The sequence below is a fragment of the Papio anubis genome, unplaced genomic scaffold (assembly GCF_008728515.1).
Source record: "Papio anubis isolate 15944 unplaced genomic scaffold, Panubis1.0 scaffold124, whole genome shotgun sequence".
NCBI lineage: Eukaryota > Metazoa > Chordata > Mammalia > Primates > Cercopithecidae > Papio > Papio anubis.
In genome coordinates, this window is record NW_022161181.1 from 1 (window position 1) to 220739 (window position 220739).

The window sequence follows — 220739 nt, forward strand, 5'->3', positions numbered from 1 at the left end:
TCTTTCTTTCTTTCTTTCTTTCTTTCTTTCTTTCTTTCTTTTTGCTGGAGTGCAATGGTGTGATCTCAGCTCACAGCAACCTCCGCCTCCTGGGTTCAAAAGATTCTCCCACGTTCAAGAGATTCTCCCACCTCAGTCCCCTGGGATTACAGGCATGCGCCACCACACCTGGATAATTTTTTGTATCTTTAGTAGAGATAGGGGTTTCACCATGTTGGCCAGGCTGGTCTCGAACTCGTGACCTCATGATCTGCCCGCCTCAGCCTCCCAAAATGCTGGGATTACAGGCGTGAGCCACCATGCCCGGCCCCCATTTTCTTATACATCCCCCTCATGCAGAGCTCAGGCACACTACAGTTTCCATGGGCACACATCGTGGTGAGTGTTTTGTGAGTTTTGTGGAGATCCCTGAAGATTTCAGGGATTTCTCAGGAGAGTTCATTCTGTTGTCAGGCTCACCCTTTTGTCCTTTGACTTCTCCTCACATCCAGATTCTCTTGGGGCTCCAAATTTCTCTCTCTGCACTTGGACTACGTAACTCCACCTGGCCCGGGTGAATCTCTCTTCCCTGCCAGGAAATACACTCCCTCTCCAACATCCACTCACTGCTCAAGCCTGGGACCGGTCATCCTTCCTTCCTTCTCTCTCTCTCTCTGTGTCTCATGTCCAAATACCAAGTCATGTCTACCCTAAATACCCCTATTTCTTAAGGCTGGATATAAAATTTCAACATGGGGGTGCTCAAAGAATATCTGCTGGTGGGAGGGGTACAGGGCTGGGGGTTCATTTCCTAGCTGCAGGAGCATAGCTAAACACTGCTTTGAATTTAACTTTCTGTTTATTGAGGTGATTTTTGGAGGTGCTTTGATCGAGATTATGGGAAGTGGTTAAAGACCCCTAACCTCTCTGCCACCACTGTTCCTTCTCTCAGTCCCTGCCACCACCGTACCCTCTGAGGGAGGCAGGGCAACTACACAGCTTCCCACCCAGAGTCCCTGCCTTCCTGCTCCTTCTGACCCATTTTCCACACAGCCCCCAGGACTGGCTTTCTGCAAGTTGAATCCAATCCTGCTGTTTCTCAGCTTCAGTGGTCCTTGTGGCTAAAACCCAAATCCATTACACAACCTGCAGGGCCTACCAGTCTGGGCCCACCTCTCCAGCATCAGTTCGGCCTCCCTCAGATCAGCCACACCAACCTGTTTTCAGTGCCCTGGGTGCCTCTGTGGTGTTTGCACAAACTGTTACCTCTGCCTGTAACACTCTACGTGCCCCATTACCTGGTGAAACCCTTTGGATCTCTGCTTACCCACCCAGCTAGACATCACTCCCTCTGGGATATGTTCCTGATGCCCTAGGCTACCCCATAGGGTGCTGGTATGGCAGTTTTTTGCTGGAGATAATAATAATAATAATGAGAATAATAATAGTCCCTAAGTCGAGGGCTTCCCTTGCTGACTATATTGCCAGCCCTCCTTTCCAGACAAGGCATTTTGCCCAAGATTGTATCCCAAGTCTCTGACACAAGCCTGGCAGATCATAGGTGCCCAGTAATTATGTGCTGAATAAATGAGTGAATGAATGAATGAACAGGGTGCCAAAGGGATGTTTCCATGTGAAAATAGATCTCATGATGTTTCATCTGGAAAAGAGACAACACGCAGGGGCGGGGAGGCTGTGCACGATCACTACCTGAGGTTGCTGTGAGAGATGCTGGAGAATTAGAAATGAGGTGCACAGAGCCTGGGACCCAGTAAGCTTTCATGGAAGAACACTTCCCCACCCCCAGCCCATCTCCTGATTCCTTCTCCCACTACCCTCCCCGAGTGCATTGAATGAGGTGCAGGAAACAGAGAATTTAGAGAAGCAGGTTTCTGGCCCTGAGAGAAGTTTTGAACAGACCATTCTGGAAATGAAACAGGATCCTTGTGATGGTGACATCCCTGCCCTGCATCATATGATGTTGAGAAGGGGAGCCACATGCCAGAAGGGGTGGGCAAGGGGAAAGATCAGATGGCCCTTAGGTTTCCTTCTCTCTCCAAGAAGATGATTCTATTATGTCATCTTTTCATAAAATTCTTCTTTTGTTGCCTTGATTTAAAATAGGTATAGGGATGTTGCAAATTCAAATATGAGAGAAATCTCAGGAAAATTACGTTACTAGGAAACCAAAAAGGTTTGGCATTCTTTCAAGAGGAATTTCTATTCTGTCATCATATATTGTTCCTGAGGTCCTGCCAAACCGAATTCTTTATATGTGGCAAAGTCTTCTTTGGGCTGGATTCCCTCCAAAAATGGCCAAGGCTCACATCTCTGGGCACCAAATGCTACTTGTTGGTTATGGCCTTTCTTGCCCTTTTAGGAATTAAAACCTAAAGCAGGGTTTTAAAGTAAGCTTCTTATTCCAAGCAAGAGTGTGGATTTATTCTGGACATTTGGGCTCTGTCAATAAAACATATAACATTTCTCTACCTTGGCACTATGGCATTTTGGGGCAGGTGGTTCTTTGTTGTTGGGGGCTGCCTTTTGCATTGTATGATGTTGTGGCAGGATCTTTGGCCTCTACCAACTAGATACCAGTAGTACCTCCCCAGTTGTGACAACCCAAAATGTTTCCATATATTGCCAAATGGCTCCTGGGGATGCAAAATCAACCCTCATTGGGAGCCACTGGTCTAAATAAAAAGAATGGAAGTAAGTTGTGTAGATGTTCAGTTACTCTAGGTAACTAACCAAATTGCACCTGGAACCCAGCTTTTCTGACCCATAATTTGGGCCTAGGAGGTAGGGCCTTGATGTGATTAAGATTAAGGACCCAAAGTCAAATGACCTGCATGCATATCCTGGGCTTCCTATCTCAAATTCTCAATCTTTGTGAGCTTTACCTTCTTCATCTGTGAGATGGGCCAATAATTGTACTTAATCCTACTGGGTGGTCAAGAGGATTGAATGAGATACTGTTTGCAAAGGCTTATCACAGCACCTTAGTAAGGCTACAAGTCTTGTGACCTATTATTGTTTGTGACAAAAGCTCTGTAGGCCAAAAAAGATAATCTATTCTTTGGCAAATAACTTAAATACCTGCATGCATTCCATATTGGACAGCATAGGCTAACTGCCATAACAAACAACCCTGATGTTTAAGCGGCTGAACACAATAAAAGTTTATTTTTCACCCACCCACTAGTCCATCACAGGTGTTTCTCATAGGGCTGCTCTCTAGGAGGCTCAGTCCCAAAAAGTGAGTTGGGAACCCAGGCTCCTTCCATCTTGTGGCCCTGTCTCCTTTAGGATCTTTCCTAAAGCGTGAATGTTTTGTGCAAATTGAAAGAATTCTGAAGTAACTTTGAGAAATAATACACTAATGAACTCTTTCTTGGAAATTCAAAGTGCTATTAGCATGTGAAGGACTCTGATAAGTTCTGCAGTAAAGAAACCTGTTGGGCTTTGTTTAACCCAGTGTTTATTAAAAAGTTAAACTTCTGGGCCAGATGCGGTGGCTCACGCCTGTAATCTCAGCACTTTGGGAGGTCGATGGGGGTGGATCATTTGAGGTCAGGAGTTCAAGACCAACTTGGCCAACATGGTGAGACCCTGTCTCTACTAAAAATACAAAAATTAGCTGGGCATGGTGGCGTGCACCTGTAATCCCAGCTACTCGGGAGGTTGAGATAGGACAATCACTTGAACCTGGGAGGTGGAGGTTGCGGTGAGCTGACATCGCACCACCGCACTCCAGCCTGGGCAACAGAGTGAGGCTCCATATCAAAAAAAAAAAAAAAACTTAAACTTCTGTGGGTATTGACTTCCCCTGCTATTTAAAAATGCTACCCTATCGGCTATTAACATCTCTATGGGACAAGCACCCTGTGGGAAATCTGCATGTTGGTTTTGAGCAGAGGAATGACATGGTCAGACCTGTGTTTCAGGAAGGGAATTTCAGAGACAACTTTAAAGTAGTTTGTAAAGACAAGTAATTGGACCCAGAAGGTGGCTTCTGTCCCAATCTAAGCAAGTGATGGCCTGAACCAGGGTACTGGCAGTGGGCTGGGGGAAGAGGGACTAGACTGTAAATACATAAAATTTTTATTTATCAATTATACCTCAATGAAGCTGGAGAAAGAAGAGTCATTTCAGTGGTAGAATCACTTGGACTTAGCAGTTCAGTGGCTGAAGAAATGGAAATGCCAGTGTTGTCTATCCTGTATGACAGAAAAGGCTGAATGCTAAAAGCTGAAAGCAGAACCTTGGAGGCTTGCAGGGAAGTCTCTGACATAGGGGAGATCATCCAGGCAGAGGGGGTAGACGAGGAGAGCAGAAGGCCCAGGGTGGAGTACGGGAGAACAACCCACTGCGGGGCTTGGAGATGAGCAGTCAGAGAGGAGAAAGAGGCTGAGGCTGCAGCTTGTCCCAGAGATCAGGACAGGAGGTGTTTCAAGGAGGCCGTTGAAGACAGCAGATCCTGCAGAGGAGTCTTCTAGAAAATGAAAGGATTTGACCTGGACTTAAGAGCACATTGGATTTGACCTGGATTTAAGAGCTTAGTGTTCTGGGGTGGGGAGTGGAAGCCAACCTCAAGGCTTAGTGAGGCGATGGGGAGGCAACAAGGGTAGACACCTCTCCGAGAAGTTTGGCTGGATGGGAGGGAATGGGGAAGGGTTCTTGATCCTCCCTGCAGGGAAAACATCAGGGGGAAGATGGAGATAGAGACACCTGAACAGAGGGGCCTGGGAAAGGGGAAGGAAGCCTCTTCCTTTGAGAGGAGGGCAGCAGACAATGTTGAGAGTAGTGCAGAGAAATTGTGAGGTGCAAAACAGGAAAATGGAGGGAGCTCCCATTCTTTTCAAGATATAGACAGTGAAGGCATCTGGTAGGAGACAGAAGAAGGGGTATGTGAGAAGGGGTGCCTTTGAGGAGATACTGCTCAGCTGCCAAGACTAATGTTACAAGTAGATTTATTTTTTCAAAATGGAAGCTTTTTGATTGCTTGAGTTGATCATGAGCAATCATACTTATCAAAATTCTAATTATCCAGAAATACAGACAAATAACAGTGAAATTTATCCATAAATTTACATCCCAGAAATAACAACTGTTAGGTATGTATCTTTCCATAATTTTTCTCTTTCTCAATCTACCTCTTCCTCTCTAGTTCTATTTCTACTTCTCTCTCTTGTGGTTTTGTTACAAAAATGGGATTATACTTACTCCTTTGCACCCTGCTTTTTAAACCTTATTCTGCGCACCTTTTCTTGTCTATTTGTACAATTAGACATCATCATTTTAATGGCTGCATGGCATTCCATTTTATGGGTATATTATAAATAGACTAATACAGAATTATGTTCCTTACAATAAAAGATTTTTAAAGTTTTAAAAGCTAACTGGGGTTACATGCCCTCAGGACTAGACACATAAACTCATTTTGTACACAGAAAAAGAAAAAAAAAAAGAAAAGAAAACAGCTCCATGTTCTGGTGTCATCTTGGAAAATAACTCAATTGTTCAGTTGTTTCTACTATGGTTCCTTTAGGAGTTGTTTTTTCTCCTTTTTATATCTAAACATAATTTCTGCAGAATCATTCTCTGAGAAAACACCTCATATAATTTATTTTCAAATAAAAATACACTGCCTCCTGATGTGAGACATTGAGAAGAACCCAGTGGCATCACCATGTGATGCCAAAAGGGCATAATCGGAATCTAATGATGATGAAACATCAGAGAAAGCCAAATCTGGGATATTCTACAAAATAACTAGTCATTCTTGCAACTTTTCTGTAAGTCTGAAATTATGCCTAAGATAAAATAAATTTTAATGAGAATACAAACATAAACTCTTTCATTTTTATTCCTCTCAGAAGACCTAGACATGCAGCTTGAAGTGTTCAGGTATGGTTGACTGGTGACTCATTAACCTTGAGAAAAATCACAGAAATTTAGCTTTCCTTGTCAGTATTGCCAATAATTCACCATCTTTGGTGCCAGCCCTGATGACACACAGTCTATCAGCTCACCATTCTCCCATGTTTGCCCTCCTCTCGCTGAACCTGTCCATCCAGCCATTGGCTCCCAGTCATAAAAACATTGAGTCATGCCCATATCTACCTGACTATGGTTTTGCATGTACTTGTCTATAATTCTCTCTGTGTGGATCATAACAGTTAGGATTTTGGGGAATACTCAACATCTCTGGGTCATATCAATAATTGTAGACATTTTCTTAAGGCCCCACTTTTTCCTCATACCCCATCTTACAGTGATGGGATAAAATATATTTAGACTTGAATATTCCCTTCTCTCCTTTTGATTAGGAGAATGTTGTCTTTATACCTCAACTCTTGCTTCCTATACCCCATCCTTTCCCTGACTCCCCAACCCCAATTGGGAGTGCTTTCATTTGTCTGAAGGGTTCCTGACTTTTGTGACACAGAAAGGTTGGAACAGAGAGGTTAGAGTGGAAGAGGAACAGCTTAGCCCGAAAATTGAAGTTGATTTTTATAATAAAGTGCAGGAAAAGATTATGGAGTAGTGTGTTTGGAGGAGGAGGGGGAACAATAGGGATTGAAGAAGAATTGCTGGGAGCTATGCATTGGAGAAATGGAAGTAAAAGACTGGAATTTTTCTTCTTTTTGGTTAATTTTGACAGTTTGGATTGTGCTTTTTTATTGTAACTCCATATAAAGCCTGGACACATGGATCTGGGATTTATAATGGTTACATTATTCCCAATCTTTCAGTAGCTTCCTATTGCCTATAAAATAACTTGCAAGCTCTTTAATCTTGTAATTCAAGCCCCGTACTCCATGTCCAATCTGGCTCTTTGCAACCTTACATTCCTTGTAGGAACCCTCTCCTCCAACTAAACTGGCTGACTCCCCATGCTCCCACTATGCCATGTGGTGTGCTCACTCTGTGCCTCTGCTCACCTCCCCCCAACTTGGAGTTTGGCTTAGAAGTCTTTCTTCTCCTTAAAGACTCCCTTCCCTGGAAGCGTAGGTCTTTCAGGTGTCTCATTCCTTTGTACTTCTGTAGCACTTCTTGTACATCTTGCTCTGTTGTTCTCATTCCACCATCTCTTCTCGTTAGTCACCTTTTCTTTGTGTGTGACGGGCCTCCCACTGGCTTGATAAGCTCCCTGAGGGCAGAAATGCCTCCCGCATAGTGTCTAGCTCAGTGGCTATGGTTGGTAGACTGCAAATCCTTCTGTGATCTTAGCGACTATGCCATCTGACTAAACCACTTCCCACACCCCAACTTTGGCAGCCAGAGGCTTTCTGAGCTCTATTCTCCCTGTTGAGTGAGCCAAGCACTACCTAGACGGCAGCCCCTTCCAGTCCTTTGGTTTAGTTTAGAAAATTCTAACAGATATTAGGAAGCAAATTCTGCTCCTCTCCTGCATAGTTGTGCCATTGGCCAAGAATTTCACTCATTTTATTTGCAGATTCCACCTTTAAGAAGGTTAACATCATCTCTTCCCATGTATTAGATATGCTGGACCCAGACCACAGGGCTTCAAATACATGATCGGTACTATAAGGCATTGTGTGCTTGAGATCTGCTTCCAGTTATGACATCTTCAGTCCTTATTTATAAATATTCTTCTTTATTAAGCCATTTGAGGTCTCTGAAGTACTCACTATGCTTAAAGATAATATTTTATAGCTACTTTAAAATAAATCAATGTGTGAATATGTTGCTGTGTTATAAATTCCTCCTTTACCTCCTGGAGTCACAGCTATTCCTCGATGTCTTATTCTCCATCTTTGGGCTACTTAGCTTTAAGATTTTTCTGGACTACTTATTTCCCTGCACCAGAAGCTTCAAATGGTTTCCAAGTCAACAAAGAAAAGATCTTACTCTGCTTGTCTCTCTCCATATCATCCCTCCCTGTTACTCCTGCCTGCACTTCTCTTTATAATAGGAGACAAAGTTTTTTTTTTTTTTTTCCCCCAGAATATATCTGTGCTGAGAGCAGAACAGAGTCATCAAACTAAGATCTTTCCAATCCTGTGATATTTTCTTAGTGAATTTTGTTCCCTCCCTCCCTTCCTAACTTTTCTAGAAGCAGCCCTTCAGTTAACATGGATCCATCACCTCTATCGGCTTTTTGACCAAAACCCTCTGAGCTGCCCTCTCCTCATTGGTAAGACAGGGACACCACCTTCTTCCCTATGTAGCTCTAAAGATTAAATGAGATATAATATAATCTAATAATCTAAACTATATAATCAAATGCCTAGTGCGGTGCTTGACATAAAGGAGGAGTTGAAGAGATGTGAGGTCTTTTCTCTGTAGGGAAGAAGAGATTTCTTTCCTCATCCGTCAATAGGTTCATGACTGAGACCATTATAACAAAAAGCAGGTTAACAAAAGAAAAGCATACACATTTATTTAATATGAGTTTCATGTGACACTGGAGCCTTCAGAAATAAAGACCCAAAGAAACAGAGGAAACTATATTTTTATGAACAGTCATGCAGAAGTATGATTGGAGGACAGAAGGGTGTGATTTACTGGTAATAAACGGGGGGGAACTTACCAAGGCCTGTTTGTTCAGATGCTTCTCTGTGTCTCTGTGTGACATTTCTTTCCTCCGGGTATAGGGAGGATGTCTCTGGAATGAGGCTTTTATGACCTACTTTTAGAAGATTAGAGAAATCTTTCATGGCCCGCATCAGCAGAGGATTGGAGACCTTCCTGCCACTGCTGTTTTCTCAAATGCCAAGGTGCCGTATCTCAGGGTAGTATGTCCTGAACCCCATCATCGCCCTCTTTCTACCTAAACAATGCCTTAGAACAGTGGCCCTTAAACTAGGGTTACAAGAAACAAATGGGGTCCTTGAATAAAATCAGATTCCAGGGCCCCATACCTAGAGAGTCTGACTTAGTGGGTCTGAATGAGGCCCAGGAATCTGGCTTGTTCATCAGGCCATGATTCTAACATAGGTGGTTAGTAGATCACACTGTGAGAGACCTTGTTTAGAATCATAAAAGTATACAAAGATAGAGCTGGAAGAGACTCTACAGTATTTCATCCTACAACTACTCCCCATTCTGCTGAAGACAGACTAAGGTTGGGTGACTCACCCAAGGTCACAGAGGGAGGCAGTACAGGGCTAAAACAGGAACTCACATTCCCTGACTCACAGGGTGACTTGGACTACACCAGGCGATCACCTCCTCTTTATCAGGAAACAATGCCTCTCCTGGCTCAAGTTGAGGTTGCCTTGAGCAACTTCTTGGCAGTGGCTTAAGCTCTCAGCCTTCTTAGTCAAAAGTCCTTCTAGAAACTGTTTTCTGTAACGATTACTCCTGTATAGCAGCCTGCACATCCTTTCCAAAGCCTTGTTGAGTGTGTCTTCAGAATAGCAAAACATTTCTTCAATTATTTTTTTGATTATAGTGGATATTTTTCTGCCCTTTAATATTTTCTTCCAGCATCCTTATTAATTGAAGACTGAAATAATTTTTAATGGCAAAACATTTCTTAGTTCAATTTCAACTGTTTTCTTATAAAACACAAATACAGAAAATGTAACACAAAAGAAATGATAGCTTAGAGGATTGTTGTAAGGCAGACATCATTCTAACCTCCACCCAAGTGAAAAAAAAACAGAATTCTGCCAGCTACCCTAGAAGCCCTTTCATGAGCTCTGTTCCAACGATGACCTCCTCCATCCCTCCAAAAGTAACCATGATCTTGACTTTTATGGTAACCACTTCCTTATATAGCTTTACAGTTTTATCACTCCAATTGTGCATCCCTAGACACTCAAGTTTAATTTTGCTCCTTAAAGAAATCTGATACGTCTTTTAAATATCTTTTAAACTGCAGATTCCCCTCCATCTCTTTCTTCTTCTGACAGTTTATCTTTTGAAAAACCTGCTCTATTTGACATGTGGAGATTTTCATAGTCATGGTTTTGCTGATTGCATTCTTGGGGTGAAATTCAATGTTTCTCCATCCTGTATATTTCCTACAAATTGGCAGCTGTATCCAGAGGTTTGATCAAACCTATATTTGATCCCTTTAACTGCATTGTTAGTGGTGTGTGTTTTTTCATTAGGATGCTCATAATGTCTGTTTTTCACTTTTTTCTCTTATATTAGCAGCCATTGATGTTCAATGTCTAGATCCAGTAATTCATTGGAGGGTTGTAAGATGGTGACATACTTGTATGTCATTTTCACTTATTTCCTGAATAATTTTATACAAAAAGACCCTCTCCTCCATCTACTATTAGGATACCTAGCAGTATAGTTTATATAAGAAAGGCAAGACAAATGCTTTAGTCTTTTATGTACCCAATTTTCAAAATAACCAGTAGGCTCTCTGTCTTCCTCTGAAGATGGGTATTATTTTTTCTTAATATAAATGATTATGTACCATATTTGATTGGTTTCAGTCCCTTGTAATGTTAATCCTTATTGAAGCTCAAAATGCCCATATTTGGCCAAAGGTGGTTTCTGAATCCTTTGACATGAACCTCATAGACTTTGATAACTTCCTTGCTGTCTGGCATAACAAGGTGTCTGGCATGACAAGGCCTTGTAAGGCTTATTGTGCATATTTCCTGCCCCAGAACAAAAACAGATCATTTCTCCAAGAAGTCCTCATTTTTTTTTAAATTGGAGGTGATGCTTCAAGTCCACAATCTTGGGGGCTAGATTGGCTGTTGGGTCATTATTTATGTCTTTACAGTAGGCAGAAGTAGAAAAATGAACACACACACACACACACACACACACACTTGTTTAAAGATAAAACATCTTGTGATTTCATTTGATGTTCCAAATTCAAAACAAATTAAAGAAAAATTTAAACACATTTTTATTTTAGGATAATTTTAGTTTTATAAAAAAGTTGCAAATGTGCTCTGTATTCTTATGGAATAAAATGTTGAAATGTTTGATAACGATCAGATTTTCTTTTCCTTATCAGTCATTTGCTCTTTTGCCTAGATGCCAAAGCATTGTTTTCCTTTTTTAAAAATTAGAGTCCAGTCATTTTACTATGGTATTCTGTTCCTTCGCTTTAGTTTTTATCTTTAGGCACCTCTATTGTCAATTTGTTGGATCTTCTTTGATATCTTCAATATTTGTTTTTTTCCTCTCAAATTCTTTTTGTCTGTTTTTTAAAATTTAATAATTATTTTTTTCTTTCCACCATCTATTTTTCTTGAGGAATTATTTATTGTGTCTGTTTTCTCTGGTGGTACTTGAATATATAAAAATATATTTGTATACATATGAAATCTTTTTCTTTCATTTATTTATTTTAAATTTTATTTCATTTTATTTTAAGTTCTGGCATATATGTGAAGGACATGCAGGTTGTTACATAGGTAAATGTGTGCCATGGTGGTTTGCTGCACTTATCAACCTGTCACCTAGGTATTAAGTCTAGCATGCGTTAGCTATTTATCCTGATGTTCCTCCTCCTCCTGCCCTCCAACAGGCCTCAGTATGTGTTGTTCCCCTCCCTGTGTTCCATGTGTTCTCATTGTTCAGCTCCCACTTATAAGTAAGAACATGTGGTATTTGGTTTTCTGTTCCTGTGTTAGTTTGCTGAAGATAATGGCTTCCAGTCCCATCCATGTCCCTGCAAAGCACATGAACTCATTTCTTGTTATGACTGCATAGTATTCCATGGTACATATGTACCACATTTTCTTTATCCAGTCTATCATTGATGAGCATTTTACATATAAAATATATTTTATATTATATATGTTATATAATATAAATATACAATTATATAAAAAATATAATTACATATTTTACATATAAAATATATTTTGTATATACAAATATTTATCTATAAATATATACTATATAAATATGAGAACTTTTTCTTATTTTAAACATTCTCTTACATTAGTCACTTCTTTCCTTTTTTAGAGCCAGGGTCTCACTCTCTCCCCAAGCTGGAGTTCAGTGGCACAATCATAGCTCATTATAGCTCAAACTCTTGGGCTCAAGCGATCATCCTGCCTTGGCCTCCTAAAGTGCTGGGATTACAGGTGTGAGCCTGCACTTGGCCTTAAAATTATTATTCATATTATTCTTTTATATCTTGTATCATTTTCTTAATGTTCCTAGTCTTGTTTTGAAATTGTATATAACAGCTCAAATATTTAAAGTACATTTTTCTGGTATGCTTTTATTTTCTAGAAAGAAGTCATTCTGCTCATTCTTTTTAATATAGTAACCATGGATGGGATTTGACGTTGATACTTATCTTTTGCCCATTTTTATGTGAATTTGGTTTGTCTGAACTTTGAGAAGGAGACTTGGTTCAGATAGCTCGTCTAATTCGCTTTTCTAACTTCTTTGTTTTCAGGTGGTTTTAAAACATATGGTAGCTTGCTTTCTGATATTTACTGGCTGTGTTCCCTTCCGTGCATCTATCTGAGCTGCTCTTCAACTCTTTTGTCCCTGTCCTCCTTTATTTTTACTCTACTACAAGCAGTTTCTTTTCAGTGTGGAACTGAGTTGTTTTGTACTGGAAGGAAACCCTGGCTATCAGTTTAGAGCATTCCCAGGGCCTCTGGCTGCTCTAGCCGCTTTAATCCTTACCCCAATCTATGATTGGGCACAGCTTCTCCCAGTTTTTGCCTCAGTTGGCCCACCAGGCTTCCCAGTGAATATCTGTTGGCTCTCTAGGGGTTCTCTCAGGTCCATCAGAAGCCCTGATGCTGCCCTCTGCTTCCTCTGCACATATCCATAACTCACAGATCTGTGGTTGTTGGTGGCTTGTTTCATCTGCTTGTGTTTTGGGCTTCCTGGGGACCCCTTGCCACCTAGTTTTGTTGGAAATGTTGTTTATGGGTTTCAGTTTTGTTATCGATTTGCTCTAATATTATTATTATTATTATTTTTTTCTTTGAGACAGAGTCTGTCTCTGTCGCCCAGGCTGGAGTGCAGTGGTGGGATCTCGGCTCAGTGCAAGCTCCGCCTCCCAGGTTCATGCCATTCTCCTGCCTTATCCTCCCGAGTAGCTGGGACTACAGGCACCCACCACCACGCCTGGCCAATTTTTCTATTTTTAGTAGAGACGGGGTTTCACCATGTTAGCCAGGATGGTCTCGATCTCCTGACCTTATGATCCACCCGCCTCAGCCTCGCAAAGTGCTGGGATAACAGGCGTGAGCCACCGCGCCCAGCCTATTTGCTCTGTTTTTATGTGAGGGTTCAGGAAGATCCCCAGCCTGCCAGCCTGCCACTGCTGTTGCCAACTTTCCAGAATCTGTTCACTGGCTTTGAAGTTTGTTTTCCTGGTTCTGAAATTTCTCATATTTAAATATGTGGTGGAACCAGAATCAGCACTAATATCACTTATTAATAGACTCAGTTTCAGTTTTCTCACTTGTAAAATATATATGATTATAATTCTTCCCAATTTACTTCATCCATTAATTCATTTGTTCATTCAATGACCTTTAGTGAGCATCTAGATGCTGGTGAATCAGACAGAATCTGCCTCCAAGGAGTTCACCTCAGTGGGGATTAATAATAATATTTAATATTTATAGAGTGTTTATCAGATTTTGGGTTTTATGTGAAGTATTGTGCATATATTATTTATTTATTTATTTTGGAAACAGGGTCTTACTCTGTTGCCCAGGCTGGAGTGCAGTGGCATGATCTCGGCTCACTGCAACCTCTGCCTCCTGGGTTCAAGCAATTCTCCTGCCTCAGCCTCCAAAGTAGCTGGGACTACAGGTGTGCACCACCATGCCTGGTTAATTTTTGTATTTTTTGGTGGAGACGAGGTTTCACTGTGTTGGCCAGGCTGGTCTCAAACTCCTGGCCTCAAGTGATCCTCCTGCCTCAGCCTTCCAAAGTGCTGGGATTACAGACATGAGCCATTGCACGCAGCCTGCATATATTATTTAATTTAATTCTCACAACAACTCTCTAAGATAGGTACTATTATTATGTCCATTTATCAGATGGGGAAACAGAGGAGTAATTTGACTGCTCTGTGAAATATACCCAACACATGTTCATTAAGGCCTATGCATATAATTCTGAGCAAAAATATACAAAGTTTTTGCCCATATATTTCTTATCATTTAGTTGGGGAAATAGACATCAATCCTCAAATCACTCAAATAATATGTAATCACAACAATGATAATTGCCTCATCTATTCACTTTCGTTTTCTTGGTAGCACAATCCTACTTTTTAGTTATCATTTGAGTGAAAGACACATTCTCAGCATCTCTTGCAGCTAGATATGGCCATGTGACTATGTTCTGGCCAATGAGCCAGAGGAATGGAACAATCGGAGTATCTCTTTAAAGGAGAGGAGTTTTGTCTGATCTTCCTTCCTGGTGCTTAGAATGCTAACATGATGGTTGGGATTTCTACAGGCATTGAGCCGTGAGTGATTCTGGAAGCCTCCTGTTAGGATGGTGGAGTGGGGAGTAGGAAGGAGCCTGGCCTGGGTTTCCTACCTCTGGACTTCTGGTTATGTGAGAGCAATATACACTTCTTTCTGTTTAAACCACTGTAGGTGGGTTTCTATTAAATGCAGCCAAACCTAATCTTGACTGAGTACCCATCACTGATACCATTGAAGAGGTGCCAGGGGAGCAGCAGTTAGGGAGAATTACCTGACCAGGTCAGAGAAAGTTTTTCTGAAGAAGTGATGGCCAAGCTGCATCTTAAGGAAGATCAGGAGGTAACTATTAAGCCTGGGATGGTGTAAAAAGCCTTCTGACAAAGGAATGATTTGTACAGGGTTTTGTGGTGGGAGGGAGGGAGTGTGGCAAATTGAAAGAACTCCAAAAATGTCAAAGAGTAGCTGGATCTCAGAGTGAGAGAGAGGGTGGTACTCACGGTGGCTGGAGACACGAGTTTTATCTTTTTCCTAAGAACAATGGAAAGCCATGAAGTATTTTGAGGAGTGATGAGAACCCATCATCCCTTTTTAAAAAAAAGACTTCATTTTTAACAATGTCATTGTGGCTGCTGTGGGGAGAAAAATTGGTGGGGCAAGAATGTGTGTGGGGTGGCCAGTACTTCAGGTGAGAGATGATAAACTAGGTTGGCAGGATGGAGCTGGAGAGAAGCGGGCAGGTTGCAGAAATATTTGGAAGACACAGTAACGTCTTCTAAAGTAATGAACTGGAAATGGGGATAGGAGGGAGAGGAAGTTGCCTGCACTGCTTGTGGGTTTCTGGCTAGTGTAACAGTATGAAGGTTGTGCTAAAATCAGGGAAGAGGCTGGTTTGGATGATGAGATCAAGAAATCAGATTTGGTCTTAATGGGCATAAGGTATTTGTATTCATTTGCTTGGCCTGCCGTGACAAAGTACTACAAACAGAAGGACTTCAAACAACAGAAGTTTATTCTCTCACAGTTCTGGAGTCTAGAAGTTTGAAATCAAATGTCTGCAGGGCCGTGCCCCCTCTGAAGGCTCTGGAGGAGGCCTCTTCTTTGCCTCTTCCTGGCTTCTGGCGGCTGGTGGGAATCCTTGACGTTCCTTGGCTTGCAGCTGTGTCGCTCCACTCAGACTCTTTCATCACATGGTGCTCTCCCTGTGTGTTGGTGTCTTCTCCTCTTTTTATAAGGACATTGGTCCTGCTAGATTTAGGTCCCACCCTAATGAGTATGGTTTCATCTTCACTGATTAGAACTACAAAGACCCTATTTCCAATTAAGGTCACATTCACAGGGACCTGAGGTTAGTACTTCAACATATCTTTTTGGGAGGCATAATTCAAGCCACAACAGTGTCTTTGCACTAAGTGGAGTGGCAAGTGGTCAATAGTCTGTATGGACCAGTAGAGACAGGGCAAGACAAGGGAAGACGGCAAGAAGCAAATGGTGACAATGCAGTGTGGAAGATGCTGAGATAGGTATATTAAGGAAATGTAAGTGGAGGACTAGGATGTGGGGCTGTGGGGGAGAGGATAGAGGGGAGCCACACGTAAGATGTTCACATCAAATCCCCTGCTGAGTAGGATCCTCTCAGGGAGACAAGGAGCAATGCAGGCCAGAGCATGAAGACTTGAACGTCATGGGTAGGCAGGGGACAGTACAGTCTCCAGTGTGGCCAGAGCGTAGGGTGTGGTGTGGCAGCGGAGGGGCCCTGGGTCTTGAGGGCTTTGGGGTTTGTGCTAAAGACTCCACGTGTAACCCTAAAGGCGAAGGTGAGCTGCTGAGTGGTTCCAGTGGGATCCATGAGAACAGATCTGGATTTTAAACAAAGGCTAGCCAGCTTGCCTTGCAAATGGCTGATGAGGTTTTGGCAGAGGTTTAGTGTGTATGGAAGGGCACCTTATCCCACACGTTCCTGACTCTGATTCCTGCCACTGATGCCCACCTCAGGCTTGCTGACCATTTGGCCTGAGGGGCCATACAAGGTTTTGGCTTTGTTTATCCATCTCACCCCTCCCCTTAGGAGGCAGAGGGCTTTCCACAGCCACGGGGTGGTGGTGGGAGCGGAAGAGGGGCCGGACATGAACAAGGTGATTCACATGAAAGCACCAGAAGCATTTCATTCAAGTCTGGTTGTAGAGTCAGCTTGACCTGGGTGCACTTTTGTTTTTTAAAGCAGTTTTATTGATATCATTTCCATACCATAAAGTTCACCTGTTTAAAATGTGTAATTCAGTGGTTTTTTTGTATGTCACATCGAGCAAGCATAACCGTAAACTAATTTTAGAACATTTTCATCATCTCCAGTGAAACCCCATACCTGGAGGCACATTCCCCCTCCACCCTTCCACAACTTTGTAACTGTGGGCAGCTTAGCCTCTCCGAGCCTCAGTTTCCTCATCTTGTAGGAACAAGATGTTACTGGGAACAGTGTCATACAATTTTATGGGCTTATTTAAAGACTGAATGAGAGAGCAAATAATACTCTTAACACAGTGCCTGGCACAGGGTAGGCCCTCAATAAATTTCATTCTCCTAAATTGATGTTGGCAGTTGCTTTTCTGTGGATTAGTCAGGAATCGCCCTAAGCACTTATTCATGAGTCACTGTCACTGCATCCAAACCTTATCCGGAGAGCTTATAGCCCTTACACTTAACCTGATGCATTTACACACACACGCACACACACGCATGTGCACACACACACACTAACACACCACACCTCACACACGCATGCACAAAAATGTTAATACAAGACAGATAACTAAGTAAGTTTTGAGAGAAGGTCTGGAATTATCCTATGCTTGTAAAGCTAACTGCTCTTTAAATATATCTATCTGTATCTGCATCTATATATCTCATGTAATGAATGTCTATAATCTGCATTTTGAAGTGAAAGGGCTTAGTGTCTGATGATGTCCAGCAGAACTATCACAGCCAATATTGTAAATTAGGCAAGGTTGTAGTTTGGTTAATATTTAGGTTAATATATATTTAGGTAATATTTAGTTAAATAGTTCAAGGTTATGTTATTAGCCTTGAGTTAATAATTTCTTGGGCCAGTCCCATGCACCAGGTTTAGGATGAAATATTTTTACATGTGTCTTTATCTTTGCCTTGACCCTGAAAGCTAAGTAGGTATTCCTATCACAACGCAGGAATTATTATCACTTCCATTTTGTAGGAGAGGGGAAAGGAGGCCTAGAGTAATTAAGTTACTCACCCTAGGGCACACCTGAGGAAGTGGAGAAGCCTGGGTATGGGCTTAGAATCTCCCACACGACACTGGGCTAACCCAGCTTCAGTTTAGGCTCTTTCCAGGTGTTGCTAGCAATCTACTTTTAGAAGGCAGGTTAGGTTACTCCCAGAGTTGCTTCCATTGTGGCAGGGGCTGCCACTTTAATATCCTAAGCAATACTCTCCAACTCTGGGATGCAGCAGAATAACTCCAGGGAGCTTTAAGAAGATTGAGATTTCCTGGTTCCACTCCAGACTGCTTGCAGCAGAATTTTCTAGGGTGGATCTTAGAATCTGTACTTGTAAAAAGCTCCCCAGAAACCATTTTACATGGAAAATATAGAGGCTATAAAATGCAGGCGTACAAGAAAATATAAACATTTTACAATTTAAATTTTACTGCAAGCACAGTCATTACACAAATGATAGTTTGGCGGAAACAGTTGTAACACATATGGCAGGTGGTGGGTGTGTTAGTTAGATTGGCTCTGTTGTACATATAAACCCATTACACTCTATGGTTTAGCACAATAGAATTGAATTTCTCACTCATATCAAGTCCATGATGGGTGATCCTATTTGGCAGGCAGCCCTCCTCCAGGCAGAGATTCAGGAACCTGGGCTCTTTCTATTGTGTGCACCGCCATCTTTAATATGTGGCTTCCAAGATCCTTGTGGAAGGGAAATTAGTAGGTAGGCTCACAAGTGGGTAGTTCTGTGGGCCAGGCCTGGAAGGGTAATACTCCACTTCCACCCACGCTTCACTGACTGGAACTGAGACTATTATACACAAGCACAAGGGAGGCTGGGACATGTGGTCTGGCTGCTCCTATGAGGATGAAGAAACAGTTCAGGTCAACCACTAGCCAGTCTCTACTCCCCAAAAGTTAACATCTTACAAACTGATAACAAAAAGGCAAACAATTCAATTGAAAATGGGCAAAGGATAAGGGCAGGCCTTTCATAGAAGCACAAATTCAAATGACGAATGAATGTTAAAAGATGCTCAAGTGCATTGGTAGGGAAATGCAAGGAAAGTAACAGTGGGCTATCAATTTCCACCTGTCAGGTTGACAGAAGTTAAAGGATGATAACACCTACTACTGGTGGGAGTCAGGAGAGAGTTTACTTATGAACTATTGGTAGAAATGGAGATTGCTACCACATTTTGGAAAGCCATCTGGCATTAGCAATTAAAATTTAAAATGCACATTCTTTCAACCTGGCAATTTCATTCCAGGGAATCTCTTTGATGGAATAAAAGCAGTATGTATGGATAAATAGGTCCTCAGATAGTTATTGCAACATTATGCATAGTGACAAAAATAGAACCTAAAGTTCCCTTCAAAGGGGGAATAATGTAGTGCATTGTAATTATCACCATTATGGAATATTTTAGTTTTTAAAAAGGTGACTAAGAAGTATTCCCGAGAGGTATTATTAAATGAGAAAATCAGGAGCAAGAGAAATGTATATTATTCCTTTTTAAAAAATGATAAATCAAGAGGTAATCTCTATTGTCTTTTTAAACTTTTATCATCATCATCTTCATCATCATCATTAGTCTATATCTGTCTATATATCTATGTATGATTGATGAGCATAGAGAAGGTTGTTAACACTGGTGACCTGGACCAAGTTGTGTGGGTGAAAGGAAACAGAGGAGGAACAAGACGGTAATCAAGGTAGCCTTCCTGCCAGTACTGTATTTAAAGAGGTAACAATGAAAAAAACAGCTTGTGTGATAAGACATCATAAAAGATATATATATATACACACACACACACACATATATATATGTACCCATGTGACCCTGGACCCATTACTTCAGCTGCCTGGGCCTGTTGCAAGGAAGGGAGATGATGCCTGTGGATGCTATATGTATATACATATACACACACACACACATATGTAAAACAAATACACACATATATAAATATATATTTTATAAAATTTATAAAATTTATTTTAAAATTTTATTATAATATTTTATATTATAATATATTTTATATAAATATAAATATATTTATTATTAAATATATAAATATATTTATAACATATTAAATATATTATAAAATTTATAAAAATATATTCATAATGAAATGCATGAATTTAGGTCATTAATGTATCGATAATGGTAATCTCAGGGTAGGATTTCAGGTGAGTTTTTTCTTCCTTTTCTCTTTTTATATTGTTTAAAATTTTAGAATAAATATAAACAGATGGAAAAACAGTGAGTTTTTCATGATATTAAAAAAAGTAAAAGCTTTCTGAATGATTCTGATAGCAACCAGGCTTCATCACCAGGGTTTGACTTAGGAAGTTTAAAAAATGGAGTTTCAAGCATTGAATAACAGAGTGGTAGAAAACCATTTCTGAGTGAGGGGTTCTTGCTGGAAGCCCAGAAGCCACTCCTCATGAATCACCTCCTGCAGGGGACTGGGAAATGTGAGGAATGATTCCTAGGAGATATCAGTCAGTTTGGGCTTCAGGTGCTGGCTCTTAGCATCTGAAAGTTCTAGGTTGGGGATGGCATCTGGTGGAGAAGTTGGTGGGAGGAAAGTAGTGATGCTTGAGGGGAGGGGCAGGAGTTAAATCTGGGCTCTGCCACTTACTACCCATGTGACCTTGGACCTGCTACTTCACCTGCCTGGGCCTGTTGTAAGGAAGGGAGATGATGCCTGTGGATACTAGGGGTGGCCTGGTCAGTTTTGTGTGTTTATCAGCTTGTTGGAAATATCAGGGTCATGGTCCTGGTAAGAGCCATTGCTCAGCTCAGTGGGCAATGGAGGAGCAAGGAGCATCATCAAGGTGATAAGTGGGGGCTGTCTCTTGAGGAGAGAGGCTGGGGAAACCCTGGGCTTGAGAGGCCCTGAGTCTCCCATCTCTCTTGATCTCTAGACCCAACTTTTTGTCCTTTTCCTCCCCCATGCTTTTGGTAAATTCTTGTGAGTTGGCATTAGGTGAGTGTTATAAACTGAATGTTTGTGTCCTCCTCAAATTCATATATTGAATTCCTGGGCCCCAGTGTAGTTGCATTTGGAGATGGAGTCTCTGAGGAGGTAATTAAAGTTAAATGAGGTCATAAGGGTTGGACCCTGCTCCAATAGGATTAGTGTCCTTGTAAGAAGAGACAACAGAGACCTCTCTCTTTGTGTGTGCACACACCAAGGAAAAGCCATATGAAGATGCAGTGAGAAGGAAGCCCTCTGTAAACCAGTAAGATAGCCCTCACCAGAAACTAAGCCCTATTGGACCTTGATCTGGGACTTTCCAGCCTCCAGAACTGTGAGAAGTAAATTTCTGTTGTTCAATCACTGGCATTTTTTATGGCAGCCTGAGCAGACTAATACAGTGACGCGTTCATTGTAAATAGTAAAATTCCTTCATTTCATTGACTACCAACAATCTGCTACTCAAGACAGGCATAGAACCCATGACCCTCAAAATGCTGCGCATCCAGCAGGGAGTCAGATGACTAAACAGAAATGAATGTTCTGCCTGACAGAGAAAGTACAGGATGGTCCTGGAGAAAAGAGAATGGTGTAGACACCCAGTGCATGTGACTCAAGATTTGCTAACTAGGATTCCTCAGTATGTTTCCTTTGGCCCCAGCAGCGTTTAAATAATTGGGAAACAGCACATAAAAAACTAGATTTCTATTTTTGCTTGAAAAATCAGTTTCTGGTTGCACTGGGCCTACATTGCCACATGGAAGCCACTGGAAGGCGCTAAGGAGCAGCTGCCACCTTCAGAGACACTGAGCTCTCAGTTCAGCAGTGTCCCCACTGCTCCCTAAGGTTTCCTTGCTCAGCCTGATGCCCTCACTTATGCCACCCGCCATTTGAGATTCCTGATGTAAACTGTTGCTTTTTTTTAAGTGCTTGCATATGTGCCCAATTAATTGTAGATTTCCTTCCCTATGTTAGTCAGTTTACCAGGTTAACTCAAAGTACGTCCAAAGCTAAGATGCTGACACTATAAAGGTCACTTGGCACCCATGTTGTATCAGAGACTGGAAATTTCAGAGCTGGGAGGGACTTTGGGGATCATGCAGTCTAAGCAACTCATTTCCAAATGTGGAAACAAAAACCCAGAGAGGTGAATTCCCCTGCCCCAGGCCACACATCTGGACAGTGGGTAGCAGAGCCAGGAGAAGAACCCTAGTTCCCTGAACCTAGTCTGCTGCTTTCTGCTCTGATAAATTGCTTTATTCCACCTATTATCTTCGTAGAAAAAGAAAAGTAGCACTTTGCCACGTAGATTTGGGAAAATGTTGTCATGTGATATTTAATCCATGTTCAGGCCCTTTTCTTCACACTGTCAGAGAAATTATCAAAAGAAAATTATTGGAAAGTATTAGCCGTGTATTATGGCTTCCAAGCTCACAAGCACAGATGTCCACTGGCAAAACTGAAATGAAATTGGAATAAATTAAAGCCCATTTTGTTTTCCAGCCCCTGGTAATAAAAAATTCTTGCTGCAGATGAGTGCTCGAGCCCAGTCTCCTCCTCCTTATTATTAAACAAAAGCAGAACACAACAAAAATAGAAACGAATGCAGAAATCTGCTCCGGTTTCCTCTTTTGTGTACCAGTGTTTTTGTTGGTCAAATCACATTACGGAGCGTCCATTACAATGGCTTATCTTCAGAGGCCCCAAAGTAACTAGAGAGGCTATGAAGGATGGTCTGTTGTAAAGCAGGATTATATGATAGCCCCATCTCTTTGGGTCTCTTTATCCCCAAATTGGTGGTGGGAAGATTAATTAGCATGAAATCCACTAAAGAATCAACAAGATGAGAAGCTATATCATGTAGTGGATAAAGCTATGAGTCTGACGCCAGACTTTCTGGGTTCAAATCCCAGCTCTGTTATTGGCTGGCAGTCTGACTTTGGGCAAGGTACTTAACTTGTTGGTTCCTCACTGGTGAAGCAAAGATGATGATCCTGGTCCCTGCCTTCCAGGGTATTTTGAGGACTCAGAACACCTAGTCCCAGTGTCTGGCTTCATAACTGTTATCTGGACCTTTGTGGCAAGTGACAAAGACTCTCTCTTTGACCAGACTTTAGTGAGGCTCCTATGAGCCTCTTCTCAACTAGGCCTTGACCTTGGACTTCTGTGTCTGTGTCTGTCCCTTCCCAGTCCAGTTTTAGTAAGAATCCTGCCAAGTCAGTTTAGGGAGAATCCTTCATGCTTGGTATCTGATCACATTAGTCTATGTTTAGCAAGAGTCCTGTTAAGTTGATTTTACAAGAATCTCCTACCTTTGATGTCTTCTCTTAGCAACTTTCCATATCCACTAACCCTCTCACTCTCTTCCTGGCTGACAATCCCACTTGTCCTTGAATTTGAAGTTGAACCTGATCTCTCACCCCTGTTGCAATACCCCATCACAATAGTCCTGAATAAAGTCTTCCTTATTGTTTTAGCAAGTGTTAGAATACTATTTTCTTTAACACAGAGAAGAGGGTGTTGTTGAGACTGAGGACCCGGGTGAGTTTGGGGGAGTTACTGAGAACTTGGTGGGAATTTTGTTTTTAGTAGGATGAGAATGAACAGAAAGCAGGTGTGAGCAATTGGGGCTGACTGCTGGCTGTCCCTCACAGGATATCTGCAACCTGGTGGGGTCACTGTGTGCCCAGAGTCTCACCCCATCTTTACAGGTTCAGAGGTTTGATTCATCAGAGTACCCAGGAGTCAAGGAGGTGTTAGAGTGCAATGTATGAATCTCACAAAGTTCCCCGTTTCACATACACTTGAATTCTGAGTATTCTTCTTAGTAACTATGGGAGCTTGGCCAGGTCATTTAATTTCTAACTCTCAATTTTTCTATCTCTAAATTAGAAATAACAAAACCTTCCTTTCAGGTGTTCTGATGATTTACCACAATATGGGTTGAAAGCCTCAAATAGCTAAGCAGCTAATACATAGTCATTATTCATTGGGCTCTGGATAACCTCATCTAATCATCAAACTCACAAGTTAAACTATAATGTGAATTAGTTAATTCACACGAATTGAAACACTGTTCAGGCACCAGAGACCTTGTGACTGCATTCCACCCAGGCTTTTGCTTTTCTCGTCACATATCTTGGGATGCTGGATCAACAATTAAAGGCTGCACAGTGAGCTGGGAGCACACGCAGCAAGGTGACCACAGTGTGGGCACCCCACACTCACTGTGCATGCCTGAGGGCTGCCTACTGCAAATACCTGGGACTCTGCCCCGGAGCTTCTTTCTGGCCATGGGAACACCCTCCGCCCACACAAGGAACAATCTGGAAGCACCTTAGAGTTACTGCCCTTAGAGGCAGCCCCCAACCAACTAACCAATTAACCTCTAGGTTAGTCAATTAACCCCCTAGCTTAGCATAACACTGAGCTTCAGTTGTTCACTGTAACTTGCTTGATAACAAGCCCCTTATTGACTTCTTTCCCCTTCCTGTTCTCTTTCCCCTTCCTGTCCATTTCCCCATGCCCCTATCTATGTTGTCTGAGGTCATCTCCCAAATAAAGTACTTGCACTTGAATCCTTGCCTCAAGGACTGGTTCAGCCTAACACAAAGGGTGATGATCCTATAGGTGTTCCAAGCCGTGGTGCAACATCTGGGATGGGCCTGAGAGACACACTCCTACACTCCGTTTGGTATGACATCATACCAGCTTCATGTAAGAGGGTAATGACTTGAGGGAGACCCAGTAGATATCCATGTGCTATCTCTAAGGCATGGGCTGTGCAGCTGTCAACGATGTGTTCCATCTTCTACCTGCTGCGTCAAGCTTGCCTGTCAGCACTTTCTCTCATTATCCTGAGGTTCTGAGGTTCTTTTTCAAGAGGTTCATGGCTCTTGCATTAATGAGCACAGATTTCCTGAACTTGGAAGGGGCTAAGCTGGGGGATTTGGGACCTGAGGGTGTTTGAGTCAAGGAAAAGTTACTGAGGACTTACTTGACTGGACATGCAAAGGAATCTTTGAGAATTGTGTTGAGTTAAGAAATCCAGCATGGGAGTGGAAAGGTGATCTTTGCTTCCTAAAAAGAGTGTTGAGATGAGGGCTGTGGAGAGCTGAGGCAAGAAAGGGAATTTATATCATTGAACCCAGGCAGTGTTCGGGTTTCCACCTTCACTTTAATTTAATTTTCACACAGAGCCCGTGGACAGGCGTTAGTTCCTAATTTCACGGATGAGGAACTGGAGTCAGATGGTTTAAATGACTGTCCATGGCCAACTGGCTTGTCTGTGCTGAAGCTGGGGTTGGGGCCTGGAGCCTGTTCCCTTCCCCTCCGAACTCCTGAGTTCAAATGATCCTCCTGCCTCAGCCTCCCAAAGTGCTGGGATTACTGGCATGAGCCACTGTGCCCAGCGTGAGTGACCTCTCCTGCTTGGATTCTGTGATGCCTTGGGGCTTGCTCTCAGCTGGCTGCCAGCCAACTCACCCAGGCAGCAGGGCTGCAAGTCACCTTGGTGTGGTCAGAAGGGCAGCCTGGCTGCAGAGCTGAGGAGGTCAGCTCGACCCTCATCTGTGCAGGCCCCCTTTTCGGAGGTCAGAGCACAGGTGCACTGAGGCTTGGAGGAGCAGAGGCTCAGGTGGAGAATCATGAAAGGGTGCTGCATGGGGTCGGTGGCCCGAGTGCCAGCAGACGTTGAAGCTGCTTTAGGGAAGCCTGGGGCTCGCCCAGCAGGCCCTCCAGAGGCTAGAAGTCCTTCCCGCCTATCCCAGTCAGGCCACCTGGACTCACCTGTACCCTCTTCTTACACTGTCCCTATAGCCATTCCTCTAAGAACCAGCCTTCTTCATTCTCCCATAGGACCTACATCTCCTGCTCATTTTGCCCATTTATGAAAATGAGAGTACAGTGTCACCTGAGAGTGACACGTGAGCCCTCTCCAGGCTTCAGCACAGCCCTGGGACCAGGAGGCTCTGTCACATGCCAACATGACTGTATTGGTAATAGTGTCTTTGCTTGTTGTTGCCAAATGCATGTTCCTTCATACCCACATATCTGCTTTGATGAGGTCTCCAAAAATGTTTGCATCCTATATTTTAGGATGCAGGGAACCTGGGTGCAGGGGCAGTGTTGGGGGAAGGCCACTCCTTGGTTTTCACTGTGGAGCTATAAGATGTGAGCCCCTCTAGACTCCAGGATTGGCCATAGCCCAGGCTCTAATTTCAGGAAGATACTGGGCTTCAGACCCATCTGTAGGATAGCCCCAGTGGATACCCCTGAAAACATGTTCCTTAACGCCTTAAAGCTTATTTCTCTTAGCTATGAATCCTTATGATCCCTCTTGGTAACCACAGTGTCGAGCAGAGTATTTGGCATGTAGTATGAGCTTAATAAGTGTATGTGGAACAAATGAGGTTTGGATGCCTGTTAAATGTTTCAGTCATGTTTACCATAATGTAAAGGAGTATTCAATCTGTTCCAGAAAATAAGCAGGTGGCAATGCTGGACAGGGTAACCGAAGAGAGCCTCTGTCAGTTTGGGAGTTGGTCTGTGTCAGACCCTACTTACCCCTCCAGTCAGGGATGCCAGCTGTACATGACTTAGCTTTTAGCTAGTGTCAGGAGCCCATACAAGACAGCCATAAGTGGCCCAGCTCAGGAGTTCAGGGCAGAAGGAGGTCCCCACCCTGCTTGTCTCTCAGTCATTCTGAGATCTCCTGAGGAGTCTGCACATAGTCCAGGCATCACTTTCCAGGTCGCTGCTGCTTCCCCGCCTGTAAGCAGCCTCAGAAATGAAATGGCTGCTGTCACTGGGCTCACAGGGCCTCCCAGGAAGCTGGAAGGTCTGTGGATGTTTCCCTGGTGATGTGACACAATCTCCAAGATGGGAAAAATGGTTATTGGGGAACATGAATGTGCCCTGCAGAATCTTGGGTGGCAAAGGGAGGAAGGAGAGCAAGTAGGAGCTTGTTTCACTCTGCCTGAGGAATTTCTTTCTCTCTGTCTTAGAAAGAATGGGGCAAGGGCAGACAATCCCATTAGCTTCAGAAGCTGCAGGGAAAAGATTGCCGTAAAGACCACACTGCTCAGCGTGAAGTGGGTATTTGTCAGATGAGGCTTCAGACATAGAGACCATCAGACCTTGAAGGGACCCTAGAACGCATCTGTTCTGGCCTCCTTATTTCAGATGTGTGTTGCTCAATTTCCAAACAGATGGGGATTTTCTAATCTTTTTTTAAAAAAACATTTATTAAGATATAATTCACATAGCATACCATTTACCCATCTAAAATGTACAATTCAATGGTTTTCATGTATTACATTAATTTTTAAAAACTGTGGTAGAATATAGATACCAAAATTTTCCATTTGAACTATTTTAAGTGCACAATTTAGTAGCATTAATTATATTCATATTGTTGTACAAACATTACCACTATTTCCAAAACCTTTTCATCACCCCAAGCAAAAGCTCTTTAACCATTAAACAATAATACCCCATGTACCCTTCTTTCCAACTCCTGGTAACATCTATTCTACTTTCTGTCTCTATGAACATTTTTTATTTTAAGAATCTCATATAAGTGGAATCATACAATTATGTATGCTTTTATGTCTGCCTTCTTTCACTTAGCGTATTGTTTCAAAGTTCATCCACGTTGTAACATGAATCAGAACTTCATTCCTTTTTATGGCTGAATAATATCCCATTCTATATATATGCCAGATTTTGTTTATCCACTCACCTGTTGATGAACACCTGAGTTGTTCCGTCTTTTGCCTATTCTGAATAATGCTACAATGAACATTCTCCTACAAGTATCTATTTGAGTCCCTGCTTTCAATTCCTTTGAGTACATATATACCTAGGAGTAAAATTGCAGGTCAAGTGCTAATTCTGTTTAGGTTTCTGAGGAACTCTCAAACTGTTTTCCACAGCAGCTGCACCATTTTACATTCCCACAGTAATGCACAAGAATTTCAATTTTCCACATCCTTGCCAACACTTATTTTCCATGTTTTTAGCTATAGCCATCCTAGTAGGTGGAAAGTGGTATTTCATTGTGGATTTGGTTTGCATTTTCCTAACAATGAATGATGTTGAACACATTTTATGTTTTTTTTTTTTCACTGAATTCAATGTTTTTATTTATTTTATTATTATTATTTTTTAATTTAATTTTATTTTAAAGGATACATGCGCAGGACATGCATGTTTGTTACATAGGTAAACACGTACTATGGTGATTTGTTGCACCTATTAACCCATCACCTAGATATTAAGCCCTGCATGCATTAGCTATTTATCCTGATGCTCTCCCTCCTTCCACCCTCCTGACAGGCCCCAGTGTGTGTTGTTCCCCTCCCTGTGTCCATGTGTTCTCATTGTTCAGCTCCCACTTATAAGTGAGAACATGCAGTGTTTGGTTTTCCATTCCTGTGTTAGTTTGTTGAGGATAATGGCTTCCAGCTCCATCCATGTCCCTGCAAAGGGCATGATCTCGTTCCTTTCTTTGGCTGCATAGTATTCCATAGTGTATATGTACCACATTTTCTTTATCCAGTCTCTCATTGATGGACATTTGGGTTGATTCCATGTCTTTGCTATGGTGAATAGTGCTGCAATGAACATACATGTGCATGTATCTTTATAATAGAATGATTTATATTTCTTTGGGTATATACCCAGTAATGGGGTTGCTGGGTCAAATTGTATTTCTGGTTCTAGCTCCTTGAGGAATTGCCACACTGTCTTCCACAATGGTTGAACTAATTTACATTTCCACCAACAGTGTAAAAGCTTTCCTATTTCTCCACAGCCTCACCAGTATCTGTTGTTTCTTGACTTTTTAATAATTGCCTTTCTTACTGGCATGAGAGGTATCTCATTGTGGTTTTGATTCACATTTCTCTAATGATCAGTGATGTTGAACTTTTTCTCATATGTTTGTTGGCTGCAAACAATGGACACAAACAAATGGAAAAAAGTTCCATGCTCGTGGACAGGAAGAATCAATATTGTGAAAATGGCCATACTGCTCAAAGTAATTTATAGATTCAATGATATTCCCATTAAATTACCATTGATATTCTTCACAGAGTTGGAAAAAACTACTTTAAAATTCATCTGGAACCAAAATTCATCTGGAACCAAAAAAGAGCCTGTATAGCCAAGACAAAGTCAAAGCAATCTTAAGCAAAAAGAACAAAGTTGGAAGCATCACGCTACCAGACTTCAAACTGTATTACAAAGCTACAGTAACCTGTTCTGACAGATAGACCAATGAAACAGAATAGAGTTCTCAGAAATAAGACCACACATCTATGTCCATCTGATCTTCAACAAACCTGACAAAGACAAGCGATGGGGAAATAATTCCCTATTTAATAAATGGTGCTGGGAAAATTGGCTAGCCATATGCAGAAAATTGAAACTGGACCCCTTCCTTACACTTTATACAAAAATTAACTCAAGATGGATTACAAACTTAAATGTAAAACCCAAAACTATAAAAGCCCTAGAAGAAAATCTAGGCAATACCATTCAGGACATAGGTATGGGCAAATATTTCATGACAAAAACATCAAAAGCAATTGCAACAAAAGCAAAAATTGACAAATGGAACCTAATTAAACTAAAGAGCTTCTGCACAGCAAAAGAAACTATCATTAGAGTGATGATAGTGTTTGGAATAGTTTCAGAAGGAATGGTACCAGCTCTTCAGAAGGAATGCCAGCTGGTTATTTGTACCTCTGGTAGAATTCAACTGCAAATCCATCTGGTCCTGGGCTTTTTTTGGTTAATAGGCTATTTATTTACCTTAATTTCAGAACTGGTTATTGGGCAATTCAGGGATTTAACTTCTTCCTGGCCTAGTCTTAGGAGGGTGTGTGTGTTCAGGAATTTATCAATTTCTTCTAGATTTTCTAGTTTATTTGTGTAGAGGTGTTTACAGTATTCTCTGATGGTTGTTTGTATTTCTGTGGGGTTAGTGGTGATATCCCCTTTATCATTTTTTATTGTGTCTATTTGATTCTCTGATTCTTCTCTCTTTTCTTCATTAGTCCAGCTAGTGGTATGTCTATTTTATTAATTTTTTCAAAAAACAATCTCCTGGATTCATTGATTTTTTGAAGGATTTTTCGTGTTTCCTTTGGTTCCGCTTTGATCTTAGTTATTTCTTGTCTTCTGCTAGCTTTTGGATTTGTTTATTCTTGCTACTGTAGTTCTTTTAGGTGTTATGTTAGGGTGTCAATTTGAGGTCTTTCTAGCTTTATGATGTGGGCATTTAGTGCTATAAATTTTCCTTGTAACACTGCTTAAGCTGCATCCCTGAGATTTTGGTACATTGTCTCTTTGTTCTCATTGGTTTCAAAGCACTTGATTTCTGCCTTAATTTTATTATTTACCCAGGAGTCATTTAGGACCAGGTTGTTCAATTTCCATGTAGTTGTTTGGTTTTGAGTGAGTTTCTTAATCTTAGTTCTAATTTGATTGCACTGTGGTCTGAGAGACTGTTACGATTTCAGTTCTTTTACATTTGTTGAGGAGTGTTTTACTTCCAATTATGTGACAGATTTTAGAGCAAGTGCCATGTGGCACTGAGAAGATTGTATATTCTGTTGATTTGGGGTGGAGAGTTCTGTAGATGTCTATCAGGTCCACTAGATTCAGAGCTGAGTTCAAGTCCTGAATATCTTTGTTAATTTTCTGTCTCGATGATCTGTCTAATATTGACAGTGAAGTGTTAAAGTCTTCCACTACTATTGCGTGGGAGTCTAAGTCTCTTTATAAGTCTCTAAGAACTTGTGTTATGAATCTGGGTGCTCCTGTATTGGGTGCTCCTGTATTGGGTGCATATATAAACTTAGGATTGTTAGCTCTTCTTGTCGAATTAACCCCTTTACCATTATGTAATGCTCTTCTTTGTCCTTTTTTTTATCTTTATTGGTTTAAAGTCTGTTTTGTCAGAAACTAGGATTACAACTGCTGCTTTTTTCTGCTTTCCATTTGCTTGGTACGTTTTCCTCCATCCCTTTATTTTGAGCCTGTGTATGTCTTTGCATGTGAGATGGGTCTCCTGAATATAGCACACCGATAGGTCTTGACTCTTTATCCAGTTTGCCAGTCCGTGTCTTTTAATTGGGGCATTTAGTCCGTTTACATTTAAGGTTAATATTGTTGCTGGTGAGTTTGATCCTGTCATCGTGATGCCAGCTGGTTATTTTGCAGACTAGTTGATGCAGTTTCTTCATAGTGTCATTGGTGTGTGTGCTTCAGTGTGTTTTTGCAGTGGCTGGTATTCAGCATCTTTTCATGTGCTTATTGGCCTTTTGTATATCTTCTTTGAAGAGACATCTGTTCAAGAGCTTTTGCCCATTTTTAAAATTTAATTTTTAAATTGGCAAATACAAATTGTATATATTTATTATATACAATGTAATGTCTTGAAATATGTATACATTGTGGAATGGCTAAATTGAGCTAATTAACATATGCATTACTTCACATACTTTTTTTGTAATGAGAATACTTACAATCTTACTCTCAGTAATTTTCAAGAATACAGATGAGGCTGAGGCAGGAGGATTGCTTGAGCCTAGGAGATCCAGGCTGCAGTGAGCCATGTTCACACCACGGCACACCAGCCTGACCAACCGAGTGAAACCTTGTCTCAAAAAAAAAAATTAAAAAAAATTACAATACATTGTTATTAACTATAGTCACTCTGTTGTACAATGACTCTCTTAAACTTATCTTGTTATCTTTTTGTTACTGATTCTAGCTTAATCCTACTGTGGTCAGAGCATGTATGCTACATGACTTCAGTCCTTTGAATTGTGTTGAGACTTGCTTTATAGCCCCATGTACAGTCAATTTTTAGTAAATATAAAAGTTCGGAAAAACTTAGGAAAAAGTGTATATCATATAGTTGTTGAATGCAAATTCTTTATAAGTTAATTGGGTCAAGTTTATATATTGTAATGTTTAAATCTTAGATATTTTGTGATTTTTTCTACTTTTTCTATCAATTATTGAGAGAAGCATGTTAAATCTTTCAATATGACTATAGATTGTTTATTTTTCTCTAATTCTGTCAAGTTTTGCTTCATATGTTTGAAATTGTTATTAGGTGCAAACAAATTTAGAATTATCATGGCTTCCTGGTGGACTGGATTTTATCATCATGAATTGTTCCTCATTATCTGTAGTACTGCTTCTTCCTCTAAGTCTACTTTGCCTGATATTAGTTCACTTCTAGAGTTTTCGTTAGGTTTGTGTTTATATAATGCATCTTTTTTCTTCCTTTACTTGACCTTCCTGCATTGTGACATTTAAATGTGTCTTTTATAAACAGCATGTAATTAGATTTTATGACAATTTCTGTCTTTTGCTTGATATATTAGGACCATTTACATTTAATGTGAATTATTGATACACCAGATTTAATTCTACCATCTTGCTTTTACTATTTTTTTTTTTTGAGACGGAATCTCGCTCTGTCACCCAGGTTGGAGCGCAGTGGCGCGATCTCAGCTCACTGCAAGCTCCGCCTTCCGGGTTAACGCCATTCTCCTGCCTCAGACTCTCGAGTAGCTGGGACTACAGGCACCAGCCACCACATCCGGCTAATTTTTTGTATCTTTTAGTAGAGACGGGGTTTCACCATGTTAACCAGGATGGTCTCGATCTCCTGACCTCGTGATCCACCTGCCTCGGCCTCCCAAAGTGCTGGGATTACAGGTGTGAGCCACCGCACCCGGCCTTACTATTTTTTTTGGTCCCATCTGTTGTGTATTTCTTTTCTTCTTTCCTTGTTGCCTTCTTTTGGATAAATCAAGTATTTTTAACATTATTATATTTTTTATTTTTGTTGAAGTGAAATTCATCTAACATAAATTTAACCATTTTAAAGTGAACAACCCATGGCACTTCGCAATGTTGTACAACCGACACGTCTATCTAGTTTCAAAACATTTTCGTCATTCCAAAAGGAAATCCCATATCCGTTAAGCAGTTGCTCCAAAATTTTCCCTTTCTCCTGCCCCCAGTAACCACAAATTCGCATTTTTCTTTTTGGATTATGGACAAATCAAGTATTTTAATAATTCCATTTCCTCCTCTAACCTCTTGTTAGTCATACATTACTTTACTGTTCTTTTAGTGATTACCTCAGAGATTACAACACACATTCATAATTTCACTATAAGTTAGTACTTTGATTGCTTCTAGGGCAAAGAAAGTGTTTAGCACACATTCTAATTTTTGTCTCCTCAACTCTGTCCAGCTGCTGACAGCTAAGGTGAGCTTCCTAAACTCTAAAATACCATTCATCCACTTACAGTGAACTGCTTATGAGTCAGCAAGTACTTTGTGGGGGGAAAGTGCTGGCAGATTGTTGAACTCACGTCAGTCTGCTTGCCTTCCCCCGAGGTCCTGTCTCCCCAAGTCCTCGCTGACAAGGCATCTCTCCAATACTTTTGTGTGTGTGCGTGTGGTCTTTTGTATCGTCTAGTTTTTTAAGACGTTCTCAATGGGAGAGTTGGTCTTCAACAAGCTGCTCTGCTGTTATTTTTTTATTTTGTATGTTTTATTTTTTGAGACAGTCTCACTCTGTTACCCAGGCTGGAGTGCAGTGTCATAATCTTGGCTCACTGCAGCCTCCGCCTCCTGGATTCAAACGATTCTCCTACCTCAGCCTCCCAAGTAGCTGGAATTACAGGTGCATGCCACCATGCCTGGCTAATATTTGTATGTTTAGTAGAGATGGGGTCTCATCATGTTGGCCAAGCTGGTCTTGAACTCCTGACCTCACATGATCTGCCCACTTCGGCCTCCCAAAATGCTGGAATTGCATGGGTGAGCCATGTGGCCAACTGCTCTGCCATTATCAAGGGCAGAAATCTGGCTTCCTTATTTTATAGCAAGGAAACAAAGGTCTGGAGGGGAGAAGGGGCCCATCTAATTTCAGCCTGCTAATTAAGGCAGAGCTGGAATTACACTTAGGTCTCCTGATGCCCATTCCAGTGCTGTCTACCATAGCATGCTGCACAACAATGCGATCTTAGTCTATCAAACACTCATCCAAACCATCATTTATTTACTCAGAAAATATTTCTCAAGGGCCTGTTCTATGCCAAGCACTGGGCATATAAATTTGTCTTTTTTTTTTTTTTTCTGACCACTTTCAAGATTTTTCTCTTTGTCCTGATTTTCAGCAGTTTTCTTATGATGTGTGTGTTGTGGTTTTCTTTGTATTTATCCTGCTTTAGTTCCTACAGCTTCTTGAATCTATGGCTTGAGAATTTTTTTTGGTCAGTTTTGAAAAATTCTCAGTGATTGTGTTTTTAATTATTCCTTCTGCCTCACACTCTTCATTCTGTTATTTGGAGATTTCAATTACATGCATGTAATACCTTCAACAATTATACAACCTTCAGGTGGGGATCAGAGGTAGGCAAGTATATTATTTAAGAAATAGGTTTAGCTGCATGTTACAGAGACACGGAATAACAGTGGCTTAAATAAAGTGGTTTCTTTCTTTTTTACTTAGCGACTGGAGGTAGGCCTCCAGGGAGTGGTACGGAAGCTCTTCTCCATTGGATGTTGCGTTCAGCTGCTTGAACCAACATGGCTCACCACTACCTCTCTGGTCTCCTCACAAGGATGGAGAGAGTGGAAGGATAATAAGCTTCCCCTTCAAAGTTTCTCCCTAGAAGTTATATACCTCACCTTCTTTCTATTCACATCCCACTGAGTGAAAGTTGATCACATGGCCACAATGAACTAGAAGGGAGACTGGAAAATTGAATCTTTCTTTTTTTTTTAGAGATGGTCTCACTCTGCTGCCCAGGCTGGAGTGCAGTGGTGCAATCACAGCTCATCACAGCCTTGAACTTTTGGGCTCAAGTGATTTTCTCACCTCAGCCTCCAGAGGAGCTGGGTCTACAGGCACAGGCCACCACACCTAGTTCACTTTTAAAAAATTTTGTAGAGATGGGGTCTCACTATGTTGCCCAGGCTGGGGAAATGTAGTCTTTATTCTGGGAGATCACTTGTTGGGGTAAAATTTAGGCAGTCTACTGTTATGGGAGAAAAAATGTAATAAATATTGGGGGACAATTAGGAGCCTCTTCCACAGCAAATAAGCACAATACAAGGCAACAGTTGTTAAGTTGAGGTCTCAGAGGAAGAAGCTAGAAAAAGTGTCACAAAATAAGTCACATTTGACGGGGCATCGAAGGGTGAATAGGAGTTTATTGAGGGAAAATGATCAAAGGGCCCTCCAAACAGGAAGACTGGCATGAGCACCTGACTCCTGAGTGCAAAGCTACCGTATTGTCATCTATTTAACCCCAGTTCCTGGCACATAGTATGCTACTATGTAGATGTTGTCAAATAGAATTATTTTTGAAGGCAGAAGGAAAGGGAGGGTTTTACTCTGGGGACTGGATGTTTAGTGGAATCGGAAAGGCAGTTAGTAAGCGTCACTTGTGGGGCTGGGGAGAGGATTCATGCCATTGTAGATGCAATGAGATTTAAGGTGAAAATGGGCAGGCCAAGTTGAAATTGCTGCACAGGCAGTGGGGAGACAGCCTGAGCAGAAGTGGGGATTGGAGTTGTGGGCTTGGGACCTGTCTATGAAGCACGACCATTGAGGCTGTTAGAGAGGGTACTTTCTTCTTAGCGAACATATATGGAGAGCAAAGAGGATTGAACCTTCTCAAAGGAAGAGAAGTAAGCAGAAAGGACTGCCACATGGAACAAGGTGTCCCCAGAGGGCTTTCTGAGGCCTCTTTCCTCTCTGAAGGGCTCCCAACACTTCCCAAACTTATCCTCTCCCTTAGGCCTGGCCACACCTCCCTTCTTGTGTCTTGATCTTCCCTGGATCCTTGCTAGCCTTCTGTTAATAAGTAATTTAATATGCTCATTAAACTTTTATTGGTTAGGTAATTTAACTTCATTCATAGAAGGATTTGAAGCAATACTGTGGTTTGATTTTTATTTTATTTTATTGTTTTTTGAGACAGGGTCTCACTCTGTCTCCCAGACTGGAGTGCAGTGGTGCTATCAAGGCTCCCTGCAGCCTTGACCTCCGAGGCTCAAGCAATCCTCCTGCCTTAGCCTCCTGAGTAACTGGGACCACAGGTATGCACCCCAGCCAATTTAAAAATTTTTTATAGATATGGGTCTCGCCATGTTGCCCAGGTTAGTCTCAAACTCCTGGGCTCAAGCAATTCTCTCACCTTGGCCTCCCAAAGTGTTGGGATTACAGACATGAGTCACTGCACCTGGCTTCTCACTTAATTTTTATTATAAACATAATACATATTCATTTTTTAAAATATAAGAAAATATAGTCAAACAAAATAAATAATATTAAAATCACTTATAATCTCTCTCCCAAGATTGTTAGCATTTTAATACTGATGTGTCCATACTTTATGCTCTTTCTCTCTCTCAAAAAATTAATATCAACAATTGCCATTTATGAGCTCTTGCTATGTGCCAGACACTGTTCCAAGTTTTATATCTGTATTTCATTATTGAAACCTCATAGCAATCTACAAGGTAGTTGTTACTATTATCCTAATTTTACAGACAAGGAAACTGAAGCATGGAGAAGGTTGGAAACTTACCCAGAGTCACTCACATGGTGTTATTCTAACCTTCACATACATACTGATTTGTTTTTTAGCTTTTGATTATGAAAAATTTTCAAATTTATACAAAAATAGAAAAGAAAAAATGGTGAGGTTTTGTGCAGTCAACACCCAGATTCGACAAGCATCAACTCATGGTTGATCTTGTTTTATCCATTCTCCTAACCAGCCCTCATCCCAATTATTCTAAAGCAAATCCCAGACATGATACCACTTCACCTGCTACACATGTGCCTACATAGAGGAGGCCTGTTTTTTTGGGGGGGCGGGGTGGAGTCTCGCACTGTCGCCCAGGCTGGAGTGCAGTGACGCGATCTCGGCTCACTGCAAGCTCCACCTCCCGGATTCACGCCATTCTCCCGCCTCAGCCTCCCGAGTAGCTGGGACTACAGGCGCCTGTCACCACGCCCGGCTAATTTTTTGTATTTTTAGTAGAGACTAACACAGTGTATTTCACTGTGTTAGCCAGAATGGTCTCGATTTCCTGACCTCGTGATCCATTCAGCTAGGCCTCCCAAAGTGCTGGGATTACAGGCGTGAGCCACCACGCCCTGCCGGCCTGTTTTTTAAAATGTAACCACAATGCTGTTATCACCACCTGTCCAAATGAACAACTCCCTAACGTCATCTTTCTATCAGTGTTCAAATCTCCCCAATTGTCTCGTCAATGTTTCCCCACAGTTTGTTTGAATCAGGACCACACATGCTCTTTTATGGAGGTGGGGCTGTAATTCATACCCAGATTGGTCTTGCCCCAAACCCATGCTCTTTCCAAACACCCAACTCACATTATGGATGGAAGAATCTCTATGCTTTATGTAACAATTAACTTGATAACATATATGTGTATGCAACAATTTATAAGTTTTAGATATTGACTTAGGAAGTAAAACCAAGGTATTAATTTGCAACTTTTCTTCACCAAGGAACTAGTAGAAACCATTAGTACAGTCTTTCTAATCTCTGGTGCAAATCTCTTCTTATGACCTGCAGGACTCTTTTTATTTTTTATCTCAAATGAGTTTCTATTCTATTTTTGTCCCACGGTAGATTGTTCTGAGGTTGTTATTTCCTTATATCAGGATCTTTATTATTATTTTCATTAATCCACACAGTCATCCAACAAATCAATTAAGCATCTATTATTTGCCAGAGAGTGTAATTGACAGATAGGGCCCCTATTCCTGTGGACTCACATTTTATGGGTGAGACAAAAAATAAGTGGACAGGTGATTAGAATAACTTCAAATTGTGCTAAATACCCTGTGAAAGCAAACAAGGAGGGAATGTAGAAAAATAATGGTGGAAACTACTTTCAAAACCATTTAGAAATAATCTGCTTTTACTTGCTGGAAGTTCTTTTTAAAAGCAGCCTCCATCGTTGGTATTTAAAAGATATTGCATCTTTCAATATGCTTTCTGCTAACTGCTTGTTACTAACTACTTATTACTCCCCAATGACTTCCCTTTCTTTATTTATGACACTGCAGTTTTGCTTCTACAGCTCTTTAATTTGAACTCTCAATATTATAACTCCAACGTGGCATGGTGGGGCCTTCGTCCTTGATTTCTTTGGTTAAATGAGTAACTTCCATATTGAGTCCAAGCAGAATGCAGATCTCCCATGAGGCAAAACATGGTTACCACAATGCTTGTTGAGTCATTCCTTTTGGTGGTGCTTGTTCAGTTTGTGGAAGTGTTTCTAATTGAGTTGGTACATAGTCATCAAAAAATGCAAACATTATGAAGGTTTATACATGAAATACAGTACCTATCAAGCCCCCCTTCTTCCACTCCTAATCCCAAGTGAAACCCTTAATGGCATTTCTGTGTGCCTTTTCCATCTTCTCCTATGTGTATGAGGTTGGCTAGAATAGATTGTCCAACAGGGCTACCACCAACAGATACGTCTGGATGGAGGGTGTCTGGAGGCCAGGCTTAATTTGAGAAACTTCTGTGCTGAGCATCCAGAGTCTTCATTGTTATCACACTCCAGGGCGCCGTGAGCTTCATTGGTATTGGCCTACACTATTAATGTTCTTTGGGAAGTTTGCCTTTTGAGCTGAATACAACTTAGTACAAGCTTACTCCTTGCCAATTGGGGAGATAAAAATATAATGAAGTGTGTTTATGGCCATTTTGTTACTGTGAGACTTCTGGCTATTATCCAGATTGAAATAAACCGTGAAAGGAGAGGATCTGACACCAAGTCATCAAGTCTGACAAAACAGGCCATCATTGGAAGGCAATTTTAAAAGAGATATTCAAATAATGTTTCAGCAGGCACTACAAGTGCTGGCATAGTGTGAACATGCAAAGGTAAATATATTGAAGAATATTAACAATTTAATTACTGATTATTAAATAAAATGCATTTAATTCAAAACTCCCTAAATGCTTTGATCTCATTTTGGGTATATATGAATTTATATATGATGTTCTGCAACTTGCTCTTTTCACTCAAGAATATCCATAATCAATACAGTCCTATCTCATTTCTTGATAGAATGCATAGTATCCCATAATATGAATATTCTGTACTGTGTATGACCATTCCTCTATTGATAGACAGTGAAGATGCCTCTAACTGTGCACTATTATCAATAATACCGCAAGAAATATCTATGTACAAATATCCTCGAATGTGTGTGTATTCCCAAAGGATAGATTCCTAAAAGTGAGTTTCTGGGTCAAAGCATAGATGAAATGTTAATAGATTTGATCAGATTGTATTCTGAAGATATTCAGACAAAGCACAACATATGAGAGTGTTCTTTACAGCTAGAAAAGTCAAAGCAATCTTAAGCAAAAAGAACAAAGCTGGAGGCATCACGTTACCTGACTTCAAATTATACTAGAAGGCTACAGTAACCAAAACAGCATAGTACTTGTACAAAAACAGACACATAGACCAATGGAACAGAATAGAGAGCCCAGAAATAAAGCCGTACACCTACAGCCATTTAATCTTCAACAAAGTTGACAAAAATAAGTAATGGGGAAAGGATTCCCTATTCAATAAGTGGTGCTGGGATAGCTGACTAGCCATATGCAAAAGAATAAAACTGGGCCTCTACCTTTCACTATATATAAAAATTAACTCAAGGTGGATTAAAAATTTAAATGTGAAACCTCAAAGTACAAGAATCCTAGAAGAAAACCTAGGAAACACCACTCTGGACATGGGCCTTGGGAAAGAATTTATGACTAAGTCCTCAAAAGCAATTACAACAAAAACAAAAATTGACAAGTGGGACTGAATTAAGCTATAGAGCTTCTGCATAGCAAAATAAACTATCAACAGAGTACACAGACAACCTACAGAATGGAAGAAAATATTTGCAAACTATGTATCTGACACAGGTCTAATGTCCAGAATCTGTAAGGAACTTAAACAATTGAACAAACAAAAAAATAAATAACCCCATTAAAAATAGGCAAAAGACATGAACAGATACTTCTCAAAAGAAGACATACAAGTGGCCAACAAACATATTAAAAAGCATTTATCATCACTAATCATCAGAGAAGTGCAAATCAAACCCACAGTGAGACACCATCTCACACCAGTTAGAATGGCTATTAATAAAAAGTCAAAAAGGAAAGGCTGCAGAGAAAAAGGAAATGCTTATACACTTTTGGTGATAATGTAAATTCGTTCAGCTACTGTAGAAAGCAGGTGAAAATCTCTCACAGAACTTAGGGTAGAGGTACCATTCAACCCAAAAGAAAATGAATCACTTGAGTAAAAGGACACATGAACAGATATGTTCATTGCAGCAGTATTCACAATAACAAAGTCATGGAATCAACCTAGGTGCCCATTAATGGTGGATTAGATAAAGAAACTGTGGTACATACACACCATGGAGTGCTCTGCAGCCATAAAAAAGAGTGAAGTCATGTCCTTTACAACAACATGTATACAGCTGGAGACCATTATCCTAAGTGAACTGACACAAGAACTGAAAACCAGATACTACGTGTTCTCATTTCTAAGTGGGAGCTAAACATCAGGTACTCATGGACATAAAGATGGCAACAATAGACACTAAGGACTACTAGAGGGAGGAGGGAGCGGGGATAGGGTTGAAAAACTAACTGTTGGGTACTATGCTCTGTACCGGGATGATGGGATCATTCATACCCCAAACTTCAGCATCATGCAATATACCCATGTAACAAATCTGCACATGTACCCCCTGCATCTAAAATAAAAGTTGAAAAAGCAAAAAAAAGTGCTTTTTTCTTTCAATGCTTCCACCATTGGATATCATCAGGCCTTTCATATTCCCAATATGAGGGGTCTAACATAGCATCTTGTTTTAATTTAAATTTCTCTGGTAACTAGACTCTGATATCATCTTTTCACATGTGTATTAGCTATTTGCATTTCTTCCTCTGAAAGTTTCTTGTCCATATCTTTTGTGCATTTTTCTGTTGAGCTGTTTGTTTATTTTCATATAGATTTGTAGAAGCTCTTTTTGTATGGTAGGGACACTAACTTCTACATTGTAAACATTTTCCAACTGCTTTTGTTTTCAAATGTTGTTTAATTGTGCATTTTGCTATAAAGAAAAAAGCCTTTTCATTTTAAGGAGTCGAAAGTTAAGTCTGTTTCTGGTTTCCGGCTTCTGGCTTCTGACTTCTGTTTCTCCCAAGGTTAACCAACTTCCTTGGCTGTAGCTGCACCAGTGCCTCCTATTTTTCTACTTCATACACATTAAGAGATGGGCTACAGCCAGAGATGAGAGAAATGAAGTGAGGTGGGGGAGGGGAGAGAGAAAGAAGGAAGAAGAAGGAAGACGGAACCGAAGCCAAAGACTCTCAGCAGAACTTGCTAGAACTCCCGTTCTGGCGCTAACCTTTGAATGGCACTTGTTTTCCTGGCAGATCTCAGGAAAGCCAATTGGAAGGATGGGAGAAGTTGCACTTGATCAGGCTCCATTCCCTGCCGCCCTGGGGCGCCGTCTTTGTTGTAACCTCCCTAGAAATGCTCCAGATTTGCTTCTCAGCCACAACGCCCATTTCTCAGGGCTCCTCTGGGTGGAGGTTTGGGAGTCTCGCTCTGTGGCCCAGGCTGGAGTGCAGTGGCGCCATCTCGGCTCACTGCAAGCTCCGCCTTCCGGGTTCACGCCATTCTCCTGCCTCAGCCTCCCGAGTAGCTGGGACTACAGGTGCCCGCCACCGCATCCGGCTAATTTTTTTGTATTTTTAGTAGAGACGGGGTTTCACCGTGTTAGCCAGGATGGTCTGGATCTCCTGACCTCGTGATCCACCTGCCTCGGCTCCCAAAGTGCTGGGATTACAGGCGTGAGCCACCGCGCTTTGGGCTCTTTTTGCAAAAGAAGACAAGCCCTGATTCTCTACAGGAGAATTTCTTTACCCAAGAACATGTTACACTGGTGGTGTGGAGGTCATTTTAAGTGGTTCATCAACCCAATATATAATAACTTTGAATTGCAGGGTGAGAAAGTTAAGCCCTTTCTAATTTGTTTCCTAATCTTTCTGATTGTATCGAGGAGTATTTATCGTGGGAGTTAATGTTCTCCACACCTCCCTCACTCAAGCTAGAGTCTGTCTTTAACAGACGGAAAGTAGGCCTCAGGCTCACATTTTTTGGCAGAAGACTATTTAGTTAGAATTTAACAACATGCTATTGTTCTCATTGTATTTATTTTCTACAGTTATATTCTATTTTTGGCAAATGATTCTGGTAGGGATTTAGAATGGAAATATAAAGTTTCCTTTTAAAATATATTTATTTTTAGAAAAACAGTCAGTAGTGGTGCAGATGGCACTTGAATATAACGAAAGTCATGCTGGCGATCCTCCTCGAGTTGGGGCTTGGGAAACCTAAATCCAAGTCTACTTGGCCTCCCAACAGCTCTACTCCCCCTTAATCACCCCCTTACCTAGAGGCCTCCACTGCCTTCTTTTCACTCCCTGGAGTCCTCATTCTCTCCTGGCCCCACCGCGAGCCATGTCTATACTGACCTAGTCTTGGAGCTCCCCACCTTTTTTTTTTTTTTTTTTTTTTTCTGTTTTTCTTTTTTTTTGAGATGGAGTCTCACTCTCTTTTTTTTTTTTTTTTTGAGACAGAGTCTCACTCTTTTTGCCCAGGCTGGAGTGCAATGGCACGATCTCGGCTCACCGCAACCTCCGCCTCCTGGGTTCAAGCGATTCTCCTGCCTCAGCCTCCCGAGTAGCTGGGATTACAGGCATGCACCACCACCCCGGCTAATTTTGTATTTTTAGTAGAGACGGGGTTTCTCCATGTTGGTCAGGCTGGTCTTGAACTCCCGACCTCAGATGATCCACCTGCCTTAGTCTCCCAAAGTGCTGGGATTACAGGCATGAGCCACTGTGCCCTGTGGAGTCTCACTGTCTTACCCAGGCTGGAGTGCAATGGTATAGACATGGCTCACTGCAGCCTCGACCTCCTGGAGTTCCCTTTTCTAAAAAATTTTGTGCTGGGGTGTTAATGGGTGCTACCTGTTCTTAGTCATGATAGGCTCATTTTAATAATGACTTTGGGGAGAGGGTTTCTTAACACAAGAGAGATAGTGGTAAGAGCAAATGAGTTCTGTGCTCAGATAGATCACAGTCTACCTCCTGCTTTAACCAAATATTAGCTGTGACCTCGGGCAAGTCGATGAACCCAAAAGAGGAAGGTTAGCATTCCAGGAGATTGGGGCTCTCTATTAGAAGAGAGATGGACTGTGGCAGGATGAGCCAATGCCACCCCACAAATGATACCAAATGGGTCAGCTCTTCCTGGAATCTTTCAGAAGACTTCATTGTCCCATCTTCCATTGTCCTAACCTGCAGGGAAGAAGACAGCTTTGTGAGGACACAGGCAGAGCCCTTAGAAAGTCTTCCCTGCATAATAGCATTATTTTTAATAGCCCACACTGAAATGACCCACACGTCCATCAGTGGGAGGGTGGATAAATAAGAGGTACCTGTATGAGGCTGTTCTTGCATCGTGGTAAAGAACTACCCAAGACTGAGTGATTTATAAAGAAAAAAGATTTCTCTGGCTAATGGTTCTGCAGGCTGTACAGGAAGCATGGTGTGGGCATCTGCTTTGCTTCTGGGGAGACCTCAGGGAGCTTTTATTCATGGTGTAAGGTGAAACAGGAGCAGGCACATCACATGGCGAAAACAGGAGCAAGACAGAGTGGAGGAGGAGGTACCACACTTTACGACAACCAGGTCTTGCGAGAACTCACTAAGGCAAGGACAGCACCAAGCCATAAGGGATCCACCCATATGACCTAAACACCTCCCACTAGGCCCCGCCTCCAACATGGGGATTACGGTTCATGAGATTTGGCAGGGACATAGAGTCAAGTCATATCAGTACCCTAGTTTAGCAATGGAATACTATATAGCAATGAGGGTGAAGAACTACAACTGCAAGAAACAGGATGGGTGAAATTCACCAGCATAATGTTGAGTGCAAGCCAGACACAAATGAATTCGCACTGTGTGATTCCTCTTAAGTACAGCATAAAACAGGCTGACAAATCAGTGCTGTTAGAAGTCGGGGTAGCACTTGCCTTGGGTGGGAAGATAGTGCCTGGAAGAGGCCATGATGGACTTCTGGAAGCTACTCATACTCTATTTCTTGACCTGGGAGCTTGTTTCACAAGGGTGTTCACTTTGTGAAAGTTCATTGAACTGAACACGTGTGATATATACACTTTTCTCGATGTCAGTTATTCTTCATTCGAAAGTCTTAAAGAATGTTATTATTATAAAAAATAAGCCCTTCTCACCATATGTGGCCACAGCTCCTTTTGGTGACAGCAAAATGGGGAAGGATTATCTTCTCAAGTCATAAAAGGGAGAGGAAAATGGATTGGGAAAAAGTGGAGGATGATGAAGAAGAGCAGGGCACAGAGGAGACAGCTGAGGGGCCTTCCTGGTTTGGGACTTGCTCTTAGGAGGGACTTCCCTCATGACTCGGGCAGACAGCAAGGTCTGGGGGTCCCGGTGAGGTGGAAGTGTGACTGTTTTTCATGGAACTAGTGCCCGCCATGGTTCCTCCTCACCTTCCTCCTCATTCCTGCAATCCCACTTTCTCAGGGAGGATTGAGATCCAGGTGCACCAGCCAGGAATTAAAAGGTCAGTGAGGCAGAGTCCAAACACCAGAAGCTCAAGTGAAATTGCTGTGGCAGAGTGGAGTTGGCCCACGTTGGATTTCCACGGAGCCTCAGGGGTAATTCTTCCTACGAGATGTGAAAGAGTATTCCTGGCTGCTCCCGGCATCCGCTTTGTTAGTTATTTTTGCTGTTGTCTCTGTGGTCTGGCAGCGCTGAGAGGCCTGAGGGCTCCCACAGAGAAGGCAAGGGTGTGCGGATTGGGGAAGGAATTGGGGGCCATTTGGGCCAGGCTGGTTTTGCCGGGAAAGATGTTTGGGTCCCAGGAGGCAAGGAGTGAAAGAGCTGAGGCCGGGAGGGGAGTAGGACTGTGGGGCCTAGGATAGGGCAGGGAAGAGCAGGGTGGAGGCCCCCGTGCCGGGTTGGCTGGCCTGAAGGATGTTGTACTTCTGTCCCCAGGTGCTTTTGTTTAAAAACAATTTTTAAAAAATTATGAAGGATACACTGCCCCCAATACACATGCCTTGCAGCCAAGCCTGTACCTCTTTCATTTGTCAGTTGGCTTTAGAACCCCTTGCCTGCCTTCCACTTTAAAGAAATCAAACAGATGGACAAGTCAAGGCCCCGCCACTCCCTTCCTCTCTCTCAGAGGTGGCTGCTCTCCAGAACTCCATGCTCAGCCTTGCAGAACATGTTTTTAAATGCTTTATGCATCCTCCACTGGCATCTCCGGTGGGTGTTTCCGTAACCAGAGAGGCCTCTGTGCTGCAGGAGTGATGATTTGGGCACACAGGCAGAAGCAGGAGCTTCTGGGAAGCAGGGGTTGCTCGGGACCAGGCAGCTATTGGAGGCCTCAAGTGCCTGGGGAAACAAGGAGGAAGCAGACAGGTCATGAGGGCTGAGAACAGCTGCGGGTGATGGCTCTGCAAGGACGGACATTCCCAAGGAAATGGGTGAGCCCTGTGGTGTGGTCGCTCCTGGTGACCCCATGAACCATCAGAAAAACTGCAAAGAAAGTGAAGTGCCTGGTGTGATGGATTTCTCAGGGAAGCCAGTGAAGACTCTGTAGTGTGCCTATGCTGGTGGCTGTGGGGGGCACAGGGAGTGCAGGAGCGTGGCTGGCTGCTGGTTACCCTTAAAATGCTGCTCTCAGCACGGGAATGTGTGCATCTGGGGCTCTCTCCCTCCTTTCTGCTTGTCTACAATGCTGGGTCTGAAATGTAGAGGGTAGAGACTCACACTTGTCTGGAATAATTTGATAATTACCTAATGATTCCATTCATTGATCCAACAACACTCATCCAATGCTATATCAGGCACTGGGGAGTGCACAGAGATGACCAGGATGATGTTCCTGCCTCCTCTCCTTTGGGGAGACAGGCCTGTGTCACAAACCCCAGCAAGAGGCCTGCTGTGGGAGAGAGGTCCAGGCTAGTATGGAGGTACCACAGAAGTGTGATAGGCTCCCATGGATGGGATGGGAAGAACTTCCCAAAGGAGAGGGACCGTGAGAGGGAAGGATGTCTCTGAGTACAAAGGAGCTTTGAAGCTGAGAGTCAGTAGGAGTGAGGGCAGGAGGGGATGAAATACACCTGGAGGAGGGAGCAGGGAGGGATGAACTGGAAGGGGAGTGAGGCCTCACTGCACACTTGGGGCTTGGCTATCATGCCAAGAAATGTGGATGTTACCTGTGGGTATTTCTGAAGTGATGTGATTCAATCAATTGTTCCCCCAAATTCATATGTTGAAGCCCTAAATCCCCATGTGATGATATTTAGAGATGGAGCCTTTGGGAGGTAGTTAGGTTTAGATAAGATCTCAAGGATGGAGCCTGCATGATGGGATCAGTGGCTTAATAAGAAAAAACAGTAGAGAGCTTGGTCTCTCTCCCCATCACATGAGGCCACAGTCTGTCTGCAAGCCAGGAAGAGAGTCCTCACCAGGACTTGACCATGCTGACACCCTGATCTTGGATTTCCAAGAACTGTGAGAAAATAAATTTCTGTTGTTTAAGCCACCCAGTTGTTTCTGGAGGGAGTCAAGTGAAGATACTGTTGTAATCTTGCAAGTGAGTTGCATGAGGGACTAGTTAGGGAGAACGTTGGGGATTATCCAGAGCAGCCACTGCTTTGCATGTTTACCAAGCGCTCCTTGCATGCCAGGCGCAGTGCAGAGTTCTTTACTCGAGGCTTCTTATTCACTCTTCCCTAGAAGGGATTGCTGTTCTGGCCATTTTACAGATGAGGAGACGGAGGCTTAGAGAGGTGTAGTAACCTGTGTGAGGGACCAGATGGGTAAGTGGCCAAACCAGGACTGGAAGGCAGGTCTGGCTCCACATCCTGCTCTGACTACTCTGCCATTCTAATCTGTGCTGAATTCAGACCTCCCAAGATTCCAGCTCTCCCTGAGGAAGGAACATTCCCCAGTCTCCTAAAGGGTCAACAAAATCACAAATGTCTACCACTAGGGATCTGCATGAAGTATGTTCCCTCAAATCACAGTACCCTTTGTCATCACTGCAGGAAAATGTGACCTGTGTGTCCAGGACAAAGTGGGAGGCTGAGGCAGGGCTGGGGCTGGCTGGGGGAGGGGTGGCAGGGTGGGCGCTCTGTGAGGGCTCCTGGCTGACTCGGAAGGGAGGTGCCTGGGCATTGGGAACCACAGACAGGTGCACTTCATTTTGAAAGGCACTGTGACCAGGTGAGAGGGGGCAGGAAAGGAGGTGTCAGCCCACACTCAGGAGAGCCTCCAAGGCCAGAAGCCAGCAGAGAAAGGGCTTCATGATGGTGATGGCCGACTGCCTGTCATTTGACCAGATTGTTTTTGAGCCCCCACTCTTAGGGACCTCTTTGGGCTTCCTCATGGCAGAGTGTATGGGGGTGACTGCCGCCTCAGCAGCCTGAGGGATCCATGAAACCCATTAATGGGAACTCCTGGATCTTACTACCTTGTTAGCCTCCTACTGCTTGAGCACAGAGTTTTAGCAACTCTTTTAGAGTTCCTGCTTCCCACATGGATTTCTGGACATTTTAGTAGTGTCTGATGTGGTCCTAGGCCTCTGTTGCTTCAAAATAAGGACTCTCCCCACCTCCCACTGACTCCTAGTTTGCCCCTAGGAGTTGGAATCCTAATTAAATGCATGATTAAAATGTTTTCTACTGAAGTTCTTAAGCTCCATGTATAACAGGTGATACAACGATGTTTGGACATGTCACATAACACAACGCATGGGAAGTGTATAGATCTGAGTGTTGTCCCCACTGGGACCCCTGACATGGAGTAAGAAAGGGAGAAAGAAGGGTGTGGCACCTGCCATAAAGGCAAGTCTTTTCTGGGCGTCTTAGGCATCTTGCCTGATGTAGTCCAACTCTTGAGGTAGATATTCATAGCCTCATTTTGTAGATAAGGAAACTAAGGCAAAGTTTACACAACTGGAAGGCAGCAGACCTGGCCAAAGTCACTGACTTCCTGGTTTGGAAGTCCCTTCTATCACGCCCTTTTGTCCCTCTTTTCCCCCCACCTTCCCATGCTGTAAAGAAGGAAGTACTGCCAGGAATATGGTCACAAGATTTATAGGCTGACATTGGCATCTGGGGAGCTGGGTTGTCTACCAGGAGACCTTAGTTCTGGTTGCAACTCTACACATCCCTCTGGGTCTGTCATTTGACCAGAATGTCTTTGAGCCCCCACTCTTAGGGACTTCTTTGGGCTTCCTCATGGCAGAGTGTATGGGGGTGACTGACTCAGGTCTGTCATCTGTCAAATGGGAAGGTTGCTCTGCTCATCTCCAAGATCCTTCCAGCAGTGACAACATGACATCCAAGGCCCATGGAAGGTGCAATGACAAAGCAGCTTGCTTGATCCATTCCTCCTTGGGACTACGAGGCCTGATTTGTGCCTCTGCACCCCCCATCCTTGCCAAGGATGGTGCCATCTCCAGATGGGTGAGCCTATACCATAGGCAGGTGCCCTTCACACCCTGGAGTGCCATGTGCTGTGCATGAGCCTAGGAGGGAGGGCGATACTGGAGGGTCTTCTGGGGTGGGCCTAGGCTGCTTCCCTAGAAAGAGTAATCAGCAGTGGTGGCTGGAGAGTCTGGGGCTGGTAAAGGGGTCTGCCTTCAGGTGTTTTCACCTTGTTCTTTGATAAAGGGGCCATATTTTCTTCTTTTTATCCTTTATGTAGCCAGTTTCCTTAGTAGAAAGTAAACAAGCAGACAACAATTAGACAAATAGATATGGTATGGTTCTGATTAGCCAAAGCAGGACAAACCTAAATTCTAAGGACACTAGGCAGTCACTGACCAGCTGAGGGACCATAGACATGTCATTTTAACTCTGTAGGTCTCAGCTTCCTCCTTTGTTCAGGATGTGACTGGTTTGGGTGATGGGAGGCCTGGCATTCCTTGGCTTCATGAATGAAATGGTGAAGTTGAGTAGCAGCAGGGCTGACTTCCTGGGCGTGCGACCAGGACAGTCACACAGGGCCTCATGCTTAGAAGGGTCCCATGCTTGGTCTAATGCTTTGCTGCCACCACCTTGAAATGCATAGTATTTTTTGAGCAAAGGACCTCACATTTTAATTTTGCACCAGTCCCTGCAAGTTATGTAGCCGGTCCTGGGAAGCAGTACCCACTCTCTGCTCTTAGACACTGGAGGCTGAGTGAATGCCAGGGCTGCCCCTGGCCAAGTTGTAAGGTAGAGACACTTGTCCCTGGCTCTTCATCTGGCCTTTCTGAGTCCTTACCCATCATCTCTTGGAGCTAAGGCCTCCCGCAGACACTGGGTGCTTCTCCAGAGTGTGCCACCATGTCCTCCTAGGTGTGCCTGCCTCTGGCACCACACCATGCAGCACCAAGACTTTCCCAATTCTTTGTAGTGAATTGGGTAGTACCTCTGTGCTTGTCCATGCTAGGGGCTTAGCAAACATTTATTCACTAAGATGATCAACTAAATATGTGACCGAATAATAATACGCGATGGAAGCAGCTTGACAGAGTGTTCAGTGCCAAGGGCACTGGCCTAGGAATCCAGTCTGGGCTCTGCTCACCTCACTTCCCTGGACCTCCTTTTCCCATGAAGTAAAAGAGGCGCTTGATGAGATGGTTGGAGCTCTCCCCCAGCGCTCGCTCTCAGACACACCTTGCTGGTGCCTCTGAAGTGACGTCGCCAGGTTCATCTCAGCTGACACGTAAGCCCTGGGTAAGATGTCTCAACTGATCAAGTGGACCAGAGGCCACATATGTTCTCTCTGATAGACCTCTGAGGACCCACCCTTCAGAGGGAGAGCAGGGATATGGTGTGGGGGCTGAGAAGGTGGATTAGGGAGGAGATAAAAGTGATGTAGGGATGGGAGCAAGTCTCTAAATTACATTTGAAGTCAATTTGCAAAAGCAGAGACTTGAGCACTCCCTGGACCCAGAGAAACACCTAGACTGTGAGAGACACTAAAAGTCTATCTAGAATTCCACGTTTACAGTGGAGCCCAAAGGAACCAGCCCGGCTCCTGGCCCCTGCCCTTGGGGACTGGCAGCTGAGTGGATGCCCTCCCATGGCACTGAGCCGGCTGGGAGGACACGAGTTTGACAGGCTCTTTTGTCTGCAATACGTATCACTTTGCTGTTGAGGCTTTCAAGTGAAGTCGTAGAGCAGTTACTGGCAATACCATTTCCTTTATTCCAAAGGGCTATTTATAGAAATTCTTGCCTTAAGTGTATTGGCAATATCTCCTCACAGGAGGGCCTTCATCTCGGCTCACCCCCGGGGGAGCTCTCAATTCCCTTAGTTGTTTTGCTTGTAAAAAAGCAATTTTAATCTCCCAAACAGCCATCTTCCTTGACCTCTAGGGGAAAAGAAATCTATTTCCTAGTAGGTTTTAACTGAGCAAAGGCTAAACTGGGGGAAGCAGACTTGTTTTTCAGTTTCCTCTGAGTGAGGCCTCTGGGTGTTTGAATGTCGAAGTTGAGGTATCATAAGGAGGAATGCACTATCTGTCCACCAGGACACCCCCAGAAGGCGCTGCCATGGTGGACTCACCATCACCTAAGGTGAGGACTCTGCCTTGTGGGTTTGGTCATACATCCTCTCACCGTCTCCCGCACAGTCCACTCAGGCTGACAGAGTCTGCGAGAGACCAACTCCAGGCCCCAGTGTCAATATGCTGACTGAAAATAAGGAATTGTAACCACAGGATGGACTGCACATGCACGATATTCTCTTTCTGGGGTATGCTGGAAGGCAGATAAGAATAAAAATATCTGTTGATGAAGATGAGCAAGAATAGGGGGGTTAGTTACAGAATATGGGTTGCATTTAATGGCACCAGATCCAACAGCCCTACACAGTCATCTCCTCCAGAAGGAAGAGTCCGGCCGGGTGGAATGAAGCTTGTGAGGTCCTGACCATGCTTCTTCCCCCAGGACAGCACCTGGGTGAGCACTGCTAGACAGTATCTCTGGGGCTTCCGTGGCTGGCCAACTTCCTTCTGATAGACACAGTTCTTTTCAAGCTATGTCCATCCTGTCGGATCTTGTTTGAATGGGAACCAGGCTTCCTAAGCTCTCTGTTGTGAATCATTCTCTGAAAAGCGGACTCTGAGGCAGATATGTGTGTGGAAGTTTAACTGGGGCACGCCCTTGGGATCAACATTGGGAAGAGAGAGAAGTTGAGCCGTGATGCAAATGTAACAAAGGTCTCAGCGAATCCCACTGGGGGTCTGGAGCTAGGATGGTCCCTCAGAGTTTTGCTCTATGAAAACCAGGGGTCTGGGCCTTGCCCCCTGCATCTACCCATCTATTTGATATGGATTGTCTATGGGAAGGGGTTATCTATTGGAAGGGGACATATCTTTGGGTGAGGTAGCTCTCTGTAACTGAGAGCAAGTTGAAAGAGAGCAAGATGAAAACTCATCTGAGCCATCAGTTGCCAACGCCACAGATGGGAAATCAACACCTCAGTCCCACAACTCATGCTGTTCAGTCCACACAGTGACTTGTAGATATGAGCCCTGCTTCCAGAGTCTGAGATGATGACAACGGCTGGGCCCAGACAACCCCAGCCAGATCAGTGCAGCAGCAGGGGAAATGACAGTCAAAGTGACTGCCTGGGATTGTATTCATTTGAAACCTCATTATTAGTTCTTGTTGCCTCAGGGAACCTCAGGAATGATAAACCCATGTGGTGGAGATGAACATATGGCCATCACATCCAGTGTTGTGGTTGGAATCTGGGTCATTGTCGCCCTAGCTCTGCACCTCCTTTCCAGGGCGTGCAGAAGGACCACTGTCCCTGACCCCTAACTCTTCCATTCCTCTGTGCTTTTCCACTTGCCATTCCCTCTGCCCAGAATGCCCTCTGCCTCACCTTTCCTTCTCCCTCCTCTTGCTGATAAACTTCTATCCATCTTTCAGCGTCCAGTATGAATGTCACCTTCTCTTGGGAACCTCCCCTGGCCAACCTCTCCCTGCTGCCCAGCAGAATTGGCCTCACCCTCTCTGGCTCCCCAGGCACCCATTAGCCCAGCCTCAGGCAGCGCTCTCCACACCATGGGTCTGCTGGTCTGTCTTCCTCATGCTGAGCAATTTAAGGTCAGGAACTGAATCCCACCCCTGTTTGTATCTCTGAGTACAGGGTAAAGCAGACTCTGTGGATGAGCTGAATGGATGCAGGAGGGAACTTTGAAGACTTTTGAGTCAAGGAATAAAGGAGAGAAGTTAGGCTGCCGAGGAGGCATGGTGGATTGAACCGGAAGGAGATCATGCTGCTAAAGCCCAGCAAAGAAACGATTCCTTCTTCTCCACCTGGGGTGCCTATTTAAAGCCATCTGTAAAGATGTCCTCTCCTAATTCCACTGGCCATACTGGCCTCTTCTCTCTACCATGCTGCAGCTGCAAATAACAGCCGTCGGTGTCCAGTCAGAATGTGTTGAATAAATGAATGAATACAGAATTCAGGTCATAAAGGTCAGGGTGTGGCCCCAGGAGGAAAAGGGGTGAAAAATATTTTGGAAGCAGAAATGACAGGCCTAGATGACAGGCCTTAGTAGCTGGAGAAGTAGCGTGCTGGCATATCATAGGTGAAGGCAGGGTTGGAAAGCCAGAAGAAAGAACCAGTTTCAGGTTGGGACCTAGAATATGGTCAGCTCGAATGGCCCATATACTGGAATGAATGTTGAAGTCAACAAAGCAGGACTGTGGTTAGAGGAATATATGAAAATAATGTTGGAGAACAGACAGGGATCAGGACACATGGACCAGGTGAGACCACACGCTCAATTTGTGATGCTTCACTCTAGGTACAAATGCTAAAAGCAATGTTTGAAGATCTTTTAAATGAGATGTGCTTCTAATCAGAAATGACACGCAATTGTGGGTGGGCCTGCTAAGACTGCTGTGGCCCCTCAGTGGCTGTCACATGTCTGTCATTGGTGCGATGTGACTGGGGGCTCCAAGTGCCTATGGGGAGCCTTCTCCGCTGGCTCCCATTTAGCAATGTCCACTAGGTGGCGACAGAGACTCATTTGCCTCCCCTGCAGAGAGCCTGCTTTTTTGAGATACAAAATTAGCCTCACAATATTCCAGCTCTATAAATATAGATTCCTCTTTGAAAAAAAAAATCCCATAAAACTTCATTATGTAAAACAGTGGAAATCTTAGCAAAGATATCGCCAAAGAGTGGAGAAGCCATTTAGGATAAATATACAAACAAAAGATCTAATTATCTCTTTTGTCTAAGCAGGCACTATGCAGCCTGACTTTCCCGTTAAGAACTCATGACTCAACGAGTTCTGGTAGTTTCTCTTTCAGAGTTCTGTCAGTCTGTCTCAGCTTCTCTCCTGTGGTTTCGTGGAGTTTATTTCTGCCTTTTCCTGAGGTTTGAAGGACACTGGACCGTTTGTCTCTTTCCTCCTACCTAGATTTCCACATAAAACAGAGGCAAAGCCTTGCTCTGCAGGTTGCTTTATCAACCATTGGAAGATGGACAGGTTTTTTTAAGCTGCGTGAACAGAAGCAGACAATTTTACTTTGTTTTTTCCCCTGTGCTATCCAGATAGCAGCAGCCACCCTGTAGGTGGCCACCCCCAGGGACCACAGACTAATTCTAACTTGAATGCCTCCCTGGGGCCATAGGCGTTTTTTGCCTCCCAGCTGTGGAACCTCAGGCAAGCTTTTGAACCTCCCTGATATCAGTTTTCTCACCTGTAAACTAAGGATTAGCATAACACCGCCCTCTTGAAGTTATTTTACGGCTGGATAGGGAGAGGACAAGGGAGACTGAAAATTGCAAATCACTTTACGTATGTTGTACATCAATAGATCTCTTTTAAAAAGATGCCGCTCTTAAAGAAAAAGTTGATTAATTTTTAAAAGCATGCTAGCTTTGGAGGGTTCCTGTGGCAAATGCGACATTTGAGGAGGATCCATCTTTGCCTACTGAGTGTGGAGGGGCATGCTGTGGCCCTTCCTATGGAGTCAGGAAGCACCCCCAGCGGCCATTCTGTGAAGAAGCCAATGCGGTGCCCTGAGTGCCTTGTGCCCAGGATTATGTGCCAACAGCTGCTTCACTGGGAGGAGGCCATTATGAAATCAGTGGTTTCCTGAAGCTGGTTGTGTCCATAATTAAAGAATGTGAAAACTCTGTAGTTGATTTTCCACTTCTGTCTCTGGTGGAAAGCAGGCTATTAATCGTCCCGTTACACTGGGGCGGTGATGGTCAGCCTAGAGTCCAGAGTGGCTGAGACTGGAGTCTACATGGCTTTGTGCTGGTCACTACCTTAGCATGGAGAGAACTTTTCACTGCTGTGAGCTGCTGGGGTCTGCCACACAGCATGGCGATCCAAAGTGCTGGGATTACAGGTGTGAGGCGCTGTCCCTGGCCAAAAAAAAAGTTTTTTTAAGGTAGTGCAATGATTGCAAAGGCCACACTCTAAGTGGATGTATAGTTATAACTTTTGACAAGCACTGCAAAATCTTCTTCCATATCTCACCCCTCTCTCTCTCTATCTCATCACTTGTATTAACTGGGGCTGATACAGATAATACAAGTGGAAGCTGGTTTTTTTTTTTTTTTTTTTTTTTAAGAAAAGATCTACTTATTGAATAGTTATATGTACAGTCTAAAAGCCAATTTGCTGAATGTTCTATTAATATTTCATTCTATCAAGAAAAGAAAAAAGAGAACTGCCTGAAGTTCCTTTTGGTATGTAGCCTGAGATTCATTTTTTACCATTATGAGTTGGTGACTGATATAAGAAAGAAATAAAATTCTCTTCCTCCCATTAAGTGATATGCTTAGAGAACCTATAAACCCATTTAATTATATGTAAATAGCAATCAGGCAGAAGACAGGATTCGAGAAAAGTATCCTTTTGTAATAGTGATGAAACAAATAAAATACCCCCCAAATAAATTTGTCTGCTGAAGGCCACAACTCTCTGAGGAATGGTATTGAGTTTCTCAGCATCACCAGAAGTATTGTTTTCTCTGGAAATTTGAAAGTGCAGGTGCAATAGCACATTACTACTTTTTTTTTTGGAGACTAAGTTTTGCTCTTGTTGCTCAGGTTGGAGTGCAATGGCCTCGGCTCACTGCAACCTCTGCCTCCTGAGTTAAAGCGATTCTCCTGCCTCAGCCTCCCAAGTAGCTGGAATTATAGGTGCCCATGCCAGGCTAATTTTTTGTATTTTTAATAGAGATGGAGTTTCACCATGTTGGCCAGGCTGGTCGCGAACTCCTGACCTCAGGTGATCTGCCTGCCTCAGTCTCCCAAAGTGCTGGGATTACAGGTGTGAGTCACTGTGCCTGGTCCACATTACTATATATTAATGAAACTTTACTATACTCATCCTAAAACTCCATATCCATGTTGCTTTTTTGTAAAAAAAAAAAAAAAAAAAGTGTAGAATTGGCAACAAATGGGGGCTGGCTCTTACAGGACAGGGCAAGACGACACAGTGATCAGCTCTTATGAAAAACATATTAAAATGCTCTTTTAAGCTACGCAAAGAAAGGAGACACAAAAGAAGCCGTAAGCAATGGAAAGGTCTACTGTTTGAACATCCATACTTGGGAAGATTCAATATCATGAAGATGTCAAGTCTCCCTAAATTAGTCCAGAAATTTTCAGGCATGTCAACTGAATCTAAAGTTCACATGGACAAACAAACAAGCATATTCTTGGAGAGAAAAATTGTCAGGAAAAAAAAGAGTACTGAGGAGGGAAACATCCTAGCAGATATTGAAACATATTATAAATCTACAGTAATTAGAATAATGTGTACAAATGCATGATTAAATCAATAATACAGACTAGAAAGTCAAACTAAATACATATGGGAATTTAGTATATGATATAAGCTATATCCTTAGGGAAAATGCGGACTATTCATTTAATGATATTGAGACAAGTGGATCATCTTATTTAAAAAAAGCTGGATCTCGCTTCTTACACCAAAAAAAATTTTAGATAGATTAAATATATAAACATGAAAATGAAATCATACAAGTAGTATGTAAAAATGGGAGATTTAACTAATAATATCAGAATGAGGAAGGCTCTTCTAAGAAATCACACCCACACACAAATTGGTAAATTCTACAAAACAAAAACAACAAAAAATTGTGTATTAAAAGTAACACTAAATCAAAATGGAAAGATGAAAGGCAAACACAAAACTGACAAGGATGCTTGTAACTTGTATAACTGATAAAGGGCTATTTTCCTGAATATATTTCTCTATTCTATAATTACTTTCTTTAATATATTTTAAAAACTTCTGTAAGTATGAAATAGGCAAATGATAAGAACAGTTATCAGAAAATGAAATACAAATGATTCAAACATGAAAAGATGCTCGAGCTCAGTCTATAATAATAGACAGACCCTTAAAAGTATAATGAAATATCTTTTATAAAAAAACCTATCTGATTAGCAAAGACCAGCAAGCTGGAAAAACAGAGGGTTTTTTAAAAGATCAAGCTTGTGAGCCAAACTAAAGGATTCTGTGCTTTCAAGAATTACACTGTTTAGAGTTTGGACTTTTTGAAAAAATGTACATGCTTTGAAATAAATTGGCCTTTTAAAAAAGAGTTTTCAGCAATGCTGAAAGTAGTGGCCAAAAGCATGATCAAGAGATAAGATATTATCTAATCTCAAACCATCTCCCTATAAGCTATTTATCAATTACAAGTGAAAAATACTAACTGCACAGTGGTGAATCCAGGTAGCCACCATCCTGTAAGGAAGCCCAAACCAGTCACCTGGGGAAGGACTGGGGTTCTTGGCCACACACAACACTCATTGCTGTCATGTGGTAAAGGAGCAGGTAAAGGAGCCTTCAGACAATTCCAGCATTTAGCCTTTGAGTTTTTCAACTAAGGCCCCTGACATCATGGAGCAGAGACAAGCCATCCTTGATGTTCTCTGTACAAATTCCTGACCTCTAGAATCCACAAGCATAATAAATGGCTGTTTAATGGTGCTAAGTTTGGGGGTAATTTGTTATGTAGACAAAGTAAATGGAACAGGGAGTGTCTGTCAAATTTCTCCACTGTGATACCATTTTCCCTTTTGTAAGTAATAAGTAATTTGAGGGAAATGCATTGAGACTGTAAATATTCTGTTTCTCATCAACCTTTCACCCTTATCAAACTAGTTTTGGCAACCATTGATGATTTTCTAATTCTATCATCCCTTCTATATTTATTAGTTGGCTTTTTTTGTTTTTTGTTTTTTTTTTAGACAGAGTCTCATTCTCACTGTCATCCAGGCTGGAGTGCAGTGGTGCAATCTCAGCTCACTGCGACCTCTGCCTTCCAGATTCAAGTGACTATCTTGCCTCAGCTGCCCAGATAACTGGGATTACAGACACGCGCCACCACACATGGCTAATTTTTTTGTATTTTTAGTGGAGACAGGGTTTCACCATGTTGGCCAGGGAGGTCTTGAACTCCTGAACTCAAGGGATCCGTGTGCCTCAGCCTCCCAAACTGCTGGGATTACAGGTGTGAGCCATGGCACCCTATCTAGTTGGCATTTTTCTGTCAGTGTGCTCTCAGGGATTCTTATTTTATTCAGTGAAATACAATGCAGTATTATAATTGATGCTCAAATTGTCCCAAATATAGGAGTCCCTTCAGTGGCCAGTGGAAGTTCCTTCAAGCTAATCCTGGGTCCTATGAATGTTTCCCATTTCTCACTGAGCATCTTCTTAGTTTCTTGTGAAATAAGATATCCTAAACTCATCTTGTGTTTCCACACCCCAGTCCTGGAATCCAAGACTTTTCTTCAAGGACTCTTGGTTCGTTTTAGTGGAGAATGGTATTTAGAAACCAAGATCTAAGTGCTAGATGTGCTCACTGCTGCAGACACTTTTGGTGGACAGAGTTAGGAAATATATTTATCTATTCATCTATACATCAAAAAACATATGTTCATACTGGTACTTCTAATTCCAATCCATAACCTCAGAGAACACTCTAATTTTCCCCTTTTTCCATAATTTGTAACTCTTTTTTCTGACAGCAAGAAACATGGCTCCTATTTTCCTCAATATATTTATTCATTTGCTCAATCATAAGATACACAGAAATTAATTTCAGAATTGCTAACCCACACTGCTGAGAAAAGCAAGCCTACTAGTAGAGTACAAAATTTATATATAGTAAAATACACAAATCTTAAATGTATAATCTGATATGTTAAAAAATTTTTAAGTTGACAAATAATAATTGTATTTATTTCTAAGGTACATAGGAATGTTTTGATACATATAATGTATAGTGACCAGATCAGGGTATCAGTGTATCCATCATCTCAAACATTTACATTTCTTTGTGTTGGGACCATTCAATATCCTCCTTCTAGCTCTTTGAAACTAATAATACGTTATTGTTATAGTCATCCTTCAGTGGCATAGAACACTAGAACTTATAAGGAACACATGCTCACTCCTGTTAAGGCATAAAACATTTCTACCATCCAGAAAGTTTCTTTCTTCATCTATCCCCCCAGAGCCAGCCACTTTTCTGGTTTTGTTTCACTATAGACAGTTTTGTCTTCTGTAGAACTTCATATAAATAGAATCATACAATATGCACTTTTTCATAATTGGCTTATTTTGCTCAGCATAATGTCTATGAGACTCATCCATTACATAGAAGCAGATTTTTCCCATTTGTTGCTAAGTAGTATTCCATGTTATAAATGTACCACAGTTTGTTTATCCTTTTCCCTGGATTTGAGTTGTTTCCCGTTTGACTGTTATAAATAAAGCTGCCATAAATATTCCTGTACAAGTCTTTTTGTGGATATACATTCTCATTTCTCCTGGGTAAAAACTTAGAACTATAAGTGCTGAGTCATTGGGTAGGTCCATGTTTAATGGTAGAAGAAACAAATCTTTCCAAAATTGTTTTACCATTTTACACTCCCACCAGCAATGGATGAACATTCTGGTTGTTTCACATCCTCACCAACATTTGGTGCTTTCAGTCCTTTTATTTTTAGCCATTCTAGTAGATTTAATTTTTATTTCTTTGATGACCGATGACTGAGCATTGGTCCAAGTGAAGTTTTTAAGCATGGGCATCTCCAAGGCTTGCATTTGGTTCTACTCTGTTCTCTCTCTTTAGTTGGATTTAGTTCAGGGAGTGGGAGTAGTGGTATGGTTCTTAAGATTTTTAGAACGAAGCTTGAAGAAATGGATCAAAAAGTTCAAGAATGTTCTTTACATTCTTAATTCAGATTTACATAAGTTTTTGTTAATAAGACAAAAATTTTGTAATTAATCATGTGCATATAATTTACTTGGGTTTGTTCTGTTTTGTAAAGCTGATTTCAATTATAGATATTTATAAAGAAAATGAATATCTGGCATTGTTTACATGCTAACACTTCCATAGTTTTTATGAAAATTATACAAGTAGAAAGATGAATTTTTATAAAATTTTCTTAGCAGCCTTTTTTATTTTTAGAAAGTAATACAAACTGTTCAAGGCTAGCATCAACATATTGCCAGACTGATAATTGTACTTGGTGTTTTCATACTTTTCTTTTGTGCATTCATTTAGTATGCCCACCACATCCCTATTTGGTATTATCTGCATTTTACAGATGGAGAAATGGGAGCCTCAGAGAGGTGAAGCAATTTGCCTAAGGTCTCACAGTTGGTAGCAGATGAGGAATTAAAATGAACAGGTCTGGGTCCATGCTGATTTTATTAGGAGTTGTCTGGGTCTCCTCATGAGCCCAATGTGTTCTTTGACCTTATGAAAGCAGCTTGGTTGTTGGCTTCCTTTAAGTAGCACTATGAAACAGCCCAGGGGGCCAGACCCAGCCAGGGATACGGAAGGTCTACATTTGGTTATAAGGAGGAGTGGAGGACCCAGAACTTTCAGGAAGGGGCAGATGTCTCTGCTGGCTTTTCATGGAGAGGGACTCTTCTACAGAGCATCAGAGGAGATCAGTAATGAGAACTGGGCCTCCTCGACCCTCCTTGGAGAAACAATTGCAGGGTTGGGGGCTGGAGGAGGTCCTCTTTTATTCCCAGATCTCAGGAATCTCTGTCAGCACGGCTAAGGTCTGGGTTGCAATGTCCCAATGGTCTGAATTGATCCTCTGCTTCTGGATACAGCATTAACAGTCTTGACCGTCTCCTACCTGGTTCTCTGGTCAGATAATTTCAGTTCATTTCAAAGCAATTTCAGTTCATAGTTCTAGGCCCTTCACCTGGGTCCACATCCTGGTGGTAACACTCTTATTCAGCTTTTTCGTTCCTTGCTTCCAATTAAAAGGGACAACTCAGGGGACACTCTCCAGCTACAATTTGCAAATTATTTGGCCAAAGCAAATTGATATTGATATGTCTAATAATGTACTTGTCCAGTGTAGATGCTCAGACCATGGAACAACTTTGACTGGAATTATAGCACAGGGATACAAAATAATTTGTGAGGAAAAACTCTAGAAAGTATTGCAAAGAGATGCCACTATATCATTTATTAGTATAGACTTTTGTAAAATATAAATCTAAGGATAGGCTGCTTGGGTATCCATTAAAATACAGTATCATTCGATGATGTAAATTAGTCTGTACTTATAGGTATGAAATATAAGACCAATTATGCTAAGGTACACAGGAGATTGTTGTTAAAGAGAATTTGGCTACAAACTAAGAATAAAAATGAAGACACTTAAAAAATTATGTTAGAAATGAAATCTTACTCTGTACAGTAAAATCTCAGTGATGGGACAAATATATCCCTGAAAAACATAATACTTGAAAGCATTTTCCTAGACACATAAAGTCTATGGGAAGTTGGGAAATGGAAGTGTGATTTGATGCTTGTCTTTCATGTGTTGGAAATCTGAGTAGTGTAGTGAAGCCAACAGTGATACTAACACCTCCGCTGGTAGATGCAAAAGGGCATCTCAGGCAGTGGCAGTTACTGGTCTTAGAGACCAGATAGAAATAACCGCCGGGATGAGGTTTGGACCTAAGAAGTCTGGAGGGACAGGGTGGGGCAGTCTCAGGCCTGGGGCTTTGATGGGGAGACAGAAGGAACAGAACTATTGTGGAAGTCAGCATTCTGGGCAGACAGGCCTGGGTACAAATAGCGGTGTGGGGACCCTAGCACAGCATGGAAGCTCTGGAGCTTGGGAGCTAGAGAAGGAAGCCAGGAAGCAGAAGCTGGGACAGGGAGGCCTGTCTCACCTCTCTCCCGCTCCTTTCCTTCCTCCTCTGGAGCTGCTTGTTTAAACATCACAGGGAAATTTGCACAGCCTGGTGAGTTCTCCCTACAAGGTTTCCAGCTTACAGACTCAGTACAGACAGAAACAGCTCCATGACGTGGAGCCTCTTGCTTGTCACAGAATGGGACTTAGTATACTGGTGACTATGATTAAAAGGGAAAGAGCTTTAAAAGGAACACTGTAAGAGGGTTTGTTCTCTCCTGGGCAGTGTCGTCTCTGTGACCCCAGCGTGGGTGTTGGGAAACATGCCATCCAAAATGAATAGCGCTTACCTACCTAGCAGGATTACAATCAATGCACACCTGGCTGTTTGCTGTCCTTTCCTGTCTGTGACAAGCCTCAGAGCATCAGGAGGAGGCATTTGCCAGGGGTTGAGGACCCAGGTGGGCAGAGCCAGTGGCCATCATGGTGGACCACTGTCATCCTGGCCTATTCAGAGCACCCTCACCCCACCCACGGCTTCCACTGGGGATTTGCTCACCCTTGCCCCAACCATTCTGTACTCACGGGGTACCACATAAAGCCTATCTCCCTGCTGTCCCCCAGCCCCAAGAGATCTGGTCTGGAACTGAGATAGAGAATCTTTCCTGGGGCCAGGATTTTAAAGGGAAAGACTTTCTTAGAGCCAGAGGAGACTATTTGCAGCAGGATCTTCTCAAATATGCCCCCATGTTATTGGTTTGGGTAAGATCTGGCAGGTCACATCAGTAGTCAGAGAGATAATGGTGTTTACACATTTTGATCTTCCCTCAGCCAGGGCTAAGGGACTACTAATACTCCTACTAAAATAAGAACCTGGATAGTAGAAAGGGAAATTTTAACTGCCGTTGGAATAGTAAAATTCAGTCAAGTTCAGAAATTAAACAGCTGAGGGAAGGCCAAGTTTGGGGAAGTAGAATACAGTGAGTTATTCTCCTCACCTGGCCTCTGAAGACACAAGATCAGAGAGTGTTAGTGGAGGCACTGGCAAAGGCCACGAGAGAGTTAAGAAAAATATGTGGAATGTGGTTGACTTCCTCCCTCTCTCCCTTTGGGGAAAGGAATTGAAAGTTGGCAGCAGGGTGTATATATTTTTGTACTACTTGAATTCTTTATCATGCGGGAGTGCTGGTTTTCTATAAATAAAAAGTAACGCTGTAACAGTAACATTCAGTGTGACTGAGTTGGGCTGAGATAGCCTTTCTTAAATATTGGCAAACAATGCTAGAAAGTAATTTGGCAACATGATTCAAAAGGCTTAAAACATAAATATCCCTTTACTCTGGTTTTACTTTTAGGAATTTATCATAAGGAAATCATCCTTGCAGGATTTTTCTAAATATAAAGAATTAAAAACAACTTTGGAAATATCCAACAATAGGGAAATAAAAAATCAGATCAGACACCAAAATGTGAATGTTGGTCATCTTTGCATGTGGTACAGGACCACAACCTCTAACTTAAGACTTTTTGGGTCAGATGGTGGTAGAATCCAGAATCTTTTGGAGTTCAGAAAGGTTAATGTAGACCACTGGGGCCAGGAGAAGTACCCTGTTATCAAACTCATTAATAGTTCTCCCTTGAAATATAGGATATTCACACTAAGTGGAATAAATGAAAGCTATAAACATTTTCCATCAGTTCAGCTCAAGTTTTGTCACCAAATTTTCCGTCTTCAGAGCTCTCACATTTCCCACTTCTGTGTAGAGAGTCCCCCAAGGCAAGGCTACCTTCAAGGGGCTGGTGGCCACTGAGCACCCCGGAGGCTCCTCTGCTAGCGAGCAGGTGAGCCAGGGACTGTGGCTCTGTTCTGCAGACCTGCCTTTGAGGTTGAGGGGAGCTGTGTGATGGGGAACGAGTAGAAAACCATTTTATTTCACATTTAGCATTTTATCTGAGCAGACAGCTCTCTTAGCAGCAAAGCCCTGAGGGGAGAATCTGGGCATCCATCCTAAACTCTCAACAGACCTTTGAGTTAATATTTTATCAGGGCATATGTTGGATATTTGCTCAATGTAAGTTGGTGGTCTTTTCATCAGATCACTGTCTGAAAACACCAGCTCTCTTGCACCTTCTCTTGTTTATGTAGACGTTGGCTCTAGCATCACTGTTATAATCTCTCTTTATTGTCCTTTCTTCACTAGATCAGACTGCCCTGCACGTGCTCCCCTGCTGCATATACACGTTGTGACTATATCTCATTTAGTCTCGTTTTCACATCTGTCTTAAATGCCTAAATCCCCAACTTAACTCTTTCTCATTTAACTTCTTTATTGGTAGAATTGTTTCCAGGATAGAATTCACTTGTGTTCTTTAGGGAGCGGTAACTTTTTTGAGCTTCCTATTTATAGTCATTAAGGTTCAAAATTTATAGCATTAGATGCTAGCTTGCAGAAAAACAGAAGGGAGGTGAATGATTTTTGCCTGGTTGAAGTGAAAATGTTTCTGTTTGGTAGAGGAGGAATCCCTAAGAGTGATGGTTTTATTGCTATGTCGGGCATTAACTAGTTTCATATCTAATTTAACAATCTCATTCCCCTGTTCTCTTTTTATCACTGACTTTCTATATATATCATTTCCTCGTGTCATCTTTTGAGCCCGTTTTTTTCATCCTGCCTTCTCTCATTAATGAATTATGTAAATCTTTTGACACATGCTCCTTATATATTTATGTGAAAGTTACATTTTTAGCATTTTGAAATTATACTTTGACACCCCCAAATGTGACTGAGATTGAATTTCTCACCACTCCGGAGAGTTGTCAAAGCTAGATTACTTTGAGTTAGAAAAATGAAGTGGTCTGGAATTCCTGCTCCTGAGTGTGGTGGTTTAAGGACTCGTTTTAGGAGTGGGAAATTCCAGGGCCAGGGAGCAGCCCCCAAATATCCCTTGAGGGCAATGTTTAAAGCTTAAGAAAATAAAATGGAGTGGATGGGATGGTGTTCCACTGTGCAGTGCATATTGCATATTTATTCATTTATCCAATCAATTTAGTCACCCATCACACATTTATTGAGCATCTACTATTTGCTAGGCACGGTTCTAGAATCTAAACGATGGGTTTGGGAAGACAGAAGTGAAACTCCTGTTCTCCAGAAATCCCCAGAGTAATGTGGTGGGTAGAGGTCTAAGGGGTCAGTGATGTAAGCATGGAGGTCAGTGCACAGAGGGTTATGAGAACAACGTGGTGTGGGTGACAGCATGGGGATCCTGGAAGCCTGCAGCACTTGCTTCTGACACATCCTGACAGGTGGCTCCAACTGAGTCTTAATGTAGGAGTAGGATTTAGCCACATACGAAAGTGAGAAAAGACCATTCTGGGCAGAAAAGCATTGAAGAAAGGATGGAAGAGAAAACAGCTTGGGATGTGTAGATGTGTACAGAGGTCCTTGTCCCCAGAGCATCAGATGTGATCAAGGAATGGCATGTGCTCTATAAATAGGCTTTTATATATGGTTAACTTTAGGTGTCAACTTGACAGGGCCTGGAACGCCCAGATAGCCAGTTAAACATTATTTCTGGGTGTGTTGTGAGGGTGTTTTCAGATGAGAGTAACATCTGAATTGGTGGGCTGAATAAAGCAGATCACACTTCCCAAGGTGGGTGGGCCTCATCCAACCCCTGGAGGGTCTAAGTAGAACAGACGGCAGAGGAAGGTCGCGTTCTTTCTCTTCGCCTAACTGCTGAGCTGACACATGGGCCTTCTCCTACCCTTAGGCTGGGACTTACACCATCAGAGTGGCTGGTTCTCAGGTCTTTGACTAAAGTTTACACCCTTGGCTTTCCTGGGTAAGGAGGGAAGCTTGCAGATGGCAGACCATGGAACTTCTTAGTCTTCATCATCATGTGAACCAACTCCTTATAATAAACCTCATTTGAGAATCTAGCTATCTATCCTCCCTCCTATTGGTTCTGTTTCTTTGGAGAACTCCAACTAATACAACTCGTATTCTTAATTGATGTTCTCCTCTACCTGTATCATGTGCTCTTTTTTTTTTTTTCCTTCTATCTTGTGGACATTTCTCTCTGCCACTGGAAGGGAGGGAATGAGAACAATTCTTCTCTTTCCTAATGGCAATTAGGGAAGAGTTAGCATCTTCTTTAAGGGGAAAGAATCAGAAAACAAGCAGCAGTACATTTCTGGTTTCACCTTCAAAAGGTCTCTTACACAGAAGAGTTTTCAAGGATTACATGAGCACATTTCCCAGCCCCTCAGATTGGAAAGAATTTTTATGACTTTGGGGAAAATAACTTGAATTTCCAGCTCAATTCTCTAGTTCCAGAAATCCCAAGGGAATCAGTTTCAATTAACATGTCCAGTTGTCTACTGAGGAGGCCAGTGAGGACTGCTGCCAAGAGGCAGTTGGCTGCAGGAACTCCGTTCCCCCAAACTTGGCTCAGCATCCAGCTGACACCCATGGACAACCCACTTTCAATGGCTCAGAACTCTGGAGGCCCCCTATGTAACAGATGATGGGCTGAGCTGGTGAGGGTGAGATGGTGCGGGGCTGAGAACTCCTGCACCTGGGCAAGTTGGGAGAAAAAAGAGCCGGCTGAGATCACTCCTCAAGTGGAATGGGATGGACTGACTTCTTTGATTATAGCTAGCACCAGTATCTGCGGTCTACAGGAAGGGTGCTGCATGTCTCCCACATGTTCAGAGGGAGGTAGTGAGAGGAGGAGGGAAGCTGTGCCTCTCTGGATGGGATTTCAGCATGTTGGAGAGTGCAGGTCGTCTGGGTGTCATGTATTGTCATTCCAAGTTGCCTCTTTAGGTTCTGTATCAGTTGGGAATTATGTCTATGTATTAGTTATTTATGGCTGTATAATAAATTTAGGGCCTTAAAACAACAATGCACATTTATTATCTCACACAGTTATTATGAATCAAAAATTTGGGAGCAGCTTATCTGGTGGTTCTGACTCGAGGTCTCCACTGGGATTGCACTCAAGATGTTACTAGGGTTTCATTTGTCTGAGGGCTTCATGAGCCAGGGGCTCTGCTTCCAAGTGTTCATTCACAGGGCTGGCAAGTCGATGCTGGCTATTGGCAGGAGGCCTTGATTCTTGGCCATGTGGACTTTTCTGTAGGGCTGCTTGCATGTCCTCAAGACCTGGCAGTTGGCTTCCTCTAGAGTGAGTGATCCAGGAGAAAGCAAGGCAGAACCCACCATGTCTTTTATGACCTAGAAATCACATATTGTCATTTTCTTAATATCCCATTGGTTACACAGATCAGTTGTATTCAACGTGTGGAAGGGCTATACAAGAGCACAAATCCTCCCAGTGGTCCCAGTGAGGATCACTGGGAGCCACCTTGGAGGCTAGCTACCAAACTCTCCTAATAACAGGCCTGAAATGACAAGTGATAAGGCTTTATTTTTCTCCTACATAAAGTAAGTCTGGAGGTGGAGAGCGCCATCACAGGCACCTTGTATCTTTCTGTACTCTCATCCTTAGGGTTGCCTCATGCTTCCAAGATGGCCTCGGCGGCTCCTGTCCTCATGTCTGAGTTCCAATTAGCAAAGGAAGGAGGAAATGCAAAAGGGCTTCCCAGATGAATCCACTGTTTCTTTAAGGAGCTTTCCCAAATGCCTCATTCAATATCTTATGCCTATGTATTATTGGCCAGAATTTAGTTCTGTCGCCATCCTTATCTACAGGGTAGGCTGCAGAATACAGTTTTTCTTTTGGGCACATTGAAACCCTGAGTACCAGGCTTTTGTTGGTGAGGAAGAAAGGGAAAATGGATTTGGGGAAGGCTCCCATTCTGCTCCCATCCCTTATCTAGGTCTTAAGACATCATGAGTCCCCTCCCACTGACATCCCTCCCACCCTTAGGGTCCCTGCTACAGACTTGGAGCTCAAAAATGCTCACTCAGCTCCCTACGTTCATTCATCTGGCTATGGTTTGGTTGTGACCTGGCAAGGAGGTTGCCTTCTAGAATCATCTATGGTTTGGCTTCTAAGCTGTAAAACCTGGGGGTTAGAAGTTACATCATTTAATCCTCATGACATCTCCATAAGGCAGGTAGCATTATCCTCATTCTCCAAATTAGGAAAGAGATCCACAACTGGTAAGTGTAGACCAGGGTTTGAACGTGGTCCTGTCTGGCTCCAGAATAAGTGCTGTTTCCACGACAGCACTTCCCATGGACTGGGGGGTCTATTTCAGGTGGGGTAATGGCAGTAATAAAAGGGCCATAAGAAGCTGTTGATAAAGGGTGTGGTTTGCTTGTTCAGAGTGGAGTACATCAGTTAAGTAGACTTTTATGATAGTCTATTTTTCCAGGATGTAATATATTTATACTAGGCTGTTGCACAGATTTCCCTTGCTCCTTCTTTAAGGGAAATCCATCGGTTTGCCCTGATTGTGTCGCAGGCCCATAGAACAAGATAGAGATTCACGTGATAGACTGAGATCAAACCCTGATGACACAGTCATGATCAGTGTGAGAGTGGATTCCAGAGGTAGCCTTGTTCTTGTCGGGGCTTCAGGGCAGAAGGAGTACTATATTATTTATCAGTCAGTCATCCATCAAGATGTGGGGTTTGCTCTGTGTGTTGTGTGCATGGAGGATGGAGGAAAAGAAGAGAAGTTGTATTTCTGGAATAAACACATGAAAAATTAATGATTTTTTTAAACCAAGATAAATTAGTTGATACTTGGATTGGAAATGATTCCTGGCCTCAAGGAGCTCATGGTGGCATCTCTCCCATCCCCTGAGTGCTCAGTGGTGGCCCAAGCTCCTCTCTGAGTGCTTCTCAGCCCCAGGGAGGTGTACATCAGCATATCCTTGGACGGGAGCTCTTCCAATACTGTCCCCCTGCAACATCTTTGTCTATTTTCACTCTTTCCTCAAAGAAGTCACCCACTCTGGAGTTTGCTTACAAAGTGTTGTTTCCCAGCTGTGCGTGGTCATCCTGTCGTCTGAAAAGTGTGGAGGGGAAAGGGCATGGTATTCTTGAACAACATTCAGATCGATGCTTCAGAAACGTGAATTCCAACAGTGGATGCTCTAGTACCCATCCCTGGGGGCACTTACCTTGCTCTTTCAGAAGCTTCCTTGGCCTCTGAGTTTCGGCCCCGACGTTGGCACATCCAGGTGTGTGCACACCTCGCTGCCCAGCCCCTGCACCTCCTCCCAGCTAAGTGGGAAGGCCCAGCCTGGTGAGGACACTCGGTGTGAAACAGAGACAGCTTTGCTGTGGTCTTAACCTCCTTTCTCCTCAGATAGCCTCGACCTATGTAAAATCTCTTCCTCATGCTTTGTGGTCAATAAACCCGCACGTGCCAGCTCTGCTCCAAGGCTCACAGAGTTTTTCCTCTGGCTCCTGCATCCGCATCATGCCGAGTGGGCTACTCCCCTGGAAAGTCCTCCTGATGGCAGCTGGGCCTTCTGGTAACTTTCCCCATGCTCTCTGGCTGTCCTCACCATCCACTCCACGGCCTGCACATGACTCTTTTCCTTAATATCATTAGTTCTCTAATGTGAAATCTCAGTTGGGTTCTCTAACAGTCATCCCGGGTTCTCAGACCCGCAGTTGCAATCGTGTTAACAGCTCCTAAAACTGACAACTGTGGAAACAGCTGTTATTAGTCCACACTTGCTTACAGTGTTATAAACCACAGCTGAATGCCCACAGTGGTAATAAGAGCTGCCGTTTATAGAGAGCTGATGATGTGTCCGGCACTAGTATTTTATATGCTTTTAAACTTCGAGATAACCCTATGAAGTAGGAACTACTATTTACAGTTGGAGAGACTGAAGGTCAGGGAGGTTAAGTACACTCCTGAGTGTCACAATTAAGTGTCTGTCTGAGTGTGGGGCTCAATACTCCCCAACCACTGCTGGGGCGGCCATGCTGCTTAACATAACATCCCTCTCCTGCAGCTGTGACCTGATGCCCTCTTCTGAGTGTGCCACACCCAGAGTGGCTGTGGGTGGAGGCTGGGGGTCCAGCTAAGATCAGTCCAGGGAAAATTAATGTTAAGACTCCTCCTCACAGGATCCAGAACACCAGTCCTGACTTGAGCATCTTTTCACACTGCCATCTTTTTTCTCCCATGTTGGCTATTAGGAGAAGGAATGTCAGGGGGGAAGTCCTGGCCAGGAGTTACTTGTGACTAAAGGTTGGCATATTGCTGAAGGTTTTCAACCCCCAGTATAGGCAAAATCATAATGTGTTTGGTGGTGGAGTCGGGGAGAGGGGAAAGCAGTTTGGTTTTCTTGATTTCCTCAAGGGCAGGAGGTGATGTTTGTCTCAGCCTCAGAAACAGCCGCCATCTTTCTTGTTTTCGTATCAGCCTGGCTTTGCAGCCAGCCAGTGGCTAAGGGTTTTCTTAGGCTCTTGAGGACCTAAGAAAGAACGTTATCTGTCCAAATAAGATATGGGCCAACTGTGAGGCATTATTGCAAGAAAAACTTGCCTGTGCTTTATAATTCAATATATATGGTAATTCTAGTAGCTGTTGTTCTGTCCTAGGAGGAAGAGGAAGGTTTGTCAAACTTTCTCAAGAAGTGAATTGCAGCACAGAATTCTGTTGACCTGTGTTCAGTTCCCTCTGGAAAATTCTAGGCTGTCAAAAGCAGACAGCTTTTCCAACACAGCTGCATTATCCACAACAGCAGGACAACAATAACTCCCGCTGCCCTGGCTATATTGCTTGGGGAGTTCGTGTGTGTGTGTGTGTTTCTTATTCTATTTTTCCATCTGGTGACTTTTGTTTTCTTATAAACGGTGCTGTTTAAATGCTTTCCACAAATGCAATCTTGAAAATAAACACACTGAATGGACAAGAACAAAAGAGGCTCCATTCTCTATGCTGATCACTGCTGAGAGGTTTCCTCAGCTGCAGGGAGACAGGAGATGAGTGGATGAGCGGTCGTCAGTGTGAAATGCTGCTCACGGGTGCTGTTGGGATTAGATCCAATCAGAATGGCATTAATGGTGCCCTGGCTCCTGGACACACAGAAGGCTCAACAACTGGGCACCCATGAGCTACCACTGGGCCTTGAAAATTTAGGAGGCTCGTCTCCCAGTTGGCAAGTCAAAAAAGCCCTGGTTTCATGACTTCTGGAGTCTCCTAGTTAAGAGAATCCTATGGCTCGATTGTCACTTCATCCTGCAGAGATTTTCCTGTCAATTTATTTTCTCATGTTCTTCAACCAACCACTCCCTTATGATCACTACCTTAGTTTGGGCCCCCCTACAAGTAGATGCTGAGACAGATTTGAGCATAGGCAATTCATCTGGGAGGGGCAGAGAATGCCAGTAGGGGAGGGGGAAATGGGGAAGTGATTCAGGAAGGAAAGCAGCCAACAAAGGATGCAGTTCCACCAGCTCTCATAGCAGGCAGATGGAGCTTAGTTCCGTGAGGAAGCTCTGGAAACCAATATCAAACATACGCCTCAGAATATCACCACCCAAGGGAGAGGACAGGGTGTTTATACAGCAGCTTCTAGGTGCATTGGTGGAAGGCTGCTCCCTAGGGGTGTTAATTCTCCCCCACTTCTGGCTTTCTTTGCATGTGAGTTGAGGGGATTTCCACAGTTTTGGAAAAAGTCCCAGGCACAGGCATAGAGACACACAGTTTGAAGTTGGCTGAAGTCCACTGAAAGGTCTAAGGGATGTGTCTGGGACACTAACAACCTCTTTTTTCACCATACGCACGACTTCAGGTGAGCAACTCCCTGGGAGTGTTGGGGCCATGTCTGAAGGGTTTTCTCCCCCTAGTGTTTTCCATTTTTTTGTTTCATCACCGTCAAGTTACCACACATCAGAACTACTCCCCACATACCCCCGCCTCCATCCCCGGGGTGTGAGTTCTTGAGAATTGCAAAGAATCGATTCTTTGCCTTTATGGGGAGAAGATACCGAGAATCACGTCTTGACAGCTCATGCATGAACAACCATAGGGACCCCGACCCCAGCTGCCCCAGGAGGCAGCAGCTGTCTGCTGGCAGCAGGATGTCGGTTGTCGTGGGTGGTGATACTCTAGCCCTGTATGCAGCCCACCAGAGAGCTGGCAGATCAAGATCGCTATATCAGTTATGCTGCCTTTAGTGACAATAACAGAAAACCCCAACTTGAACTGGTTTAAGCAATACAGAAAATGTATTTGATTTCACCAAACAGGAAATTTGAGGTAGAGTGCCCCAGGTTAATTCGGGCCCCCAGTACTTTCCACCTCTTTGTCTTGCTATCTGCAGTGTGGCAATTTTGTTTTCTGTTATCTCTGTTGCTTGCCAGGTGGCTGCTGCAGGGTCAGTTCTCATGCACATAACACAGGCCTTCCAGACCCAGCCACTGTGGCATGGAGGACACCCACACCACCCTACACAAGGAGACCATAGGGAGAGGCCAAGTGTAGATGTTCTGCCCAGTAGCCAGCTGAGATGCCAGCCGACAGCCAGAACGTGAGCGTGGACACCTCCAGGTGATGCCAGACTCTGTCATCCATCACCCCCAGCCATTGAACTTTCCCAGCTGAGGGTCCAGACATAATGGGGCAGAGACAAGCCACCCCGTGGTACCCTCTTAGAGTTACTGACCCACAGAATCCGAGAGCATAAGAACATAGTGCTTTATGTCGTAAAGTTTTAGAGTGTTTTTAACGCAACAGTAGAAACTGGAACATTGCTCCTGGTGGCATTTGCTTCGTTTCTGAGGAAAATCTGAGGGAAGTTAAGGGGCTTTCAGTGCTCATTACCTGTCACTGTTCATGTCTTAGAGAGGGGCCCAGAATCCCTGGGGGATAGAGAAAAAGCTGGCCCTGTGCCCGGACACTTGGCAGGGGCCAGAAAGGCTCCTTTTCATGGGTGATGTGTTCTATTATCCTGGAGACACCAGGAGAGGGCTTTCCAAGAAAGGTTATTGGGATCAGGCCCCACATGGGAACACCCCTCAAAGGACAGTCTCAAAGGTTTCTGAAGACTCCCAAATCCCAGAATCTCATTACTGCTCCCCGGAGTCGCTTGCCACGCTGCTCCAGCTACCACCGTCTCCTGTCTGAGCTACTGTAAGTGGCTTCTGAGTGATTTCCTGTGTCACCCCTTCCCCACTAGACTTCACTGTCCGTGAAGTGGCCAGAGTAGTTCTTTGGCCTAAGCCAGCCGGTGTGTTTGGTCTGCTCAGGACCACCCTCGAGTCACTCAGCATAGAAGGCCCCTCTGGGTCTGCACCTCCTGCCTGTCTCTGACATGTGTGCCCTTGTCCACTTTGGTCCAGCCACAATGGCCTCCTGCTGCTCCTCAAACATGCCAAGTGTTCTCTCACCTTGGGGCCTTTGCACTGCTGTTCCCACCATCCAGAATGTTCTCCTCCCAAAAAGCTGCATGGCTTATTCCCTCACCTCCTGTAGGCTTTACACAAATGCCCCTAAATAAGCCTTCCCTGACCACCCTAAGTACACTTGCACCCTCCACCCCCACCCCGGCTCTCTGAATCCTTTCTCTCTTTAATTTTCTCTATGGACCTTATCCCTAGCTAGCATACTATGTGTTTTACTTATTTACTATGTTTGTTATCTAAATCCTCCACTGGAATTATAGCTCGATGGAAGCAGTGATTTTTGCCTCTTTTATTCAGTCTAGAACAGTGCCTGGCACATAATAGGCCCTCCATTAATATATGCTAAATGAATAACATATCTGACCTCTCCTTAGCATCAGTCCTACATTTCAACTTCTGGCTGAAAAGTGCTGCCTGGAGGTCCTGCCAGCACCTCAGATCTACCCTCACACCCTAGCATCTAGGATCAGGCTTCTCAGCCTCCTCCACACACAGCAGGGCTGGTTGGCTTAGTCTGGCTTTAAATCCCAGCTCTTTGTCACTTCCCAACTAGAAACAGGCAGTAACATGCACCCCCTCATGAGGTTGCCTTTAGCATGTGATAAATGAGGAATGAAACGACAGGACACGCTGCTTCGTGGGCATCCTGCCTGGCAGAGAACAAATGCTTAATAAATGCCAACCATTACTACTGCCATCACTAGCTACTTCTTCTCTTAAAAGAAATTCCTGTCCAGGCATGGTGGCTTACACCTGTAATCTCAGCACTTTGGGAGGCCAAGGTGGGCGGATTGCTTTAGCCCAGGAGTTCAAGACCAGCCTGGTCAACATACAGAAACCCTGCCTCTACAAAAAATATAAAAATTAGCTGGGCCTGGTGGTCCCAGCTACTGTGGAGGCTGAGGTGGGAGAATTGTTTCAGCCCAGGAGGTGGAGGTTGCAGTGAGCCAAGATCATGCCACTGTATTCCAGCCTGGGTGACAGAGAGAGACCCTGTCTCAAAAAAAAAAAAAAAAAAAAAAAAAAGAAAAGAAAGAAAGAAAGAAATTCCTTATGCATCTTTGTTCCTGTGGTTAAGAATTGTAAAGTACTTCTTGCTTTGATAAATTAATGATAACTTGACTTCTTTTTAGATTCATTCTATTTTTTACTTCACCTTGGGAGGGTTACAATGTTTTTTTAGGTCATGGGAAAATAATAGTGACGAAGAGTGGTCTATAGTTCAAAAAACCCAAGAGCCACAAGCACTTACTCAATGCATCCTCCACCAGAAGCTGCAGTCTCTTGCTGACAATAACAATGAAAATAACTGCCATTTATCACATGTTCAGGGCAGAGGTGGTACCAAGAGCCTCACGTGTATCACCTTACTTAATTTTCACACTGCCCTTCCCCCACCCAGGAAATAGGTACTGTGGTATCATCAACATTTTTTTAAAGAGGAAGAAATGAAACTTGGGGAATTTGTTAATTTGCCCAGATCATAGAACTAGGAAGGGGGCAAAGAAGAACCTAAAACTGTGTCCTTCAGGATCCTGTGTTTGCGCTTACCCAGTTAGCAGCATTGTTTTCTTTTTTTGCACCACCCAATTCCAGCGTTCCAGTTTGGTCCCTCAGGCCCTAGGCAGCCCATGATGGGGCCCGCAGCTCTGGCCTTGCCAGGATCCTTCCCTGCTCACTGTTTATTGCCTTTGGGCCAGGCAGAGTTCCTTCCAAAATCCACCCTGCCTTCCGCTGTCCATGCCAACCCTGGCCAGGAAGCAGAAGACAAGGCCAACCTGGGTCCTGGCCTCACGCCTGCCCTATGAGGTCTACTGGGCCTCCTGCCAGCAGACCATGGTACAATGAAGAGGGGGCCTTCCTCAGGAAACCCAGGGACCATGCATCTGAACCTGACCTCTTCCCATGTGATAGAGGATAGTCTTTTTAAATAAGTAAAATAATGGTTCTCATGGAAATGTACAATGAACGTGTATCAAAGATTTTATTTAACTCCCTAGTTGAACGAGGGAACTGGTAAGATGTTATAACTGGTTCAAAGAAGTCAAAACAACTACAGGTTTATATGACATAAAGAAATGTTAAAACAACTTTACATATACACTTGAAACTTGCTTTATTACTGGGGGCGGGGGGGGGCACAGAAACCAGAACGTTCTGCTGTGAGATTCAGCCACATTGTTGTATGTAGTTGAAGTTTGTTCATTCTCATTGCTGTCTCAAAATACAATGTATGCACCCATTCTGCAATTGGCAGACAGTGGGGGCAGTTTCCAATGTATGGTTCCAGCCCATACCCTTTGGCCCACAGACCTGCACATTTTTGTGGGGTCTGCTTAGTCTTTAAAAGAAAAGTGGTGAGTTGTTCGGGCAAGACATTTTCTTGACCCAGGCTTAACAGATGATTCACCCTGTTTTCTCCTTTGCCATAATCAGCAATTTTTCTTTTGTACTTTTTCTTCCTTGAAGTGCACCATTCCATCTGCAGGACTCTTCAAGGTTGCTGAGCAAGGCCAATGGCTGTCCTGTTATATTTTTAACATACGCAGGTGACTTATTTACATCCTGGCTCCAGACTGGCTCAGGGGTGAGGGGACATGAGCATCAGCTGCCCGAGCTGGCCGGCAAACCTGGACGCTCAGCTATCCAGCCAGCTGACGCTGTGACTTTCGCGGTTCAGACACTCAGTTGTGTTTTTCCACTCCGGAAACAGTGATTTCTGCTCCCTGCCCTTCTCTGTCTCTTGATGGGAAACATCGCTAGTTGGCCTCGCTGCCCCTTGCTCTGCTCCTGAAATGGATACAAAAAGCAACTTATCTCTGAACCTGTGCTTTTCAGCTCACACCTCCACATCGTCCCTTTCTTTTCTTCTCTGCCCACATGATGGGCTGGCCCTTGGCAAGGTCTTTACTTTCACTGTGTTTTCTTTCTTTCCCCAGAGTCTCTCATCCTGTCTTTCTCAGAGGTGCTTTCATTGTTGCTGTTTCTCCTCCATCTCTCATCCCCTCAGGCCTCATGAGTCACTTCCTTACCCGTAATTTTTTTTTTTTTTTTTTTTTTTTTTGGGGGGGGGCTGGGGAGTGGGGGGGGGGTGGGGGTGGAGGTTAGTGGCCTTCCATTCCCTAAAGTGCTCCGCTCTGACTTCCCATCAGTAAGGCAGCAAGCCCAGACCCCGGCATGGAGCAGGTCAGGCAAGAAGTGTATGCTGTGACTTAATAAATAAAATAGAATGGAATACGAGAACCAACAGAAAAAAAGCATGCAGAGCCGATGGTCCTGAGGATCAAAACAGCAGCAAAGATTGGCCTTCAGCTTTGGTGCTGAGCTTCCTCATAACAAGGGCAATCAAAGAAATAAGAGAGGCCGGGCGCGGAGGCTCACGCCTGTAATCCCAGCAGTTTGGGAGGCCGAGACGGGCGGATCACGAGGTCAGGAGATCGAGACCATCCTGGCTAACACGGTGAAACCCCGTCTCAACAAAAAAATACAAAAAATTAGCTGGGCGTGTTGGTGGGCGCCTGTCGTCCCAGCTACTTGGGAGGCTGAGGCAGTAGAATGGCGTGAATCTGGGAGGCGGAGCTTGCAGTGAGCCGAGATCGCGCCACTGCACTCCAGCCTGGGCGACAGAGGGAGACTCTGTCTCAAAAAAAAAAAAAAAAAAAAAAAAAAAAAAAAGAAAGAAAGAAAGAAAAAAAAGAAAGAAATAAGAGATTACAGTGTTGATAATAGATAAATGATAGAAAATAATTGTAACATTTTTGAAGGAGCATCTTATTAATTTTTCGGTCTCCTAAACACGTGGGTCAGGGCCTTAAGCATAGTAGATGCTCAGTAAATGCTTATTTAAAGGATGAGTTAATAAAGTAAAATCACGTATTATTGCTGGCTTATGTGTATTGAGTACTCAACTACATAGCAAGAAATTTCTAATTTGTTTGACCTAACAACCCCAGTAGGTGGGCCCTATGGTTCTCCCCGTTTTCAAATGTGGAAGCCACAGAGTAACTTCCCCAAGGTCACAGCTCTTCAGCGACCAGGTTATGATGTAAACTGAAGTGCCCTGATTGGAGCCAGCCATTAGGGAATCTGAAATGATGGAGCAAATGAGCATTTAGGGGTATTTTTATTTTACCAGACAGTAATACCAACCTGACTGGCTTTTTACTGCTGGCCCCTGGCAGGCAGCCCAGTTCAGTGAGCAGCACTGCTAGAAACCGAGGCAGCAGGCACACTCCTCTTCACAGGGAGCTAGCTGCCTGGCTTCAAAGCCGGTAAACCTTTTCCCTATCTGCCCCCTGCTGGCGAATGTGAGCATAGCAGGGCTCTCTCCCGACTCCTTGCAAGAGCACCCTGGAGGACAGAGTGAGGCTGAGTGAAGCCCCGGCTGCTGCTTGGGCTTCCGTAATTGTAGGGGAGTGGTGAAGTGCCGTAACCCCAAACTGGGACCTGGGCTCTGACAGATAGGAATATCTTAGGATGGGCTGGTTAAAATTGGTTGCTGTCCTGGCAAAGCTAGTTTGTGTAGTCACTGGATGTGGGGTGGAAACAGTGGGGCTTGGAGGAGGACGGTGGGAAATTAAAGATCATCTTTAAAAACATTGGAACACCATTCAGGGGACTCTGGGTTCTTGTCCAAGGGTCACCTACTCCAGCGGCAGGTGTCCTCGCTGAACCTGTGTCCTAATTTGTCAAAGAAGGCATTAGACTACACGACGTCTAATGGTCCTTCGATCTGAAATCTCTACCCGTAAGCTCTTTAAATGTAAGCTCTTTAAAGATTCCTCTAAGCAGGTCTCCTCGCTGGATCTCACATTCTCTCCCCAGGGCTCCTCCCCAGTCCCCATATTACATCTCCAGCCCTGCTCACCTGCATCCCCCCGCGGCCAGACAACTTGCTAACTCCAGCTGCCCACCTGAGCCACCGTTGTATGAGGTCCCCAGGCCCTGTTCACTGAGAATGGGAATCTTAGGGTTCAGAAAGAAACTAGGCTGTGCTTCTTGGTGTTGAGGCCAGCTTGCCTGTCACTTCCTGACAAGTCCAAACACAGGACAGCGGAGACAGGGAGAGCTATCAAGAAGTGAGGGGAAGGGAGCTGCCGGCACTTTCCATTGAGCAAATGGCTGAAGTTCACAGAAAAACTGGAGCCAAGGAACTCTGGGGAGGCACATAAAATTGTTGGGTCCAGGAGTGGATGCCTGAGGAGCCCAGAAATTCCCAAGGGAAATGTTGTGGGGGCTGGAGTTCCTGTGCCAGCAGGGGTGGGAGGTAGAACCAGCCGTACATGGCTATTGCTATTAATGTGACCTCATGTTCAACCCTGGTGTTTTCTAAAGAAACAAGACTTTCCAGATAATTTTTGTATTTACTTTGGAGCACCCACATATACACATATATTCAGTCTCAGCAGAGCCTAAGGCAGGGTTCCTGGGGTGAAGGACAAATTATTTTTCTTAGTTTTCAACCCATAGGGACTGACACTTTAAAAAAATGCAATAAAAATAAATTATTAGAAAATGAAATGAAGACCACCGAAAGTAGTCTCTACTCCTTTCTCTTTCTTTCTTTCCTTCCTTCCTTCCTCCTTCCTTCCTTCCTTCCTTCCTTCCTTCCTTCCTTCCTTCCTTCCTTCCTTCCCCTTCCCTTCCCTTCCCTTCCCTTCCCTTCCCTTCCCTTCTCTACTCTTCTCTTCTTTTTTTATTTCTTTTCAACAGTCTTATTCTGTCACCCAGGCTAGAGTGCAGTGGTGTGATCTCAGCTCACTACAACCTTCGCCTCCCAGGTGCAAGCGATTCTCTTGCCTCAGCCTCCCAAGTAGCTGGGATTACAGGCACACGCCACCAGCCCAGCTAATTTTTGTATTTTTAGTAGAGATGGGGCTTCACCATGTTGGCCAGGATGGTCTCGATCTCCTGACCTCATGTGATCCACCCCCAGCTTGGCTTCCCAAAGTGCTGGGATTAGAGGTGTGAGCCACCATGCCTGGCCTCTACTCTTTTCCATGAGACAAGTCCTCTGGTGGTGTGCTTAATGATGTGGCTGTTGTCAAATTGCTATAAACTTTCTAGACTCCGACTCATATCTATGTTTATCTCACCAGGAACCCTCAAACAGTTTGCAGACTGGCCCCAGCCTATGGGTACACTTTGAGAAGACCTGGTCTAAGCCACTCTTACTTCTATATTCTCTGGAGATGAAGGACATCAGTGGGGATCATAATTTTTAACAAATAGACAGTTTCCACAAAGAGGAGAGGAGTATTCATAGCACTTTATTTGTCAACTTTACAAATGACACAGTCATATTAAAGATACATTTTGTGTGCAGATGACCATGGCACTCTGAGGAATAATTGAGTTTCTCGGCATCACTAGGACTATTGTTTTCTTACTTTAAACTTGAACATGCTCAGGATACCAGACAGTAAAAGGTACAGGAACAATAGCACATTACAACACTTTTATAAAACTCTGCTATACTCACCCTAAAAGCCCACATCCATGTTACTTTATTGAGAAAAACATGTCCAGAAATGGCCACAAACAGGCGCCGGCTCTTATGGGACAGTAGTCAGCTCATCACCTATCTTTCCTATTTTCCACTTATTTTCAGCTTTGAATTTTAATAACTGCATTTCATCTGTTTCTGTTTTGATTTCAGCTACAAGGTGAATTACATTTTTTAAATTAGAAAATAAGGATTTCACATTATGTGTAATGTTTTAGGTACATTAGCAATCTGGCTTCAAAATGATCCTCTTGTTTGGAAACACCCTGAAAATGTGAAGGAAAAGACAGTCCTAACCCCCTGAATGAAGTGTGATTTTAATGCAATGATATTGGTTTTCAGTAGACATACCAGAACTTCTACATTAAATTTAGGGATCGTACTGTTATTCTAATGATGCTGCCACTGCTTGGAACAATTTCAGAATGGCTTTTTTTTTTTTTTTTTTTTTGGAAATTGCCTTCAGTGGACAGTTTTGAAGAGAGATGAATAAGAAATAGTGTTGGGCTGTGCATGACAGAGGCCACTGGCCTAAAAGGCTCCATGTGAGCCAATGATTTCCTAACTTCCTGTGTTCACGGAGCACTTCATGCTACTAGTGCCTATATTAAAGTAATCAAGGACCCCAGACACCGCTAGAGACAGTGAAAGTTATGATGAAATTAAAGTGTAGTCACAGTGTAGTTACAACTACATGATGAGATTGTCTCACAGGGTTTTTGAAGGCACACATAGTTGTGGTTCTAATCAGTCACTTGGGTCACAATTTGAAAAGAGTCCTTGTTGTCCTGATCAGGCTTGCTGTTTTTTTTTTTTTTAAATCAAAGACGAAGTTCCTGCATGTCCCCTGGGTGTCCTTGGCATAGTTGCCCTGTGTTCTGCCCCTTCCTCTTAGGAGTTACAACCCCTAAACGCTACACCACATCACACCTCGCACTTAGCTCAACTCCAAAATCATATGTAATAAAATGCATTTCACATGTGGGTCACATGTGGATCAAGTGTGATTGTACCACAGTGAGGGATTTGCAGTACCAGTAGCTGCAGCATAGGAACTGAACAGCACTAGTCCCGGGTAACTGGAGACACAGCCTTAGATAGGAGTCTTCCTCAGCATAGTGAATAGGGACACACGTTTCTTTATTGTAAAGCACTAAAATTATAGATACCAGCCAAGCATTAGAGGATTAATTACAACAGAGATATAATCCAGGTACCATGTCCAGCACCCTGGGAAGACAATAATCAACCCTCCTGAAAGAATATGAGGCCTGGTAGCTGGTGAGAACCCTTGATATACATTAATAAACTTTATCATTACAGTGATATGTAATGATTATATTACATTAAATGATTACGTTTAATCATTTGAGACTTATGAAAAGAATTGTAATGGAATCTTTTAGATATGTGTAAACTAACAACATAATTTTAGGATTATCCTATGTCAATTCAGGTGTAGGTAAGAGAGCCAGTGAAAAATTATGTGAAGCAACTAATTGGAAAACTTTATATACATGTTTCAAAATCTAGCTGAGACCTCCAAGGGTAACGGGGCTCCTAAATAATGCCATTTGCCGCTTGATGTTGGGGCAGCCCTGTGGTTTACGATCTGGCTTCCATGGGTTTGTCTGTGTCATGCAGACGATCCAGTGGTCTAGAAGTTCTGGCCAATATGCCAAGTCTCTGGCACACATGCTTCAGAGGGTCCTGGTGTGAATCTAGCTTTCTTGTCCCTCCTCTGTCCCATCACATAACCCACTCTCTTCCTCCCACCTGCTTTCCCTATGTGACATGCCCTCCAGGTTCTTCAGTCCACATCCTCCAGCTTCATCCAGCCGTTTTCCCCACCGTGGTCATTCCACATCTGCTACCCTGTCTAAATCATGGGATGAGACAAATTTGGAGGAGAGGTAAGGGATGATGGAGGCACAGACCACAGGTCTAGGAACTGGGGGTAGAGAGGGGAGAGCCAGTGGAAGAGGGGTCAGAGACAGGAATGGGCAAGAGTGTGAGCTGGGCACTTGGAACAGGGTCTTCCTCTCACTTTATAATCTTCCCTGTGCTTTCTAGGGTCTATGCATTTGCACCTGCACCTGCATTTGTGGCCAGGTTCAGGGCACCTTTCCTAATCTATCCCTCCATCACAGCAAAACACCCTAAACTCTTGGCTCCACTTTGTCTCTATAAATTGTACCTCAGTAATATGAACTGAAACAGGTTATTTAAGACCATGGATTAGCAAATAAACGGTTTTAGCCAGATGATAAAATAATTACTTTGCAGACGTGTATCATTTTCCAAGAAACCACACAATATATGTACATCACTCATAAAGAATTTCTTCCTCAAAATAAATGTAAATGAACTTGGCTTCTGGGATATACATACAAACTATTTAGAGCTGTGGTTAATCCTCAGCATTTAAAGGATGTGAGGTAAAAGACGGAGTCCTAACGGTGGCTGTGGGAAGTAGCTTTTCAAGTCCAAGTAGAGGCTACAGGATCGGTTGTTTGAACAAGAGAGATGGAAGCCAGGCTGTGTAGCCAGGTCTGAGGAGTCCAGCTAAGGAAGGCAGGGGTTTGGCTATAACAGTGACATCTCACCAGCTTCTTGCCTAGTCTGGCTGCTGGGCATAGCTACCTCTATCTAGATCAGCCTGGGCAACCGGAGACGCTGTCTATATGATTTTTTTTTAATTAGCTGGACATGATGACTCCTACCTGTATTTCTAGCTACTTGGGAGGCTGAGGTGGGAGAATAGCTTGAACCCAGGAGTTTGTGGCTGCAGTGAACTATGACTGCACCACTGCAGTCCAGCCTGGGTGTCAGAGCGAGACCTCGTCTCTCAAAAGAAGAGAAAAAAGTCAATTTTCAACCACTTCACACCCATCAGGCTGGCTACTATTTAAGGAAACAAAAACAAACAGAAAATTGCACTGTTGGTGGGAATATAAATTGGTATAGCCATTATGGAAAACAGTATGGTAGTTCCTCAAAAAAATGAAAAATAGAGTTAGTGTATGATCTAGCAATTCCACTTCTGGCTATATATCTAAAATAATTGAAAGCAGAGACTTGAAGAGATGTTTGTACATGAATGTTTGTAGCAGCATTATTCACAATAGCCCAAGTGCCTATAGACAGATTAATGGATAACGAAATGTAGTATATGTATACAATGAACCATTATTCAGCCTTAAAAAGAAAGGCTATCTGGACACATGTCACAACATGGATGAAACTTGAGGACATTGTGCTAAGTGAAATAAGCCAATAAGGACAAATCCTATGTGATTATACTTACATGAGGTATCTAGAGTCATCAAATTCACAGAGACAGAAAATAGAATGGTGGTCGTCAGGGTTTTGGGAGGGAGGAAAAATGGAAATGTTTGGTGGTTACAGAATTTTAGTTTTGCAAGATGAAAAAGTTCTGGCGTGAGTGGTATACAGCAAGGTGAACGTACAAGTACCACTGACCTGTATTAAAAACGGTTAAGATGGTACATTTTATGTTATGTATATTTTATCACAATTAAAAAGTTTTTAAAAAGGGAAAAAAAGAGAGGGTTACGTCTTCCCATCTGTGCATCTCACGACTGTGTTATTACTGAGAGCTCGATGCCAGTCCCTTAGAAACACAAAGATGACTTGAAAACTTATGTACCAATTCATTTCCTCCAATTTCCCCCAAAATGAATAGAACCATAGTTCATCAGGAAAAGAAAAGTAACTTGAATATAGGCCAACTAGACCAAGGCTGGCCCGCGTCCAGACCACGGAGGAGGGAAATGCCGAAGCAATCAGCTGCCTTCATCAATGCGCAAGGCGTCTTTTGCCATTTCTGCCTTGCCTTGCACAGGCAGGCTGAGATGTGGTCTTGCTTTATGGTTCAGGAGAGAGGGCCAGAACCAGGCTGGCAGGGCCCTGTGCTGGGAGGCGGCCTCCGGGGCTGAACTGGGATTTTAACCCCATCCCTGGGGTGGTGGCACCATTGCAGAGGCAGCAAACAACCCTACAGCTGGCAGCCAGTGGCCTGAGCTTGCTGGCAGGGAAAGCTAGAGCTTTCTGAGCACAGCCTGGACTGAGAAGAGCGAGGCCGAGCTTCCAGTCCTCGTGTTGCCCCAAAGAGCTGTGTGGCCATACGCAAAACATTCTTAACTTCTAAGACCTCAGGGTTTGTAGATGGTGGATTGTGCCCACTCTAGCCAGAAAGTTCCATTAAGCTATGAACGTAGTAAAATCATATAAAGAATTTCCCTGAAACCCTGAGATATGATTAATTTCTGGCAAGCAAAGGTGCTGTTCTTTCATCCTAATGAACCTTAGTCATTTTTATTTCCAGAATCTATATGAGGGTCTGACTCATTTGAGACATTCAGATGTGAAGTCTGGTCTGATGGTAATTTTAAATGAGGAAGAAAGCTGGTTATAGAGCAAAAGTTTAAAGAGAAAAAGAATACTAAGTGCAGGCATCAGTTCTGTCTGTCTTGTGTGATAGTAAAATGAACACAGGATTTCAAGTCAGAAGAACTGGGTTCAAGTCTCTCTTATTGCCCCTCCCACACCCACCCCAGCTTCCCTCTTATCCTTCAGGAGCCATTCTCTACACAGCAGCTAGAGGGATTATTTTAAAACATAAATTATGTTATAACATCCTCCGGCTTAAACCCTCTAGTGAGTTCTGACTGCACTTAAATTGCACATACACCAGTGGTATTCTGTTAAGTGTTTAACAACTGGCTCTCTTGGAGGAGAGATCTGGGAGAAGAACCTGGGTTTGTTGTATTTGCCAATTATCATGGTGTAAATACTCCCACTATGGCCAATTTCAAGCTATCAATTTGACATTAATCAGCTCTTAAAACCCTGAAAACTTAACAAGTGGCTCTCATGAACTAGAATGAGCCAGATCCAGCAAATTTTTCTATTTAAAATCCAGCTTCTGAGACTTTCATGACCCAGTGTGGTTTGTCCATCTTGCCAGCTTCACCTCATTTCATGTTCCCTCTGATCATGACACTGCAGCCACCCTGCCTGTGTCAAATATTCCACCTCATACATACACCCTCAAATATTCCAAGCTTGATCTCACGTGAGGGTCTTCTCACGTGCTGCTCCCGCTACCTGGAACTTTCTTCTCTAGATCTTGACTGGCTATTCTTTGTCAATTCGATCTTAACTTCAGTATGTCAGGGAGGCCTTACCTGAGCACCTAATTCCAAAATAGAGCCACCTCCCCCATTACTATCTCATTACCCAGTTTATTTGCTTCATAGCCCTTGCCACTATCTGAAATGATCTGTTTCATTATTTGTTACTTTATTTGTTTTCTGTTTTGACATATAGGGTGCAAAGGTATAGGCACTAAGAACCAGGTCCAGCACATAGTATGTGGCAATAAATGTTTGTTGAAGAAATAAATGATTAATAGGTCAAAAATAAATTATTTCTGTTATAAGATGGAGTTATTTAAGCAGTAGAAAATTCCCAAATTCATTCTGACAGCTTATAAAACTGGTTTCCAAGTTTTTTCTTTTTTTCAGTTGACATAATTTTCTTTTGATGTAGAGAAAAGTATACATGCACTTTTTAAGACAAGATCAGGGACAGTTTTCTCTTCGAATGAATAATTTGAAAGATCTCTAGGCCAGGGAGAAGAAGGAGGAGGAAGAAAACAAAAATATGTAATTGGCGTCTTCATTTTCCTAAGAGCCATGTGAAGAGAAGAGGACCAAAGGAAGATCAAAGAAAGGAAACAGACACTCTCTGAACCTCGTTGCTGCCCCTTACATGCTGGGTGCGAATACTCAAGATCTACCTAATGGAAGAATCCTGTGGGGCGTGTGTTTCACAGCTGAGGAAAACTAGGCTGTAGGAGGTTAAGCAACTTGCCCCAAGACACACAGCTGGTAAATAGTAGAATTTAATTCTTAGTTGACCAAGTTCAGGCTTTGCCTAATTATGTATCTCCTACATAATAGGAGGTAGGGTGGCAGGAGGGTCCCCTCCAGAGGAAATTCTATGAATAAAGAAACCACATAAGTAATGATGGCAGATACCTAACAGAAGCTTTTAATTGTGGGAACATCCATTCTTAGTTCACTGGGATGAAAGAAGAGAGACACATTTTCATAGTTTGAATCCTTACGAGTAAAGAGTTTGATGGGAACTTCAGAAGAGTGGAAAAAGCACTTTTTTTTTTTGAGACAGAGTCTCACTGTCACCCAGGCTGGGTTGCAGTGGTGCGATCTCGGCTCACTGCAACCTCTGCCTCCTGGGTTCAAGTAATTCTCCTGCCTCAGCCTCCCAAGTAGCAAGGATTACAGGCACCTGCCACTACATCCAGCTAATTTTTGTGTTTTTAGTAGAGATGGGGTTTCACTGTGTTGGCCAGGCTGGTCTTGAACTCCTGACCTCAGGTGATCTGCCCGCCTTGGCCTCTAAAAGTGCTGGGATTACAGGCGTGAGCCACCACACCTGGCTGGAAAAAGCACTTTTAATTGATCACTGTATTGAAAACAAACAAACAAACCAGGATTACAGGGATAATTTTCTAGTGACTCATTTGAGCAGGATAAAATCCTGTTTGGTAGCTTCCATATGTGTCACAACTGTTGTGGCTTGATGGAATTAGCAGTCTTGGGACACATGGCTACTTGGTTTGGGGTGCAGGTTGGGGACATTTATGCAATAGAACAGTGTTCAAGGGAAGACGTTGTTAATTGCCTTCCAAGGGCTTCCACTTAGGGGCACAGAGGAGTTATAATGTGTGCAGGGTTGTAGAAGACCTGCCCCAACGAGGCTGAAGATTCCACGAAGATAGAGGTCAGAGTGTAATCAAGTGGGGTCTTAGGTATAAAGCATGAGGGTTAAAAAAAACCTTCTAGACTAGATGAGTGCTTCTCAGCCTTTAACATGCAACTAGAGTGTGTGAGGATCCTGTTGTAGTGCAGATTTGGACTCAGTAGGTCCAGGTGGGGCCTGGGCATTCCTATTACAACAAGCTGCCAGGCAGTGCTGCTGTGACTGCTCTGGGGATCACACAGCTACACATTTTGGCTCACCTTGCTCCTCAAAATGTCAGCATCAGTGTGACCTGGGAGCTTGTTAGAAATGCAGAACCTCAGGCCCTATCCACACCCATGGAGTCAGAACTTGAATTGTATCAAAATCACTAGGTGATTCACACATTAAAGCTTAGGAATTACTGCTCTAAAAATCAAGAAGTGCCAGTCTGTTCTGGGGGTGCAGTGGGTCGAATGGGGGCCCCCAAAAGATAAGTTCACATCCAAATCCTTGAACCCGTGAATGTGACCTGATTTGGACAAAAGGATCTTTGCAGATGTAAACTAAAAACCTTGAGATAAAATCATCCTGGAATATTGGGTGGGCCCTATATCAAATGCTGTGTCCTTAGGAGAGAAGGCAGAGGGAAATTTGAGACAAAAGAGGGAAAGATACAGACAGAAGAGGAGGAGGCAATGTGACCACAGAGGCAGAGATTAGAGTGATGCAGCCACAAGCCAAGGAAACCAAGGATGGCCTACAGCCACCAGAAGCTCAAAGAAGCAAGGAAGGACTCTCCCAGAGAATCCCTCTCCAAGGGAGTATGGCCCTGCCGACACCTTGATTTCAGGCTTCTGGCTTTCAGAATTAAAAGAGAATACATTTGTGCTGTTTGAAGTCACCCAGTTTGTGGTAATTTGTTGCAGCAGTTTTAGGAAACAAATATAAGGAGGAAGGGCTACATCTCATCTACACAAGAGCTTGTCATGATGAAAGGAGGGTGGCCGCCTCCACTTCACCAGCTCAGAATAAAAGGTTGACCTCAGCCAGAGCAATTCAGGATGGTGAGTGCAGATGGTAAGAGAAAGCGGAAGTAGAAAACAGGAGGCTCAGGAGGGAATGAGGGAAATACGGAAGATGGAGCTGCAGAGGTAGAAGAAAGAGAAGGACACAAAGCAAACACAGCCCAGGTTTGCTGGGATGGCATTCAACAATAGGGGCAAGATGGCAAGCCTGGGGCTGGGAGACAGGCTGGAGTTTCCTCAGAGCACAGTCCTCAGAGCTGGTCCTGAGACAGGCCGAGGGGAACTGCAGAAGGGAAGAACTACTGAGAGGATTCATTATGGAAGGAGCCACAAAAGACCTGCGAGAAGTAGAAATACAGGCTGTTGGGAGAGGTTAGAATGAGACCCAAGAAGGAGAACCAGGAATAATTGCATTAAAATAGATTGAAATGTGCTTTTTAAATTCATTTGGAAATGAATTAGCCTTGTAAATAGGCATAGTGTTACCTATCCTGGCAACCAATGGGCATCAAATGTGATTATTAAACACAAAATACCATATATTTGCGACCCTTATGAGTATGGGCTGATTATTAAGCTAAAAGAGATTCTTCTGAAAGATGGCCCCTTTGAGGCTATGTGTTCCCCAAAGCCAGCTTTTTGGTTTAACTTAGAAAATGTCTAAATCCTCACCAATGGTTGTAGAGAGGGGAACAAACCCATTGGCTTGTGGAATCTTCAGTTGCAGGAGTCCAAAGTTCATCTCCTCCAATTTCCCAACAAGCAGGAATATCTACCCCCAACTGCCAGTACCCCTGACCAAGATTATCCGGTTTCCCCGACTTGGCGATGTTTTTCTTGCTTAAGTGTGTGGATTGATCATTCACTGTCTTCCAGTGGCACTTAGTAGACTGCAAAGGCTGCATTTTAGAATGTGTACATGTGGTGCCTAGTCTTAGGAATTTGATAGTACTAACTTCTCTTACTGGTTTAAAGATTCACTCTTTCATTCATTTAACAGAAATGTACTGAGAGCATGCTGTGTGCCAGACATGGAGATGAGTAAAACGTGGATGACTAGAGAACACATATGTATCAGTTTACTTTGGTTGCATAACATAGCTGAATCAGTAGAATCGGTTTGACTCACCCCTAGCTGTTGGTTGGAGAGACAGGGCAAAATCTCAAGTCACTGTTCTTGGACTTATTCCCATGGTGGAGTGGCTGGTGTGTTACGATAGGAGACAGAATTCCCTAGTTTCCCAATACTTAAATTCCTCCAATATCAATACCTAAATTGTTGACCAATTAGGGGTATCTGGAAGGTACCATCTCCTTTCTCTCCTCCTCTCCTCCCACAAGCCCAGCTTGCCTATCAAGCTTTTGTGCAATTCCCTAGAAAACCAAAAACTTCTACTGTAAGGGAGGATGACATTTTGAAACTTAGCTATGCTTTATAACTTAGGTAGACACATTTAGCAATTTATTTATTTATTTATTTATTTATTTATTTATTTATTTATTTATTTTGAGATAGCGTGTCGCTTTGTCATCCTAGCTGGAGTGCAGTGGTACTATCATAGCTCACTTTGATCTCGAACTTCTGAGCTCAACCAATCCTCCCACCTCAGCCTCCCAAGGAGTTTTTAAACAATGTTTCGGGAGCAGTTTTTGATAATAGAAGCTGAGACACTGGCCATATGTGTTAGGGTATATGTGGGTAGGGAGGGAAACCCTACCAAGCAGGTAGCAAAGGAATAAAAATGGATGGATGGATGGGGGAGAGTAATAACTACCTCACAGTAATGTTGAGAGAAGTAAATGACATGATTGTTAAAAGGGCTTAATGTAGTAAGAAAGTACCTACAGTTACTGTTTTCCTGGCCTGAAAGAATGAAGGTACTTTCACAACTCTTCGTTCTTCATCTATCCAGGCTTAACTAGGCTAGAAGAGGAAAGCTTTGTGCCCATGTGTCTGGTTTTGCCTCCTCCACACCAAACCCCTAGCTTATCCCCACTGGAAATAACTATGTAAGGGACTGAATATTTCATTCATATATGAAATCTTTGCCAGAAGAAGAAATTGCATAATAGCTGTTAATCATAATAGACTTATTATCATTTGCCAATTTGGCCAAAATGTAGGCAATTTTATGGCCATCATGCAGTCTGCCTTGCACACTGTGTGTTTATAGAGAATGACTATAAAATCCACTCCTTATTTTTTAATGCAGTGACAAATCTGAAATGAATTGAAATTGTGCGAAGCTAGAAATGTCCCTGATGGTCAGGTAATGGCCAAATGGAATCTGATAATTTCTTATTGAGGCAGCTGTTGGAATACACTCATTAATACTACTACCATTTTATACTAACTAAACTTTTACAGCACTTTCCTCGATCTCTTTTGAGAAGGTACCTTGAAACACATTTGGGAAGTAGGGAAGGCAGGTAAAATCATTCATATTTCATAGATGAAGAAACTGAGATATTCCTTGCTTCATATTCCTCGGGCAATGAGATAGGGAATGAGCAGCCCTTAAAAGGGGTTTACCCAGCATCACATGGTGAGAGAGCTGGGCAAGTGGAATGAGACTCCCCAGCCTCTCAGCAGGTTAGTCCTGCTGCAAAAAGATGGCACGAGAGAGGGGACAAGGGCTTTGGAATGAGAGGTGGACTTGAATCTAGGTTGCTCCTTTACTAGCTGAGTGCTTGGGTGCAAGTCCCCAAACTCCCTGGGACTCTGTCTTATCAATAGGCTGCAGGGATTACTGAGGCATTCATACTGATGGGAAGGTTGTCATGAAGCCTAATGTGAGATAATAGAAGCATCTGGCACATCATCTCCTGCCGCCCTCTACTGCACAAGAAGAGGTTTGAGGAGATCATGATTCAGCCTAATTACTCAGCTTGTCATTATCATGCCCTATGCTCAGTGAGAGGCTGCTGTGTACCAGCACTGTGCTAAAGGCCTTCACAGAAATTATTTCTTGCAATCCTCATAGCAATGCTTATAAGATAATTATTATCCACATTGGATTGATGAGAAAACTGTGATATGGAGAAATGAAACAGTTTGCCCAAAGCATATTCTTACAAAAAGGCTGAGCCCAGATTCAGGGCTCCACTGCCTCCCTATTCATGGAGTCGCAGTGCTGAAAGGAACTTTAAAAATTACCTGGACCACAGGCACTCAGCTGCCATACCTTCTAATTAAGACCTTCTTTGCAAGAAATGTTTTGCTAACAAACTAAAATACTGAGGTTTGTGAAACATTTGCTTTTTGTTATAAATCACAGTGGATTCGAGGTTATTCTTATGATAATTATCGTTGTTTTCTTATGACTCTTATTTGTTTTGCACTTTGAAATGTTTTCTTGATGGGAGAGAGAGGGGTAGAGTATACTTAATGGGCTGGACTTGATGAATGGGGGTTGCCCTGTCTAAATACATTCCATTGTCTTGTTGACCTGGTAGAAACAGGGTTATGGTCATTGACTTCCTAGAATAGGCCAATACCTGCTAAAAGCTGCAGAAAGGAAATGAAGAATTTGAAACAGGTAAGCCCTGACAGAATTGAGCCGTGAAGGGTTAAGCCCTTGACTTTGTTCTTTGAGCTAAGAGCAACTGAAAGCATCATATGCTCCATTTGACTTACTACTTTGATAAGGTTTAATTAGTATGTCCTTCTGCAAGAATAGGTGAGAGATTCAGTCCCAGAGCCCAGCTGATACAGATTGAAAAGTGTCCCTCCATCCTTCAGTGGGCCAATGGCACATGCTTTTGTGGAATATTAGCACCATTAGCAGTGAAAGGTGCTGCTTAGGAATAAAAAGTGGCAATTTCCAAGTGGTATTTCTCAATAATGAGAGAGCTTGCTGGATGTGATTATTTTCCACTTGAGAGAGGGAAAATGGGATCTCAATGAAGGCATAGGGGGGTCTAGTATGCCCAGAGATATAGAAGGGGACAATTGTCCTTACAATTTGATAATGATAGAGCCCTTATATGCATGCATTTCACTGATAATTTACACATTCCAGTTCTTTGAGAACTGATGAAAATGGAATCCACAGCACATTGCACATTCAAGAGTGACAGTTAAGCACTTAACAGTGAGGCAAAATTATGAAGAAATAATAGAATTTTCAAATACATGTTCATCAGCCTACTGAAAAGCCAATGGTATTCCAAAATTCCTAGGCCAAGCCTTACAAACATATGGGGTTTGTCTATACAGGCTAAGCAGAATGAAAAGTTGAACAACTACCCAGGTATTTGATTCTGGGAGAGTTTGCTTGGATCATTTAAACCAACACTTCCCCTCTTCCTGTCCCTCCCCCATATCCCTGATTTCCACCCCCTACCCCTCCACTCCCAGTTTTTCCCTAGGATATTTTTGTATCTGCAAAATAGTTATCTATGTACAACTATATCAAACTTTCATTTCACTTTGACTGTGTAGACACAGACCTTGGCTTCATATATACAGATAAAATATACATAAATGTCCCAAGTGTATTGGATAGGTGAAGTACATGGATCCAAAGTTGGACTTCCTCCACCATGCAGCTCCACCCAGAGGCAATGTAAACAGAGTGTTACTAATTTTCAAGTGAATTAATTTGGACACATTAAATCGCAAATCCTGGCCTTGCTTTCAGGGGTCTAAATTATTTGGATGATTGTCTCGAGCTGACTATAGACATATTCAGGTACACAGGCATAGTCCATATATTTTTAGGCCATATAGATGATCCAAATAATTCCAAGCTCAACTAAATGTTTTATTTTTTACTCATATCCATTCTTGAATTCTTGGAATACCTACCTCTTTATTTGGTTTCTGCATCAGTTGGGAGTATCTCTGAGCAGGAGTGCCTATTCGGAACTGAGCTTGGGAGAGAATACAGGGAGACAGGATGGGGAGATGGGGATGCAGATGGATTACAGAAGAAAGAAAATAGCTCCTGCTTTCAGGGAGATTACACTTTCATCTTATACTCAGCTGTTGCCTTATTACTATACAGTAGGATGAAAAGAATAGTCAAATGGGATGGCAATGGATTCAATGACAAATATTTACCTATTTGTAAATAAGTTTAATTTTTCAGTTTTTCAATGACATTCAGTAGAGATAGTTATATTGGCTATATAACACAAGTAAAGTGGTGTTTGAAAAGTTCCTCCATTCATATTTGATTTCCTTTAGAAAGCGAATTCCAAGGTATGCATTTTATCCATGACCACATACAATGATTCAATGAACTAGATAACGTTAAATCTCTCAGGTAACTTAAATTTTGAGGTAGGATTAAAAAATACTTCAGGGGTTCTACTCTGACCATGTTCTTTTCTGATCTATTGCCCTTGGCTTTTGGGGTCATGGGAAGAAAGAGAGGGAGAAAATGTCGAGGGAGAAGGATAAGGGGATGAGAGGAGCACCCCTTAGAAGTTTGAGCCCATTGGGTTGGGACTTTTCCTCCCCCAGTCACTGAAGCTGTAGTAAGAGCAAATCAATGTCACATTTACAGTTATCTCTTGGTTAGCCACACTAATTGAGCTAAGCAAAAATGGAAACATGCCAAAAGGATTTTTATTTGAAGTGCAGTATGCGAATTTTTTTTCTACAGCAGACACAGGGTCCTAATAATACTTAACCCAGGCTATTACTAAATTAGTTTGTATTACTTGAATCTACAGGTAATACAACGAATTGTAGTATAGGCAAGTGGCTGAGGCATAAATTGACAGACTGGGAAAGAATTTCCTCTGATTTAACTTTTGCCACAGGCAGATCATATGTGGACAAACAGGAATTAATTGGGCTTAATTCACAGGAAGGGTCAAATGCTGAATTTCTAAGCATTTCTCCAAAGACTATGAATGTTACTGTTCCACCCCCACAGAAAACAAAATTAAAGTATTTTAATTCACACTAGCAGTTGTGTTTGGCCCCAGGTACCCTGACATTGGGCTGGTCTTTCTAATCAACTTGAGTATTTCTGCCCCAGACATAAAAATCACCTTGGGTTGAGGCAGTAGAGCTCTAGTGGGGAACCAGACATACATTTTGTTAATGAAGGCCTATCTTTCTCAGAGCACATTTGGTGGAATCGGGCCTTTACGGATAGTTTCTTCACTGACTATTTCTCCCTCAAACTCTTGGCCTTTGCTTTTTCTCTTGCAGTCTGGTTCTCTGGTGTGAACAGGAGCAGATGACCAATAGCACTCAGCTTGGTGACAACCCATATGAAATATGCCTATAAAATGCAGTGGGCCACTGAGTGTTCACTGTGAGGATGACAGTATTGGCAAGGATAGATGATTTGTATGTGAACTACTGATGAGAAATGCTCCAGAGTGGGTACTGACCAGCCTTCTCTAGTGTTCCAGACACCTGTCTGAGTTTCTGGGGGTAAAGATCATTTCCAGCGTGTTTTTAGTCTCATCTGGGTGCGAGGACAAGTCGTGTATCTTCTGTATTCTCTCAACACACTGTCCTTGCAATGTCTTCACATGGAATCGTCTCAGAAGTGTAACGAGGATGGCTTTCATCATCACCATGGCGATGTACTTTCCTGCACAGCCACGGGGCCCAAAGCCAAATGGTTGAAAGTACCTATAAGGAACCTGTGAAAATGATCAGACAGCCAGAATATTAAAGGCTAGAGTCACTCAGTCTCTGTTTGATTCATTCTGAAAACATGGGTCAGTCAGAACACTGTGTTGTGGTTATCAGCCACAATGCCCTCCAGCCCCTCAGATGAACAACTGGAACTCAAGCTCTTTCTGTGTCCTGTTTGATTCACCCCTTGTGATCCGACCCAACTGCAGAGAGTCCCCAGTTTTGTCTTTCATGTTCTGGGGTAGAGTAATGCAAACCATCTTATTACAGCAAGTGTTAGTATAATCAGGTAGCTCTGTGGAATAGCCACAGATTTACTACTGTTTTATAAGTCACTAAGGCACAGATTATTTTTTGTGATACCAAATAAGAGACAAAGGCAAGCAAAGATGTAGATTACTGGCCTATTCAGTGCCAAGCATCTAACTAATTTTAGTTATGCAGAAAATTAATGAGGACCACATCTGTCTTGTCCACATCTGGACTTAGTGCCTGGCATATAGTAGATGTTCAACAAATTTTTGTTGATCAGTTTACTGATTTACATGGCATTATCTGGATTGCCCATGTAGAAACAAGATGAATTGGAGTACTTAATTAATTTTAGCATCATGTTTCTACACCATATGCAAATTGAAAAAAGGGCACTTAGGGAACTGCTTATGTAATTCAGATTGAAAAACATATTGCCTAAAATTTGACCTAATGAAGGTGGAATCTCTAGTACACATCAATTATAAAAAAAAGAAAAACTGTCTCTCTTCTAATTAGTAAGTCCTATTTAGAATGGGACCTACTGCTCATGGGGCCATTTGATGAGCCAAAGGCACTTTGCTAAAACCAAATCTTCTGGTCTCATTTGATTTTCATCTGAAGCAGTAGTGGACTTTCCTTTGCTTAGATGGTGCTATAGCTGAATCTGATGACATGATGACAAAGTTTAAATGGAAAAGTAGGTTGGTTGGGTTAAACAAAAATCACCTCATTTTAGCCAAATTAAGGGCCCAGCTTTTTCACATTTTGACCTATTTTGTGGCCACCATGTAGATACTTCTTAGAGCTGGAGACCCAGCATCCTTGAAGGCTTGAGGATGAATACGGGAGCCCTGCTCCAAGCTAGGGTACATGTGTGCTCCTGGTGAGGTGGCAGAGGGAATGAGTAAGAAAAATGAAACGTTTATGGTGCAAGGATTTAACAGTTGACATTTTCAAGAATGGCATGCTCAACTTTAAGGAAGGGCTCTTACATTCTTTGCAAAATTTTCAAGAGTAAATTCATTGGGTTTGGGGAAAAACTCGAGTCTGTGCATCCTTCCAATATTCAGGATAATGTTCGTCCCCTTTTTCACTGGGTAGCCATCAATTACATCATCTTCTAAGGCTTTGCGCATGACCAAGTCCACGACAGGCTGGTACCGCATGCTCTCATAAATGAAGTTTTCCATCACTTTTAATTTTTGCATATCATCAATCTTTACATCTCTCTCACCTGTGGAAACAGATAAAAGGGACAAATAAGGTAATGTTAGTTTCCATCTGTGATTGGCATCAAAGCTCCTGTTTTTTCCACAAAACAGTTTGCTCTTGGTTGAAAAAAAACTGTGGCTCTAATTCTAATGCACACCAGCAACCAGGGCCAAATATGTTACGCTCAGTCCACAAAGTGTTTTATAAAAATTCAGATATGAAGCCAATTACCTTAAAAACTGGAGGATTTTATAGAAAAGCCTGAATATCCAGAAAACTTGGTGATGCTGAACTTACATTCCCACATAGCAATAATGGGCTGACGCTGAGTGGCCAATTACCCTTTTAGAGGGGGCATAAGTCATACAGTTCCATCTAGACCGTGCCCAATCTGCTTCAAACATTCATCTTATCTGCCTGCTTTCTGAAATCTTTGAGTTTTTGTTCCCTGCTCTAAATTGTAGGGGACATTCATTTCCTCTCTTCACTTGTGAGCAAACTGGCACCACAACCATCCCAGAGATGATGCACAGGCTGCTGCAGAGTCAAAGTGAGATGGCAGATTTGATTCATTTCAACGAAATTTTCTCCTCTGGTTACCTGTGCAGTCATCTGCCCTTACATATCACTGATAGTCCCTCGGCATCTCATCAAGAAAGACCTGCAGTAGAGTGACAAGGACGTTCTCCCCACCATGACAAAATAGGTGCCTCAGATCAGCCCCGGGTGAGCTGGGGATTGATGGACACCCTCACTGTCTCAGATTGGCCTGACACTGGTCAAAGAGGCTCAGATTATTCCCAGACATGGTAAAGCTTCAGAGATGCCACTTTTGCAGAATAAAAAATAGCCCAGGGTCCTGAGGCAGCCCTGTCTCATATACAACCAAGCTACTGAGGAAAGGTCTAGTTTGGTCAGAGTCCTCTCATGGCCCTTCCCCTTACATACTGCTGTTGGCACACTCAAGGGTCTAATGGGGCCTGTATAGCTGGGGTTGGGAAGTAGAAAGGAAGATGACGGAGATGGTGACCAAAGGTGTTCACTAGGAAGTAGTTACCCAGTCTGTGTGTGGCACACAGGAGGGAGCATGGACAATTGCAAATGGCTCTGCTGCTTTTCCATCTTTGCAGAGGCCTTTTGAAGTGTCAGGGAACATCAACATGTACGCGCACATTTCACCTCTCAAATAAATTGTATTCAATATGCATTAAAGGCTTATGGTTTCCTTGAACGCCCTCCTTCGGTCTCTTTTTACTGTATTGAGCTTGTTTTCTTTTTCCCACCAGACCGTGAGCCCCGCGAGCGCAGGGATGGTGCTGGCTTGTTCAGGGCTGTAGCCCTGCACCTGGCACAGAACCTGAGAACCTGAGAGGAGGCAGTCAAGAAAACATTCTGAAATTTGAAGTCTAGATGTTATTCCGACTCCTTGCTATCTACCTTGCCAGGAAACTTCCCACCTGTGTGAGGCATCTGCAGATCCCTTCTCTCCCATATTTAACCCTTCAGTGACATTTCTCCTTATGTTTAACTATTTCAAGCAGCACTCCCATGGTTTGAAAAAGATGATGCCCTTCTACAACCAAATAACTTGTTTTGCAGGGTCTGTGTAAAGTCAAGAGAGGGAAGTCTACATTCTGTGATATCTCTTCACATTTGTAAGAAATGAGTAATCCTAAAAGGTTACTCATGTGAAGGAAGTGTCAAATGAGGAATTATGCTTTCTCCCAGAAAGCAAATTTGATTTCTTTCAAAGTTGGCATGGTTGTTGCTGTAGAAGAGTGGAGCAGGATGAAACTGAAGCGGAGACAGAGCAATGAAGCAGTAGAGTTGGGGAAGACCTGAGTGTGGACCTGGAAGCTCCGCTGCAGAGGAGCAGAGGGCAGGGGAGAGGAAGGGGCTGGCATCACTGGATTGGAGTGGAGAGGGATATGTATCACTCCCCTGTCTTTGCTGTCATCTTCTCCTCTTCATTCTGCCACAAACTGGAAGTTCATTTGTGAACGGGTCGCTTGAAGCCCAGAAACACTGCTATAAATGAGAGACGATCATTTCCCTGGGAGATTCCACAAAAGTCTTTTGTAACTGACAAGGGAGACAGAACACTGTACGTGATCCCATATTTTTGTAAAATGGACAAATCCAACCGTAAATATGTGTTTGTGGGCAAACAGAAAAAGATTTTAGCAAATGCACAGCAAACTATTCACAATGGTTGCCACTGGAGAGTGGGGATGAGGCTGGAGAGGAGAGTGGAAAAGATTGGGGGATGTCACTTACTGCTTTACACATCACTGTGATTTAAATTCCTCCCAATGAGCATGTATTACTTTTATGATTAAGACAACAGAAAGAACCATCTTTTCAGTCTATCTGGTATAATCAAATGTGACAGAATGTCTTGCTTTATTGTTTGGAGTGAATTATAAAAAATTTTATGTTTGATATCAGATTTTTAGGACATAAGAAATGGACATTCAGAAGAAATTGTTTTTAAGCTGTGTTATTTATTTGATAAATTCTTACCAACAACAGTCTGGATTTCCTTCATTATTGCCTCTTCAACATTAGGGTGCTTTGCAATGAGAAATAACATGAAGAACAAAGAGACAGACATGGTGTCAGGAGCTGCGATCAGCATTTCCAATATGCACTGGTTCACGTTCTCTCTCGTCAGGTCACCTCGTTTCTGAACAATTGGAAGACAGGAAAAATTTGGAAAGTGAATCAAAGTTTCAAAAAATGAGGGGAGGTGATACTCAAGGATCAACAACTTCAACAAAATGAAATAATAGAAACCACATGTCTCTGTGATTGACTGTGGACATTTTACATGACCATCTTTAGCTGAAAGATGAACAATTAGGCCGGTTGTCTATGTATGTAGTGTCTTTGGCCTCCCCCAACTTGTTTTCATATTTTATATTGTTACACAGAAGAGTCACAATCTTAGCAGTCAGTCTTACTAGAATGTTCCAATCTTAAAGGCCTTACTGAAATACCTAATGTGTTGGCTATTTGAATTGGGATTATAGAACTGCTAGAGAAAGTATTTAAAAGCAGAAATACACAACAGTTACAAAAGGGGATCTTTACACACCTCTACACAGTCATAACATATGTGGCATGGGAGTTACGGTTAGTTCAGGTCAGTACCTCGGCTAAAATCAACTCAGTGGCAAAGTCCATGCATTCTTCCAGTTTCTCTTCCGTGGAAATCCTGCGTCTTTTTTCTGCTATCAGAACTTCTATGGCATCTTTCAAATCCTTGCTGGAAAAAAAGTCAAAATATAGTCTATTTGTACTCAGTTTAGACATCTAGTGAAACAGATTTATTTGCCATGTATTTAGGTAAAATGATCTGCTTTAATTGAAACCCTTGGTGCTTATGAGTCAGTGAATTACTGTTTTATTTCTTCATAAATACTCTTAAATTACATAGACCTTATACTTCATGTTAAGGTGCCAGAGTTAGCTAAGGTTTCTGGATTCTGGTAGCAAAATCAAGGCTGTGACTTCTAGTTAAGGGTTAAAAATTGATAGCAAAAGGCTAAATCTAGCAATATTTTCCAATTTCTGATTTGGCAGGCACAATGTTTAAATTAAAACAAAAACAAAAAAAAACCTGTGAGTGCTGTCAGGTGCTCTTCAGTTTGCCACAGGCACCTCCATTTCCTTGTCTTATGTTTCCACAGCCTGCTTTTTTTTTTTTCTTTTTCTTTTAATTGAGACAAAGTCTCAGTCTGTAGCCCAGGCTGGAGTGCAGTGGCATGATCTCAGCTCACTGCAACCTCCACCTCCTAGGTTCAAGCCATTCTCCTGCCTCAGCCTCCTGAGTAGTTGGGATTACAGGCACCCACCACCATGCCCAGTTAATTTTTTGTATTATTAGTAAAGACAGGGTTTCACCACGTTGGTCAGGTTGGTCTCAAACTCCTGACCTCAGGTGATCCGCCCGCCCCGGCCTCCCAAAATGCTGGGATTACAGGCATGAGCCACTGCACCCGGCCCCCATAGCCTGCTTTTCTTTGCCTAGTCCTGAAGACTGTTGAGTTTGAGATTCCTGTTATAAACAGTAAACTCCAGTGACTAGGTATCATTCTTGATGTTTATTCTCATGCCTTGTTAGTTTCTGCCACATTGTAAACACTAATATGTGTTGAATGAATAAACAGTTGCATAAATATGTATAGGTATTTTGGCAGTGTGGTTGAAAGAACACTTGGACGGGGTGGGGTCAGGTGTTCAGGTTGTTCTCTTTCTATGTAAGATACTTTGAGTCTCTGGGCCCTACATCCTTTTAAAGTGAAGGGATCACACTAGATGAAAAATAAAGTCACCTTGAATCTAAATTCAATTTTTCCTATCTCTGTCCTTAAGTGTATGTGTTCTTTGTAAGTGTATTGTTCCCTTATCCCAGGGAACAATGTTCTGTATTACGTTAAATGTATAATAAATCCATCTTTCAAATTCTAATTGACATGTTCACTGATACACTTAAATACCCTACTGATCCATGCATTCATCAAATGTTTGCTGAGCAACTCCTACATACAATTAACAGATATTCACTCAGTTGGGCTGTGGTGCCCTCTTCCTAGTAGGCCGAGAATGCTCATAGCATTCCCATCTGAGCACTAGCCCCAAATGGTCTGGGAGGTGTTGGAGTGCCCCTAGCCTGTAAATTCATAGAGAGTTCCTTGATGGAACTGCAGAAACCTAAGAGAAACCTTTACACAGACTTGTACAATAAATTTCTATAGGTCCAATGGCCAAGACCAAGGCTAAACTAATGACTAAGAACTATGTAATGAACTCTTCAGACCACTACCACTGCCACCAGCTCTGATCACAGGGAAGAGATGAATCTTTTATCTATTTGTTTTCAAGTCACAATAAGCTCTGGTGGGAATGAAATGTATAAAGAACCAAGTGTCTAAAACATTCACCTAGTACTCATCAACCATGAGAGAATAAACAAAACAACATCAAGTTGGCTTCTTCTCTAGAAACTAATATTATTGAATTTCAAAATCCACAAGTAGAATAAGGTCAGGTCTTCAGACAAGCTTGGGGACGTTTAGAGATGGAGAACTTGAGATGGTTAGGAACATCTGAGGAAGATATGAACACAGGAAAGGGAGAAACTAACATATTTAGTACCCTCTATGTGCCATGCTCTATGCTAATTGCCTTACTTATATGATGTCATTAACCTATGCCCCTACTCTAGAAGATAGGTTATATCTTACTTTAAATAACTTCCCAAGGCCATTAGAAACAGGACACAAAGCATAGGCTTCTAGATTCCATAGGCTTTCCACTGGTGGTTAGAGGTAGCAGTGTTTAGTGACTGGCTACTTGTACTCTACAAACCCATTGATTAGCCTGTAGGCCACTGGGCATTTGTCCGGTTTTCTGATGGACAATTCTAAGATCAAAACAAAGCCATTTAATGACAATTTCAGGACCCCCAAAGCACAAGATACCTAATTTAAAAAACCCACACACATTTTATTGAAGTTAGTTATACTCATTAAGAAAAAATTGTATTGAGACTAATGTCAGTTCTTACAAGTTAAATTATGTTAAATTCATTCAAAAACAACACAACTATAAATTGATTCTATGGTTCCAGATTTTCCGTTGTGCAAAGATAATTTTGACAGATTTTAATGACAGGATCAGTCAACCCTTCTCTTCAACTCAAAACACACCAATGTCCTAGTTCCCGAGTTGAAGCTCCAAGACCACACACTCAGACCCCTTGCCGAGAAGCCGCCCAGCCAAAGGCTTCATTTACTCTCTGGTCTGGCCAAATGCAGCCAGATTGCTGTAAAAAGTGTTTCATCAGCAACCTAATCAACAGCTCCCTGTGGGCTCTAGAGAGCAGAAAAGTTACCGGAGAGGCCAACAAAAACAGCAAAGACACAAGGGGAAAAAACCAATCCAATTGTACTCATAAATCTTCCAAAGTTGTATTACTTACACAGACTTCTCATACTTTTTGTATAGCCAAGAAATCTTAAAGAAGATGTCTGGTTTGATGAGGAGAGCTTGCCATGCATCAAAATAACCTTGGATTTTAACCACGATAGCACTTTCTGTAGGAAAAAAAAAACGCACAAGGAAGAGCAGTTGAGCAAAATGTGAGCCTAAGAAGGGTGGTCTGGGCAGAAAACATTCCTGTAGATTCTCCTAATAGTGCGGGGTTCTAAGCTAAGCGAGGTTCCATCTTCAGCAGGAGTCTTAGCCATGTGAATACCACTAGAGAAATCAAGCACTGATTTGTTCTCCTTACCACCCAAATTGGACTAGTTAACCAATGAGTTGCTAGTTTTCAAGTTTTCAACCTGTAATTTCACATATTCTCCTCGGGCTGAGCTTCCAACTTGCTCCTGTTTCTCTGGACAAATGGAACTAGTAATTACGGCTGTTATGGCCTTCACTCTGGTACCTGGGAGTGCAAAAAGTGGAGCCTGTTAGGTGGCTAACAAGCACATTTTAACTTCATTTGGTGTTGGGTAAGCAGAGCCATGAAGTGGACAGTTTATATGGATTATACACTTAATAGCTTCTAATCATGTTCTCATGGTGCTTTGTTCATTTTTCCCCCATAGCACTCATCACGTAGCTTTCATAGTTATTTATATTCAATCCAGAGTGTAGAATTCATCTTGTGTTCTTCAATGCCTTGTCCTAAGCCTCACACACAATCAGCTCTTAACAAATGTTCTTTAATTAAATTGAATACTAGAGGAAATAAAACCCTTACTTTTTCAAATTATACCAGATAATATACAAAAGGGAAGAGAATAGACATTTATTTCCAACTGCTAAATACCAGTCACCATGCTAGGCGCTTTGTGAAAGAGATTTTTTTTTTTTTTTTTTTTTTTTTTGAGACTGAGTCTGGCTCTGTCCCCCAGGCTGGAGTGCGGTGGCCGGATCTCAGCTCACTGCAAGCTCCGCCTCCCGGGTTTACGCCATTCTCCTGCCTCAGCCTCCCGAGTAGCTGGGACCACAGGCGCCCGCCACTTCGCCCGGCTAGTTTTTTGTATTTTTTAGTAGAGACGGGGTTTCACCTTGTTAGCCAGGATGGTCTCGATCTCCTGACCTCGTGATCCGCCCGTCTCGGCCTCCCAAAGTGCTGGGATTACAGGCTTGAGCCACCGCGCCCGGCCGTGAAAGAGATTTTTAATTTCATTTTCATATTCTTGCCATGGGTTTTGTGATGTCATCCTTTTGCAGTTGAAGAAATTGCAATTCATAGAAATTCGGAAGCTTGCCCAAAACCATACAGCCAGTGTGGCAATAGGGAGTGCCCACACCCACTGTTGCCCTCCTTCACTTCCTGTCCTCTTACCCTGCTTCATTTTTCCTTCAAGGCACTTACTATTGCCTAATATTTTATTAGATATTTATTTCTTTTCCTGTCCATATCACCCACTGGAATGTAAGTCCCTTGAAGGCAAGAACTTTATCCGTCTGGGTCACTGTTATGTCCCCAGAACCTAAAACAGTGCCTGGCATAAAATAGGCAATCAATAAATGTTTGATGAATGAATGTTTGAATCAATGAACACTGGTGTTAATTCAGGAAAAGTCACACTGAGTTGTACATACTTAATGCCAACAGCAGAATGGAATTAATCCAAATGATTAATTTTCTATTGATACATAATAGATACACATATTTAGGGGTACATGTAATATTTTGATAGATTTGTATAATGTGTAATAACCAAATCAGGGTAATGAGGATATTTATCACTTTAAACATTTATCTTTTCTTTATGCTGAGAACATTCAAATTATTCTCTACTAGCTACTTGGTTGTACATAGATTATTATTTATTTTCTTCACTACACTGATTTATTGAACACTAGGTCTTGTTTCTTCTATCTACCTGTATTTTTGTACCCATTAATCAACTTCTCTTCATCTCTTCTCTCCCCATTACCCAACTACGCTTCCCTTCCTCTGGTAACCACCAAACTACTCAAGTGATTTATGCTTTTTGGTGTGGTGGTAGAGTTGCATGTACATTTTTTTTTTTTGATCAGTAGAGTGATTTGGGGGATTTATAGGTTTTTAGGGTATATTCACTACTAGGGTTACAAAATGTATGAGGTCACGATATGAATAATGGATTTAAGAATCTTGTTTAATAATAAATTCTGTTCCTCTTGAGATAATATAAGGCCAATGCTTATGGATAAGAAGTAATAAAAAACAAATTCTATTATTCAAGGGCATAATAAGCATTATGTCAACTGTATAAATATTTAGTGGTAGGTAATGTTCTAAAAGACATCTGAATGGGCTTGTGAATTTTTCTTTGTGTACATGTATTAGTACCTTATGCACAGACTACTAAAATGGAGACCAAAACATTCTTTAAGAGTAATATATAATTTAAATGACTTTAAGAAGAAAACGAAAAAGGTATATCAGAAAGAATACCAATTTTTTAATTCCTATACTTTCCAGGTTAGTGTGTGGATAAAGGTCGCAATGGCAATAAAAAATGTAACCCGTAGAAAACAGTGTAAAACAATTAGGTACAAGTCCAGTGAATTCCATTCCTGTCAGGTGTTTGATCATTAGGTTAAAAAGTTATCAAAAAGTCAAGGACTTTTGCACAATGGCACAACTTTTCAAGAACTAGCCGAAATATTGGCAGTTGTACTCAGGTTGCAAATTGGTTTAATCCTGCCAAAATAAAACCAAGTTCTATGAGTTTGACGTGAGCATGCACACGTTTTCATATTCATTTCTGTATCATAGTGAGGAAACTAGCCTTTTGAGTGAGACATCTTGTTAAGACTATAAACAATAAATGGCAAACATGTATATATAGCAATTTTTAATACTGTTTGGCACACATTAGATACTACGTTAATGGCAGCTAATATCATCATTTCCGTCAGCATCAGTATCACCAGCAATATTGACATTTTTATCATATAGGCATGATATTTTCATGTTTAGTAGCTTTGAGGGAGGAGTGTGTGTATATACGTGTGTATATATGTATGTATATATCATGCCCAAAAGAACAGTTGGAAATGATTAAATATATAAAGTTGATTGGTGGTAGGATATGCTAATAACCAAATGAACTAATCACAGTTGTTAAGTTTCAACTGTGGGTAGAATTCTATTTCCTAGAGTAATGAGGAAAGATACAAAAGAAATAGATGCTGGCCCCTACTTTATGGAAATTTATATTTTATAAGTGAATAAAGCAGAAACACTAGGGAAAAAAACAAGGAGTACTTAGAAATGTTTGAACAAGAGCAATGTAGAAAACGGCATGTGATTCCTTTGGTCTGCTAACCCTCCTAGCTCCTTGTTCAATAAAGGACAGATGGTCAAGATGCGAGAGTGAAAATGTCAGTACCATCCAAAGGGATCCTCAAGAAGAGCATGTTAGAGGTGTCCAGCATGACACGCCGCAGGAGGGTCAACACGTCCACGTAGCCTGATTCATTGGTCACTTCCTCCAACCTGTCCAGATGTGTTTTGAGGGATTCAGCACAGACTGTGACCATGCGAACAAGGCCGGGGCCCGACAGAGCTGCAGGGTACACATCAGAGAATCAGCCATCATGAACTCCAGGGCACACACAAAATCAGGCCATTCTGGCTTTTTATGTTGGAGCTTAATTGTCCACAATTTTTTATTTAATAATTGGGTGGAAGTTTTCATCATCTTATGCTTTTCTGTGATTTTCCATAAGCACGTACTATCCTATAGTTAAGAATGAATGAATGGAAGGAAGATAGGGACAAATATTATTTTAAACAAACTGTTAAAAATTCAACTTTTTTCATGCTCTAGCCAGCCATTTATGAGACTGCAAAGGAAACATTTAGTACTTGTGGTCATAACTCACAAATCAGTGATTTTTTCATATTTATTGTATACATTTCCCTCCAAAGCTGATTTGGATTTGCCTAGGATCATATTTATTTTGTGTTTCAACAGGTGGCAGGATATTACTGGAAAACTGGTCAAATTGGATCCTATTTGATCTAAGGTGCTTCCTGTTAAAGTGTAAAAGGCTAGTTGTAAAAATCCCCCAAAGTGCCCTTCTCTTAATTTTGATTTCTCTTCAAACTACTTCCAGGTTTATTTTACTCAACCAACGGCATGACAGCTAAGCAATTCCTTGCTTGCTTACCAGTCTTCCCTCACTGAACTGAGAGCTCTTTAAGGACAGTGACAGTCGCTCACTAGCATTGCCCTTCAAGCTGATGGTCCATGGGGGCCTTCATACATATTTTTTCAACAGAGGAAAGAATGAATGAATGAAAACAGAGTAAACTGGCTCTGATCTCACTCTTGCCCTGTTCCTGACTATCTGAGCAGTCCTGATGGTGGGTGGCCTACACAGGAGGGTTTAACCCTTAAAGTGCCCCTTTCTCTCTTTGTGTTAAGTTTCTTTAAGCTTCTTTTAGGAGTAATCTTTCTTTTTAAATCTTTTATTATTCATGTTTGTTGTTAACGTCAGAGTCTTTGAAATGAGATAAAAAATATTGGGAAACTTTGTAGATGTAACTCCAGAAGAAGATTATCCTCTGTCTCTCTCTCTCTCTCTTAAACACACACACACACACACACACACACACACACACACACACACACACACTGGGTTAAGCTGCAGAACCCCCATGCCTGAAGGTATACTTTGCAAACAAGAAAGGAGGCCTGAGGACTGGTCCTAGACTTTTGAGATTTCCATACATCTTGGAAGGAAGGTTGAGGTAGGAGCAGGCTTTCTGACCATAGGAAGGACTTGGCAGATGTGAAAGACCAGGATGTTGTTCTCTGGGTGACTGCCACTTCAGCAAGCAGGACAAATGACTCAACCCTTTGTGTGGAAGGGTTGGCTTAGAATGTCACTGGTGGTTTTCTCCCAGGCTCATGCATGATTTGCCTCTGTGTTTAAAGAGCTTGAAGCCACATGCCAAACTTATGGGCAAAAATGTAATAACATTGCTTATAGGCAGTGGTATGATGTAGATATGATTTAATTTTTAAAATGTGCCAAAACGTATTGAATCTGTCCAGTCAAAAGAAAATTGGGCAAGCAAACAGCAAATACCATCAATATGGACACATTTCTCGGCAGTTTTGGGAAACATATGCTATTTCTTCACCCCTCGCTCCCACCCTTCCCCACCTCCCAAGATGGGCCATTGCCTAAGTTGCACTTAACTATTTCTCTACAGACTCACCTAGTAAGTCAATACTTTCATTAACGTTACTGAAACTTGTGCCAAACTTTCTGCTATATCAGGAAAACCAACAGGGAGTCTAACTCTAAAAGGAAATTCACTGAAAAATGCTTAGGACTCTTATTGATTATAGAAATGTCAGACACCACAGTGAACTTTCCAATAAGCAATTAGCCTCCTATTTCTTGGGATTATGAATTTGGGTCCAATTGTGTAGCACTTTTTTGTAGAAACCCTGATCTTCCCTATAGAAGGCTATCTAAAAAAAAGTCACAAAGATGTTTGGCTTAATTTCCAAGTACTATAGGGTCTACTACCGTAGGGTCTATCCTTTTGACTATCTTGAACCCACAGCCTCCCCTCCACCTTTCCTGCATCACTGCAGTAGCTCCTAAATGTTCTCACTGCTCACGGTCCTGCTTCCTTCCAATTAGTCATTCTCTCTGCTACCAGAGGGATTTTTATAAAATACAAATATGTTCATATCATTCTGCTTAAAATCTTTAGTGATTCTCCATAGTTTTTGAGATAAGCTCAATTCCTTGCCTTAACCGAGAGATTTTTGGTGATATGGCCCTGCCCTCCCCTTGGCCACGTCCCTGAATGTATCTGCACCAGGCACAAGGACTTACTGACAGGGCCCTGGATGCGTCATGTCTAACTATTCATCTGTGCCTTTGGCTATCCTGTTCTTTACTCCTAGAATGTTTGTCTTTTGTTTTCTTAATTAGCTTCTACCTTACTCATTATGAGCATCCAGTCCTCTGAAAAGTCTCCCCTGCCCCTCAGTGTGCTTTAGATGGCCTGTTCATCTGTACTTGGCATCACTCCGTGCAACCGCCAGCATTACTATCACCTAGGGTAGTGTTTGGTGATGTGCTGGGCTGCCCCTTCCTAATTCAAACCCCCCTCCCCCATTATAAGTTCCTCGAGGGCAGGAACCACATCTGGTTTGTCATTGTATCTTGGTACCTAGTTCAGTGATGACAACAGTGGTTTGTCAAACAAATGGATGAACTTAGAGATTCTTTTAATTAGCTCTTGCATGTCAGGGTAGAGGATATTGGTATGTGAAAGTTAACTACTCCTAAATACTAGTTCACATATTCCTAATATGCCTGAGCCAAATGAAAAAGTCAAACGTGGGATCTTATAGCATTATTTCATTTGCTCTTCACAATAGCCCTAGAGTGCAAGTTTTATAACATTTATCACCTTTTGTGAATAGGGAAACTGAAGCTCAGAAAGGTGAAGCGACTTGCCTAAGGTCAGATAGGTAGCAAGTGGCAGTGCTGGGACTCAAACTCACAACCTGTAATACCAAGTCCTATACTTTTTCCATTAATTCGTTCCATAGTTTTATAAGGTATAAGGAGATTTATCTCCCCCAACATGAGTGATAGGCAGAATAATAGCACCCTAAATTTGTCTGGGTCATAATCCCCAGAACCAACTAATACGTTACTTTACATGAAAAGTAGCAGATATAACTAAGGTTAAGGACTTTGAAATGGGGTGGGACAAACCTCATCATGAGTTCTTAAAAGCAAAGATTACAGGCTCATGCCTGTAATCCCAACACTTCAGGAGGCCGAGGCGGGTGGATCACAAGGTCAGGAGATCGAGACCATCCTGGCTAACACGGTGAAACTCCATCTCTACTAAAAATACAAAAAATTAGCCGGGCGTGGTGGGGGGTGCCTGTAGTCCTAGCTACTTGTGAGGCTGAGGCAGGAGAATGGTGTGAACCCAGGAGGTGGAGCTTGCAGTGAGCCGAGATGGCGCCACTGCACTCTGGTCTGGGCGACAGAGCAAGACTCTGTCTCAGAAGAAGAAAAAAAAAAGGCAAAGGACCTTTCTAAGCCAAGGTCAAAGCCAGAGAGAGATGGGATGACAGAAGGTGGGCCAGAGATGTAACGTGCAAAGGACTCAATCCACTGTTGCTGGCTTTGAAGCTGGAGGAAAGGGCCATAAGCCAAGGAATGTGGCTGGCCTCTAGAGCTGGAAAAGACAAAGAGAGTCTTTCCTAGAGCCCCCAGAAAGGCACATAGCCTTGCCTATGCCTTGATTTTCAGCTCACTGAGATCCATGTCAGACTTCTGACCTACAGAACTGTGAGATAAATGTGTTCTTGTAAGCTACTTATTTTGTGGCAATTTGTTACAGCAGCAATAGGAAAGTGATACACTGGGGTCTACAGCAAGAGTTGTGCTGAGTCCTGATGAGGGGCAGCTCTGAAGGCTGGACTCAACACCCAGTGGGCACAGGTACTGGCATAGCTCTCCCCATCTTAGCAGGCACACGGAAGGTGGTGACCTGGGTTCACAGCACGGGCTGCTGGAGGGAAGGCTGTGAATAGACAGGGCCGGACCTAAAATCATCTAGCCCCAGATTCCACCACTAACAAGGTTTCTAGGGCACGATTATTTTTCTTGATGCTTGATAGTAATGTCCAGGCTTAGTCATGTGTATTCCCCAATAGTTTCATTTCCAGCATGATGAGGTAAAGGGAGAAAAATCACTGGATAAGGAGGCTTGCAACCGAGTCTCAGCTCATTCATTACTCCCTGTTTTGCCTGGGTGAAAATCATAACTTCATTGGGACTTTATTTCCTCAACTGTTAAAATCAGAGGTTAGATGACAGATATGGTCCCTCTCAGTTCTAAAATTCTCTAATTTCATTCACAAATTGCTTCTTGTTGAATCATCTGGGCTGTCAGTCAAGCACTCAGCAAACACATTGTGTGGCCATGTTTAAATCAAACATATGGGTGACATGCTAAATTCTTAACGGAAATTACTCTAAATATATATCTTCATCTCTTCTTTATACCTATAAAATTGCTTTGCATATCAATAAGAAGAAAAGAATGTGTGGTGATTAAGAAATATAGGCTTCGGGGATATATTCCAGGCTATCATTTACTAATGTTTGGACCTTGGGCAAGTTACTTAACCTCTTTATGCCTTCATTTTCTGTCAGTTGTAGGTGATAACAACATTTACCACATGGGGCTGCCATTCAAGTGTTTAGAACAATGGCTACTACAGAGTAAAGGTATAATGAATGTTAGCTCTTCCTGCTTTATTGCAGTATAATTCAAAATATGATTTCAGACTGGGCATGATGGCTCATGCCTGTAATCCCAGCACTTTGGGAGGCCGAGGCGGGTGAATCGTTTGACTCCGTGAGTTCGAGCCCAGCCTGGTCTCAAATGTGGCAAAACCCTATTTCTACAAAAAATACAAAAATTAGCCAGGCATGGTGGTGCACACCTGTAGTCCCAGCTACTTGCGAGGCTGAGGTGGGAGGATCACCTGAGCCCGGGAGGCGGAGGTTACAGTAAGCCAAGGTCGTGCCACTTCACTCCAGCCTGGGTGATAGAGTCAGACTCTGTCTCCATAAATAAATAAATAAGTAAATAAAATATTTAACAAATGTGATTTCAAAAAAGGCATATTCATAGACAAAAACGAAGATTGTAGCTAAGTACCTGCTTACCTTTCATAAAGAAGGGTCGAGTTGTTTTCCAGAGATCTGGATTGTTGTTAAATATGATGCCTTTCTCATGCATACCGATGCACTGCAGCCCAAGTTTGCTGCCGAACCGAGAGCTGTAATGATTGTGCTTCATTATGTGGAACATACTTGAGGACCTGAAAAGAAAGGAAACCTTGGTGTGCATTTTTAAGGGTCAGCAGAACTCATGGTGGTACATTTGGACTAGGAGGTGGCTCTCTTAGCAAATGCATGTCGTTCCAAATGCAATGTGCATGATTTCTAGTATTCAGATTGAATAAGCACTTCTGTTAGCGTGAGGACATCCTTCTCCAGTTGAATCATTTCTACCTACTGACTCCCTGTTTAAACATCACCAAAGATAGAAAAGACACACATATACCCACATACCATTCCTTATTTCTCTTTCTTCTCTAACCTCCCCAAAATACTACCCACTACTGGAGTCAGAGCTTCAAGGCTGTTAAGAAGCTGAACCCTCCATACCACCAGAGCCAGAAGAACCTCCAGCCTCCCAGGTCTCACCCAGCCTCACTCCACAAAGTGCCACCCACTGCAAGAGTGAGTCACAGAATCGGAAGTTTGTGGAATTACCAAAGTCTTGTTTTCCTATTTTGGAACCAGCAGTTTTGCCCGGTACCACCCAACTCTAGTCTCTGATCAGGCCTGCCCTCTCCAGTGGAGTATCAGTCAGGGCTTGAAAAACATCTCCTTGGGCACTTCTTCTAGCCCTGAGCTTGGCCAGGGGCTGGCTGGGCTGGCATGCAAAGTTCACTGTGGTAGTAAAGGAAGCTATTTTGGGGCTCTGCATTCCATCATGACTCATCAAGGTCTCCAGGGTCACAGAGTTCTCCCATGACATAGGATGTGATGAGTCATGAGATAGTACAATTTGCATGATGCTCAATTATGCAAATTCAAGATGCGTAAGATGTCATTGGTATTATCTTGATTTCAGATGTTGTTGTTACTTTCTTGGTGAACTTAATATTTATACAAAATTTCATGTATTAATTTCAACTTTGGTCCTCCCTCCCCTCTGGTCTCCCAAAATTTCGTTTCACAATGCAAATTCTCCTACTATGGAGGTTTTCAGAACACATAACCCTCAAAAGATTAGAAGTGGTTACTATAATATCTGCAACTGGTTCTCAGACAGGTTGGAGAGACTCTTATTCCTCCATCTCCTAGTTGACACTTGGCTCCTAAAAGGATACCTTTGCCTTAGTGAGGTTGTTCAGTTTACCTGCTGAAATACCTTCCCAGAGGACTCCAGGCCTAAAAAGCGCTGCTCTGGTTCAACGGATTAGGTTGTGGGCTAAGTATTAATCCAGCTCTCACATCTGTGATATGTTCCATAGTCCTATTTAAGCTTTAAAAGTAAGCCTCTGAAATAATGGTAATGTCAAGAAATTAGAACAGGATTATTATTATGTAAGATACAAAAATTAGCTGGGCGTGGTAGTGTGTGCCTGTAGTCCCAACTACTTGGGGGGCTGAGGCAGTAGGAGAGCTTGAGTCCTGGAGGTTGAAGCTGTCCAACCTGGGTGACAGACCAAGATCCTATCTCAAAAAAAACAAAAAACAAAAAAACAAAAAAACCGCAGAGCTATTGTATAAATAACTTATTTACTTGATATCTATTTCAGGAAAAATCCCCTATTTTCAAATAAAAACACCATTAAAGATTCTTTTGATCTGATTCTGGATAATATTCATCAAATAATCCTAAGTTTTGGATATGTTTGCCTCTCCCTAGCAAAAAAATAAATAAATAAAAATAATAAAAACAAAAATAAAATAAAAATACAGATGCTTCCATTTGTATTCTAGAGAATTAATTTGTCTGACACTTCAAATTTTGTCATATATAGAAAAATTATGCTATAGGAAGGCATGAAATTCTTACTAATTAAAATATTTGAAAACTCTAGCTTTACTTACCTTCCCCTCCATCATTCCATAATTAAAGCAGAAATTAAGTAATTTATATACTCTTTGTTCACAAACTCGTATCTAAAAATTTTAAGCACTTAACGGACAAACCCTATTTTTCTGCTCTGACCCTAGGGCTTTTGCATACTGCATTAATTATATTGGCCTGTCCATTTCATTTAAGAACTTGCTAACCAGTTTTCAAAAGAGAGTAAGAAACTCCAAACATAAAACAAACCCAACTAAATATTTGCTAGTTATTAGTAACAAAGAGTCAACCTTTAAAATTCATGTGTCCTTTAGAGGGCACCAACATCTCAGCTATTTTGAATTCAAACCTCAGGCTTGTCAGGGACAAAGCTAATCAGGCAGAAGTGATAAAGCAAGGGATGTGTGACTGGCCACAGATGAGCAATTTAAAACAAGGTCACTTACTAAAAGTAGGCTGGATTGATCTAGCCAGAGTAAATCAGAGAAGTGAAGAACAGAAGGTCAGTGACGAACTAAGGACCCCAGCCCAGAGCTCCTCCTGGCAGTCAAGACAGGCCTGGCTCTGGCTTGTGGGCCAGCCTGCAACACTGCCATAGGCAAGCGTTATACTCATTAGTTGGGAGAATGAGGATTTCTTAGCACTGAGGAGAGTCCAAATGAGTCCCCAACCTCACAGGGACAGGGCACAGTGTTGGGTGTCTGGTCACTAGGGTTATTATCCCTCATTAAGCATGACTGAAGACAAAAGACATCTCCAAAGATGGCAGACCTATTGTCTGTTCAAAATGAAAAGTAGCCAGGGAGTAAGCTCTTAGGTGATGAGAAGGAAGCCACCTGAGTTCTGGGATTAAACAACTCACACACTTGTGGGCAGGTTCAACAGTGATGAGGAGGCAATTAATGGAATAATTGGTGACTTTTTTTTTTTTTTTTTTTTGAGACAGAGTCTCACTCTATCGCCCAGGCTGGAGTGCAGTGGCACAATCTCAGCTAACTGCAAACTCCACGTCCCAGGTTCAAACAATTCTCGTGCCACAGCCTCCTGAGTAGTTGGGATTACAGGCGCCCGCCACCAGGCCCAGCTAATTTTTTGTGTGTGTTTTTAGTAGAAACAGGGTTTCACCATGTTGGCCAGGCTGGTCTCAAACTCCTGACCTCAAGTAATACGCCCACCTTCACCTCTCAAAGTGCTGGCATTACAGGTGTGAGCCACTGCACCCAGCTGATGACAAACATTTAAAAACAGTTGCCTCGTGTAGATCTGTTCCATCAATCCTGTCACCTTTTCACTGTCCTTCATGTCTCTAATATCCTCACTTACCCAGCTTAAATTCGAGGTGACTATAAGAGATAAGCAATCTTTATAACAGAGGAATCTTACTGTAACCACCCAACCAAGTGATCAAATTTAACATCAATGCTACTGGGACAACCCGTTACTCATCTTCTGATGTGATGTGATATGAAGTTCCCAGTACTACTGAAGTGTTATTGCAAAAATGTGCAACCTTAATCTAATTGAGCCTTTAGACCCAATTTCAGTTTACAAGAAATACAGGGAATAGTTGAATATAGTAAATGACATCCTGATGAAACAGTGAGAGAAATTCAGAATGTGGGATATCTTATAGCTGACCTGGTCTCTTCAAAAGGTCAATGTCATAGGGGGAAAAGTGTGACTGGGGGACGGCTCTTTCAATTTTCCTACTCATTTGATAATTTTCTTAATAGAAAGTTGGGAAGAAATTATTGTCAATCATTAAAATTAAAATACCCTTCCCTGAATCCTCAACTCCCTTGACCCTCTTCTTACTTTGTCATGGTTGCCTGGTAAAACCACAACTCCAGCTAAGTCCAACTCTGAGCTTATTCTGTGCTTGCATCTGGCAGTTGAGGCTGGGAAGAAAAGAAAAACCATGTATGTGCACACGTGTGTGTGCATGTGTGTGCGTGAGCACACATGTGCCTGCTGTCAGGTCTCGGTTAAATTCAAGTGGGCTCTTAGTGTCGCTGGCAATGCTACTGCAAGTCCCCAGCCCGTTCACTCTCTCACTCTTCTACATGACTATCATATTCTCCCCACTCAGCCCCAGCTGAAGACTTTATTTCCAATTTTCCCAAGAAAATGGAAACAACTACAAGAGAATCTCCGCAAGCCCCAACGACCCGGACCTGTGCCCGTATATTCCACCTTCCCTCCTATTACGATGGAAATTCCATGTCCCCATTCAAGGCCAACCCATCCACTTGTCCCCAGGGACCTCTTCACATCTCACTTAGCACACCCTTTCTTTCTCTTCCATCAACAATCATTTGATTTTCCTCCATAACTGACCATTCCCCCTACAACTCACATACTGTAATTTCTCCTATTTTAAAAATCAAATTTCTTTGCCTGCACATCTCGTTCAGCTACTGTCCCATTTCCTGCCTTCTTTATGGCAAACTCCTTGGAAGACTTGTCTACACTTGATGCCTCTGATTCTTCTCCCCCTATTCTCTTCTCTGGTCAGACTTTTGCCCTGACTAGTCTAATGAAACTGCTATTGTCAAGGTCACCTGTGACTTCCCTGTTGCTAAACGCAGTACTGAAATCTCCATGCATTCCCTTTCCCCATCAGTGGTATTTGACATGGTTCAAAATTTCCTACGCCCTGATATGGATTCTTCACCTGGTTTTCAGACATCACACTTTCCTGGTTTTCTCTTCTCGGTCCAGCTGCTCCTTCTCAGTCTCTGTTGCTAGTTTCTGTCCTATTTACATTAGAGGGTCTCCAGGTTCAGTCCTCTCTACTCAATCATCCCACTCAGATGTCAACTGGGCATGTCAAATCTAACATGTCTAGAATGGAACCCTAATCTCTCCCCTTCCCAACTTGCTCCACCTATCTTAGGACACGATGTCCCCATTCAATGCAAAACTGGACAGCACTTTGACTCTTTTTTTTTTTTTTCTCTTACATCCTACATCCAATCTGTCAGCAAGTCTGTTGGCTTTGCCTTCAAAATATGTCTGGAATTTTCCCTCATATCTTATCACCTCTACTGCTACCACCTGGACCAGCCACCATCACCTCTTGCCTAACTGGTCTCTCTGTCCCCATCCCTTGTCTTCTTGCACCTATTATCAACAGAGCAGCCAGAATGATTCTGCTGAAACACAAATGAGTCACATGCGTCACTCTTTTGCTCAAATTCTTCAGTGGCTTCCTTTCTCACAGAGGGTAAAAGCTGGAGTTGTTACAATGGCCTGCAAGGCCTGACGTGATTTGGTGCCCTATTGCCTCTCTCATCTCATCTCCTGTGTTCTTCCACTCAGGATCTCGCCTTAGGACATTGGCACTTGCTGTTCCTTCTGTCTAGAATGCTTTTCCACCAGGTCTCTGCATGGGCTACTTGCTCATTTCCTTTAGGTTTTTATTTAAACGCTGTCTTCTCAGTGAGGGCTGCCTGAACCACCTATTTACAATCACACCTGCATCTCTACAACTCGTCCTCCCCCATCTGCTTTCCCTATTCTTTTTCTATGTAATACCTATCTGCCTCATAACAGTGTGACCAGCTATCCTGGTTTGCCCAGGATTTTGCCAGTTTCAGCACTGAAAGTCCCACATCCTGGGAAAGGCCCTGGTCCCAGGCAAACTGAAACAATTGGTCACTCTGCTGATACACTATATATTTTACTTGTTTATTGTTGACCTAGTGACAACACACTGCTCCATGAGGTAAAGGAATTTTGGCTGGTTTTTTCACTGCTGTATTCCCAGAGCTTAGAACAATACCTGCTGCTATACATAGTAAGTTTTCAATAAATATTTAATGGATGAAGAGCCAGTAATGACTATTACAACTTAGAATCATTCAGTGCTTAGTATATAATAAATTCTCAGTAAATGTACATTCAAAGAATAAATGAAGGAAACCCCTGCAAATGATGTGTAAATTTGCACATCTTTAAGACAGATGTAAAAATATAACCCTAATTAGTATGTTAATTGCTAACAGATATGCAAACAGAACCCGAATTAGCATGCTAATTGCTAATTTCCCTTTATGAGTGCTACATAAATTTTCTTTTGTATTCATGACAAAAACGAATCTAGGGACATATAATGGACATATAGTGTCATGCAGCACCTACAGACCCTCATTAATTTAGAGCACAGCTGCCTGGGTAGCTGCCTGGGGGAAGAACGGTGCACACATCATCTACATCTCACCAGATGGACTGTGCCTCGACGCCCCCAGTGGTGCAGGCGGCATCGCAGCAGCCCACATGCCTGACTTCTCCCCTGAAGTTCTGCAGCCCCCATTACTTTGGGACAAAGCTGGTTGGAAAAGTTGGACCATAATTTCTACACAGTTGTAATGACTACAGACCTCAAACTTTTCAAAAGAAAAAAAAAATCTGGCAAACTATTCAAATAAAAATAAAAAGCTTTCTGAGGTCCAGTGGGGTCTTTTCAAGAGGTACGGGGAGTTCTGGAAGGGACTTGAAGAGCAGGCAAGGAAAGGAGATGGGGACAAACACGTCCTATTCCCGCGGGGAGCTCAGCCTTTAACAACAAAATGGAACTGCTCTGAGGCAATTAAGGAGAACACAAAGACTCCAACAAGTGAAAAGCCTGAGAGGACAGGAAAAGGAAAGAACTGGGAGAGCTGGGGGTAGGGTGGGTGGGTTGTGGCCGCGTCTCTGCGTGCACAAGCGCCTGACTTGGTCGGGGTTGTTGGAATCAGTTTCCTAATTAAGATTAGCAGAGTGGTCAGATGCCACCCCCACTGTAACGAGCAACCACTTCAAGAACTGTCTTTGGGAATTCAGGGAGTTTTTCTGGAGACTTAAGAATCTAGCATCGAAATATCTAGTATGTCAGAATGATTTCTATCCTGGTACTGTGGTCCTTTCTCAATTCCATCATTCTTTACACCAATTCTAGTCTTATACTGCCACCACCTCAGCATAAGACAAAACCAAACCTGCATCGCTGTTTCCCCTAACCCTGGGGAGAGGCCCTCCTGCCCCAGGAGCTTCCTCCTCCACCCCCTCTCCAGATGGAAGTTCTCAAACTCAGTCACACCCTGGGATCACCTGGGGAGTATTAAACACCACTGATGCCTGGGTCCTACCCTCAGAGGTTCTGATCTAAAAGTCGGGGTGTGGCCTAGGCAGTGGGGATTTGAAAATCTCCCTGGGTGACTGTAAGGTACAGCTAGGGTGAGAAGCATGGCACTGTGCTAGATCCTGGGCAGCAGGTAGATATCCTTCTAGATAAATATCCTGGGGGTCACTTCACCTGTCTGCTGAGGGAAAGAGGTGGTGGGGAAGGCAGACCCTGGGCTGGGGAGAGCTGGAAGGCAGGTGGCTGTGTGGGGAAATGTAAGAGCAGCAGCAAATGTCCCTACCCGCAAACCCAAACACCAGCGCTTCCAGGATATTTGTGAGACCGGAGCCAGTTGTAAAAGTGACTCAAGTACTGATTTTTAAAATGAGAACATATCAAGAACATATCATAGTCACTTAAATTTGGCTGACTAAAGCCTAATAGACCAGGAGAATTAAAATTTAAAAAGTAATTATGATCTAGTTCTTAGAGCAGTGGTTCTCAAACTCAAGTGTGCAGCAGAATCACCTGCAGACTTTGTTAAAACACGGATTGCGGGTCCCACCCCAGACTGTCTCATTTAGTAGGTCAGGGTGGGGCCCAAGAAGGTGCATTGCTAACAAGTTCCCAGGCTTGTTGATGCTGCCTGTTGAAGGACCACACTTTGAAAACTACTGCATTAATGTACGTCACAATGAACCCAATGAAATGCTGTTTCCACCTGAAGCCATTTCTGTTTACTTGTGTGAGGTCTGCCTTAGCTACTCTTAGAAGTGCTACAACATGAAACTGAATGAAACAAACAAAAAAATCCCAGGCCAAAAAAAAAATTGTTTTGGATAGTTTGAAATATTTGGAAGTATTAAAATAACACCTATTTCTCTCCTGCTTCCTTCTTTCAGTATCTGCTTCAAATATTTGGGCTTTGAGGATACCGTGGTATTTTATGAGATGATGTATGTAATCTTGACCTGAAAAAATTATGTAGTTTCTAGAAAAGCTTCACTTGCTTTTGAGCTATAGTCTTTGTATCTGAATGAATAATTTGAACAAATTGATAAAACACCCTGGTCAGCTTCGGTTTGTGGGTAAAGCTCTGTCAGGGATTACAAATATAAAAATGTGTTAATGAGACAGTGTTTGCACATAGGTTTGCTAAAAATCTACTAAAACTGGCTGAAAGTCTAGGGAAATATGCTGCCTTTGAAATTCTCCATTTTCTAAGATCAATAAACAAGAAAACGAGTATTTCACCAAACTAGTTCTTTATAGTCAATTCCTATTTAGTTAACCATAGAACTAATTCAATCTGCTAGTTATCCACAAAATATAATAATGCAGAGAGGGAGGACACTATTTTTTTAAATGGGTAATATTGTTCCTGATTTATGTAAGATCCCTCCACTGGATACTGGTGTAAAGTCATAAATGAAAGAGCAGCATGTGAATGACTTCTTTTTCTACTGTCTCTTCTTTTATTTTCTTTTTTCTTTAATCAGATTCAGCCAAGGTCGGTTTACCATCTGCTCTTTTAGAGGTGCTCAGTGGCTTGGCAGGAGAATAAATTAGCAAATTGCTGATCAGATACCTCTGCCTCAGGTTTTATTTTACTTTTTAAAAGACAGGGTCTTGCTCTGTCACCCAGACTATAGTGCAGTGGTGTCTTGGGTTTTATTTTTGTTTTGTATGGGTTTTTTCTTTGTTTGTTTGGCTTGGTTCTTTTTAATGTTTATTTGTGGTTAAGACCAAAAAACTTAGGAAAGCAGAAAAGATAACACCTCTCCCTAAAGTATGTTTCGTTGAAATCAAATTATCTGGCTTCTAAGTTTCCACATTCACTGCTCACAGAGACTGTAAATAATTTCCCAACTTTCTAGAGTTATTTATTTATGTACCGCTGACTTCATTTCAAGCAAAACCCAATTATTCTGTTTCAATGTTAGATTTCTGGGGATTGCTCACCTTCATTTCAGTGGTAAAAATATAGCATTAGAAACAAAGACATCAATAATAAAAATAAAGCTGTCTTAAGTGGAAAAAACTCCAGCCTCGATTTAAAAAGTATGTCTCCCGCTGGGCGCGGTGGCTCACGCCTGTAATCCCAGCACTTTGGGAGGCCAAGGTGGGTGGATCACGAGGTCAGAAGATCGAGACCACCCTGGCTAACACGGTGAAACCCCGTCTCTACTAAAAATGCAAACAATTAGCCGGGCGTGGCGCGGGCACCTGTAGTCCCAGCTACTCAGGAGGCCGATGCAGGAGAATGACGTCAACCCGGGAGGCGGAGCTTGCAGTGAGCTGAGATCGCGCCACTGCACTCCAGGCTGGGCAATAGAGCGAGACTCCGTCTCAAAAAAAAAAAAAAAAAAAAAGTATGTCTCCGATTATGAACAGACTTACTTGCTGATAATGAGTGTTTCCTCTCCAGAGATCCAGACTCGCATGAATTCTCCATACACCCGGTTGTAGTAGTTGCAGGCACTGCCGATCCCCATCCACAGGAATCTGCCATGGGAGATGAGGGGTCCAATTCCCATGCAGTAGCCAGGACCTAGGACAGGTGTCAGAGCGTAAGCTACATCTTAGTCACACCAAAAATTGCAACTGCTTTGTGTTACTCCTGTTTTTGTTCTTTTATAGCTAAGTGTTCTTTACATTTGATGTATATCTGTGAATCATGAATAAAGTGATTTGAAACAAAACAAAACAAAAGCCTCACACTTAACATGAGGCTCTTCACCCCTCCGTGAGTAAAAAGGATTCAGTATCCACGCCACACTAGTTTTATTTGGTCTCAATCATTTCAGTCTGAATGAACTGGGGTGTGTGTGCTAATTTCTTCCCAGGTTAACCGGTATCAATGAGTTTTGAATACAAGTCAATTCGTGCGTTTGGTAGCAAACATGGAAACGCTGACGAGCCGCAGCTCTGTTTGGCGTGTAGTTTTTTTCTGGAAACTTTTGGTTTGAGTGCCCCAGTTGACAGAATAGGTGGGTTAAAACTGGTCTGTAGTTTTGTAGGAAATCTTTCAACTGAAAGAAACAAGATCTACAAGGACAATGTCCAATCCAAGAACATCTATTTTATTCCCCTCAAAAAAGACTGTTTAAGAAAAGGCTCTTAAGCTAAATCTCATTAGGCAAAATAAAGCTAAGAGTTGAGGAGTCAGGCAATGGGTCTTTGAGCCTCTAGACTGGAGTTTGAGTCCCATGATCTGGTTTTAGCTGAGAGTAGTGGCTGCTTACAACCTTGCTTATGCAGAGGATGGCAGAATTATAAAGAACATGAACCCAGGGAACAACTGGGGAATTTGATGTTGCTTATATCAGAGAACAAACTTGGTACTTTGATTTTACTGGTGGTGGTAAAAAGTTAGATTAAAAAGTTTTAGAATTTTTTAGAAATTGTCAAGTAGTAGTTTTTCTGAATCTTTCTCCTTTAATTCCATTCTGCCAGTGAAATCATTCTGAAGCCAAAACACTCCTAACTACGTGAGACAGCATTCTCACCTTATGGGCAAGAGTTGTGTAATGATATACATAGTGTAAGCTTTTGCTTCAATCACCTAAATTGGATGTTTAGTCCCAAACACAGCAAACAGTTTTTAGTCTTTTTACTTTGCAATAGCTGAGTTAATATGAGCAAGACTGTCGGCTCTTTTTTCCCTTTAAATAGAAGATGTTTGCTGATACCTATAGAACCAAAATATGGTCTAAGGTTGTTAATCTTGTGATTATTTTAGTAACACTACATTATACAGTAGATGACTGACTTCATATTAAAATAATTTCATTAAGCTCTTTAAAAGATTTCCATGGCAGATTTGATTGAATATGTATTTCCTTAAACTGTCATTAGATATATTAACCTTTAATCAATTAATATATGCATAATATTACCTCACTGGATATTTACAGCTTGGCACTTTGTAGATGCTCAATAAATATTTCCTGAATAAATTTTAAAAATTAATTAGGCATGTGTATCTAATATAAAGGATGAAGTTTTAAATGCCATCCTTTTTTTTGAGACAGAGTCTCGCTCTGTTGTCCAGGCTGGAGTGCAGTGGCATGATCTTGGCTCACTGCAACCTCCGCCTCCCGGGTTCAAGCGATTCTTCTGCCTCAGCCTCCTGAGTAGCTGGGATTTGGGATTACAGGCTTGTGCCACCACACCCAGCCTGCCATGTAAAAATCTTAATATTTGGGACCTGCCATTCAAATGTAAGCTATGACGCAGGAGAGACGTATCTACTGAAAAAGGGAGATTGAACCTTGTGCTTAGATTAAGAACCTTAGTGTTCTAACCAGAAGAGAACCACAGTTTTGAGTCTTTAGCGATCAGTTCTGTATCAGCTTAATTCATCCAACAAACAATTACTGGTATAGATACTACTGGTATAGCCACTAGCTCCAAATTAGGGACTGGAGATATTATAAGTATAATGGTCCCCATCAGAGTCTAGGGGCAAGACAGGAGAGTATGTGAAAAATAATTACAAAATAAAAGAATCTTAACACAGTGTGACCTTTTCATTTATGTGTATATCTTATGCTTCTACCCACCCTCCAGCTGGAGAGAAGAATGCTGGAGGAAGGTAGAAACTTTGGTAAAATATTAGGGAAATATTCTGGTTGTATCCACATTAAGCTGATCTTTGCTTCTCAGATTTAGGAATGCTTATTTAGGCATGCAGTGATTGTGGGAGCCTCTTTCACACCCTAAAAGGAGTAGTGAATGCTTTGCTGCATTTTTGTACAGAGACAGCCTCCTTGGAGCCAACAGCTGGGACCTCTCCCCAGCTGTCCTAATCAACAAGCTGTTGCTTTCCACGCCTTACACATATACACCATAGAGAAACCTGTGTGCACATATACATTCAGAACAGCCTTGTTCACAATAGCCCCAAACTAAAGACATCTCAAGTGTCCCTCAACAGTGGAACTGGCAATTAAACCATGAGATATTTATATAACTCAATACCCTATGGCAATGAAAATGAACTACACCTGCATGCCACAATGTGGATGGATCTTAGAAACACACTATTGAGCAAAAGAAGCAAGATACGAGAATACGTAATGTATGAATTGACTGCTAAAACGTTTAAAACAAGGCAAAATTAACCTGTATTCTCTGGGATATGAAATTATGTGGTAAAATGATGAAAAAAAAAGCAAGGGAGTGACTGTCACAAAATCAAAGACGGTGTTTTGCTCTGGAGTGAGGGAGAGTGATTGCAAAGGCACGCGAGGAGCTTCTGGAACAAGGGTAACATCCGCTTTCTCAGGCTGCATTGTGATGGCAAATTTACCACCGTGCTGTGCACTTTTCTGTGAAATATTATCTTAATAAGAAAAAGTGGAATGTCAGTTGCCATGCTTTTTTCCCCCCCAGTTCTCTGCTCTGGGATGTGGTACCCAGGGCACAGCATGGCATATGGAGGGAGAGGACCCTTGTTCAGAGCTGGGGATGGCTATATGTCCTTGGGGAAGGGAGAGCAGCCCGTGCCAGGTGACTGTGAGTCCTGACCCAGATCAGTAGACTGGGAGCAATTTTTCAGAACTGAAGCTTCCAACCCTGCCCCCCACTACCCTGGCCCCTCCCCCTCCCCCGCAGGAATGACCCTTTCCTCAGGACTTTCATAGCCCCTACCTGGCACTAAGTCAGCCACCTATGTGTGTGCCCCTGACTGTCTTTACTACATTTATATAATCCCCTCGGGGCAGAAACCACATCTCTTTAATCTTTTCACACATCCTCCCGCCCCTAAGCAGGAGAACAGGGCCTCTTAGTAAATACAGCTAGAAGAAGCTTAGATATGAGCCCCAGTTTCATCACTTACTAGTTGTGTGACTCTTTGAGTCTCAGTTTTGCCACCTACAAAACAGACACAAACACACCAACCTCACCATAGAAAATGGGCATGAAACTGCTTTGTAAATTATAACTCACTCAAGGACTTTAAATCATTGTAAGTTCCTCCAGCTTTCACTGGTCCTGAGCTTTCCTGACTCTGCGCTTCCCCCAAACCTCTAAAACCAAGAACCTAGAGAGCCACTGATTCAAGTGAGCTGGCAGGAGCTCAGGAGTATTGATCAGCAAAAACCACCCCAAACAAGGCCAATTTTCTTATCTTCCCTCCCCCAACCAGAAACCATAGGATCTCACAGTCTGTGCTACTAGTGGATTCTAACTAGACCTTCTGCTTTCAAAGGGAAAGTGTGAAACTAGAAACTACCTGTCTAGCAAAATGATCATCAACCTGGGCTTTAGGACTTCCTGGTGACCCTCCTACATTCCCACTTCCTGTCCAGCTGGGGAGCTGACAAGCCATTTCCCTTCTCTGGGCTTTAACCCTCCACTTGTAAAATGAGGAGTTTGAACTCCATGGCTTCTCATGCTTGTCATAGCGTTTTGCCTGGGCAAGGCAGATCAGCTCCCCGGGTCTCAGTTTCCCCTTCTGTCAAATGAAGGAGTTAGGCTCATATCTGTGGCTCTCAACCTTGGCTGCTCATAAAAAATCAGGAGTGGAGATTTTTAAAAAAATAGCAGCCCCAAACCAGCTGAGCCCCTACCTCAGACAGTGCTGAGAATCACTGTGCTACTTGATCTGACTGTCAGTGGATGCAGCATGATGGCCCTGGCCCAGAAATGGTGGACAGAGTGAGATGCTGCCTACTCTCCTGCTGATCCAGAGCTTCAGGGCTGCTGGTTCTCAGGCTTGTCCTAACAGGCTGACCTCCTTGGTCAAGGGTCCAAGGAAATTCTACCAGTGCTGATTAGCATAAGCATCCGGGGGAACTTTTTAAAAATGCATGTTTCTAGACCTGAAGAGCCTGAGTCAAAAAGTCAGGAGCAGGGTCCAGGAACAGAAATGTTAACAAGCTCCTACCTGCTGGGTATTCTTACATAGACTTAAAAGCTTGAGAACCTGTGGCTTACTGGATGGGCAATGCTGTGTGGGCAGTGCTGGACTCTCCTGGCCTGATTCTCTGATAATACAGACAAATTAGAATTTAGCACCTGGGCCTATGAAGGGAAGAAGAGGAAAAAGAAGGCTTTCCACCCCTCTACGTACTCACCCCACCCCGACCATTCACTGACCCTGACCATGAAGCCCCCTTGGGAGAGGAGAAATCCAGTGAGGAAGGGCCACACTGGGGAAGAGAGTTCAAGTTAAAGACGATGAAACAGTCATCCCTTAGCTCTGAGCCTCCCTTCTCTAGAGCTGACCCTGTCAGGGAGCAGAGAACAAAGTTAACTAAATGTTCCTTTAACCTGGGCGTTAAAGTAATCTAAAATAAAAGGCTGAATCAGGCAAAGAGACAGGCAATTATCTGCAATGTTAAAAAGAATCCAGACAGAGCATTTTGTGCCAGCCCCATGCTCCCACTTCTGATCCCACTGAGACGAGGCCCACCACACTTACCAGTGTGTAACAACTACGCTCTTAGAGTCTCATTGGATATCTTATGGAATTGGAAACAGATGTGTCTGCAATGAGGCATCTTCACTGAAAACTAAAGAAGCAGTCTGAAATTTCAGGTCATTCTGAATTAATCTGATATCTGATCACTGTAGCTTTAACGGTGGAAGGGTGGGGTTTTCTATTGGGATTATCTGGATAATTATATTATTCTCCACTTTTGATTGACCCACAGATCTTGTTGAAGATTCTCTCGGGGTGTGATGTTCCAAGAGTACTGGAGTGGTCCGCATTTTTATCCCACTGCCTGGATCCCATTTGACCCTTATGGGAGCCAAGTAGTGGGAGAAAAGTGGGGACCACTATCACCACCTTCCCAAGAATAAGAGAAAATGATGAGTGGAATAAAGAGAAGGGATAAATATAAGACAAAGAGGGGGCATGGAGGAAGCAAAATGAAAGGGAGAAGAAAAGCAGTGAAGAAGGCGTTCCAGAGACATTTTCACCTTCAGAGCAAATTTGCAATCTCATTTTTAAAAGTTAACCAGAAAACCCTGGAATTTTACTTTACTCCACCCCATCTTGAGCTTGTTTTAAAGGTACTTGTGCCAAGTCCACTTTACGAAAGCACAGTGCAGACTGGAAGGGTTTATCTAAGATTTTTTAAAGTGCTTTCATTTAAAATGTGCAGATAATTGGTTTGAAAATGTTCACCCAAGTCCTTATTTGCTAACACCTCCATAGTCTTCAGAGATCTTACCAGGTGTGCTTTTTGTCCTTTTGCAAAATTTTCTTTACCATCATGGACCAAAATCCCAAGTAAATAATCTCCTTAGAAATGGAAATAAACAACTGACTTACCTGGTATTGAGGATGTACCCTCATAATTCCACACCAAGAGAAAAAGGCCAGTGAGGAGCAGGATTGGCATGGTGGCAGCAGGCATGGCCTCAGGCACCATGCTGGTGATGTTATAATGCATCGGGTTCAGCATTTCCAAAACCATCTTGTGTTCCTTGACCTCAGAGGGGGCAATTTAGAGTCCTGTGGAAATCAAAGGGACAGAAAATTACAGAATCCCCTTAAAGGTTCATCTACAGCTCCTGTTGCTTCAGACGGTGCTGCACAGTACAGATTCACTCACTGTTTTATAATGTGATCAGACATTCAGGCAAGACTAATTTATGGTTACAAGTCAAAACAAGGAAGCCCAAGAAAGATCTTTTGGCTTGAATTGCAGCATTTCTGACCTTGGTAGAGTCTCAGGTTCCTTTAGACGCTTGGTCTGATAGAACCTTATCATCTTGCCCTTGAGTGGGTAGAGTGACGTGCATTCCCAATTGAAAGCCAAATTTCTTGTCAAAATATAAGAAAATAAAGCTCATTCCAGAGGTGGAGTCATTCTGTGACTTCATCAGCAGGTTTTGTTTAGGCAATCTTCTTCCCTTGAAGCCAAATCAATTTAAAAACAAAAAAAGCAATTCCCCCAACTCCCCTTTTTGACCAAAATGACTTTTTTGATCAAAATAGTTTCTATAATAAGAACACAATTCTTGGGCATCGAGGTCTTCTCAGAGCCTTCCATCAGTTTGCCTATTAAATTCAAAGTGACTCACTCAGGCCATCTCTAGTGACTTCAATGAAGATCTAAAATCTCTTGTACCATGGGCCAGATTAAACAGTGTCCCTAGGGACCTGCCAACGGTAGTGTGGAAAAAAAGAATTGCAGAGGACGAATAAAGGGAGAAGAGAAAGAAAGGAATGGGGAAGGAGGAAGAAAGAGAACGGCAGAATAGGATGCCACCAGCAATAGGCTCAGGTGCCACTCAGGAACCTCATTCGAAGAGCAGCTAACATCCTGTGCAAGACAATCAATTTACAGTCTGATGTGCTGGTTCTGTTGTGTTTTTCAACATTCTATTGAGTCTGTATTTTCAGCCAGGTTTTGTAATCCCTTTACTCTCAGAACAGAGTTTCAGGGATGGTAGGTAGTTTGTAGCTGAAGAGGTGTAGTTTGAACAAACTTGTATAGTGAGGAAAGAGTGAGTCATCATTAAATGCATTTTCAGTGGCAGATGACATGCCCTACAGTTTTTGGAACTTGCAGTGGCTCTCAAATGAACTTGGGCTGGGTTTCACCTAGTAATAAAGTAATAAAATTCTAGATTCATAGCCAGGGCTTCTAATTGGATATCCAGGGCTCTGTGGATTCCTTGAAACACTGCATAACATTGTATCGGCTCATGTGCACATTCTGGTGGAGAAAGGCCATAACTTTCATCAGATTCTTAAGGAGTATGTAATTGTATTTCTCCTCTGATCTACATGAGATCTTAAAGTCCAAAGACTGATTTCCGTCAACTACAAAAATTCGACAACATAGTTGAATTTATCCAGTTGCTTCATCATTTTATGTTATTCTACCATTTAAATAATCATTAATGCTTGGATGCAGGGCACTGAAAATGCCTGCGCTTATGTTGAGCAGTTTTGGGGTTGTTTTTTTCATATATATAAGTTGAGACTAAAAAGTCAGCCTTGTGTCTGTTATCATCTGGTTCCTTTGTTGATGACAAGCTATTTTTAACAGGCTGAGGTTTTAAATTTCTAAAGTGGAATTTGACATCATTCTGAGTAAGCTCTATGTGACTTTCTGACAGCCAGGACCCTTAAAGTTTCTATTTATATTGATGAAACCTGAAACCATTGTTCAAAGCATAAATGAGGAAAGTGGTTGCGACAAAAAGGATGAAGATGTCCCACAGGAAGTGATGCGAGCAAAAATCTTCACATTATAGGAACTTTCAGAGGTATTTCACAACACTGAAAGCAAAGAGTATAAGATGTTGGAAGCTGATGCAAATTTATAAAGGACTATGGCAATTCACTGGCAGAGAAAAGATGTTCCCTCAGTATCGTAAGTTATGCAAAGAGAAGAAGGCAAGAACTTTGAAAAAAACCCTCTCAATAAGTTTATTTTTACAAAGAAAGAAAACACTTAAAATGTTGCATTGTTTCTAATGTTTCAAATTACTGTGTACTAAAATATTTGTTTTACTATTTTTGTTTGCTTGTCTCCCTACACACTTACAACCTATGGTAAGGGTTTCTAATGCTTTGACAAAAAATTTTAAAGGTCACAGAACAGTTGTAATTTTTCTCTTGATTTTTAGGATTGCTTTGCACAGTTTTAGCTTGCATGGTCATTTTTACAGTCCCATACTGCCATGCAAAGTGAGGACTGTTCGTGTGTCTAAAATGTTTAACAGAGCTAAGAAGCCTGGTTTCTCATCTTCCTCAAAAGTATGTCATAAAGATCCCCGAGAAGAGCATCACTTAAAAACCCAACAGGGTAAGAATATTTTTTAACACCCAGAAAGCATGTGCTATGTGTCAGTTATTGTTCTAAGCACTTTACAAATATTAAGCCGCTCATCTTCATGACAAGCCTGAGAGCCAAGTCTAATTATCCCCATTTTACAGATGGAGAAACTGAGGCCTGGGGAGGTTAAGCAGCTTGCCCTAGGGCACCCAGCTCACATGTGACAGAGCTGGAATTGGAGCCTAGGTGGTCTGTCTCCAGAGCCCATGCTCTTTATCATGCCATTTTGCTACCTATTACAGGATTCAGTCCCCACATTCATGGACTTTTCATTCATTTATGCTCACTCCTGGGCTATTTAGAATAATTCCTTTTAAAGGATTAAGCTTTATGGATCTCTGCATGCCACAGCTGGAAAGGTCCTTTGAGATTCTCTCCTGATTGCACATTGGTTTTCCTGTTCAGTGGAACATTCTAATGGGCCACGTGGGTATGTTGAACAGAAGTCTTCAAATAGGGGTACAGGAGTATAGGAAGGTCCTATAACTTGCACATAGGTTGTTCATATGTCCCCTTGGCTAGTAATACCCTCCTCTCACCCCCAAACATACACATACACGCACACGGCCCTCAGGTGCTATGCATTTGCCAGGCTGTCTCAAATGCCTGGGTCTCCACTGCCCTCTGAGGGTCATTTTCTTGGGTCGCCCCATTATTATTTGCTGAGTGGTCTCTGCCTGCTCAGGCATCCCACGTTTTCCTGGCACCAAGCAGGGGCTCTGGCCACTTGGTGCACCAGGCCCGTGTGCCTGTGCTACATGGAGCCTATTAACACCTTCATTCAATGCCCCACCAACCTCTGTGTAAGGAAATGCGGGTCCTACACCCAAAGTCCTCAGCCTGAGTCAGGGCAAAAACCTGTGGGGACACAGCAGAGCCCAGGTGTCCTGGTGACCTGGGGGTCTGAACACATTCAGGGTCCTACAGTGCCATGAAGGACTCCCAGATCCTCTAGTACAGGTCAAGCCCTAACCCTAGCCTGCCACAGGGAGGGGAGGCAGGCCCTGGCCTTGCAGAAGCTCTGCCTAGCATGTTCAGACCCTGCTAAATCCTACCTTTTAGCATGGGGGCTACTGGCCCAGCAGGGAAACAGGCCCAGTCACCTTGGATCTGAGGGCTGGGTGCCAAGCTTGCACTCCCTCTTATTCTCTCCAGCAAACCTGGCCCATCCCTCTTTCACACCCCAGCTCCTGGAGAAATGCATTTTTTCTCTACCCATTTCCTCTTATCTCCCGACTTCTGCCTGATCACACTAAAACCTGTCTCTGAAAGTTGACACATGACCTGACTACTGCCTGATCTGTACCTCTTCCCAATCTATGTTTGTTCTTGATCTCATTCTGCGGTGTTGGACCCATTTGGCCATTCCTCCTTCTTGTATCTGTTCTCCAGTGATGGTTGTGGCAGGTTTCTCTCATTGTTTCTATTCCTCTAGAGCTATTCTTATTTCTCCGTCAGTCCTCAAACCATGAGCATCTCTCCAGCCTAAACCGTTTGCCCTCTCTGCTTTATTCTCCTTTTCAGAACTCATTATTTTCCTGTCTTAAGCTCTTACTTCTGTGAAGACACCTTCTTTCCTCTGTCCTCTCCATTTCTGAAGCACTGACTGCCTAGTGAACTCCACTATGCAGATACTTCACCATTACTCCACAGTTACATCTAAAACCCAATCCATCAACCTCCTCCTGACCTTCTCCCTCTGTCCTAACTTTTTTATTTTTATTTTTATTTTTATTTATTTATTTTTGAGACAGAGTCTTGCTCTGTTGCCCAGGCTGGAGTGCAGTGGTGACACAATCTCAGCTCACCACAACCTCTGCCTCCCAGGTTCCAGCGATTCTCTTGCCTCAGCTTCCCCAGCAGCTAGGATGATAGGTACGCACCACCATGCCCAGTTAATTTTTGTATTTTTAGTAGGGATGGGGTTTCACTACATTGGCCAGGCTAGTCTCAAACTCCTGATCTCAAGTGATCAGAGCCCTAACCTTCTTATACATCATTACCCTATCATCCAGCTTCAAAATCTTGGGTGTTTTGTACTTCCCTTTTCCCTTTACTTTCCTAACATATCCCTTCCCATCCCAGTCTAACCATATCCAGTCACAAAGTTCTAGGCATAGTCCTTAATAATGTCGTGTCCCTGTCTCAAGATACATCCCTGTATTTTTTTAATCTTCTGGCTTATATGTTAATTTTTATAATGGGCCTTAACCCTACCCTCTGCTCCATTCATGACAAAGGATATCTCAGTGGTCAGTTGAAGGCAAATTCCTGGCTTCCTTCTTTGCCAAAACTTACCCCTACCTCAAACTCTCTAATATTAATTGCTCTCAAAAGCCTCTGCTGTGAAAAATCTACTGGGGATTCCTGGTGGACCCTCAATCCTCTTTTGGCAGCCCCAAGCTCTAATGTCTTCAAGGGCAACACAGGTGACATGAATGTGGAGGGTGGGGGATGGACTGCAGCACATTCTAGAGCACAGCCTTCCTCTCAAAGGACCAGGCATGATGCCAAACAAACCATCTCTCCATGAGCCCAATCGAGACTCCAGCCCATTTGCTGCCATTACTCGGTATCTGAATCAACCATCACAACCTTCATGGAGCTACAAACTGGGAACTAGTCACTTGTGTTCTTCGTGCAACTACCTTTGTCTAGCCATGCTTTGGTGCCAAGCCATAAGCTACCTCTGAGTGACTTTGTAAGGTCAGCCATAGGGAACTCACTATTTTATCTAATGAAAGGATGTTGTCAAAGGCAATAGGTAAAATCACTTATTTTTATTATTCTGAGTGGATGTATGTTTGTAAATTTCCTCACGCCTCTTACAGAGCAAAAAGAGGCATTCATTCATGAAAAGTCAAATTCTTCCGTCTGTTTCTTCTCCCTCTAGAAGGTGAATTCCCAAAGGACAGGGATCTGTGTGTCTCTCTCCTTCACAACTGTATTCCACTTCTAGAACAGTGTCCAGGCCTTCGTACATGCTTGCTACAAACCCGTTGCTTGAGTTTGCACTATCTCCAGCTTTGTTCGGCTTTTATTCCCCATTGTAAACTATCCAAGATCTTCCTTCTCAGACCTTCTCTTTCACTCTCTTCTGCACGTTGCTGCCAGATTTGCTTTTTAACTCAGCTTACATCACGTCAATCTTCTGCCAAAAACCCTTCTTTGCTTCCAGTTGTCTGCAAGGCTTTCAAATTCATCTCTTTTTTTTTTTTTTTTTTTTTTTTTAAACAGAGTCTTGCTCTGTCACCCAGGTTGGAGTGCAGTGATGAGATCTTGACTCACTGCAACCTCCGCCTCCTGGGTTCAAGGGATTCTCCTGCCTCAGCCTCCTGAGTAGCTGGGATTACAGGCACCCACTACCATGTCCGGCTAATTTTTGTATTTTTAGCAGAGACAGGGTTATCACCATGTTGGCCAGGCTGGTCTTGAACTCCCGACCTCAGGTGATTCAACTGCCTCAGCCTCCCAAAGAGCTGGGATTACCTACCTATGAGCTACCACGCCCCACCCCAAATTCGTCTTGACCCAGCCTTATTTTTTGGTTCTCTCCACTCAAAGTCTGACTCCTGCTTTACCACAACATCTTACCTGCTGAGTTCTTCCTCCTCCACGTTTCCCTGCTCATCCAGTTCTGCCCCACTGGTTTCCCATGACAAGTCTGCTTCTTCTTCTCCTTGCCTGAGCCATCTCTTACCTGGTATAAATACTCCTCCTCTTTTTCTCTCTGACATGGGTCTTGGACTACTATTGATTTTGACTGCCAAGGCACTATATAAATCAGAGCCTTGGAGCGTTTCATTCAATAAACACTTATTAGGAACCTTATCTGAGCAGGGTACTACATTCAGACATTCAGTTTTCTTTCTAGACATGGGAGGCAGTAAGACAAGCGAGCTGAAGGTGCTGCTAGCTAGGACATCTTATGAGAACCACAGTTCTCTAGAAAGACACGTAGAGCTGCCCATGAACTTCTACATCAAGGAGACACAGGGTATCAGGACTGGAAAGAAATGCTGTGATCTTCTAATAATATGGTTCTCTCCCTTTAAAAATGAACCACTTACATGACATCCAGGGAAGGTCACTTGTCAATGGTTACTTAAAAGCAGGGAAGGTTCACCCATGTGCACATTCAGTGATCTGATTTCCATTCCCTGGCACTGGGGTCATGAAACTTGAGGTTCCAGTTGTTATTCCTAGCAAGCTTCCAGTGATTCCCTGGGACATTCTCGTTCTGGAGCAGGAGCGACACAATAGGAACCAACAGGAAAAATGCAGATAGATACACATGGTGTGGACTACCTTCAGGGCAAATGCCTTGTCCACCCTATAGTTCCCATCCCTGCTGTGGTCTCTGACTGACCATTTGTGTGGAATGAGCAAAAAGCCCTGAAGGCACCAATGGGAGACCTCAGCCTCTAGGGTTCTACCCACATAGGGAAGACTATTGACGGTGTATGAAAGGTACCTGCTGCTAACACCCACATTTCACATGTGTGTGCAGACCCAAGGCTCCTGGGCATCCATCAAACAGGACTGTGACTTTCTCACTCACCTGTGAGGTCCCATGATTTCCAGCACAACACCTGCCCCAGGAGGTGCTCTGTGTGGGTTCGTGGAATCACTCCTTTCTTCACAATGACTTAGTGGCTGACTACCAGCAAGCCTGGGACTTGGGAACATTGGCAGTCAAAAGCAAGAGTAGTCCAAGAGTGCCCTTATCTCAGCTAGCCTCTTTGCCTGTCTGATGGTGCCTCTGGTTCCTCAGATACCTAATCTATTGTCTTCCCAGTGGGCTGCATCTGATAGAGTCTCCCAGAGAAGTTTTTTTTAAACAGTGAGAAATGACTGTCTTAAAAGACTTCTTGATTATTTAAGGCATTTCAGGCCATGAGACAAAGTGGGGGCAGTATTTGGGGAACCTGTTGAATTGGGGTTGATCCTCCAGTTCCTATTGTATTGGGATTACCTGACACCCAAACCATAGTATTTTTAATGAGGAGTTCGACCTCGCCTTACGGAGGAGGCAGAAAGGGCCAGTTGGGGACTGTTCCAGCAACAGCAGTCATTTTTCTAAGAGGTTTCCCATGACTTCACTTTTCAATTCAATTTCATAAGACCTAATGGGTTACCTGGCCCCACAGGAGATAAGGTAGTGGAATTTTCCAGCCAAAATTGGGCTTTTAACCGGAAGAGGGAAAAGGCAGAAGTGACAAAAGCACAAGAGCAGGCTTTAGGATCAGATGAGCTGAGTACAAGTCCCAGAGACCACATCACAAGAACAGGCTTTGGGGCCAGATGAGCTGAGTACGAGTCTCAGAAATGTGCTTACTTCCCAGGCCTGCTATGCCCTGGCTGAGGGGGTGCACTGAAGCTGCCTCAGGACACTGAGGTGGGTGAAAGGGAAGCCTCCAGAGCCAAGTGCCAGTGGTGGTGTTTGTCGTTCCTCCAGCTTTAAGGTCTCTGTGGCACATGGAGTTGTGGGATTCCTTGTCTCTGGTAGTAAAGACGGAAGGTCCCTAAATGGATACACAATCCTTAGGGCAGCCCAGGTGCCCCCAGCCAGAGAGGCCCCCTGAACCTCTTTCTGTGGCAAGATCTAGAGCCATGCCTGAGTCTTGGCATCCAAGATTTATGGCACTGCAGTCCCAAGTGGCCTTGCTTCCTTCCGCTCATCTACCTGGATATGATAAGTTCTTGTAACGGCAGAAATAGGGGATGTCTGTCAATATTCCCACAACATAAGTTCCTCCAGAGCAAGGACTCACATCTCGCTTTTCTATCTAGCCCCTGGGGGCTGCCACAAGTGCCTCACACTCAGTGAGTGCTCAGTAAACGTTTGTGAAATGAAGTGAACCAATGGTTAGCATCTTAAGCCTTTTAGGCCCGGAGTTGTCAAAGAATGATGCATTCACATATCCTCAGAGGGATGTTTGCCTTCTGCACATCTTAGCAGTGATTCCAAATGCCAACTCCCAGCAACACAGTGGCCCATAGCTACCACCCAAACAGTCAGATAGCAGCAGCACTGCTGGCCTTTCCTTGAGAGCTTATCTGTTGTTTAATGAACAGACTGTGAGGCCATAGAGATGTCCTAGAGCAGGGACACTCTCTGGCAAGGAAGCCCCTGGCTGACCCTAGAGTGCTGGGGCCACCTAGCCTCTCTGGACGTCCGTTTCCTTATCTATAAAACGAGGGGGTTGAGTCACAGGGCCCCTCTTATCTCTGTATCTGCTGCCCAGCATGCTTACCCTTTGTCTTAGCTGCCCTCCCCCAGCCCTTCCCTGTGCCTTTGCCCTGTCGCCTTCCTTGGTTCTTTTCTTTCACGTTGTCGTAGGCCAGCCAGTGGTGCCCGCAGGCCCAGGTTTGCAGAGAAACACTGAGACGTCAGGGAGGCTGGGGTGCACGTGGCCCACTTTGGTCACCTTCTCTATCTCTTCTCATTTCTTTTAGAGTCCCCATTTTGAGGATCCAGGAACGTGGTGGAATCTTGCTCTGGAGAAACACACTCAGGAATCAACATGCAAAGCTTTCAGTACAATTCTGGGATCCCCGACCCTCTAAAGCCCATCCAAAGACCTCAAATGAACAACTCCTGGGCCCAGTTCCTTTCTCAACCTTCTGCTTCAAGCTGTCCAATGTCCCAGAGGTTCTTTCCTGATTAAAACCGCTTTCACTGACCAATAGAAAGTTGTTTCCAGGTTATAAGTGAATATAATTTCTCTTGAAGATTTTTCATTTTAACTAGACCCCAAATTACAGTTGATAATGGGGTGTTATATTCTTCGGTCCACAGAACCAGTGAGAAAGGTTTAAGGAGAGAGTGAGGGGCACAATTGGTACCCTGATATCCCATCTGTGGGCCCTCAGACTGACACTGTCCATGGCCACACTGTGGCCCTGAAGAGGGCATCAAGGCTCGTGGGATCTCCAGGGTTCTGCCAAGGAGGGTTCCAGTGCATGGAGGGCACACGGAGTGCACGCATGTGGAGGCCACTGTCTTCACCTCCAACACTGAGTAAATCTACAACGTCCTAGCCACTGTTTTATGCTCTAGGGACATGGGGACATGAGGTTGTTGCTCTTACGGAGTTAATCTGGGGAAGACAGAGCCACCCATATCATCATAATATAAGTCAGATTGCACAAGTGTTCAACCAGAGGCATAAACAGCTATGAAAAGAGAGGAGAAAGTGACTACCCTAGGAAGGTCACGCATGGCTTTACAAGCAGGATTTGAAGGAGAAGCATTACTCTGCAAGACACCAAGCTGAGGAAGGGCATTGCAGGTAGAGGGAATGAGAAACGAATTGGCAGGGGGAAACTCAAAGCTGCTTCTGCATCCCTCCCCACACCACTCACTTTCCTGGGTCCAGGGAGACCCTCTATCACTGTGTCCACTGCTAGATCTCTGCTTAGTTTCTTCATTAGAAAAACATGGAGGAAACAGCGGTATTTCTTGATGTGGTTACTAGGAGGAAGAAACAAGATAAAGCCTGTTAGGGCCTTATCAGGTGTCTAGCATATGGTAAAACCTCGATAAACTTATTGTGATTCCATCTCCAGCAAGAGCAGAAGTAACAATGGACAGTCCCTGGAATAGCTGGAAGGAACAGTTTGGACTGGAGTTGTACCCTCAGGGGTCCCTAAAGAGCTGTATGCCTTTGAACAGCTCACTATATCTGTCTTGAGAACATGCAGCAGGTTGGGGAGTGGGGTAGTCTTGTAGCTCCCAATACATCCCTCTTGTCACAGCTATATTGGGGGATCATGTGACAGCCACGAGGTCACTGAACACACTTGTGGGATTCTCAACATTTGCCTCCAGTGCCCCTTCCCACCCACACTTCTTTTTTTGTGTAATTTCCCCACATTTTCTATCCACCTACTATGCTCTGCCCAGGCAGAGGATATTACCTTATCAAAATAATTTGTATCCAGGGGCTAATCCTTTAACTTGTTCTCCCTCCTGGGATATTTTCATGTTAACATGTACCTGGAGCAGTTCCTAATGATCATTAAGAAAATGTTTGGCACACTCTCAGCTCTAGGGAAGCCTGCAGTCTACTGGGAGAGAAAAACTAAGAAGCTTGGTACTGTTGACAAGTACAAAGAGATATTAGCATACAGACCAAAGGAGGCTTCATGTGAATGATGCGACATGTTCTGGGCCTTGAAATGTGGTTGAGATTTTGATGGCAAGTAGAGGAGAGGTATTTGCAATTCTGGAGGTAGGAGTACATACAGCAGTTGGGGGATAACAAGAATGAAGAGGCTAGATTTGTGTTAGGAAGCAATAATATCTATTGTGGAACTAGAAGTAGAAAGGCAGTTGATGAGGGAGGATACAGGAGAGGCAGTGCTCTCTTAGTTGACCCCAGGTTTCTAATTTGTTCATGACCTCCCATTCGGTGATACAAGGAAACTAGAGGAGGTTTTGAGAAAGACAGAGCAAACTCAACTCACTAAACTCCCTGTGGGTGCTGATGGCAGAGGAAGGCATCTTCAGAAGTCTATTATGAGCCTTGCAAATAATTTTAAAAATGTTCATCTAATTTAACTTACAACTAATTGTCGACAAGAACTAAGTTTGATTATCCATCTCTTCTATCACACTTGGTTGCAAATGACCTTTGACTGCTTTCCAAATTAAGTCTACCTTCAGCAACTGATTGAAGGATTGGCCCCAGTGAGATGTCTGTGACTTCTTACGTCTGAGACTTCAAGCAGTCTTCAGTTCTTCCTTAATATTTGACTGTGTCCCCACCCCCCTCCATTTTTACCATTTTGGCTTCTTAGAATACCTATTAGACAAACATTCAGTCTCATGGATCCATCCTTCTTATTTCTTGCCTGTTTTCTCGTATTTTTCATCTCTTTTCTCTTTGTGCTACATTCTGGGATAATTCCTTGATTGACTCTCTCAATTCAGTTTGTCATCTGTTTGTCCTTTCAGGCTGTCCATTCATATTTTTATTTCAAAAATCAAAATAGTAATGTCCATTATCTGTTTATATTCTTATGGATGCAATATCTGCTTGTGTCTCTGATGCTAACAATTCAATATATACTTGAATATATTGAATGTTTTGAATGATCAGTAAGTCTCCTCTGGTATAAACTCTGTTTACAACTTGTGGCTTCCTTTCAAGGTGCTGGCATTCCTCAAATGCACAGTGATTACTTCGTATGTGCTCATTTGTGGCTGAAATTTCCTGTTAGTCAGTTGGCTAACAGGAAAAATGAGACAAGATGGATCAAAGGGATCTGTGGGGTCCTATGGGAGGATGTAACAGAAAACCCTCCAGAACCCCAAACACGGTCATGTGCTCCCTTAAGCTGAGTCTTAAGGGTGAGTGAGTATTTGCCAGGAGAAGAAATGGCAAAGGGGTGACTTACTCCAGGGAGAGAGAACAGTGTGTTCAAAGGCCCTGATGGTGAGGAAGGCAATGTTCTTACCACAAGTAGGAAGTCCGCATGATTCAGTAATTGGGAGCAAATGCTATTTGTTCTAAGGGTCTCTGGAATAGCTGAGCGGTAAATTCCCACATGGTTTCTACCCAACAGGGTATGGGGAGTTGAAGGGAGGGTAGCCCCAGTACAGGTGGGCTTGCCCTAATTGATGTTTTCACCATTCCTCATTAAAGTCATTTATGACATGGGAAACAGAGAATGGTCCCTTGTCTCTACAAAAACCCAGTTAAAGTAATTCAAAGGAATCTTTACTCAACAGAATATTTGAAAGCAGATTACATTTTCAGTTTGTTATGCTTACAAGTGGCTGAGGAGGGGAGGCTCTCTGACGTTCCATTCCTCAGAACTGGGATCAGCACCACTGTTGAAAGTCAGGAAGCCCTTAACACCTGGAATGCAAACTGTCCCTGAGGCCCAAGTCCAGTGGAGACAAAATCTGTGGCTTGCTTGATATTAATCCCAAATTCCACATGAAAGCTGTTATCAGTGGTCCTAAGAAATCAGTAGGTGGGGCACGTGGGGGACTCGGGGAGTTTTTCCACATGCTAGGATATGATTTAAGTAATGAGATTGCTTCTGGACAAGCACCCTGGGGATGACAAGCTTTTTAAGGGTGGATAAACAATGTGTTTGCTAAAGAGCTCTCTTTTCACACTCGTGCCAGTACTACAGGAAGCAGTCCTTTTCTCACACTGTGGAAACTATCCTGAAAATGATGGCCCCAGAAGTGACAAAGTTGCCCAAACAGTTCAGTTGAATTCAGAGTATCATTGCCCAGTTTTACAGGAGCCCTAGCTTTGCTCACATGGAACCAGACATTTAGAGTTAATGTTTTCCACCAACAAACACTTAATGGGCAAGGTAATGTATCGTTATCACCACAGCAGAATCAGAAGTGGGTATTCCTGGAAGAAGCGTGTCTGTACAGCATATTAATAAGCAGCATGGGCTCTAAAGATCCTGCTCTTCAACACCACCTCCCCCGCCAACCCAACCCTGGGAATATCTGAAATGGAAAAAATAAGGATAAATTATTCAGCAGGCTTAGCTATACAATCTTTAGGAGTTATGAAAACTATACAAGATTCCTTTTACAAAGAAACTCAAACCAGATTTCACAACCTATATTTAAGAAGCTTCCATTTCTGCGGAAATCTGAGGTCAGCCAATCGTTATTCAGCCCACTGCTCTGACCTGAGAGTTGGGGAACTGGTGGATGTATGACAGGAAGATATACACCCTGACACCTACCCCATGAGTGCAGCAGGGGAGGGGTGGGAGTGGGGGTCCTGCGTAAGTCATTCTGGGGTCACTGCTAAAGATTCTGGCCTGCAAAGGCCAATAAAATGCTGTTAAAATGGTGAGTGGTAAATGCCAAATATACCATTTAATAGACCTGTAACCTTGGCTGGGCAAGTGACTTAACCTCCCTGAGCCTCACATTCTACAACCGAGTAATGGAGGTAGCACCTGCCTCCCAAGGTTGCTGCAAGGATTTTAGAGCTCATTTCCATAAAACACCTAACACAATGGCTAACACATGTTTGCTCCTCAGTAAGTGATAGCTAATGTTAATAGCAGAATCATACCCTTCAAAAAACAAAGCGATCAGGGAGAAGAAAAATATCCCACTGAGAACTATGCTTTCAAGAAAGAGGTGTAGTCAGATGATGGGTGGGCAGTGGGTAAGGAATCATGGGCAAGTCTGCCTAAGACTGTCCTAATTTATGTCTGTTGTTCTGGCACCATTATTAATTGCACCCCCTTCAATCTTAAGTGTCCTCTTTTGGATAATAAATTGTATCGTCACCTAATTACATGTGAGTGGCAAGGGTGCTTTAGGCAGCAGCCACCCCCTTTCTCTCTGCCTGCAGCATCAATACTGTCCTTGTTGCTGCTAGTAAGAATGAGCACGGCTACCTTTTATTGAGTGCCAAACTTCACCCCATTACATCTAAACCTCACAATCAGACCCATAAAGTAGATTCTATTCTCATATCCACTTTACAGATGTGGCTTGGCAATATTAGGTAACTTGCCCAAGAGTTCATATTTCACCAGGTAACCAAGTGTAAACCTTGTGGTCATGGCCCCAATTTGCTACACTTCTGGGCTGGAAGTAATAGCAGGCCTAGGTCGGCCCTCCAGGCTGGGGCAGGACACAGCAAGGTGAAGGGTAGTGATTCAGTAAGGACAAGAAGAGCCATTCTGGGATTTTCCCTTAGCAATCAAATTGGTCTCCCACAACCTCAAGGGCCCAGACCACAAACACCCCTAGGAGGGGTGAAGCTCACAGGACTGTGGGCTCTTGGGTTGGCCGCCAAGAGGAGCTTTGCCTCCATGTCATGGTGTAAGGAATCCAAACAGGCCTTGGCTTCCTGGACATTGTGCTCCAGTGCCTGAGCCCAGGTCCCCAAGATCAATCCCACACAGCACTGCTTCCATTGCAATGCTTTCCTCCAAATGTTATTTCAAAGTGCTGAGCCACTTAAAAACAGCAACAACACATGAAGGTCAAGTTTTTTTTACCCCTGACTTTTCAAGGTGCCCTGTGGAATATAATAACTTTCAATTTATGGATCCTAGTACTACTTGCAGATCGCAACGGGCATTTTGTGTGTGCAAATGTGTACATACTGGTAAATGTACATGTGTGCATATATTTCTATGCATGTATTATCATAATAATAGCTAAGAGTTATTAAGAGCTTACTCTGTGCTAGGCACTATTCTAAGCACCTTTTAGCCAATAGTCTCATTTAATCCTCATATCGACTCTGTGAGGTAGCTGTTACCATAGAAGTCCAGAATAGAAGCAACTTGCTCAAGGTCACCCAGGGATTGAGTGGTAAAATAGGACTCAGAACTAGGCTCTGTCCTCTTGACTGCCTCTTGCTTTCTTTTCTCCCCTCTCTTTTGTGCTGGGTAGCTAACATATTTATATCCTACCTACTTGCAAAGGACCGGAGGCAGTAGGTAGGACTCTGGGATGCTGCCAGTGGCTGGGACCATTTTCTCTCCTTTTAGTTTGGGTTGCATACTTCCAAATCACAGTTCCTAGCCCACAGCACTTGTCGTCCTCCCCAGCCTGCTGACACCTCTCCTACCACTGCTCTCCTTCATTGTACATGACTGCATTCGGCACTTGGTATATATCCTTGGTGACATTTCTAGCATATCTTTATTCCAACAAAGCCCACGTGCTTGTTTAATTTTTATGCATGCGACCTGACTCTCTTATAAACTATCCTGTATGTGCCTCAGCCTTGTTCCAGCAGGACCCCTACTAGCCAATGCTGCACATTTATGTGTTCTAGACAAGCCTCTGCCTTCAGGAGGGTCCACTTTGGAAAAGGCCCTCTTTCAGCAGAGCTTGGACTACAGTCCAGGCCCCCTGCCCCACATTCCTTCCCCCATCTATTCCCTCCCATCTCCAACCCCTGGACCAGTCTGGAGGAACTAAGAGGTGTATGATATGTACCTATTGCCTGAAATTCTAAGGTAAGGTCTGTTGAAATTATTTACAAATTTTACAAAAGATTTACAAAAACTAAGGAGTCTTTTAGATAAGACTTTCTTTTTAAAATGTAAATCTGATTTATTTGATTAGAAGAGTTTAAATCCAAAAAAATGGGGAGCCAGCATAAGTGGATGACTAAATATCCAAGGAACCAAAGTTGACCAAAGTGAATGCCGCTCATGACACATTTGACAAAAGCTTGAGAAAGTGGGAGAGTCTTAGGAAGCTGGAGGTTCAGTGTTGCCCCCATCCCCCCACCGTCATTGACAAACTGTAGCTGTTTAGGCAAATCAGGAAATCCCTCTCCCAGTCCCAGATTGCGCATCTGTAAAATGAGACTAATGATCCCCGCCCTCCCACCGTTCAGGACATGATACGTCATCACAGGAGACAACAAGTAGTGAAAGCAGTGAGAGAATTGTGAAGTACTGGGTAGAGTTGAGACTTACTGTGATTATTATCACCAAGGACATCTGTCTAGTAATCACCAAAGCCCAAAATATTTTTTTTTCCTTGAAAAATAATGGTGTATCTGTTACACACAGTGATCAGTTTCTGGCATATACTACATTTATAAATAATTGTAACAACCACATTATTCTGTCTATGTGCAAGAAAACATGGTATAACAAAAGAACCCAGAGACCACATTGTGTTCAATTCTCCAGTTTCAAGGGGGATTTGGGGGAGTGAATTGGACACTGCACCTAGCTTCCTTTGGCTCCAAGTCAATTAGCTCTTTTGCCAAGGAAGACTTTGTAAGCTTTTCTTGTTGAGTTGACATAGGTTGGTTGAGGTGGCCAGGGAAGGGTCGGGAGAAGGGAGGGTGAAGATGGCATAGTCTTATCAGGGCTGAAGAAACCAGGCATGGTAAGACAGTTCTGCAAATGCAAAGGGTAAACCTTGGAACTAGCCTTCCTCAACATCTTTAACAATGAGTCCAAAGAGGGAGTGATGGTGCAGGTGCCAGGGCTGCACCAGACTGACATTCTTCAGAGGTGGAGAGAAATGCTAGACAGATGGGGAGAAGCCACAGAAAGCCAGTATGAGTGGGCAGAGAAAAGACAAAGATGGGTGACACATTTTGCGAAAAAATTGCCCCAAATTACATTTATGCTTCATCCATTTATCAGCTTTCCTAGAACCCTGAACACCAAAAAACTGTAATGCATGGTGTTAGGATTCCAGTACTGGGGAGAAGAGGACAGATAAGAAGAACACTAAATGAATATTGTGTTTGCCTTTAGTGATACAACTAGAGAGAAAGACATGAACACAGATAAAAACAGCAAAGCTTTATGTGATAAAATGCTGCAGGAAAGGCATATGCAAATTATCAAAGTAGAACAGTGAAGGGAAACAGGAATCAGCAGCTGTCTCCCAGTGAGGCAATCTTTCTTGTCTGGTGGAATCACTAGGATTTTGCTAAAACTAGATGGTAGCATGCTGTAGGTGATGATATTACACACAGATTCAGATGTATTTTGAGTGTTTTCCCAGAAATACTGGTCCTAAAGGGCTGCTGAAGCCTCAGTTTGGGAAATTTTTGGAAAAGCATTAAATGTGAAGTCAGGGAAAGCATTAAATACAAGGAAGCCTATAGAAGCTAACCCACAGCATATCTGAGGTAAACTGTGCTATCATATGCATCCATTGTGACTAACAACGTCTGGTTCCTTTTAAAAGGCTAAAGCAGGCCCACACAGATAGCTTGGAAAGAGGTTAATTGGAACCAGCTGAGCTGGAGCACAATTACTATGGGTTTTCAGGATATTGAGTCATTTAGTCAGAGGTGGTGTCTCAGGCTATCCCAAAGTTAAGAGATTGTTTACTTCAAAATCAAAGGAAGTAAGAGACAGGACTAGATGGATTTCCTAGGCCGACTAAGAATTCTTAAACCCTAGCTGGAGAAGGTGACCGCACCTACCTTTAAACATGGGGCTTGTATCTCAGCTCACACTGGGCCAATCGGGTAGTAAAGAGGGCTCACTAAAATACAAATTAAGCTAAAAGCAGGAGGTAAAGAAATAGTCAAATCATATATCATCTGAGAGCACAGGGGGAGGGACAATGATCGGGCTATAAACCCCAGGCATTCGAGCCAGGCATGGGCAACCCCCTTTGGGTCCCCTCCCCTTGTATGGGAGCCATGTTTTCACTCTATTAAATCTTGCAGCTGCACACTCTTCTGGTCTGTGTTTGTTCCGGCTAGAGCTGAGCTTTCACTCACAGTCCACCACTGCTGAATGCCACCATCACAGACCTGCCATTGACTCCCACCCCTCCGGATCTGGCAGGGTGTCCACTGTCCTTCCTATCCAGCGAGGCACCCATCACTGCTCCCAATCGGTCTAGAGGCTTGCCATTGTTCCTGCATGGCTAAGTGCCTGGGTTCATCCTAATTGAGCTGAACACTAGTCGCTGGGTTCCACGGTTCTCTTCCGTGACCCATGGCTTCTAATAGAGCTATAACACTCACCGCATGGCCCAAGGTTCCATTCCTTGGAATCTGTGAGGCCAAGAACCCCAGGTCAGAGAATGAAAGCCTTGCTGCCATCTTGGAAGTGGCCCACCCCATCTTGGGATCGCTAAGAACAAAGACCCATCCATAACAGAAGGAGCAGGCCAATATCATCCAAGACCTTGGAATTCTATAATCTTATCAGAGAAATGAGTAATGGGTATTATTAACACGACCTACCAAAACTTCACAAAAAAGCAAAAAGAGGAAGATAATGCTTTTGGTCAGTTAATACTAATTGCAAGTCAAGGAAATAAAGAAAGCAAGTGTGTTTCTTCAAATGTATGAGTTTTTTTTAGCCATTTCATTACAGATGGCACAATGCCTTGATATAGCTAACTGCACGGGCACTCGTGTTGCATACAACTGGAAATAAAACTGACCATTTGACAACTGCTGTTGGGGTAAAGAGGAAAGAAAGAGTTACTTTCCCAGGAGTAGTCAAGGCGAGTTTCATAGAGGTCATGGTGGAGAAATAGAATTACAAGGAGAGAAGGGTGGGGCAGGTCCTCCCAGGGAGTAAGAGCAGCATGCATGTGAGGGCCCATTGGAGAGGATGATGGTTGAAGCAGTAGAGTCTTCAGGTTCTGGGCCACCTCTCACTGCCCACCATCTCACCCCCAATCAGTTGTTATTTCATCTCTGAAAGTCTCTCCTTTCCCCTCTGTTGGGAACAGGCCCCCAAATCTGGCCATAAACTGGCCCCCAAACTGGCCATAAACAACATCTCTGCAGCATTGTGACATGCTCCTGATGGCAATAATGCCCACGCTGAAGGTTGTGGGTTTACCAGAATGAGGGCAAGGAACTCCTGACCCACCCAGGGTGGAAAACCACTTAAAGGTGTTCCTAAGCTACAAACAATAGCATGAGTGATCTGTGCCTTAAGGACATGTTCCTGCTGCAGATAACTAGCTGGAGCCCATCTGTTTGTTTCCCATAAGGAATACTTTTAGTAAATCTATATTCTATAGAAACAATATCACTGGCTTGCTGTCAATAAATATGTGGGTAAATCTCTGTTCAGGGCTCTCAGCTCTGAAGGCTGTGAGACCCCTGATTTCCCACTCTACATGCTATATTTCTGTGTGTGTGTCTTTAATTCCTCTAGCGCCACTGGGTTAGGGTCTCCCCAACTAAGGTGGTCTCAGCACCTCTCTATTCTCAAGGCCATCCATGAACAAAGGCTTTCATCAGCCCTCCCCTGAAACAGAATCACAACAAATAACCCTGCCCCTATTCTCTCCTCCTACCAATTCTTCTTCCCTACTGCTGACAGTTAGCCTTCCAAAATCTATGGAGTTTGCTATGTCATGCCTGGACTCACAGACTTGAAGACTTCTCACTCTTCTAGTGCTAGGGTTATTAATATAAGATTTCCCCATTTCTGGCAAAAGAAACTACTTGACTTCCTGTTCTGCAATAAAGAAAATATAACTGCACACTTAAATTTGAAGAAAAGGCTTCAATGACATGTCCTAGCTCTTAGAAAATTTCATGATACTTGCTTTGGCCTGTGGCAGACAGAGCATGAACCCATTGGATAGAAGTTGACATTGAAGCTGACTCAATGGATTATGGAAGTCGTGAATAAAAAAAAAAAAAAATTGCTTGCACTCCTGGAGCTTATAGTCTAGGAGGCGAGACAAGCAAAATACAGATAATCACCCAAGTAAGTACTTAATTACAGTTCTGTGATGGAAAAGTTAAGATTTCAGCAAAGATTAAACCAGGGACCTAACTTTGGCCACTGTAGAGATGGTATTTAAGGTCTTGAGAGAAGTTGAAATTGCAAGGGAGAATATGTTGTGAGATGAGCTCCCAAAGAACTCAAGAATTTAGAATTTGGTAGGAAAAGGAACAGACAAAAAATCCTCAGAAAGAACTGTCATAAGGTATAAATAAAACAAACAAACAAACAAAAATCCTGTTTTATCACTGAAGTCGAGGAGAGAGTGTTTCAAGAAGGAAGATATGGTTAACTGTATGAAGTGTTGCTGAGTGGTCAAGTCAGATGCAGGCAGAACATTGACACTGGATAAAGCGAGGGAGTGACTGGTGACCACGGCAAGAGCAGTTTCTGCAATGAAGCAGGAAGCAGGAAACCAGAATGGAAAGGAGAGGAGGAGATAAAGTAGAGGCAGTGCCTATGCATAATAGTCAAAAAGCATGGCTGTAAAAGGAGAATAGACAGAATTGGTGATAGCTTGAGAGAGGTGTGGAGTTAGGGAAGTTTTCACTTGCTTGGCTTTGTTTGTGAGGGTGGATGCTCTCATATGTTTGAGTGCTGAAGGGAAAAATCCAGTAGTGAGGAAGAGGTCAAAGATTTGGAAAAGAGAGAGTATAGCTGACGGAACAAGAGCCCTGACCAGGGAGGAAGGCATGGGATCCAGGCACTTGTGGAGGGACTGTCCTTTGCTGGAGGTGGCGATAAGAGGAGAGGACAGGAGCAAATCCAATGGACCCATCCAATCCTCCCAGGCTGCTTCTCTGGGAATAAAGGGTTTGCAAGCATTCCAACTCTGAGAGGAAGAAATGAAATTGTGATTGTGAACATGGAGGGAGCTTCTAGAAAAGCATAGTAAACCTGCCAGGAAGTGTGGAGGTCCCAGCTGAGTTTGGAGAGCATGAAGCAGCCAAAATGCCCAGTTGTGTCACATTCTCCAGTAATTCTGATCTGTTCAGGCAACAGGCATGAGTAAATCTGGGAACAACTGAGAGGTCAATAAAGGATTTAGTGGTATTTTTAGGACACTATAGGAAGAACCATGGCCTCTGAGCTAGATATAAAAGAAAATGAAGATAGGAGGAAATTTATGGACATAGGCAAAGTGGAGGGACCATTGGCTTGGAAATCTCATTGGGGCTGGAGAACTGCTGTAGAGAAGGGACTTGAGCAAGGGAGCGAGAGGGTGGTGGCAAGAGAATGAGATTTCAGAGGAGGCACAGTTTCTGATGATGACAGGGTCACTGCTGTGGCCATGTGAGTGTGCTGAGGTGAAAGGGCAAATAACATCACTGAAGGTGCAGTCATCATGGAACTGGGCAGTCAGGGCACTGGTTGGATCAGCCACAAGGACATTCAGTTACTTAGAATGATGGCAGGAGTCAGGGGAGAGGGTAAGACCCCGAGAAAGATACCAAAGCCTTTGGTTAGTAGGGGAGACAGGGTGAATTGGTGGATAGTGTGAGCCTTACAGGAGATTTCAGTCTTTCAGAAAGAAAGAGTAATGGTCAAGGGACAGCAGTGAGTTGCCTGGAAGACACCAACACCAGCTCCCAGCACGAAATTGTAGAATTTATTATTGAAAATGAAGGGCAGCAGGAAAAAATGGAGTCTTCAGGGGCCAGCCCCAATATAGTAAAGAGATATAGAGTTGGAAGGATCACTGGGGAACAAGAAGAGTTGGATGGAGCTGGGGAAACAGGGAACAGGAACTGGGGTGGGTGCAGGCAGAAAGTAGTAGCAGTCGCTTGGTTACAGCTGTGGCACACCTCTCAGTGAAGTCTGATGTTACTTGATATCCTCAAATGAGTCCAATCAGTATCAGTTTGGATACTTCATAGAGATCAAGACCACCCCCAAATTAGGATAGATGTGGTTTCCAGGTCATGGTTTCTGAGACTCTGAAGGTTCTTGAATGTATGTCACTTCAAAGTGCACAGATGTTAAATTATACGAAACCAATGTAGGGTCGGGCCACCAGTTTTACAAAAATAACACATAAGTAATCAGACATTTGAGCCAATCACACTTTCTTATGTTACGTAAATCCTATTTCACCCACCTTTCCAGTCTCATCCCCTGCCACTTGCCCTGCACTCTGCCCAGCTCTATCAAACTGGGCCTAACTTCCCAAGCACACTGCCCCATTTGGGCCCCCAAGGCTATGTGTGTGGCATTTGGCATTTATCCACCCAGTATAGCCTCCCATCCTGGATCCCACCTCCCCTGGGCTGCGGGCAGGTCAGACAGCATTCCATGTCCTCCCTTCCCTCTAAGATGTTGACCTGTTTACTCTTTATTCCCTCCCCACATTAAGTCAGCTGAGCATTTTTCATTGCCTAAGGGAAGCAGAAAGCAGATGGAAAAAAATAAATATTTTGAGTTTCAAAATCCAGATCCTATAAAGATTAGGCAAGGATTGGCCACAACAATGGCTTGAACAAAAGGGATGGGGACAGACAGAAAGTCTCCTCAGCCTGGAGGGAGGAAGAGAGGCTGAGGGAGGCAGGGTGCTCCTGTCAGGGCTCTCTGTGGGGACCCGGGCAAAAGCGCATTGCTCTCAGATTTCCCAGTCCCTACTGCAGTTTCCTATCATTCACCCACTCAACCTGCTCACCTGTCTTCTTTTGGCTTATACTGAGTTTTATATTTGCTTTCGTTGTCTTTATTTAAAATTTTGGATATCTTAACTTTTAAAAGTGCAGATTTCAGGCCTCTTTTAATAAAAAAATCAGATCTGGCTCCAGAGGAATCACATTACCTTGTAGCAACAACCAGCTGTCCCCAAGCAAGGACTGCCCTCTTTCCGCAGGGCAGGGGCTCTCTGCTCTCCTCAGTGCCAACCATTCCCCCACAGTTTATTATACTCTGGTTGTTATCTGACTGCCCTTTTTAGCTGTTTGAGCTTCATTCAGATCCCCGGATGCCCACTGAGCCAGTCAGGCTACAGGCTAGAGGATATGCCTGGTCTTGATAAATCTAGTGATAGCTCCAGAATCATAGCAAATCTAGCTTCCGCCAACCTTGAGGGAAATGGCTGGCTTCCTTTGCACAAAGGTAAAGGAAGCTTCAGTTCTCTCCCAAAGTCTCCCTAGCTGTGCAGCCCAGAGCCAGCGGAGGAAAGATTTTGCTCTCACCTCACAAAAAGCTTCCAGATCCAATCAACCCTTCTCTGCCAGGCTGGGAGAAGAGCAAAGAGAAATGAACACATGAGGATGTGTGCCTACACATCACATTATGTACATGACACATTCCTCTCCTTGCCAGGCACTTGCATCTCCACGGACAGAGCAGGGCAAGCGCTGGAGCATCCTAAGAAGTTAAACTATGTACCCAAGGTCTCACAGCTAATTAGTGACAGAGTTTGGAGCCCAGGCCACCTGTCTCTCTTTCCAACCAGTGTCCCCTAAAGATGCGATTGCTTCGTCCTGCCTATGGAAGGAGGACTGAGTGGGAAGCCTCCCCCTTGGCAGGAAGAGAAGCACATCCCTCCCTCCTCACCTAGACGAAGGTGGACAAGCTTCTGCCAGTCCTTCTTCAACCCTCGGAGTCAAGGATTCGTGCACAATTTCTATCAGTCCCTAAGCCTTTTAATGGAACTTTCCAAGTTTATTTTTATTTTGAAATTCCATGAGTTTACTCCATTCGTAACACATGTTTCCTAAAAACAGCTCATCTCTGCTCTTGCCCTTTTAGTATAAGCTCTCGAAAGCAGCCCCGGACCCTGTGAGAAAGCTGGAGGCAAAGAGCTGACAAATCACGGAGGTCCCCTAATCTGTGGAAGGCCCCAGGGCAGGGCACGGGAAGCTTTCCCTGGTCTGGTCTTCCCTTCCGCTCTTTTGGCGCAGTTGAGTCGTTGTCTGACTAGGAGCTTTCAATCTGGAAGGGAAGGCATTGCCAGCGAGCTTTACACATTTTACTATGCTCTCCACGGTGTGGCTGTTGTCATGGTTACTTTTTTCACCAAAATGAGACCCTCAGCCTTATTCCACACTGGAGAAGAAGTCAAAGAACAGGGCAGTCTGTATCCAGAAGAAAATCTGAGGCGGGCAGGAACTTTCCTTGCTTCTACCCAGACACATTCCCTGCTCTGGAGAGCAAAGCTGCCCTCCGTTTCCGGCTTTTCATGACAAAGCTTGGGCCTTTGTCACTCCCAAGTAGGGCGAATGGAGCCAAATTTTTGTTGGACGCTTTCGGGAGCAAAACCAGCTCCTCTGCTTGCGTTCCATTCACAGCTGTAGCAGCCCCGGCACTAGGCGAGGCAGTGGGGCCGCGAGCGCTCTCCAGCCGGCTGCCTGCGGTCGGTGCCGCCCACAGAATCTGCGCAACCCAGTGCAAAATGAAAACGCGGGGGCCCGTGTTCAAAAAGCAGGAAAAAGCCTTTCTCTTTCTCCTGTGGTCTTTCTGTCCACCTTTCTCGACGGGGTTTATTTGCTAGTTAATATTGCGCTGCCTTGGGCACAGGGACGCTGGCGGGGCAAAGGCCGACTCTCTTAGGCGACCCGGCGCTGCGGCGAGGTCCCTTGGCTGTGCACCCAGGCCTGCGCCGCCCCCACATCCGTGGCCGGCCACTGCCCAGGGCGGAGGGCAGCGGCGTTCGCCGGGTCGGGGGGGGTCCAGAACGCGTCCCAGGAAGACGCAGGAGACGCGACCGGAGTGAGACAAGAGTCCATGCTCTCGAGCATCCACTATGTTATTGCGCTTCACTTACAAAACACTAATTCGAAGAAAAAATGATTAAGAATTTCATATGGTGACTGCAGAGCATTAAATTCCAAGCGGGACCGCTTGTGAGCCCGGGACCCTATGGCGGATTGCCGTTGAAACCAGCCCTGCCTGCTCCCCATGCCCCGGGGAAGGGTCTTCCCTGTGCCCACCCCAGCTTAGCAGGCGAGAGCACTAGAAGGAGCCTGAACACCGCAGCTGGTTGGCACTAGACATTGCTCCACCTTCGCCCCTCCCCACCCTAGGGAAGAAGCAGATACTAAGTAGATAAATATGAAAGCAAAGCACCATATCACTTCTCCCTAGGTTTCCTCCAGAGCACGTGTCAAATCTTTTTACTGTAGAGGTGGGGTTGCTTTCCTTCCATCAGACCCACCCTACCCCATCCCATTTAAAGGACTTCACCAAGCATAAGTAACATGCAATAAACCTCAAATATTTAAAGTGTACTATTTTATGAGCTCTAACACATACACACGCACTTGTGAAACCATTACCAAAATCAAGGTGGCATTTAATTTCCATCACCCACTTGTCATTCATCCTTCCTCCACCCCCATCCCCGATAGCCACTGATTTGCTCCCTGTCATTATTGATCAGTTTGTGCTTTCTGGAATTCTATTGTCCTTATAATCAAACAGTCTGTACTCTTTTTCGTCTGGCTTCTTTTACTTAGCATATTGATATGAACAATAAGATGCATTCTTATTGTTCATATCAAGTTTGTTCCTTAATATTGCTGAGTAGTACTCAATTGCATAGCTATGCCACAGTTCATCCATTCACTTCTTAAGGAACATTTCGGTTGTTTCCCTTTTGTTGTTCTGACTGTTTCAAGCAAGGCTATGATGGATGTCAGTGTGCAAGTCTTTGTGTGGACATATATTTCACTTCTCTTGTGTAAAAATCTAACAGTGGCTGTATAGCAGGTGTATGTTTAACTTTTTAAGAAACTCTTCCGAGGTGCCACTGCATTCCCACCAGCAGTATATGAGAGTTCCAGTTGCTTCACATTCTCAGTCTTGAATTTTAGCCATTCTAGAGGTATCTGATTGTGATCTTAATTTGCATTTTCCTGATTGTTAATAATTTTGAGCATTTTCCAATGAACTTACTGGCCATTCATATATCTTTTATGAAGCATCTGGCCAAATCTTTTTTCCCATTTAAAAAAAAGGAGATTGTCTTATTGGCTTTTTAAAAAATATATGTTTTGGATTCGAGTTGTCTGATACGTGTGTTTTGAATACTTTCTCCTAGTCTGTGCTCTGCTTTATTTTCTTTGTGTCTATTGAGGATCAAAAGTTTTAAATTTTTGATCAAGTTTGTCAAGTGTTTTTATGGCTCCTACTTTTTTTGTGTTCTGAGAGACCTTTGTCTACTCCAAGGTCACCTCCTGTTTTCTTCTATAAGTGTAATACTTTTAGGTTTTATATGTAGGTCTATGATCCATTTTGAGTTAAATTTTGTATATGGTATGAGGTAAGCGTTAATAGGGTTATTATTTTTTCTTTCTTATGGATATATCCAGCACCATTTGTTGAAAAGGCCCTTTTCTCCCCCTCAAATTGAATTGCCTTAGTACTTTTGCTAAAAATTGGCAATATACATATGGGTCTATTTCTGCATTTTCTGTTCTGTTCCATTAATCTATATGCTTAATTTTTGCCAACACAAAGCTGTTTTGACTACTATAGCTATAGTAAGTCTTAAAATGTAAAAGCAAGATTAGTAAATTGGAGGATGAGCTCTCCAGCTTGGTTCTTTTTTTTTTTTTTTTAAATTACTTTATGGGGTTGCACTGCTCGAATCTCCTTAAAACAACAACTACCACTACTACTACTATTTGGAGCATAGTTGACAGTTCCACCCTATGGATTCACCACCATGTTCACAGAAAGGCCATATTTCTCTGGGTAGCTCCTAAACAATGACAAGCATGCTAAAGGTACTAGTGGTAGCCCATTCCAGACAAGGCAGGACTCTTCCAACAGGCAATCTTTGCTTGGGGGTTTCCTACTGCAGGCTGAAACTCTCTCAGAGCTACACTGTGAACTGAAGCCCTTTCCACACCACTCATCCTTCCCTCTCTTCTTTCACAGATTTCAGACCTATACTGGGGACTGAAAGCTTTTTGGCCTACTCCTGCTCCCTTCCTTTTTATCTTTCCCAGTCATTTGCCGCTGTAAGCCCCTGTTTAATGCAGTCTTGCCACCTGCTTCTTAAAGGTTCCTAACAAACACACACATTGGTTATTCTAGGTATTTTGCATTTCCGTATATATTTTAGAAATCAGCTTCTGAAATTCTACCCCAAAAAGCCTACTGAAATTTTAAGTGGCAGTTCACTGGCTCTACAGATCAATAGAGCCAATTATCCATGAACGTGATATATCTCACCATGTATTTAGGTCCTTTTCAATTTCTCTCAGTAATGTTTTGTAATTTCTGGTGTAGAGGTCTTAGACATCTTTTGTTAGATTTATTCCTAAGTATTCTTTCTTTTTTTTTTTTTTTTGGTACTACTGTATTGAAATTGTTTTAAATTTTTAATGTTCTAATTGACTGCTGATAGTATATAGGAATACAATTGGATTTTGTATGCTAACCTTGTATCCTGAACTGAAACCTTGCTGAATTCATTGCTAGTCCCAGTAGTTTGGTCTCTGCTTCCTCCTCCCACCCTCTTAAACAAAAGCTTCTGGGGGATACCAGTGCTCTGGTAAGACTAGGGTGCGCGTAGCTGGAGCTCCTCCAATCAGTATCCCTATCCCTGCCTGGAAGAACCACTTCACCCTCAAAAACAGCTTCTAGAAGTTTCCAAAGAAATCTCATACTCCAAATAACACAGTATAACCAGCACACTGTTCTAGGGAAATTGGTATTTATTCAACACCTCCCCCCATATTTTATAGGCATCTTATCTCATTTGAGTCTTTAAAATTAAAAAAGGAAACCACTGTGTGAGATAAGTAGAAGTAGCTCCATTTTAAAGATGAAGAAGTAGAAATTAAATCTCTTTGACAGGGTCTCAACAGTTGATTTCTTTCTAAGGAAAGACCAAAATCCATCCGTCTGACTCCAGAGTTCAAGCTCTTTCCTCCCACCGCAAGCTGACTATCCCCAGGCTACACAGGCAGACAGATTCCAAAATGGGTCTCTGCTGAGGCCCAAGTCTTTAGACTGACTGTCTTGTGTTCATTCAGCACGTGACACTGTGGGTCTGGAGGCCTGACTAGGCTCTGGCATTCCACCCCCACAACACCTGCCACCAAGTCTGGTTTCCTAGGTTCCTGTTCCTCCCAAATTGCTTTCTGAGGGTATCAGTGGCCTCCCTGTCACCCTGTCTGATGAACTATGTGCAAGTCTAAGCATTTTTTTTTTTACTTCTCTGCTGCCTTTGCAGAGAACGTCTCCTTGGAACCATGTGGCTGTTTGTTTCTGGTTCTCTTCTCATGACTCTGGTCACTTCTTATTCATACTCTGTCCTGATTCTTTTTGTATCCCCCTCTTCTTAATCACCCAGGTCATGCAGTCTGTGGTCTCCAGATCTTCTGTTCTGTCCCTCTCTCATTCTTAGAGATGCTCTTTCAAGCACCTGTAGGAGCAAGACCCTTCTAACCAAGCCTGCCAGTCACCTAAAGTTCTGACTACCCAGTTAACCCTAATATACCCATAAAACATTATAGTACCTTGAAATTTCTAATAGTTTAGCATTTAAATGATGCTTTCCAGATTGTTCCCCTGTCTTCCTGTACCCTCAAAAGAGTACATCTTTTCTAAGACCCAATGTGTCTTGATGTATAGTTTGGGTGACATATTTAACATCTCCAAGGAATGTTCTCACTTGGATGGACAATTTACAAGATCTAATAAACCTTGTTGACAAACTAGCTCCACCACAATTCTACGGAAACAGGTAGCTAAGCCTTAAACTTCTCTTTAGTTCTAGGGATCCCACCATCCTTTTGGTTTTCTTTCCTTCCTCTCCCATATCTACTCACTGAGCCTAGCCCATTGTTTTCTCTGAACTAGTCTTGGGTTAGGCTGTATTCTCTGTGGCTACTGCCACTCTTTATCAGTCCAAGGATTTCTAAAGACTGATCTTCTAGTTTGTATTATCCCCCCATCAGGGTCAATGTTACTTTGACAAAAATCTTTTCCTTTGGCACTTTTTACATCATAGGTGTTCACAATCTGGTGACATTAAAAAGCCAGCAGTGTTTGCATCTGCAGAAGATTTTGTACCAGCTCTTTATTATCTGTTCACTACATCCAAACTCTTTTCCTTGGTTTTTAGGATTTTCTACCATCATCCTATATCACCAAGTTCATTGTTTATATTATGCCTCAATGTGGAACTCCTTCAGCCAAGAAAGAAACACCAGGCTGGCTGACCCTTTTGCACAACCCGGCACTCTCTCATCCGTACTTGTGCCCATTGTATTCTACACACCGTGAGTGCCAACTTTCTGTCCAACTTCAATTTTTCCCTTCAGTTTTAACCTCAGCCCTATCTCTTCCTATCCTAGTATTTCCTCTCCAACCCTTCCCAACCTTCAAGATATATGTTCCGGAGTAAATCTCTTATGTGCTATTAGACTAGCCCGAAGAGCAGAAGTTCTCAAATTTAACTGGAAATGCGCTTCGTTAGGCTATGTGCTTCTTCAAGACAAGGATCGTGTCTTATTTAACTTTATAGCACCAGCATCTAGACCAGTGCCAGGTACAGCATTTGAGTGCAATAAAATATACACTGAATAGACAAACACCACTCTATGGTGTTGGCCTCATCGGCAGAAGAGTTTGAGCTTCCTCATCTGGAAAATGGTGCTCAGAATATCAACATCATAGGTAGTGAACACTAAGAAAAGTTATGTGAAGGTCTTAGCACAGAACCTGGCACAGAGAACTGTGTATTTATGAGTTCGTACCCTCACATTACATTTTTAGAACTGTCATCAGAATTGCAGAGTTCCTATAATTGCTCCTCTACAGCAGGGTAGTTTTGCTAGAGCCTCCTCTAGAGTAGTACCAAACTCAGGTGTGAAGTTTGTAATTATCTATAGGGGAAAAACCTGTTCCAACAGGAGAAAAATCCACAAAGACGACTGCTTACAATGCCTCTGGTTATGATTTTTGGTGTGGAGTTTGGCTGTGACAGTTGAGATAGACAGAGATGCAGATATACACTGATTTGTCTTTTTCAGGGATTCCATAAATGCATACTCTGTTAGGACACCAGGCTTCATGATGGGACAGACCATTTTTCCATTCACTTCCTCATTTTTTTTTTTTTTGAGACGGAGTTTTGCTCTTTTGCCCAGGCTGGAGTGCAGTGGCGCAATCTTGGCTCACTGCAACCTCTGCCCTTCCAGTTTCAAGCAGTTCTCCTGCCTCAGCCTCCTGAGTAGCTGGGACTACAGGTGCACATTACCACACCCAGCTAATTTTTGTAGAGGCAGGGTTTCACCATGTTGGCCAGGCTGGTCTCAAACTCTGGACCTCATGATCCACCCACCTTGGCCTCCCAAAGAGCTGGGATTACAAGCGTGAGCCACCACACCTGGCCCCCTTCCTCACTTTTTATACAGGAGAGAAACTATATGATCAACAGGGTGAATAGTGTTTGGACACTCTGATGTGTTTATTTTAACACTGTTCCTTATTTATATTCAGCAGGCAGAATGAAAATTTTTAATCCAGGAAAGCAGTTAGTTAAATCACTCTCATAGATTTAATAACTATCATAGTTTTGGAGTGGCAGTTATCCCTAATCTAACTATGCCCTCAGTTTTCCTATCTGTAAAATAAGGGTAATAGTTTACTCTCACCCTCTTCTTAGGAATAGCAACTATTATGGTACAGAGGAAAGAGCACTGGAATGGGAGTCAAGAGAACTGAGCTCTATCCCACCTTTGCCTAGCTGCACAGCCCTTGGGAAAATCACTTCAACCCAGGCCCCTCACCTCCAAGAAGTCCAAACTAAGCAACCTCTAAGTCAGTTCCCAGAGTAAGAATGCTAAGCTTTAAAAAAAAATTACAGCTGGCCACAGTGGCTCACGCCTGATATCCCAACACTTTGGGAGGCCGAAGTGGGCAGATCACCTGAGGTCAGGAGTTTGAGACTAGCCTGGCCAACATAGCGAAACCCCATTTCTATTAAAAATACAAAAAATTAGCCGGGCATGGTGGCAGGCGCCTGTAATCCCTGCTATTTGGGAGGCTGAGGCAGGAGAATTGCTTGAACCTGAGAGACAGAGGTTGCAGTAAGCCAAGATCGTGCCATTGCACTCCAGCCTGGGCCACAGAGTGAGACTTTGTCACAAAAAAAAAAAAAAAAAAAAAGACATAAGTGGCCCTATTCTTCTACCCAGAGTTGCCAGAAAAAAGGAGACTTCCTTTGCACCAGGTAGAGAGTGGGACTGGGCCTGTGCCGTCCACAGCAGGTGTGTGGTGTCAATGTGCCAGCCATGTACATCAATAGCACCACACACCAGGCAGGAACTCAAGCGGGGTGAACATGTCTGCTTGGAGACAGGAACCCTAGGGAAGTAGAGGCATGAAGATTACTTGCACAAGGATTATTACCGAATTTTGTACAAAAATTGAACCTGTTACTAGGCATTCTTTTCAGACTTCCTGAGTTGCCCATCAGCCCTCTGACTCATGACTGGAGGAATTACCCCTAGATATCCCTGAGTGGGGAAGGAATGGAAAAAGAAATGGGAGGTTGCCTCTTATGCCTCTTGGGAGCATTAGTCCCTCCTCTGGGAATGGACTCAAGTGTAACAGGTGAAGAGCTCTCTCCGTATTCACTTGATGGTCATGCCGAGTTCAAGGCAGACCACCTCAGACTCTGTATCTGCCTACAAATACCATCAGATTTCCCAGATGTAGGAAAGAGCCACAGTGGTTCCAGTCAAAAGACTTGAGTTTGAGTCCCACCTACATGAACTGTCTGGCTTTGGGCACGATGCTCCAAGTGTTTGAGTAATGGAAGGATCACAAGAAATAGAGATGTACAGAGGGTTTATTCCAGGACTGGCTACGGCCACCCCTGCCCTTGCTTCTGTATACATTATCTCCTGCCCAAATACTATTTCAGAGAATGTATATATATATATAAATGAACTCTCTAAGATTGATCCCTTTGTTGGGGTATTTGAAGAAGAGAGAAGGGGCAACATAATAAGCCAGAGGGGACAGCATACCGAAATCCTGAAACTTCGGAGAGAAAGCTCTGCTTTCGCTATCATTATCTCACCCCCACTCTCAGGCCTGCTCCAGCCACACTTTGGCTCTGTCTCCTTCACCTTAGCTTGGTGGCATGTCACTTGGCCCATTCTGGATCGTGGTTTGGCTTCCGCTCCGCTTGCGCAGTCCCTAGCTGTTGTGGCCTGGGTCAGGGTGGGAGGGGACATCCAGCAAACCCAGTTCTCAGAACTGTTCACACAGAAAGGGAACCTTAAAGAGTCCTACCCCACTTCACTTGGGATGTGCATCATGGCAAGAAATGGTGCCATGGCCTGTGGCCACCACGGCCACAGCCTAACTGAGCGCCCACCTCTGGTTCATAGCCAATGGCAGCCTTGAAAACACAGGACCTGAGTCACTCCAACCAACAGGACCAGTAGCTAAGGAGTCTCTTCTGTGAAAAGATGCCTGAATCTTCACCTCCAGCCCAACTACTCAGAGCTTTTGCTTTACTAAGACCAGAGGGACTATTTAGTGTTCGTTTTAAATTGCTGCTTGTGCCATTGTGATACAAGGAAAATGCACGGGCTTGGGAGTCAGACTGTCCTGGGTTGAAATCCCAACTTTGCCATTCACTGTTTAGGTAACATCTTAGCAAACTGCTGGGTCTGAATTAGGCACGTGTGAAATGGGGATACTGAGACTTCTGCGCAGTTGCTGTAAAGGTTAAACAAAACTGCACATTGTAAATTGCCCAGTCCTCGTCAAGCACCTCACTCAAGAGTGGCTGCTCACATTTTTTTTTTTCTTGTTTCCTTCTCACCAGAGAAAGACTAAATTATCCCCAGTATGGCTTATTTATAAGAGTTTAAGAATTCTGCCAAAAGGCCAATCATGTAGTTATTGAACAAGTTCCTGCCTGATTGTTTCCATTCAGGTAGTAAGGTGTCCAAAGTCAATGGATTCATTCTCAACATAGATCGCCCCTACAGCAGGACTGCTTGACAGCATGCCTGCCAGCTGCTGTGGCCCCTGCCCTGCCCCACACCAGATTCCAGCCTGAGGTTTGAAGGAAAAGAGCCATCAAGTTTGTCTAGGATTTCTAGACACTAAATAAAGATTATGATGGAAACTATCATTCACAGAATTAAAACTATTCTTTTTCCTGGGAAGCTCTCACTGATAGAGAGGCTTGTTCTGATTTCCAGATTTATACTGAGACCATTCATATGCACGCGTGTGTGTGTGAATGTGCGTGTGTGTCTCAGAAATAACTAATCCTAACACAGCAAAATGATTTGGCTTAGTCTATAGCAGCCAGTCTAATCAGAGTATTTCATAGTCTATCTCACGTCTTGCAGGAGTTTGTCTATCTTTGTCAGATGGCTCATTAAGCCAGCCAAAATGACAAGCTCTACAATCCCATTGACCCCCTTGTTTCCTCATGTATAGATAAAACCCAGAACACATGAACTCAAAAGACACAGTGACTAGATTTGCAAAGTCCCAAAGAACCACTACAAAAACTTAGCTGCCACTTACAATATAAATGTTGCCATACCTTTGCTTTCATGTTAACTACCCTTCATATTTTAGGAAACTACAGTACAGTTAAAACTGAAAATATATCCAGACATAGACAACACAAGTTACATCTTGTAATTATTTATGCAAGTTCCTTAACTTTAAAGCCACAAACCATTTCTACAATAATTACCACACTGCAAGTACATACAATTTTAGTTCTGAAGGACAAACCTATATGCTTCTCTGTGATTTCATGGTGCATTGCTTTAAAAACATTTCTGCAATTCAACCTAAAACATCCAACTTTCTAACTTCCAAGCAAAGCCGCCCCAAAAATGAATTCTTCCTGCCTGAAGTCGGTAGCAGTAACAGAAATACAAGTCATAAGCAGCTTTTAAAATCAAATGTAATCATAATGTGCTATTGAGGTGCCTTTGCTTAGAGGAGCAACTGTAAGTCCCAAAATTTGTGGGATTGTGTTGGTTTTGAATGCCCTGACCCATTACCAAGCTTTGTATTCAGACAAAGCATCCCATTTTCTGGTTCCAAGAGAATGTCAGCATACAGTTCAATTTAAAGAGGTATTTGCACCTCAGAAAGGGCACCGAAAAAGAAAGAAAAAAAAAGAAAAGAAAAAGAGAGAGAGAGAAAGAGAAAGACAGGAAAAAGAAATAAAGAAAGAAAAAGAGAGAAAGTGGTACAAGCAGTTCTTATAAAAAATAAAACGATGTGTCACTATCTCAACTTGTCTTTATTGAAACTGCAATTTTCTAGTCTGTTTTCTTAGATCTGCAGTATCTCTATGTAACACTGTTTCCAAGTTCAGTTAGGAGGATTTTTATTTCATCCCCATAAAACATCTCCTTTTTTATGCTCTTTGAGTACCCCAAGTGGGTTTATAATTACACAATCTTAATTGAAGGAGTACAGATGAAATAACAGTTGTTTCCCATTTCTAATTCCAATTTTCTGGAAAGACATTGAAATCTTCAATCCCTGGGTACCTGAAAAAAGCAAACAAGGTACAGATGCCTGTAATTTTTCCTATTTTTAGTCTTGTAATGAATCTTTTCTTACGGCAATGAAAGCAAATGAAAAAACCAGTCCTTGAACACTTGCAACAAAAGACTATCACTTGCTACTGGAATAGACATTGGATTAAAAAGCTAAAGTTTGAAAGTAAAATCATTTTGCTACTCTTTAAATATTTAAGCAGTTTGAAAATACACTAGAAAATAAATACACATATTTCCCTAATAGTGCACACCTCTTGGGTAACATTCTATATACTCCTATTTTTGCCACGATGTGAGTCTTTTCCCATCAAATGAAACCCTACAGAAACAAACTCTGAAATGGATAGATTGTTCCCCTCCTTCCATTCTCATGCCAATGAAATACTTCAAGTAAACTGTTTTCTGATCACAAATATCATGTTTGTTTGTTTGTTTTTTAATCAAAAAGCAGTCATTTAAAAGAATACATACTATTATTAAAAGTTAGTCAAGACCAACTAATAAGACCTCAAAAATGAACATATTTCAAAGAATTTTGTTCTCTTCAATAGTTGCATGAGTTATTTTTTCCAGGAAAATGCGCAAATATCAAGGTTACCTGGGTCTGCTGGTCACTTCTAGTTTTTGGACTCTTGAAGATGGTGAGTTTTGCTAATGATGCACGGCTGTTTAAGAACCGGGTGGCTTTTCTGGCAATCACTCTTCGTGTGCCATCTTTTATAAAGGTGCTTCTTGTTGCTAAGAGATCAGTTGCTTAGAGACCAAACCATTAAAAAAATATATATGTCAGGGGCCAACATAAATTATAGCCAAATTTTGTCATTTCAGCTCGCCCCCTGAATGTTTGGCTTTTGTAATAGATCGTAGCGTACCAAGAGAAGCCAATTACTAATCACAAATAGAAAACTGACCAGGAGGAGGAGAAAAGATCTGTGAGTACACTCCTGTGAACAGAGAGTAATATCGTGCCTCCCTTCCATGGAGTTACATTGTCGCTGGGCTCTCTGAAACTTTGTCTCCTCACAGGGGGTCCTAGACATATGCCGTAAATATAGATTTATGCACACACATAGCTACCTGTCCCAGGAAAACTTGAGTGCAGGGTGGAGTATGAAGACGTGGGAATTATGGAACTACTTTACAGTCTTTTCTTAAGGAAAATTAAGAGAAAAATGCTCTGCTGAGGAAAATGTATGTCGGAAATCTGAAGCGATCTTAGCCTTTAGCCAGATGTTTTATGTGTGAACACAATTATCACTGCGTCAGGTTCAGTTGAGTACACCTGGAGGCCAGGGGGTGCTTGGATAAAAATCTCTCTACCTTTTATTTTCTCTCCTGTACTGAGATATAGCATCATCTGAGGGAGGAAATACAATTGAGTTTGACTTGGGGGGAGACGCCCTTCTATCTCTTTTCCTGGTGACACTGCCCCTTAAGCCCCTTAAGACCCTCCCCTCAAATTTACTGTCGGCTAAATACTGTCCCACATAGGGACATTCACATTTTAGGAACATATTTTTAAGTGAAGGACTCGAGTTCCTTTAGGATTTAATGGAATAGTGGCATTCCAAGCTTCTTAAGAGGTAGGACGCAAGATCTTTGGGGGCAAAATAAAGCGGGATGTGAGCCTCCACTGGATAATTCCACAACACATCTCCTTCCTGCATTTCTCCTTTTTCTACCTCCCCCATTCTTCAAGGTCTCTGTGATTCTGTCCTGGGTGAGAAGAAACCAAGCAAGTAAGAGACAAAAGACTTGGATTAAAAGCAAGATAAGAAGTAAAAAGAGTACCTAGCGTCTTAAAGATTTGTTCCCTTCCTAGCCTCCAAAGTACTTGCCATTCTAGAAGCCTTCATGCCCTCAGCTTGATTGGGAGGGCATCCGGGAATGAACCCTACCACACAGGAGAGGGTAAGGTGGGGCCTGGGGCCTGGGGTGGGAGCCCAGCAGGAGGTAGAGAAGGTTCCCATTCCCCTCTGTAGTGCTGGTCACTGTCAGATTGGCATCAACCCCCACACCTCCATCTACAAAGTAGGTGGAAGACCTACAACCAACCCGAATGTGAAGTAGAGATATATGCCAGAAAAAAAGAAAAGAATGATGCCCTGGGCAAGTGGGATGTGGCTAAGGCCCAGAAGAAATTTCCTCAGCAAGAGGAAAAAAACACTGACTTCCCCCAAACCAAGCTGAGTGAAAACTGATACATAGGCCAATGACAGATACTTTTTCCCTTGAAGTCTCTTCCTTCTAATTCCCCAAATTTCTCTTTGTGGCTTATATTTTGGAATAGAAATGGAAGAAGAAAGGGCTAAGAAGGAATTAGAGGTGGAAAAGGCAAGAGAAATAATAATGTCTGGGTACACAGTTGCTGCCTAGGACCTGCTAGGTGAAGGAATAAGAGAGAGAAGAGGAGGCTGAAAGAGAAAGAGGCTGTGAACTCGACTTTATATTCCTTGAGGGCAGAAACTGTCATATTCTCCTCTTTTCCCAATTCCAAGTGTTTGCACGGGGCTTTTGCATTTAGAATGCGATTAAATATTTTTGTTAACTTTGAAGTCAAAGGAGAAACAGAGAGAGAAAGGATGGGTCTAAGGGCGTTGAACTGTTACTTTGTCCTAGACCCCATGTGACCGGCTCCCGCCATAAGGGCCCACTCTGTTCACATTTGTACTTTGGACTTATCTAAAACTAAAAGCCTGCCCTTCTTCTTCTTCTTCTTTTTTTTTAGATGGAGTCTCTCTCTGTCACGCAGGCTGGAGTGCAGTGGTGCGATCTCTGCTCACTGCAAGATCCGCCTCCTGGGTTCACACCATTCTCCTGCCTCAGCCTCCTGAGTAGCTGGGACTACAGGCGCCCGCCACCATGCCCCGCTAATTTTTTGTATTTTTAGTAGAGACAGGGTTTCACAGTCTTAGCCAGGATGGTCTCGATCTCCTGACCTCATGATCTGCCCACCTCATCCTCCCAAAGTGCTGGGATTACAGGCATGAGCCACCGCGCCTGGCCAAAGCCTGCCCTTCTTATCTATCCATCCTGGTCTTGCCATTTTGGGGGGGCTCTGCTTTGGCTCTTTCTGCCTTGTGGCCATTTGCCTTGGACTCTTAACTTTGACCTCTAGGACATGAGGTCCTACACCTCGTTTTGGCCACTTCCTACCTCTCAGGAGGTGACTCGGACACCATTCTGGACACTAGTCCTTGGCAGGCTCCAGGTTCTCATCTGCCTGGGTGGAGGTAGGGAGATACCGTGGTCTGTAATGAGCCATTGCCCTCACTCAGTGTGGTGTGGTAAAGAAAACAGGCTTGGACCCATGAGAGCTTGGCTTACAAATGTTCCAACTTGAAGCTTGGAAAACAATTTTTGGTACAGCTGTTAACTGTGTCAAGGAATGTAGTCCAGTGTCATTTTGGGTCTTGCAGTGTGGCAGGCCACTTGTCCACAGGTACCTGGACCACAGTGCTCTCACATCCTGACCCACCATTGCTGGGAAGCTGTCCAGCCCACATGAGCTCCATCTTCCAGTCTCAGGAATGGGAAGTCAGAACAGCGGCTGCCTGCCTCCAGACCAAGAAGACAGCACAGTAAAAGATGCCAAGCTCCGGGGCATCCTCTGTGGAAGTGACTGCCACTGCAGGCCCAGTCGCCTCTTACTGGGGAAACAAGTGTTCCCTGATGCCACCCCCACTGAGCATCCAGAGACCCTGGTGCTATCTATTGCTTACTGCCCAGCTGCTGCTAACTCCACCAGGACTTGCCCTTTACCAGTGGAAAATTCAGCAGACACCATTTCTAGAAATGCTCACACAGCCCCCTTGCTACACAGCCCCTTCTACTTTAGAAAGGACCCACTTCTATCCCAGGAAGACTCCAGTGTAGTGACCACAACTCTATTCTATTTCTCCAGGAAACTGTTATTAGAAGAGGCCTGAAGAGAAACATGACTGACTAGGTAAGAATAAAAGCTATAGCAGGTGTTTGGGGCACTCTCTGGAGGTTCCTAGGGCAGCAAGGAGAAGCTCAGCCAGTACCACGCAGGGGGATTTTTTCCAAGCCCTTTCGGGGTCCATGTGCTGGTCAGAAACCTACTCTGAGGAGCCAGAGCACTGCAGGCAGGAGAGGAGGACCTGCCTGGAGAAGTCACATCCAGACATCCAGCCCAGCAGCTCCTATGGAAGAGCAGGACTTGAGCAACAGAGGGCAGCAAAGCACAACCGCCTCCTTCAGCTGAGCCCTAGGGCAGCCTTGGGAAGCAGGTGGTGAGGGGCAGGAGTGTTGGCCTCTCTCCCAGGGGACAGCTGCTTGGCTGGCTGGAGGTACTGGCCAAGTTTGAATTTGAAGTAGAGATATATGCCAGAGAAAAAAGAGAAGAATGATGCCCTGTGCAAGTGGGATGTGGCTAAGGCTCAGAAGAAATTTCCTCAGCAAAAGGAAAGGAAACACTGACTTCCCCCACCCCAAGTTATGAGTGAAAACTGACACATATACCAATGACATATACATTTTCTCTAAAAGTCTCTTCCTTCTAATTCCCCAAATTTCTCTTTGTGGCTTATATTTTGGGATAGAAATGGAAGTAGAAAGGGAAGGGCTAAGAAGGAATTAGAGATGGAAAAGGCAAGAGAAATAATAATGAGAATAAACCAAATAAGGATAAATAAACCAAGCTTGCCCCTGTGTTGGTTGCCTCTCTGAATTCTGAAAAATCTTTGTCACAGTCCACAGGGACCTCTGGAATGAGAAGAACTGAGACAGAGAGGCTGGAGTCGAGGAGCAGCAGACCTCAAGACACATGGCGATAGCCACCCTCGCTGATTTCATCCCTTTCTCTGGTCTCACTTCATCCTTGTAGATGGAGCTCCTAAGACATGACACTTCATCTTCTTGTTGGGAAAAACCTGAGTGTTGGGAAGAAAGCTGAGGCAGGGCTTGCAAGTCTGACACAATGTCCAGGGCTCAGGGCATAAAACCCCTCGTGGCCTCTGGGATGAGTCTAGACTTGCTGGCTCCTTGCTCCTAGCTTAAACTGGAAGAACATGCTCCTCATTATCAGAAGTAGCAGAATATGTTCCATATGCTTCAAAGGAAATGCTAAACCGTCACAGCTGTAGATCATGTGCTTGCCCTTTCACCCCCACATTCTCACCACCTGTTTCTTTGTTTGATCACCAATAAATAGTCTGGGCTTCCAGCGCTTCGGGCCTTCACAGCCACCATACTCGTGTTGTCCCCCTGGACCCACTTTCTCTCTCAAACTGTCTTCTCATTCCTCTGACTCCACCAGACTTTGTCGCCCCCAATGCCTGGAGTTGGGTCTGATCACCCCAACATTCCTGGCTGCCCAATGTGGGGCAACAAAGACCCCGGTGAAGGAACGCTAGAGCATGTGAAAGCAGAGGATGCATCGTCAAAGGACACCCGAGGATGACTAAAGGAAGCTCAGTGGGAAAGCTGAGCACTCTGAAGAACCAGGGTAACAGTGGGACAAAGTGAAAGCAAACATTCTGCTTATTTAAATTTCTTAAGGCATTTATTACAAAGGGGGAGTGAAAGTTAGGACCCAGAATTTGTTGTCACTCTTTAATACAGTGAAGGAGTTTTGCCCATGGTTCCTCGAACAAGGGACTATGGGGTTGGATGAATGGGAGAGAATTGGCAGAGATTTTAAAAAGGCACATAAAGATAGAGCAAAAATTCCAGTTTTTGTTTGGTCAGTGTGGGTGCTAATAAAGGCAGCTCTTGAGCCATTTCAAACAGATGATGAGGCAGATTCAGATGAAGAAGAGGACGAGTGTAAAGAACTAACTTCAGATTCTGAATGTGAAGAACAGAAACCAGAGGAAATTAAAGAAAAGAAAGGGAAATTGAAAAAAGTATGTTTTACTAGCTCATCAGCTCCACCTGCTGAATTAAGTGAATGGCCACCTCCTCTCTCTCCCCTTAATGGGCAAGAAAAGGAATTAGCTGAAAAACTTACTGCTCCTGTAGTTGCAACATTAAAACCTGGAGCAATTGGTGCTGTACAAAATTCTATTCAAAAAGTTAGAGCCGAGGGAGACCTTGAAGCATGGCAATTTCCCATTACTATAATCCAGCAAGGAGGAAGGGAATTCAAGAAAGCTATTACTCTGAATATGTTAAGGCTTACAATGGCATTGGAGGTAACTTACATAAGGCTGCTCTTTTAGCTCAGGCTATGGCTAGATTAAGAGTAGGAAAGAATATGCCCTGTTTCTCAGGCTCTTGCTTCAATTGTGGGCAATTTGGACACACAATAAAGGAGGGTAGAAAAGGAAATCAAAAGGCAAGAACTACTACCATCAATCAACAGAAAAGCCCTGGTGTATGCCCCCATTGTAAAAAAGGCACTCACTGGGCAAATCAGTGTCACTCTAAATTTAGTAAAGATGGACAACCTCTTTCGGGAAATGGGAAGAGTGGCCTGCCTCAGGCCCCTCAACAAACAGGCATACCAGCACAACCAGTGCCCTTACAAGCATACAACAGTTGTCCCCCACCACAGCAGGCAGTGTTGCCATAGACCTTTTCAGCACAATTCCCATCTCCCTACTTCCAGGGGAGCTGCCAAAAACATTCCCTACGGGAGTTAGAGGACCCTTACCCTCAGGAACAGTTGGTCTATTACTTGGAAGGTCTAGTCTAAATCTGAAAGGTCTCACTGTGTATATGGGAATAACTGACTCTGATTATACCAGAGAAATTCAATTACTTATTAGTTGCTCGACTCTGTGGTCTGCCTCCCCAGGAGAAAGAATTGCTCAGTTGCTGCTGCTACCCTACATAAAACTAGGAAGCACCACAGTGAAAAGAAAGGAGGCTTTGGTAGTACTAATCCTGCAGGAAAGGCTGTATATTGGGTTAATCCAGTGTCTAACAAAAGACCTATTTGCACAGTGACTATTCAGGGAAAGGATTTTGAAGGACTAGTAGATACTGGAGCTGAGCTGATGTCTCTATTATTGCTCTAAATCAATGGCCCTGACACTGGGCCAAACAAAAGGCTTCCATGGGTATCATGAGAATAGGAACAGCCTCGGAGGTTTTTCAAAGTTCCTTGATTTTACCATGTCAAGGACTGGATGGCCAGGAAGGGAAAATTCAGTTTATTATTATACCTATTCCTGTCAATTTATGGGGTAGAGACTTATTGCAACAGTGGGATGCTGAAATACCTATTCCTATGGATCAATATAGTAATAATAGTAGACAAATGATGAGAAATATGGGATATCGCCTGGGAGAAGGACCAGGAATATAAGACACTGCATATGCAATTGCATTTAGCTTTATTAACATTAAATTTTTTAAATTTACAAAAAGATCAACCCATAACTGCAGTGGAACAACACCTGACAGGATAAAAGGAAAATAAAAAGGCTGGACAAGATATATGGTGGAGGGATGCACATGCAAAGAACTGGGAAAAAGCAAAGATAATTATATGGGGAAGAGGATTTGCTTGTGTCTCTCCAGGTGACAATCAGGTGCCTGCGTGGGTGCTCACCAAACATCTGAAAATCTAGCATGAGCCACAGCATCTAGTGGACCCACCTGTACAGTGCAAATTGAAGGTTTGAGAAGTCTTGATTTGCTTTCTCTGTGCCTTCTGTTAGAAGGGGCCTGTTTCTCATTATCAGTGGAAAATTTTACCTCATGGAGATGAACGGAACCGTGTGGGTGCAATCCCCATAACATGGGGACAGATCAAGAAAACCGCACAGGAAGCTGAGAAACTGCTGGAGTGCCAGGGTTTTACCTATAGATGCTTAACGGACCAATGCTTTCTGACTGAGTGCCTCTCTACCCTGAATACAAGAGACCCTAATAGTTAGGCAGGAGTATCATCGCCCCTATTCAGCATGAAGAAGTTACAGAAGATGGACCTTCATCCTGCAACCCCTAGGATGAAAGGTCCTCTTGTCAAAGGGAAAGGGGAGATACGTGGGAAGCATTCAAACCAGAGTGACTCCATTTGGAATAAAGGCTAAGAAAAATGAAGTTGGATCACCAACCAGCAATTAAGGGCTGCACAGCCTGCAATTGCCTTGCTCAATTAATTTAAAAACAAAAAGAGGCCACCTTTTATGCTAGTAATAATGATAGCTGTCGCAGTTTTACAAAAAAGAGAAGGGGGACATGTTGGGAAAAAGCTGAGTGTTGGGAAAAATGCTGAGGCAGGGCTTGCATGTCTGACATAATGTCCAGGGCTCAGGGCATAAAACCCCTCGTGGCCTCTGGGATGAGTCTAGACTTGCTGGCTCCTTGCTTCTAGCTTCAACTGGAAGAACATGCTCCCCATTATCTCAAGTAGCAGAATATGTTCCATATGCTTCAAAGGAAATGCTAAACCATCACAGCTGTAGATCATGCGCTTGCCCTTTTGACCCCCACATTCTCACCACCTGTTTCTTTGATCACCAATAAATATAGTCTGGGCTTCCAGAGCTCAGGGCCTTCACAGCCTCCATACTCGTGTTAGCCCACTGGACCCATTTTCTCTCTCAAACTGTCTTTTCTCATTCCTTTGACTCTGCCAGACTTTGTCACCCCCAAGATCTGGTGTTGGGTCTGATCAACATTCTTTTTTCTGGGCACCTGTCACCACAGTCTCACTCCTTAGAAAGACCTCTAACTACCTTACTTGCCCCAATCCAGACTGCAACGGCTTTGTCAGGCATCCGCATCTCCACATGCACACCCACCAGTTCTCCAATAACCACCTAAAGGGAAGGCCAGACCTATTCTACCACTTGGGTTCTTGGGAAAGATTTGCCCTCTCACCCACAACGGGCCTGATCCAACTCTCCAGGAGAAGTCATCCATAATAACTCTACCCGTCTCTCCTGCTGGATCGCCCCTTCTCTGCCTTGCTCTCCCTTTCACCCCTGCCACAGAAAACCTGGCTTCCCTCCTCACCCAAATCCCCAGAGTTCTGGTCAACACCTCTTATTTGCGTATAAATATTCTCTCTTCTACCTCTCCACACATCATAGCTCAAATCTGGGACAGATGCACATCTTTAGATAAGGGGGGTTAAAATAAAGGCCAGGAAGCACTCAATTAAACTTCTGTCTTCAGGCACTTGTTTGTCTGTTTTGTTTGTTTGTTCTTTTCCCCTGGAAGGTTAATTCCTATCTGACCCACAGGATGGTGTACCAGTCAGCTAGCAGAGTAGAAAGTGCTTATTCCACTTAGCACGTTGCATTTCAAAGCCAAGTGTGCCCTGACTACCAAGCGTGTCCAAAGCCCATGGTGTAAGGAAGCCTCCTTGGACAGCGAAAAGGGAATCCTCCCCAAGAAAAACGAAGACCCTCCCACTGTGAGTACCCCCTTAAGAAGATACCACCACCTCCTCCATTCACTGTCACCACACTCAGAGTTCCCCAGCTGTTTTCATTTTGCAGACCTGTTGCTTTGTACCTGTGCAGCAAGGCAATCAGATGAAAATCACCCAGAAGGAAATAAAAGGCAGGGACCCATGCATAGGAGGATACACTGGCTGAAGGATAGGTGAGAAGTTGACCCCTGACCCAGGAGATCTTGAGAGAAGTGAGCCACGGCAGATTCAGAACATATCTCTAGATGGCCTCTAGAGGGGACAGGAGGTCACTCTAGTCTTGCTGAGGCTGATTCTAAAAGAAAGAGCTTTTGGCTGAACCTACCCAGCACATTCATCTGTGAGGTGGGTGGCATCAATGGAGGGCAGGGTTGGCAAGAGTGGAGCTGCCACCACGTGTCCCATCTGGACATGACTTATCCAATGACAACTAATGCACATAGTGATGAGCTCAAGATCTAAAAATCTAATCTAAAAATAGGACTTAGGAACAAGCAAGAAAATTTATTAGTCCTTCCCTTCTTGCCTATCTTGTTCTTCCCAGTACCCCTGGGCAAATCCAATCAAAATAGTGGTAAATATATCCTTTAAGAAGAAACAACCGAGGCTTCTCAGGCAAGAGAGAAGAAAACTAAACATTGCTGCAGTGTTCACCCTATCGTCTCCCACAGGCATTGCTAACACAACACGAACCTTGGTAACTGTGTTCTCTGGCAAATCAGGCAGGTCTGTTTGGAATCGGCCAGGAAACAGAGCCCACTTGAATTTGGGGCTTCTTCACACCAGGCTGTCTCACATGCTACAAGTCCCACTTCCCTGAAGCTGTGTGGGCCTTGTCGGCACTCCTGGGCAGCCACAGCTCAGACATTGGTATCGCTGCTGTACAGAAGGCAGCCTCTCCCGTGCAGGCTTTGTCTCCTGGGCCCAAACACCTTTCCACCTCACTCTGCCCTGGCCAGGTCTCCATCCTACCCTCAGATGCCCTCACCTTCCTTCATACCCTCCAACCAGTTGTTCAGTTAAGACCCCCAAAGTAATTATTCAACTGAGTCCTAGTTTTCTTCAATGGTCTGGGGCTAACACTATAAAATGAAACAGAAGCGCCACCACCTTGGTGTCTGACCTGAAGCAGTCCCAGGTTGCCAGCCAATTTTATTGGCAACTAAAGTCTATGTGCATCTTAGAGCTGAGTTGAAGGTAGAATGTTCAAAAGCTCAATGCCTCAGTGGAATAATCCATGGGCAAATAAATTTGATATGCATAAGCTAAAGAGTATTAGTGGAGTAAAATATGAGTAATAGAGAGCTGCTTTTGTATAATACTTTCAAAGCACCATGAGTTTGACTTAAGTATCTTAAGGCACTGGAGTCTCTATTTTCCCCAGTCTAGCTCTCCTACAGCAATCACAAACCTCTCAAGAGTAAGGACCATGTCTTACTCATCTTCCTATCCCTGGCCTGCTGGTGTTGGGAGCGCTCAGCAGTTGTGCAGTGATTTTTCAATGAATGAAACTGCTTACCCTTTGCTTTTGTCCCCAGCCCCTACCATCCCTGGCCCTCCTCAGGTCCTGACAGCTGAGTTATCTGTGTGCTCAATCCTGCCATACTCCCAGCCCAATCTGGAGACAGGAATTCTTGTTCAAGCTGCCACTGCTCTGCCCACTGTCCAAAGTGTGGCAGCAACTCACCGCCCACCCCCCATAGTCCACCCTTGGGTTGGCCACTAGTGTTCCACAGCTGCTACTTGAGTCACAGCTTCTCCACCATCCCACACCCCTTGGGGGTTGCTGAAACCTGAAGTCTTGCACCTCAGGGTTCACCACCGTGTTCTTGCTTTATCTAAGGGAGCCTCCTCATTTCAGATAAGCAGTCTGGTATGTGCTCCATCCTCTCACCCTTTGGCATGCTCCTGCGGCCCACTACAGGGAAACTGTCCTCTTAGCCTCCTCCTTTGTTCTTGTCCCCACTTACTCTCCCATCCTTGCTTTTTCCTGAAAATCAGAGCCCAGATCTGACCTTCTGGCCCCACAAGCCTGCTCCTTGTTAAATGCAGACTGTTCTCAGGCATGACAGCCGTGATCTGGGCTCTGCCTTGCTCCTCTGGTGAGACACCCTTCCCCCATATCCTACTGTCCATTATGGAATTGCATGAAGGATGGCTGTGCCCTTTGCCCTCCCAGCCAGCCCCACCCGTAGCGGCTAAACCAACACCGATGAGAGAGCCCTGTCATCTCCCAGCCTAACTTGCCAAGCTTCATCATGAGCAAAAGATCTGCAATGTGGCAGTGACCTCCCCCTCACACAACTGCATTCTGACCTCCTTCTTGCAGTGCCAAGGGAAATGATGAGTGAACTAAGTGCAGGAAGTGGGGTTGTTCTCAAATGCGGTCATTGCTACAGAACCAGCGTTTTTGGTTAGTTACATTCTTTGTTGAAGAACAGGATGGTGGGTACAGGTCCCTGACAAGCCGACATGCTGAATTGTTTGAGACAATTCTACTCCCTATGGTATTACATATATATATGTAGAGCCATCCTAAGTTTGGCAGAAAACTAGGTTTGAGGCAGATCATTAAAAACCTTGAAAGTAAATGTATGGAACTGAGAGTGGGGGCACTGGCATATATATATGTATTTCAATGAAGGGTAATTTACCTCATGCTTTCCTAAATACACAAATCTTTACATTTCGAATGCCTTGTTAGACTGTACACAAGATTCCAGAGACATTTTAAAATAATTCATTTTCCAATCTTAAATTTGGGAAGAGGGGGCCTAGGATGAGCAAGTTGACCGGGCCACTGCTTATGCCATTCCCAGCACAATTCTGGGCACGGAGCAGCTCTCCTAGAGCCCCCCTGCCCCTGACTCCTGCTCCAGGCTTCACATTCCCAGAGCCACACTCTCATCCACAGGGACGTGAACTTGGCTCTGCTTGTCATCATTCAGGGTTTCTTCCCATGAGAGGCTTTTACACCAACCTGTGTCACATTGGCTGGGTCCTTTGGGGCCTTCTGCAATGCTATGATGGCAGGTGTTTGCCTACAGCTTCCCATTGTGCCCCCTTTTCTCCCCACTCTCCAGCCAGCCAGGGTTCCTGGGCATCCTCTCCCCAACCCTTGCCAAATAATTTGAGGCAACCTTGTTAACCTTCTCTAGAGCTATTTGCATTTGAAGCCTGTTTGGAGTGAATCAAGGACTGAAAGCTCACCCTGTGAAGGGAATTTTTAATATTTAACCTTGAAGGGTGTGGGGAGATGAGAGGGGGCTGGGATAGAGTGGGAGAGGCTGAGGAAGAGTCTTCTTCCAGCTCCCCAACACCCTACACAACAGTCATGCCACCATTCCCAGCAGAGGCTGGTGAGGGCCAAGCCTGAACAGCACCCCAAACCTCCCACCATGCCCCTGTCCCTCACTAAATGCCAAGCCTACTACTGAGTGAGTGAAAGTGATATAGCAGGCCTGAATCTGAGGTTGAGTTGCAAAACCATCTGTTGAGTATCGTCTCCCCTGGGGTCACAGCCCCAGTGAGCCCTCACTCCCCTAACTCCTCAGTTTCTATTTAAGGTTCTGTTCAGTTTCCCAGGAACTACCTGGGACTGAGGCATTGTGTTTCCCTTTGCACAGTGCCTGGCATATAGTAAGCACTCAGTAAATGTTAGCTATTAATAATAAAAAGAAGAAACCCTGGATAGCATCCATGGGGTGCTTGCATAGATGCTGCTAGGAGCAGCCATGATGGTGAACAGCAAAGTTCTCAGCACATGGTGGACCATTCATTTACTGTTTCTGAACTGGAGGAAGTTTTGGTTCTTTAAAGTGGAAAAAGAATGGCTTCTGACCAAATGATAACAGTAAGGGCCGTTTTTTATTCCTAAGTCTTCAGAAGAGTGAAAAATGTCTTCCATGAACTGGCTACACATCCTATTCAATGCCTAAGATGGAGATTTACAACCCAAACCTCGCCTGTTTTCTATCCTGGCTGTGAAAATTCCAATTGGCCAGGTGATATAGGGGGCTTTCAGAGGACCTGGCACTTTATATGGAAAGAAGGGGTAAGTGTAGGGAGTTGTGTCAGACCAATTAAGCAAGCACTATTTGCAAGATACATGCCTAAAGCCAGGGAAGAGAAAGATGAACAGTTGCGGGGCGACCCTCAGAATTAACCTAGAAGCCCAGGACCACTGCATTGCCTTCTTCTTTCCCTCCCAGCGTCATGTTGCTCTATACATAGGGGTTGAGATTTTGCCTCCTTTTCCCAAGACTCGGGACTTCCAACTGGTCCTCTAGTGCTGCCCTGGCTTTTAAGCAGCTTGGCTGGGACCCAGTCATTGATCTTCTTGCCTAGGATCTTTGCCCTGAGGACCAGAGCCCAGCGCCCAGGTATAGGTGAAGCCCTATTTCACGTTGAGCATCATTAGGGCCCTAAAGCATTGCCCCAACCTCCAGATTGGAGGCTTTGGGATAAACACTGGCTACCCTGGTTACCCTACCCCCTTGGATTCTGTCACTGAAGTCCCAGCATGCCATGTGATTGAGCCATCCTAAGTTTGGCAGAAAACTAGGTTTGAGGCAGATCATTAAAAACCTTGAAAGTAAAGGTATGGAACTGAGAGTGGGGGCACTGGCAGTTTTTGGGTGGGAATGTGATCTGAAACATGCTTCAGGCAGTAGTGGCGGGCAGAGAGGATTGGGTGGGCAGAGCCTAAAGGCAGAGAGACTGGTTGCATGGGCCCAGATGACGTCCCTTAACATTGAAAGGAGAGGACCAACGTGAGAGTTGTTTCCAGAGAAATGGGCTTGCAGAGGTGCAGGGGAGGAGAAAGTACATTATTACAATGAAAAACTAGATGATTCCAAGCCCACTATAGAGGGGAAATGTTCATGCTAATAAAGAATGGGGAAGGAGACCAGCATTTGACAAGTGCTTATTGTATAATGAGCATTGGTAGCATTCACAGAACATGAGAAAAAAGGACTTCATTTCAAAGGCCACACAGAAAAGTGTACAACTAGGATTCCAACCTAGGTGTATGACTCCAAAGTCTTGATGATTTCTCTAAAGAAGCCGCAGCAGGACCAACATAGAGAGGGGAGATGACAGTCTTGAACATGTTGAATTGTGGGCATTGAGGACTGGACATAGATGAGACCGGCTGAGATGACTCTGGGAGTCTGTCGCAGAGTTGTTATCACGGAAACCCCACGAGTGGGCCAAACCTCCAACACAGAAGATAATCAGGGAAAAAGCTCAGGCTAGAACCTTGAGCAATACACTCGGCTTAGGCACTAATGAAGAAGCAGAAAAGCAGCCACGAGGGTAGAGGTAACTTGGAGAGGGTCATTTAACTGGAGTCCAAGGAAGAAAGTAGAAAAAAAGGAAAGAGAAGCCATCAGCTTAGAACACTTTACACTGACAAATAGGGTGGGAAAACAAGAAAAGACTGGCTACTTCAGCAGTCCAAGATATTGTGACCTCTCGTCAGTCAGTCACTCAGTCAGTCAGATGCAAGGCAGAGAAGCTATTGAGACAGCAAGTGTGGACCCTTCTTTCAAGAAATTTGGCAGTAAAAGAAAGAGGAGAGACCCAGTAACGATGGATGAAGGTGGAGGAACTCTCCTTTGGACTAGCCTAACAATCAAATTGGACAGGCATAGTCCCTCGGCTCTCAACCCTGGTGATGGTCAAAGAGAGAAATCATCCCCAACTAGGGTTAATTATTGGCCCTGAACAGACTACACTTTAGTGGCAACCGTTTTATAATGTTTCTCCTTTCATCCCCAACTGCTTGCTGGTAGTGAGTTTATAACCACCACCAGCCTGCAGAATAATGTATTTCAACAAAATGCTAGGCTCCTGAACGTCATCCCTGCTGCAATGGGATTGACCCAGCATGTGACGGCAAGGTGCCTTGTGCATCCCAAATTTATGGAAAGCTTTCAGCATTTTCATAAACTGGCAATCATCTCTGTCACAGGTTTAGTCTGTCCCTTGGCATACACCTTTCAATGTTCTTGAGCCTTTGAATTGGGAAGGCAGCTGTGTGGGGAAAACAGCGTTAAATAAACCTCAGGTTAAAGCTTCCTTCACTTGCACGGGGGCAAGGGAACTGAAATCCTGCCCCTTCTTTCCTGCCAAGCTTTGTATCCATCCAGATGGGACACCTTTTCCTCAACTGCACAAAGGAGCAGACGGTAGTGGGGGTCCTGCCTATGCATTTACACTGGGGGAAGGTCGGGGTCCTTCTTCATGGGCAGAAAGTACTTTTTTTTTTTTAACAAGAGAAGCCATTTCCTTTGACTGGGGCCCTTTAGTGAACACAGGCCTGGTCCCCAAACACCAGGTGCTCTGATTCTCTGCTTGGCATTGAGGAGCATGTCTGGGAGAATATGGATGGAGTGCTCCACTGCCCATAGTGTCTTGGGTAGAAAAGGCCAGCCTCCAGAGGAAGCAACTAAATAAAGCAGAGGAAAGGACCAACACAACTGGCTGAGCCGTGGGAACAAGGAACAAGGCTTAAGAGTTCAGTGCCTTATAAAGGACTTTGGGGATTTGGGGGAAAGGGTGGGAGGGGGTGAGGGACAAAATAAAACACACTGGGTATGGTGTACACTGCTTGGGTGATAGGTGTGCCAAAATATCAAATCACCACTAAAGAACTTGTTCATGTAACCAAACACCACCTGTTCCCCAAAAACCTATTAAAATAATAATAAGTAAAAGAGTTCAATGCCTGGTGAACAATATTGCCAACTGTAGAATTCGCACAATTGTAAAAAAAATACTAGCAAGTGTGAGCTAAGAACTCCCTGGAATGAGCCAGCTGAGACCAGACTACAAGAGGTTAAATCATGTGAAAACTCTTATTTTTAAATGGAACTTCATTTAGTAAAGAACCACTTGTGTAGGGTATGTCTTCAAATCAGATATTCTTGCCATTTGCCAGAGAAAATGTGCTTTAATGCCTTGATGCCAAAGAATGTCTGATACATTGTATAATGAAAGCAGAATAATTGAGCTACTTGTTCGTTACAAAGATCTCTAGCTGAATACTCAAAATTCTTCAGCAGCTGAGTAGGCTTGGGGCAAATTAACAACATGGTTTTTTTTTAATTTTTTTAAATTAATTTGAGGTAGGACACAAAATTTACAATAGAATTTTTTGTGAAGCACTGCTGAGGTCTCCTTACTCCAAGAAGGATCATACATTATTCTTTGTTGACAATGCCAGGGTGATTCAGAAGGACAAGTAAAATGTTAGCCAAGGCATTACACAGGAGCGCAGACCAGCCCCACTCCAGCCCCTCTTCTCTCAGTTTCCTTAGGATCCTCTATTACCCGCTCCCCTCCATCCCTAGGCCCAGCCTATCATTCATCTCTCTGGAGTTACTGCCAGATTGCCTTGCGTCACTGTAGCTGGAACATCTATTTTCCCTATGAATCTGTGAGCCCTGCAAAGGCAAAGACTGTGCCTTACTAACACCCTGGTCCTCAAAAGCACACAACAGAGTACTTAACACTCAGAAGCCTCTCAGGAGGCATTGCTGTTGAGTATAGAAAGCTAGAGTTAGGTAAGACACTGTGGAATATAATGGAAAATTCTATTGAATGGAATATAGTGGAAAAACCAAGTCCAAACTCAGAAAGACAGATGCGGGACAGCACTGAAGCATGGTCTTGGCATCTTCCCATCTCCTGGGCAGATAAAAGGACGTTCAAGTTCAGCTGGGTCCTTTGGGTCCAGTTCTGGATGGCTTTGGGGAGCTAGCCAAACCCTTCCGTTAGGAAGCCCTGGCAGCACAGAGGTCTATGGAGGGCAGAGAAGAGTGAGAAAAGAGGAGTGACACAGTCAAATGTGGCCAGACCAGGAAAGGCAGGCGAAAGAATGTTTCTGGGAGCACACGAACGTTCTCAAGAACACAGGTTGAGGATGACCATGACCAAGGACAGACTCCTGGATTTCCAGAATCTACTTGATGATTCTTCCATAGATTCCAGAGAGGGGAGGCTAGAAGCTGGATGGCAGGGAGGCCAGAGGGGCTGGGGTCTGAGAAAAACACCACATCTTTCTAGAACCAGCATGAAGGGGAACAGGCGGGGACAGCAGCAAGGAGAGGCAGGCAAGTCAGTTGGGAGCCAGGAAAGGGGACAGACATGGGCGCTTTATTTTAGCAGTAACCCTCTGGGCAGGGATTTTTGTAGAAGAGGCCTTGAGAGAAAGAATCCGAGGAGCAGAGGAAAAGTGTGTTCTTCCCCTGAGACCTGAGGGAAAGAGAAAGAAATGGATGTCGATTTGACATGGTTTTGTGAGTGTCCCTCTCCCAAGTCAAGATGGCACGTGGGGGCATGACAGGGTTGGAGACCTTCACAATCACTTCTCTGCAGTGTGGGCAGGTCTCTAAAAAGAACAGACAGGCAGTCATGGGGATCCACGGGCCTTTGTCAGAAGGCACTGGCACCCCTAAACTGGTGATCCTCAGCGCGCCAATCCATGGGGCCGGTGTACGTCTGTGGGAAACTCGCTAAAAGTATGGACAATGAGGCACATTTTCCATAGTGCTAAATTCAGCTTAAAAGGTTGTTCCTTTATGCTGAGATTATATTCTCCTCACTTTTTGGTATTAAAATGCTTCATGTTTGCTGGACATTAAACAATGATGGTAGATTGGAGTTTGAGTGTTTTTCCTCAACGTCCTTACTTAGCAAAATTTAAAAAAGGTGTTCTTAGTGGATCCTTCCTCCCACCACCATTTATTTTTCATATTCCTGTTCGTAAAATAAATTATTGGGGAGCAATTGTTCTAAAACTAATGTTTTTATACACCTTTACAGTTTTAAAAAGACCATTTTAAAAAAATGAAGTATTTTTGAACACCCAAGGGGAGAAGTTTCCGGTTTGCTCTCCCAGTTAGGATGTACAGCCTCATGCCAGTGTACCAGTTGGACTGCAAACTGTTTTCTGTGAGGCCCTGGTTAAAAATGACCAGGAGGCCAAGACTTTTTTGACTCAACTGTTTCCAAAAGAGCCAAGTGACGACTTTTGTGTCCATCTCTCTCCAGAGACACCAATGAACAGGTTTGAGGTAGGAACAGGTTCACGCAGCCCTAGGATCCCAGACCTTTAGACCTGGAAGAACTTTAGAATTTATCTTGCCCACATTATTCTGATGGAGCAGATTGACTCAAGGCCATGCAACCAACTGGTGGCAGAGCTGAGACAGGCCCAGACTCCAAACACCCCGGCCAGCCCTCTCCCTCATCTCCACATGCCCCCCGGTTTAGGTTTACACCAGCCTCCTCTTTAACAGATAAGCCTCAAGCCAAGCGACAGCTGCCTTTGCCCAGCATGCTAGGTCCACGGGGGGAGACAGAGTCCCATGGAGTACAGCGCATTTTCTCCTTTGTCATAATGGCTGTTTGCCTCAAGCGTTCAATGTCTTCCTGATTGTGTGACTCAGAGCTGCTTGCTGCAGCCTCTCATTCCCCTCCAAGAGGGGCTTCTCTTTCAATGACCCAGGGGTCAGTTCTAAGACCCAGGCTCCCATAAGCTACCTCAGCCTCCATGATTTTAACAAGGCTTTCCTGCAGACACCCCCACTGCTCTTCTCCCTCCCGTATCTCCCTCCCTGTTCAATGTCTACCGCAGTTAGGGGTATCTTGTTTCTAGTAAACTCTACCTAGTGTGGGTCCCAAATCTCCTATATTGGCACTAAAATTCTCATTGTAGTCTCTTTGTACAGTCAAACCTGTTCATTGGTGTTTCTGGAGAGATTCACTGTAGGAATGACAAAGAGACAAAAACCAAACCAAAACAAAAAAAACCCTAGGCCTGGTGGGGGCCTAACACAGTAACGTTACAATGTGACTGTAGGGGTATTATAAAGAGAGGGGGCATTAGGAGAGGATTTAGGCTACTCTGAGGAATGGGGAAAGATGCAGGAAGGCTTCACAGAGAAGACATTGGAGCTGGGTGTTGAAGCAGGAGTTAGATGCAGGGAGAGGACCTTCCGAGTGTGGCTCCCTGCCCCTGGATATTGAATTAACCCCAGAGAGCAAAGCAGGAGCTGAAAGGAAGTACTGCAGCAAGAGCCCAGGAAGACATACCAGCTGGAATGCCGCCACTGTTCAGGTGGTCCTTCCTTACTGATCTGGATATGCCACCAGCTGATATTTCAGAGTTATCTGTCCATTGACTATAAACTGAGATTTAGTACCCCAATGTCATTTAAGTTACTCTGTGTCTGGGGTTTGTTTAATTAACTTAGTTTGTACAATAATTTAGTTTTATGGAGCCCATGCTACAAAAAATAAAGTGTGATAATTGAAACTCATTGAAATAAAGAAATCCAAAAACATTCTACTGATCTTTATGGAAAGAATATTCACATAGGAATCAGGAAGAGCTGGCTTCCAGCTCTACATCAGCTGAGTGCCTCAGCCCTAAACCATCATCCACTTCACTTTCTCATCTGTAGAAATTTTCTAGGGAGGGAGAAAGCAGACTAGATGGTTTCTAAGGACTCTTCCAGCTTGGCCATTTTTAAGATTAAATTCAAGGGATTCCTTTTTTGAACAGCAGTCCAGAACATTCCCTTCCATGCCCATCAATCACGTTTAGCATTTGCTTCTGAGGCTCCAAATTCCCCGGCTTTCTCAGGAACTCTTAGCATTGGTAGTTTGTTAACTTAAAAATAGCTCAACTGCTGCTGATCATCATCCCACATTAGCTACTGCTGAGGAGAAGCCAGCAGGGCTGAAGGAAGTTAGAGAAAAGAAGCTGCGTCTGGGGCAAAGAATCACCCCTGGGATAATGGGATCACTGCTTTTCCTTAAATGAGCAAAGGAGGCCTGAGGTCATTGCTAATGTGAGTTTGCCCACGTGGCTAGTGGGAAGTTGGGAGAGGAGTGGCTGGGACCAGGCACCCTATCTGCCACCCCCATGCTCCACGAAGGTTTGCTGGAACCGGCAAGGCCTTTTTCTGCCCCAGAGGGCTTCACGAAGAGGTGAGGGGCCTTCCGCCAAGACAGAGGACCTTTCCTTTGGAGGTCCTGTGTACTCCTCTCCATTGTTGATGGGCATCTTCTGTCTGAAGGGCTGCTGGGCTTCTTGCCACCACCAGGGCTTCCATCTGATCCCTGGTTTACATGGCTTTCTGTTGAGCAAAAAAACTCACACTCATCCTGCCTCCAACAAGACAAAGGCGATTCATTCACAGGAGCTGCTGCCCAGCTGACAGATGTTTTGGCCTTCTGGTCCTGAATCCAGACATGCTGCTGACCCCAAAGGTGAAAGGCTCTGTTACCCATTCTCATCCCCCATTGGCCAGTTCCTACCCAGGATCATCCAAGAATTTTGACATTTGTCTTTCCTCCTCTACTTCTGCCTCCACAGCTCTTGTGGCTCTTAGAACTGTTTCCACTGTGGCCTTTGGTCAGGACAGCTAGAGAATGGAAAAGATGGGCCATGTGATCAGGGCTGCTTTGCCACAGCTGCTCAAATTCTGCGTTTGCAGACCTAACTGTGCCTTTGCAAAGAAAAGGCCATGAGGAGTGTTTTCATGCAGTTCCCCCCACACAGAATGAGCACCCTCAGCGAGAAGTTCCTTTACAGGAATTTAATGGCATCTGAAAAAACAAGTGCCACCTTTCTGGCTTATCCTAGCTTCGATGCTCAGCAATCTTCTACTCACTTGTTGACAGCCCAGCAGGGGAGATAAGACCTTTGCTAACACCCTCATTTTTAGAGTGTAGGGGAGCACCCAACCAAATGGTGGTTGAGTCCAGAGGAGGGAATATTGACCTCCCACTGGACACTCATTGAAGGTTCTACAGAGGAGGTGACATTTGAGCTGAGCCAAGAGGAGAGGTAGGATTTCGCTGGGCAGAAATGGGGATGGGAGTACTGTCATTCATGCAGTTACATTTGTTTGAAAGCAAGAGAATGCACAGCCAATCTGAGCAACAGGAAGAGTGAAACGGCAACCGGTAGGCAGGACCAAACCATTGTCAGTATGCTTCTGCAGCGTGTCTATCAGCTCCCCTCAGAGTCCTGAGCCACCAGGGAGTACTGACCCCAGTTTGAGTAAAACTCTTATTTAGATGATTTTCTTCATAGAAATCCATTAAAAGGATTTTGAGGAGGAAGTGACTCCTAAGGAGTCTTTAAAAGAGAAGGCAAATCCATGATCTCAATTTCTTGTCTAGGCTCTGTGGAGTCTTTCAACATTTTTCTACACAGTTTTACTGGGTTCTACGCTTATGACCTAAGCTACAACTAACAAGAGGGCTGCACGTAGCCTATGAGCTTCTCATTGAGAGATAAGACTCTCAATAAATCACTTTGGTGCATTTCAACGGCTTTCATAGGAGAGATCATCTCTGGGGCAGATGGTTGGGTGTGATAGAGGTTTGAGTCACCTGTAGGAGAATTGAGTGAAACTGACCCCTTGTTCCCCAATCAGTTGGCAAGGCCTAGAGTTTCAAAAAGACCACAAAGGGCCTGCTCCTCCCACCATGCCTGCCAGGCCTGGAGCTCCGGAACCCCCTGTGCCAGCAGCCTGAATGCAGCATGTGAGCAGTACCACCAGCAGCTCCTCCTCCAACCCTATACTGGGAACCAGCAGCTCCTGCTGCCTTTGCCTCCTACAGCAAACACGCTTGCCCCCAAATTACACCCCCGTTCTATGCCTTTCTTATTGTATCAAATGCTTGGGGATCCCTATTCATGCAAACTATTTAGTTTAAAAATATATGGTTATGAGGACATTCCTCAAAGAAAATTGTAACCCACAGAGGCATAAAACAGTGGTAGGCCCCAAACTGAATTTGGACACCAATATTATTGGAGGCCAGCAAAGTGTTTTTGGAGAAACAGCAGGAAGGAAAAAGAGGTGAACAGAAGTGAATAGGAGGCTAAGAAAGGGAACTACCTTTCCAGGGAAGACAATGGAACCAGTTCACAGGGTGGTGGGGAAGCTGTCAGAAGGGAAGTCAGATCCAAAGGGGACTGCCACATTGAGCATTAAACAGGTATTTCGCTGGGGCTTGGAATGATCATAGGAAAAGGGCCTTTGAGGCAACCTACTGGGGGCAGACAGAAGCTGGAGAGACCAGCTGAAAGAACAGCTATATGAAGAAATCTCCAGAAGGCAGGTTTCTCATACTGGACTTGGCTATGTTGCCTCCTCTCTCTGATATCCTGAGATTCTTTGTTCTCTGTGGCTGTTCTTGCCCCTCAAAGGCAGACACTCAGCATAAAACTGAGATAGCACAAAGCTTCCTTTCCAAGTTAGATCAACTTAGCCTTTCTGGTCCTGACTTGACAGAGGCAGGCTTCATCTCATTTTGGATGCAGGGGCTACACCTCCAAGACCAAGGCTTCTTCCGCCAAGGCAGGTACATAAAAAGTGAAGTAGAAAATGAATGCTCTTCCCCTCCCAAGGGGTCTTAGGATTGGAGGCCAGAGCCCTGCATACTGACCCCTATTTGGGCTGACCCCCTGCATGCCTTCCTTCCCTTCTTTTTCTGGCCATCCAACACATGCTAGTGCTCTCTCTGGCCTAAGTCTTCTGCTCTTCATCCTTTGATTGACTAGACCTGATTTATCTGTCAGCTTCTATTTTAACAAATATCACTGGTTGCTTTGTCTTTGCAAGGCTAGGTTTATTGCTGGCTAAATTCAGCCCACTGGGAATGATTAGAATCCTGGGAAAACACTGGTTATGCTGGGATTTAAAAACAAAAGTCCAAAGCATGTGGTGCCACCAAAGATAAAACAAAACTTACTTTTGAAATTTGCACAAATATTATAAAAGTTAAGATTTTGGTAATTATTTCCCTGTCAGAGAAAAAAAATTCACAAGATTCCCTCTGTAACCTCCACAAAATGTAGAGCTGCAATTCTAAAATAGCAACAGTGGGGGAAAAAAACCAGGTACAATAAAGTATAGGCTTCTTAACCTACCCCTTTATCACCCAGTTACCCCTTCTTGATCATTTTTGGGAGGTTCTCATCAAGTACCTCACTGTCATGTTCTTGCCATCTAATGCCACCTTCAGTCTTTTTCTTCACCTCTACCTGCCCTCATACTCTTCAAAGTATGTGTCCATTCTCACTCTGCTGACAGGCATGAGCTAGTCAATAATCTGGAACTATTGCAAATTCAACTGAGCAGTCCTGGACATATTCACTTTTGGGGGTTTCTCCATCTGCTATTCTCCTGTGAAGGAGCATTATTCCCCTGAGGGAATTCGCTGACCAAGAGGACTTGCCTAGTTCCAAAGGTGTGTCATTGGCTCCACCTGGGAATCACAGACTCATAGAATCATAGGGCTGAGAGTTGGTTTAACTGCCCTCAGAGGGCACTTGTCAAATCCAAGTCTGAGTTCTCAACTTTTAGCTAATTCAAAACAGCGGCCTATTTTCATCAGGGCAATGGTAGGCAAGATGTTAAAGCAGGCAAAGAGTGATCCTTGGTGTCCTCTTACTAGGGAAGGTGGTCAGGGTCTCCTTGGCCTTTTACCCTTCCCTGGCTTTCCCCCCTCTCCACCGCCCTCACAGATCACAGCCTCAGACTGAAGGTGTCTGCTCTGTAACTAGCACCACCTCCAGGCTCTGCCTGTGGAAAGTCCCCTGCCATCTTTCGAGGTCCAGCTCAAATGCGACCTCCTCTAGCAGGCCTTCTTTGATGTCCAGCCCGTATCTTTCTCTCTTCTGAAGTCCTACAACCCTTGAAATTGCCCTGGGTTGAAATTGTACTCGGCACTTTTTGCCAGTAGACAGTAAGCTCCTCAAGGGCAGGATCCATGTCTGATTCATCTCTGAGTCCCTTGCAGAGCAATGCCCCATAAACCCTCAAGGAGGTTTGCAGGCATGGTTTGGGGAGGAGTAGGCTGTGAGGAGCTCAGCCCGGGAGTCTGCTTCTTCCTGAGGCTGGTAATTTCCCTTCCCTCTTGGTCTCACTCCCAACCCTGAAGGACCTCTCTCTTTCACGGTCCTCAGCCAACTGTCACTGGGGGACAGAATCCTTTGGAAGGCTTCAGCTGTTAACAGTTTAGAATGTTGCTGTTCCCAGGAACCTTTGCACTGAACAGTGGAGATGGGGTGGGCAGGTGTGGAGGGGTGAAAGAGGTGAGGGTGAGCATCTTTACTCCCCAGTGACCTGCACTCTGATGAGAGAATTTAGGCAGGACCGGCTGGGCCAGGAAGGCCTTTTGAGGGTGAGAGAGCTGGTTCTTGACACCCTTCCAATCATAGCCCCTTAGTACTCTGAGCTGCTTTTCCTCTCCTTCTGCCTATAAAAAAAAAGAGAGAGAGAGATGTCCTGGCATGTGCTAGTCCTTAAATAAGTAGTAAGTAGTATTGTCATCACTATAAAGAATGAAAACAACAGAAAATGTGAAAATATACATAGCCCAGCCTAAACACACGAGTGCTTGGAGGATGCCAAGTAGGAGATGTAGGTGGGTTTTTTTTAGGCAGAGCTTCTGAAAGGCAGTGTCCATCGGGGTTTTGAAGCATCTGCCTTCTTGGTGGAAAAAAATGTCTGAGCAAATACAAGGAAGTGAAAACCAGCAGGTATACACAAGAATAGCTAATAACTGAAATGATGGTCCCTCTAAGGGGCGGATAAGAGCTGATGAGATGTCAGGAGGCAGTGAGAGGGCAGAGAGGAGCCAAGCTGAGGGGACACTTGACAACCAATTCACCTTTGGCTGCAATTGCACGTGTCCATGTGTCAGTAAGAGGAAATGTCTTCTAGGAGCCTGAAAATCCCAGGCTGAGGATGATACATGGGACCTCATCCAGAGCAACAAGTATAAAGCAAGAGGCAAGGTGCAGGATGCAGCGGGGTGTTCAAATGCAGAGGGGAGGGCAGTAATAGTGGTGATAATAGTGGTTTCAGCCTTTCCATGCTCACCAATTGCAGCAAAAAAGTTCAGAAAGATAAGACCACAGAGAAAAATGGAGGATCAGGCAGGAGGAAGTCATTAGAAACAACTGTGCTCTCAGGGCAATTTCGTTTAAAATATTGACATTGTATTTAGTATTTTGCTAGTGATTTCAAAAATTAACATTTTTATCGTTTTTCTAGGTTGGGAGGTGTACTGAGGGCTTGACAAATATTGAGTTGAAGTTCTGTCCTGGCCCCACTCCCTGGTGCTAAATTTGCACAAGTGGTGCCCCTTATCTTGGAGCTGTTGTGGAAACCATTGCTTCCACCCCACTCATCTCTTTTTAGCCCCTCGCTAGTCAGTAGATCTTGCCAAATTAAGTCCTCTTTACATAGCTTGTGCTTCCCCCTACAGTGTCACTAAGATAATAAGTGAGTGTTATTATCTCACTTATTATATAATAAGGGAGCCCGCAATGCTTTCCAGAGATAAAGCTCTCTCCCTATTTTTTTCCAACCCAAGCCCACTCCCATGTCAAGTTAACTATGGTTTTCAGTGGATGGTAAGATCATGGGAAATGTTTATTTCCTTTAAGCTTTCTGCATTTTCCAAATATTAATTCCATAGCTAACTTTGTTTTAAAGAAAGAAAAGTAGGTTGCAGATTACTGGAGTTTATTGAAGTTATTCTTAGAAAGTCTTCTGAGAAAATCCTCCAAAGCATGAAATTCCCAGTGACTTGACCCTGTCTCTGTGTCTCTTTCAAGAGAAAATCCTCAGTCTAATATGCAAGGTTTTTAATTTAGTTTTTTAAAAGATGCATGACAAGAAACTCCACAAGGTGAGCTTTAGAAATGCATTTCTAAATAGAACATTTGCCATCCATCCCCCAAGTAACTGTGTCTCTTCCTTTTTTTTTTTTTTTTTTTTTTTTGAGACAGGGTTTCACTCTTGTCACCCAGGCTGGAGTGCAGTGGCGCGATCTCGGCTCACTGCAACCTCTGCCTCCCAGGTTCAAGCGATTCTCCTGCCTCAGCCTCCTGGGCATCTGGGATTACAGGCACCTGCCACCACGCCCAGCTAATTTTTGTATTTTTAGTAGAAACAGGGTTTCACCATATTGGCCAGGCTAGTCTCAAACTCCTGACATCAAGTGATCCGCCCACCTCGGCCTCCCAAAGTGCTGGGATCACAGGCATGATCCATTGTACCCGGCCGTGTCTCTTCCTTTCAATGTAGGATGTCACTCATGAGCATCAATTCTTCACTGCATTAAGGAATGTGTGATTTTGGAAAGTGCCTGAGTATAGAATTGTGAGGGCATGGCCTATGTCTTAGGCCTTGGAGAAACTCAGCTAGCAGAGAAGAATGGAGAAAGTGCTCATAAGGTTATGATTGTCTCAAAACCAAATGCAGATAATATGACCTTGAGCTGTGAAGCACAAGGTGCCACAGAGACAGGGTTGTGGGATGATGGCAGTGACAGACAGAGACACAGAGCTTTGGGCCTAGTGAGACCCTGAGCAGAGAAGCCAGCTGGTACCATGAGATAATAAATTTGCGTGTGTGTTTTTGTTTGTTTTGAGACCGGAGTCTTGCTCTGTCGTCCAGGATGAAGTATGATGGTGAGATCTCGGCTCACTGCAAACTCTGCCTCTTGTGTTCAAGCAATTCTCCTGCCTCAGCCTCCCGAGTAGCTGGGACTACAGGCATGCATCACCACACTGGGCTAATTTTTGTATTTTTAGTAGAGATGGGGTTTCACTATGTTGGCCAGGCTGGTCTCGAACTCCTGACCTCAGGTGATCTGCCCACCTTGCCCTCCCAAAGTGCTGGGATTACAAGCATGAGCCACTGCGCCCCACCTTGTATTGCTTTAAATTAATAAGCTTTGGTAATGACATAGCAACAGAAAACTAATACAGTGAGTGAAGAGGGAAGTAAATGTTGAGGACCGAAAGGATGCTACATCTAGGGTTCTAGGAGAAGCTGGGAAGCAAAAAAGCATCGTGGCTGGCTGGAGTCATTCCACCAAAGGTGTTGAAATACAGTCAAGCGAAGAAAACCTGCTCTCCTCCTTAGGAGAGCAGCACTTGAATCCCCCTGGCAGGGATGAAAACCAAAGTCTCCTTTGCGAGAGAAGTGCTCAGGTGACTGGTTCCGGCTATGGCTCCATGACTGCTACCCAAGGAAAGCTTGGTAGGGAGAGTGGAATCAAGACAGAGGTGAGGTGTACACACTCAGGTGCACACAAGCGCTGCCATTTTGTTGTGCATTCCCAGTTCTTTCAGAATATTGGAGAAAAAAAGCACAGTTTATTTTTCCTCCAAAAGAGCCAATATTTGGGTTTTCTTTCTTCTTTTTTACATTTTTGGAAGGGTCACAGCAGTTTAAAAAAAAAAAACTGGTGAATCATTTTAATGTTTGAATAATTTAAAAGGGTTCAGAGGGACTATTTCTTTAATGTTGGAAATAATTGGAAGTTATATAATTTGCACAGGAAGAACAAATAGCTTTAAAAAAAACCCTTTATCTCCTTTTCTTGCACCATCTCAAGGGCCCTAAATCCCCACTGGAGACATTTTTAATGACAGAGTTATCTTTATGAAATTGCAAAGTTCTAGCAAATTGAATAATAGAATATTAAGTACCTATTCTGTAAGAAAAGCATGGCAGTGTGCCATGATGATGTCTACAACACAGAAGCAAATTACAGACATAGAAAGACAATTAACAATACAGGATAATTGTACCTGGCACGAGGAGTCCAGACAATCAAAAGTGGAATTGCTAAGGAGGAGGGAAATTATCTAGAGTCAAGGCAACCAGACTTAAGCCCTTCTTGGAAGGAAGGATGACTGTCCATCAGTGGTGAGAAATGAGAAGAAGAGAACTCAAAAGGCACGGGTAAAGCTGGGAAGATCAGAAGGGTCTAGACATATTGATGCACCAATAATAAGTAAACCAGATAATAGTAAACCAGAGATAATAAGTAAACCAGGTGGTATTCGCAACAGGAAGTAGGGGAGATGTTTGGAAAAGCAATCAATGGTGGAAGTTTTGATCGCTGAGTCTAGACCTTTCCAATCTGCAATGGAAACCACTGAAGGCTTTTGGAGCCAACAAAAGCAAATGTGCCATGAAGATCCATGGTTAGTAGTGTTTGGTTTTGTTTGGATTGGTGGCAGAGAACCTGGTGAGAGTTTATGGCACTGATGAGGACCCAGCCAGGGCAGTGGCAGTGGAAAGGAGAGGAGAAGGTGGCATTCAAAATACAATATATAGAAAAATCAAAAGGACATGATGCCACTCGAGAAAATCTATTGATGTCACAAAGCTTCAAAGGTTTGGGCTGGGACCTTGCTTCTTTGAGGGGGGATAAGTGGTCTCAGGCAATCTTCTTTCTCTTTGCAGAAGAATATAATTTTGGTGTGCTTACTCTAACATTCTTACAGAATTAGCTCATGACTAATTAAGAGTGTCAGAGATTTAAAAAATTAGTCATGTCTGGCACAGAGCATGGTAATGGTGTGAAAGAGCTGCCTGGAGCAAGTATGAGACAACTTTTAAAGATGCTCTTTGGGTGCAGGTGGGTGCCAAAAGGTGCTGCTCGAGCCCTGAGATTCCATGGGCTTCCATATATCATCATCTTTGGTTCCCAGCTAAGCTGTCAGCTTCTGGGTTTGCCTCAATTTCCTTCTCATGGAAATAGGGCCTCAAAACAGGAGCACCCTGAGAAATGTGTGTGATTAGCCCTAATGCCAGTCTCATCTTCCCCCACCCAACCACTTGACATTGTTCTTGCCTCCTCTCTGCAGCAGTTGTGAAACTGAGCCATCAACTGCTGCCTTGTGCCTGGAGATCAGTAAAATGAAGAACATGGAGACACTAAAGGTAAGAGCTAACATTTATTGAGCATCTACAGTATACCAAGCCCTCTTTTTTCTAGAAACAAACGAACACAAAGTTCTTGGAACAGTGCCTGGCACAGTTGGGCTCCATCAAGTTTCATTTCCTTTCTCCATGCTATTAAATGAGAAAGAGGGCATGAGGAGGTGGGAGGAAAGGAGCCAGAAAGGGAAGGTAGGAGACTGGCAAGAAGAAGCCCTGGCGGCTCTGAGATGCAACATGCAGGTTCCCCCAACCCTCCTGGAGTAGGAGGAGAAGCTGCCCCTCACTGACCACTCAGGAAGGAGAGAAGCCTCCCATGTCAATGCCCCCAGCTCTCGTCTGGGTCACAGCCAGCAATGAGGACAGGTGGGAGAGTAGAAGGGATGACTCTTCTCCCCTGGGCTGCCTCTGATCCCCACCAAGTCTGTCCTCTGTACCCAACTTACCCTCCTGGTCAGAGGAAAATGTCCTGGGAAATAATCCCTGCCTTCCCTTGTTTTTTCTTCCTTTGTTTCATAATTAGTTTCTGCACCATTTTAGCTTTTTTTAAAGAAGGGAAAAAGCACTAGATTGAATTATACTCCAGGGAGATATAGGTCTAAAGAATCTGGGATCTGGCTTCCAAGTGGGCATCTTCCTCTCTCGTGAGCCCCCAGACTCTGCTGTCGGTGGTAAGGTCTCCTTTCCCCACACTCCTTCCCAGTATGGCTCACATGTCACTTAGAAGACTGCTGGGGCTCTAGTGGTATGAAGAGGTACATATTCAGACCCCAAAGTCTTAAAGAGGCTGGTGCAGTAGGTAAACTAGATAAACAGAACCCACACTCAGGAGACCTGGATTCTAGTCTACAGTTTGCCAGCTAATAGCTTGAGAAAAATCACAACACTTCAGAGTCTCGGTCTCCTCGTATACCACACAGGAAACACACTTATCACACAGACCTGCTGGATTGCTGTAAGGGTGGTAAGATAACTCATGCACAGGGTACCCTTGTTGGTGCATGGCATCTACTTGTGCTACCTAAATGGCTGAAGCCTGATGCTTCCCTCCCACCTTTACCTCCTTTCCCAGATCCAATGCTCTGGCATTACATCAATGCAGAAAGAGAAGGTAAGTGCTTTCAAAGAGAAAAGGCAGCAGAGGTGGGCTGGGGGAGTGTTATGGACTGAGTGTGTTCCCCCACAGTTCACATATTGAAATCAAATCCCCAGTGTGATGGTATTAGGTGGTGGGGCCTTTTGAGGTGATTAGGTCATGAATCACCTTGAATCCATGAATTGGATTGGTGCCTCTATAAGAAGACGTACCAGACGACTTTTTAGCTCTCTTTCCACTATGTGAGAATACAGCAAAAGTTGGCAGAGACCCTCGCCAGAACCTGTCTCTGCTAGCACCCTGATCTCAGATTTCTAGCCTCCAGAACGATGAGAAATAAATGTTTGTTGGTTAAGCTACCCAGTCTATGGTAATTTGTTATAGTGATTTGAACTAAGACAAAGATATGGTTAATCTGCTTTATGAAGGATTATCTCCTTGGCAGATGGCCCCCATCTCCCCCACTCTTTATTTTTAAATATCAGATTCAACCTACTAAAGGTGCTAACTGAACACTCTCTATTGTCTTCACTTCCCTTTTGAGTTCTGGAGCCCTAAACCAGACTGTGTTCTCCAAGTCTATGTTTAGTAGGCAAGAAGACTGTTACAAACAGGTAATCTAGGCATTTGTAGAGTTCACAAAACAAAAGGAGCATTTTTATATACTGTTTTTTAATATACAGTGCTTTGCTATTGGTTCCCCTCAGAGGAGAGAAGTAATGATAGAAGTTTCTAGAAAGGCAAAGCTCCAGAATCAGGCTAGAAATTGCTCTCTGACAATATTTTGTGGTTCTGGGACCCACAAGATGTCTTGGGAAAGAAGCTTTCAAGCTTGGATCCTAAATTTTTACTGCAAATCCCTTTATTCCACTGGCCCATGAGCTCATTGAGGGTGGGCACTATGTCTTCGTGATTTTTGTGTCTCCAGGATATAGCATATGGTGGGCACCCACTACTTCTTTGTTGAATGAGCATTGTTTCACGTGTCTACCCAAATCAGGTAGAAAACTTGGAGCCATAGACTCCTGGGACCTGCCACCACCAGGCCAGGGAATATAGGATTCCCAAATACAGGTTCTATTTTCGGATTCCGTCCTTGAAAGTCCTGGGGATGCACTAACCAAAAAAGATGAATTCCAAGTGTGTTGCTCAACTTCTAGTTCCAACCAAATGGAAGGCATGCATTGCACACTATCTCCCTCATGATTACAACCAAACACTCTTAACAAAATACAAAAAAAAAAAATGAACCGAGGTCTCTGAAAAGTCCTCTAAAAGCAGCAAGATTGCAAAAAGAAGGCAAAATTTGCTGAATGACCAATATGGTGAATTTCCTGGAATTTGTTTTCTCCTGGCTTTGACCCAAGGGTGAGCTGAAACATGAGACCTCCCAGCAGTCATGGACAGCAACAATGCCAAGAAATGGCCCATCTTTCTGGATAGATAATCTAGAAAAGGGGCCCCTGCCAGACAGAAAGCGTGGGGAAAATCTTTGTCTTTTTTTCTCTCTCAGCTCAGCCCCACAGTCAGATGCAGCCCCCAAACTGCACCGCCACCACCTTGGCAGCAGCTTGAGCACTAAAATCTCGAGAGAAAACCTGTCCCTCTGGGTAGAGAAATTCAGAAAAGGGGTCCCCGTTAATATCAAGAGTGTCGGGAGAGTCCTCACTTTTTTACTCTTGCACTTTGCTCTAAGGTCTGGCCAAGTTGAATGAAAGTTTGTGGTATCATCAGCGGCTCCAGCTCTGAGAGAAATCTATCCTTCTAGCTAGAGGACCAGGAAAAGGAACTGGTCCTTTTCCTGCAAGAGAGAAATCTTGCAGAGGAAAGAGCGGGAGAAAGGGACTTCATGTAGGAGCCAACACAAGTCCTGAGCTCACCCCCAAGACGTGCACGTGTGGAACACAAACAGCTTAACAAAGGCTTTGAAAAGTGAGCTGACATTGAGACCACTGCCTACAGGAGTAATGAGACAGAACTTGCTGTTGAACTTAACGGGGTTGATTGCCTGCTAAAACAAAACAAAACTCAACATGTTTTATGATTTTAACAGGACCCAGAGTCTCATAATGTACTACATGAAATGTCCAGGATACAATTTAAAACTACCCAATGTGATAAGGACCAGGAAAACATGACCAGTTCTCGAGGGAAAAGATAAGACAATATTGGAATTAGAGAAAAAAAAACAAAAAAAACTCCAAAGCATCTATTATAATCATCCTATGTGACATAAAGGTGAATGCTCTTACAATGAATGGAAACATAGAAATTCTCAGTCAAGCAATAGAAACTATATAAAAGAAGCACCAAATGGCAATATTAGAACTGAGAATCACAATATCTGAAATTCACTGGATGAGGTGAGCCCAATAGCAGAATGCAAATGACAGAGGCAGTATCAGTAGACTAGAAGGTAGATCAACAGAAATGATCCAATCTGAAAGATAGGAAAGTGTTTGGAAAATAATGAATAAAGCTTCAGGGATCTGTGGGACAATACCAGATGGTCTAATGTTCATGTCATTGGAATCCTTAAAGGCAAGGAGAAAGAGATGGTTACAGAAAAAAAGTTTGAAAAAACAATGGCTGAAAACTTCCCAGATTTGACAACTGACATAAATTTAAGATTCAAGCAGCTCCTTAAACCTTTAACAGGATCAACGTAAACAGAACTGAACATCTCACAACTCCTTACCTTCCTACTCGCCAGTGCCCTCCTCCTCACTTATCTGGACTCTGAAAGCATCTGAGCTTTTGACCCTGAGGTAAGGGAAGGGGCACATGAATAGGAGTCAGACCTCTGGTGATTTTAACCCTGGCTCACTGACATGTGTGAGAGCTGGAGAAAACCAGTCCTTCTGCCTGGGCCTCAGTTCCTCACCTGAAAAAAATCTCAGGGTTGAACTAGACAGTCTTCTAAGTCCCTTCAGCTCTAAAATACCACCCTTTATCAACTCCTATGTGAACTTTTTCTGTTCAAAAATGATATTATGTATCAAACCCTAATGCTATGAAACAAAAAACTACTTTTCTTCCAAGAGTCTTTCAATCCTTATAATGGTGCAAGTGACTGAAATGAAGATGGTTACAAAACAGAACCAAAAATGGAGTTTCATAGCAACCGGAATGGAAGTCAGCTTTCCCAGCAGCTTCCGGCGGAGCCCTGCAAGCACCATGGGAAGCCTGGAATGCATTGGAAAGGACAGGAAGCTCTGTAGAAAACTTTTCAATTTCAATAAATGCATTTCCAATTTCATCATGTTTTCCAGATGCTAAGGCACAGAATATAATGCCCCTATTGCCTTGGACTCTGAGTTTGGCATCCAGTCTGTCAGACTGTTAACTCACCCACATGTGTAAACACGTTAACAAGCACCGTTTGCATAGCATTTTACAGTTTACAGAGCAGCTCCCATGCCTTACATCATTTCATCCTCCCAGCCTCTGAGGTTGCAATCATCTGTTTCCTCAGAAGAAACAGTTTGAGAGAAGTGGACGTTTTCCTGCAGACCATCCAGCCCTAGCTTGTCTGGCTTCCAAATTTGTCCTCTTTCCCATCACCAAGAACCAGAGTCCTGGGTAATGCCCGAGCCATGCTGTGAGCACCAGTCATTGGGCCAGGGGCTGATTGTCTCACATTTGCAGAACAGGCTGGAGAAGATTCAGATCTTCTCAGCTCATTTCTCCAGACAGAAGTACAGTGCTGAGAGCTGGCTCCAAAACTCTTCTGTCCCGCTTCCATTCCCTCCTTTGCCCTGAGGCAGATGGCTTGGCTTGGAGAGGCTCTCTGGTGTTAGACACAGCAAGTTTTTCATTCCCACACCCCACATACGATGGCTCTTTTGAAAATATCTTTCCTCCCCTCCCTCCAGCTGCTTGTGAAGGTGCAGGGCTTTAACTCAAGCAGACTTGGGGATGGATGGGACTCCTTCAGGTTTCACCATTGATTGGCCTTGAAGAGCTTTGCGGCTTGGCCCCCACTTGCTCTCCTCTCTGCCAAGGCGTTGCGATTCCCTCCCACTCTTGCACCTTCATGTGGCCCCCACTCTGCCCTGGTGTGCTGGAGGTCATTCTCCCCTCCCTTCATGAGCCATTTTCAGCTCATTTTTTGGCATATTGTCTCTTCATTTTCAAGAAAAAATACAAAGTAGTCTCTGTGAGTGTGATGATTCTGAGTCATTGCATGCTGTCATCATTCCAGAACAAAAAGATGTCAAAAGGTGGGTGGGTTCATTTCATCTGCAAGGGAATAGGCCTTCTCTTCTTTGTTTTATTTTCTTCTTTGTTTTCTTCTCTTCTTTGTTTTACCCTTGATGACTCATTTAACCTGAATCAAAGCTGAGTAGTCTTGGCCTTCAAATAGGAGGCTGGGGTTGGGGGGAGCAGAGTGGAGGCACCACTTAAACTGGGGCCATAGGCCTGAACCTTAGGAGCCATGTTCTTATGGCATGGAGCCTGCAGAAGGGGCTGAGAAAATAGAGAGGTAGCATGTGGAGCCCTTGCTCATGTCTGGACCTCAGTTTTCCCGTCTATAAAAAACTCAAGGCCAGGCACAGTGGCTCACGCCTGTAATCCCAGCACTTTGGGAGGCTGAGGCGGGGTGATCACTTGAGGTCAGGAGTTCAAGACCAGCCTGGCCAACATGGTGAAATCCTGTCTCTACTAAAAATACAAAAATTAGCTAGGCATGGTGGCGGGTACCTATAATCCCAGTTACTCAGGAGACTGAGGCAGGAGAATCACTTGAACCCAGGAGGCAGAGGTTGCAGTGAGCCAACATCATACCACTGCACTCCAGCCTGGGCGACAGAGTGAGACTCTATCTCAAAACAAACAAACGAAAAACCTCAAAAGGATCACACAAGAGCAGGTTGGGAAAGGGCTGTGGTGTGTGGTCTCAGTATAAATATTTCCCTGACTCACTGTGCTTTTCTACCTAGGAATTGGAACCTTGATTCAAGAAAGGAGGTTCAACCCTCACCTGGCTTAGGAACCTGGACAGATGGAGAGAACAGGCTTTGCTGTCAGACAGACTTAGGTTTGGGTACTCCCTCTGCTGCTTCCTGGCTGTGTGACCCTAGAATACCCAACTTCTCTGAGTCTCGGTTTTGAGAGGTTGAATAAATTATTCTAGGGTTACACAGCCAGGAAGGAGCAGCGGGAGTACCAAACCTAAGTCTTCCATGGCCTTGGATTCACGTAGTCTCCCTGATGGGTTTGCAGGCCTCACTCACCAGTGCAGCCTGCAAGGCAGGACTCTGCTGGAGCCTAGAAGTAGTGAAGCAACACCCTGGGATGGCAGCTCTCAATATGGGGACTGGACCACAGCAGGAGGCCTATGAGAATGAAAGTATTGATTTTGAGAAAGAGGGACTTTTTGTCTTTGTCGTGGTGGAAGCCACTGTCTATGAGGGTCTCAGGCAGGCTGGGCTGTTTAGTGATCCACTGACCCCTTAAGGTTCCTACACAGGTGGCCCGGGGGTCCATGAAGAGCTCTGTGCCATTCTGGGAGAGTGATGAAATTCGTCTCTGTAATCCCTCCTTTCAATAAGAGTTTTAGTAGCACCCCCTGGAGAATCAGCTCTTTGGGAGTCTCCCAAGAAAACCATGACCAAGTCATGCTAAACAAATCACACACTGTTCTGCCTTAGAACTCTAACTTGCATCATTGTTTAGCCTGGAATGTCCTCTCTACCCACCAAAATCCTACCCATATCTGAGACCAGCTCCAATTCTAACTCTTCCAGAAAGTCCTTCAAAACCTCTGTAGCCCACAGCGATTTTTCCTTGCTCAAAATACATGGTCATGCCGCCATTTTCTTCCCGGAGTAAGGCTATTGTTTTTGTTTGTTATCCTCTGTCTTTGTTTCTTCATAAATGTTGGTTTCCTCCATTTTCCTCATTTCCTACTTCCAACCCAGTCACCAAACCTGTTGGTTGTAGCTCTTAAAGTAGTCTCAAATTCCTCAACCTCTCTGCACCTCTCTGGGCTGTTTCCTGGTTCAAGCCACCATCCCAGCAACAGCTCCTAATTGACCTCTCTGAATCCAGTCCTGCTTGCTTTCATCTACTCTATATCCTGAGGCCAGAGGACTCTAACATACAAATCTGCTGCTTCAAGTCCTTTATCTCACTGGCCTTGAGATAACACAGAAACTCTCCAACAGGCTTTCAAAGTCCTTCACTTACGGGCCCCTGCCTACCTTTCTGGTGTTTCTCAACATTCCCCACCTTTACCACCACCATCACCCAGGCCTGCCGCAGTCTGGTCAGAAGGTTATGCGTGCTCCTGCACATTCTCTCCACGGGGAATACACTTCCTTCCCACTTGCCACACCCCTCTCGGCGCATGCTTAGCTTACACATACTCAGTCTTCAGGTCTCCACTGTAATGATATCTCACCCACTCGGACTTGCCACGCCATCCCAGTCTACACCCAAAGTAATCACTGCAATCTTCATTCCATTTTGTAATTGCATCACTGCAATCTTCATTCCATCACTGCAATCTTCCCATCACAGCAATCTTCATTCCATTTTGTAGTTGCCTGTTTACTTGCCTCTATCCCTCACTAGACTACAAGCAATTTTAGAGCAAGAACCATATCTGCACAGTTTACTGTTGTATACCCAGTTACATGGTTCTTGCTCTAAACCCAGTGCCAGGCTCAGTGTCTGCTGCTAGTAGAGGCTCAATAAATAATTCTTGAATAAATGGATGAAAAGTAGAATGAACCTATACATCCAGGCCCTCAAGGGCAGTGACCATTCCTCTTGCTTCCCTGGATCTCCCTTCAGTGCCTAATTCAGGGCCCTGCAGATTCTGGGTGCCAAGGAAAGGAAGTGATTGTTTGTTCTTAGCAAAAAAGCCTTGTTATTTTAATAGCATGCTCCTCTATTTCTTCATGTTTCCCTCTCTTCAGATGGAAAGTTTTTGAACTACGTACTGGCAGGAATGTGGCTGACAACACGGTGACCTGGATCTGCCTCCAGGGGTGCTGGCAGAGCAGGGCCCTCATGCAGGGTTAGGAGATGCATGGAATTCAAGGCCTCCGAGTGACAGTTAGCAGAACCCGAATGGGCTGCTCATCGAGGAAACAGCCCTGATGGAGTCCAGGAACTCAAGTTCCAGTTCTGGTTCCTTCGCCATTCAGCTGTGCCATCATAGGCACATCACTTAGCCTCACTGGAGTTCAGTTTCCTCAGTAGCAAAATGTGGTAAGGCAAGGGGAAGAACCAATAATTTATCTTCACTTACAACTCTGAGTTATTATTCTATGAAAAAAGTATGTTGGCTGAGCACGGTGGCTCATGTCTGTAATCCCAGCACTTTGGGAGTCTAAGGAGAATTGCTTGAGCCAGGCGTTTAAGACCAGCCTGGGCAACATAGCGAGACTCTGCCTCTACAAAAAAGAAAAAAGAAAAAATATGTCACCATATTTCTACTAGAGGTGAAGAAAAATTGGGCTGTTTTCAACCTAAAAGTCAGGACAATTAACTTACCTAAAATGAGTGAAGTGTTTTGTAATAATAATCTCATGTATTAGATAAGACTTTAAACTTCTTAGTGAGTTTTTATATTTTTTATGCTTTCAGTAACTGCGGCAGAGGCAACTGTATGGGTTGCCAATATCTGTTCTCCCAGCCACCCCTATCAATTTTATTAGAAATGGCAATATGGCCAGGCATGGTGGCTCACCCCTGTAATCCCAACTCTTTGGAAGGCCAAAGGTGGGTACATTGCCTGAGCCCAGGAGTTGGAGAGCAGCCTGGGCAACATAGGGAGACCCCTGTCTCAAAAAAAAGAAAAAGAGAGAAAGAAGGAAGGAAGGGCAATATGTGCAGTTAAAAACTATATTCCCCAGCCTCTCTTGCAGCTAGATATGACCATGTGACTAAATTGTAGCCAAAAAGTTATAAGCAGAAGTGTCATGTGCAGCATTTAGGAAGCCTCCCTCAAGGAAGAGAATACATGCTTTGCCCTCTTCATCTTCTGCTGGCTGAATGAGAATAAGATGTCTGAAACCCAGGCAGCCATATGGGACTATGGGGTAAGGTGCCAAGAGTGCTGGTGTGGCAAGACAGAGGGAGCATGGGTCCCCAACAAAAGGAGCAACCTTCCCAGTCCTGGGCTATCCTCCTTTTAGGATCCTTTGGCATAATCACTTTTTCTTTTCTTTTCTTTTTTTTTTTTTTTTTTGAGACAGAGTCTCGCTCTGTCACCCAGGCTGGATTGCAGTGGCACGATCTCAGCTCGCTGCAAGCTCTGCCTCCTGGGTTCATGACATTCTCCTGCCTCAGCCTCCCGAGTAGCTGGGACTACAGGTGCCTGCCACCACGCCCGGCTAATTTTTTTTTTTTTTTGTATTTTTAGTAGAGACGGGGCTTCACCATGTTAGCCAGGATGGTCTCGATCTCCTGACCACGTGATCCGCCCGCCTCAGCCTCCCAAAGTGCTGGGATTACAGGCATAAGCCACCGCACCTGGCAAGAGAAAAATCACTTCTAACTTGCTAAATAACTATTGTGTTTGTTTTCCTGTCCCAAACCTAATCCTAACTGAGAAAACAATGATCTGCTTTATGCAAGCCCCTGTGCTAGATGCTGCAGGGGATGCAAATGTATATGGGCTTTAGATACACAGAGACTTGGGCAAGAGCATTCACCCCTACACAGAATGCAAGAACATTCTGTGTAGGGGTGAAAGAAGTGCCCAGAAGAGTTTGATATGGCAGAACAATGTGGGCATGAAGAGATGTGGTGAGGGAGTATGATGGAAGGCTCTTGAATGCCAGGCTAATGAGGCTGGAGTTCATCCTGTGACAGAGCAGATAATCTTGTTCCAATGTACAAATGAAGAAGCCCAGACCTCAATAGGTTGAAGGACTTGTCCAAGGTCACCCAGCCAGGGAGTGGCAGAGCCCATCTCAATTCTCCTGACCCTTGGTCCAGTGCTATCCTTCAATTTTGTGCTCTTTGAGAGAATCTGGGGCAGACAGAGTAGGAATAAAGGTGTCACACTTTGACACAGCCAGAGAACAGAACTATATCTCCCCACCCCCATCACACCCCAACAGGTTCAAGAGGGGGTTTTGGGGGTTGCTACAAGTCTAGGATCTGGACCTATCCTTAACTCAGAGCCCACTCCATGGGCCTCCTGTGTAGCTCCCCTCACAAGGCTATCACAGCTGTGGTGCTATCCCACTATGGAATAAGTATCAATGTGTCTAGCACAGTGCTGGGTGCTTTATGTACATAGTCTAATTTACTGCCCTCAGCAGTCTAAAAAAATTAAAAATATATTTATTTTATAGGTGAAGATGCAGAAACTGAATATCTAAGAAATGAAGCCACCTACTCAAAGCCACTCAGTTGATAGCAAAGTGGAGATGCAAAGCCATGTTTGTTCAACTCCAAAGACAAGTTCCATCAACCACATTCTAACATCTTCCTGATCCCTGCCAAAGCATAGAACTGTCCCTACTCAGACTCCAAGAACTTACCTGATTTGATGGGCTGACCAGTGCCAGGGACCTCCTGTCAGGTTCCAGCTGGTCACGTTCTACCTGGAGCCAGGAGCCAGTTTCCCCTCCAGCAATCACATCACTCATGCCCTGCCCATGACCCCACATGGATCAGGGATCTCCTGGACAGGGGGCAGGCCCCCGCCTTCTGTGACCTCAATCTTCCTGGGACTCTTAGTCTTGGTTGGTCATGGGGCAGGGGTGTCAGAGTTTTCCCAATCTAGTTTCTAGAGTTCACAGATTCCAGAGGGCTGTTTCCTGGGATCAAGGACACTTTGTTTTGTGTGTCCTGACTGTGGCTGTCATGGTTAGAATGCATTAATTATGAATCGAGCTGACATTCTTTCAGGAAACAACTGGTCGTTAGAACAGAATCTTCTCTCATTACCAGCATTTGGAAAGTTGAGTTTCATTTTGTCAGTCATTCAATGTGCATCTTTCCAATAATGTGGTATGTCCAGCGTTCCAGCATGAACCACATATTTCCCCAAGCTGACCATACAGCTTTCTTCTGGAACTTTCACAGGAAACACCCTGAGATGTAGCCTGCAGAGCTGAAGGCGACAGATGAACCTCAGCCCCTCTGCATTCATTGCACAACTATGAGGGGACAAGCAGTTTGCCCTCAGTTGCCATCAGCCCACATGATTCCTGTCTGGCACAGCCTCCCTTCCCATTGGCCAAACTCTCACCATTCCTTTTCAGGCTCCGCCTAAGTGTCTCACCCCTACACCCTTTCCCTAAATCAGGCTGAAGTTGGAATGTGTTCACCCAATTTTATTATAACTAAATATATTCAGCTTGACCTAAGCTTTAGCAGATTTTAATAGTTATTAATGGAATATTCATCTATTTCCCTATACATACTGTAATCAACATTCCCATTCTCAAATGCACTAAAGTATCTGAAGATCAGACACTTTAAGTAATTTAAATTTATGACAAAGTTTTCTGAAGATATAAGCAGATCCTGTTAGATACAGATGCACTGTAGCATGATGAAATTCTTACAAACACTTTCATGCACTGTAGCATGATGAAAATATCTGACCAGAGCCTGTCACTGTACCTTGTAGACATTCTTACAAATAGCTCTTATCTAATCCTCATAATCCATCACCCGTCACCCACAGGTGACAGTTAAACCATTGGATCCACATGATTACTGAAGGCTTGCTTCTTCATTGGCTGCAGGAATCTCATGAAAATCATGTCTTCATATATAGCAAAACTTTGGGCTTATGCATCCTTCTAGGAAGAATAAGCAGTTAATGGGCATGACAGGCCTTTGAACCCTATGTAACCCTGCACGTGTGCAAGCTGCTCTTTTAAGTGGACAACAAAAGACAGTGGCAGAAGTCAGGCTGGGCTCCAGACCCAGCTCTACCTTAATAGTCAGGTGATCTCTATCAGGTCATTTGTATTCTCTGAACCTCAGGTTTCTTGTCTGTCCGTGGAAATTATAATAATGCCTGCCCTACTGTGAAGTTCAGATGAGCTCATGGATGTGAACACCTTTTGTGGGTTACAGAGCAACACTTGAATGCCAGCCATCCTTTGTTAACGTACATTAACTCTTAGTTCCTACAACACTAGGAGGTAGATATCATCCCCTCTTTTCACAGATGTGGAGACTCCAATGAGTAGACCCTTGAGGAGCTGACCTTCCAGCTCAGATCTCCCCATCCAATGCTCTTCCCCTCTGTGCCCAGGCACCATCCTTGGCTCCCATCCCTGCTCACAGCTGCATCATGTGCATACTGTGAGCATCACATCATACAGTCTTACCTTAAATCTGGGGTCCAATCAGTTGTCAAGAGCCACACACTGGGAAGAGGGAGATCAAGGAAAACCAGCCAAGCTCCTCCCAATATAAGGATGTTTGCCAAGTTCCAGGGAGCTCCTGCTACCCCCAGGCCTGGGTGAAGTAAGCACTGGATAGAACAGACAGGATACAATGGCATTGCCCTGAGAAGGCTTTTCATCTGGCTGAGGCAAGGACTCAGAGACACAGGTAAGCAACAGTCAAGCACAAAACAGCACATGGGGCTGGGCGCAGTGGCTCACACCTGTAATCCCAGCACTTTGGGAGGCTGAGGCGGGTGAATCCCGAGGTCAAGAGATCGAGACCATCCTGGCTAACACGGTGAAACCCCGTCTCTACTAAAAATACAAAAAATTAGCCAGGCGTGGTGGCGGGTGCCCATAGTCCCAGCTGCTTGGGAGACTGAGGCAGTAGAATGGCATGAACCTGGGAGGCAGAGATTGCAGTGAGCCAAGATCGCGCCACTGCACTCCAGCCTGGGCAACAGAGTGAGACTCTGTCTCAAAAAAAAAAAAAAAAAACAGCACATGGTTAGGTGCCAGGTGACTGGGGAGGCCACAGGGACATTCCAGGTGCTCCATGTAAAGACACCGGCAACTTCTTAAGCTCCTGTGGCCCCAAGAGGCCCAAAAGCTGCCTCAATCTGGGAAGATACCAAATCTGCATCATCTCTCCTCTTTCCTTAACCCCACTTCTCAGGTCCTCCTCTCAGCCCTGTTCCTCCTGTCCCCAAAACTTTGCCTTATTATCTTCCCCTCTAACCCAGTGCTGTCCATGGAGATAGAATGTAAGCCATGTAAGTAATCTTAGATTGTGTAACACACAGATTAAAAAGAGAAACAGGTGAAATTAATCTTAATAATATATTTAATTCAACCCAGTATATTCTAATGAAATTATTTCATCATGTAATCAATATTTTTAAAATGATTGAGAATTGTACATTCTTCACATCAAGCCTTCAAAACCTAGTGTGTGTCTTATCCTTAGAGCACATCTCAATTCAGACCAGCCACACTCCAGTGCTCGAGAGCCACCTGCGGCTCGTGGCCTGTACAGTGCAGCTGGAACCCAATGGGTGCGTTCTCTCTTCCCTGTGCCTTCAACCCATTCCTGTCTCCCTACTCCAGCCAGCTTACTCCAGGACCTTGCTGTCTCTTGCCCACATCCAAGCTATAGCCTTTGAACTAGACCTGTTCTTCCCAACCACCCTGCACACTGCTGGCCAAGATCCCCATAGAAGTCATCTGTGACCCACCAGTGCCTCTCCATTGCACATGGAATTCAGGCTCTTCACAATCATCACTGATGGACCCTGTGAGCACCTTTCCCCATCCACTCACCATGCCCCTAGACCCCCCATGACTGCCTACCGTTGGCAGAGGGAGCCCACCACACTTTCCTTCCCAGCCTCTGCTCACTCTTCTCCCTCTGCCACAATCCAATTTCCCTCATGATGCCCTGCCCAGTTGCCACCTTCTCCAGGAGCTCCTTCCCCATCTTTCGATTTGAAATCACTTGTGCCATCCTTAGAGTCCTCAAACCAGTTCATCCACCCCCTTTGGCTCTAATTTCGTCTGCATATCTAGGGGTAGATTATCTCTGAGTTCTTTAAGAAAAGACCTTCTAACTTGATCATATCTCTCTCTGTCTTGTAGGTGATTTTTAAGGTCCCACTTGTGTCCCTCATTGGTCTACAGGCTCCATGAAGTCAGGTATCAAACATTTCCATTGCTATATTCTCCAGGCCTAATCTGGATCCTCCCAGGGCGGCTCTTCAGTGAACGTGTACTGAACTGAACAGACATTCACAGAGCAGATGGACAGCACTAGGGACTCATCCTCTGGCCCCAGAGGCCCATGAAAGAATATCCAGGCAGGCTGGACTACGCTGGGAAGGGGGAGGCCTGGACTCTCATCGACAGGGAGGGGCCCCAAAAGGAAGAGAAACCCATCAACATCCTGTGAACTAAATGGAAAGAAATGCTGTTTAGGAAAAAAAAAACATGATAAATAAAATTCCTGAGAGCAGCTGCTAAGCCAGGGAGCACCACACTCATCCCCTTCTGCAAGAGAATGAAAAGATGGAGCTACAGCTCCCGTCCCACATCTGCATCTGGTGTGGCCTTCCCGCCACGGGCCAGGGGTCAGACCTGGTTCCACAGGCAAAGGGGCTGCTTAGGCTGGGCTTGAAATAGGCTGAGTGGAAACCTGCGCGCCCCTGCCTGCCTCCCTGTACATGGAAAGGAGCTTTCAGTGAGTATGGAGATTTCTGCCTTTGTCAGAGGAAGGCGTCCTCATCACAAGGCAGGGCAGGTGTCTGTGCCCAAGAGCTGAGCAGAGAACAAGCAGCCAGCGGAGGCTTTCGCTTGAACCGTGCAACCCTTACCTGATTGGGAAGCGCAAGTGACAATTAATAGTGAGTCACTTTATGTAAATGCCTCTCTCTTTTTGTATGCTATATTTAGAGAAACAAACTGCTTTGGCATTTAGAGATAAATTTTATGTAAGAGTTTGTTGCTGATGCTGCTGTTACTGTTCATCACCCAGATAATAAAAGCAAACTAGAAATACTCAAATGCCAGTACCACCTCCAAATATATCCTAGGCCCCTTTCAGTCATCACATTCTTAATTTTTAGGAAGAGCCCTTGTCATAATCTGATGCTTGACAAAATGCTCTCTATCCTTGCATCACCCCCACTCCCCGCTTCCCCACTATGACTTTGCAAGTGCATTTGACTGTAACAACCTTAGGGGACACTAACTCACTGGTGGCGCTGAGCCAGCCCCTACTGTGCTGGGTCTCACCAGCCGGATTCAGCACCTCTCAGTTTCTCTCCCACTGTGGAGACTTTTTCAGCTCCATGAGTCCATAACCAGTGATCCCATTAGGAAACAATGCAGTTTCTAGAATTTTATGTCTGTAGGGAATACATCCACTTCTGGCTGAACTGTCCCTAAAATGCTGCTTAACATAGAGCTTCCAAACTTTCAAGCCTCAATAATGGCTCCAAGGAATTCAGTGTTTTCTTCTGCACCAAATGAATGCTGGAGCCAGAGGAAGGGCCCTGGACAGGGCTTAGTTGGTTTGGTTTGAAGAAGGAACTTGACCTTCCTGTTTTCCCTTGCAGTGGCCTCCAGGGCCGCTGTCTCTGGGCCTCTTCCCAAACCCCTACCACCATGTTATCACACCCTGAGAGTCCAGGCCCTTGGGTGGCCCACAATTGCTCGCCATGCCTGGCCTTTCTCCAGCTGTCTCTCTCCTTGCCTGCTGAGAAGCTCCTCCTTATAGGAAGCTGCTCTCAGGTAGGGAGTAGCCACACTCAGGCATAATACTTTCTGAAGAATTTAACTGCAGATGTCCTATAGAAGGAAAAAGTCAATTAAGCTTCCGAAGAAATTAAAGTTAAGTAGTAGAACTTGTGGGATCAATGATAAACGGAGATGGAAATGTTTTATGGCATGAAAACCTTCCAGCACAAAATTTTTGGATTTGGGTGTGTCTCTACTTTTTCTTTTTTCAACCATGTGGTCTTAGGAAATTTATTTAACCACCGTAAAATTCTATGTCTATGCCTATAAAATGGCTATGGAGCCACTGATCTACCCCCACAAGATAACGTGAAAGTGCTTGCAAACTGTAAAGCTCAGCACAGACCTCAATGTCCATGCCCCGCCCCCAGTACCCTGCCTCCTCCTCTGCCAGGGTGTCATCTTCATCTCAGCCCTGACACTCAGAGCCCTGGAGAGAAGAGGGAGGGATGTACACCGGCGCTTTCCCTTCCAGCCTTCCCACACTGCATCCCGTCCCCACCTCCCAACTCACCACAGGGATTTCCAAATGTTGCTTTGTGTGTGTGGATTTTTCCCCCCAAGAACACTCCAAATTTCTGGAATCCACAAGCTGAATTTCACCACAGGGTTTCTGACACCGCCTATGAAAGGACAACGGGACTCTGTGCCAGGGCGGAAGGGAGGAGGGTCTGTGTGGAGCTTTTCTACGTCACGGCTAAAATCAGGGGACCTGGGGATCTTGCTTCTTTTTCCCCCTATCCAAAAACGTGTCCCTTCTGACAATATTCACAGAATCTCTCAGCTCCCCCCACCCAAAGACTGGGCAGTGTGACGACAGGCTTGGTCCAATTTTACAATCAAGCAGCACTTGGAATGGGGCTATTCCCACACATGAAGGCCAGTCAGAAGACTCCCCGCCAGCCCCAAAAAGAGTGGACACACTTATTTATGTAAAGGTAGACATTTCTGGTCATTGCCAAAGATGAATATTTTATAAAGTCGTAACTTCTTGGGAATTATTATAGTTATTTCTAGTTACCATTAGCCTCACATAGTAACAATTTGTTCCCAAATAAGTTTAGGAATTTTTCCAAAGATGCTAACATAGAAATCAGAGTGAATAAAACAAAGCCAATTTATAGGCTACTAGAACATCGTAAAGAGAGGGGCCATCACATTGACTGAGCCCCAGTCTGATGAATTAAGTAATGCACCCTGTGTGACAATGTAACAGACCAATGAGGGGTAGGTTAGAACCCAGTTCTTCTAATCCAGGCCAGCTCCTGGCTGGTTGAGAATGAAATGGCAATAAAATAATATAAACTAAAACATAATTATGAGCCAAAAATAAAAGGCAACTTTAAAACTGGTTAAAAATGAAATGTCTATTTAAGTCCAACTAACAAACACACACATACAAATTAAAATTAAGTGAGAAAGAGCAATGGAAGATGCAAATTTCAGACAGGTAGAGTAAATGTTAACAGGAAACCCTTTAAGCTGTCCACTGATCTGGAATTTTTAGAGTTCTAGGGACCCTAGGGGTTATAAATCTGAGGTGGAAGTGATTTTATGTTGGGAAAACAAAAGTCGTTGGGAAAACAAAAGTCAGAGGCAAAACAATAACAAAATTCTGGGGTTTGTTACAAATTAAAGTCAGAAGTAGATTTGTAACCTCATTTTTGGTGAAAATGACAAAACAGGATAAATAAAGAAAACACTTCCTTTCCCCTCCTCACAAAGGGAACAAAATACCAGTTACAAGAAAAACAAAATAATTAAGAGAATTCCTGAACCAGACAAAATTTACAAGTTTAGGGCACACAGTTATGTGCCTGCAGTCCCAGCTGCTTGGGAGGCCAGAGGATTACTTGAGCCCTGGAGGCTGAGGCCAGCTTGGACAACAAGCAAGAGACCCTATCTCAAAAAACATTGCCTGTTTGCCTAGGGTTAGTGTCCAAGCCAAGTTGCTACAGGGTGAAGCCCTTATAGTGGATCTGAACAGCAAGCTGAAGACAGATGTCCTGTGAGTGTTCTTTGCTGGCAGGGTGTAGGGGTGGTGAGGACTGAGAAGTCTGGGAAGAAAGAGCCCATTGTAAGGACTTGCAGTCCATAGATATTCGCCTCCCCTGCCATCCACTTTCTCTGTTCTAGCCTCTTGCGCTAGCAGAGTACAACACTAACCATGGGGATTGAGCCTCATAGTTATCCAACAAGTACAGGTGCCCCTCAACTTACCACTGTGCTCATCCCTATGTGTCCATTGTACGTTGGAAATATTGTAAATTGAAAGTGCAGGCTGGGCGCCATGGCTCATGCCTGTAATCTCAGCACTTTCGGAGGCTGAGGCAGGCGGAGCACGAGGTCAGGAGATCAAGACCATCCTGGCCAACATGGTGAAACCCCATCTTTACTAAAAATACAAAAATTAGCCAGGCGTGGTGGCGCATGCCTGTAATCCCAGCTACTTGGGAGCCTGAGGCAGGAGGATAGCTTGAACCCAGGAGTCAGAGGTTGCAGTGAACCGAGACGGCGCCACTGCACTCCAGCCTAGTGACAGAGCCAGACTCCCTCTCAAAAAAAGGGGGGGGGGGGTTGCATTGAGTCCACCTAACCTACCAAACATCATAGCTTAGCCCAGCCTACCTTAAATGTGCTCAGAACACTTACATTAGTGCACAATTAGGCAAAATCATTTAACACAAAGCCCATTTTATAATAAAGTGTTGAATAGCTCATATAATTTATTGAATATTGTACGGAAAGTGAGAAACAGAATGGTTGTATGGGTACTCGAAGTACAGTTTCTACTAAAAGTGAACGTCACAGCATTATAAAATTGAAAAATCACAAGTTGAATCACTATAAGTCAGAGGTGTCTATAATTAAGATAACTCCTGAGTCCTCCCCAGATGTTCCCAGTTTGATTAGGGTAGGTGTCCAAACCAGATTGTCACAGAGTAAAGATTTGTCTTACTGAGCACTGTCAGCTCAATGCATAGTTTACCCCTGGACCTCCCACGGCCCAGCTTCCAAGTGGCCAGAGGCGAAGCTCTTCTAGAAAAAGAAAGGAAGAGAATTGCATGGGCAGCATCAGATGTCCAGAACTCCTGAACAATGGAAATGAGACTAGAACAAAACTCATAGTAACCCAACATAGACCTTACAGTTAAAGAATTCTTGCTGTAGAATTTTCAACTACGACAAAGTTGAGAATGTGGCTCAACTTTAAGCATTATACTAGTAAATCCCAGGGATCTAGACTTCCAATTTTCTGTATCAGATTTGTCCAAAATCATGCTAAGTACCTAAAGAAAGGAACAATGTATATATGACACAGCGGTGTCCTTGAAAATAAAAAATGACAAGTTATGGAATAGAATGCAGTTGTATAACAGAAAATGTTCTTTTTCAAATTCATTGGCCAGAAACATAGAATTTTGAACCTGGAAGAAATTAATATGAGACCCAGGTTTAGGATAGTGATACCGTCTAACAAAATGCGACACAGGGCTTTGGAAGGGGCCAGGGCAATGAGAGGCCTTGAAAGTACAAGTATTTTTAACTTCATGTTGTATCTACTATAAACACATCACTGTGTAATTCCTCTGAATCGTTGTTTACTGCATTTCATTGAACCATAGGTTTAAACCTGGAAATATGAACTAGCTTGCCCATAGCCATACCTCTAGTTGTGGGGAAAGTCTGGGGTCAAGCTCAGTCTTTTGCATCCAAACCCAGAACTGTTTTCCCTACTCCCACTACATCTCCAATGACTCTGCATACACCAGTAATGATCCAAATGCAGCCCGTATTTTTTGGTTTTGGGTAGTCAAGAAAAGGTCTTAATCGTCTAGCATCTTGAAAGAATAAACACGAGTAACATTTAGAAGTAAAGTTACCTAGGACTTAGTCCAGCCCTAAGGCCAGTGGGTGATCCACGGCGCCATATGCCAGGCTGGTTACTGCCCAGATCTCTCCTGTCTGTGTTCATCACTGTTCTCCATTTCTTTCAGAATCAAGCGCCAGGGCTTAATTAAACTCCTGAGTAAAGCCTAAGGCACCATTAGGGGCTCAGTTGGTGAGCTGGCTGGTAGAAAGCACAGAGCAGTTTCCTGTGTTTGATTTCCACAGACACTGGGATTAAATTAGTAGTGCCATCTAATGTTCTCATCCCCCAAATCATGCATGCATGCATTCATTCATCCATCCATTCACTAATTCATTTGACATTCTTTTTTTTCTTTCTTTCTTTTTTCTTTTTTTTTTTCCCTTTGAGACAGAATCTTGCTCTGTCATGCAGTGGCATGATCTCAGCTCACTGCAACCTCTGCCTCTGGGGTTCAAGCGATTCTTCTGCCTCAGCCTCCTGAGGCACACACCACACCCAGCTAATTTTTGTATTTTTAGTAGAGATGGTGTTTCACCATGTTGGCCAGGCTAGTCTCAAACTCCTTGCCTCAAGTGATCCACCCACCTAGGCCTCCCAAAGTGCTGGGATTACAGATGTGAGCTGCCATGCCCGGCCCATTTGACATTCTTAATGAATGCCTTAGGACACAGAACACATCCATTTCCTCCCTCAAGGAGTTTACAGTCATTTTGAGAACATAAGAAATGAACTTATGAAAAAAAAGTTAAGGTGCAGCAAGTGGGCAGAACAGAGAAGTGGAGAAAGAGGCTCCTCGATGTGGAGCTGATCAGGGAGGCCTTCACGGAGGAGGCAGGGCCTGCAAGCTTCTGGGAGGAGCTAGGTGTGAAGCCTCTTGATTCTTCCATTCCTTGGTAGAACACAGAAATATTCCAGTGACACTGAGGAGTAGGACTTATCAGTCAGTTGCTTGGGGACTTAATCTCTGAAGTGTCCTCAAAGTGGAAAATAATGTAATCAAGGATCCAGTGTCTTCGGGATCCAGTGTCCACAGGCCCCTTGGGGCCAGGCTCAGCCCAACAGACAGATGTGTGTTCTTCACAGGCACTAGTTCAGTTGAAACAGTGGCTCTCTGCCACATCAGTGTCCCTTCTTATAACATAAGACTCCATCTCAGAAAAATCAAACCAATGAAAACAAACAAACCAACACCACATAACTTGTAACTCTCCTTTTGTTATGCTCAGATGAAACCCATAGATAATATATCTACCTACACACAACATTTTCTCCCAAAATTCATAATATCAAAAAAAATGTAATGCACTCACTGGGTTATAATCAAGAAAGAAAGAAAAGCAATTTTATAGAAAAATAAGCATTTCAGTATCTGAAAAAACTTGTACATGACTACACTGGAAAACCTAGTGTGTAGTTAGATGTCTGCACCTATGTGTAGAGTCGCCATGAATGCAATAGATATAAATGCACACAGATTCACATGTGTTTTTAGGATGGCTCAAACACTGTGATCACCATTGCCATACATAACATGATTTTCCAAAATGGTGAACAATCTTCAAAAAGTCCTGAACAAACATGTACCATCTTCACTCTATGCTGCATTCCTGAAAAATTCAGTGTATGTTAAAACTGCAAAAAAAAAAAAAAAAAAAAAAATTCCTGTGTGTTTATATATAAAATGGGGTTGGATGCTAGATCCACCTAAGTATACACAGGTTTTCATGGACATAAACATCAAGTGGGACATTTGAAAGTCATGAGGGACAGTCACTTGTGATGTGGATGGTCCTGACCACTACAGAGCATCTGACATCCCCCCCACCCGTCCCCCATCGACATTTATTGGACAATAAATGTTAATGGCATCCACATTCATCATCATAACAAACTGTGATAGTAACAAATGCCTCCATAAATTTCCAAAGACACCTCTTAACGGGTGGAACCACCCTCACTGGGAATCCTGAGTTACAGGGCAGGGGTGTGTGTGTGTGTGTGTGTGTGTGTGTGTGTGTATGCACACGTGTGTGTGTAGGTTAAATGTGCCTTCCAACAGCTGGAGTTGAGAGTTACCTGATCACCCTATTGCTCCCTGTGATGGTTAATTTTATGTGTCAACTTGACTGGGTCATAGGATGCCCAGATATTTGGTCAAATATTTTTCTGGGTGTGTTGGGGAGGGTGTTTCTGGATGTGATTCACATTTAAACGGAATGAGTTGCAGTAAAGCAGATTGCCCTCCCCAATGCAAGTGGGCCTCAAAAAATCAGTTGAAGGCCTGAATAGACAAAAAGTTACCATCCCCCGAGTAAGAGAATTGCTGCTGCCTGACTGGCTTCAAGCTAGGACGTTGGCTTCTTCCTGCCTTCAGATACAAACTGAAACATTGGCTCTTCCTGGGCTTTGAGCCTGCTGGTCCTCAGACCGGGCCTACACTCACACTCTCGTAGGTCTCCTGCTTGCCAACTTACCCTACAGATCTTGGGATTTGTCAGCCTACATAATTGCATAAGCCAATTCCTTATAATAAATCTCTTTCTGTATACACCCTATTGGTTCTGTTTCTCTGAAAAACCCTGACTAATACACTCCCACACGAGTCTGAGCCATGTTCTTGCCCCGGCCTGCCTCCTCTCTTCTCATCACTGACTCTGGGATACCAGGCTCTTGGCCATAACAGCCCTTGGTCCATGCTGAGATGACCTGGAGCACTCTAACAGGCAGCTACTGCTTCACACATAGGGCCCCACTCCAGACTCAGCAGGAGCCAGGCAATGGCAAACCAGAGGGGCAGGAGACACCAACAAGGCACCCTCTGAGAGCTGACTGCCCCAGGATTTCCACTCCTTTTCAGTGTCTATTTGGATATGAAGGCTAGGGGCCTTTTGAAAAACAGCCGAAGACATGGCTATTAGTAGTGCCCCCCAAGAAGTGTAATGGGAAGGCCAGCAAGGCCAGGGCCAATGACAGAGGGAAATTTTACAAGGTAAACACGTATAGAGAATTCCCTTCAAATACCACCAGGGATGAAGAAAGTTCCCCAGTGGAGAACCATCTCTCAGTGGGCAGAGGGTGCTGCTGGTATGAAACTGATCACTCCCCTTCAGCGAGTGAATCCTGTGGTCAGGAAGGGAGATCTCCAAAAGAAATTGTAAGGGCACTGCCCTCTGTCACACATTCACTCATTCAAAAATGTGTTGAACATCTATTACATGCCAGGTATGCATGAGGTTCTGGGAGTATTAGATGAGCAAGATACAGGCGTATCCCCAAGGAGTTCACAGCCTGGCAGGGAGACAGACAGGAAGCAACAGGCCATTGAGAAATGACCAGATATACACGAGGATGGGTAAATACAATTGCAGTGGGAGCGCACAGTTGGGGCAGCTAGCCCTCCCTGGGAAGGTGGGACTGAAGGGCTTCCCAGAAGGGACACCAGATGTGTGTTTTAAAGAATAAAGTCAGCCAGTCAGAGAAGGGGAGAAGAGGAAAACAGGCAAAGAAATGAGCATGACAGTGGCAAAGAGCAGGGAGGGAGAAGGCACCTCCCGGAAGCTGGAAGAAGGAACATAAGGCACAAGGGCAGAATGGTGAGAAACGGGGCAGAGAGAGAGTAGGCAGAGGTGGGGCATGGAGGGCCCTGTGTGTGAACATATCACATGGACTGAAGAATCGAGTCTGGGCTCACAAACTAGCAGACCGGGAGTAGAAGGTGCACTTGGAGAAGTGGCACGGTGACATCGTTGAGGTGTGTTGTGGACCCAAACTGAGGTGCAGGACAGAAAGGAAGAGGAGGAGGGAAGAGCATAAGAAATGTCAAGTGAGGAAAGGATTTATACACATATACCTACAAACATGCACAACTGATCAGTAAAATATGAAAACATCTTGCTGTCATTAATAAAGCAACAAAAAATAAAATGATATGGTACCTTCTTCCGTCACACATGGAGTCACACCACTGGTACTTGCCTGGGCAGCAGGCAGGGTTTGGGTATGTGGTGGTCAGAAGCCTTGGCAGTGGATAAAATCATCAAGGAAGAGTCAACAGCGTTAGGATGTAGGGCACGACCCTGGAGAACACTAGCAGTTGAGGTGCACAGAAGGTGAAGAACAGTTCAAGGAGGCTGAGAATGAACAATCAGAGAAGTAGGAGGAAAACCAAGAGAAAGTAATGTCATGGAAACTCAGAAAGGAAGGGATGTCAAGGAGGAGGAAGTGATGAAGAGCTTTGAAAGTTGCAGAGACGTTCAAGTAAGATTGACCTTTAGACGAAAAGTTTTCATTGTATTTTGCAAATAAGTCATCACCGACGTTGGCAGGATGGGTTCAATGTTTGGTGGGAGGAGAAGCTACATGACCATGACTTGGGGAATGAATGAGGGGTGAGGAAGTGCAGCTGAGGAGTATAGCCGTATTAAAGATGGCTGGTTGACTTTGGGAAGAATAAGGTGGCTTTGGAGTTGTAAGGAGACCCCCAGAATTGAGTTCCTGTTTTCTCCACCAGAATTCTAAACCAATCAGGTGGTAGGATGAGAACAAGGCAGATGGAGATCAAAACATCAACTTTATTAGGGATAAAGCTGACATTGGAAATGGTGACATTAAATGCTCAGCAACAATTTTTCAAAATGAGAAAGACAGACCCACTGATCACAGGCAGCACTGAACACCCGAGGCCTTTCTGCACAGAGGCTGCCCCTGGAGAGCTGGAACTACGTGAGTGTAGACCAAAATGACAGCTTGCTGATAAGGCTGGCTACGTAGAGGAAAGAGGAGAGGTGAAGAAGATGAGTCAGCCAAGACATTCCTCCTCTCTGGGGAGAAGCAAAGGGGGAGAAGGGGAAAGAGGACATGGGACATTTTAGAGAAATCTCTACTCATGGAAATAAGGAATGGGGGCAAATCTGTAAATACTGACCCAGAAGGAGATAAGTGTAGTTAGCATCTTTTGTCTGCGTCTTTGCAAGTGCATATGTATTTGTATGACCCGGAATGGTTATTTATGGAGTAGAACTGGATAGAATGGGAGCCAGTTCAGGGGGGCGCAATTTCTTGCTGTCTGTAAAGAAAAAAGGTACTGGAATCACACATGGCTTCACTAGTTTTCACATTTGATTTTTAACACATACTGGTTAGTGACTTTTTGAAAATTATTATCTTATCATTACATAGCAACTCTGTCTTATTCAGTGCTCGTTACATTTCATTGTGTTGGGTATTAACATAGTAATTCTTTCCTGCTTTGTTATTTGTATTTGCCTGGTATTTTTTCTTGACTTTTTATTCTCAACTTTTATCACATTTGTTAAATGTGTTTCTTTCTTGTGTTTGTGTGTGTATGTATATAGATATACATATATATATAAACAAGAAAGCATATAACTGTCTGCTTTTAATCTAATAGTCTCTCTTTTAAGAATAATTCTATTCACATTTAATAATACACTGAATTTTATTTCTTCTATTTTACTTAATATGTATTACTCATCTAAGCCCCCTTGATGTTCTTTGTATTAATTAGTTATCAAGTTGCTATTCATTATTTTCTTTCTCTTCTTAATTTGGGAGCTCTAGTCTAGTTTTTCATTCTACCAGCTCCTTCTCATTTTTGTCACGGTAGTCAAACTCATTCTTTTATTCCATTATACCAACATAAGAGTCCAACTGTTTCCCCAGATTCTCTCCTCTCCTGCTGTTCCTCCTCCCCCAGCATGAGGCCTTTAGAGTGCTTTCACTTCCCACTCTCACACACCAATGTGAGACCTGTGGAAACTTCACTTCCCCTCTTTCTCCTTTAGAACTTTTTGTTCCGGCTATTGTTAACATTTCCCTTGAAATATGTCTCTTTTATTTTCGCAGTTACACATTCCTGAACTGTCTATTATTGTCTGTCTGAATTTAACTGATGATGTGTTGTAAGGCTCCTTGCTCACCACTAATTTTTTTCTCCCTTTTCCTCCTTCCATCCTGCAGCCTTTAAGCTGGTGCGTTGATTGTTTGGTTAGATCTTAACACCCTTTTCTCTGATGGAAGATATGGGTGACAAATCTTTTCCTTGTATATTCTCAACTATGTTTCCTTGACCCTGACAGAGAAGTGGGGTCTTGCTACAGGATTCTTTGTGTGCAGTGTTTTTCTCTCAGTAATCTTCATGCAATTGGCCTCAATCATCCCTACTTCAGGTGTCATAGAAGAAAAAGCTGATGCCCCCATGATCCTTCTTCCCCTATAAGTCACTTGTACTTTCTTTCTGGAAGATTGTAGGATTTTCTTTTCATCCTTAGACTTCTGGAATTTCCCAAACTGTGAATCATTTGTCCTGCCTATAACTTGCCAAAACCTTCCAATAGGCAGACTGAGGCCTTTTCTTAACTTGAAAAATATACTTCCTATTGACTACTACCTCTCTTTCCTTCAGCTATTGAATTTGTCTGCAGATCTTGTCATTTGGTTGCAGAAAGTCTTTTTGTGCTCTCCTGGAATTTTTATGTCCTAATGTTAATATTTTAAAATGTATTACTGTTCCCTAGTGGCTTGGTTTCATGTGAGCCTCTTCTTTTTTTTTTTTTGAGACGGAGTCTTGCTCTGTCACCCAGGCTGGAGTGCAGTGGCCGGATCTCAGCTCTCATGTGAGCCTCTTCTAAGAGCATTGCTATGCCCCTTAGGTATGAGGGTAATGTTTTCTTTTGTCTGCTCTCTAGGCTCAGGGCCAGCAGCTGAGGTGCCTTCTCAGAAGGGACAGATCCACAAATGGTGATTATCAATCCCCTATCAAGTCACTGCGGGAAGACTCTCATCTTCCTGTTTTCTCACATCTCCCAGGCTCAGGAGTAGAGATAGGCTCAGCACACCTCTACAACTCCCTTACCTCATCCAGCCAGGCCCATCTGCCAGATACTCACTGATGCCCGGATACTGGTGCCCTCTTATGATTACAGAATCGGGGGTGGTTTGGAGACCATGTGTTTGCTCACACAGCTTTAAGAAAGTAGCACGGGTTTAGGGTCCACAGTTTGACCTAAAAAGTGACATTTTCTAGAACTTAGCACTTCCTTATTTCATTTGGAAAGGTGGTTTTAAAGGCTAACGTTGGCCCTGGTGAAGGTCAGAGATCATACATGGCTTCCATAGTGACAGAAGCCACTGCAAGTCTTGGCAATAAAAGGTAAGCTTCCCCTAGCTGGGGCCGCTCCTCTGGTCCCTGGCTTGAGTCTCCAGGCTCAGCAGATGGGGTGTCATCTTCTTTAGGCTTGATATTGGCAGGAATCCCTTTTGGTCACTTCCAACCAGTCTCTTTGGAGAGGTAAGGCATATCTATTCTAGTTTGTTACTCTGCCTTTGCAACCCAGTAAGGAAAGGTCTTAGGCTACCAGGCCCCAAATTCACTTTTTTTTTTTTTTTTTTTTTTTGGACTTCTATGCACCTGTTCACTGCAGAGATGACAGTTCCCCTACATGGTTTTTAGGAAATCATGTTCTTACATCATTGCTCTCTTAAAACCCCCCTTAATCTGCTAGACCAGGCTTGGCTTTCTCTCTTGACTAGCTTACACATTCTAGCATTCAGCACCTGCTCCAGGTTTGTTTTTAAGCCTTGGAGCCAAGTGCCAGTCTGAGCCCTTTTCCACTCCATCACTTTGAATCACCTCCCTGCTCTACTATTTCACTTCCTGTCCATCATTTTGAGCATTCCTCAGTGGCCTGAGATGGGGGCCAAAAAAGTTCCTACTTTTGATAAACAGGGCGTGGGTGAACGCTGATGAGGTTTCAACAATGTGACCTTGGGCAGATTACTTAAACCTCCTGAGCCCTGACTTCCTCATCTGTGAAATGCTTATAAAACCTGCCCTGCCCCCTTCACAGGCTTATTATGGGACTCAAATGACATGAGCAAGTGCTGTGAAAACTGAAGTGCTCTACACATGTAAGGCTTTGTTTTATCCTTTCAAAAACAGTGACTCGAGTTTCGTAAGTGGAGCTTTGCAGTTTTAACTTACTTCTGTGGATTTAGCAGTTTCAAATTCATGAGCCATTCTCATGATTTCACAGAATCCACTCTTAGAGCTTCCCTTTATATTTTCATTGTTCTGAAAACAATCGCTTTTTTATTCATCGAAAGGCCATAACTCCAGGTGAAAAAGGAAAAGATTTCTTTCTGCAGCCTGACACGGTTACAATTTAAAGCCTTCTAATGTTGGAATGGCAGATTCAGGTGGTTGATGTGGTAGACGTGCAGAGCACTTTCAAGAAAGGACTGACCGCCTGGCTGCAGAGATTAAGATTAAAGCATGCTTCAGCTGCAGAGAGCCACCTGGCGCCAGGGCAGCCCACATCTGTCCTGTGACTGAGTGAAGTGGGTAAAAGCCCAGTCACTTTGGCCTGACACGGGACACTCTGATGGGCAATACAAATCCAGAGCTTCCCAGTGGGTTGGCTGAGGCTTCACAGGGTTGGACTGTGCTGGATTTCTCCCTCTGCCCAATCCTGCTTCTCCTTCTTTCCTTCATAGGTGCTGATCCCTAATAACCATCTTGTACTCCAAATTCCATCTCAGCACTTGTTTCCAGAGAATCTAACCTGTGATAATCGGGTACACTACACTAGAAAGGTGGAGTGGGGTGGGGTGGGAGGGCATGTTTGTTGCGAAGAAAGAGAGAAAACAATGGAAAGCAGGGATTTGAAATGACATTACCTTCCCAACCACAGATAGCTCCACGTCGAACAATGAGTGTGCAACTCAAAGGTCTAAGACACTGCTGCTACGATAGGTAGAAATCTGTTGTTACCAGCCCGACTTGGACTAAAATCTCACAAGGGAAGCAATATTGTCTATTCTTATTCCTAACCCTAGAGATAAGCAGATTTGGTGCTTTTACCTGGAAGCACCAAAGGCTAACTTCCAAGAAAATGCTAACAACACACTGTGTATTATACAAAGACCCCTACTAGTATCAAGATTGGCTAAATGATCTAAATGTTAGTCACGGTTCTGTTTTTCAACTACTTTTTTACATACAGATGAAAGAGAAAGTGACATTTTCTAGAACTTAGCACTTCCTTACTTCGTTTGGAAAGGTGGTTTTAAAGGCTAAAGTTGACCCTGGTGGAGGTCAGAGATCATACATGGTTTCCATAGTGACAGAAGCCACTGCAAGTCTTGGCAACAAAAGGTGATCTTTTAAAATGAAAATCTATCATCCATCTACCCACTCCTTCCCATCCCACACACATGTAAAACTCCTCCTTGGTTTCCCATTGCTTTTATAGTAAAGGCCTCAACCCTACACGGCACGTCCCACCCACAGAGTCTGGCCCCTGCCTTGCTTACAGTCTCTTTTCACTCCCTCCTCCTTGCTCCTGACGCTCCATGCAGCACCACATTGCCTTCCTATTGTTCCTCAAATAAGCCATGCCATCTCCTGCCATAGGGCCTTGAACATGTTGTTCCTCCCCTCTGCATCTCTCCTCACCCCCACCTTCACCTAGTTTACAACTCAGCTTCAGGTGCCAACACAAGCATCCTTTTCTCAGGGAAGCCTTCCCTGAACCACACATCCAACTCTAGGACAGGCTCTTCAGTGATACGATCTCAAGGAACTGCGTTCCTTTCTTCCAGAGGATTTATCTCGTGGCCGCATTTAGAACTGCACCCTCATGTCTAATATTGCTTGGTAAATCTGTCTCCCCACTCTGGACTTCAGGAATGGTGCCTGGCTTCGCTCTCCATGCTATGCCTGGCTCCTAGCACAGTTCCTGGCAGATAGTAGGCACCCAATTACCATTTGCTGAGTAAATGAATACCTGAAAGAACAAAAGAAAGAAAAAAGGGAGAATTGCTGACTTTGGTTGGGTGGTGTGAGGTTTCCTGGGGTTTAACAGTAGGAATGGGGAGTTACAACCAGAAGAGGCTGAGTGGAAGGTACATGTGGTAACAACTTTTAGGGTGGCTCTCTCCCTAATCACCAGTGGGGTGGAAGGGCGGTGGGGCAGCAAAGCCATCAGAAGTCACAGCGTAGCTGTCAATCTCATCACTGAAGACAAGAATACCCGAGTGCTAGGCCAGGAAAATTATTCACTTCACAATCAGGAAGAAATGCTGTGGAACTAAAGTTGGGGTATATTCTTTAATTTGATTTCATTCTCCAGAGCCCTAAAGTTAACCAGCTGGAATCATTTTTAAGGACCATTCTATTTAACTTTTGGAAATGAAGCATCTGCCTTTTAATGGAAAACCTACTTCTCATTGTAAAGATAGCACACAATGTTCTTGGCCGCTTTGGTCTCCAAAAAAAGGGAATTGAGATATCTCCCTGTGTCCCCACTATATCTTGAACCTCCTGTGTCAACAAAACAGGCCAGATTGATAGCTGACTTTTTTTTTTAATAATAAGTAAAAAGTAGCAGCCCATTCTGTGAAGTAGCAGGCAGGGCAGCCTATGCAGGCATATCTGCCTCTCGAGAAATCTCAGGAGGCTTAGGGATCCACACTGAAAGGCTCCATATAACCAACCTCAAAGCCACTGTATTCAGACAAGAACCCAAGTTTATCATGCATTCAAAAGTTCTGTTCCTCAAAAAGCATCTACAAAGTATGATTAGTCAATCGATTAATCAAATATTCCTACTTGGCACAAGTCCATGCTGTGAGAGGACACAGTTAAGATAAGTCCCTGCCTTAAGAATACTGTAACCCAACTGAAGAAATAGGATGTGGGAGCACTAAGATGTCAATTAACAGCATAAGGCACAGAAGAACTAAGATATCAACTAACAGCACAAGGCACACACTGTAAGTCTTAGCCGGTTCGTACGGCCCATATCCAACAATACCAACCTGTGTTGAACATTTATTATACAACAAGTGCTTTACATGTATTTTCTCATTAAAGCTCCATAACCCTATGAAATAGATACAATTACAATCTCTTTAAAGAACTTGAGTATCTAAAATCATGCAGTTAAAAAACAGTTTCAAGGTCAGGTCTGATTCCAAAACCCAGGTGTATAACCACAGAGCCCCTGCGGCTTGTAGAGCTCACAGTGCTTGGGGCTGGCCTAGGAAGGCAAGGCTGGATGAGGATGGGGGCTCTGAGCTAGGCCTTAAAGTGGGCAACACTGAAATAGGCCAGTGATGGAGATAGGTCACTGTGTGGCACTGTGGTGGAAAGAGGGTTGGAGAGAGAAGATAGAGGAGAAGGGGAAAGAGGACAGAGCATGGCAGCTGCTCGGGCACAGCCACTTTAGGGTGAGGGATGAGTGAAGATGTCTACCTTGTAGGCCATATCGACATGTCCCCCTTCTTCTGTGAAAAATGCCATCATCCCACACAGGAAGAGTTGTAGAGGGATCCGACAGTAGAGTCTGGTCGGAAAGGAGTCTGGCCTTTCCTTTGCCCTTCCTTCTGCCCCTCTCTTGCCCCAGAGTAAAAGCCCAGGCTTTCCACCCACCCAGCCCACGGGGTGGGCATGCTACAAGCCTTTTGAGTCCTGCATCCCAAGAGGGGCAACTTCTTGGCCTGAAGGTGTCTGATAGAGCCTGCCTGGCTCCAAGCGGGCCTCATGTCTGCTCTGTCTACTGGATCTGGGCTCTGAACTGGGGTGGGAGGTGGGGAAGTGGGGAGACTGGTTCAGGCTATCACTTCCTCTCCTCACCATTGGATAGCCAGCCTTGCAAGGAAGGTGAGGGGCCAGTTCTGTGGCATAGAACAGTATAGTTCTTAGATCCTCCTATTCAGAAAAACACTCAAGCCATGTTTTCCCTCTGCTCTCACACCATGACACCAGTCATCAACACAGAAGACTTCCGCGACCAAATGTGTAGGGATCTTCCCCCACACACCAAGTCGCGGGCACCAGCTGGGTGTCCTCCCACTCAGCTCCAACACTATCTACCTGGAAAGAGTGTCTGATCCCACAGGTTGAGGGTTCAGTCAGATGAAGAGATACATACGCGAGGTCTAGAAGATCCTGAGTGCAGGAGCTTCTGTGCTGACAGGATAAGTTCTTCTTCACCTTCCTGTTTGCCTCCACGTGTTCAGCCCTCCAGAAATTCCCTGAACCCTGTCCTCTGGGTCTTTTATGGAGATTTCATTTGTTGTCCATGACTGAAGCATGTGATTGAACAAAATGCGATTGGACAAAAAGGGTATGATCTAATCCCAGCAAGGTCTGTCTGTCCAGATTCTTCTTCATCTCTCTGTGCAGCCTTCCTTCCTCCAGGGTACGGGGCATGACCTCCTCTGGAATGAGGGTCTTATGACCCACAGTCAGATTGTAGAGTCCTGCCTTGGGTGGATGAAAGGAGGGCAAAGAAGGTCAGAGAAACATTCTGTTTCCTGAGGCCTAAAGCACCTCTACATGACAGCAAAAGACCACAACAAGTGTCATAGGAGTTATGGACCAGGAACCATGGACAAAAACCTATATACATGTAATCATAAGATCACACCCCCCACCACACACCACATTGTTCTACATAGAAATGCCTTCACGATACAGCCTTTCATTTATTCATTCGTTCATTCACTCACTTATTCAATGGGTAATACTGAATTCCAAACCAGGAACTGTGCTATATGTTGGGGATGACATGGCCCCTAGCCTCGGGAGACTTCTATTCCGTGGTTAATGGTGGGTATTGGTGACAGATGATCAGTCAACAGTAACTGTAATGAATGTTAGGATAAAGAGAAGCCCAGAAGGCTCCATGATGTTCCAGCTGTTCACAGGGTAAGCTGCTTGTCTTGTTTATTCCTGTATCTCCAATGCCCATTACCATACCTGGCACAGGAAGTGCTCAGTTAAGTGTTTACTGAATTAAATGAAGATCTGACTGATGCTAAGTGCCAACCCTCTCTCTCAGTGGCTCCT

General features: G+C 43.7%; 1 protein-coding gene and 1 long non-coding RNA gene across 4 annotated transcripts; one reads left to right on the forward strand and one right to left on the reverse strand.

Moving 5' to 3' along the window:
• Positions 1–91759: 91759 nt before the first annotated feature.
• LOC116272542 (aromatase-like) lies at positions 91760–183305 on the reverse strand. 2 transcript variants are annotated; one of them, XM_031661278.1, is made up of 10 exons: positions 182466–183305; positions 124858–125040; positions 118968–119118; positions 109522–109676; positions 104178–104354; positions 100760–100874; positions 97927–98041; positions 97297–97459; positions 94554–94795; positions 93063–93311 (listed from the first exon to the last, which is right to left on the reverse strand). In XM_031661278.1, exons 2-10 carry the CDS (start codon positions 125000–125002, stop codon positions 93063–93065), a joined length of 1512 nt encoding a protein of 503 aa, XP_031517138.1. In that variant the 5' UTR covers positions 125003–125040; positions 182466–183305. The 2 variants fall into 2 exon arrangements, with proteins under 2 accessions (XP_031517139.1, XP_031517138.1); XM_031661279.1 differs by lacking the exon at positions 182466–183305 and having other exon boundaries at positions 91760–93311; positions 124858–125002.
• A 237-nt stretch (positions 183306–183542) lies between these two features.
• Positions 183543–203256, forward strand: LOC103885820. Of its 2 annotated transcripts, none has more exons than XR_649119.4 (5): positions 183543–183664; positions 188157–188232; positions 196252–196546; positions 198643–200866; positions 202336–203256. It is a non-coding gene; the product is annotated as an uncharacterized LOC103885820 (long non-coding RNA). The 2 variants fall into 2 exon arrangements; XR_002523055.2 differs by having other exon boundaries at positions 202425–203256.
• Positions 203257–220739: the final 17483 nt, after the last annotated feature.

Bases quoted from the DNA above. Each gene is read 5' to 3' on its own strand.
- LOC116272542 (XM_031661279.1), bottom strand. From the start codon at position 125,002: ATGGTTTTGGAAATGCTGAACCCGATGCATTATAACATCACCAGCATG. The intron at 100,875-104,177 runs GTACTGACATTT...TTTTTCCTACAG, and splicing joins CTTGAGGATCCCTTTGGATG to AAAGTGCTATCGTGGTTAAA. The intron at 93,312-94,553 runs GTAAGAGCCCTT...TCATTTTCACAG, and splicing joins TTGAAAATTTTGCAAAGAAT to GTTCCTTATAGGTACTTTCA.